This window comes from Chironomus tepperi, unplaced genomic scaffold (genome assembly GCF_022539635.2).
Source record: "Chironomus tepperi strain 1889 unplaced genomic scaffold, CSIRO-AGI_Ctep_v1 contig_454, whole genome shotgun sequence".
Lineage (NCBI taxonomy): Eukaryota > Metazoa > Arthropoda > Insecta > Diptera > Chironomidae > Chironomus > Chironomus tepperi.
In genome coordinates, this window is record NW_027226576.1 from 578879 (window position 1) to 867236 (window position 288358).

General features: G+C 28.3%; 31 protein-coding genes and 2 long non-coding RNA genes across 49 annotated transcripts; 13 read left to right on the top strand and 20 right to left on the bottom strand.

Annotated features, from left to right (window-relative positions):
* Positions 1–7998: 7998 nt before the first annotated feature.
* On the bottom strand, positions 7999–10058 carry l(2)k09913 (lethal (2) k09913). Its single transcript, XM_070651291.1, has 3 exons — positions 9729–10058; positions 8970–9127; positions 7999–8904 (listed from the first exon to the last, which is right to left on the bottom strand). The coding sequence occupies exons 1-3, from the start codon at positions 9855–9857 to the stop codon at positions 8148–8150; spliced, it is 1044 nt and encodes a 347-aa protein (XP_070507392.1). The 5' UTR covers positions 9858–10058; the 3' UTR covers positions 7999–8147.
* A 187-nt stretch (positions 10059–10245) lies between these two features.
* Positions 10246–13924, bottom strand: Klp68D (kinesin-like protein 68D). The gene is made up of 7 exons (XM_070651262.1): positions 13758–13924; positions 13354–13616; positions 13251–13279; positions 12741–13190; positions 12024–12670; positions 11345–11950; positions 10246–11282 (listed from the first exon to the last, which is right to left on the bottom strand). The coding sequence occupies exons 1-7, from the start codon at positions 13779–13781 to the stop codon at positions 11070–11072; spliced, it is 2232 nt and encodes a 743-aa protein (XP_070507363.1). The 5' UTR covers positions 13782–13924; the 3' UTR covers positions 10246–11069.
* Positions 13925–14637: 713 nt separating this feature from the next.
* Positions 14638–17157, top strand: LOC139098906 (senecionine N-oxygenase-like). The gene has a single exon (XM_070651285.1). It carries the CDS (start codon positions 14700–14702, stop codon positions 15978–15980), a length of 1281 nt encoding a protein of 426 aa, XP_070507386.1. The 5' UTR covers positions 14638–14699; the 3' UTR covers positions 15981–17157.
* Positions 17158–18387: 1230 nt separating this feature from the next.
* On the bottom strand, positions 18388–23390 carry Sdc (Syndecan). Of its 3 annotated transcripts, XR_011545240.1 has the most exons (6): positions 22796–23388; positions 20839–20964; positions 20135–20462; positions 19075–19269; positions 18749–18996; positions 18388–18671 (listed from the first exon to the last, which is right to left on the bottom strand). XR_011545240.1 is itself a non-coding variant. In XM_070651300.1 (5 exons), exons 1-5 carry the CDS (start codon positions 22910–22912, stop codon positions 18821–18823), a joined length of 765 nt encoding a protein of 254 aa, XP_070507401.1. In that variant the 5' UTR covers positions 22913–23390; the 3' UTR covers positions 18388–18820. The 3 variants fall into 3 exon arrangements, 2 of the variants coding, with proteins under 2 accessions (XP_070507401.1, XP_070507400.1); XM_070651300.1 differs by having other exon boundaries at positions 18388–18996; positions 20312–20462; positions 22796–23390; XM_070651299.1 differs by having other exon boundaries at positions 18388–18996.
* A 211-nt stretch (positions 23391–23601) lies between these two features.
* LOC139098899 (peptidyl-alpha-hydroxyglycine alpha-amidating lyase 1-like) lies at positions 23602–26661 on the bottom strand. The gene is made up of 10 exons (XM_070651275.1): positions 26345–26661; positions 26116–26278; positions 25603–25902; positions 25326–25537; positions 25124–25263; positions 24997–25065; positions 24772–24934; positions 24623–24713; positions 24338–24478; positions 23602–23952 (listed from the first exon to the last, which is right to left on the bottom strand). Exons 1-10 carry the CDS (start codon positions 26408–26410, stop codon positions 23813–23815), a joined length of 1485 nt encoding a protein of 494 aa, XP_070507376.1. The 5' UTR covers positions 26411–26661; the 3' UTR covers positions 23602–23812.
* A 190-nt stretch (positions 26662–26851) lies between these two features.
* On the top strand, positions 26852–29376 carry LOC139098891 (acyl-coenzyme A oxidase 1-like). Its single transcript, XM_070651266.1, has 5 exons — positions 26852–27092; positions 27157–27310; positions 27371–27426; positions 27484–28895; positions 28958–29376. The coding sequence occupies exons 1-5, from the start codon at positions 26984–26986 to the stop codon at positions 29216–29218; spliced, it is 1992 nt and encodes a 663-aa protein (XP_070507367.1). The 5' UTR covers positions 26852–26983; the 3' UTR covers positions 29219–29376.
* A 65-nt stretch (positions 29377–29441) lies between these two features.
* LOC139098888 (acyl-coenzyme A oxidase 1-like) lies at positions 29442–32045 on the top strand. The gene is made up of 5 exons (XM_070651263.1): positions 29442–29687; positions 29796–29955; positions 30020–30081; positions 30142–31550; positions 31615–32045. The coding sequence occupies exons 1-5, from the start codon at positions 29558–29560 to the stop codon at positions 31873–31875; spliced, it is 2022 nt and encodes a 673-aa protein (XP_070507364.1). The 5' UTR covers positions 29442–29557; the 3' UTR covers positions 31876–32045.
* A 930-nt stretch (positions 32046–32975) lies between these two features.
* On the top strand, positions 32976–35933 carry LOC139098890 (acyl-coenzyme A oxidase 1-like). Of its 2 annotated transcripts, none has more exons than XM_070651264.1 (6): positions 32976–33133; positions 33280–33477; positions 33553–33712; positions 33785–34061; positions 34124–35311; positions 35366–35933. In XM_070651264.1, the coding sequence occupies exons 2-6, from the start codon at positions 33351–33353 to the stop codon at positions 35624–35626; spliced, it is 2013 nt and encodes a 670-aa protein (XP_070507365.1). In that variant the 5' UTR covers positions 32976–33133; positions 33280–33350; the 3' UTR covers positions 35627–35933. The 2 variants fall into 2 exon arrangements, with proteins under 2 accessions (XP_070507365.1, XP_070507366.1); XM_070651265.1 differs by having other exon boundaries at positions 33059–33207.
* A 2-nt stretch (positions 35934–35935) lies between these two features.
* On the bottom strand, positions 35936–43264 carry Dsp1 (Dorsal switch protein 1). Its single transcript, XM_070651286.1, has 4 exons — positions 42178–43264; positions 40784–40999; positions 39171–39509; positions 35936–39100 (listed from the first exon to the last, which is right to left on the bottom strand). Exons 1-4 carry the CDS (start codon positions 42745–42747, stop codon positions 38951–38953), a joined length of 1275 nt encoding a protein of 424 aa, XP_070507387.1. The 5' UTR covers positions 42748–43264; the 3' UTR covers positions 35936–38950.
* Positions 43265–44846: 1582 nt separating this feature from the next.
* Positions 44847–58140, bottom strand: LOC139098878 (uncharacterized). Its single transcript, XM_070651243.1, has 15 exons — positions 58045–58140; positions 57561–57703; positions 53355–53491; positions 53109–53235; positions 52979–53047; positions 52791–52916; positions 52711–52732; positions 52347–52644; positions 52102–52287; positions 51862–52037; positions 51713–51805; positions 51527–51650; positions 50936–51325; positions 50165–50871; positions 44847–50104 (listed from the first exon to the last, which is right to left on the bottom strand). The coding sequence occupies exons 3-15, from the start codon at positions 53472–53474 to the stop codon at positions 45748–45750; spliced, it is 6795 nt and encodes a 2264-aa protein (XP_070507344.1). The 5' UTR covers positions 53475–53491; positions 57561–57703; positions 58045–58140; the 3' UTR covers positions 44847–45747.
* A 706-nt stretch (positions 58141–58846) lies between these two features.
* Cp110 (Centriolar coiled coil protein 110kDa) lies at positions 58847–60376 on the top strand. The gene is made up of 2 exons (XM_070651295.1): positions 58847–58960; positions 59028–60376. Exons 1-2 carry the CDS (start codon positions 58898–58900, stop codon positions 59946–59948), a joined length of 984 nt encoding a protein of 327 aa, XP_070507396.1. The 5' UTR covers positions 58847–58897; the 3' UTR covers positions 59949–60376.
* Positions 59968–66180, bottom strand: l(1)G0196 (inositol hexakisphosphate and diphosphoinositol-pentakisphosphate kinase). Of its 3 annotated transcripts, none has more exons than XM_070651246.1 (12): positions 65728–66178; positions 65552–65665; positions 65434–65484; positions 64693–65372; positions 64007–64632; positions 63783–63942; positions 62746–63723; positions 62639–62680; positions 62523–62559; positions 62166–62433; positions 60720–60890; positions 59968–60373 (listed from the first exon to the last, which is right to left on the bottom strand). In XM_070651246.1, the coding sequence occupies exons 1-12, from the start codon at positions 65797–65799 to the stop codon at positions 60207–60209; spliced, it is 3366 nt and encodes a 1121-aa protein (XP_070507347.1). In that variant the 5' UTR covers positions 65800–66178; the 3' UTR covers positions 59968–60206. The 3 variants fall into 3 exon arrangements, 2 of the variants coding, with proteins under 2 accessions (XP_070507347.1, XP_070507348.1); XR_011545238.1 differs by lacking the exon at positions 59968–60373 and adding an exon at positions 61827–61949 and having other exon boundaries at positions 60753–60890; positions 65728–66179; XM_070651247.1 differs by lacking the exon at positions 60720–60890 and having other exon boundaries at positions 65728–66180.
* A 255-nt stretch (positions 66181–66435) lies between these two features.
* LOC139098914 (serine/threonine-protein phosphatase alpha-1 isoform) lies at positions 66436–70185 on the top strand. Its single transcript, XM_070651292.1, has 9 exons — positions 66436–66554; positions 66676–66737; positions 67015–67146; positions 67212–67428; positions 67490–67578; positions 67641–67688; positions 68200–68348; positions 68408–68555; positions 68621–70185. The coding sequence occupies exons 2-9, from the start codon at positions 66683–66685 to the stop codon at positions 68767–68769; spliced, it is 987 nt and encodes a 328-aa protein (XP_070507393.1). The 5' UTR covers positions 66436–66554; positions 66676–66682; the 3' UTR covers positions 68770–70185.
* A 383-nt stretch (positions 70186–70568) lies between these two features.
* On the bottom strand, positions 70569–76357 carry Rhp (GTP-Rho-binding protein rhophilin). Its single transcript, XM_070651269.1, has 13 exons — positions 75841–76357; positions 75741–75775; positions 74772–75686; positions 73096–73161; positions 72788–72969; positions 72532–72685; positions 72323–72473; positions 72092–72262; positions 71599–72026; positions 71333–71539; positions 71112–71270; positions 70895–71047; positions 70569–70827 (listed from the first exon to the last, which is right to left on the bottom strand). The coding sequence occupies exons 3-13, from the start codon at positions 74805–74807 to the stop codon at positions 70669–70671; spliced, it is 1866 nt and encodes a 621-aa protein (XP_070507370.1). The 5' UTR covers positions 74808–75686; positions 75741–75775; positions 75841–76357; the 3' UTR covers positions 70569–70668.
* Positions 76358–77066: 709 nt separating this feature from the next.
* On the bottom strand, positions 77067–77721 carry LOC139098933 (uncharacterized). Its single transcript, XR_011545242.1, has 3 exons — positions 77259–77721; positions 77150–77184; positions 77067–77085 (listed from the first exon to the last, which is right to left on the bottom strand). It is a non-coding gene; the product is annotated as an uncharacterized lncRNA (long non-coding RNA).
* A 1475-nt stretch (positions 77722–79196) lies between these two features.
* On the top strand, positions 79197–93969 carry Vps13 (vacuolar protein sorting 13C). Of its 4 annotated transcripts, none has more exons than XM_070651238.1 (21): positions 79197–79499; positions 80240–80524; positions 80590–81191; positions 81248–83549; positions 83776–83888; positions 83957–84602; positions 84679–84788; positions 84858–85014; positions 85384–85410; positions 85729–85896; positions 85972–86516; positions 86583–88550; positions 89054–89269; positions 89434–89481; positions 90112–90393; positions 90456–91196; positions 91256–91355; positions 91421–92434; positions 92495–92560; positions 92620–92769; positions 92830–93969. In XM_070651238.1, exons 1-21 carry the CDS (start codon positions 79400–79402, stop codon positions 93468–93470), a joined length of 10281 nt encoding a protein of 3426 aa, XP_070507339.1. In that variant the 5' UTR covers positions 79197–79399; the 3' UTR covers positions 93471–93969. The 4 variants fall into 4 exon arrangements, with proteins under 4 accessions (XP_070507339.1, XP_070507341.1, XP_070507340.1 ...); XM_070651240.1 differs by having other exon boundaries at positions 90190–90393; XM_070651239.1 differs by lacking the exon at positions 89434–89481.
* On the bottom strand, positions 89513–93881 carry LOC139098932 (uncharacterized). The gene is made up of 2 exons (XR_011545241.1): positions 90786–93881; positions 89513–90719 (listed from the first exon to the last, which is right to left on the bottom strand). It is a non-coding gene; the product is annotated as an uncharacterized lncRNA (long non-coding RNA).
* Positions 93953–96737, bottom strand: LOC139098897 (probable cytochrome P450 6a14). Its single transcript, XM_070651274.1, has 6 exons — positions 96278–96737; positions 95665–96222; positions 95438–95609; positions 95154–95387; positions 94418–95096; positions 93953–94337 (listed from the first exon to the last, which is right to left on the bottom strand). The coding sequence occupies exons 1-5, from the start codon at positions 96605–96607 to the stop codon at positions 94885–94887; spliced, it is 1506 nt and encodes a 501-aa protein (XP_070507375.1). The 5' UTR covers positions 96608–96737; the 3' UTR covers positions 93953–94337; positions 94418–94884.
* A 206-nt stretch (positions 96738–96943) lies between these two features.
* Positions 96944–97697, bottom strand: boca (LDLR chaperone boca). The gene is made up of 2 exons (XM_070651310.1): positions 97459–97697; positions 96944–97383 (listed from the first exon to the last, which is right to left on the bottom strand). Exons 1-2 carry the CDS (start codon positions 97606–97608, stop codon positions 96985–96987), a joined length of 549 nt encoding a protein of 182 aa, XP_070507411.1. The 5' UTR covers positions 97609–97697; the 3' UTR covers positions 96944–96984.
* A 518-nt stretch (positions 97698–98215) lies between these two features.
* On the bottom strand, positions 98216–110437 carry LOC139098886 (uncharacterized). Its single transcript, XM_070651261.1, has 9 exons — positions 110322–110437; positions 105725–105905; positions 105248–105379; positions 99570–100817; positions 99308–99507; positions 99182–99244; positions 98977–99127; positions 98588–98917; positions 98216–98511 (listed from the first exon to the last, which is right to left on the bottom strand). Exons 1-9 carry the CDS (start codon positions 110355–110357, stop codon positions 98390–98392), a joined length of 2463 nt encoding a protein of 820 aa, XP_070507362.1. The 5' UTR covers positions 110358–110437; the 3' UTR covers positions 98216–98389.
* A 3898-nt stretch (positions 110438–114335) lies between these two features.
* Positions 114336–115211, top strand: LOC139098825 (MICOS complex subunit Mic19-like). The gene is made up of 3 exons (XM_070651156.1): positions 114336–114535; positions 114625–114875; positions 114930–115211. Exons 1-3 carry the CDS (start codon positions 114424–114426, stop codon positions 115137–115139), a joined length of 573 nt encoding a protein of 190 aa, XP_070507257.1. The 5' UTR covers positions 114336–114423; the 3' UTR covers positions 115140–115211.
* A 534-nt stretch (positions 115212–115745) lies between these two features.
* On the bottom strand, positions 115746–117913 carry shrb (charged multivesicular body protein shrub). The gene is made up of 3 exons (XM_070651152.1): positions 117610–117913; positions 116936–117364; positions 115746–116876 (listed from the first exon to the last, which is right to left on the bottom strand). The coding sequence occupies exons 1-3, from the start codon at positions 117788–117790 to the stop codon at positions 116809–116811; spliced, it is 678 nt and encodes a 225-aa protein (XP_070507253.1). The 5' UTR covers positions 117791–117913; the 3' UTR covers positions 115746–116808.
* A 244-nt stretch (positions 117914–118157) lies between these two features.
* LOC139098850 (uncharacterized) lies at positions 118158–119389 on the bottom strand. Its single transcript, XM_070651192.1, has 4 exons — positions 119209–119389; positions 119001–119086; positions 118454–118518; positions 118158–118393 (listed from the first exon to the last, which is right to left on the bottom strand). The coding sequence occupies exons 1-4, from the start codon at positions 119236–119238 to the stop codon at positions 118341–118343; spliced, it is 234 nt and encodes a 77-aa protein (XP_070507293.1). The 5' UTR covers positions 119239–119389; the 3' UTR covers positions 118158–118340.
* A 3006-nt stretch (positions 119390–122395) lies between these two features.
* Positions 122396–124257, top strand: LOC139098847 (uncharacterized). The gene is made up of 4 exons (XM_070651190.1): positions 122396–122749; positions 122816–122920; positions 123804–123863; positions 123930–124257. Exons 1-4 carry the CDS (start codon positions 122720–122722, stop codon positions 124062–124064), a joined length of 330 nt encoding a protein of 109 aa, XP_070507291.1. The 5' UTR covers positions 122396–122719; the 3' UTR covers positions 124065–124257.
* Positions 124258–131109: 6852 nt separating this feature from the next.
* On the top strand, positions 131110–139402 carry hbn (aristaless related homeobox homeobrain). Of its 4 annotated transcripts, XM_070651193.1 has the most exons (8): positions 131140–131193; positions 132414–132500; positions 132611–133037; positions 134240–134387; positions 134460–134531; positions 134593–134650; positions 138473–138560; positions 138819–139402. In XM_070651193.1, the coding sequence occupies exons 3-8, from the start codon at positions 132896–132898 to the stop codon at positions 139154–139156; spliced, it is 846 nt and encodes a 281-aa protein (XP_070507294.1). In that variant the 5' UTR covers positions 131140–131193; positions 132414–132500; positions 132611–132895; the 3' UTR covers positions 139157–139402. The 4 variants fall into 4 exon arrangements, with proteins under 4 accessions (XP_070507295.1, XP_070507294.1, XP_070507298.1 ...); XM_070651194.1 differs by lacking the exon at positions 132414–132500 and having other exon boundaries at positions 131110–131193; positions 132687–133037; XM_070651197.1 differs by lacking the exons at positions 131140–131193; positions 132414–132500 and adding an exon at positions 131320–131684 and having other exon boundaries at positions 132823–133037.
* Positions 139403–147967: 8565 nt separating this feature from the next.
* On the bottom strand, positions 147968–149929 carry Act57B (Actin 57B). The gene is made up of 2 exons (XM_070651317.1): positions 149771–149929; positions 147968–149207 (listed from the first exon to the last, which is right to left on the bottom strand). Exons 1-2 carry the CDS (start codon positions 149808–149810, stop codon positions 148117–148119), a joined length of 1131 nt encoding a protein of 376 aa, XP_070507418.1. The 5' UTR covers positions 149811–149929; the 3' UTR covers positions 147968–148116.
* A 5989-nt stretch (positions 149930–155918) lies between these two features.
* Rx (Retinal Homeobox) lies at positions 155919–177321 on the bottom strand. The gene is made up of 7 exons (XM_070651189.1): positions 176573–177321; positions 176122–176232; positions 171147–171707; positions 170916–171076; positions 156860–156871; positions 156640–156796; positions 155919–156569 (listed from the first exon to the last, which is right to left on the bottom strand). The coding sequence occupies exons 1-7, from the start codon at positions 176787–176789 to the stop codon at positions 156085–156087; spliced, it is 1704 nt and encodes a 567-aa protein (XP_070507290.1). The 5' UTR covers positions 176790–177321; the 3' UTR covers positions 155919–156084.
* An 11807-nt stretch (positions 177322–189128) lies between these two features.
* otp (orthopedia homeobox) lies at positions 189129–207283 on the top strand. 4 transcript variants are annotated; one of them, XM_070651182.1, is made up of 11 exons: positions 189129–189943; positions 192543–192730; positions 192806–192905; positions 193424–193482; positions 202670–202681; positions 203054–203111; positions 203314–203448; positions 203523–203645; positions 204269–204435; positions 204503–204553; positions 204640–207283. In XM_070651182.1, the coding sequence occupies exons 1-11, from the start codon at positions 189910–189912 to the stop codon at positions 204757–204759; spliced, it is 1047 nt and encodes a 348-aa protein (XP_070507283.1). In that variant the 5' UTR covers positions 189129–189909; the 3' UTR covers positions 204760–207283. The 4 variants fall into 4 exon arrangements, with proteins under 4 accessions (XP_070507283.1, XP_070507286.1, XP_070507285.1 ...); XM_070651185.1 differs by having other exon boundaries at positions 192830–192905; XM_070651184.1 differs by having other exon boundaries at positions 192567–192730.
* Positions 207284–212236: 4953 nt separating this feature from the next.
* Positions 212237–214105, top strand: Tektin-C (Tektin C). The gene is made up of 6 exons (XM_070651144.1): positions 212237–212539; positions 212653–212755; positions 212889–213141; positions 213232–213466; positions 213677–213883; positions 213971–214105. Exons 1-6 carry the CDS (start codon positions 212237–212239, stop codon positions 214103–214105), a joined length of 1236 nt encoding a protein of 411 aa, XP_070507245.1.
* Positions 214106–230114: 16009 nt separating this feature from the next.
* On the bottom strand, positions 230115–231710 carry LOC139098818 (probable 3-hydroxyisobutyrate dehydrogenase, mitochondrial). The gene is made up of 3 exons (XM_070651147.1): positions 231442–231710; positions 230475–231162; positions 230115–230407 (listed from the first exon to the last, which is right to left on the bottom strand). Exons 1-3 carry the CDS (start codon positions 231565–231567, stop codon positions 230271–230273), a joined length of 951 nt encoding a protein of 316 aa, XP_070507248.1. The 5' UTR covers positions 231568–231710; the 3' UTR covers positions 230115–230270.
* Positions 231711–239711: 8001 nt separating this feature from the next.
* LOC139098829 (uncharacterized) lies at positions 239712–260702 on the bottom strand. 3 transcript variants are annotated; one of them, XM_070651166.1, is made up of 10 exons: positions 260682–260702; positions 257539–258410; positions 252631–252776; positions 245043–245120; positions 244844–244976; positions 242312–242431; positions 241901–242006; positions 241768–241814; positions 241650–241700; positions 239712–241509 (listed from the first exon to the last, which is right to left on the bottom strand). In XM_070651166.1, exons 2-10 carry the CDS (start codon positions 257603–257605, stop codon positions 241355–241357), a joined length of 903 nt encoding a protein of 300 aa, XP_070507267.1. In that variant the 5' UTR covers positions 257606–258410; positions 260682–260702; the 3' UTR covers positions 239712–241354. The 3 variants fall into 3 exon arrangements, with proteins under 3 accessions (XP_070507267.1, XP_070507266.1, XP_070507265.1); XM_070651165.1 differs by lacking the exon at positions 260682–260702 and adding an exon at positions 258499–258512; XM_070651164.1 differs by lacking the exon at positions 260682–260702 and having other exon boundaries at positions 257539–258791.
* Positions 260703–264817: 4115 nt separating this feature from the next.
* Positions 264818–267225, top strand: LOC139098839 (uncharacterized). The gene is made up of 4 exons (XM_070651178.1): positions 264818–265407; positions 265614–266750; positions 266817–266952; positions 267019–267225. The coding sequence occupies exons 1-4, from the start codon at positions 265036–265038 to the stop codon at positions 267153–267155; spliced, it is 1782 nt and encodes a 593-aa protein (XP_070507279.1). The 5' UTR covers positions 264818–265035; the 3' UTR covers positions 267156–267225.
* Positions 267226–285402: 18177 nt separating this feature from the next.
* LOC139098852 (esterase B1-like) lies at positions 285403–287570 on the bottom strand. The gene is made up of 4 exons (XM_070651198.1): positions 287340–287570; positions 286219–287247; positions 285839–286093; positions 285403–285781 (listed from the first exon to the last, which is right to left on the bottom strand). Exons 1-4 carry the CDS (start codon positions 287472–287474, stop codon positions 285587–285589), a joined length of 1614 nt encoding a protein of 537 aa, XP_070507299.1. The 5' UTR covers positions 287475–287570; the 3' UTR covers positions 285403–285586.
* Positions 287571–288358: the final 788 nt, after the last annotated feature.

Sequence of the window (288358 nt, forward strand, 5' to 3'; positions counted from 1 at the left end):
ACAAAAATCTTTTCCTCGTTTTTTTACTTCTGAATACTTAGATGCTAGAAAGATGAAGTGAGAGGTAAAACTAGGTCAATTAACTTTCACAATAAAGTATAAAATGAAAAATATATGTTGGGAATTTCATCAACAATGTGCTCCGGACATTATTAAGATTGTTAGAAACACTAATGTATGAAGTAATGACGAAAAAGTTAATTGAAAAAGAAAATTCGTAAAAAATCGGAGTAATTTTAAATTTACAAAAATTGGTACATCTGATAATAATCATACTAACTAATCAATGAATTATGAGAGCTTTTTAACCTGATTTTTTGTGAAAAATTTGCCGAAAATTTTTATGAGCAACCGATATTATTGTTTTTGCATTCATTTGTATTGTTTGATTCTTAATCTTAATTTTAATTCCGAGCATCGCATTTTAAGACTGTTTTTTGAAAAACTTATTTCAGGGTTACCAAATGCATTTAAACCGATGAAAAGAGATTACTATGTAGGTATATTTATAGTTCCCACTATGCTTTCTCGCTATCGGGATCAGGATCGGGATTTCCCGGGATATATTACGGGATATAATTAAAAAATTTAATATATTTCAGTGGTCCCTTTAGACATGCAGGAATCAATAAAAATTTTCAGCTTTTCAGCATTTTTTTTAATTATAGCTAGATATTTTGTGGAACATTCTAAATCCAATTATTGGATTAATGATACAAATTCAAAAGCCATTATTATAGCAGTAATCTATTGTGACAAAATGATAACCCAGTTATGATTTTCTTCTAATAATGCACCGTTATTAATTATTAATAAAAAAAGAATAAATTGTCAAAAATAATAGCATGCTAGTTTGCTGAAAACATAGCTTGGATTATTTCATAAAAGATATCGGCAGCTTAGAAAATTTACACTATGATGTATTTACATTTAAGAAAACTGTAAAATTACCGTAAAATTATTTATATCGCTTAGTTGAGATCATATTCAATACATATGTAGACTTCACAGTAGGACTTTTTTAATGTTGTTACAAACAGCATTTCACTAAATTTTCGTATTTTTCACACCTTCCCAAAAATACTCAATTGCACATCTGTCTACGATGCAATCTCGAAATTTTGGTAGTACTGAGTAATAATACAATGAAAATATTTGAAGAACCTAATGAAGGATGAACAAAATAACTTTCGCTTTTAAGCTGGCTGATATTAATCCATGAGAACATTTGTAATTAAAATTTGTTTGTTAAAAATAATTAAAAAACAAAAGAAACGAAAAAAAAGAGTAAAATCATGGCCAAAACTCGCAGATTTTTGGTCAGTGATTCTCACAAAAAAATTTCAAACTTTTAGGAGGTAAAAGTATTTTTTCCGGAGTTAAATAAGATGTGTACTTCCGTTTAAATTTTATTTTATTAATTACTTAAATGAAAGTGAAAACGGAACTTTAATAAACTCTGCAAGTGACTAAGTTAAATTCATATTTTTTTTTCTAATTGGCATGCGTCGTTATTGAAAATAACTGAATAACAAAGCTTTTAAGAAGCTAACGAAATGCTGTATGAAAAATAATTTCTTTCATTTTATAATGATTATGAATTGAATGCTTTTATGAATACGTATAAGAATAACCTAATTTACTCTCAGACAGATTCGATTCATTTTTTATTTCACTTTAGAATGCACTGCTCATGAAGAGCTACAAGATAAAAAAAAAGTTATTCACTAAGTGTATAAAAAGTCTAAATCATTAGATTTGGAAGAAGAAGTTGGTTAAAAAAGTAAGTAATAAAATGAAAATAAGAGCAATTTAGTCAAATATTGTTCTGTAATTGGGTCAGTTAGCACGCTCTAATTATTACAGTAAAATTATGAATAATGGCTATAAATATGGTAATTTAATTATGTAAACCAGTTGTTTAAGATCATCCGCTAAGCATAAATGACAATTCAATTGAAAATTGAATCCCAATTAATTTCTATTAATCAATATAAAAAATACATTTGAAATTTAATGACAATTAACATTACTTCCAACTGGCTAAAATAATAAATATATTTATTAGAGTTGCAATCAACCGCAACTAGATATTTAAAAAACCTGAAATTATTTTCAAAAACTTTCTAAGCAGATTAAAATTTTCTAATAAAAGATCACTGCAATTTTGCAGAAAAACTGTCAGCACATAATTAATGAATATACGCCAATATAAGCAAAACTAAGTAAGTATAATCTTTTCAAAACAAAAACATGGCCTGGAAAGAGATTAAGATAGAAATAGAAACGTTTTTGCCTTATAGATGCATAATTTGAATTGAATGCAATTCAATGCATGAAAAATAGTGAAATTCATAGTCATGCAAAAGCAGTATTACTATAAATTTTAATCTCTTCAGTTAACCTTGAACGTATAAATGTGAATTTATATTGTAAGGAAAAACTTTTATATTATTATGCATTATGAATTTGGTCGAAATTTTTGTTTTATACTTTAATTTAACTCTTCTATATGATTACATAATCTACTTAATAGAGTTCAACGGAAACAGTCAATCCATCACAGGTGTTAGTTCTGTACCATGCCAAAGAAATCTACCTGTAAAAGGTTTTGATAGATATCAATTATAATCATTAACAAGACTTATTGGGAACTTTATTTGACAACTTTGTAGAGATTATTTTAATATTATATCTATTAGACGACCCAATATGAAGCAGTAAAAACATTAAAGCATGTTACCAATTCAAATCTTACTTGAAATTGAGCTTCCTTATTATTCATCGTGCTCTTGAAAGCTTGTTCAAAAGTATACTAACAAGATAAAATAGTTCAATTTTTTTAAAGTAAGGCATGGTCAGTTGAACATACTTTTGACAGTGTGTCAAATTGCAAGCCAATTCAAGAAATTCTGTCGATTGAAATGTTAGTTTCTTATGATAATTTTATTTTGTACTTAAAACATTGCTTTTTGCTTAACTCATTTTCAGATTAAAGAACCGCTTGTTGCTTAGCAATTACCAATATTATGTGGGTAATTCAATGAACTAAATTTTGACATATTTTCAAGCACATTCTCAACAGTGAGAATCGAGAAAATGTAATAAATTTGCTCTTGATTTTCAATTTTTAACTTCCTATTTTTCAAGAAAGATAATGGATGTTAAAACTTAACTGTTTTCTTTATTTTTACTAAATACTCTATTTGTGGTGATTTTTTCATCATATGGTATTTTCTTCCCACATCCATTAATGCTCATGTTCTTATTGGCTTCTTTGAATTCTGCCTGGTTTACAAAAGAAGATATTTTAGTACAAATTATCTATGCCAAAAATACATAGCATTAAAATAAATCAATTAATTCCAACGTTTCTTTTAGATCTTTTTTTATAATTTGCTATAAATAAATAAACAAAACTAATTCATAAAAACAGCATACAGATAAATAAAAAATAATAAAGACAGTTTTCACACATCAATTAAGCGTTCATGTTCTCCTCTGTGAATGCTTTTTTGCGATTTTATGCAAAAAATAATGAGAAATGTGAGGTTTTCCTCTTCTGATACTTTACCATAGTTTACTTCTTAAACAGAAATGAACTAGATATAATTCAAATGTATGCTAATCAGAAGATACATTTATGTGTTCAATATATTTTTTAAAAAAACATAAGAAAGTTTAAAGTAATTAAGAACAATTCACAGATCATTAACTAATTGCTTCTTGACACCTATTTTAAAGCATTACCTTGTGTAGATTCTAAAGGTTCACTTCGATTTTCTAAAATCACGAATCTAGGGTATTTTTTCGTATTGATAACATAAATATAGACTTGTGCATATACCAAATTTCAGATCATCTGGTGATGTTTAGGCAATTATAAAACTGTTAAAAGTTTAAAGCAACTAAGATCGCCTGAAAATAGCTGAAAAAATATGTATTTTCAGATGCTTCGCATTTCAAAATTATCAAACATATATAAACACATGTATTTTTATGTTCTACTTATGGTAATGTTCTTATTAAATTTAAGTTTTCCTTAATTGTGAAAGTTTAGTCTTAGAACAAGTAATGATTTTAAGAACATCTACCAATAACAGCAAGAGAAATTATGTGTTTGGAATATTTCTTGAGAGTAAAACTTCTCTCAACATGGTTTATGCTGTATTCAAAAAAAAAAAATAAGGCTCTCGCTCAGCTTTTATTTTTCATTCATGAATCATTGAGAGCATTTCTTTTGATATATTTTTATTCATGCTTTCTCTCTAAATCTTTAATGGTAAAGCAAAGTGTTAAAATTCTTCCTGATATGAATTCATTTTCATTATTCTGTGGGCATTAGAGGTATCAGGTTGTGCATATCTTAAAGCATATTCGCGGAAGCAGTTTTTTTTTCAAGCATGAAGATATCGTTTCAGCAGTAAAAGTGTTTGCGTGTTTTCTTAGCTCCGTAAAGCAATAAAAAGATGATCTAGAATTTTTCAAAGTATTGGTATTTATATTCAAATATTTTAATTAACTAAACTAAAGAATAAAGTGTGAAAAAACTACTAACTTGGCTGTGCAATATAACTAAATGAAATTAAAAGCGATAGTGATTATTTAATAACGTGAGGAACAATAAAAGTCGTGATAGAAAATTTGAAGAAATATTTGTGAAAATGTGGGTAAAAGATTTAGTGAAATTTATATTTCTGCTCTCATTTTTCAACATTTTGTCAACATCATCGTTAAAACTGCATTTAACTGAAAATGAAACTGAATCTGATGTAGATAATGAATCGTTACCGAGTATTTGGGATGACGAAGTTGTCACTCGAATGGTACGCGAAGTGTTGGCAAGAGATTTATATCAAGAGAATGAGCTAAAGAAAACGAGACGACAGTATAAACGCGAAGTGCATTCATCTGCAACTGTAGCGCCAAAAGCCAGCAATGAATTACAAACAACCAGAAAAATGGCATCAGTAACGACACAAAAAGTAAAGAAACCATCAAAAGCTACGCAGACAGGAACTAAAAATAAAAATCGTGTCACTTTACCAGCATCAATTACTTCGTTGAATGCCACAAAGGCTACCGTTAAACCCAACGTGCAGTCAACTGTTAGTAATATCAATTTGGGAAGTGAAGACTCTTCATTGAAGATTAAGGTAAGGAGGGATATATAAAAAAAACAGATAGAATTATACTCAAAAGAAAGAAAAGTCTCTTGATAAAGCATACTATATAAACAAATAAACAAAGGAAAGACGAGGAAATTTAGTCATCGCTTTTACGTTCATTTTACAATCAACACACGTATAATTTGAAATTAAAATTATTGAGAAGCCTCATGCATTCATTTTATTTACTTATTCACGATTATGATGTTCATTCTTTATTTCTTTATTGTGAGCATAAAACTACTGTCATATTAATGTTACAACTCGATAAATTTATTTAACAAAAAAAGATAAAAACGCCTGTGATTTTTAAATTTTACATCGATTTGCTTTTTCGAACATTTTAATGGCTTTATGTAAGAAAATAAAGAGAAATGAAAGATAATTGTTGGGTTATGAAGTTGTCATTAAAACTATTCTTTAATTGGGTTTTATGCAAAAATTATGTTCAGTTACTTTAAATGGTTATGAATATATTTTATATACATTTTTAGCTAACAACACCACCAACAAAATACCATTACTATCCACACAATCAACAACCTTATTTTTTACCAGAATGTGCAGTACAACAGGTAAGTTTTTCAAATAAGATAGTTTCATCAAATCATTATATAGAATTGATTTTTTTACTAATCAGGTTTGCAACGCAGTTTACGTACGACTAAATTATACTCAACCATTGTGTGTATGTCCACCAAGGTAGGTAGATCTTTGGATTTAGACTGGTTAAAAAATTATTTTATAAATGTGTCAAAAACATCCTAGAATTCTTCACTAACAAGCAGCATATTTTCAAAGCTTTGTATTAGGGTAATCCGATCAAATTCGCTACCGATTTGTTGATTGAGTTGCGGTAAATTCAATTTAGTATAATCATCTTTAACTGCAGTATTTAGAATTGATTTATTTCTTGAAACAACATCTAATACAAAGAAGAAAATAGTCGAAGACTGTCAAAAATTGTTTGATTATGATCGTGCTGTTTTGAGAAACGAAAACTGTAAATTGATAGATTTTCTATGGGAAATTAAAGAAGAATGGAAATGCAAGACTATAAAAAATATTTAAAATATATTTTCCATCGAATAAAAATTTATGAACTAAAATAATTCAATGAAGCTAGCAAACTTTCTCATTTTTTATTCTTTTTATTTTTTGCGTGTACTTTAAATACTACTAGATATCGTGATCCATGCTCAGCGAGTCTTAATGAAGATGACAATCATACCATAACATTAGTTGGAAATGCAAATAGAAGAGCAGTGACATTAGCAAAAACATGCGAACAAGGAAACGAGTTGCGTGATTGTCGAGCGCCACGTGACTGGTCAATTTTAGCACTACAGAATACAAGAACCGGGAAGTCACATTATTTAGTTATTTGCAAATGTCCCAGTAACTTTAGATTAGGTATGTATACATTTATTATACTCGATAATTGAAATTCTATATTTGAGTACAATACAGAGGGGCCATTACCTCACGATCAACCGACTTATGCGGGATTGCCTGGCATAAATGTTTTCGGGATGCTTTGTGTTTCTTCCAACACGCCAGCACAAACAAGTAAATGGCACCCAGTCATTCATACATCATATAGGTCAAAAAATACAACTATCCATGCAGAAAACGATGATAGTGCTGAAGTATGACTAAATAAATTACACAGACATTAGTTAATTAAATGCGAGCACATTATTTAGATTAAAAAAAGATGAAAAATGATATTTACCATTTACACAGAACAATGCTTTACTATTGAAAGTTCAAAAAGAATGGTGCCAAATAATGGAAGGAATGTCTGTTATAATCAATGATAAGAAAAATAGTGGAATAAAAATTGTGTAAAAACTCGTCAATTAAATTGTTATACAGAGACTCTTGTGGCTAAGTACTGATTAAAGCATATTAATAGGTAAATAATTTTTAAAGGAAGAGACAAAACCATATTAATTTATTAAAAAATTTCTATATGAATACCCAACAAAAATGGTGAAAACTTTCTCTATTCCTCTATTTGATTCTTCATACCATTTTTATGAGAAAATATACAATCATCAATTCTTTTCGCTGTACGAATTATTTTGATAGAACTTTGCACTTTTTCTTTTGAAAGGCAATAATTTAATTTTTCTAGCACAAAAAAAGTGAACGTTAGCAGTAATTTTGATGTAGTCAGTTGATTTTGATAACGCTTTATTAACTTCATCATTTCCCGAGATGAAGCCGTAACCGTCTTCCTCAATTTTCAATTATAACCATCACAGTCACGTAAATTCAACAATAAAAATAATTCAGAGCAGCCTCATTCAAGAAAACCGAAGCGAAAATAACTAGAACTACCTATGCGATACTATAATTTTGTTTCGCCTTACATTTCTGCTTTAATAAATTTTGCAACAAATTCAATTATACCCATATAATAAAATATTAATTATTTGCCTTTTTCTGTCATTTTACTCTAACTTTTCGTAGTTTTGAAATCCAAAATTAGTTAAAATTGAGAGTTAAAAAATGTTAAATAAACACATATTCATAATATATTCTAAATCTTCAACTATTGTTGGAACTCTCTTAATATAGACTTGGGATTGCATTAGGATTTATATATGGTCTTTTTTAAATTTCAAAACTAATGTGAAAATAGAGTATCTGAGATTCTCAAAACTTTTTTGCAGGTATAGCAAATATTAATCTCATAAAGTTTCACAACTCTGACGAATATTTATTAATTAATTGATGATAAAAATTTTATTGCATTTAAATAGATTTTTCATTTGCTTATCTGAATCCTTAAAAGTATTAAATTAATAAAAACAAAAAAACATGAATTGTCCTTTTTGTAGTGTTTATTTGACCCATAGAATAAACCAATTTACAGAGAAAAGAGTTAGAATTTTAAAATAATCACATTCCAAAATATTTGATTTAGATTAAAGAAATAAAACTTTTGGTGAATAAAATTAACAATACAGTTCACAATTTAGCTCGAATCTTTTCTGGATTTTTGACCAAATTTACTGATGCAAGATGATTAAACCAAACGTTCATATACTCTTCTCTATGCTTCATGAAGTGCATTACATGTGGTGAGCGATCAAAACATTTCCAAGTAAGCTTAATTCCATTTGATACCCAAGAATCAGCTACTCTGCGATTAGAGTTTTCAGCACCAACTGGATCAGTTTTTGAGACAATTAATAAAGCTGGAGCATGTACAAAATTTGTGTGGAACATTTGACTCGAACGAATATAATGCTGAGTTGCTGGTTCATGGAATGTTCGCAAGTGATACTTCATATAATTTCTTAGTGGTACTTGTAGCTTGGGATTTTTAGGAAATAAAGCCTTGGGCACTCCGACAGGAATCTCGGTGATATCTGCAGCACTGTCCCAAATTTGACATGTGAATCGATCAACGACTTTTTGATAAGTCTTAATATCTTTATTCATTTGCACTAAACATTCACCAAATAAATATCCTCCAACACTAAATCCATGAATTACCATTTTGTTGTAGTAGTCATTATTTAAGAGAAATTTGACAATATCGTTTGCAACTTGCTGTGCTCCATTTACCGGCCACAATAGCTGCCACGGTGTAATTTGAGCTACAGCTACATCAAAACCTTGATCTAAATAAAGATGTGCATATTTCATCAAATGTTTCGGCTTAGATTTTAACCATGAAAATATGATAGCCAAAGGTCTATCTCCGCTATCTTGATATAAGCTGTAATTATTTTGATAACAATAAATACAATACACGCTTTATCGAAAACATTATCATTATCATACCGCAAAGACTTTGCATCTGTCTCGATTTTTCTCTTATCCTCGGTAACAAGATATAGATTTTTTGTGACCTCTTGAGTGCTAATAGAACGTCGCATAATGACCGAGTAAGTTGGAATCAAAGTTTCAAGTTCGTGACGAAGCAAAATCACTGAGCCATTCTAAAATTACAATTCATTACAAAAATAAAAATCGATTAATTGTTTTATAAAAAAAGCTCAATTTTCAAGTTTCTTATCGGTTAGATGGATTATTTGATAAATGAAACATGAGTAATCATTTTAAAAAAGACCACCTGTTCGTTATGTATAAAAAGACTTTAAGTTTAAAATTTCATTTTTCTTTCTTTTTTATAGGTAATATTGTTCTTTATTAAACAATCAAGTAGATCTAGCTATATGTAGTCTTTAATTTTTCGAAATTATACTCATACATATGAAGCAATTTTCGTAAATAAACTTTGACTTGCTCATATAAGACATTGGGATTAATATCAGTTCTTTGAGATTATTAAATAAAATAATATATGATGTCAATTTATGATGATAATAAATTCAGAATAATTCAATTATGAGTATTAACATATCGAATTTAATGAAAGGTATTAGCATTTTCAATTTGCACATAGTGGATCAATAAACTTTTTAAATTTATAAGGCTTTTTTATAAACAGTACAATCTATTAATAAAAAAACTTGTAAGAAACCAGTTTTCTTTGTTAATTTTTTTTGAATGAATCTAATTTAGAATACATGTACTTACTTTTCGAAGTAATTGCGAATAATTTCTAGCCGAGCTAGCGATATTAATATTATTGTGAGCCTTAGCTACTCGCAATTTATCAGAAAATCTGATGTTTCGGATTCCATATCGTATTGATGCAAAGTTCATTGTTTTATATATGTCGATGATTATGCCTTCACAAAAAGAAACTGTATTCAACTATTATTGATTATAACAAAATTCCATCTGATTTAAAATCAAGCCAAAAATCAAGATTTTATCTGTTACAAGTTGAAATTTTGATAAGACGACTAGTATAAAAAATAATAGTTGAAAATTTCTCCTATACTGAGTTGTATAAAGAGAATTTCAACATAAAATAATGAGTACAGTCAATTCTCAAACATTCGAAATTTCGAAAAGTCTTCCTTCACCCTTGCAAATATAGTTTGTCAAAATTAGTAGCCGACTGAAGCATTTTTTCACCAATGGTGAATTGGTAAATTTAAACGAATAATGTTTTTGATTAAAATTTCGTTTTATTTTTCACATGAAATTTTACAACAAAAATATGCTCATAAGCATTTATGCGCTCTAAAAATTGGATTTTGATTCGAATCATTCATAAATATGGCATATATGTATCTGATTAGAAAATTATAAGAATTATTGCAAATTTAATCTTACTAAAATCGATCATTTTGGTTTGATATAATATGCTAAAAGCCTAAAAATTTAATCCTTCTTTTATCCACGATCTTATAATATATTTATAATATAAAGTTTGAAGTTGACGGCGGAAAAATTGTCAACTTTAGTTTTGCAGTTGACAAGCACTTTTCTTCCAAATGTCAACTTATATACTCTTTTCATTACCATCTATGCGCTTCAAATAGCACTTCAAAAGAAAGAAAAAATTTTAAATACAAAACTTAAATAGAGATTTATGTTGTAATAACACAATATCGTAAATAAATTATAAAGTAACAACCATTTAATAAAGAAAATATATATATATGACTAACAAAAGATCACAATGAACATAAGGAAACTTAAAAGTATTTAATTTGATTTTTCTTGCCGCTTTTAGTTCTTTTGGTATTCATTTCATTAGAATTTAGTTATTTGATAAAAATTGCACACAATTGCATTTGTAGTGTTTTGTTAATATATCTATGTGATTTTTCATCGGTCCTCTCTGTCTCTCTTGTCACTCTAAATCTGTTTTAATATCTTAATGTAGGTGATGATTTGTGAAAATGGAAAATCTCTTCACTCGGTGCGTATAAGCAAATATTAGCGAGCATAAAGCTTTCAATGTGGTAAATTATGATGGGTGATAGGTAATAATGAATACAAAACTTAAATGAGAAACTCATCTTATTTTGGGATAAGTCCACGAGTTTTTGGATAGTTTTTAATTGCCGATTGAGCCTTTTTAGATTCCATTAGACTCATTCGTGACTCTACAGCTGTTCTTACCGAAGAACGAGCTCTTATCTGACCAGAACGATTATTCATTGGCGTTTGTTCAGGCTGAACATTTGCATTAGTAATTCGATCTAAGCGTGCCTTCATTTGTGACGCGTATGACTAAAAATTAAGAAAAAAGAAAAAATAAATAATTTAAAGCATAATCGAATTTCTGAAATCACCTCTCCAGTAATGTCAATATCATCTTCTGTTTTCATTGCTTCGTCTAATACTGCTTTGAGGCTTGCCGAAACTTTTGGATTTTTATACTCATATGTTGTTCTTAAAGGTAAATCTAGCTCATGAGTAATAATATTTTCATTTTTGAATCGAGTTATGTTGGAACCTTTTGTTGCCTTAATTACATTCATTGCGTATTCGGACATTGGTCGTCGATTCTGAATGTGTGCGACCGGACGAACTTTCATTTGATTCTCATTCAAAATATTTGTGCTAAGTGTCCATTCCTCTTGTTCTTCGTCATAATGTGCTTGAGTATAAAGTCTTGATTTTACTTCAAGTGGTACAAAATTATCAATAATCAGCAAAAGACGCTTTAATTCCTTAATTAAATCATTCTGAGTCATTTCCAGTTCACGTCTATCGCGATTATGTTCCTCCTTAGTATCTTGAATTTCTTGTTTCAACGATATACATTTTGCATAACATTTCTTTAATTTGCGCGTCTTTAATTCTACCTCTTGCTGCAAAGAAGTAAAAGTTTCACGAATTTCCATTGTTGACTCTTCATGTAATTCAAGCTGCTGTTGCATTTCAATCTCTCGTTTCTTTTAAAAGAAAGGATATTTTTGTTAATTAATTTAGAAAAAATTAATACCTTTTTTTTTAATTTATCTTTACCTTTCTCTCCGCAATTTCGGCTAACTTATTTTCTAATTCAAACTGTCTTTCAGTATAAGTATCCAATATATTTTTGCCTCCTCTAATTAATTGACCCTCTAACTCCGATAATTTTGTTGCCAGTTCATTTGTGACTTCTTTTTCTCTTTCTAAAGCTTCATTAGAAACCTCATTTTGTAATAACAGTTGTTTCTCATTGTTGTCATTATTTTCTTCTTCTTCAGAAGATTTTTCCGAGTCTGAAATTTTACGGACACGAGCAGATTTTTTACGTTTAACAATTGGCTTTTCTCTTGTTTGGCGCTCAGAAATGAGTTTCTTAAGACGAGCAATTTCTTCTTGATATTCACGTAATTTTGTGTCTTGTGGATCTTCATTTTTAACCGGTTTGTTCTGAATAGTCTTTGCACGATGTGCGTATCTTAAAGTTGTGAGCGTTTCATTATAATTATATTCACTAGGCCCAATATTGGCAATCATTATTGTTTTGGAATTTCCTCCAAGAGAATCTTGTAAAAGACGTGTCAATTTTGAATCTCTGTATGGAACATGAGGTGACTTTTCTGCCAGAGCACTTATGACATTTCCAAGAGATGACAATGCTCTGTTAATTTTACTTGCTTCTTTTAATCGTTCTGCTGTAGCACCTTTATAATTTAAAATAATAAATGAAGTTAAAAAGGGCTTAATTTATAATGAATTAATTTAAGTATGTACCTGATTTACTTTGCCTCTCACTTCCCGCAAGATCAACAAGATTCAAACATCCAACTTTTATAGCCGTACTGTCCATTTCACACATTTCTATTTTTATGACAAAAACTGCATGTGATCTAGAACTATGTTCATTCATGTTTGTAAATCCAACAGTTCTATTTTTGTTTCCCATATTCATTACGGACATCATATCATCGACACTTTTACACAATACGGAATGTAAATTAGGCACACAAATCCCATTTTCACGTTCACGCAATTCTAAGTGATTATTTCCTGGTTTTAATAAATCTCTGAGCTCTTCCATGTAAATTTCAAGGTAGGAAACTTCGACCAAAAAATTCATGTTTTGAGTACGATTAATATGTGACCAAATTTGTTCAAATGCTCTTGGAATTATGCCTTTATTCTCTGGACTTTCTCTTGTTCCTTCCATCGTATATGTTTTTCCTAAAATTAATATGCGTGTTAATTAATAAATTCTACACAAAAGATACAACCTTCTCTTACCTGTTCCTGTTTGACCATACGCAAAACAACTAAATATGTGCATAAAATAAAGAAGATAATGAAATTTCCATATTGTGGTAAAAAATCGCAAAATATTGCTCACCATCCGTTAAAACCTTCAAGGACAGAAGCAACGAGAGGTCGAACTACTTCATCATAAATTGTTTGTTGATTTGCATTTTCATTATAAACTGCATCATATGTAAACATTTTTTTGTTTTCTCGAGTCGCTTCATTTGGATTAAGGATCTCGATAACTCCTCTGTTGGGAAAAACATCAACGACTTGCTGAAAAGCGCCTGCTTTTTCTTTATTGCTCAATGGTCTACATCTAACAATGACTTGCACGCATTCATTGCGTATGGGCTAAAACGATAATGAAAATGTAATATAATAATAAAGCTTTTAAGTGAGATCATTATTATTTTTATAAATTTTCTCTCTATGGAAGTGAAAAATCAATATTTTTTTTCACTTTTGACTATTTTATTTTGATTTATAAATTACCTGATTTTTAGCCTTTTTATCCATAACTGTATCTTTCAATTTTCGTCTTTATCAATCGATTTCCATCAAGAACTGTAATTTTACTCGTTTATATTTATTAAATAAATTAATTTTAAATAACAGAATTTATCTGTCAATGAACAATTTGCTTTTTGTGCCCTAGCATAAATGTTGATATCCCCCTGAAAGAAAATCAGGTGGATTAATTTTTCAAATAATTTTTTTCCGTTATAATAATCGTAAAAAAATTATGATGTATGTAGGTATTTAATGATTTTATGTGAATTTTTAAATTATATGGATAATTTGCAAATTTTGATTACAGCTAATCTTTCATACATAATTTATAGGTTTTGAGATGATCTTCTATATTGACCTGTTTACTAAATATTTGATGCACTCGCAAAAGATTTCTTTTTTGAAGATTACTGATAATCTAAGAAATTTTAGAAATGTGTATTGCATATCATTTAATAAAGACGCATTTTGGACGTCGCATCTATGTCCCGCAACATGAAAAATACATTTCTTTTTGTAAGCAGAATAATTCTGTAGAAATTATATTTGCAAATTTTATGGATTTTTTTGGAAAAACTTTGTAGAACTCATAAGAAATCCTTTACTTTCTATTTATGGTTTATTCTTGCCTTCATCAGTTTTTCAGATTTTTTAGAAAAAGGAATAATAACAAGAAGCTTTTAATTTCTCCAGAATTATTCTGATACAAAAAATATTATTGTTTCTTGCATGTTGCGTGACATTTATCAGAATTATTCTGCTATGAATATACATTTCTTTTAAAAAATTAAAGTCCTAGTCAAACAAAATGCTGTATTGTGACTTTTTTTTAAGAAAGCAGTTTAAGTTGTTAATCAAGTTTTTTCTAGAAAAAGTGATCTTCAGATTTAATCAAAAATTAGCTGTGGAATATAAAAAATTGTCATGAAAAAAATTAAATTAGCAGTAATAGGAGCCGGTGCTTCTGGATTATGTGCACTTAAAAATGCTGTTGATTATGGTTGTGAAGTTGTAGCATTTGAGCAGTCAAAATTAGTAGGTGGATTGTGGAATTATACTGATTTAACAGACAAAGATGAATATGGATTAGATGTACATTCAAGCATGTATGAAAATTTAGTAACAAATCTTCCAATTGAAATAATGTGTTATCCTAATGAACCTTTTCCGAAACAACCAGAGTCATTTGTTTCGTCAGCAGAAGTTTTAAACTACTATATCAGATATGCAGAGAAATTCAACTTGTTAAGTCGTATTAAATTTGAACATCATGTTTTTCGAGTTAGACCTCTATTAAATGATAAATGGGAAATTATTGTAAAAAACTTACGAAACGATAATTTTGAAACACACATTTTTGATTCAGTTTTGGTATGTAGTGGACACTTTCATACACCATACATTCCAAACCAAAAGGGTCAAAAATTATTTAAAGGAAAACAAATGCACTCACATACCTATCGATCCTCAAAAATATTTAATAATGAAATGACATTGATTGTTGGTGGAAATAATAGTGCTGTAGATTTAGTCATTGAAAGTTCAAAGAACTCAAAGTTAACAATATGGTCGCATCACTTAAATCCTGAACCAGAGATGACACAATTTGAAGGAAAAATTGTAGCGAAGCCTGATATATTAGAATTAACAGAAAATGGTGTTAAATTTATAGACGGCACGTTTGCTGAGTGTTCCTTAATTATATACGCCACGGGATACTTATATTCTTATCCATTTCTATCAATGGACTCTGGTGTGTTGGGAGGAGATTATGTAAAACCTCTTTGGATGCATTGTTTAAGCATTAATAATCCTTCATTGGGATTTATAGGACTTCCTAATCTTATATGTCCAAATCAAATGTTTCAACTTCAAGTTGAATTTTGTTTGACTTTTATGACGGAAAAGAGAACCTTACCATCGAAGGATGAAATGTTAAAAGAAATGAATTTAGATTTACAAGAGAGATGGGACAGAGGATTGACTTTCAGAAAGGGTCACTTTTTAGGTCATAAACCCGACGCACAACTAGATTATTATAATAAGTTATCACAAAAGGCTGGCATAATTCCAATCATGCCATGTATAGTGAAAATACATTCTCATGCTCATCAAAGCCGTATGAAGCATTTTACATCTTACAGAAATGTCAAATATAAAATTGTCAGTGAAGATGATTTCGAAATAGAATATTTGGAAAAATAATTTATACAGACGTTCTTGATTTCATTAAATGGTTTTATTAAGGGTTTTCTTTTTTTTTTTAATTATGTACAATGATTCATATTTTCCTATGCTTGTACCTTATTGAAAATAATTTTTAAACATTTCAGATCAAGCATAATTTATTAATTACTTCATTTTATTAATATTTTTTTTTTAATTTTATTAATTTTATATGCAATATATGTTTGAATTTTCATTTTGTAAAAAAAAAAATTGTTTTGGTAAAGGAGATGGAAAAGAAAGCAAAACAAAGACCTAATAAAATAATTGTCTAAAAATGAGAATTTTGTTTCGTGATTGGTTTTGCTTTAATTTGTTATTTTTTTACTTTATATTCCAAAATTTTCCATTTTTCATTTAAGCTTATTAATCCATTGAGATTTTATATGAGACAAAAATCAAAAATGCATTTCGGAATGTCCTAAAACTGAATATTGTATTATTTTAGCTGCGGTTTTGGATGGCACTTAAACTTTAAATATTCAAAATACTTTAAATATTCCATGACATAAGTCAACTAAAACTATTATTATTGAACATACGAGGAATTTTGAGAAATTAAATGTAATAGATATAATATTAACAAAAACGTGCCGTCCATTAAAAAGCAAAATAATTTATACGTATTAGTGGCTTTACATTTTTTTTGTAAAAAAAGAATTATTTTACCTAAATAGATAATAGATAATAGTCCATTAACGATATCATATTACACAAATTCAGTTATAATGGACATTGATTGAGAAAATATGTAAATAAAAATTATTTCAGAACTATACACCACATTGTGAAAAAGTTTTTAAGCTATTGAGCATTTAAAAAAACGCGGAAAGGATTTGTTCAATATCATATTAGAACCTGTGTTTAAATTTAAAGATATAGTGCTCTAAACTCTAAATCATACATATTTTATGTAATTCTGGAAGAATTTTTGTTTGATTATTATAAAAAATAATAATGTGCAATTAAAGGCCCTATTTTTGTTTTAAATAAAGAAAAAACATTTTGGACATCGTAAATATAAATCTTTAGATGTTTCAGTCTTTACATATTTTATGTTCTTTTCTCTTCTTTTATGCACATGCATAGTAATTTTTTTTTTTGTGTTTAAATTAATTAACTTTTTGCCACAGGAAATTTTTAAAATATAAGAACGAAAATCCAGGTTTTGTAAATTATAAATTAAATTAAATTTTGCTGATATTTTTTGATTTTTAAGCGTCATATCAAGAATTAGTTTATTTTTTTACTATCTGATCAGTGCCTCCTTTCTTGCACTTTTCAAATAAATTTCTTCATCTACTTAAGAAGTAAAGTACTCCCGAAGTATTGAAGGAGTCGTGAAACACAGTTGGAAAGACACTAATCTAATCGCTTGATTTGTGGATCGTTTATCAGAGAAAACGCAATAATTGTGAGTACATCAAATATAATTCAATGCATGTGTGTACAAGATTCAAACGTTACATTATCTATGTATTACATTCATTTTTTTACTCTGCATTATTTTGTCATATTTCATTTTTCATAATATAAAGGTACTAGGATAGTAATTCAGTATTAGTAACAAAATTTTACCCACTTTTTCATATTATTTTTCAACTCGATTATTGGGAAAATAATTTTCATTGGTTTTGAGAAAAATTGTTGCTACCTTTGAGTTGGCATATATATTTATATTAAGCATAACTTAAAGTTAGCACGCCTCTTTGTTCGATTGACGGGGTAAAATGTAAAATGCTAATTTTAAAACGGAAGTCATAAAAATAACGAAAAATTTAATGCACATAACCCGAACAGACAAGAGACATAAATATGCTCACAAAATTGAGCATGCTGAATTATATTGATTGAGTATACTCATTAGCATGCTCATTTAGGTGAGTATGGTCATTGTCTGTTAAGGTATGAAGTTTCGTTTCTTATATTTTTGGGCGAAAATCTAGGAAAACTGCTTCTCCAAATTACGACGGAGAATACGTAATTTAATTTGCTCATAATGGACTTTTTAATTAAATTAAAATATTAGCAATAATGATTAAATTGTTTTAGTCATTAGAAGCCTATCTTTGAATTGCAAAGTAATGCAGCTTTAGCAGCATCTAGTATTACTTTTACCTCATTATTAATACACTCTTAAATTCCCCATCCCGAAATATTTTCTTCTTCTTTGATTCAAATTTAGTTTTTCGTGTTAATTGAATTATTCTCCTGAATAGAAAATTATCAATCTCGAAGTATTATTTATATTCCTTACAATTTATATGTAACTAGTAGAAAATTATCCCCATTAAAACAATATTCCTTAAAAATCTAATATGACAATTTTTTTCATCATTTTCATAATAATTCTTCTCGTATTAAAGATATTCCATTTTAAAACTGATTATCATTAGATATAATTTTCTAGTTTATTTATTACCACTTGCATCGTTATTTAAATAACTTCAGATAAAACAGCTAATGCAGCATTGAATTTACTGCAAAGAAAGTTTTTTTTTTATCTTTGTATTAATTCTATAATTATTTTTTTTTTCGTACAATATTTTTTTTTTAGAAAAGTCAGCAAAACTTTCATTCTTAATCAAAAAAAGGAGCTTGTCAAGAGACTTCAATCGTCTAATTAATTCTTATCCTGAATACATTCAACTGCTAGGCGTATTTTCTAACCTTTCTTGTAAATATTAAATTTTAACATTTATAGATATTTCCAGTTTTGTTTTTACTTTACTTATTCTTTTACTTACGCTTGCAAACGTGTAAATTATTTATTCTTTGATTTCATGTAAATACTTTTAGTACCGGGAATCGTCTACGTTTCATGCATAAAACTCCCGATTATTATGATTTTTAGTATATGAATTATTTTGTGGCGATCTTTTTTGTGGTTCATCTAGTGCATAGGAGCCTTCATCCTTCTTTCGCATACGATATACGATAAACATCACAACTAAAATAGCAAATAATAAACCAACGACTGCTCCTCCAATGACAGCTGTAAAATAAAAAAATAAAAATAAATTAAATCGTCAGATAATGAAGAAATAAATAAGTTTTTTGCAAAGTGCCTTACCTGCTAAAATACCAGGTTGAGCAAAGAAGCTCGTTGTGCGGTCTTCATTAGATGTATTCATTATTAATACATTATCAGAGCCACTGTTTGTATCAGTTGGTGATTCTGGAGCGCGATTTGTTGGATTAGTTTCAAACGTGTCTGATCCTTTACTTGTGAATTCGGTATCCTTTCTTCTTGTATCACCACCGCCAACTATTTATAAAAAATTATTTAGATATGACTCATTAGCAATTTACAGTAAATATATTTTGTATGAATTTGCTTATTCATTAATTATTCATGCACAAATGAATTATGAAACGTTTTGTGTGATATATATTTTAATGAGTGAATGGTGATAAATGAAAAATAATAAAAGAGTAATACTATGAGAAATTAAAATATGTGTGTACGTATAAAAACATTTTTTTTAGATGAGATTGATGATGAATATCTTTTATGATACCTAGTAAATAAAAAATTACTTGACATGAAAATAAATTAAACATTTATGAAATGGGATGATTATTATTATTATATCTGTATATACGATAAATCACATTGATTTCATCAGAATCTTATCTCAAATAAATCTCAATTCCACTCGACTATATATCGTGTCAATATGTTTCTTTAAATAATATTAAGTATTAAGAAGAGAAGTATCATTAAATTATTTTTAAAAAATAATAAATAATTGCAATTAAAAAATATTAAAATAATGAAAGAATTAATTGCAAACGTGTATTTTCAATTGTGAGTCACTAGTGCTTATAAAAATTAACTAAAACTAAAGAAGAATAAAAGAAAATCAATAATTTTCTTTATATCATCATTCATTATTTATAAATATTTTCAAAAGCACTTTTGGTTGTGAATATATTTGTTGCTGTTTGTGGTAAATCATTTGAATCCAAAAGAAACATAAAATCAAATAAAATTATACCGAAAACAGAATAGAATGAAATTTTGAAACTAAATAAATTGAAGAAAATTCCAATACCAAATGAAAAAGAATTTTGAAAAAGTAAAATAACATAAGCAAATAATAATAAATAATAAAGAAAAATCAACTGACTCTCTTCATCGTCTGTAGTTGTAGGATTGATTGTTTTTTCAGTATCTGTCGAATTGTTATCAAAGTAAAGATTGTCATCGTCCTCTTCGACATTATGGATCGGTTTAACATGATCCTCATGAAATTTATCGTCGGTTTCATCATCTGTATCATCAATGTGATGATCTGAACCATCACCTGAATGATGTAGATTATTTGTAGTAGAATCTAGTTTTATGTGAGGTTTGTCTTTTGATGATGTTGGAATATCGTCATCTTCATCATCGCCACCATAACCAGATCCTGACCCATCGATGTCATCATTTTCATTCTCTAAAGCATCGTGAACCTAAAATTAAGAAGAAAAAAAATCAATTTAAGTTAATTAATACCTCAAAAATATTCATCACATTTTTAATTAATTAAGAACTTTGTCTAAATATGTTCAAAAAATTTTTTAGAGACATGAGTGGTGTAATTAATACAAAAAAAAAGATCTAAAAGAACGACGTCAAAATATAAATAAGACTATTTTGAAATACTCAATTAAAATGACATGGGTGGAGTTTCTGTTTTGGTGTGTATGATAAGCAAATTTCTTGTATAAATTATTTCCATTTTTATCTATTTACTGTTCGAATTATTGATTTAAAAATAAAAAAGCACTCCATAAAAAGTACAAAATTATAAAAAAAAATGTCAACGCAAAAACTAATTTAACTTACCTCGCCTTTTCGACCACTTCCTTCAAATTCATCGTCATTATCGATATAAATATCTTTGTTATTATTATATTTATTTTGTTGTAGTTTTTCAGCCGTTGAGTCTGATAAAGCGCTAATTTTAGATCTCTGTAGAAATAAATTTAAATAAAAAATTATTTTTTTTCTTCTTTTTATTCAGGAGAATTTGACTCTTGAGACTTTTAAAAGGGCACCTGTAAGGAATAATCTAAAGATACTTTCTGCAAGAACAGTCGAAACTATTATGGAAAATGAGAAAAACTGCTATGCGAAATATTCAATAGTCGGCATGAAAAACATTCTCTCTCTTTCTATAAAGGAAAATTCTCTCAAATTTTCCACAATTTTCTCTCTCAAGAAACATGAAAAGTCACTAAAACATTATTCTCAATCCTTGTTTTCTCTTCTTCACAATTTGTACTTTTTTATTATATATTTTTGTTTACGCATTAGCAATGTTAACTGACAACAAGATGTCAGAGATATGTATTTGTTTGAACCTGTGAATCTTTTTCATTTTCGTACATTTCTTTGCTTAACATTTAGGCATTGCTTTTATAATTTCAAAATATCGAAATACTAGGAAAATATGTAGATATAAAGTAAAATTGCTATTTAAAATTCATTTTAGTAGTAAAAATCGATAAAGTTTGTCTTGCCATATTTTATATATTTTTTTATTAAGTATGTCTCCAAAAAGATTTGAATAAATTGCAGATAGTTCATGAAATATATAAAAAAAATTTAATTCTGAAAGCATGCTGTCTAATGCTGTTTACTTTATAATTAAAGAGATGAAGAAAAAAAAAATGTTTAATGTGCTTAATGCAGATAGATAGGAAATGAAAATGAAAAGAAAGAATAAGTTAAATAGTGAGAATCTGTATCGCATACATACAACTATGTATACACATTTAAAAATACAATATGTATGCAGGTAGAAAAACAAAAAAAAAATATCTTTATTTTCATTCACAACGGGCATCTATCGAAAATAATTCGAAAACGTGATTTCCTTTTGTGCCCCCAGTAAGTCACAATAAAAGATAATGTGACAGTCTCATATGGAAAATTAAGAAAATAAAAGAAAGAAACAAATCTGGCAAAAAAATGTGTATATAAACACACATCTTCTTGACGTTTATTTTTACCCATATTAATATAGTAACGTATAGAAGAAAATTCATTCATAATAATATAATAATTACTTTGATCTATAGACTTGTAATTCTTCATTATATTTTGCAAAATAAGGAACGCAATAAGTTGTTCTAAAGCGCATTAAACATGATAATATTTATAAAAAAAAAAACTAATATAAACACTTTTTAGACAGGAAGCAAGACTATAAATAATAAAATTGAGTTGAAAAGAAATCAATTGCAATTTATTATTTTCGATGTAAAAAAAGAATGTTCATGACAAAAATTCATTATGTGGATGAAGCAATTATTGTCTACTTTTATGACATTAATTCATTAGCTATTAAATTTGCAAAACTCTTAATACGAAAATATTTATAGTGCGTATACAGTAGCTTTAATGATTCAGTAAATAAAAATTGTTATTCCAAAAATGTAGGATTTGAAAGAATGATGAATCTTATCTTTTCAAAAGAATTGTTTATGTGATGATCAAAATGAGTTGATACAGATGAGATGGAAAATATATATACAGACATATCATATGTTTATATCTCTTTTTCATTCATTTATATATTTATAGAAGTTTATAATTCAAAGCAGTCGAAACAACATAAGTAATCATATATATGAACCATCGGTAACTATTTGAAGGAATTTTGAGAGAGAGAAAGAGAGAAAAAATTTATATAAAGTGTACACATATGCACACATTTATAAACATCAAAGGAAAACATGTATGGGCGAGTGAATCATGATTTTTCCACGAAAACTTTTTCGTAATTTAAGAATCTTACCTGGTCATTGGCTAACACTCCAGTTGTCCATAGCGACAGAAAAATCAGAGAAATTGTGAAAAGCCTTAAACTGCTCATTTTTATCTCACTATTATTGCACCAACTTTTATTACTCATATTTTGATTTTCTATATATTTTCTCTGTAATGGCTGGTTCCTTTGATATTAATATATCCTATCAATACTTTTCCTTCTTTTCAGAATTTTGCTAAAGGTTTTAGCAAATTTTTTACACAATTTCACTTAATTTGTTCACTATTTTTCACTTTTCAAAACATATTTAAGTAGTTGATACAGTCGTTTTCTATCAAAAAGTGTTTAAATAAAAATTTGTGTAAGCTATGTTGTATGTAATTCAATATATTGTATAGAGGGCGCTTTTCTGCTATATATAATTCTATAGCATGACTTTTTCTTCAAAATTCATCTATAAATTTGAAATCTTACACGCATACAAATAGTGGAAAACATGAAGCACTCACTTATAAAAACTTTAATTAAAAATTTTTTGTAAGATTTGCAATTTAAAACACTTAAAATGGATATTAATTTGTTTTCATTTTATTTTTCTCCCGAATTAGAGAACGTCGAATAGGATACCTGCTAAATTATCCACAATCATTCACATTCCCCAGTGTCGAATAAGTATGAATATTTGAAAACCAAGTAACTGAAAAGATTTTTCAATTCCAAAAATTTCATACAAGTCAATTAAAAAATTCCTTTTTTTAAATATATTTATTTTTAGCATTAACTTTATTAATATGTATGATATAATTCAATAATTGCATTATTTTTACAATGGTCTTGACATTTTTAAAAATATATTTTAATATAAGAAGTGGAATTAAGACTTTGTGTCAGAATTACACAAGAAATATTAAAAATAGTTTGATACATTTAATACTGAAAATATACTTTGTACATAATAAGTTGTAGCAAATTAATCACAATCACATTTGAAAAGTTTAAATAGAAATTATAAGAAATTGAAACAAAAACAGAATCGAAACAGAACTAAGCAAATTCATTTTGATTATCAGATGTGGAATCATCATTTTGAGGAATTTTTTCGAATTGATTGTATTCATTGTAAAAGAGTTTTTTTGAGTCTGCTCTTTCCCAAGGAAATTTAAGGTGCCCAACAATTTTTTTTCCTGAAATTCGACACATATGTCAGTACACAATTTTCTTATATTATTACCATACAGAAAATACAATATGAATGTAAAACATGTGCATAAATATGAATAATATTTAATATTTTTTAATTGGCATAGATCTATTGATGATTCAATAAGATAGTGTAATAGTCATTAGAAATTACACTAATTTACATTTAAGACATATGTCTGACATTAATTTATATAATATATAAATATATTTTTTTGGGTTGAATTAAATTACTTTAGATATTCAAAAAATTTGATCATAGGATTTTTAGATCTTTTGTTGTTCATTTTGAAGCTTTTTTTTTTTTTTGTTAATTTTAATAGTTTTACTTTGTCATTAATGAATGGTATTCGTTATCAACTTCATTACCTCTCCTTTTACGTTTTGAAATTAAAATCGCTATACCAACTGTGAAAACAGCAAACAGTAACACAATTGATCCCACAATCAATGCTGTCTCACCATGACGCATTGGTAGTTTAGTCGATGGTACTGTATTTATCGAATCACCTAAAAAGTCATTTAAACAATTGATACATTTTATTTTTATTCAACCAAACATCATCACAAAACAAACAGAAATACTATAAATCATGCAATACTACTAAACCACAGACCAAAGTTAAATATAAAATTATTCATGCTAATAAATACCTTCACGTGTGATTGTTGGCTTAATACCGTTAAGCAAATATTTGTGAATTCTACTTCCAGTGTTATCAGGCGATAAATCACCAACATATATCTTAAAAATTAAAAATAATTATTTTTTTTTATCGAAATTCTAAAATACGTATATTTACTTCTCTGGCATCGGGTGTAACAGCAATATCATGAGGATCTAAAAAAGAGCCAAATTTTCCACTAACTTCTCCTGAGTTTATATCAAAAATATATCCTGCCACATCTCTGTTACGTACATCCGGACCATTAACAACGAAAAGTGAATCATTAGCGTAGTCAACACTAAAATGGATATAATGTTTAATAAAAGGATATATTATTTTCTTTTTATAATAATTACTTACCTAAAAAGTCTGTCTCCTACAATTTTGCTGTGATATTGAGAATAAAACTTTCCATCCGACCAGGAAAAGCTGTAAATAAACATATTCATAATAAAATACACACTTCATATAACATAGTTTTTTTTACCATTGAATGCGCCCATTTTCACGGTCAGCAACACATAGTAATTCTTTGGAAGGGACAAGTGTTAAAGCATGCGGGATAGCAAAGTTATTAGGTGGTTCAGCACCAGTTGAAATTTCTCCAGAAAATGAATTTCTTCCCCACTAAAAAAATTATTAAGTTAGTTACTTAATTTTTGATATTTTCATCTATTAAAAAATATTACTTCCAAAATTTTTTCTCCCTTAAAATTGAATTTAATGATTCTTGCGTTGCAATAACCATCCGCAACAAAAAAGTCACCATTCTCTAGTTGTACAACTGATGTTGGCTTGCAGAATGTTTTTGATGTCATTGAAGGCTTAAATGGATCTCCAAGAACTAAATCTGGCTTTCTTGTAGAATTTTTAATATTGAATCGGAAAACTTGATGAAGTGCTGAAGAAAATACGAAATGAATGGAAATTTTGGTCAATCCTAAAAATTTTGTCACGTTTTCTTACCAACGTCTGTAATGTAGTAATAATTTCCATTGATATGTAATCCATGAGGCATGTAGAAGAGATTACTTCCCCATTCATTAATGACATTTCCTTGGTCACGATCAAAAGTAATAATAGTATTTTCCTTAATCGGCCCTAAATTCCTTTGCTTGAAAATATTTTGAGGATCAAATGTTTCTGCGTTCCAAATTCTGTCACTTCGATGAAAAACAACAACATTCTTATACACATCAAGCGCAACTGCTGATACTGCTCCAAGTTTTTTGGACGATGCAGGCCAATTGTCAACAAATTTGTAATCTTCAAGAAGTAATAAATTAGTTTTGTTTTTAAATATATGCTGATATGAGGCTGTTCACTTATTACGTTATACAAAAATACGATTTCTTTCACTTCCTCCTCACCCAATTTTTAAAATCTTATACAAATATTTTTCTTAATGCTGCAAAATTGCAGACCTCAAGTTCCCCAAAAAAGCGAACGAAATAAGTGAACTACCCATAATAAATTTACCCTCTTTTAATTGAAGTGGAATGGTTTTGCTATTGGACTTTGAATATTGTGCATCAGATATATCTTCATTTTTCTTGTTTATACTTCTCTGAGCTGCTTGAAGGTTCATAATTTGTTGTTGAATATTCAAATTTCCATAATCTAAGGGATTTTCTTCAGGATACTTGGTAATAAGAAAAAAAAATGTAATTTGATTTTCCATATGTTAAGAAATTTGTCATTTTTTTACCTCATTTTCGAGTGAAAAGTTGACTAACAATAAAAGTATTAAATTAAAATAAACTATTCTTATCATTTTCTAATAATTATTCGAGGAATGTAAAAGAAATAAGGAAATTAAGTAAAGTAAAAAATTAAAGTCTTTTGAATTTTTCAAATAAAGTCACTGCAGATGAGATCAATAAGTTTTCTTTTCTTATCAATTCTGTTGTTTCTATAAATCTCACTTATTATATTTATATTTCGTTAATAACTTTACTTTTAAAAATGAAATGCAACAGGGAGCCTTTAGTTTTTTTCTCAAACAAAACATTAAAAAAATTGTAAGTGCGACTTGATAATAATTTGGAAATACTTAGTACATAATATTCTCATTCTCTCAATTTATTCTCTTTATTTTCATTCTCTCCCTCTCTCTTGAGTATAAAATATCAAATCGCATTTTGCTTATCGTTATACACTTTGTTAAAAATTTGATAAGGTTTTACTTTTTCATATTAAAGTTTAAAAATCTTTATATTTTATTCGGCTCTCTTTCTTTAAAAAGAGAACTCTTATGATCAACTATAATAACAATGAAAAGAAAGTATTTTAGCACAGTGTACGTTTGCAATTTATTAGAGAAGGAACCTGATCCAATACAAACGAAATGAACAGAGAACTGAAAGAAGAACGTGAAAAGGTTTCATTTAATGTAGAAGAATTAACTAATTGGCTTTATGGAGGTGCTGATAACGTTAAAGAAAAGAGATTTTTAGGTAGTGAAACTGTGATCTTTAGTACATGATCTTCACAGTCATAAGAGAAATCATTCGTTTTCAGAAAATTACTTTTATACTGGAGCAGAAAGTAAAATTGATACAAGTTACTTGAGTCATGTTCAGAAATATGAAGAAGCTATTAGAAAAGTTGGTATTATACTGCAAAAGTTAAAACAGCTTACAAGTAAAGGTCAATATGGGGAGGAATTATATTCGTAAGTTCTATGAAATTTTAATTCAAATACAAATTTGAATAATTTTAAACAATTTTATAGAAAAATTTTAGGTGGAACATTTATAAAGCACCTTATTAAGGAAGGGAATCCAATAAGTAAATAGTTCATATGTTGATAAATTGAAAATAATTTTTTGTTTTTCATTGTTCAAGGCGTTCATTTTGATATGTTTATACCGGCAATTAAAAGTATGGGAACAACAGAACAGCAATCAGAATGGATTCCTAGAGCAGCAAAATGTGAAATTTTAGGAACATATGCTCAAACTGAATTAGGTCATGGAACATATGTGAGAGGTCTTGAAACTACCGCAACATTTGACCCTGTTTCAAAACAATTTGTATTAAATTCTCCAACACTTACATCTTATAAATGGTGGCCGGGAAATCTTGCGCACACGGTGAATTACGCATTGATTATGGCACAACTTTACACAAATAATGTTCATCACGGAGTTCATGCTTTTATAGTTCAACTTAGAGATGAAGAAACACACATGCCAATGTCAGGAATTAAAATTGGAGAAATTGGAACAAAATTAGGATATAATACCGTTAATAATGGATTTCTTGCATTTAATAATGTAAGAATTCCACGCAAAAACATGTTGATGAAGAACTCTGAAGTAACAGAAAATGGAGATTATATTGTCCATAAAAATCCTTTATTGACTTATGGAACAATGACAATGACAAGAATTGGTATAATAAATGAAGTGCAAACATTTTTAGCTAAAGCCGTTGTTATTGCTATCAGATATTCTCTAGTAAGACGACAAAGTCCAATTGATCCTGATAAACCTGAGCCAAAAATAATTGAGCATATTACGCAACAATACAAAATTTTTCCGGCAATGTCTAAAGCAATTGTAATGAATATTGCTGCAAATTTTATGTGGAAATTTTATAATGATATTATGAAACAAATTGATAATGGTGATTTATCAAGACTATCTGAATTGCATGCGTTATCTTGTTGCTTAAAAGCCATTTGTACAAATGATGCAACTAAAGATGTTGAAATATGTAGATTATCATGTGGAGGACATGGATATTTGAATTCTGCCGGCTTTGTTGATATTTATAAAATGGTAACTCCAGCTCAAACATATGAAGGTGAAAATACGGTCTTATTTTTACAAACTGCACGATATTTACTTAAAACTTGGGAGCAAGCGTTAAAAGGATCAAAACTTTCATCAACAGTTGCTTATCTAAAAAATCATATTGATTCCAATCATAAGCAAAAAGAATCATTCGATAGTTCTCCAAGAGGAATTTTACGAGCTATGCAATCTACTGCAGCTGCAAAAATTGCTTCTGCATATCGTCATGTGGAAGAAAAAAAGAAATTATTTTCTGAGGAAGAGTCAAGAAACTTGTGCAGTATAGAATTAATAAGAATTTCAGAACTACATGGAAGGGTATTTTTACTTCAAACTGCAGTGAATGAGCTTGAGAAAGCTTCCAAAAAGTCTTCTCCTCATCTTTCATATGTTTTCAAAGATATTCTTGAACTTTTTACAGTAGATATTGCTAAAAATTACATTGGGGATATGTTACAGGTATATATTGAAATACATGAAAAATCTCATTTAAATTTAATTTTTTTTATTCTCATTCACAGCATATTAACATAAGTTCTGCAGCATCTGAAAGATTACAAGGCAGATTAGTTGCAGTTTTAAAGAGAATTCGTCAATATGTTATAGGAATTGCTGATGCTTTTGATTTTTCAGATGAGATTTTAGATTCTACACTTGGTGCTTTCGATGGAAATGTATATGAGCGATTGATCGAAGCAACAACACATTCATCACTAAATCATCAACCTGTGAATGAAAGCTTTGAAAAATATTTAAAACCTTTTATGAAATCGAATTTATAAGTACCTACTTAAACTATATGTGATTTTTTATTTGTTAAAATTATAATTCATGGTTGTGGTAAATGAACTTTGATATAGAACGATTAATTAAAGAGAATAATCAAGAAATGACATATATGTATACAAATCTTACACAATACAAATACAGAGTTAGATAAGATTAATATTAAAGCTTTTTCACTTTCGTTTTTTATTTCTTTCTTTTTCAGTCATGTATGATATTTTCATTTAGTTAGCACTGTGAAGAGCTAGAGTAAAGTCGTAAATATTTAACACTGCTAAATACTATTAAAATAATAGTTTGTTTGTAAACTTTATATTTCTTGTTGTTATTCAAAAATGTCAAAGAATATAAGTAATGTTAATAAGGATTTGAAGGAAGAACGTGACAAAGTTAATTTTAATGTCGAAGAATTCACAAATTGGTTTTATGGTGGAGCTGATAAAGTAAAAGAAAAGAGATATATCGGTAAGTGTGCAATTTGTTAATCTTTGTTAAGTCTAAAGGTACATTTGAAATTCTATAATTCCAGTTGGACATTGATCATTGCTAATAAAAATGTATATATGCTTTCAGAAAATTATTTCTTATCTGATAAGGATCTAAATTTAGAACTTGATACTAGTTATCTGAGCTATAAGGACAAATATGAAGAAGCTGTTAGGAGGAGTGTTGTTGTTTACAAAAAGCTTTATAAGCTTCATGCTGAAATGGGTGGAAATCAAGAAGATTTTGTGTAAGTTAAACAAATATTCAAAGTTGTTTTAGGAATGACTAACAATTTTTAAAAATACATTTAGAAAAATTATGGAAAATCTTCGTTACACTATGGGAGCAATTAATGCTGAAGGAAATCCATTTGGTTAGTAAACTTACTTGAAATTTATTGGAAATGACTTTCATAATAATATTATGATTTCAGCATTGCACTTCTCGATGTTTGCACTTACCATTTTAAATATGACCAATGATGAGCAAAAAGCAGAATGGCTACCTCGCATTTTTAATTGTAATATTTTGGGTACTTATGCACAAACAGAGCTTGGACATGGAACTTATATTCAAAGATTGGAAACAACCGCAACATATGATCCAAAAACTAAGGAATTCACACTTAATTCACCAACATTAACTTCTTATAAATGGTGGCCAGGAAACCTTGGACACACAGTTAATCATGCTGTTGTCATGGCACAATTATATTCACAAGGAAAATGTCATGGAATTCAACCATTTTTTGTACAATTGAGGGATACAGAAACACACAAACCTTTACCTGGAATTGATATTGGAGATATTGGTAATAAGGTTGGGTTCCAAACGGTTAATAATGGATTTTTAGGTTTTAAGAACGTAAAAATTCCATATAAAAATATGCTGATGAAAAATTCAAAGTTGCTTGAAGATGGAACTTTTGTTAAGCCAAAGAATCCTAAACTTAATTATGGAACCATGGTTATTATTCGAGTTCATTTAGTCATTGAGGCTGCCTTCCGTATTGCTAAGGCTACAACAATTGCATTAAGATATTCAATGGTACGCCGTCAAAGTCCAATCAATCCAAATGAAATAGAACCAAAAATTATTGAGCATGTTACACAACAAAATAAGATTTTCCCAGGAATCGCTAAGGCTATTATATTTAAATGTATGGCTGACTATTTAACAAAACTTCATGTTTCAATAACTCAGGAAGGAAATGCCGGCAATTTAGCTAGATTGCCAGAGTTACATGCACTTTCATGCTGTTTAAAAGCTGTTTGTACTAATGAAGATGCAAAAAATGTAGAAATGTGTCGACTTTCTTGTGGAGGACATGGATTCTTACGTTCTGCTGGATTAGATGATGTATACAGAAATTCAACTGCTGCTCAGACATACGAAGGCGAAAATACTGTTATGTTGTTACAAGCTTCAAGATTTTTAATCAAGTCATTTAATGAAGCTAGAAATGGTGGATCTTTAACTGAAGGAGTAAAGTATCTAAATGATTTTATTAGACGTAACGGAAAGCGTGAAGTCTTTGATAATTCATTAAATGGAATTTTGAGAGCAGTTCAGGCTGCTGCTGCTGGAAGAACTCATATTGCATGGAAACTAATTGAAGAAGGCAAGCGTCATAATACAGTAGAAGTTGCAACTAATTTAGCAGGTGTTCGCTTGACGAAAGCAGCAGAACTACACGGTTACGTTTGTCTTTTACAAGTTGGAATTGAAGAAATTGATAAAATTATTCGTAATGTATCTCCAGCTCTTGGATTAGTTTTCAAGAATGTTTTGGAATTATTTGCAGTTGATTTAATTCTAAGCAAAATTGGTGATGTCGTTCAGGTAAATTATTTTTTAAACTTCATAAACTATAAGATAATTTATGTAATTAACTTTTTATTCTCAGCATGTTGATATATCCATGGAAGACATTGAAAAATTAGAAAAACAATTGGAAACTTTATTCCAATTCTTTAGAACTTCTGCAATAGGATTGGCTGATGGATTTGACTTTTCTGATGCTGTTATTGATTCAACATTAGGTTCTTATGATGGAAATGTATATGAAAATCTTTTCAAAGCTGCTCGTAAGTCGCCACTAAATCAAGAAGATGTTAACAGATCATACCATCTTTACATCAAACCTTTGATGAAGTCTAATTTGTAATCAATTTCTATTTTTTGATCCTGCTCTTCCCTTAAAATAATATTGCATTTACCAAAAATATGACATATCATTTTATATATTTTATTGTCAAACTATGGTTGTGGACTTTTTTTATTGACTATTAAATGTCAGCCATGAATGGTATTTAATAAATTATGTTTTTTAATATACATATTATTGTTATTTTGTTTTCTCAAACACACAAGAATGGAGTGGTTCACTTATTACGTAACTTTGCTAATTTTTAAAGGGCCTGTGATTACTTGTGATTACTTAAACAATGAACTTTTTTTCTATAAATAATTTGGGATAAAGTTGTGTTTGAGGGGCTTAAAAAGTTATTTTTAGCTTTTCGTAAAAAGTGCTTGATCATCATAACTTATATGATAGTCACTAGATAATGAGTAAAATTGTTTTTAAGAGTATATTTATAAATGAAAGCTTTTGCTATAAATAAAAATTGCCTTAAGGCAAAGAACTTTATTTTCTTAATTCTGGACTTGAGTACTTTTATTTTCTTATCTATATTTTACAATCATTTACCGCCTCATATAATCGATAGAAGCCCAACGATCGTCAACAGTATGCGCACAAAAAAAAGCAAGATTTTATAATTCCAAAATATTTTCTTTATTTTTATGCAGATGGTTCAAATTTTATGTGAAATTTTATTATTTCTTTAATTAAGTAATTAATATATTAAATTAAAAACAAAGTAGTTCCTAATAAGGAGTTAGATTTTAAGTGGTTTTTTTCCTCGTCAATGAAAATTAACGCCCAATGAAGGAACTGCAAATAAAAAATAAAAAAGAACTAACATAACACTTGCCATGTAAGTCAAAAAAAAGTGAAATTATTGACAGACATTGGAACGTTTAAATAAATTAAAGTTAAAATTTAAAATTAATTTCATCTAGATATCAAGCATTTATTCAAAGTATGACATGACATTAAAAATTTGTAAAATAAGGTTTAAGAATTATTTCCACATAAAAATTTAAAATCTTTCAAAAATATGCATTCGATTTTTTAACGTATAATATTCCCACTAAAATTCAAATATCTTCATCTATTAAGATCACACATATTTTTTCTATGCAACTTGTACTTGTTTTTCCATTACAAGTGCTCCGCAGAAATAATTATTTCTATTTTGTAAATCAATGATAATACACAACAAAATTTTAATTTTAAGATATTATAAAGTGAATTATTAAAGAAAGATTACTATAACACTTAACACATTGCGTAATATATCGTAAGTCAAATGAATGAAAGTAATTAGTAGTGGGGATTGCGAAAAAAGTACTAAATAATTGAAAATATACACTTGTAAATTGAGCTCGTTTCAAAGTTCACGAATTATAATCTAGAAAGATTTATATTATTTTATTTTATTTATAGAGTATCAGAGTATCAGGGTATCAGTGATTATCAAAATTTTTAAAACAGAAAGTCACAATAAAACTTAAAAAATGACAAATAAATCTAAAGTAAATCCTGATTTAAGAGAGGAACGAGAGAAAGTTGAATTTGATGTTGAAGACTTTACCAACTGGTATTATAAAGGTGCAGATAATGTTGCTGAAAAGAGATTTCTCGGTAAGTAAAAATAATTCAACCGTAAAATTTAAATTTTTTATTATGACTTTTATTTTTAATCCTGTGACTGTCCAGAAAATTTCTTTTTATCTGATCCTGAATTGGAAGATAAAGTGTCAACAAGCTATTTAAGCCACAAAGAAAAATATGAAAATGCAGTGCGTAAAGCGATTCTTGTTGTTAAAAAAATTAAAGAACTTCAGGCTGATGGAAGAGGCGGTGTTGATATTTATATGTAATAATTTGTTCGTTTTAACGAGTCACCTTACAAAACAACTAATCAAATAAATTTTTCCCATGAAAATAGGGCATTGTTAGGAGGTACCTTGGGAACAGCAATTTTCCGAGAAGCAAATCCAATTACAGTTCATTTCGTAATGTTTCTACCGGCAATAATGAATCATGGCACCAGTGATCAACAAGCTGAATGGATATCTCGTGCATGGAACTGTAATATTATCGGCACTTACGCACAAACCGAGTTAGGTCACGGAACTTACATACGTGGACTTGAAACTACCGCAACATATGACCCGAAAACAAAAGAATTTATATTGAATTCTCCAAATCTTACATCGTACAAGGTATATAAATAATAAATAATAACTAATATGTAGATCTTAATAGTAGATTGTAATTTTTATAGTGGTGGCCAGGCGGCTTAGGACATACAGCTAACTATGCTATAGTTATTGCTCAACTATATTCGCTAGGAAAATGTCACGGTATTCAGCCTTTTATTGTACAACTCAGAGATGAGGAGACACATATGCCTTTACCGGGAATAAAAATTGGTGAAATTGGAAATAAAGTTGGAATGAATACAGTCAATAACGGGTTTTTGGCATTTGATAATGTGCGTATCCCATTGAAAAACATGTTAATGAAGAATGCAAAAGTATTAGAAGATGGACAATTTATCAAACCCAAAAGCTCAGTTCTAACTTATGGTACAATGATGTTTGTGCGTGTTGTTATACTCAAAGATATGGCAAGTTATTTATCAAAGGCAGTAACTATTGCATTGAGATATTCTATGGTACGTCGACAAAGTCCAATTGAACCAAATAAACCCGAACCGAAAATAATTGAACATGTCACTCAACAATATAAAATATTTCCTGCAGTCGCAAAAGTTATTGTTTTCAAAATAACTGCTGAATTTTTATGGGATATGTACAATCAAGTAACACATGACTTAGATAAAGGTGATATGGAAAGACTACCAGAATTGCATGCTATTTCGTGTTGTCTTAAGGCTGTATGCACAAATGAGGCTGCTCAAGCTATTGAAGTATGCCGTTTGTCCACTGGAGGTCATGGATATCTTAACTCAGCTGGTTTTCAAGATATTTATGGAATGGTTACTGCAGCACAAACATATGAAGGAGAAAACACAGTTATGTTCTTACAAACTGCAAGGTACTTGATCAAATGTTGGGAAAAAGCAATGAACGGTGAAAAACTTACTCCAACTGTATCATATTTGGAAAACTTTATTAAGGGACGCAATTCAAAACAATCATTCCAAAATTCACCATCCGGTATTTTGAGAGCATTTCAATTGGCAGCTGCTAAAAAAATTGCCGAATCCAATAAACATTTGGAGGAACGAAAAAAATATCTATCACCAGAAGAAGCTACAAATCAAACTGGACTGGAACTTATTAATGCATCAGAATTGCACTGTCAAGCATTTTTGCTTCAAGCTGCAATTGAAGTTTTGGAAGATTCTGTAAAACAAACATCTGCTCCATTAGGAAAAGTTTTGAAAGATTTGTTAGAATTATATTCTGTTGATTTGGCTTTACGATACACTGGAAGCTTGCTCGAGGTAAGATTGTAACTGCATTTTTTTATGTTCCTATTTTAAAATTTTTAATTTTAGTTTGCAAATATGACTTCAAGTGATATTGAATTTTTACAAAGATCATTGGAAACTTTGTTGAAAAAGTTGAGGAACAACATTCTTGGCATAGTTGATGGATTTGATCATCCAGATCAAGTTCTTGGATCTGTATTAGGAACTTATGATGGAAATGTTTATGAAAACTTAATTAACGCTGCAATGAAATCACCTTTAAATCAGGAAGATGTTAATCAATCATTCCATTTATATTTGAAACCATTCATGAAGTCCAATTTGTAAGGAAAAGTTTACCCCAATTAACATTGACAAAAAAAAGGTGGAAGATTTTTTTCTATTTTCATATATTGTATTTTCAATTTATATTTTATTCAAACTGTTCCTTAATAGTTTTTGGAAATTGAGGCTTTGAAATGAATTTCAAATAAAGCTAAATTTGAACCAGCATTTAAGACTGGATATATGTATTCCAACCTACCTTGAAATTAAAAAATATACTCACAACCATTTTATTTTGTGGAAAATTATAGTTATTATTTTTATACCTGAATAAAGCACGTCTGAAAAACTATGAAATCATAAGACAAAATATTGCATATGCATTCTTTCTCTTTGAATTTTTATTGTTTCTAATTGTTATATCATTTTTACAAAATAAAAAAAAAACAAACTGTTGATACAATCTATGAATGAATAATCTCATCATCATCATCATCATCATTTTTACTTATATTCTTACAAAAAAAGGAGTGAATTTTTAATTATTTGAAAATGATGATTTTCTTTTGAATTAAAAAACTAAAGCGTAATAATAATAATAATAATCATAGAAAAACGGTTCATGAAAAAGGAAACAAAGTGGTTGCACAGTATTTACAGTAATATTAACCATAAATCTATATAAAAGATCTGCTCATTGTTTATTAGAGCATCGAAATAATACTTGATGATTCATTTGCGTTACTTCGAATGTTAAATCACACAATCCACCCTTATCAGTTTTTTATATAAATTTTAATTTTCCTTTGTAATAATATAAATTATTTCAATACATTTTACAGTTTTCTTCAGGAAAATCTTCTGGTGAATATTAGTATCAATAAAGAATTTAAAATAAATTTCAGACCAAACAAATGTGGCTATGTGATATCAACAAATCGAAAATTTTCTCTACGTTTTTAAAACAAAAAAGAAAGAAAGTAAAAGGATCAAAAGTATTCATTTTGTGATGTGTATAATGTTAAACTTTTGTTTGTGTAAGTTATACTAGCATTGTAATGAATTTTTTATCATTCGTAAAAAGCAATTTATATTTTTTAACTCTTAAACTATCCTTTGTCGATATTTGTGTTTTTTTCCTCATTATAATTTTTTACATGTTATTTTCAAATTAAAAAAAAAAAAAAACCAAGTAAATATATTTATACTCAATAGTTCATGGCAACAATTTTTTCATATCGTTCAATATGTTATTACGGCAATTCTGAGACCATTGGTTTCTCAATTTTTTTTCCATCATTCCGCTTTGAACTGATTAAATCATTGATTAAATTACCAATGATATAGGATTTTTAATAAGTAAAACAAACATTTACTAAACATTTCATGATCAAGATCATTACTGATATTCTCAATTAATTCATTTGATTAGTTAAATTAAATTTAATGGGGAAGAATAATATTGTATTTTCCATTATTTTACTTAAAATTTTAGTGGATAATTTCACTAATATGAATCATCTCATTCCAAAATCAAGTGTTATTATTTTTTAATGATTGTTCAGTCTAAATATGTGAAATTAGTTTGGAATAATTTTGTCATTTAGATAACTTAGAACAAATGATTATTCACATTAGTAAAATAAACATATTTTCCATTTCAAGTTGCATAAATTTTGAAAATTTTCATACGATTTTTCAGATGATTCAACGATGATATATTATTAAAAATGAACGTTCAGGCATGAAATCGGATGTGATATATGAAATTAGGAAATCAAACAAAATTTCAACAAGTTAATTTTTGTAGCTATTTTTTTATTCTTTAAATTTTTTATGTATATCGTTTAAAAATTTTCCAAATTTGTGCATCTTGGAAATGTTTAATTTTTTTTTTCTTATTAAGACAATTTTTAATTAATTTTAAATACAAACGTATTTCATTTAAATATCTATTCACGAATATTGCAATAATTTAAACATAGAAAGGCATAAAGTTATTGCATTACACATGAATCATTCATTTTAGTCTAAAGGAAATTAAATCAATTGTTTACAAACTGGATCAATTTCAGCATGTGTAAGTCTGTATGCTTATACGTATGAAATTATGCTTTATGTGGATGAATTGTTTTTGTATTACATTTTTTTTCTTGTTTTATACAAAATGAATGGGAAGGTAAATGCATGAAAAATCTAAAACTGATCCAATGTTAATCTCTTATCAATTATGTAATGTAAATGTCCTTCATTTGGAGTTTCTTCATTCTTTTTGAGTAATTGATTTTTTCTGTTTAAGCATATTTACAAAACAAAGAAGAAAATTATTTTCTCATTCTTACGATCAAAATTTGACTGGATGAAACTATTCTAATTGTGAGGAGATATTTTTCTCATAATATTTTTGTTATTTATTTTTAATTCTCTCATCTTTAATCAAATTATTATTCTTTTTTTTTTGCATTTCGCACAAGTTTATTAGGTATTTATTATTTACTAGAAATGTCCTAATTTGTAACAAATAAAAAAATAAATAAAAATTAATTTTCGTAAAAGTCGGACATTTTACTTTTGAAACTTAAAGGATAAGCTTAATTAAAAAAAATTCTTTCTTTTAATGCTTGAACTTTGACATTGGTCTTAAAGTAAAACAAAAAAGTACTATTTATAACCAAAAAGTTTAAACCATTTTCTCATTATTTTGTACTGTGCCGGTTTTAAAAACCGAGTATTATCATTTTATAATTATAAAAAGATGACAGATTCATTTAGGTTTGATACGTAGAGAAGGTTATGGAAAATATCAAAATGAATGGATATCACTTTCATAACATTATTTATGTGTTCAGTTAATGATAATTCACATGTACACTTTTTTTTATCTCAATTTAATTTCTTATGAAAACAGATAATGTATTTGTTAACTATCGAATTATGCATTGAATTTCTTATATGAAAGCTTCTTCCATCCATTCAATCAACTCCATTTTTTTTTCGTTCTATTTTTTTATCCTTATTTATTATAAAAATTTCTTCGTTTTGGAGACAAAAAATCAAACAATAAAAATATTATTTTTAAATTAATTTCATTATAATTACACGTTCATAAATCACGAAGTGTTCATCGTCATTCACGTTACTCAACTACTATATTGCCTTTAAAATACTTACAGTAGTTGACTACAAGTGTTATTATTATTATTTATTTATGTTTCACTTACTGCGGTTCTGTAGTCGAAGTTAAAAAGCTTATACTGAGAGACAAAATTACCAATCTAATATTATTATCATAATCAAAGAAATTTTAACTTACAGTTTACTGTCTAGTTCTTTTTTTTTATAAAATTTCAAACCTTATAATCTCTTTATCATGAACGAGTCATATTTCTAATCCTCTCCACCTCCATCTCCCTCCTCATCACCTGAATCCTCATCATCATGATGTATTTGAGAATTTAACGGCTGTTGTTGTATGTGATTTGGAGGTGGAATACCTTGTTGTATATTTCTACACTTTAACTTATATTCCGTCATTTCCTAAAAAATAATATCAATTCATTTGATTAATTTACTGTCTTAATTTATTTTGAAATAAAAAGTTTCTTACCTTTTCATATCTCTGTTTATCTTTATCAGCCATAGCCTCGTATTTGCTTTTAACTTCGGGATCACAATCAGACCACTTTCGTCCAAGTTCCTTAGCAATATCTCCTACACCATATTCGGGATTAAGTGCTTTAACTTTATTCCGTTCATCATGACAAAACCAAAAGAATGCTGAGAGTGATCTTTTCGGAGCATTTGGATCCTTTTGATGTTTTCGTTTTTTACCACGTCCAACTACAACACCTTTTGGAGGAACATAATTTGACATCTCCATGTCATACCTTTGCTTGTCTTTTTCTGCCATTTCATGGAAGCGTTTCTTCTCTTTATCAAGCATTGTCTAAAAAAATAAGTAGATATAAATTGTTTAAAATAAATTAATTTGAATGACAACAACAGCGACTTTAAACATTTTCTTAAGAGATAACTCAAGCATAACACATCTGTTACCAAACAAAAGTTTGAGAACCTGTGTTTTAACATTCATTCAACCAGAAATATGAAATTAAGATGAAGGTGTAGTGTACTAATGCATAATTTGGCGCCTATTTTTTTATTCAAATTTTATAAACAAAAAAAAAATGAAAAATATAAAAAAAGACTTTTTAAAATAAGGCAAAGTATTGAAGATATCTGCAGTCAAAAGACACCAATGAAACAAGTTACGCATACAATGAAAATAATGTATGTTGTATATAAAGATACTATACATGTACATATATAAATATATATGTATGTATACATAAGAGTTTACATAAAAAGCATGTATCAAAACTTCCTCGCGCGATCGATTTTTTAAAGAAGGAAACGGCTGAAGCTTCAAAACGTTCGGACAGAATGATTGTATCTCGAGATAAGAATGTAAAATAATTTCTGTGAAGCGAGAAGCGGCAATTTAGATAGACTCATTTTTAAATAATAACATTTTTGTAAGAAATTAAATTTCTGCATCGCTGCTCGCAAAAATTTACTAACTTTGAACTTGAACATTTTCAAACAATTCCTCTATATTTTCTTATTTCAATATTTCTCGACTGATGAGACACCCTGTGGCAGTTTTTTTCCTTCCCGTATATGTAAAAATTTTAAGCGCAAACGCAATAATACATAAACCTGAAATATGCATGCAATATATTTTCAAAATAAGGAAGGAAAATTTTTTGAGTTAAGGAGAAGGAGGGAAAGAAAGAGAAAATGAGATATTTCGGAAAATTGTCCCAATTTCATTTTTTTCTGACATTCTTCCTCTTTTCCCTTTAGCCTGTTTTTTTTTTTTGTTTCTTTAATACATATTTTGGATTATTAGAAGAGTTGGAAAAGAGAAAATATTGCTTCTTATGATCAATATGAAAATGTAAATAACAATCGCATGAAAATGCCAACGCTTAAAAAATTAAAAATCTAGGAAGTAATTGATCCTATAGGGAGTAACCACATTTCATGAAATTTTCAAGTGGTAGTACAAAACCAGTTTTAGGAAATCGCAAATACAAGCGAATGTGAATCAGTTGATCTGTCTTGATCTTTAATCCGTATGCATTATGTACACAATTGGGAATTTATTTACTGGTTTAGGTATGACTATTGATGCTGAACATTTAATAACATTCTTACCTTCCATCGTTCAGCACACTTCCTTGAAAACTCTGCGAATATGACAGACTCTTCGGGGTGCTTCTTTTTATGCTCTTCACGGCATGTTTGAACAAAGAAAGCATATGCAGTCATTCGTCCACGAGGCTTTGCATCCTGAGCCTTTCCTCGATTCATTTTAGCGGCAATCTGATTATTCTGATTCTGATTTACATTTTGTTGTACGTGAGTTTGATTCTAAAGGCATGATAAAAGAGATTAACAAAATTAATATTTCAATCCAAACAATAGATAAATAAATAAGTCATGAAGAGAATTGTTAGTCATCATCATTAATGTGAATTGTATGTATGTAAAAGATTGAACACTGGCGGTCAATTCATTTGTTTTTATTTTTTTCATTCTTCAGTACGTATGTATCTCTAACTCCTTCTAAATGATTAATTGTTCCATTTCAAAATAAACTATTCAGTAATGAGAGTTATAATGAAAATATTTTTTAAAAGTCTATCCCTTTGTTTCATTATTTTTTTTTTCTTGTTTCAAGAAAGATGTTTAGTCGATTTTTTTTTCTTTCTTCTCTCTTCGACAAAAACCGGTCTCGTGGCTTCATTTTTCTTATTTTTTAATCATTCTTTTTCTTTTAAAAAAAATTTAAGGGGCATTAACACAATACACGCTAATAAAAACACATACATACAACGTGCGCATCGCTGAGCCTAAAACGTCAAAAGTCTTTCACTCAAACTATTCCTTAATTAATATGATTTTTCATTAAAAAAATTGTACATTAACAACAGACGAGAACAATTATTAATTGACAATTTACGTATATTTTAAACCTATGTAGCATGAATATGAATTCATATCTATACGCTATACAATACATGAAAAATTTCATTATCAAACTTCGACGTAAATATAATCATTGATGAAAACGAAAATGCATTCACAAATACAGAAATATTATGCTGACATGTGAATCATTCATACATAATATAGCAAAGCAAATATATTATTTATCAATAAACACATGTTTTCTATAATTGTATGTTTGTTTATCATAACAATTGACAATAATTTTTTTCTTTTTTCTCTCTTTCGCATTCGAAATGGCACTAAGCATTCCAAAGCATAGACTATAGTATATAATAACAATATAATTGTTATAAAAGAGCACGTGGGTTCAAAGAGAATTTTCTTTTGGCTGTTTATGAATGTTCTTTTCATCTTTTCAAACATTATTGTTGTTATTATTTTTCTATTAATGGCTGCTATTATTGCTATTTTCCTTTTGGAATTGTACATATATTTGATGCTCTCTTAGTTTTTTTTTTTTTTGTTTTGTTTTGATGATAGGACGGGAGAGAGTGAGAATCAAAACATATGAGGATAATATAAGGAATTTAACTTACCGAAGCTTGGTTTGAATGTACATTATGTAAATTTTGAGATTGATGCTGTTGAGATTGTGTCTGTTGATTTACTTGCTGCTGATGCTGTTGTTGTTGCTGCTGCTGCTGCTGTTGTTGTTGTTGTTGCTGTTGCTGCTGCTGCTGTTGTTGAGCTTGTTGCAAATTTTCTAGGGCATTTTGACCAGCTGCAGTGTACCACCATTGTGTTCCAGGTGATGATGTGACATTCATCCCTTGTGTTGCTCCCATACCTAAACGATAATCATATGCATTTGACGTAGCTACGTTAGTTGATGGGAAACTGCTTGCCATTTTATATGAAAAAAGCTGTTGTGAAGCTACACTGGAAGTCGTACTATTATTCCTAACAGCATCATTTAATGCTTGAGTCTGTTGAACTACAACTTGATGTATCTGCTGCTGTTGTTGCTGCTGCATATGATTTTGCTGATGATGCTGATTAATAATTTGTTGATGATGTAAATTACTCTGATCAGCTGTGATCGCTCCCGGCCACCAAACGGCATCTTCTCTAGCACCCCATGCACCACCACGGTGCTGATCAGACATTTTTTATTTTTGTTTTGAAAGTCTCCTAATTAATTAATTTTTATGTTAGGGGGATTTTTCTTTCTTTTTTTCCTTTTTTTTCGGGAGAATGCACTAACACTGTTGCAATTTTTCTTTCTTTTAAAGTATATAATGCGTTTCTTTCTTTTCTATATAGTTTTTCAAAATTTTTACCACCTTCTGGATGAATTAATTATTTAAAAACTATTCTTTAATAATGTTTATGCATTGTTGTATATAAACGGAAAAAAATTTAATATACCAACATTTACAAGAAGAAAAAAAAATGCTATACACACTTATTTTCTCAAAAATTCGCCATAAACATTTTACTCCCAGATTTATTTTATTGATTTTAAGCGCTTCTTTGTTATCACTTCATATAATCCTTATTGCTCACACAATCAGTAGAAAAATTTACACGATTTAATGCCAATTTTTAACTTATTTACGTTTAAAATTTGTTTAGAAAAAATGACGCTCCATCCATATTCTTACTATACTTCGCAGATTTTAATGCCCTTGCAGCAAGGAACGATTCATGAAAAATGTTTTGTTTAATTTTCTCATGGAATAAACAAATGAGAATTTTAACTGAATTTTTCATTTCTCTCAAGTTGATACATTGAGAAGATTAAAAATTGATAATAGATGGCGTTAGTGACTTTACCTTATTTTTCATTTATTTATTAAGTTAGACTTTTTAAATATGTTAACATTTTATTTCATTTTTAATATATGATTAACAAATTAAATTTATTTACAAAGTTCAGTTTATTGAGTACATGGCTTCGATTGAACTTCTAGAAATAGAAGCCTCAATAAAATAAAATAAAAAATTGTAACAAGATATGAATATACATTTTAGCTTGTCAAAAGCTTTACATTATTTCGTGTACATCCTATTTTTACACTCCAATCGCACACACCACTTATTGGGTCAAATGACATTCGATCGCCACACGAGAAAATAAATCCTTCAAGAAATCCTCGAACTTTTGCACATGATATATACATATCACATGATAATGGATGTGGATAATTTCCTAGTTCTAGACACTCAATTTTCGTCTTTTCCATATCAGCACTTACAGAATGTAAAACTACTTTAACCTTAAAATAATAGAAAGGAAAATATTTTTTATCTAAAATAAATTAAGTTTTAAATTTGAGATCTCTTACTTGAGATCCTAATACACCAATTAATTTTTCATCTTCTTCATTTTTTTCATCTTCATAATCTTTATCAAGTCCTTTAATTTTATATTGATGCTCAAGAATTTTATCGAATGAATTTGGTGAGTTTTCATTTATAGATGTTGATTCTATCTGATTAATTGCAAGTGAATCAATTTGATGATCAATATTCACTGTATTGTTAGTCGTCTGCGTTTTTCTTGGTCTCACTGAAGTCAAAGCAGGTAAGACACTTGCAATATCTTCATCAAAGTCATCATTATCGGAAGATTTTATTAAATCTAGTTTTGTTGTTGTTATAGGTGTTGTTATTGGTGTTGTTGATTCCGTTGTGAATGGAGCTAATGTTGTAGGAACATACTCTGCTGTAGTTAAAATTCGTCTATTTACTGACGACACTCTTTTCCTTACCACCCTTGTAGTACGAGGCCTTAATGTAGTTGTTGTTGTTGTTGTCTTTATTGATGTTGTAGTAATTGGTGTCGTCACTTCTGTCGTGATTTTAGTAAATTTTTTCGTAACTAGAGATGTGCGGTTTCTCGCTGGAGATCTCAATTGATTTCTTTTGCTTGACTGGAATTTGTTTGCTTGAACCGCCTACATTTTAATTATTTGAATTAATTCTTTTTTAAACTCAACAATATACCCAATATACTTTAAAAGCACGATATCCTTTAATAAAATATTTACAGACAAACTGTTTGTGCAATTTCTACTCAGTGCAAATGACAATTGTATAAAACATAAAGTGCGAACAATAAAACAAAAAAAACATGCATACATAAATAAAAGCATTCTTATAATTAGAAAATAATCTGAAAATTTTATCAATAGTTTGTGAGAATATAGTAGAAAAAAAGTGCTTTGAGGATGTAGAACAAACATAAAATTAGAAGCAAAAATTGTTTTGAAGTGAAGGCATGTGTATTAACAACTTTATTTTGTACCTTTTACCAAATAATGTGTTCTTTTTTCTACAATTCATAAAGCAATTATGTAATAACACATACATGTGCCCTATCAGAATTAAATTTTATAGAGTATAAGCTATTATTTTTGAAAAGCTTTATACATGCAGGAAAGCTAAAAACGAGCTCAATTAGTCATTAAAAACTTCTTTAAAATCTCGTTTTTTTTTTAAATATTTTAATAATTTTAAATTTCTTAACATTTATGGCATATATGACTTGTTGATATCTTAAAAGTTTTATATAACAATCAAAAAGTTAGTAATAAAATAAAGAAGAATTTAATCTTATTTACAAGGCAAAAGAGGTTCACGGAGTGTAATTAGTACATTCGTATTCATTACACTTTTATCTAATTTTTGTTCAATTTAATATATTTACAGCATAAAGTCTTATACTTAATAATTATTTATGGCATTATCTCAGTAAAACTTGACCAAATGTAATTTCAAAATTTTTACATCTCGCTATTGAAAATTTAACGACCTTTAGAAATTAATTATTATGAGTTCCGTAGATATTGAGTATTTTCTTTTCTAAATAATTTTAAATCTATGTATTTAATCTCACTACGAATCCTTAATACTTTCAAAGACAAAAAGAAATTTGTCAGATTAAAAGTTAATAAAAAAAAAAAATAAGAACAAGCACTAAGTGGTGAAAAGATAATCTTAAAATATAAATCGATGCTTAAAGGAAATAATTTCCTATAACTGATAAGCACCAACAGAAATGCACCAATCCGGCTTTTTCTTGATTTTTAAATTACTTAGATTATTTTTTTGTAATAGGTATTTTCGAAACCATTACATCGCACAAATTAATTATTTGGTATTCAGTCATCATTTACTATTGTCGTTGGTTCTAAAGATTCAGTTGTAGTTTCATCAGTTTTGTAGATTTTTTCTTGAACTTCATTACGAATAGCTTCTTCTAGTTCTACAATATCAATTGTATTTTTACTAGGCTCAGTTGATATTTCTTCTTTGCTATGCTCAAGTTCCTTTTTCTCACGATCAAACAATCCTTCTAAACTTATAGTTGATGTTTCTGCTTTTCCAAAAACTGTTTCAGAGAACATAATATTTTTTGGTGATCTATTATCATTTGGATTTTCTGTTGAAACGGTCGTGTTTGGCTTTACTGATAATTTAATAATAACTTGTCGAGTAATTTCACCAAATTTATCCAAAGCAGGTGGACGTTCTAACGTTAGTTCACCAGCTTTAATGCTTTTAAGTTTCTTATTCTTTAAAAGTTTCAATTTCTCTTCCTTTGAGTAAACTTCTACAATTCTGTTAATTTCAATTAATTTCTGTAACTTCTTTATGACCTCATCTGCTTGATTTTCAGGAATATTTGCGTTTTTCAATTTATTCATGTCATCCTCTTCGATATCAATAGCAAAAACATGATGAAGTGTTGTAGGTTTAGAAGTGGTTGAGGTGGTGAATCGACTTAGGGTGAATCGTGGTTTGCCATTCTGTAAAATATCATTATTAATGTTAATTTCTGGTATATCAGTTGTGTCAATTACGCCATCACTTGTTTCAGTTTCTATGTCAATATTATGTGGTGTAATGTTTGGTAAAATTGTTGTTGTTGTTGATGTTGTTGTTTTTCGATTAGGTTTTGTGAAAAACTTTTTGGTTCCTTTTCCAAATGAAGGCTTAATTTCCGCATCATTTTCTTCTCCTCCGATTTCAGGATTTCTAGAACCGGGTCTATATATTTTTCTTCCTCCTATTTTTGAACGTGTTGGTGCAACATTTATTTCTCCTTCTTTAGTGAATCTTGTAGACGCTGGATGAATTGTTGTTGTCCGGGATCCCTGAATAAATGATGGCCTTTTTCTAACGGTCACACTGACTCTTCCAGCCGGACGAGTAGGGTACTTAATAATTGGGCTTGATGGTTCTTCTGATGATGTTGATTGATTTTCAATTGGAATACTTTCTTCAACTTTATCTTCAATTTGATCAATTTGTTGAATATCTTCATCAGTTTTAACAACTAATTGATCATCTTCAATAGGTTTATCAACAATAACTCTCGGAGTCTTTGTTCGTAAAACTTTTTTGATTAAAGGTTTTTGAGGCGCAATTGTTGAGCTTTCAATCGATTGTTCCTCTCTCTGATCTTCTTCGGTTGTAGATACTTCTTTTATTGGTCTACGTGTGACTTTGATGACTTTTCTTCCTTGTGTATATCGCGGTTTTTCAGAAGTTTCATCTTTCACGTCAATAATTTCTTCTGCTTCCTTAATTACCGGTCGTTTAAAGACTCTCGTACGAGTAACAATCGGTTTGTGTGTACTGCTACCTTCTGTCACAGTCTCTGTAGTTGTTGCTCTCGAACGGTATACTTTTATTCTTTTACGAATGACATCTGTATCGTCAATTTTTGGCTTTTCTTCTACAATAGCTTCCGTTGCAGACTCTGTTGTTTCAAATATTCCAACATCAACCGGAGACTGAATTACTCCAGTTTTTGTTCTAATAGTTAAAATGCGTTTTCTGGTTGTTTTAGGCGTTGTGCTTTGTCTCTCAATTTCTTCTTTTTCCTGTTCATTTGTGTCTAAAGTTGAAGGACTAGTTTCAGTTATACGTTTTCTAGTAAGTTGTATTCTACGAGTGGGTTTTTTAGAAGTTGTTTCTAAAACTTCTTTTATGCTTGCAGTCTCAACTTCTGATTCATAATCTTCATTTTCACTATTTACGCTTACACTAGAAGTACTTTCCTGTTCATTTGTGCCTAAAGTTGAAGGACTAGTTTCAGTTATACGTTTTCTAGTAAGTAGTATTCTACGTGTGGGTTTTTTAGAAGTTGTTTCTAAAACTTCTTTTATGCTTGCAGTCTCAACTTCTGATTCATAATCTTCATTTTCACTATTTACGCTTAGACTAGAAGTACTTTCCTGTTCATTTGTGTCTAAAGTTGAAGGACTACTTTCAGTTATACGCTTTCTAGTAAGGAGTATTCTACGAGTGGGTTTTTTGGAAGTTGTTTCTAAAACTTCTTTTATGCTTGAAGTCTCATTTTCTGATTCATAATCATCATTTTCACTGTTTACACTTAGACTAGAAGTACTTTCAACTTCTGGAGTACTTTTATAATCTTTAGCTGGTTCTGTAATAGTTTGTCGTGGAGCAAGAAAATCAATCTTTTTTACTGGTCGTTTACGAATGGCTAACTTTCTAGATTTAGGCACTGTTCGTAATGTTGGTTCTGGGACAAAACCTTCTGATGCTTCATAATCTAAATTTTGTAAAGTTGTAATTTCATTTTCATACTCATTCTCTGATGGTTTTTCAGTTATCATATCTAAAACGTCAAAATCAATTGTAGTATCTTCCTGGGAGGATTCCAAATATGATCTTAAAGTACTTTCTTCAGGTGCATCTTGTGTTTCTGATTTTTCATTATCCTCTATGTTGAAATTAGTTCTTAATGGTAAATCGCTTACTTTTATCTTTGTTAAATATCTAGCTGTAGTTGAATTAATTTCTTGTCGTTGAGTAGTAGTTCTACTTAAGAATTTGTTTCTCTGCTGATTTATATTAAACTGTGATTTTCTTTGGATTCCTGTTGCTTGATTTCCAGTTTCTTGAATTCCTTCTGTTGATGTTTCAGTTAATTTTGGTCTACCTTTAACTTTCAACGACAATCGGTTTCCAATAAAATTTGTTTTTTTGGTTGTAGACTCAATTTCTTCGTTAATTTCAATACTGCTTGATTCTTCTTTAATTTGCTTTTTAATTCCAATTTTACTTGGACGGAATCTTTTTCTGAAGAAGGTAGTTTCTTCAATAATCGAACTATCCGTCCTTAAATCTGAATCAGACACAAAACTTTCAATATCAGATTTGTTCAAAGGAATTTCATTAAGATCTAATTTATTAGAAAAATTCTGAATTGTAACAGCTTCCGGTGATGTCTGAATAGGAATTTCTTCTACGTGTCCTTTTTTCAGCTCTCGAGCTGAAAATTCAATAGGCGATTTATTCAATGGGCCTGTTATAACTTTAACTTTTGCATTATTTTCATTCTGTGAATATTTACGAGCAGGTTCTGGAAAATTAATTTTTCCTCCAGCAGATAACTCAAATCTAATTCGATCAGGTCGTTCGTTAGCATCTAAACTGAATCGATTTTTAGCTTCTAATATTCTTGACTCAGTTGTAGTTTCCTCGTTATCATCGGATGCGGTCGTAGATGTAATACGGCTTCTAGTTACTGTTGGTCGACGACGTGTTGTTCTTTCTTCTTCTACAATTCGTTCTGTTGTTGTTGTGGAAATAGGCGGTCTTTTATTCACTCTATCGATATTAAGAGACCTTAATCGATTATCATCTACAAGTTGAACTTTGCTATCCAGTGCATCATGATAATACTCTCCTGAACGAGTGGTAGCAACTCTAAAACGAGCTGTTCCTCGATAACCTGGTCTATAAGAATATGTTGGACGTGGATTTGATATGACATCTTCGTCATTAGTCTGAGTGGTGGTAGTAAAAGTACGGGTAGTTGTTGGTCGACGTCGAACGGTTTTTGTTGATTGCTCTTCATAAACATTATCGCTTAAATTATTACTATTTGAACGAGATATTGTATTTCTAGAGAAAGAACGAGACGTAGTTTTTTGGAATAATTTGGAACGCGTAAAAGGTCTTGGAACTGTATTATCATTTTTACTAATAAAACGATCATTGTTTTGCTCAGATAAGCCATTATCATTATTATCAACAATATTTTCATTGCTAATAGTAGTTAAATCAATTTCAGAAATTTCTGTAGTACCATCAATAAATTCATTAAGTACATCGTTTACCTTATCTTCATTTGCATTAAATTGTGGGGAAAAAGTATTAAAGAATTGTGTATTGGTTACGCTGTCTGGAGGTGATATGTTTTCTGTTATTGATTCAGTAGGAAGAGCTATATGATTAATATCATCATCATCATGTATGTGTTTATTAGAAATTAATGTATCCCTTTCAATATCTGTGGCAGTGTTTTTGGATAATGTGATATCAAGGGTTTTTCTTGGTATTTGAATTTCACTGTTAGTATCAATTTTTAATACCGTTTTTTCTGTTGGCTTCGTCTCTACTGTTGTAGTTCTCCTTCGCAATGGCTGTGATGTCCTTACTACTGGTGTTGGAGTTGTTACTTCTTCTGATATTTCAACCCTGAAATAATAAATTTGATTAAATAAATAGAAACAACAGTTTATTATTAAGTTTATGTACTTTTCTTGAGGAGCTGGTGTTGTCGATCGTCTTCTACTTAAATTTACATACTTATTTGTAGATCTGAAAGTGGATGCAGTAGTTTTTACAGTTGTATTAATCTCTTCATCAACTTCTTCGTCGTCACTATCAGATTCTTCAATAACTGGTTCCTGTGGTCTTCTAGGTCGACTAATGCTTGTATACTTCTTGGATACTTCCGATTCATTTACAACTGTTTTTGTTGATACTTCCTCTGAAGTTCGATCTGAATCATTGTTATAATCATTTTCCACTATTACTTCTGGTTTTGCTGGTTTACGACGCAAAATAGATGTATATTGGGGTTTTTCAATTAAAACAGCATCGGACTCAGGAATTTTATCAATGCCTGAATTTTGTCCTTCTGGTCTACTGAATCTATTGATAGTATTATATTTTTTGGGAATAACCTGTTCCTTTTCATCACTATTTGATGTTTTTTCTGTAGACGTTTTTTGCTCTGTCGGACGTTCTGGTTGTGAGGCTCCGTTAAATAATGGTGGTCGAGGCTTAAATAATGAAGCTCGATTTCTGATCTTATCAACAAGCGATTTATTAATAGACGTAGGTGTTGTCACTTTAGAATCAGATTTTACATTGGAAGAATCCTCTTGATTATTAATTTGCTTTTCTAATTCCTCTATACCACCAGCTTTTTTAATAAGTTCAATCAACTCCTTAATAACCTATTTAAAGAAAATATATATTTTTTTTAAAAAAATCAAATTTAAATTTATATAATTTAATTACTTTTGGATCTTCTTGTTCAAGATCAGATGATTCAATCTCAATTCGTGGTGTTGTAGATGTTGTTGTTGTTGTTGTGGTTCTTTGAGTTGTTCTAATTGGATTTTTATAAACTGTAGTAGTTAATTTGCTATATGAAATTTTCTCCGTTGTTGTTGGATATGTGAATGCTTCAGTTGTTGTAGTTGATTTAGGTGTTTTCTTCTCACAATACACATTACGAGCATAATCACAAGAATCAGCAGCTTTGTTAAAAACTAATCCAGATGGACATGAAAAATGATGAGCAACAATTCCAAGACCAGGAGCTTCCAAACACCAGAAATATTTTGTACAATCTGAAGGATGAGAGTAGAAACCTTCATCTTCGCATTTAAAATCACTTCCAGAGCTCTGAAAACACGTTTAAAATTAATAATTTAATAATATAAGTAAGTATGCTTCAATGAAATATTCACACTATACATTGAGATTGCATTATTCAAATTGGATTCCTTAATCAAATTAAAAACGGTATTTTCACTGATTGACCAAAACAATATAGTGACCCAATTTTCAACTGGTGTGAATAACATAATAATAGCAGATATTTACCGGAGTTGTTGGGGGTGAGGGTGTTGTTTTACCAAATGGTTTTTTCTTTGTGTCTGGTTTTCGAGTTGTTGTTTGTTGTTTTCTTTTATTTGAATCAAGTTGCGTTTTCTTTTGTACTCCATTTCTATGTAAAAGAAGATAATTAATAAAATATTTTCAAAAAAGACTAATGAAATTTACACATACTCTAATCCATCTAAATATGCTTCTTTTGCTGCTTCAATGAGTGGATAAGGTTTTCCATTACATAATCCACGAAAATCATCGTTATCAATTGACCTGATTTACAAAATATTATACAAAAATTCACATGTAAAAAATTTAAATTTTATTACCAAAACATAATTCCACCCAATTTATGTTCAACAACAAATTCAGACTTCTTTCTTACAATTGCTTCATCATCATAACCAACCCATTGATTTTCACTGTAAGCATAGGGACCTAAAGCATCAGGATTTGGTTGAACTACTGTCCATTCTGAATCTTCTTCTTTGAGACTTTGACAAATCTATTGCGCAATAAAATATACACAAAAATTACACTAAATCCTATAATTTTTAATATCAACATACCTCATAATATGCAAGATAACCTTTTTCTCGTGTAGCATCACCTTGTTCGCCAGGACCATCTGCTGGAGCACCAATTTCATTAGATTCAGGATTGAATAATGTATACGATCGTCCATAAGTTGGAATTCCAAGAACAAGTTTGTCACGTTCGGCTCCATTTTTAAGGTAGTAATGAATTGTTGCATTCTAATTAAATTTTGAAGTTATTATAACAAATTAAATTAATGGTTACGGTCATAACTTACAATGTTTAAGTCATTATCGAAGCTGTATTCATTTTCCTCTTCAATTGGATACAATGGTGCATGATGATTAACAGATGGCTCATAGGCTGAGTGATAATCATAAGACAATAAGTTAAACCAATCCAAATACTTGTTTAGTTTAGGGACGTCATAACCCTTGTCAATGTATTCGAATCCAGCAGGTACTGCCATTGTAAGCAATAGTCGTGGTCTGCCTGTTTTTTGATGTTCTCGATCAAATTCTTCACGCAATTCTTGAACAAGTTTTGCATAATTTTCACGATCCTTTGCTTTTCCACTATTTTTGTGTATTTATGTATGGATTAAAACAATATTAAAAAAAGAATTAAATTTCAAATCTTACCCATCTCTAAAAGCAGGATATTCTGAAAAGAAAATTTAAAAAATGAATAATGATTAAAGAATGGAATAAACTGTAATTACCCCAATCCAAATCCAATCCATCAAACTTATTTTGTCGAAGAAACTTGATAGTATTTTTCACTAATTGTGAACGACGATCAGCGCTGGCTACGAGCGGAGAAAATCTAGTGCTTCCTTCATTCCACCCTAAATGTACAAATATTCGTTGACATTTGAATGAATAAATATCATAACATTATAACTATTACCTCCAATAGCAAGCATCGTTTTTAGTTCCTTGTTGTATGTTTTAAGACCTGTAAATTTTGCATAACCACCTGCGAAAAATATGAAATCATCATTAATTTACGGTTGTTGATGATTTTGTTAAATAAATACCTTGCTCAATATCTTGATATTTATCAAAAGGCTTCAATTGGTTGTCTTTGGTAAATCCGCCAAAAGAATAAATCAAATGAGTACATAAATATGGATTTATATTTTGTGGATTGAACTTCGCAGTACCCTAAAATGCATAATTGTCAAACGATTTTTGAAATATACTTTAATCAAGCTAATCAATTTGATCGATGTAATAACTAAGATAATATTGTTTGATTAGCTTTAAGGTCATTTGATACTTACCGGTCTATAGACAGACCAATTTGTGTAATAACAGACAACTCTCGGCTCAGAAATGGAAATATCGATAAACGAGCTTACGAGAAGCACGAAAATTCCAAGGCTGTTGGATATGAGTTGCATTGTTGTTTACATTAATGCTGCATAATGCATACAAATAATATGTGATGAAGAAAAGGAAGAAAACATAAAATTAACCAATATATGGATGTAAAGGTGAATGCATATTAATCTTATTAATGTTGTGTAAACTTTTAAATAATTTGTGTCATCATTTTACTCATCTTTTTTTTGTCAAAAAAATATGAATGAACACGTGTTCCACATTCCCCATAAAGTTTACATTCATTAATCTCAATGGTTAGCGTATAGATGCAGTTACTAAAAACATTGCTTTCTCTTTCTTTCGTTCAATTTATCGGAAATTTACATTCATTTAATAACTACATTCCAAAATCAAAGTGAATTGTAATAATACAGACTAATGAAATACTCATTTCTTCCTTTTAAAAGTAAAAATTAATATTATACGAGAGCTTATACATATGCGTAATCAATTTTAAGATTGCATAACTCAATTGACCTAAAAATTTCTCTCTTTTTAGCTACTCTTCGTCATTCATTTATGGTCCCAATACAAAGACGCTTTCTTGTCATGCTTATACTTGCTAATAATATGCAAACTTAAAGTTGTAATAAAAACAAACAATATTTTTGACAATCATTTGGGTATTTTTATGTGCTGCTCTTTGATTAAATGGAGATATTAGGATTTATATGTTTATTTTTCAGTTTTGACTCGGTAATTTGGATGCATACATAGCTTTTCAACATGTTGATTCGTACGCAAAGTGTTATTAAATAAGAATATAATTATATAATTAAATTGGAAGGATTATATTCAAATGTATTGTCATAATCTTATGAATCACCGAATTTCTATTAACAGACTTGGATAAAAAAATTTATTTCTATTCAGGAATTTCCGAAACGCTTGTTTTTTAAGACCAGTAGAATGCTATACAGAAAATGTTTGTCAAGGAGGTATTTAAGAAATGACTCAACCATCAAGTGTTTAGATTTTAAATGTATATAATGCAAATTTTAAAGCATTTCAGTATATTCATTCTTCTTAACTTTATTGAATGACTAACATTTTTGATTTAACTCTTGCAAGATTTTTCCAGATTTAAGGCTTCAAACTGTACAATAGCGTATAATGTAACGAAACCAGATGAAATTTGATTTATGAAATTCATGACAAATAAACTTTGTTATTTAAAGCTACATTCATGAGAAAAGAATGTTATGAATTTCTTGGGAGCATGAAAATGCCACAATACACGAACATAAAGGTTAAATGTTTGAAACTAAAATTTATCACTTTATTGCCAATTTTAATACTAAAAGTACTTTGAGTACAGTAATTAATAGAAATTTATATATAGAATTTATTATTAGAACAACAGATTTCATAATTAAAACAACAATGTCTGCTAAATATGAGGAAGTAAGTACTGCACGATGTCAATTGCACCGTTCATTAATAATAAACTAATGGTTAAAAATGTCAAGACTGTATGTGAAAAATAAGTACAATGAGTTTTAGATGAAAAGATGTTTTAAAAGAGAAGTCTATTCAAGTACCTAGTAATAAATTGTAACAGCATATTAAGAATAATTAAAAAAATCTCAGGACTGTAAATTGGTCCATTGTTTTTAACGACTTTGAGTTTTATTTTAAATTTTTCATTCATCTTTTAAGTTATTGTTTCTGCGTCATCTAAATGTGATGTCTCTTTGTCGTGTGCTACTCTCAAGGTGTTAAAATCACGGTCATATAACCAAAAATTTAGCAGATGATTTAACAGCTAGCTGAAGATTTTGGGTCAGTCATAGCTATATATATATATATATATATATATATATATATATATATATATATATATATATATATATTTAATATGTAAGTATCAATAGCTATACTGGTAAAGGAATGCTGTTTCAGGTGACGATTATATAATTTCTCAACCTCATCAGCATACTAGTCTAGTATGATACATATAAAATATTCAACATTTTATGTATTTTTTTATATTTATTGGCAACACATTTGCCGCATGTGTGTGAAAAAGAATAAGAAATATGTAGGTAAGTGTATCATAGAGGTAAACGAAAAAGTCAAAAGTCAGTTTTGTTTTTTTTTTCGTCTCGTCTCTCCCTCTCTCTCGCTCTTACTCACTCACTTTTTCTTTCTATCATCGTAACATTAATCAGCCACAACATAGTCAAGGTCGTTATTTTTCTTCTATTTTTATGAACTAATCAGTTGCTTCAGGAATTTTCGAATATTTTATGACCAGCTTCCAATAAAAATGCAAATTTCTAAGATCACGCAGGTTTTGATAATGTTGAATATTTTTAAAGCAATTTTATTCTCGAACAGAAGTAAAGAATCAAATGAAATTATAAAAAAAATCCGCTAATGTCAAATATCAAATTTGTTTCGAAATTAATGCAAAATTTTAAAACCATGAGATGAGATTTTTTCACGATTTATGTGAAGCTGTTTATTCCTTAAGCAGGCAGATCCATAAAAAATGTTTCATCATCATTTTTGGTTTAATTCCATGTATTGGAATTTCTATTAAATTTTCATGGTCACACCTCCTCCTACAATTCTAAAAATATTTCATGAATCATCAAAGCTACTATTTTGCTTTTTAATGCTGCTTTTTTATTTCTAATTGTTTACAGATTTAATGATTTTTTTCAACAAACGTTATGACATTTCAATTAATTAGTAAATAGGAAAAATATAGGATTGTTTAATATTTAATTAAAGTGAGAAATAACAAAATGTGCTTTTTTTATGTAATGTCAAAAAGAAATTACACCTCTCGCCTTTGTCGTTGTTGTAGACATTGTATATATAAGATTACCTGCGCGATTACATTTCACTTTTATTTTCAATACGCGTTTTCTTTTCTTCTTTCATCAAAGTGGACGAATATCTGAGTCAAAAATAGTGAGTCTTCATCACTAACATCAATAGCTTTTAATTATATTATTAATCATGTACATATGTATGCTGTCTATAAATAATTTAAAAATTTTCCAATTCAAATAAATATATTTTAGCAAACATTTACCTACTGAGCACATGCGATTGTGCACAGAGAAAGAGTCTTATGAAAGAAAAAAAAATACATTTTGCAACACACTTTCTATCAATAAAATAATATATTTCTATAACCTAACATAGGAAATATTTTGCACTCGATTGATTTTTTGGGTCTTTTTCCGCATTAACGTACTTTTTATAATTTCCCGACTAACAAGCATTATGAATAGAAGAAAATGAAGAACAATTGTGATTTAACAAAAAAAAATATATGCTATATTTTTCATATTCACGTTTCATTTAGTATACAAAAAATATGGAGATGAAATTTTAAGCACATTGAGGAATTTTTTATATTGAATCATCAGGTTTGATTTTTGTTTTTGATTTTATTTAAACGTGCTGTGGTCTCTGTTGATGTTGGCGATATTATGTAATTCAAAAAATGGCATTTCGACTCATTTTTTTCGTCTGAAGTTGTTTTTATACTGCCAATTCGACAAAGTAATGATAGATAGATATAATGTTCCAAGTCAGAGAGACATATTAATAGTAATAAAAAACTTCACATCATTTACGTGCACTTAGTTTGAGTTAAATGTCAATTTCAACTTTGAATACTTAACGGCTACTGTATATATTATTTTACAGACACAAAAAGTTCGAAATGCAAAAGAATAAGAAAATTCATGAGAAAAAAGCATTCATCATCTTATGAACAAAATCATCAATTTTTTTGTACATATAAATTAGCAATTTCCTCATCGGAGCTGTTAACAAATAAAATTGGAAATGGAATGTCTAAAAGATGATGAGGAAATAAAAAAAAAAAAACTGGACTAATGAAATAGAAATTTATCGATGATGAAAGTGTTCTATTTATATCGGGATTAAAATATATAGTGAACGTGAATTGATGACCTTAAGAAAAACATATACTTGATATAATTTTACTACTTGAGCAATTCACTTTTTTTCGTTTCATTGAAAAACTGCTTCGTGTACTGCAGACCGATTTTCGAGAAAAAGAAAGACTGCAATGCCAGAATAAGACGGATACTATAAGCTTAAAATTATATACTCACCACTTTGCTCATGAATTGAAATAGTCGCCTTATTAAATTGAATTTTTGTTTCTTAGTTACTTTAATTTTGTTAAACTTCTATACACACTCACAACTTTTGTTGCTTAAAACTTTAAAAACAGTAATTGATGAGATTTTAATTTCTAAGAAAAAAAAAACGAGATGCAAAAAAGAAATTTTAATAAAATTTTCTCCATGTGCAATATGAAACTTGATAAAACATAGATATTTATAGCACTTTATGCTCATTGACTCATTAAGTATTCCTTGTTGGCAACCAATTTAAGCTTATAATTTTTTCCGTTATAAGCTACCGGATGTAAATATTATTATTTGAGAATAAATTTCTTTAATAAATGTATTCAGAATATGATTGATTTTATGTCATATAGAGACAAATATTATATAATAAATTTTACTTATACTCTCAATTAAGAGACAATGAACTTTTTGCAATTTTTTTTTTTTTTTTTTGTATATGTACCACTCTCTTTTTGATTCCTCAGATTTTGCCTTCTTTTATTATTTTATGACTTAACCGAACAAGCGCTGAACAAAAACTGAATTTGTTTCCACGCCGTGTTTCATATTGAACTGGCATGCATTAAAAAAAGTAAAGAAAAACTCTGAGCAATGAAGAAAAAAATGAGAGGAATGGGCAACTTTACCATAATGTCGCTCATCAAACAAAACTACATTTCTTTCTTATTTGGATGATTTCAATTAATATTCATTCATATAAATATCTTATTTCAATAATTTAATCTATTCTCCAGCACGCTTTGTGGTGAAATTCTCAATTCAAATTCAAAGTCGTTGATGCATTAATGATAAGTATGACTATTGTTGGTTTTTAAATTATCTAACCATAACTTATGCTTTGATACACCATCCTTATTGCACTAATATTTTCCTATTACACCTACTTGAGCATTAAATTTTTTTAAATGAAATAAAAAATAAAAAAATTTTCACCACAGCATATTTGGGATTTTCATAAAAAGTGAGATCATTTAAAGCATTCAGCAAGACTAACTTTACATGAATTTTCTTTATTTCGTTTGTTGCTGAGAAAGTTAAAAATATTTCATTTTGAAAAATCATAAAAAATATTGTTTTTATAAAAAAAAAAATGATAATAATTAGAGTCATCAATAGTATGTGCCTAGAAAACAAATGCACTGAAAAGCACCAAAATTTTTGAACGACCCAATAAAAAAACAAACAAAACAAAATAAAAATTCTGTTATTTTTTTTTAATTCTTAATTTTGTTTTTCAACCTAAAGAAGTGATTAAGTAATTAATTTTGCAATTTATTGACAATTAAAAGTCTATAATGCAGAATAATCAATTTGTATCCATATTTAAAATTAAGAACAAGCCTATTATTCCTCCTTTGGTAAGAACATTAATTCAAACGAAGTTGCAAACAAAAATAAAAAACATTTTTTTATAAATTCTAATAGATTACTGAAGGATTAAGACAGGAAATTCTTGATATTCGTAATCAATGTAAAATGAAGGAAGAAAAGATAAAGCAAAGGAAAGATTTAGTAAATTATTCAAGAAAAGCTGAAGAAGAGCGTTGCAGTTCGGCTAATTCTTACACAATTTCAAATCCAGTTTTTCCAGTTTCACAACTTCCAGAAGCATTTGATAAGGCTGATTCAGATAAAGAGACTATAAATGAGGATGCATCTTCAATACAAACGGAATTTAATGAAGAACAAAGAGCAAAAGAAACAGAATTTAATCAAAATTCTTGTGAACTTTTCCGACCGGATCTCAAGAATCAAATGAAAAATTTGATTGATAAGCAAAAACAAGAATATTTAAAAACTATGAATGTTTTGAAAAATAAATTCATAGTTGAGCAACAACAATTATTTATGAAGCTACAAAATGACATGAAAAATCTCACATCCACTCCATTAACAAATAACTCAATAAACTTAACAGAAGATGAGGAGTTTACTGAATTTCAGACTTGCCTTCAATCATTCGATAAGACTGGAAGCGAAAAAACATTAATTAATGAAGTTGATCAGAAGAAAAAAGCGGCGACCAAAATCAATGCTTATGCCCGTGGATATTTTGTTCGGCGTCTAATAAAAACCATCTATGTACAGGAGCTAATAAAAAATATCCAAGATACATTGCACTTTGTTTTTAGTCTAAATCAACATAAATTAGGTGGTAGTCCAGTACAAGATATTCTTCTGAAAACCAAGTTATTTAAGCAGCTCCAAAGTGATTTACATCGTTTTAATGATATTTTTCATCAGTATTCAGCTAAAGAAAGAATGAGAATTATTGCAAATGATCGTGAGTTCCGCAGAAGGAAAATTGTTGAGAAGAGAATGGAATATTTGAATCGTAGCTTTTAAGAAATCAGAAATATAGAAATATCTTCACCAAGTGCACTTAATTTTATTATTAATATTTTTTATACTTGAACTAAAGCAAAGATTTGGTTTTACCCGTTTGAATAATCTTACATTAAATGATATAATGCTCAAAAAAATTGCCTCATTAAGACAATTCATATATCACTTGTGTTAGTTTTGTCTAGCTATAAATCTTTATTGACAAAAAATAAAATATATTAATATTTTGATAGATACACATATAATTTAAGTATTATTTTAATCTTGACTGTCTAAATTAATTGACATCTGATGTTCAAGATGATTTGTCTTGTGTGGTATATATTTAGTCATTTTTTCCAAGAAAGTATCCAACTGCTTCAAAGATAATGCATTATGCAGTGTTTCAAGTGGTCTGATTGGTGGAACTCCGTAAATACCTGGCACTTTTTGGGAGAAATAAAAAATTGTTTAATAAAATACATGATCTTAATTATTAAACTTATAAAAAGCTTTAAGAAATTTCAGCACATCTAGTGCTGGAATCTCTGGAGTGTGATGCAATCGCATTTTTTTTTTGTTTTTTGTTAATATGATTCTTCTTTTCTACGTCAAAATTTAGAAATCTTTTTTCTTAAACTATCAGTCAAATGATGGGACATTATGTGGCATTTATTTAAAGCACATGTTGTTATCATCCAACACAAAAAAAATATCAAATTTAATTTCCTTTATTAATTAATAAATATATAGAGAGAAATGAAAAGAAAAACCAATGAGCGTTAAAAATACCTGTCGGTGTTGTGTTGTTCGAAATTATCATTTCACTTAAATTTGGAGCCGAAGATGAGCCAGATATTAAGGCTGTTGAAAACAAACTTTGGGCGCTGCTTCGATATGAGAGTCTACTGTTTAATTTAAATTGATTCATCTGGCAAAAGCTGTGCCGCTGAGTCCTTGTTCCTTGAATATTGTAACATATTCAAAGAAAATCATAGTATTGAATGAAAAATTAGGAAGGTAAAGGGAAAATGTCAAATTTATTCTTGATAATGATGTAGTTATACTGTTTTTTTTTTAATAACTATTTAGATAGATATTTATCAAAGAAAATCATATCCGCGAAGTAATAGGAAAATTAGGTAGAAAACAATCATTCAAAGGTATTAAGAGTGAGATAGGAAAGGTACAAGCAAAAGCCTACGTTACATACATCTTTAATATGTTTAACATTCAAGTTAGAAAAGTCATTAGCTCATTTCAAAGTTGCGTTTTGCAAAAATAAAGTGTATTCTTTTTTAATGTCGGTGAGAAGATTAAGTGTAAAAAGCTCGTCGAATTAGATTTTAGTGTAATTCTTTTCAGATTAAGGTGGAATGTAATCTAATTGAGATCTTCAATTACAAAAATCTAAAGCCGACATAATGAGAATATGCAATTTTGAACAATGAGTTAATGAAGCTTTTTTAAATTTTTATGTATAAAAAAATCAAGTATATTGAACACCAAGAAACATCATGACACGGTTTATGCCCAGATAGACTAATTTAAAAATATTTAAGTAAGTTTTTTTGTTTTTTTCTTCATCGATATGCTTGAGAGATGAGATGAATAATTTGTTTAAATTGATCTAAAGTATAAATAGTTGCTAAAATGTTGTGAGTTTTTATGTTTTATGTTTTACTGAATAAATAAAAAAATAGATACAATCAGCAATCCTTATTGATCTGATCTAATAATAATTAAAACTCAGTGTCGTAACCAATTTCCGAATTTTTGTCATATCAAAATTCAACATAAGTTTACGGCACAGCATGAAATTTTTTTAAAAATATTTTGATAAATTTAGAACGATTAATTTTGAATGCTGATTGAAATCAAAAGCAATTCGAATTTTACCTGATAAATTTTTCCAATAATATAACAAATTATGTTTGCCTTAAAGTATTTTTTTCTCCATAAAACATTATTTAAATCAAAATATAGAAATACAAGTGCATAGGCAGGTTTATGTGTGAGATTCTTTTAACAAAAAGAAAAAATATAAAAAGATTTTTCATAATCTCTATTAAAATCAATTAAAATTAATAAACAATATGCATGCGATTAAAGATTAGATTCTTGTTCATACGATCTTTCTTATGAACATGTTAAAAAAACGTAAGACAAAATTAAAACCAAAAATCCAAATTTTTGTTACGTAAAAAATATGCAAAAGTGAATAGTGTAAACAAATACCTTTCTTGCCCTCATACGATCTAGATATTGGCTCAACTTCCGGACTAATTGCACGAGCTCCAGTCTGTGTCGATTGATTTTGCGTTGCAAGTTCTTCACTTAACCTTTTCGCTAAGTTTAAAGCTTCATGACCGGAAACTGTATGATGACCAATATGAATTGGATTTGATATTTTTGATGGCCGTTTTTTATCATTCATATTCATACTACACAGTTGATCAACATATTCTTCATCAATCTTACTTACTACTCCTTCATCTTCACTCGACTAATTATATTTTTAAATTGAAACATTTATTAAATGCATAACATAAAATTATTAGAAATGATGTAAACAGTAAAAAATGCTAAATTTACCGGATTTTTTGATTGAGCATGTGGTCGAAAACCAGGTCTAAAAAAGATAATTTTAAATTAAATCAGTCCTAATTTCTATTTGTGCTTGGACAGGTAAACGAAAACAATGATCTTACCCAGGTGGCAGATTTTTTTGAACACAACAATTTACACCAGGACTATAAAAGTTAAAATCAATGATTAGATCATTCATGCAAAAATCTATTATCTATAAATTTGGCACCTAAAATGAAGCTCAACATGAAATCTTTCTTCGGCCATTTGATCTTTTGTCGGATCCTCGTACAACATAACTACAATTTGACTCATATAATTCAATTCTGATACCATACTAACATAGTCCATTGCTCGCTTCCATTGATAGTCAGAAAGAGGTAAAAGTTGTCCATGTCTGAATACAGTTAATAACGAATGCAAGTGTGATTCTGAAGTAAAGTAGAGTCGAGTGCGAACATGTCGGCCTGGAGAACTTACACCTTTTGAATATTGTGGATTAAGACGATTTACACTTTCTTCAGGCTCTTCAATATTGCGTTGTAAATCAGCTTTTATTTTTCTTAACAAAGGCGTACAAATTCCAGTGCCAATTGTTAACTTTTCTTCTGCGCTTAAGCCATATTCTTGAGGAATCACAATATCGGCTAAATTCTTAGAGTAAACATAAAGTTCTTCTGCCTCGGGAAACTGAAGTGTATGTTGATTATGACAATAATCATACTTGATAGCATCATAAATTTCAGGAATTTTAGAAATGTCATAAACACAACTATTTTTATTATAAAAATCCTTTTCAATCTTTCCCCAACGACGTCGCATCAAATCCCAGCTTTCTTGGTGATATAACAAACTATCTTTTGTTTTTGAATCCTCTTTTTTGATATCGACCAATTCGACCAAATTTTGAATTAATTTCAAAACATGTTCACAGCACTTGTAAGGGTTTTTCACAATATTCAATGCTTGATTTAAGCTTGTTGCATTACAAGGATTGATTTTTGCTCGCTCTTCGTCATTTAATTCTCGATTAATTTGCAAAAGCTGATGTAGTTTAGATTTCGCTAAGTTTTGATATTTGCTTGATTCACAATCATTATCCAACAAACCGTTCGTATTTGCGCTTTTTACCATTTGAACCAATATCGGAGTTAATTCACCCTCTAAAGCTAATAGTCCTTTAGCAAAAGCAGCGGCTGTCATTTGTCTATAAGAAAGAAATTAAATTTATTGATTAGAAACTATTGGAAATGAATGAGAACTTACACCCTTCCTTCATCACTGGCATAAATTTTCAAATCATGGCGAAAAGTTGAATGGAGTCTTAATAATCCCAAACCACACTCGTCAGAACTAGAATCCGTTCCAGCAGATCCAGGATACATACATCGAAACATTTTGCCTAACTCCTCTGCTTGGACTCTTCCTGGAATTTATAAATAATAATAATTATATTACAGCAACAAAATATGTTTAGAATAAGTTTTTACCCGCAGGAGTCAATTCCCCACCATATTTTACAATTAACATTAAAGATGCTGATTGTGATTCGGGATTTTCATCACCACTAGATTCTTTGGGTTTCCCATTTGGTTGATATTTCATTTGAACTTTTCGATTGATTCCAGAGAAATGGCCATACATTTCAAGAACTGTTTTTAACTGCTCCAATTTACCCTGTTTTTCTTCTAATTCCTTATCAACTCCTTTATTAACTTGAATTTCATTTAGAAGATAACGTGCTATATCAAGAACTTCTTGTAGCTGTTTTGGTTTCTTAAGTTTGATTGAGAGCTTTTTATAACCATCATATTTTTCAAAAATTTCAAAGAATTTTGGGTGTCGGACTTCAACTTTCATCTTTTGTTTCGGAGTTCGATCACCGTGACGAATGATTGCTGTAACACAACGTAGTTCCATCATTTTACCTATGGTCGTAGGAACTACAGGTGGATCATCCAACTGAAATGGAATTGCCCATGGCAGATTCATTTTTGGTGCTAAATTCCGTAAAATCATATTTCCCAATATTTTACTCGTGTCATCATAATATTTATTAGAGTTTTTTACAAAACTGAATCCATTAACATCGCAGACGTAAGATTTTCCATTTGCTCTAAAATATTAAAAGTTGCAATTTGTAAAAATATGCTTCATGCGAATATAATATATTTACCTAAGAAGATCGAATCCACAAACAGTTTGTTTAAATGCCAAACACACTTTTCTAGCAATAAGTTTTTCAGTATTTGATAAAATCACTGGATATCGAATTTCCTTTCCTTCACTATCTCTTTCAACTTTTCCATCCAACGCTGGACTTTTACGAGCCTCTGCATGTGCGTAGTCCGGTCCAACTGTATATACTTTAACATCAGTGCCATCAGTTGCTTGAAAGTCCTCATAGATAAACGATCCACTTTTTCTCACTCTTGATTCTGGAGAATAAACACTGCTACGACTTCCAATTTTTCTAAATAATCTTTGGCTTCCACCGCCAGCACTTGTTGGATAATATATGTATATATTATGATCTTCAGCACTAACAGGTTTTTCTACAAAAGGTTTATTAAATATTATTCCATTTATTTCAACATGATCCTCTGATTCCACCAGTTCGTGTTTTTGTGGCTGACTCTGATCTCTGTCAAGTACAGCATAACGGGGAATTTCGATTCCTTCTTGTTCAAGAATTGAATATACCTTTCTTCGATCTTGAATGTCAAATTGCATTGGTAAATTATTAAGCACAAAACAATTTCTTAGCTGAGCATAGCGAATAGCCTTTTCTAACGGAAAGCCTTTGGAATGAAATGAAATAAGACAATCCACAACCATCCAATTTTCAATTTCTTCCTGCAATGAAGCATTTAATAAGAAGCACTGTTACGATTATTTTTATTAAAAATTCATTTACCTTCAAGATATCATCTTCAGAAAAGACGTAAATTTTAATGAACTCAAATTCCTATAAATAGATTTTTGAATACAATAAAATAAGTGAATCGAAATTATGGAGAAGCAAAAGATGTTACCTGCAATCTTGTCAAAATTTCTTTCATTGGTTTGCTCTGCGACTTTTTAGCCATCGCACAAATTCCTACTACAACCTTATTCATTTGACCTTCATCATCCTCATCAGAATCATCCTATGTATTAATGCCTTTAATTCTTAAATTTGTTACTTGCTTTCTAAAAAATGAATATTTACCTGACCGAAGTAGAATATTTTATTATTCTTGGCTGAATTTGGTTGTTCATTGTCTGAATTAAATTCTGACATTACTCTAGTGATTATTTGTTTAAGCTCTTGAAAATCTCAGATTGAATATCGTACGATCAACTTATTGTTTCCTCTGTAGATAAGTTACTGTTCAAAACTGATTAAAAACACTTTGTTCCAATAACTTTTTTTCAATTACTTTGTTATCCAATATGTGTAGATTATAAACTTAATTAAAAACTACAAACCATCTCGTTTAAATAAGATTTCTAAATATTTGTTGTTAGATATAGTAGATTGCATTAATTGCATTAATCGTTAATGATTTTAGATTTTCTTTGATTTTTCTTATCAGCCTAGGTATACTTATTATTTTTAAGCAGTTCGGAAGTCTTTTCTTCAATATTTTTATTTTTTTTCAATAACAAAGAGGACTGTCTATAAATGACGCTCAACAAAAAATGTTATCAGAAGTATTTGAAACTACTACGACAGTTGATGATAAAAAAAAATAGTTAAAGCGATTTAACGGGGATTACATGAGAGCAGCGTCAAATCAAATAAAGTTTATGCTATATGAATATCAACTAAAAATATTAAGAATTGAGCAAGAAAAAAGCACTTGTGATCCGTTTTTAAACATAACGGTTTTCTAAAATAAAAATTTTTTAGTACAAGTAATCCGAAGGCTTATAAAGAAAATAAATTGTGTACTAAAAAAAAATTTTCATTCTGAAGGAGTTTGCTTTTAAATATTTTTGTTAGATAAAGTTATTAATTAGTTTTCGATCGATATAATATAATCCACGACCGATGTAAATATATAAACAATGATATTTTCATAAATTTAATAAGAAAAAAAGCGAATAAGTGCTGAAATTTTGAACAAAAAATTTCGTCATACATCTCTAATTTGTGTGTTTTTCTCATCTATAGATCAAACATGTCGGATATTGATATTCTTAACATAGACAACATTATTGCGAGGCTTTTAGAAGGTATTTTTCACTAATTTTAATGTAGTTTGAACTTTTGAAAATTATAATGCGAGAAAATGTAACAAAAAATAGGTTTCCCGTAGTTAATATATTGGAAAAATTGAATTAATTTTTTAAACCAACGCCCGCGAACTAAATACCGTCTATTTAGAATTTTCTTCACTTTTCATATCAATCATCTCCCAATTTTCCTTTTTATTTTTTAAATATATTTTTCTTGCAAAAATAAAATAACATCTCTCACATTTAATCTAAAATAATGAATAAATCATTTCAGTTCGTGGATCCAGACCTGGAAAAAATGTACAGCTTACTGAATCGGAAATACGTGGATTATGTTTGAAATCACGAGAAATTTTTCTATCACAACCAATATTACTTGAATTGGAAGCGCCTCTGAAGATTTGTGGTAAATTATTATATTTAAATAGTTTTGTTGGCACATGCATTAAATTTAATAAACATTTTGATTAGGTGATATACACGGCCAGTATTATGATCTACTGAGATTATTTGAATATGGAGGTTTTCCACCTGAATCCAATTATCTATTTCTCGGTGATTATGTCGATCGTGGCAAACAATCTTTGGAGACCATATGTCTTCTATTGGCATATAAAATTAAATATCCTGAAAATTTCTTTTTGCTTCGCGGTAATCACGAGTGTGCAAGTATAAATCGAATTTATGGGTAAAATCACATCTCTGCGACGAATAAGAATTATCTTCTAAATTTGATCCTTTATTTTTAGATTTTATGATGAATGCAAGCGACGATATAATATCAAATTATGGAAAACATTTACGGATTGTTTCAATTGTTTGCCGGTTGCTGCTATCGGTAAGTTTAATAATGTCTACAAATTTGAAATTTGACTCATTCATTTTAAATTTTAATTCCAGTTGATGAGAAGATTTTCTGCTGTCATGGAGGACTTTCTCCAGATTTACTTAAGTATTACAGAGTGGGAATGGTTCACTCTGACTTTTTTTCTTTTTCTTTCATCTTTTATGTTGTTTTAGGATAATCTCAAAACGGACGTTGTTGTTGCTCAAAAACTATTTCGCATGGTATTTTAACAGAAAAAAGTAAGCATTACAATATGCAAAAATTTACAATGCAAATTCTCACATTTATTTTGTTTTGTTTTAGGTTTTATGTGTAAACACAACTGAATGTGTCACTAACAAATGTAAGTAAACATCAATTATATTTTTTTTATTGCTATATTCTACAATATCGTACGAATATTTTGAGTGAAATTTCAGACATTTTTTTCTTAACTGTTATTGAAGATATTAACATGTAAACTTATTTCCTCTATTTGCAGATTTAATTATCACTTGTAAATTATGAGTTACCGAAAATGAGCAATGTCGTTTTGAGATGTCCCATTTAATTTATGCCTCCAAAACTTTTTTGATTTAGCGATTACTCATTGAAGGTTTTTCTCATCAACAGAATCTATGGAGCAAATTCGACGTATAATGAGACCAACAGACGTGCCGGATCAAGGACTTCTATGCGATCTGTTGTGGTCAGATCCAGATAAGGATACAATGGGTTGGGGAGAAAACGATCGCGGCGTTAGCTTTACATTTGGAGCAGAGGTAAATTCAAAGAAAATGTCCTTGAAATATTATTAGCTAATGTCTATTATTAATATTAGATTGTCGCAAAATTCTTGGCAAAGCATGATTTTGATTTAATTTGTCGTGCACATCAAGTTGTGGAAGATGGATATGAATTTTTTGCAAAACGTCAATTGGTAACGCTTTTTTCAGCACCCAATTACTGTGGAGAATTTGATAACGCTGGTAAGTAATTATGTCAACTTGATAATTTCTCGTTTAATTAACTCTTTTGCTATTATACTTTATAGGTGCAATGATGTCCGTAGATGATACGCTTATGTGCTCGTTCCAAATTCTGAAGCCGGCCGATAAACGTAAATTTCAATACAGTAATTTATCCGGAGGAAGACCTGTAACTCCTCCTCGTGCCGCTAATAATAAAAACAAAAAGAAATAAGCATTTGAGCTAACTATTACCGTACAGCTCAATGTTGATATGCTATTTTTTAAAATAATTAAAATTTAAATAATTAAAAGCAAAGAAAAAATTAATACCTATGTGAAAACAGAATACCGAAAAAAATACGATTATTTTTGACACATTGCGCGAAAACGAGCATCGCGGTTAGAAAAACTACAAACCTGTGATGTTTTCAATACCGTGTCTATGTTTACACAATTTTCTATGGTCAAGGTCAAATTAAGTGCTTTCATCATATAAAATAGTTAAACAATGACTAATTATATTGAAAACGTTAATCTCTTGTAGTTATTTAAATAAGATCAAAAAATTTGTTAGGTAATCTAGAAAAAGAAAAGAAAAAAATATCAAACTTCGGTTTTTAGTGTCACAGGATCAACAATAAACTATTACTTGAACTATATAAGGAAAAAAACTTATTAATTACAATGAAAAAAATTCTCCTGATAAACATACATGAGGAATAATAATAATAAATAACTGTACACACGTCTTACACATGTACACTTTTACGAACAGGTTACATCAATTGTAGATAAAAAGGAAAAGAATTGAATCAAAAATTCAAAACATTAGAAGTTTATTACAAAAATTCCAATTTAAAAAAGTAATAATTTAAAAAAAAAATGAAGAACTGTCCGTTTGAAGTCAAGTAACAAATGATCAATTTTCCTTTTTATTTTACCGTAGTTAATGTTGTAAAAAATCATTTTTATGCCGTTTTAATTAGATTTATGTATTTCTGCAAAAATCTTTTTCGTATATTTTCTGTCATTTAAAAATAGATAAGTTTAGATCCCTAAATATGTTTTATTCCTATCATTTCTTTTAATTTTAAATAGATGAATTTCATTTCATTTATAAACGTTATGCATAACATATGAACACATAAAGGAGAAGAAAAAAATTCATAAAAATAGAAATAAATGATAATAATAGCTCTTTTGTCGAAATGTTAAGATTCAAATTGTCATTATTTAAAGATGTAACGAAAAAAAAAATATTTTTCTTTACGCAAATCTTTTTTTCTTGTTTTTATTTATTTTTTTATCTGAGGCAAATACAAAAAACAATAAACCGTTTATCATAACTGCATATTTTCTCACAGGCGCGCTCTCGATCAATAAAAAAGAGAACATAGGTTTACATTTAAAAAAAAAACGTATAAATTTGAGATTCTTTTTAATTCAATAAAGAATATAAGAATGAGAGAAGATTTCCAATTGAAATGGCACATGCATAAGATGAAAAATATAATACCTAATTATCAATAAACTACAAACATTTTAAATTATGAAACCTGCTTAAGTGTTTAGAGTTATTGGACAAAAAATAGCATTGATTGTTTTTTCTTTGATTTTAAGGCAATCAATAAAAAAGGAAATCGTGTAATTTGCTTTTTTTCAAAGGGAATCATTTTGTTGGAAAAACTATTTTATCAACATTTAATTTTGTTATAGCGTTTACAGATCCATCATTAATGAATTTTTTTTTCTTCTCTACTCTTTATAGCTTCCACTTCAAAATATGGTAGTAAGATTGGCAAGAAGTAATCAAATTGTAAAATTTTCAACGGAAATCTTTCGTTCTTAACAATTCGGCACATTCCTTAAGTTTTGGTCTTCAGCAAAATTCAAATAGTTTAAATTTTCCTAGTTCATTTTTGAAAACTTGTTACACAAATATTTTCCTTTCAATTATGTCTAAATTTGTTTACTTATTTGAATCGATATCAATCAACTGAAACAAGGAGAGAGAAAAAATATCTATTTTATTTGTGATATAATAATTTTTTGTAACAATCTTCATGTTTATTTCTGCTCAATTGTTCTAAATAACAGGAAATCTTTTGCATATAACTTTTTCAATTTCATTTCATTTCATTTTGTATCTCAAATTTTTCCAAACATTTGAAAACCTATTTTTCAATAGTTTATTTGTGTTGGTGGGACTTGAAGCACCAGACGATATTCCAGAAGAAGACGTATCCGATAAATGAGCAAAAGAATTTTCAATCAAATCGGTAACATATCCCTAAAATAAAATTTGTAATTTTAAATAAATTATTTAAGAGTGAAATATTTTTAGTAGAAATATTTACAGGTTTGTTAATTAATTGCATTGGTGTGATAATTTTTAAATCCAATGTATTCATCGATGTACGAATTTTTTCTATTACTTCTGCCTGTGTGAAATATTTTGCATCATTGCCATTTATCTCCACAATATAGTCGCCAACTTTTAATCCTCCCAACTAGATTATCAGACAATGATAAAAATATGATTTACATTATAAAATGAGATTTATGAATACTCACGTCTGCAACAGAATTTATATCAACGTGGCTTATCATTACAGGAGAATTGCTTTTAATACAGAATCCAAATTCTTCGGTACCATGGCTTTTTGTTTGATAATCTGTTTTATGGAGTCTTACGCTTCGCGGTGCACTCCAACTTCTTCGTGCAGAAAAAACCTATTATTTAAGAATATATTTATTTTCAGAATTCTAACGAAATTTTAGCTCTTATAGCTTACGGCAATCGGCCCTAATTCTTTGAATGGATCTTCAACTTTTCCAAAATCAGGTGCAATATTTACTAAATTACATTTTGATGGCATTTCCTTTATTGTTGTGTCTATCATTTCACCCTCATCGTCATTGATGTTTTCTGGCAAGGTATACATTTCGTTACAAATACATTCCTCTAAATCATGAAGCACTTTGGATATTTTAATTTTTGTCTAAAGATAATAAGAAAAGCTGTAAAATTTTTAAAATAATATCAGACGGAAGATCTTACTCTCAGTTCTCTGCACATTCGCTGTAATCTTAAAATTTCTTCGTGGCTTGATTGAGACGCTTGAAGATGTGCTTTTATTATTTTCGAACGGTTCTTGTCATTCATGGCATCTTTGTTTTGTAATTCACTCTTTGCGACATTTTTTGCGAAATACACGTGAGATAATGCTTTGAAGTACTCTGTCTTAAGAGGAATTAGAGCCTCCCAACATGCCGGTAAATTGATTCCATTAAGTTGTATGTCATAATGAATTTTACTATATTTTCGCATAAGACAATTTGATTCTATCAAAAGCATCTCATAATCAGTTGAATTTTCCATTTGAAAAACTTTGAAGATACACTCATGAGCTTGTGCTCTCATTAAAAGAACAAATATTTCGAGAACATATGGTTTGAGATCACATGATGGTGCATTTGTAAACGTTTCTGTGATATGATTTTAAAAAATTCTTAATGTATTTAATGAAAAAGTAGTCTATTCTTTTAAATACCTATTATATGTTGGAAAATGCCGCTTGCTTTTAAAAAACAATCTACAGCTTTGTTTAATTCTTCTACTTTTGTACGGTCAGTTTTAGCTCCAATTTGCGTATATAGTGCAGCTATATTAAAAAGTAGTGATGATTTTTCAAGTGCTATGGTTTTTTGACATGACGGTTCACCTAATAGTAATGTGCCATATTAATAAAGTTAACTTCATTCGAACTTTCTGCTAAACTTACCTGTTAAAGAATCAAACCATTCAAAAAATATTCCAATATTTCTATTTCGTTGTTCAGCAGGAAAAAATCTTCTCTCTGCATAGTATAGAAGGTTATAGTATTTGCAAAGTAATTCTACGCCAGCAATATCTCTTGTAGGAGTTCGTGATGCCTGTATCGATGATAAATTAATTTTTAAAAACTGAAATGATCTGCTGACTATTACCTACCTGTCTTGTATCTATGAGATCTAGTATTGCATCTTCAAAATTGGAAGGATCAACAGAATAATGCTCAAGAATGAAATCAGAAAACTGCTCGAAAAAGTCAACTTCTTTTGTCTCTTTTAAACCAAGTGGAATCATAGGAAGATACTCCTCATGTCTGAAGATGAGAAACGATTGTAATTAAAAATAGTGAGTTTGACAAAACAAATGTTTAAATAAATATATATATATATATATATATATATATTAAAGTAAATACTTTTCATCATGCTGATATACGTCAACTGCCGAATTAAGTTCCGCTAATTGTTCTTTTAGCAATTGAAGAGTTGAATTCATAAAGCTCAATTCAAGTGTTATTGTTTCCCTTAACTTTTTGTTTGTTGTTGCTTTAAAAAGGTTTTCTGCACCGGCTCTCAAACGAAGTTCTTTGTTAATTTCCTAATTAGGTCATACAAATTCATTTCGAATATAAAGAAAAATATTTTTTTAAAAACGAATCATTTCTTTCATTAAGGTGATCATTAGATAAAATTATTATAAAGTAGGTAATTGAAAATGAATTACCTGATTTAATTTACATCGTCTATTTTGTAGTTTAGCTCTTGTTGTAATTCTTGTTGGATCAAAGCCCTATACATTGATATGAAATAATCAATTAAAAAGATTTTAAGAGACCATATAGCTAATTTTTCTGTAATTAGTCTCGTGCGTTAAAGTTTTTTTTTCATAAAAACAGCATGAACATTTCATTTAAGTAGATAAATACGTTTAAGTTTACAACCGACCTACTATTATGTAAAATGACTGTCACGTTAGATTTCAAATTAGTTAATAGCTTCGTGGGAATTTGTTAGTGTTGTTCTATGATCAATTGCCAGTTTTATTTATAAAAACAAAACACCTATTAATCATTTATTTATCATAATTTGAATTGACTGGAATCTCTGGTGAAAATCAATCGTTTAATTTTCATTTAAATGACAACATGACTAGAAATTACGATGTTTCATAAAAAAAAAACTTGTAATGGTGATAAGCAGTAGTGAAACGCTACACATCTATTGCATTGTTTGGAAAGTATTGCATGAATTCATTTACTTATCACGAAAGCTAATACAACTTATTTTCTTTTTTTAAATGTATTTTCTTATTATTTATTTTATCTTCTTTTTCATTTAAAAATTCAAATTTCTTGTAAATTTAGAAGGCAAATTTAAACTTTTAAACATCATTTATAATGATTTAGATTTTTAATTACACGTAAATATTATAACTTGAAGTTCTCTTTGAAATATTTTGCATTCCTATTTTCTTAAAGTTTCAATTGATCGAACTCTATTAATTTATTGAAAAATTAATCTAAGAATTTCTAACAATACTAATATGTTAAAAACTGTACAAAATTACGAAGAAATTAATTCATTGTGAATCCAAGTATATTTCCAGACAAATTAATAGGAAAATAGGAGAGTAATATATTTTGTGGCGGCAAATAAGAAGAAAGGAAAGAAGATGCCAATGTTGAGCATTTTCTTATGATTTAACGGTACCGTCTCAATATTCTCTATTAGATTTTATCCGATCTCTTTCATATTTTTTTCTTTTTAATTCTTCAATGTATTTCTGGATGGTTCGAAGCATACAATTGTATATGACTTATTAAATTATTAGTCATTAAGACAATAATTCAAGTATCCACTATATGTTCAATATAAAAGGTAGCATGAATTGTTACATAACAAATTTAGCAGTAAGGTTGATTATGCGTAGAAGTTGACATACAAGTTTATTAAATATCAAAACATATTGAAACGAAGAAATTATGCACAGCAACATACCAACAAAGCTACCGGAAATATGAGCTAAGACAGTGTAAATGATTTACAGTTGCCTTAACTCACACCTCTACTGTTTTGACGTCTCTGTCTGTCTATGTTGCATTCTTATATTATTTCGTTGTTTTTAGTAACTTCTTAAACTTCTTTAAACTCATTACATTTTCTTAGAGCTGAACTTTTTGAAGAAATAAGTTTCTTTTCTCGAGTAAATGTTGCTTAATTTTCCCAACAACTTTACATTGAACGAAAAAGTAAGACGTTAATTGTCTAAAATATATCGCGACAATCTTAGGTATTGTACAAATTAATTATTTTTTTTTCTAATCAAAAGAATTTTTCACTATATGAAGTGCATCTTAGAAAGACCAAAAATATAATGTCATTGAAAAGCATTCAACTTACACGCTTAAATGTATATGACTTATCCGTTACATCCATTTTTATTTTATTTTAGTTCATTTGATTTTTATTGTGTCACATGTAACAAAAATTATTTTTACAGCTATGTAATTGTAATACTTTTTTATAAATAGGTACTATGATCACTTCATTCACATATTTTTAAGGCTTTTATTTTGCTAAAATTTAATAGATTTTCAAATTATTTGAGAATTAAAACTATTTTGATATATTTCCATTAGGTATGCTAAGGTTTTTTAAATTTATATTCATGTATTTTTTTTTTCTTTTGTAAATAAATTAAAGTACTTATTTTGCTTAGACACAACCTCTCGCGAGTGCTTTTCAACTCTAAATGTGAGTAAATTTGCACGAAACGGGAGAGAAGAATATAAAATTGAGTAAAAACCATCATACCTGTAGAGCTTAATAGAAAAAAAAACAAGCTAAGTATGTTGAAAGCATAAATTACATGCTGTCTGTAAGAAGCTTATTTGTGTTGGTTGCACTCGTCTTAAGAATAAGTAAAATACTTTTTTTTTCTATTTCTTTTACGTTTTAAATCATGTTCAACATGTTTTAGTGGTTGTCTTTCACGATTTCCCGGCCCTGCATCATATGCCAATTACCCAAATATTCAGAAATACAACTCGAAATAATTCATCTTTTATTTTAAAAAAAGAACAAGATTATTTTGTTTTATGAGAATTAGAATCAGGATATTTCCAATAATTCCACTTCTCGGTGTCCCCGGTCTCGTTACATTTATTAGCATAAGTTCTCGAATTTCTTCTATGCACACTAAACCATACAGTTTGTGAGCATGTATTGAATTCTTACTGGCCTGAGAAAAAGAAAATTTTTAATGAGTTCTATTCTTCTTAAACTATTTCATGGAGAGGTGACTCATTTTGAAATCTAAAAAGAAATTAAAATATTAACTTTCGAAAGGATTAAAGAATTAATACATACACAATGATTAAAAAGGCAATTGACGACGACAATGTCTGTAAATAAATAATAACCAACAGTTACCTAGTTATTTTTTCTAAAACCATGAAATAAAACGAACCTTCAATAAAATTTTCCAATCAATTGTAAAGAAAATATTATAAAATTTGAGGTTTTTTGCTTGAAATTGAACGAGTCCACTGAACAGTTCAAATCTATCAATGTGATTAGAATATTCCAAATTATTCAATACTTTTGATACTAAAGCTTTAGTATTTTCAGCTGCTTCCGTTGTGTTATGTCCAATAAAACCAATAAGCACTTTCAGCATTAACTGAATAAATGAGTATCCCAAATTCGAAAAAACATTTAAATAGCTTGTCATGTATTCAGAATGATTACTAATAATGTGCGGCATGAGTTCACGCAAAATGACATAAAATCCGAAAATATCAATTATTGTCATAAAAAGCATTACGAAAATCAGATGAAAAGTTGAAAAAAGATTTATGTTTTCCAGTCCATCCAACAAAAGGTGAAATATTCTTATAATTTGTCTTGATTGTCCAATTTGTTTTAAATCCTGAATATTCGTTTTTTGTTCAATGATTTTATTTCTGAAGAAAAAAACGATTATTTCAAACAGCTGTTAGAATGTCATAAATCTTTACCTTAAGAAATTATTTAGATTTAAAAGTCTAATCCATATATTGTATGCTTGAGTAAAAAACTGCATGCTTAATAAAACTTCGTAAATAAGATACCAAGAAAAAAGTAAATGCAAAGTCATATAATTTTCATCATCCTCTATAACACAAACAATTGATATCACATAAATAATTACACAAGACAAAATGGTAAATAATGTTGCATAAAAGCAATATTTATATCTTTTATCCAAAGGTTCCAAATCGATTATCCTGAAAATTTTGTCACACATTGATATCATTTTGAAGATTTTTAGCATTCTTTTGATTTTTATCATTTGGTAGAAATATTGTACAATTAAGCATGCAAAAGCAAATACTAAAATGGAATACCACAAAAGAATATATTTTGTGCTGCTTCGATAAAATTTCACGTACATCCACAAACTGTATGATAAAGGAAATAACAAGAACAAAATCCAGAATGATGTGTAAACATTTTCGGCAATCGTATTTTTCTTAACTTTCTTTCCTGGTATTATAATTTTAAAAGGAAGTAATCCAAAAGATTTTAAAAAGTAGATCAGAATTGAATTATACATCTCCATTTTGTAATAATGACTGAAATTATTCAATTCAGTATTCAAATTGCTGTTGAAGCTTCTTAGCTAAATTAATAACTTTTATAGTTATAATTCATTGGGGATTGAATTTGACATCTTCAATAAAAACAATTATTAGCTAAATTGTTAGAACATTTAATAAATGTGTTTCATTACTTACGTTATAATCAGGTACGTTACAATCATTGATAAATTCTACGAAAAAAAAGTAATTTTTATTGTCAAATATGTATTGTACTTTTCATCGCTGACGTAAAAGTTTAACTTACATTTGTAAGTATATTCCAATTAATATCAAAAAAAGCATTTTTCAAAATTAGCTTCCTTGATTGAAGTTGCATCTGAATAATATTAGACGCTGGTTTTGCCGACATGTCATTAATGACACTTTTATTATAATGGCACCCAATTTGTGTAGCTTTTCTTGTTGTGCTGCTTCCAGCAAATGATATTAAAACTATTATTACAAAATGAGTCAAAAAGTAGTAAGTATTAATGGACATGGAAATGAATGACCAGCTACTCTCAGCGAAAACATCACGTGTTATGGTGTAGGACAAAAAAATATCCATGATTAGCATCATTAATATTGTTGGAATCAAATGAGGTGTTAAAAGCGAGTTAATAGTATCCAAAGCGTCACACAAATCATGATAAATGTCAACAAAAGCTTTTTGATTTTCATATTTTTCGTGAAAATCAATTTTTCTGCAAAAAAGATTTGATATTTAAGAAAAATAAATATGTAATTAGCGTATGTTTGTCTTAAAAATGCGTCTAGAGGAGGTTTTTGTATGATTTAAAAAATAAAAATCCTTATATTCTAATTAAAAGGATATTGTCTATTTTATGTATTGTAAAAGTCGAAAATTTTTTGAAAATAATTTACTAATCAGTCGATTAAAATTGATTAAAATTTTGTCAGAGTCCTTTCGGTATTTATAATGAAAATAAGTTACCTTAATGATTTTTTCATTAACTTAAATCGATGTTTAATAAACAATGTAAAAATTACAAACTGTGCACAAAACATACATGAGTAGATCATATCAATAGAGAAGGATAATTCAATGATAATAGTACTTAGTTCAATTAAACTAGAATTAAAATAACAAAAAACTAAACTTAGAAAATATAAAGATGGTATCAAGAGAGCAGGAATAATAATCTTAAATATTATAAATTTTTCTTTTCTATGATTAACTGACACTTTAATTGCCTTCATTTTTCGATCACATTCAGAAATGAATATTAAAAAATTATTTAGCTCTTTACTGTAATAATACTGAATTAAAATTTGATATAATATTAAAGGAATTCGGGCTATTATCATCCACGACCAAACTATAGTTCCGAAAAAATCTTCTGTTCTTAGAAAATGTATGTGATGGTAAATATTCATCACTATAATCAGTAATAATATAACTAAAATAATATGCAAATTAAAAGGAAAGGACCTTAATATTTTTTTAGAGTGTTTAAAATTTGGATATAATCTGACTAAGCCTAGAAAATTGGCCACTTTTAAATATAGCGCTATTGAAGTAAAAATATTTTCCATGATAACGAAATATATTTTATGGATCTACTCGCACAGAAAAATCAAATACAAATGACTAATTGAAATAAAATATTTGTAAACTCATCACTAATCGACACGAGTGATTATGAAATAATTGATATTTAATAATAATTATTGATTCATATCTATCCAATAATACATACATAGCAAAGATATCATATAGAAAGGATACAAATTACGTTCGGTGTTTAAGAGTCAACAAGTGTGAAATGCACTTGCTATCAAGAGATGATGATTTTCGCCGAAAGAAAAGTGGTTCTTTCAAAAATCAAGTAATAAGCCCTGTTTGGTAATATAATTAAATTTAGTTTAAAAAAATCAAATTTATTTGGTATTACAATACATTCATAATGCTAACAAATTTAAATAAAAGTTTTATAATAAAACTTATAACACACAAAAATTAAGGAAATTTGGATACTGATTTCAACTGTTTACTTTAAATACTTATTGAGAATTTTACTTAGAACTTCTGAAAAGGAACATGTAAATAAGATTAATTTCCGTTGAATGAATTATTCAACACGTGATAATTTTAAAAATTAACGGTGAGAATTGAATAGTTTTGGAAAAATAAGCTAAGCTACAAGGGGATTAACAACTTATAAAGTGGAAATTTTTCTAGTTTATTTTCAAGAAACGTCGATTAATATTAATAATATTTTTGTCTTTAAATATCAATTGATTTGATCGGTTTATGTTTTGTCTGTTGTTGTTGACAAATATATTTCAATATACTGTTGGTGGATAACGAGAAAAATCATGATTTAAGGACCATAAAGAACCAAAAAAAAATTGCATAGTTAATCAGTGTAAATTTTGTGAAAAATGGTTTTTGAGAGTATTGTTGCAGATATCTTAAATAGATATCTTGGTGATTATGTTGAAAATTTAGATCGTGGCCAATTAAAAATCGGAATTTGGGGAGGTAAATATTCTCCTGACCAGATTTCTTCCTTTTCGGTTTTTATAATATTACAGACTGTTTTTACTTGATTTTTGTCCATTTCACTTACCAAAATAATTTTATTCAAATTAAATATGGGATGATTAATATGAGTCTTTGTGATCAAAGTCAATTAATAATTTCAATGTATTTTCAAAATTTGTGGAGAATAAAATTAAACCTGACTTGACCTCAGACATTTTTGTTTTACGAATGCCATCGAATTTAAGTTTTTAATTGAGATAATGTACAATTTGATCTAAATTCCTTAGCTCTTATTTACTTTATGCATCATTTGGCTAATATTACATTTGAAAGATGTGTGTGAGATCATCGAATTATTTGCGAAGTATCGTAAATTTCGGATTTCCAAAAACATGAAATAATGGAACTAAAAATTTTTAAGTACACTAAACGAAATAGCTGATAATAAATAACGATTTCGATTGACAAAGATAACAAATTTGTCATTTATTAGAGTTGTTATTGTTAGGGCTTAATTTAGTTCCTATTTTTAAGTACAATGCTTTTTTATTCCATCGTTTATTTTTATAATTTCTTGCACAAATTTTATATAGCTAACAAAAGTTTCTTATCAAGCTATTTATGACATCATGTTATAAAGAGAATGTAAAAACAGAAATTTTTTGATATGCATATTAATTTTAAAAAGTTTTGTACACTCACTCTAAAGGTATATCTCAATTTACTACGTTTTACAGGTGATGTTGTCCTTAAAAACTTAGTTTTGAAGCAAAGTGCATTAAAAGAACTTGATCTACCAGTGCAAACAACATATGGGCACTTGGGAAGTTTGGTATTGAAGATACCGTGGAAGAATTTGTACTCGGCTCCTGTTGAAGCTTATATAGATAGATTGTACTTATTAGCTGTTCCTAACAATTCCGTTCAGTACAATGGAGAAAGAGAGGAAAAGGCCGCTTATGAGGCAAAAAAAGCTGAACTGGAAAGAATTCAAATTGCGAAAAAGCTTGAGAGTGAGAAGAGTAAGTAACAGTTCTATGTTAATTGATAATATTGCATCTAACAATTTTGAATTATTATGTTTTAGATAAACCAAAAGAAGATAAAACTTTTGCAGAAAAGCTTTCAGCACAAATAATCAATAATGTCCAAATTAAAATATCTGATATTCACATTCGATATGAAGATAATATTTCTTGCGGAAATCCTTTTGCAATTGGAATAACTCTCAGTAATTTTAGTGTACATACCACTGATTTCGATTGGAATAAAACTTTAATATCACAATCCATGTCAGAAATATTCAAAGTAGCGCAATTGGAATCGCTTGCTGTTTATATGAATTGTGACTGTAAACTGTTTCAAGAATATAGTCAAGATAACTATTTGGTAATGTTTAGAGAGTCAATTGCAACAAAAGCAATGAAACCTAGTGACTATGATTTTATTTTGGGGCCGATTAATTCTGAAGCAAAACTTAAATTAAATCCGGATCCTGAAAGCAATGAAATTCCATTTAGTATTCCAAAAATAATTTTGAATTTGACTATGGAAACTCTTCGAATCGGCTTAACAAAGTTCCAATATCAAGATGTTATGCAATTAATTGAACAATTTGGTAGGATGTCAAGAGCCTATCCTTATCGAAAATTTCGTCCGCATGGAATCACCTACAGAGGACACTATAAGGTAAATCTCTAACTTTATTTACATCTCAATCTCTACAATACTTCATAATTTTTTAGGAATGGTGGCATTTTGCATTCAGATGTATTTTGGAAACTGATATTCAACGACGAAAACTTAATTGGTCTTGGGAAAACATGAAAGAAACGCGTAATTTATGTAGACTGTATGCAGATCTTTATAGACAAAAACTGACTACAAAGAAACCTTCACAGCAGTTGTTAGATCAAATTGAAAACTGCGAAAAGAAATTAAATTTACAAAATTTGGTAGTTATACGTCAACAAATTGAATTTGAAGTTGAAAAATTGACAAAAGAAAAAGAAGTCGTAGAATCTAAAGGTTGGTTTAGTGGTTGGTGGGGAGGAAAGAAGGATGAATCGAAAGATGCTGATTCTGATGATATAAAAAAGAAATTCCAAGCTGCGATGACGCAACAAGAGAAAGAAAAATTGTTTAAAGCAATTGGATATCAAGAAAATTCAGTTCCAATTGAATTGCCTGAAACTTTTGTTGCAATTCGACTACATTTCATTTTGAATTGTTTAGAAGTATCTATTAAATCTGATATAGACAGCTCTATTGAAAATGTAATGCTTTTACAATTGAATCAAGTAAAATGCTCAATTAGTCAACGTCCATCTGCACAATCAATTAAATTAAATTTGAGTATGAAGGAACTGCAAGTTTATGGATTACAACAAAAACAATATCTTCCTGTACTTGTTCAATCACAAATAGAATCAAAAGATTCATTACTTGACGTCATGTTTGAAAGCAATCCTTTAGATAAAAGCTGTGATCAACGAATAAAGGTTCAGTCACAACCAATTCAGCTTGTATATAATGGTGAAACAATTATTCAGCTTTTAAAAGTATTTCAAACGCAAAAAACGGCCACTTTAGCTCAACTTCAAGATGCTGCAGCTGAAAAGCTCATTGACATAAAAGAGCGATCTAGTACGGGTCTTCAATATGCAATTTCATCACATCCTCGTATGGAAGTTGATATAATTTTCGCACCAAGCTATATTCTCATTCCACATGGAGGAAAATACACAAAAAATGAATCAGTTTTAGTTGTTAGTTTAGGACAATTGTTATTGAAAACTGAACCAAGACCAATCGAGCAGAAGAGTGTTAAAAGAATGCATGAACAAGGAATCAGTTCAGACGAAATTCTCAAAGAATTAATTTCACAGAGTTATGACAAATTTACTTTTGAAATTCATAATATTCAATTTTTGATGGCAAGAAGATATGAAGATTGGGAAGAAGCTATAAATATTGGACATGGAACAGAGATGCATCTTTTGGAACCAACATTCATGAAACTTTCAGCACATCTCTCAGTTATAACAGATGATCCAAGACTGCCAAAGTGTAAAATTTCATGTGAACTTCCATCGATAAACATTAGTGTGACTGAAGATAGAGTCCTCGATGTTTTATCGATCATTTCAACACTTCCTTTACCTGAAAGCAATGAAGAAATTGTTATGAATCCAATCTCAAAGGAACAAAATTTTATTGGATCAAGTTTATCTCTTCTGAAATTTCTTGATGAAAAACAACAAAAGTTACAGAAACGTTTTGATCCGCCTCCTGAAAATACCGATCTTATTGATGGTGTGGTTCAATTTACTGAGGTTGAAGCGTATTTTGTTTTGCATGAAGTAGCAATAACCATTTGTAAGGCGAAAACGCAAACAGAAGAATATGAGAGTAGTTCTGATGAATTTGAAACTCCGAGTGAGGAATTTGTTGATGCAGTTGATAAGCAGTTAAATGTAGTATCACCATCATTTAAAAGCATTGTTAATTTTGATACGCCTTATTCAACTATTGCGAATAGAGAGAAAATGATGTGTATAAAGGTTAAAAAATTGGAAATGAATGCAGCACAAAGAACGTATGAATTAAAAGTTGATTTAAAACTAGGTGCTGTTTCCTTTGATCAATATCGATTGAAAAACGAGAAAGAAATAATGCTACAAGTGATAAATACACCAAGATATGATTCAAGTTTTGAGTATTTGTTTGCTCTATCCTACATCAATTGCAAGAAAACTTCTCCCGAATTCAATACAAAGTATCATTCTGTTGAACAAATGATTGATATTAAAATGTCAACTGTGGTGCTAATATTGAATCAAGATGGAATATCTGAACTAATAAAAATCGCTAATGATCTACAGAACAAAATTGATGAAATTATGAATAGTGGAGTAAGGCAACCAAAAGATAGAATAGCTGATGCGGGAGCTGGCCAAACTTTGTTTGAGGTTGCTAAAGAAAAACTGCCTATGATTTTGGAAGAAGATGCTGATGAAAAATTGAAATTCGAGACGAATGTTTCAAGTAAGTATCAGTTTTAGACATTTTCTGAGTTTCATATTATAATTTCAAATAGGTATTTTAATTCTTTTTTGAGATTTATTTTTGTTTTTTTTTATTATTAATTGGCCATTTCATTTTTAATTTTAATCTTTTTGTTTAATTTCATGCGAAATCTGATGTTTTGCGTTCATTAATTTTTGTAATTTAAAATGTTTATGTGGAAATATTGATGTCGAAACTAATATAGGACCACGCAAAAAACCTAAAATTGTAGATAGCATCAAAATAAAAGTTCTGGCTAAAATGGAGGATGTAACGATCAAAATTGAGAACGATGTCCGAGAAATAGCTGCAATGGAGGTAAACTTAAGATTTATTTGGATCTTAATCTATTTTCCTTACTTGCAAATTAAACAATTTTACAACAGATAAAAAATTTAACATCTGGCATAACAATGAAGACTTCTTACACAGAAGTTACTATGAATCTCGAAGATATTGTAGTGACTGATCTTAATCCAAAAACCATTCATACAAATATATTGTCAATAATTGGAGGAGATGCTCTAAAAATGCAATTAGTTTTGTATAATTTAGAAGACACTTCCGAATATAATTCGGATAATATGCGAATTGATGTGAACATGGGATGTGCCAAAATAATCTTCATGAATTGGTTTATATCTTCCGTCCTTAATTTCTTGGATCACTTTCAAACTGCACAAGAAAGAATAAAAGAAGCAAGTAAAGCTGCAGCTGAGGCTGCTAAACAAACAGCAGTTGAGGCTTACGAAAAAGCTACTAGAATTAAAATGAATATAAAAATAAAAGCTCCTATAATTCTCGTTCCTGTTCATTCACAAAGTTTGGAAGCTATTGTTGTTGACTTGGGTAATTTGAAAATCACCAATGTCATAAATAACTTGAGCGTAAAAGGCGATTATGGACCTGCTGTTATTGATGAGATGAAAATTGATTTAAGCGATGTAAAACTGTCCAAAGTGTTATTGCGTGGAAATGAAGATCCTATTGATGGTCATTTTAATGCTATTTCATCCAGATTCAAAACTCCAGGTAATTACCTCGTTTTTTTTTTATATTTTAAAAATACATTTGTTCAAAAATCATTAACAATATTTCTTTTTGTTAGATCTCACATATGATATTGATTCAAATGATTGTGTCCTAAAACCAACAAGTTTTACATTAGTTATTAAAAGAAATCTCACTTCAAGTTGGTACAAAGATCATCCAGATATGGTAACAAAGAAAATTTGATAAATAAGTTGAAAACCAAACAAAAATATGTTTTTGATTTTTTTAAACTAGGAAATATCGGGACGTTTGTATGCAATAGAGCTGAACGTAATAGCACAAGATTATCAAGTCATAATGCAAATTTTGGAGAAAAACATGACTGAAGGACAAAATGAGTTCAAAAAACCTAAGAAGCCTAAACCAATATCTCCACCAGAAGTTACAAAAGGTTTGCAATATTTGATTTTAATGAAGATTTTTAATAACCGTGTGACTAATTGGAAACTAGATTAGAGAATTGAATTGTTAAGCTTTCAAATACCAAAATTTCAAAATTTAAATCTTTGTCAAGAAAAATTGTTTATATGAAGAAATCCCCAATTTATTGCCACTTCCTGTAAATTGTTCATCATACAAGAAGTTTTTCAAAATTAAAAAAAAAACACACATACACACACATACACATACATTTTTGTTTAGAATTATCCAATCTTCTAAACTTTCATATAGTTTACTATCTTAATTATATGAAATCTTTGTAAATGTTCTACAATATCATTATTACTGTATATTTATTGTTTTCACTACACATCATTAGTTAGTAACAACGACGACGACGAAGAAGGTGAGTTTATAGCTTTTGGTATTTTTGGTAGATTTTTAAATTTTAAACATTCCTTTTTGTTAAATTTTTATCAATCAACATATTTTTAGTGCAATTATACATTTTCAATGCAAAAGGCACTATTATATGTAAACTGTTATATTTTTGCTTCTCATTATCAAAAGCTGGCATTTATTTATTTTAAAATTAACGGAATGCATCTAATTCACCAACACGCACATATTCAGATCTTGCACAAAACATTTAATTCAATTTAATAAGTAGTTTATTTAGCTTTAATAAAACGAAATAATTAAGACAATTTATTCGTGTATACAGCAAAGCAACAATGGCAGAGGACATCGAATAAGGTACTGGAATCAAAGAAACCATTTGGTCTAGACATAACTCCGTTGCAAAAATCGCCTAGTGATGACAAGAAAGTCATTGACGTATCAATGAAATTTGCATTTCAAATTGATTCAATAACATTAAATTTATTTACTGGTAAGTAATGATTTAAGTGTTTGATAATTTCCTTTAAAAAAAATCCTATTTTTAAATACTCAAAAAATCCATTAGCGCCCAACGAAGGACTTGCTTGTTTTGGACTTTATTATTTATCGTTAAATGGACAACAATTAGCAGATGGATCATTGTCGACAACATTGTGTATATGTGATATAAATCTTGATGACAAACGTCCAAATAGAGAAGGTAAAATAACAAGATTTATGGAAAGACGAGAAAGGAGTGAGGATGAGCCTTCGACTAGTTCAGAATCGAAATCAATGGTTGATATAACGTTTAGAATGAAGGAAAACGAAATGTTTGGTGATGTTAAAGTCTTCAGCTTTAACTTAATTCTTTCTATGGATTTTCTATTGAAACTATCGTCATTTTTACAACCCCAAGAAAGTCTTACAAATGAAGACGATGTGATGATTGAACAACGAGATTATGATTCAACAAGTGCAGTTAGAAGACGGAAATCTAGCTTTTCGGGTGTTAACGCTCACCAAAAAGAAGTAGAAAAGAAAGCAGAGTTTGCTATATACATTCAGCAATACGATATCATTCTTGTCGAAAAGATGGATGACATTAATTGTTTAGCATTAATTTTAAATGTAGGTTTACAATATAACAAATTTATTTGATTTTAATATTTAATTTTCTTGAATCATTTCGTATAGAATGAAATTTTTGCTAAAGTTAGACTTAATGGAGAGAAACAAAACATACAAGGAGAGATAAAAAATTGTAGCTTATATTTGAGTGATTTTAATCCTATTAAGCGACATCGATCAAAGCATTATGTTTTGCATCCCTGTACAATTTCTCTGAATGGATCAACACCAGAAGATAAAGGACTTCATATGAGCTTAAATGTGTCAAAAATTAAAATTTGCTTTTCACCAGCCACAATTGAATTGGTTAATAAAATTATCGCAACTATGACTCAACAAGAAGCTTCACAAGCCCTCAATGAAGTTGACACGGAAGATTATAGCGATTTATGGTTGCCAAAGAAGTTTACGGATAATGAATTTTGGTTCACTAAAGTAGAAGAAGCAGAAGATGCATTGAGCTTATATTCTGTATCTACTTTACCTCCACCTAAAGAAGAAAAGTGCATTATTGAAGTTCCATCTATATCTATTATTATAGAAAATGGGGTCAATATTCATACAATTCCTATGCTTTATATAGAGACTAGTATGGACGCTAAAATTTTAAATTGGAGCTCAGAAATGGAAATAGAAAGTACCATGCGCTTAACGATGTCATATTATAATAATGAAGTAGCATTATGGGAACCATTAATAGAGCCTGTAGAAGTAGATTCAACGTACGGTCTTCCTGAATATTATCCATGGGAATTGCAATTTAAAATGAAAGTTGATAAACATTTAGAAAGTTCTGATAATCAAGAACCGACAACAATAATGAGCATAACATCTGATCAAACTCTTGAACTATTGGCGACTAAAACATGTATTGACGTACTTCAAACGCTTGGAAACTCATTCTCTAAAGCAATTGATCAAGAAGGATTTATAAATGATGAAGTAATACATGCTCCTTATGTTCTTCGAAACAATACTGGGTTAGAAATTCAATTGGAATTAAATGGAACAGAATTCGTATTTCACGATTCAAATTTTAAGCCTCATAAGAAAAGTGATTTTGTGGTTTTCGAAAACTTGCATATTTTGGAAACTCCAAATATAGAGGATATTTCATCTTGTGTTATTTATTCTTGTGGACAAGTTTATTTACAACCAAAACAGGATAGCATGAGCTCATTTTCTTTACTCGATACAACCATCAAATCTATGACTTATAGTGAAAAAACAGGACAAGAAAAATTCATTACATTATACATTCCGGAAGTGCAAAAACGTATTCAATTACCTATTCATAGAGCAGATAAACGTTATTTTCCGCTCTATAGAGATACAAGTCAGGAGCAATTAGGATTGATAAGTGAAGTTACAATAGAAATGGGCTCTACAATTGTTACAGTTCGTGGTATCTTACAAGTTGTCAATCATTTCACAATTCCAATAACAATACATCATTTCTCAGGCGAAAATGTAATGGAAATAGGAACAGTAAAACCTGATGAATATTTCAATATTCCAATACAATATATACATGACAGTCATAAGGAAATTTATTTCTCAATTGCTGGTTATCGTACATCAACGCAAGGGTTGAGTTGGAAAGAAAGTCCCGGTAATTCAGAAGCGTTTGTAAAAAGCCTTCAATGTGATCCTATTAATACATATGAGCCACTTTATATAAATGCTATAAGAGAAAGATTTGATGTTTTCTTTGAAGTAACAAGTAAAATCACAATGCTTAGTGCTTGTTACTTAATTCGCTTACGGCCACCATTGATATTACGAAACGCACTTCCAGTTGATTTGATTGTATCAGTATCTGGTTGCAGTGTATCTAAAGAACGAGATAGGAATTATAAAGAGCTGTCTATTGATGAGCATATGACATCAGCACATCAAAATTCTTCAAGCGTTCGAGGAGAAGATTTCTTAGATTATGGCGAAAAATTAATAAAACCAGGCGATTTACTTCATTTACCAACTGTTAAAACTGCAACGAAAAACTCGGACAGTTCAATGTACATTGTCGCACGAGTGAGTATTTAAAAAGTGAAAATATAAACACATTTTTCTTAATTAATCACGAACAAAATTGTTAATTATATTTATGCTACAAGATCCAGTAAGATCCAGGTCACTTCCAGACCTACAAAACGAGATTCAGGAGGATCCAAGTCACTTCCTTTCCCACACAGCAAGATCCAGTAGGATCCAGGTTACTTCCAAACCCAAAAAACAAGATCCAATAAATTCCAAGTCATCATACTAGGTTTTCAAGAATTTCGTCATTAACGGATTTTCAAAATTTAAAACACATAACGGTTACGATAAAATCAAATTTTGTTCTTTTAACACTGTAAAAACATCAAAGAACATTGAAAAACACTGTAAAACAATGAAAAAACGAATTGTTAATTATAGTATTTATGCTTTGAAAAAATGCATTTGCAATAAAACAACAGTACGGATTCCAGCAGATCCTGCAGAATTTATTGTCTGAAAATATAAACACATTTTTCTTAATTAATCATTCTTAGATTATTCAATATTTGGAACGTGATTGGTCTTTGAAAACTGAAATTCCAGCAGATCCTGCAGAATTTATTGTCTGGACTTTTAATTCATACGATTCATCTGGATCAACATCTCTTCAACTTGGCATTCATTTTGAAAATTCTAACAACGGTTTAACGATGACAGTTTATTGTCCATTTTGGATGATTAATAAAACGGGATTGAATCTAAGTTATAGGGTAAGGCCTTATTTTTCGCTATTGTAGGATCCTGAGTAAAAAAGTTTACTTTCATTAAAGTCATCAAACTTATATGCAGATGTTTTGTAGATTAACAAATTTCGAAACCATGTCTTTGTACTTCATATCCGTATTTATTTATTTCTTTCTTTTCCAATATGCAGAAGTCGCGTAAAACTGAGAAAAATGAATTAGCTGGTAAAACGACCAAGGTATTGTTAAGTAAATTCGCGAAAATACAAATTTCTTTGTGATATTTATTTTATCTTGGTGTGATTATAATTTTTTCATTTATATAATAATTTCTATTATTTACGAAAGATTCTATCTTTTATCCATGATCACATGTTAAATAACATTATTTTGCAAGGTTTTGGTTAACTTTATCAATGGGATCTTTTGATTTGCATAATCATAATTTTTAATTTTCTTATTATAAAACTTACTCAATAATTTTCTCATGTTAAACTCCGATTAAATTACTTTACTCTACATAATTAAACTTGCTTAAATATTATTTGTAAATAACTATTTGTTTTGATAAAAAGTAAATCACAACTTTTTTTGTAACTTTTCTTGAAATCTTTCTTTGGTTAATGGAAATCAGTTTTAAGTTCATAATTCAATTGAGATTTTTAATTAATATTTAAATATTTGAAATTATATTCAAGATATGTTTGGAAAGAAATAAGTAAACATTTTTGGGTAAATTGAGATAGCAACAAAATTAATACTCATTTCATTTTTATCACTTAACATCCTACATTACAATGCTTCCTCCATTCCTTTCCTTTTTGTTTTCATTCCACACCATATTGACATGTTGTTATTTCCCGTCGTAGTGCTCTTATAATAATTTATTCGGGTGTTCGGAAGATGGTTTGCTCAAGAATTTCGATTGTTGTTGTTTCTCACGACAGGCGAACGATGAAAATACTAACATACTTTATCATCCTCCTGAGTACGATGGACCAATATTATTCTCCTTTCGCGAAAAGGCATTTTTCGGAAAAAAGAAAGCATCAATTCGTGTGGATTCTGGTGAATGGAGTGACCGATTTTCACTGGATGTTGCAGGTTCAAGTGGTGTTATAGAATGCAAAGTAAACGGCATGGTATATCAGGTATTTTTTCATTTGACATTAATTAATTAAATATAACTTAAACACAAAGTAATAATTTACAGATTGGAGTACAAAATGTCTTAACAAATAATTCTCTTACAAAACAAATTATTTTTACGCCATATTATGTCTTAATTAATCGTGCACCGTTTGATATTGAAGTTCAAGAGGATAAGAGACCAGCAGATCCAAGAATATTAGTCAAGTCAAATGATTGTGCTCCATTATGGCCTCGATCAGAAGCTGATAGAATGTTACGCGTAAAAGCAGTTGATACCGATGAAATAACAGCACCATTTAAATATGATGATGTTCAATGTTCCCTTCTGCAGTTAAAAAATAAATATGGCGGTATAAATGCAGACGTACATGTAACAGAAGGTGTAATTTACATCACATTTACTGAGTATCATCTTGGTGATGCTCCTGGACTAATAATGAATTTTACCGATGAGAGCATTACTTTTTGGGAAAAAGGAAACGTTAATGGACGAGTTTTAAAACCAAATAATATGATTTACTATACATGGAATGATCCCGCAGGCGAGAGAAAAATAATGTGGCAAAGTAAAGGCAAAGGATACGTGGAAAATGATTTACGACGTGATGGTGTCGATGAATTTATAATTAGTCGAGAAAACTCTCCTGAAGAACCAACAACATCAACTGGAATCACACAGCAATCGCCAGATTCCGATATTATTTATTGGGTTTCATTTTTAGATGGAACACAGCGTGTTTTATTGTTTACTAAAAACGAGGCGATTGCAGAAAGTACACAAAGTTCCAGTAGATTAGATCAAGTAAGATTTTGTTTACTTTGAAAGCAATGAATCAATTTATAATTTTTTCATTAAATTAGGTAACACGAGATGTTGAAGTAAAGTTACGAGGTTTAGGGTTGTCGCTCGTAAACAACCTAAAGGGTTGTGATTTAATGTACATCGGTATTGCTAGTTCAAGTATGGTTATTATTATGTTTAAATTGTGAATAACTTTAATACCTTTTTGATTTTTTTTTTCAAAGGTGTAATATGGGAACAAGAAAAAAATATAAATAGTAATCGCTTTAAACAGTTGAAGATTGAAATGAATCAGTTGGTCGAAGATAGATATCAAGAATATTTGAGAGATGTTATAGTTGGAGCAAATGAAGATAAAAAATATTTTATCAATTTAAATGGAATGATTGAAGTAGATTTTCAAAACATGGTTTTACAGAAAAGTACATCACAAAGAAGAATTCGTCGCTTATTTTATCCAGGCTTTTGGCTTGATATGAAAACTTCACCATTTCAATTGCAACTTCACGCCAAGATAAATCGTATACAAATTGACAATCAATTGCCAGATTCAATCTTCCCAATTATTTTAGCTCCAATTCCTCCTCCAAAAAGTGTAGCAGCAACAACGGAATTAAAGCCTTTCATTGAAATGTCAGTTGTTCAACGAATCATTCCACATTCATCCATTACACAATTTAAATACATGAGAGTTTTAATGCAAGAATTCCATGTAAAAGTTGATCTTGATTTCATTAATGCAATTGTGGAAATGTTGGCTTTTGAAACTAGCGAAGCGGAAGCTAAGAAAAAGTTTGAAGAAGATGTTAATGTCCAAAAACAACCATTATTCGCACATGTAACAGTTCATTCGCAACAGGAACAAAAGAATTTCTATGATAACCTTCATTTAGGACCTATCAAAGTCCATGTCTCATTTTCGTTGGGAACAGGAGGCGAATCCGATTCAAAAGCTTTGCCTGGCATAATTTCAACTTTACTTCAAGGCGTCGGAGTCACTTTAACTGATGTAAATGATGTCGTTTTTCGTCTTGCATTTTTCGAAAGACAATTTCAATTCTTCACCCAACGACAACTTGTTTCGGAATGTACAACTCATTATGCAGGACAGGCAGTTAAACAATTGTATGTACTTGTTCTTGGTTTGGACGTTTTAGGAAATCCATTCGGCTTAGTTGTTGGATTCACTAAAGGTGTAGAAGATTTGTTCTATGAACCTTTCCAAGGATTAATTCAAGGTATATATTTAATAAACTTATGACAAAATCAAACACTAATTTCAAATCATTAAACCGCAGGGCCCGGAGAATTTGCCGAGGGATTAGTTTTAGGTGTTCGATCGTTATTTGGACATACAGTTGGAGGTAAATATTGAATTATTTGTGAAAAATTTCCACAATTTCATAATTAATTAAAATTTTAGGAGCTGCAGGCGCTGTTTCAAAAATAACAGGTGCAATGGGCAAAGGTCTTTCCGCATTGACTTTTGATAAAGATTATCAAAAGAAACGAAGAGATGCTCTCAATAAAAAGCCTGCAACAATGCAAGAAGGTTTAGCAAGAGGAGGAAAAGGTATTTTAAATAGGAAATATTTTTTTTTTTCGTAATTTTTAACATTTTAAATATTTAAAGGCTTAGTCATGGGAGTTTTCGATGGAGTCACCGGCGTTGTTACAAAACCTATAAGCGGTGCCCGTTCCGAAGGTGTTCAAGGATTCTTTAAAGGATTAGGAAAGGGCGCAGTAGGATTAGTAGCTCGCCCTGCTACTGGAATTGTTGATTTTGCAAGCGGAACTTTTGATTCAGTAAAGAGAGCGACAGAGTTATCTGATGAGGAAAAGAAATTAAGACCCCCAAGGTTTTTACATTCGGATGGAATTATTCGTCCATATAGCAGATCTGAAGCAGAAGGCTTTAAAATATTCAGAGATGTGGATAAGGGAAAATTTGCAGTTTCAGATCAACTTATATACGCAGAAGCAGTGGTTGAAAAGGAAGTATTGTTGGTAACAAATCATCGAATAATATATGTACGGAAAGATTTGTTTGGATGGCAATCAGATTGGATTTACAAGTGGGATGAAATAAGCTCTTTAAGAAGAGTCGATCAAGGTATTGAAATTACATTGCAAGCTCCAAAGCAAAAATCGACATTCAGTAAAATGTTTTCATCAGGCGATAGACCTAAAAAATTATTGCTAATAAATAATCCACAGCGATGCGAAAAATTATTGAAAATAATGATAAACATTCAAGAAAAGTATAAGAATTAAAAAACGTTTTGATTCTTTAATGCTTTTTCTGAAAAACTTAAAGCAAACTTAACTCTTCATATTTACTATTACATCAACATGCTTAAGAATTTATGTGCCTCTATTAAAGATTGAAGATTTTTATCTGGAACGGTTAAATTGTTATACTGGAAATCCATTTAGAGGCCACTTAAAAAAAACTGATAAGAAGCTTCAACTGACCAAAATTTACTAAACATTATTGATACTTTATTCAGCATATATCACTTTATCATAAAAAGCTAATGTCGAATTTGTTTCTACACTTTAATTGATATTGTTTCTTCTAATATTCACTAGCATAACTACATTTATATGATTATAAAATAATTTTTAACATAAATTATATACTTTTGAATAAAGCATATTGTGTTGTCTGCGTAATCTTTTTTGACTTACACTTTTTTTTACATTGGATAGATAAAGTTTGTTTTGAAGTTTAAATCAAGAATAAAATTATCTCATGTTTTTAATAAACTTATCACATTGTCTTTATTTTTTTAAAACGTAATTTAAGGTATTTGAGTGTATGTTGATGGATATACGTACGTCGTATATATAACTTCTCGCGGATTATCGGCACAACATATTATCCTACATAACGAACACAAACAATACCAAAAACAACAGCAACAAAGCATTAATAAAACTGTTAAAATAAGTCCCATTCCTAAGATGAAATTTCCCAGCCACGAAAAGCAATCATTGTCATAATAAATTGTGTTGTTGATAGTGCAATTGAACCAATGCGTTTTGTTTGAATTATCAGGAACGTCAATAAAATTTACTTCTTGCGCCGTAATCCAGTATGTGTGTAGAACAAACACAAAAACGAGAACTATTTGAAATCTGGAAAAATCCATATAAATGTAAAGGCATAAATATATATATTTCAATTTCGTAATAAGCGTAAAATTTTGAATACTTACTTTGTTACTTTTGTTTGCGATATCATGGCTGATAGGTTTTAAAGTATCCTGATTATTAAATGGTAGTGTTTAAGTTTATGAAGCTAAATTTTCGATTGAAATAAAGAAAAATATAGAGCAACTAAAAAATAATATGATATGGTGAATCACAACAAATAAAATGTACTGATAGAGAAAATACGTAAATACTACTCAAAGTGAGAGAATAATGATGATGATTTTTACTTAATTGCATTAAGTTTTCCTCAGAATGCTACACATTAAACATTTCGTTCTTAGTTTTATTTTCAATACATAGAACATTCTTCCCAATGATTTCTTCAGAGCATGAAAAATGCACAGTCATTAAACAATTTATTATTGAAGATTATTTATTTATATGTAAGAAATAAAAAATAAGGCATTTTAGTTTGAATACTCGATTTCAATAATTAAGCATTACAATAATTCTATTAATTATTTATTTATCATTCAAGAAATTCAGTCTCAGATTCGGTTTGTATTTTTTTGACTTTAAGGAACATTCCACCTTCCGTTGTTAAAATCATATTTTTCTTTGAGAATTCGATAGGCGTTTTGGTTTTTGAAGATGGTTCAAATTTGAATTTTGAAAGCAAAGTAACCAGACCTACTTTGGTTTCGATATAGCCGAAACGCTCCCCGATGCAAATCCTATTTCCTGTAATTAATAGATAATTGAATATGTAAGCTTTTTCATTAGTCGTTATGAATATACCTTGTCCAAAAGGTAAAAATGACATTGAGTTTCGATTTGCTACATTTTCAGGCAAAAATCGATCTGGATTAAAATTTTCGGGATCTTCGTAAATTTCCGGATCATGATGTATTCCATATACTGATATAAATATAGTTGCTCCTTTTTGTAAAATCACTTTTGAATTCGGTACATGATAGTCTTTAGTTACACTTCGAATTAAGCTTGCCGCCGGTGGAAACTTTCTTAGCGATTCTAAAAAAAAATTGAAAATTTAAGAGTAAATTGGGCTAAATAAATTTTACCATTGATGCAGCGTTCAAGCACATCCATTTCTGAAAGAGCTTCATATGTAATTTTTCCATTGTATTTTTGAAGAACCTTTTTAATATTATCTCTTACTTCCTCTTGAATTTTTTGATTTAAGCTTAGCTCATGAAGTGCAAAGGTCATTGTAGTAGATGAAGTTTCAAATCCCTAATTAAAGTAGATATAGATTTACTCTCATCCTTAAAAACCATTTTTTACTTACAGCCAAGAAAAATACAAATGCTTGTGCTGCAATTTCTTCAAAGGACATCTTTCCCTCATTTTTAAGTTGCAGCAATAAATCCATGAAGTCATTTCGCTTAATATTTTTACTTTCACGATATTCAATTACGTCTTTAACAATTTTCATGAAAAAATCACTAACATCATCTCGTACGATTTTTATGCCTAATTTTCTAGCAAAATCTGGAAAGGTCATCGCTATCATTTGTTTGAAGAAACTATTTCGTGGCTGTTCAAATGCTTTCAATCCCATTTCAAGAAACTTTGAATCTTTTTCTTCAAAAGTATTGCACTCGATACCAAAAGCACAAGTTCCGATAATATTTGTAGTAAATCTTGCCAAAATTCCTTTTATTTCAGGTTCATCGTTTTCAACAATCGATTTGTCCATAAATGTTTCAAATTTCTCTGCTACATCAATTATTGTTTTAAACATGTAACGCATTTTACCGGATGTAAATGTCGGTGTCAGTTTTTCTCTTAATTTCTTCCATTTTTCTCCTTCCAAATTTAAAAGATGTCCAGAAAGTGGGTCATCCTTGAAACAAATTTCATTTTATTTTTATTGAACTCGAATTCATTGTTTTACATACTTTTAAGTTATAGTACATCCCTCGGTCATGAAAATATGCGAAATCCTTTACCAAAATCGATTTAACAAGTTCTAAATCGATAATAAGGTATGAAGGTTTTGTGAAAAGATATATTCCACAAAATGGGCTAGTTCTTTTAAATTCTTCATACAAGTTTCTAAAATAATGTGAAGAATGAAGCTTTCTTTTGAATCCTTGCATATTTCCAAAAGGAATGCGTGGCTGCTTGTGTGGAATATCAAGTTTTTTGAAATAATTAAATTTCATTTTAAAAAATAGCCAAAATAAAGAAATTACAGAAAAAATAAAAATCAGAACTTCTAAAATCATCTTAGAAACAGTCCTGATGTGAATTAATTAACTAAGTATGAACACTGTATAGTTATATCCGACAAAACTTAATAACTTTCAAATGAAATCAAATAAAAGTGCAGTAAGACAAAAAAATATAAATGTCATTCAACGAATGAAACTATTCTAATCATGAATGTGTAAAATCTTCCTAACTACTTTATCTCATTCAAGTATGTAAATATACAAAACGAATACAATGGAACAAGCTCACAACAAGAACAACGAATACTCTCTTGATTTAAACAGCTGATTCACAAATAAAATTAGTTAATTTATGACCTACAATTTCATGTAATATTATCAAAGCAATAATTTAGCTATTTAATACCATTTATTTACAACATGTTTTTTTTTTAAAGTTCTTCTTTGTCATTCATTGACTTTTTTCCTTCATAAACTTTGTTTTCTAGTGTGACACTTTCACATCTTTCCTGCTCAACTAAAAAATCCTTTGCTCTCCATGCTTGCGAACCGTCGCTGAACATGAAAATCGCTCTGTTTGTATCAATCATGTATCGTTCAGCTTGAAGATGGCTATTCCATAAACTTGTTTGCCAAAGCTTTGTAATTTCTTCTGCTTCCTCTTTCGTTGGATTTTCATTAACTGAGACAAACATCATTACAGTTCTGCCTTTTTTCGTTTGCTGTAAAAGTGCTTCGGGATTGCTTGGATCGATTTTAGACATATCGATGGATGGTGCAGGCCTTAAATGTTCCGGAAGTTCATCTTGTTCCAATGGATCATCATCTTCCTTAAATTGATATAAAAAAGATTATAAAATTTATTTAAGAAATATATTTAATAAATATGCATTGATAAAACATACTTCCCACTGTTCCAGTAATCTTTCCATGTCTGCATCAGTGAAGTCTCTAATGTCTTTTTTCGCCCATTCTGGTTTTTCCTTTTTTGTAGCTGCAGTCTTTGATAATACTAATATGGTAACAATTATGTAAAATATCACTATTAACTTCATCCTGAAAAGTTAAAAATAAGTAATAAGATCTTTTTGGATAATCAAAATTAAATAAGTTTAACAAAATTTGTATATTTGTTGAACGAGTGCTTATGAATGAAAATGTACTAAATCCAAATTTCATTCATATTGATTTTGAATATTTTATTGTTTCTGTCACTAAAATATATTTATTTCTTTAAAGACAGGGTAAATATTGGTCATTAAAATGTTAAAAAGCAAAGTTTATAACAAAAATAATTGTAAATGATGATAGGACTTATCACATTTTCATACGAATTCATTCAGCTCCCAAAAAAACAGTTTTAGCGGTGTAGAGTGTAGAACTCTAAAACACTTGAATGTATAGGTGAGCAAATAAATTTTGAAAAACGTAAAATATATGAGAGAATTTTTACAACGTGATTTTCAAAAATAACTGCTGAAATGTGGAAAAAAATTGCTTTATTAATTTTAAGTTATATTTTATTGTACGGAAACTTTAATAACTTAATTCTTATAACACAATATTTTACATAAATTAATTAATATCTATCCATATCTTTTGTCAGAGTACTTTAAAACAGTTGACTACATACAAGTATATTTTGTTTTGAAATGAGTGCCCATGATTTCCAATTAAAATTATCTATATTATTAATAAAATCATAGCCAATTTGAGGACATTTATGAATAAAAATTAATGAAACATAATTAAGAATTTCTATACAGACACACGAACAGACTGGCACAAAAATTTACAGATTTATAAATTTTATTGAATAATTCAATCTTGTGCTTTTTAGCTCAAACTTTTTAAGAATTGAAACCATCCGATTCGATTTTTACGAATTTGCTTAAAATTTGATTGTTGATTTGTTTCTGATGTACTAAGTGATTCAAATGATACTGGTGCTGGACATCCTATTTTAAACAAAATAACAAAAAAAATAAAGGTAGTTAACTCATATTCTATTTCAGGAAAGTTCAATCTACTTACTGCAAACTGAGCAATTATTTTCGTCAGTTGAATCGCCACAACCATCGCGTCCTGAACAAATAATTGCAGTACTTCTACAGCGTCCATTGCCACATCTTAGTGGACAATAGCGATTGCCTCTGGCAGCCGGGAAAGCAGAAGTTCTTTGGAAAACATTTGAGATCATTAAATCTGATCCACATAAATGCGGTGGCTCATCACTTCCATCTCTGCAGGATATTATTGCATTACAAAACTCATATTCTGGTAGACATTCACCACTTCGACATGGGAATGTATTTTCTGGACATCTTCTTGATTTTCTAAAGTCACATTTTTCCTCATCTTCACCTAAAAAATTGAAATTTTTATTTTTTAAATGATGCATAAAATTATTGAACATTTATTACCGTTTGGACATTGTACTTTTTTGTCACATAATGCAGCTTTAGAAACACATTTTCCACTACGATAGCATTTGAACGACTGTGGTGGACAATCATGTGTACCATTATGAATTTTTGTGTCCATTGAAAACGAGCATTCTTCATCTGATGCATCCTATAAAAAATTACTTTCAAATTTAATTCTACATTTAATTTTGTTACTACTCACGCTACAGTCAGCTCTACCATCACAGACAAAGAACCATGAAATGCATACACCACTTGAACGGCACTATTAATAATTAGATAAATTAAATTTTCCTTCCAAAACTGTTACTATTTTTAAAATTATCACCTGGAATGTTCCTTCCGCACATCCCCGATTTTGTGCTGAGCATTCACTTGATATGGCCGAACTTCTCATTGCTTCACATTCACAAATGTTCTTTTCGTTACAGTAAGAGTATGAATCTGCTTGTTGACATTGATTATCATTCTCACAAGGTAAACCTAATGATACTGCTAAATTATCTAGGTCCAAACGATTGGTTTTTTCTGTAATTGTTTTCAACATTATTAATTAATTTGTAGAAATTTAAAGTTTTTCAAATTATTACGTCTTGTATCTTTTACTATGTCTCCAGTGATGAGTGAAGAGAGTGTAGTGGTCATTTCAGGAGCTTGCTCGGTATTAATAAAATTTAAGATGGTTGATGAAATTTCTGCATTTGGTTCAATCATAGCTGTCCTTGTCGTAAATTCAATTATAGATTGGGTAGTTGCATCTAATGGAATGTCTGTTACTGATGACGATTCACTGATTAACGTGGAATAAGTAGAATGTTGTGGGTCATTTACATCAATTCTTTCATTTGCTTCATTTTCATGTGATTCTGCAAAACTTTCATTTTCAACAGGTTTTTCTGAAGGCGCAACATGTTTTTCTTCAATAATCGTAGTAGATTCTACCACCTCTGAATCCTCATTCGTATTATTACTTTCTTTATTATGTTCTTTTGCTATTTCATCTTCATCAACAAAATTATTCTCTATATGTTGCTTTTCTGTAATATTCTCTTCCTCTGCTACTGTTTTATGTTCTAACGTTTCATTCTCACGATCAATCACAACAGATTGTGTTGTATCTGGAAGATTTTCATCAACTTCATGTACAACCGTTGTACTTTCTTCACTTATTGGTTTCTCTGTATTTTCACTGTCAATTTCTTGATTATTATTATCATTAGTATTTTTTTCTTGATTACCTTCATCATTTGCATTTGATTGATTTTCTATTTCCTCAACATATGCTTCTGTTGTTATTTCCTCATCAATTTGTGTATGCTCTGTATTATCATCTGGATGTATCAATTGATTTGAATGCTCTGATTGTTGCAATAATTGCTCGGTTTCATGTGGAATAATTTCAACCTCAAGATCTTCATCTGGAATTTCATTGTCCTCATAATGATCTTCATCATCCTCATTTTGATTATTTTCTGTATTTATGTCGATTGGTCCCGATAATTCTTGTGAATAATCAAATGAGTCATTTTCATTTGCAGATTCCTGTATATTATGTGTTGTGTCTATTAAATTATTTGAAATTTCCTCTGTCACTGAATTAGTGACATGGTTTTCATGACCTTGCGGATATATTAGTTCCGATAATGAATTTATGAATTTTGTATTGTCCGTTTCTATTTGCTCTTCATTTTCCATTGTACAATTTAGCCCATTTAATCGTGCAGGTAATGAACATTGACATCGACCAAAAAGATTTGGTATTAAAAAGTCACAATGCGAATTTAAATCCCACATTTTACAGTGATGATTGGAATAGCATACAGTTCCAGGTTGTGCAGCTATAATGAATTATAAAAGTAAAGAAGAGTTAATAAAATTGGCTCATCCGGTTAAAAAAATATTGAATTGCTTTGTGCTTCAAAAAAAAAAAAAGAATAAAAAGAAAATTCTTGCTCCATTTAGCACTTTTGAAATAAATTTACCGATAACCTTACTATATTTTTGGCACCAAATTTCAATTTTGATCAGCAAGGCCTTTTTTCAAGGCATCCCGCTTTTAATTAGGTCATTTTATAATTCATTGTTCCAATATAATTTTCTATTTTCGTAAACAACGGACTAGATGACAGTTTAAGAAATGCAGTTTGCCGGTTTACATTTTCATTTTCTCGATAAATCGCACACGTTGTAATACATGAATGATCGACTTTTGTACATCATTTAAAGTCATAAAGAATACAACAGAAGAAGAGAACTGGAAGAATGAGAAATGAAAACGAGTTGAAAATGAGCATATAACTGAAATCAAACATTCTATCGCATCTGTGATCTTATTACACAATTTTTATTCATGATCATCTTTATATCAATCAATTATAAAACTCATAGAAATTTTATTTTATTTTGGATCTATGACTCTTGATTGAAAAACAGGAAGAATAAGAAGCGCAAATTTTATTGAAGATTGTTTTAATAAAGTCAAAATAATTGGAGGAATTCAATCCAATAATAAAAACTGTAGGTAATAATAAGAATGATGAGGGAAGTTCAAATGGCCCCTTGACCTAATTCACATGATGGCAGAAGAAATTGCACCATGTGAATATATATTTTAGAAAAAAAAAATATAAATATAGTAATGATCAGGTAAATGTCATGAATTTGCACATTTTCAATGCCTTTCTTTTGTTTTAAGCTAGGTACATACATATTTTCATTTAACAAAATTTTCACTTTTTTTTGGTATGAGAATTGAAGTTTGAGAATTGAGAAGTTCACGATGAAGATGTTCTATTTACTGAAGAAAGGAAAATTATGTGTTTTAGTGTGAATCACGAAAAAAATGATGAGACTTATTATTCCATCATTACTATCGTATTATACTTATGTTAATTATCATTGAATAAAGTTCCGAATATCCATTAACCTGGATGCAAGTCATGAAAAAAAAAAAAAAAAAAATACAGCGAAGAAAACAAGCAAAAGAGAAGGAAGAAAAGATTAATAGAATTAAATCATGACCACTCCAAAAAATAACAAACATTTTTTACATTTCTTTCAACGTCTTTCATCTTCTCACATTTCATTTACAACTGTTACCCACATGTTTAATAACATCCAGAGATTTTCAGTTATCAAATTTTCTAAGTATAATAGGTGTTATTGTTCTTGTTCTTATTGCTGCGTTTAATTAGGGAAGATGATGTATGATGAAGGTAATTGTTACAAAAAGATATAGTAATTAATCCAGTGTGAGCATGATTAATCAAAATTATCTATCGTGAGTAACTTTTACAACGGAAATTGATTAATATCGTATTTTGAGCTGTTCAGATTAATTTTGTGTCATAATCATTTGCGTGCTAAGAAAGCAATTTGATTGATTATCATCACTTCTGAATTGTTAGTAGAGAATTTGTTTCAATTATCCTTCACACTTGTATCTTAAATCATTCATGACAAAGTCTGCTTAGACAAAAAATAGAAATGAAGTAATCTGATCAGCATCTTCATGCTTTTCACACAATACAAAAAAGGATCGAAGATTATACTCATTCAAGATTATGTGATTTCTGTCTTCGGGTTGTTGGGTAAATTATCTGATTCTGGACTTGCTTTAGAAAGGCTATACCTAGTCACTATATAGCCAAAGACAATAGTTTTTGCCTTTACATAGACTTGTTTAAATTCGAGTAGATAAATAATGTTTTTTGTAGGAATGAGAAAAAATTATGTACCTATACTTAAATACTTTCAAGGAGGCAGATTTCATTTTCCTTTCTAAAGTTAAATAAGATAGATTTTTGCCTTTGTTAGTAATATCGATATGTAACAACTCTGTACAAAACATCAAAGTGTATCCAAGTCAATTTTACAGTTTTAATAAGATCCAGAATTTCCTGATCTATATTCAAAACTAAAATCCAGCATTTTGGAATATATTACACATGCTCTAAAAAGTATTTCAGGTAGGCCAAGCTTTTACAAAAAGGGATCAGGTTAAGCGGATAGGTCAAGCTTCGATTGACTTTTAAAGAAAACTAATGAACAATTCGGTTTTTCTGAGTAATTTTCGTCCAAATCAAGGAAAAATTGAACTTTTTCAAACTATTACTTTTTTTTTTCAAGACTACTTTTAAACACCAATTTACTGGTTATTATCGTTTGGTTTTTATTCATAAGTAAGAAATTTGAGGAGAAATCGGTTTTTCCGGGAATTTTCCACCCATCTATAGGAAAATCGAGGCAATTCCGATCTATTGCTTCATTTTCTATGGCACCTGCATTTACATGCATTTACCTGCAACATTTTACCTGCATTTACATGCATTCACATGCAAATGCATTTACCTGCATTTACATGAATTTCACCTAGCATTTACATGAAAAAATGTAAGTTCCTCCCCCTTGAATTAATCCAGTGTGAGCATGATTAATCAAAATTATCTATTGAGTAACTTTTACAACGGAAATTGATTAATATCGTATTTTGAGCTGCTCAGATTAATTTTGTGTCATAATCATTTGCGTGCTAAGAAAGCAATTTGATTGATTATCATCACTTCTGAATTGTTAGTAGAGAATTTGTTTCAATTATCCTTCACACTTGTATCTTAAATCATTCATGACAAAGTTTGCTTAGACAAAAAATAGAAATGAGGTAATCTGATCAGCATCTTCATGCTTTTCACACAATACAAAAAAGGATCGAAGCATGTGATTTCTTCTTATTGTTGGGTAAATTATCTGATTCTGGATGCCTTTTTATTAAATTATACTCTTTGCGGAATGCTCATACTTTTTCATGATTCATGGAATTAAGATAAGGTATTCTATTGTTTATTTAAAAACTTACAACTTTTACTCCAGAAACAATATTCACACCAGCAGGAATACAAATTTTAAATTTTGAATTTTTTAAAGTTTGTACACTCTTAGAAAAATTCTAAAATTAAATTTTAGATTTGTATGAAAAAATCTAAATTTTAGTTTTTAACATAGCACCTAAAACTAAATTTTAGATTTTAAAACTAAAATTTTAAAATTTAAAAACTTAAATTTTTAATTTTAAAATTTTAATATTAAAAATTTTCCATAGAAAAACTAAAATTAAAGTTTTAAAATTAAAAATTATAAATTTAAAATAGTCTAATTTGTTGAAACAGATAGTTTGATGCTAGGGCGAATTAAGATTTTTTTTGGACAAAATTCTTTAATTTTCCAGTGTTTTTCACGAAATAGTCTTTTAATTTTTGTTGTGTTTAAATAAAAACAAGTGGTAAAATTACCCACTACAAAATTTTTCTTAGACATCTTTTTTGAATAGCCATGGTAAAAAAATTGAAATTAAATGAGTGTGAATATATGATGACATAGTGGGTTCATCTACAATTAAATTTTTTTCTTATTTAAGTTTTTTTTCTCAAACGATACCAGATATGAATGAGAGAATAACGCAATTGTCCAAGAAAATACATGAAATGAAATTACTTGAGGCATCATAACTGTTTACATATAATTTTCATTTCTTTTTTTTAGAGGAAAATTAAAATGGGTAAAAGATAAACAGACAATGTAAAATAAAATAAAAGAGGAAATTCTTTAACTTGGTACGAGGTCGTCGTTGTCAAAATAGAGAATTATTTAACAAATTACAATAATTCAAATTTATGCATTTCATTTTCATCTCAAGGATTATAGAAAGTTTAAAATGGATTATGTTGCATATATTTAAATGAATTAGGATATAACTCATACAAAATTGGAATTGAAATCAAAAATTTGATTAAAAAGAATTGCATGAACTTTTTTTCCCATTAGCTTATTAGAAGGAAATATAATGTTATGCAGCATAAGTATGTTAACAAATGAGATAACATTTATGACCTTTGGAAAACATCATCAATTTTACGTATAATGAAAAGAAAGATGTACTTTTGTTGAAGAATATTACACATCAGAAATATTTATTTGCATAAATTCCGAGCAGCTTTGTGGAGGGAGTGCTATGCATGCATTATAACAGTATTTAGAAGTAAACTGTCAAATAATTACGCTTAAGTATGCGTATGTTTTCAAATACAAATTTATTGATGATTTTTAAGTGTATAATGAATGTAAGAAAGCAATTCGCTGGCAATTCAATGACAAATTTAGGCATCTTCCAAAATTATTTTCTTATTTTGGTAGAGACCGGTAGAGATTACCCACTCATGACAATAATTCTCGATGACCTACTGAGAAAACAAAAACAGAATTGAACACTTACGTAGCAAACATGTGTGTTTACGAAACTGTAGAAAGCCTTCAGTACAACGACATGCACCATCTAAACAACCACTATTAGCCACACGCATAGAGCACTGTTCATCTTTTATGCAGTCATTACCAAGAAGTTGAGCTATATTGAAAAAAAAAGTGTTAAACAAAAAAAGCTGTAGAAAAAATTCAAAAAAAAAAAATTATTTGCTTTACTTTTTGGTATTCTGACCAGGGAGAGGTAAAAACTGTAGACAAATAGAATTTAAATAAGTCTTTGACGAGTTTAGTTCATTTTTGTTGATGTTATCACTAATACTAATATTGTCTGTTTATTTAGGTAATTTTGTTTATATCTAATATATTTTTCTTCTTAAGCACCACAAATTCATAAGCATTTTACAGCTAGAATATTATTTCTTATTAAAGCAAATATTTTCTTTTTTTTAAATATTTTCATTAAAATAGCAAAGTTTAATCAAATTACATGACAAACACACTGTTGCATTCAGCTCAACATAAAAAGGAGAACATTCACAAACTCCACCCAATGAGCAATAGCTTCCTTTTATATGATCTGAACAATCCATATCGTGATGACAGTCATGTCCAAGTTTAATTTCTGTTTGATCCGCGTTTGCTGGTGTTGCGAATAATGATGAGAATATCTAAAATATTGGAGTAAATTGTCATTTATTACAAATTTCTGTTTCAAAATTTTACATCCATCAAAGATTAATTGTAAAATAATCAACTAGATTTTCTTATTTTTTTCGTGATAAATTAATGTAAATTATTAAGAAATATCGTTTCTAATAAAATATACCAAGCACGCTACACAATTAATATTATGATACATTAAATGATATCAAGAAATGTATCACAAGAATTGTGCATTTGCTTTTAATGAACAGTCTTTAACTATTAACCAAAACGATTTGTGATATTCTCACTTTTCTTTTTCAATGTTGAGGAAGCCAGCTTTCTTGCTTCGCATTCTTTCATAAGTGAAAATGCAACGGTATTTTCAAAGCACATCTGACCAGAAGTAGTTTAATTACAAAAATTATAATCTTGTTCATATGACACACAATTAGCATGTGTAGATAACTAATAAAAAAATAAATTCATAATCGAAAAGAAAAGAAATTTTTTACCGTTTACGATTATCGTCTTCGAAGTTGAGGAAAATGTAATTTGAGAGCGAAAAGAAATTAAGTTAAATTTTTTCCTCTCGCGAATCTGTATATTTTTTATATCGATGCACTTGATGCCATAAAAAGAACATAGTATGAAACAATCTGAGAGAGACCATTCAATGTACCAATGTTATGTTATGTTATTGTATTTCTTCAATGGAAATTTTTATTCAATATCAATATGAATATAGTAAAATAGACTTTTTATTTATGCTCACATGCACCAATGATTTCAATGGCAATGAAAGCGTATTGAGAGAACTTATAGGCGATAAAATAATAATTGTGAATGGACATGGTTAGAAGCAAATAATTTATTTGGTATTTGCTTCTGCCTATAGCAGTCGGGGGCAACCTTGTGTACCGGTGCTCTGATGTGCCGTGAAAATCTCAGGTATACCGCGAAAATTTTCAAAATAACTAAAGAAAGGCGATATTTCCAGATTTTGGTAGTTAGGAAAATTTAGAAATAAGAGCAAAAATGTAAAGTTTAGAGCTAAATTTTTGAGATTTTTGGAAGAATACTCTTAGATTAATGATGGATCAACATAATGTTGAACATAAATACTAAATTGGTGTGCTGCGAACATTTTCAAAACAAATGTGCCGTGACACAAAAAAGGTTTCCCTCCACTGGCCTATAGCATTCATCTATGAATTTGCAAGAGTCTCCCATTAAAACTTTTTCTTGTTGAAAAAATGTAGAAAATGTAAATTTTCAAAAGATTATAATGCTACGATACGATTGAAGTAAAACCACTCTGAAGAGCTAAAAAAGGCAAGCGTAAAACATCCATATGTTGAAATTTTCAGTTAAGTACTTGTTTTCTAATCTTTCTAAAAGCTAAACATCAAAATTTACGTGATCAAAAATTTTAACTGATCAAAAAAAAAAACAATCATGTGTAATTCTTTTGCATTTTTCGGGAAAGTGATCAGAGATACTCAAATTTTTAAGTTGATAAAGGAGGTCAGTTTTGCCTGTGGATTTTCTCCCGAGTTTCAGTTTAAGAACATACTATTTTACTATTTTTTTTTTTGACTTGAATATCAAAGATTAAGGATGAAGCAGAGGAAAAAATTTAATCGGAACATAACTTAAATCTTTGAAAAAATGACTAATTCCAGATAATTCCTAAGTTATCAAACGTTTAATTCGATAACGATTAAAAAATACACCAAGTTATATAATCATCCCCTGAGAAGATGTATTAATTTTGAAAATATAGGACTGGCCTCTGAAAAAATCACGTGACCATCTCATGTATGCGTACATTTTAAAAAGACGAAATAATTATCTGAAAAGATCACTTCAAAAGTGCTTAAAAGCTCTTATGTAGAATGGCAATGCCATTTTTCAATTAAAATACAGAATGATGTTAAAGGAAAATTTTCCGGAACATCAATGATAAAACTATCAGGCTAATGCAGACAAAAAACGAAAGTAAAAAAGTGAGATTTTTGCACTTATAACCTTAATAATGTTTGCATTGATATTATTGTAAAATTAGACCGACAATTTTCTTCTAAAATACTAATTTAATTTCCACATCTCATTGAAGATAATTTTATCCAAGCAATTTTGCTTATTCATAACGTATAATTTTGCCTCAATAAATTTGTTTTTCAGTAGTTTCTGTATAGATTATGATTTACTATAATCTTAGTTTTCTTGTTCTCATGATCCAAATTTAATCAAGATTTCTTCAGTAATACTCAATAATTTTAAAAAATTTCCCCAATATCCATAATACTACAATCAGACTAATATAGAATTTGTATCGATAAATGGAAAAGCGTTCTACGCTTAAGATGTCTTTAGTAAAAGCTTTAGTTACAGAAGTTAAAGAAAGATATGTCAACGACAATCTTTTGTTTATGAAAATTTCATCACAAGATGATGAGCTCCAGAGTTTTTTTTTAATTGTTATATCACTGAGGCATAATTGTAATTTAGAATTGTTCACTAACGGAGCAAAAGTAATTTACTTCTTCCCAGGTCTAATTCAAGAGAATGAGTAGAAATGAATCAATGAAAGAATGAAACTAATTACATTATAAATGTCTATTATGCTCACATTTTAATATGAGAAAAATAATAAATGTGTAAGCATTTTTGCTGTTTGATGTATGTAGTAAGTTTGTTGACTTAACAAGTTCAGTGAATTTTTGGATTTTTTTTATTATCTAGGCATACCTCATAAGGCAATAAATTATATTTTGTCAACGAGAATTTTCACAAAAATTGTCATCCTAAATGGCACCGTTGTGACATATTATTTCATTGAAAGGTTTTGGTTGCATTAAATTTATGACCATGGAAAGTTATTTATATTGAAAAGAATATTTTATATGCATGAGCACATCAATACAATAAACTGATTTTTGCGAATGAAAAATGAAATGAAATGAAGTTAATTGTAAAATTGATTGGCTTCACATTCACACATACTTCCGATGTGAAATATTTTTATAGTTTTTTTTTGTCAATGGCTCTCAAGATAACATAAATATCATACATCTATGTATGAATGTGCGGTATTGATTTTCAATTTATATAGATTTTATAGCATAAAGAAATGTGAAACAGAAATTATCCATCAAACTGAATCAGTGGAAAGGTAGAAGTGTGCTAAGAAAAATAAAATACTGTTTATGACGTTAAAAATCATGTTTGAGAATCTGATGGTTAAATCCGTCGGATGAAATAAATCCGTTCTTTAGAAGACTAGAAGTTAATATTGCTTTTAGAAATTTATTAATCATTTATTGAGCTTTATGGGAAAAGTGTTATAACGGTCTCATATGCACAACAAAAATAAAAAATATGAATGCAAGCGTAAGAAAATTAAATTTTATTTCTTCATCGTCACATAAATTACAAATGATGATGACGATCTAATACCTCTTAACATATACCTCTCATTCATCCATGCACAATTTTTTAAACTATTGTAAAAATTGAAATTTCAATAAGATAAAATTTCCGTTTAAGATTTAATTCCAATTGCCCTTGAATGAGTGCAGCAATCATGCTAATGGCTTTTAATGATGCTTGATTTCAAATTTGTTTTCAACTGAACAGAAGCATAACTTCAAAAAATTTACAATCAGCCATAAAAAATATTGAAAAACAATGAAATTGTGGAAAAACATGTACTTTTTTTCATCTCCATAAGATTTGTTCTTTACCATTCACTAAGTGTGCATAAAAATGTTAATGCCATCATTCACATAAAAATAGCTCTTCTAATTCTCACAATGGAATTTTTACAGTAATGAGTGAACTAAAAGTCAGTGTATACATATTTCCAAAAAGTATAGAAAGATGATAATATGGATAATGAAAATATTGCCTCAGTTCATGATGTTTCCTAAAGATGCTTTCATACATTCATCATTACTGCGAGAAAATTTTAATAGGTACAAGAATATGTGACATGCTAAATGAAATACAATGACATAAATTTGACGCTTGAAAAACGTTTAAGGAGTCCGGAAGACGGTCAAATTGAATTGGCAAAAATAAAGAAAGAAAGTTATAAAGAAGAAGTGTTTCTTCCAATAATTTTTATTTAAAAAAACCATACTAAATGCTTCATTGTATGCTGACCCAGTCCCATTTAAAGAATTGAAATTAAAGAAAAGGCACTTGACGATTGATTGAAAATTTTCATTTTCCGTTAATCAAATTGGTATTTAACGCAATTGATTAAACTGTGAATATGAATGATCGATAATAATTAGTTATGATTTAGAACTTTATCTTTCATTTTGATTTATTAACGTTTAATTCACGCTTCCGATATTTTCAAATGACGGTAAATATAATCGTAGCTATAGTGTAAAAAGAAATAAGAGAAGAATTAAAAAAAGAGAACATACCACTAGAACAAGTGCTTTTAATCCATATACCATCATGATTGTTGTTTTATGTTCATTTATTATTCAGATATGTTTCAAAAAAACAAATTTTTCTAGAAAAAGATATTTCCACAGACTATTTTTTTTCCCACACTTTTTCACAAAACTTTTAATCACTAGATAGCTTGTATTTATTGATGATTTTTTCTTTTATATTTTAGCAGCATATATTTATTGAATATTTTGGTGTTAGATCTATGCAGATTTATGACTACTAATTTTTTTTTACTTTTAATTTGTATTTCACAATTCTAACGTAGGTATGTTTTTAAATCATAGCTTAATTTATCATTGATTATCGACCTTATTAATATCAGTGCGCAATGTTAAAAATACAACCGTTCTTTACCGATGTTAAACATAAAATGATTCTCTGCTTTCTGTGAAGCATTTCTATCACATCGTCTCTTCACAATTTCAGTGGGAAAAATTCTTTCTCCATGGTTATAGTGCTTGCTCACTTGCCTTCTACACATTATGATTCACTTTGAGTTTCAAATGTTGTTAAAGTGCGGCTTCAAATAACAGGAGTCGGTAACATTGTGTGAGTGTTAAGCGTGCGATTATTTCTGTTTGGAAAAAGAGTAATTTTCCGCATATACGTTTTTATAAAGGCATTTGGCTCTCTCATCTTTCCATTCATTTCTTTTTTTTTTCTTTTCTCTGCTGGATCTTTCTTTCTTCTTTAGATTATTTTATCTCTCTTTTTTTACTTCTTCATTACCAATAATAATGATGATGATCATGATAATAATCATGATGAAAATAAAAGATCAAAATATGAAACACATGTGTTATGCACTGACCAACATATGTATTCATCTTAGTTTTCATATGAATTTGCTCTTCTTTTTTACTTCTCATTCTTATCATTAGTTTTCATTTTAAGATACAGCAGCAGCATTTTTTAAAAAATGTGAGAGTGGTGCAAACGTAGGCAGAATCAACACATGTAATTGCTTATTTTTTCTAAAAATGTTTCTTTACTTCCGCAATCTTTTATAAATTCCTTTATGTAAAATAAAAGTAGAAAAATTCTTTCTAATCTTTATTTATGCAGCATGTCTTAGCGTTAAATAAAATTCTATGAAAAAAATCAATATTCTATAGTTGACATACATCAGAAATTCACGCTTCATCTATAATCAAACAGTGGTGCGAATTGATTTGTCATATCATGATTGAAAAGTCATTGTTCTGCTACTTACATTATTTATTTTCAGAAGTGGGGTGTTTTGCATACATAAAATAATAGAAAAGTAGTAGAGGAAACGGGACTGCATTCTGTGCATTGTGGTTAATGTGAAAAGTTATCTCTATAAACAGTTGAATGCTTCAATTAATCTTTTATGAATAAAATTTACAAGTTTAAGGTCATAAATAATCAAATTAAATAAAAATATGAATTACATTTCATTTTGTGTATTTGGTTTTCCATTAATTTCCAAAAAAAAATATATATATAAATAAAGTTCCAGAGTGTAAATTATTCACAAATTTCATGTGTGAGAAATTAAAAGATTTTTTGCACCCTTTTTGCTGTCTATAGCTTTAAAATGCTAAGCGAAAAAAACTTGATACTGATTTCAATTATCATAACATTTCCATAATCCGCTTGAATTGATTCGAATTATGTTTCAACTAAAGAATGATTTTGCACTTCCTATACGATAATTTACATAATCTGTTCATCTTTCTCTCTCACTCTTTTCTACTTTAAAATTTTCTCGCTGTAAATTGTCATAAAATATTTTAAATTTATTTAGTGATGCGTATTTTGTGTTAATGCCTGACTTAGGAAATTCTTTTATTATTTGAAGGAAAACTTTTCCAGGAGCACAAACCTTTAATGCAAAAATTGTTTTATGATGAAGTAGAATGTAAATTTGCAATCTTTATTTTAACGGATCTGTGTGATACGCTGAATTAAAGAGTTGATTTTGAGGTTTGCTACATGATATGCTGCGTTTGAATTGCAGATTATAAAATACTTCTACAGTGCATTGTTTTCTCAAAGAAAAATTATAGAAGGAATCAAATTATTAACCTATGTAATGGTTTCTCAACGTTAATCAAAGTCATGATTATTCTAATCATTCTAAAGGTTAAATTCAAAGCTCAAAAATTTCACTTTTTAATTAAAAAAATTTAATGTAAAGATGGGAAGTGTTTGACTGACATTAGAAATTGTTAATGTTAAAGTATGGACAATTATATTTTCCGGTGAAAATTTTCTCATATAGTTATGATTTTCTATATTCTCAATTTTTCTAAAAACATTTTGTCATAATCGAACAGTTTAAAGGTCATTCAACAAATTTAGTAGACAGACTACTATTGAATTTCAACTAATAGTTACATCCAAAATTCAATCAAGAATTTCCAATGCAATAACAGTAATTTATCGTATTCTTTTACAATATTTATTATAATCTTGATTTTTCGCTTTGCTTTAACATCATTCGTGACTTAATTGAACGCCATAGCATGGTGAAGATTTTTGCGCCTATCCAAAGAACGATTTTTTTACATAAAAAAGAAAGTAGATGGATTTTTATTCTCTGTGTGATGTTTTTAAAATATTCCAGTACTTTATGTCTGAAGAAGAAAACTTTGGAATTTGAATTCATTGCCAGTATACCAGTGTCTATAGTATCATTGCTTGATTTATGACGATTCGAAGCAGTTGCAAATAAGAATAAAGAACCACTAAACAAAAATGAAAGAAACCTTTTAGAAACATTTATTTTAATATTTCAGCAACGATTAGGTCTAACAGTCGGTGGACTGTAGTATTAAAAATAAAAATCTCAGTCTTCATTCTTTATTTGTCAAAATAAAAGTTTCAAACAATTGGTGATTAAACGAGCTAGACAGAAGCCATGGATGCTTAAATTATTGGCACCACACAAAGTAATTTAAAAACTATGTATGTGCATAAATCTAGCTAAGAACCAGATCTAATAATCTTTTAGTGACCCATATTACATGTTAAATTTCGCTCTTTAATACTAATTTCCAGTTTTATTTCAATGCTTTATGATCTCCATCCTCAGAAATATTTAACATCAATAGATATTCCGGTTGAGTTCTGCGGGAAATAAATGAATGTAGTGATGACTTCAATGTCTATCAATCAGTTTTTCAAAATAAAGATCCATTATTAAACGTATTAAGATTCCGTAAATTGTCGATGGTTTTACGACTGACTGGCGAAACTATAAATAATATGGTGAAAAGTGAATAGGAAGTAGTTTATGGATTAATGATGATTCTTGTTGACCAAGTAAAATAACGGTTAAGATAAATGAAATCAATAAGAAAATTCGGAATAGCATTGTATGTTTTGATTCGATTTTCGTGTGAATTTTATACTTACAATCCATTTTTATATTCTTTTCTTTTCTTTTAATAAAGATATCAATCAAATACCATCTCATCTTATTATTGTATTTAAGATCAGATTTCTCAATCTTTACAGTTGTACTTAAAATTATAAACTTGTGGGATTTTTATGTTTGGATTTATGAAATTGGCATGAGTTTATTATTTCCTTATCATTAATTTAGCTTAATTAGTTTATTTTTTAACCAGTTTGCTAGTGCTGATGTACAAAACATTGTTTCCTCGAATGAATGCATCTCCATACTTATTCTTCAACTGACCATTTTGGTACTCTTCTGTCTGATCTAAAGCTATATTCATGTAGCCATCTAAACAAGCCAGAACACCTGTAAGAAATAAAAATATAAAAATTAATTAACCAGAAATAACTTTAATAAAAGATGGATACACACCTCTGTAATCAACGCCACTGTTCAATTTTACAACAACAGCTCGTCCATGAATTTGGTTTATAAACTGTGATAAAGCTTCCTTTCGAGACATAATTATAATATTTTTAAATATTTAGGTATGCTTGACAATCGTTTTGTTTATACTTTTTGATCCGGTTCAATCGGTTCAAATTGAAATATTCTGTGTACCCCTTCTTCAATTTCCTCGTCGAAAATTTCGATTTTGTGATTATAATTTTTGTTAATTTTTTCACAATTAGAAACTAATGGGGAAAGGACAGAGTAAAACGAGAACAGTGTCATTTGAAAATGAATCAAGTGGAATAATTGACATCAGTGAAGATGTAGTTTCTCGCTTAAAAAAGGATGTGCAAAAAGGTGAAAATTTGTTGTGATTGAATAACATACACTTTTTTTCTTCTTAGTCAAATCTTGATTAATTTTTTTTTCTTTTGATATAAACTAAGAGAGGGAAGCTAAGAAGGCAGAAATAAGAGATGCACAACAAAAACAGCAGCCAGTTCAAGTTCCCGTGATTCCTTCTCAAATGCAGACTGTAATCTATCAATCGGCTCCTACAATAACAGCCATGCAAGTGCGTAAAGAGAAAGAAGCAGAATTGTCGGCAAATGATCAGTATTGGGGAGAGCGTCTAAAGAAGCAGGAAGATGAATTTTTGAAAAATAATAAGATACTTGAAAAAGAATTCAATGACACAGTAAGTGCCTTTTTAAATGTTAGACATTGATATCTAATTTTTTTGATATTTTAGATCGCTGAAGTGAAGAATCGTTTCAAACATTCATCTTTTGCAAATCAAGCTCCACCATGCCAGGAGTTTAAGAGTCGAATTATAGATTGTTATCGCAAAAATCCAACAGAAACGTTAAAATGTGCTGGTGAAGTACAAAATTTCATGAACTGCATTAATCGTGCTCGAGTAACGGCGATTGATGACAAAAAACCAGCACCATCTGCTTAGAAATTTATTTTAATTTATTGTGCTAATCGTGTGCAAATAAATGTTTTTTGAAAAGTAAATTTCACATGGAAATTTGTGATTATCTTTACTTAAGAAATATAAAATAGCATTTAAAAACCTTAAAAAATTGAATCCGTCCTTAAAAAAATTAATTGTAGATTTTTAGAAAACAGATTTATTGGAAATTTATTAAATTACATTGGCACTTTTCAAGCTCTCATGAGAGGGGCCAGTCCCTAAAAATTCAACTAGTTTCTCTGCACGTTTTCCATGCTTAAATTGATATTGCTGACTTAATTTTTCACCCATATCTGGATCTACAATGTGTTGAGTCTTGATTCTTTCTTCGTTTGTTCCAAGTGCAACTCCTTTTATATACTTGTACATTGCCTTACCCCTGTTGATAAAATCCTCAATTTTACTTGGTTTTTCAGGAATTTGGCGGATAGAATACAAATTTCCGTTGGATTTGAAAAATATTGGTTTTGATGTGGTTGCTTTATATTTAAAATATTGAAAATTCACCAAATCTAAGTTACTCCAGTCAAAAGTAGCTTGGATATTTACGACAGCAGTCAATAGAAGTGATAATAAGATTAAATAGAATTTCTATAAAATGTTGAAAATAATTTATTTAGCAGTTAATTTCTATCAATATGACAATTTTACCATTTTCTTCTGTGATGTTGTCTGTTTGTGTTAAAAAGTTTAAATGACTGAATTTCTTTTACATTCGATAGCCAATAAAATTACTTTATATTCATATCGCATCTTCAATTAAACATATTATATATTTTAGGGTGAAAGAAAATGAAATTTTTCGATCAGACATTTAAAAAAAAATTAAGCTTAACGTGACTTTTATGACATATGCAATAGCTTTGCAAAAATTATGCAACTTTCTACATGAAACAATTGAGTTTACTTAAAATTTAAGTATGAAACTATATTTTTTCCAGTTAGTAGGAGAAACCAAGAAGCAAATATTAAATTTATATATATTTTTATAGAAGTTCCTTACTATTAATCCTCTATAAAAATAAGTATAACTATTGCCAATATTTTTTAATTTTTTTAAGTTTTTTATTTCAAAATTGGTTATCAATAATTTTTTAGTGCTCTATAACAAAAAATGAAAAAAATAAAATAAAATAAAATGATTTTAATCCAATGAATTCTCGATGACTCAATTCTTTAAAAAAATCTCCTTATATTCAGTACATATCTATCCATTATATTCTTGTAAAATATAACTTTGTTTTATTTACACTGTTGTTAAATTGTTATTCTTGGGACCATTTTATTGATCTTCAACATACGATCCGAAGCACTTTTAAATAAATTGCTTAACTTCTTTTTCTTTTCTTTATCTTTCATTTATAATTATTAGCACAAAGACCAAAATAAAATATGATGAAACTATGTGTGAAAAAAATACATAGAGGATAATAATAAAATATGAGTAAGATTTGTAAAATATGTAAAACATCGTCATCTAACATTCTTATCATTCCTTTAATTTACCATCATGATGCTACATAAAATACAAATATTACATTTATTTTTTTAATAGGAGGCTTTAGCGTTTCATTTGGATTAAATAATATTATTATTCATATTAAATTTTTTAAAATCTTTCTTTTTGGAAAAATCATCAGGCATAAACAGCTCAATTAGCCCATTGCATAAGTTCTTTCATGTCTGGATCTTCATCATCCTCAGCGGCAACAGGTTTCGCTAAAATGATGATGAAAAATCATTAGTTAATGAATGAATAAATAAATTTGCTTTTTTACCTTTTTTCTTCTCCTTGGATGCTGTTGGTAAATCGGTACTTGGTACATCCGGCAATTTGCTTGGTGTCGGAGTGACATTGAGTAATTCTGAATCTAAGGTCTCTTGCTCCAATTCTTCTAATTCCTTAGCCAATTCATCTTCATCAACGCCAGACGAAATAATGCCAGATGAAATAGCATTGGAAATTTCATTAGCAATATCGTTTTGTTCTGCAATATCGTCCATCATTTCGTGAACATTGTCAATATTCATATCCTTGTGTGATTTCTTAAGTGCATCAGAAGCTCCTTTCATTGTATCCAATACAGCTGCATTAGTATTTGCGTTCTCTAAAGCTTCTCGCTGAGTTTCGATAGTGGTTAATGTACCCTGAAGTTGTTCTAGCTGTTGCTCGTATCTCTTCTTTCTTTTCAATGCTTGAAGTGCAACTGGAATATGATTAAAAATAGAAAGTTAACAAGTGGTAATAAAAGAGTAAACCAATTTTCATCTTCAAAGTTTTTGAACGGAGAAAATTGGAATCGTGATAATTTCGTCACAGATGTAGAAGAAAGAAAAATATGACAACAACAATGCGACTAATATGTACGATATATTTTTTCTATACGAAGGTCAATAATTGTGATAAATCGAATTTAGTCATTGGACTTGTAAGATAGTAAAAAATCATTACCCCTTTTGTTTGCGGATGCATTCTTCTTTGCTATATCAAGCTCCTGCTCGACCTTTTGTTCTAAAAACTCTTGTTTCTTCAATAGCATATTCTCCGTATCACGCAATTTTTGAATACTTTCTGATGTAGACGGAGCTGCTTCTTGTTTTTTCGCCCCAAACAGGTTCTTAAAAAAGGACATTTTTATATATTTAGTATGTACACTCAACTAACAAAAAACGATTAATTAATTTATGTCTATAATCCTTCGTATTAATGCGTAAATTAATTTTCTTAAAATTTTCTTTATTTTCAAATGAAAATTTACTATGATTCATAAATAGAACCGATTTGAATCGGTACAATTAATTTTTTAAAAATATTAAATCCGTTAATATTTGAGTTGCTTATAAAAAAATTTTAAATTCAACCAATTTTTTTTAATGAAACAAAATTTAAATTTTTTACTTAGAAGGATTCCATTGATTTTTAGTATCATAATTTGGAAGCAACTATCCATTTCGTCAAGTCAAATGATAAACAATAATTACCCTAAGTAAAAAACAAAATTTTAAACTTATTCAGAGAATGAATTTATTGTAAAAAAATGAAAAATCTTATAAAATAATTAACAATAAATATTTGGTAGTTTGCAATTACTACAAATTGATGTCTGTCTGTAGTCTTCCAAGCTCGAACTACATTCTTGAAAATTTTTATTATCAAATTATGTTTCTGATGAATATGTCACGTTAATGAATTCCTTCAATTGGTGAATAGCTCTTGTATTGATACAATTCAGGTCCTTGAATAAAATAAAGTTAGTTATTTTTCTTGAATTCTTTAATTTTTATTAATTTTTTACCTCCGTATCCATAAAGAAGTTTGCCTTTTCCATGAATATCATAATATGGGTATCTGTATTTTGGCCTATAAAAAAAAACAACATACAGAATCTATTTGCAGTGTGTATTAACAATAATAAATAATTTTTGATGGTCATGAGAATGGAACTTTAAAAAACCTTGTCCTTGTATTTCACACTATTTCATTTTAACTTCTTCTTCTCAAATATTCTTCTCGATTTGTAATTAATTAACTTTGGTATAAATTCATCATCTAATTTTAAGGTTTAATTATTTTGAAGAATATGACTTCTCATATTTATTTTTCGATCCAGCACAAAATCACTGTGTGAGTTTTAGATTTACTATTGTTGAATAATTTATCTTCCATAATTCAATAACCTGATTGCGATTGTAAATTTACCATTCAAAAATAAATATTGTTGTTGTGACTACATGTGCTTTGTTGTTGCAGAAAAATATGAGCCAAAATGTATGTCAGTTAGCAAGTTCATTACGTAACACATTATTTCTGGTATTACAAGTTAACAGCTTAAAATTACAAACCTTTCAAAATATTGGAAATTAGGTGCTCTTGGCTGCAATTGTGCAGTTACTTCCTGAATTATAATCATCATAAGGACACCAATGATCTTTAATATAGCAAAGAAATAATTTTAAGATCCATTAATTTTCAATTAATATCCATGCTACCCATTTTTACTGGGTATTATTATTATTTTTTTTTAAACATATAGAAGAATTTAGAACTCACAACAAGAATAAAAAGGTTTGCTGATTTCATTTTGAAAAAATATTTTAATCACGTAAAATTCCAGAAACTTTCTTGGACAAGTGCTATTATTGAATTTAGATTAAGAGGTAAAATGAAGCAAGCAATTTTTTTCTTTTGATATTCACAGTTATACAAGAAAACGATGTTAACCGTCTGCGTTTTGAACCAATACTAAACTGAGCATTCGTTGTTTCTTTGCTGTTAAGTTAGGTAAGAAAAGCACGGTACAAAAGTGAAAGTTTTCTTCCACACACTACCAATGTTGTTCGTATATCCTATGTAGGTAGTAATATTTGTGCTTTTTCGATTGTCTGCGAATCTTTAAATGTTAAAGTGTTGAAAATTCATCACTTTATTTTATCACGTACTCATTCTTAAGTGACAAAAGCTTTTGATCAACACTTGAAGATTATTGTTTTCAATTTTCTGGCAAGGTTATTGTCTTTTGACTGTTATCGTAATAAAGATTTTTGCGATTCATCCATGCTGTACTTACATGCCGTTCATCACGATCGATCTGTAAACGTGCAAAGATTTACATGCTTTCCATGCATAAAGTGTTGATTTAGTTAAATAAAGATGATTTTAAAATTCTGCTACCAAGAACGATCGACCGTGTTATTCTAGGATACAAGAACACATAATATACATAAACATATAACATTTTAATTTGTTAATCATCTTTTTATTAAAGTATTACAGTCGGTATTCAATGCTTGACATTTATATTGTATAATATGTACATCACAAAAGCTTCATTTTATTGCATGGGTATTTCCAATTTTTTAAGTTTACAAAATTCATCACACAATCTGTGGTTCAATAACCATGTTCACAAGAAAAAGCTTCTTCAACATATTTAATACGCCTTTCAGTTATGCAAAAAATTTTTTAGCAATGATATTTTGGAGTAAAACTTGTCTGAGAAATTGCGATGCTTAATTGGTAATTTCTGCGACCGACACGAAAAGGGTCGTGTAATGAAAAGTTTATTGCTCTAGAAAACAAATTAAGATAAAAAGAGAAATTTTACGTTAAGGTCGTGTTAAGGTTGCTTTAAACGGGTTTTGCGAACTTCTTTAGGTCTTAATGCGTCACATCAGTGTTGTCTTTTACATATTCCTTCAATATCCAGCAAAAATTTCTCTTCGACAATGCACAATAGTTGTGCAATTTCTTTTTATTGTCGGTCAGTTAGCTGTATTACATAATAAATGACACATTAATTTTAACTTCTTTAACGAAATCTTGTTCAATATTTGGCTTTTTTAGTTTTTGATGAGCATGATCAGAAATGCTGAAATAAATGAGTAAAAAAGTTTGATGTTAATAATTGCATCCTTCCTATGACTTATTTCTGACGAATATCAATGAAGCAAGCTCTATTTCATTAGATAATAAATTACTGAAATTGAGAATAAAGTTCAAGTGATCAAGTGCATATTCCAATGATTTACAAGCATTATAATCAACAATAATACTAAATTTACACTATTGCACTCATTAAAATGCATTGGAAATGCACCACGAAGATCAAGCGATCAAAGTCCAATTAATTTGCAATTTATCTGGGCCATTAATAAACCTTTTCCATATTGGCACGTACTTTTATACTTGATCGTGTTTCTAAGCTTTTTATTTTAACGATGATAAGTTCCACAGACAAACCTTAATTTCAAAATTTATGTTAAATATGCTTGTAAAATACAACTTTCAATTGTATATATGTAACACTTTATTGATCAATGTTCTGTGTAAAAATGTACAATATTGCATACATACTTATTAAATGTGGTTTGAAAGTAAATTCAATCATTTATCTGAGTTTTCCTGACCTGCAATAACAAATGTCATATTATTGATACAAGGATAAGAATTTTTAAATGAAGAAGCCTATATAGGCACATATTGCAATAAAATGAATTATTAATTTTTTTTATGCTTAATTTTAGACTATGAACGTAAACATTTTCTAATTGTATTAAGACCTTAGTTATAAAAGATTTTGATCATGTCATATGAAACAAACACCCAGATGTAAATTGCTAAAAGTACCTAGTAATTAAGGAATTCCACAAGTTTTTGCGTGCATTATATGGTTCGAGAATTTAAAAGTTTTTAAGGTGAAGAAACACTACTGGTAGACTTAAACTAAATGTAAGCCAAAAAAAAAGTCGTTTAATGACCTTTTCTTTGATGTTTACCTTCCTCAATGTTTTATCCGCATAATATTTAATACTTTAATTTTAGCAGAAATACTTTTCCTTTCATTTGTGATTTTCAAAGTTGTTTGCTTTGTATAATGCTTATTGAGTTCCAAATAAAATATAAGGTAAATTAATACAGCTAATAAAATAAATCTCAAGATAAAATTCCGTTAGTAAGTTTAAAATAAATAGGTAAATGATAATTACCAACTTGAAATTTTAAGACTATGCAAATAATGCTTTATTTCCTAAATGAATAATTAAAATCGTTCAATGTTTGTTATTTTGATTAACTCATCATTAAATTCTAAAAATATGCACGCTACATGCTTTCAAATATTTTTTTATGTGAAGTAAACATGGTCAAATTGTACAAAGCGATGTGTAACCAATGTGACGCGGCACAATAGTGTGACCGCAAACATTTTTATCATGAACCGTATGGCGTGTGCGGTTTTGATCGAAGCTTACCTTCGAGGTGTTCCGTGAAATATAAAAGGTTGCCCACCACTGTTACATAAGATACGCAAGACATTTAAAACAATGCGTGAATCTAAAAAAGTGCTTTAAGTTGTGCAAATAGTTGAGTTTATTTCAATTGTTTATACTCTAAATTTTTCCCTGAGATTAATTATATCGCAAAAAATTTAAAGGCTGTTATTAATTAAACTTTGATATTTGTAGAAAATCAATTGATGATAGCAGAGATAATGCATTATGTTGACCTCAAACAATTTAAAAATCAATTATGATCGATTACGCTATTTTAATAATTTTTTTTTCTTCAACCCCACATGTTTTGTATTTTTTTTGGAGCTGTATTGAGAGAAAATTGCAGGTGTGTATGTATGTGTACAGTTTTCTTACGAATTCAGTATACTATAGATTATGTTTCTTTTGAAAATTTGTTTTACTGCTTTTAGTGTTAAGGTAACTTTACATTAAGCCACAACAAATTCTTATAATTGCAGCGATGCATCGACCAATCAAGAAAGAAAATCTTAAGTGCAATGCTTAATAACTTGATATTTTTATTGTATTATGGTCAGTGCAATGTACTGCAATTCACACATATTCTTCGAACGGAAATAATGTATATTGCTCATACCATAACAGTCGCAACGCAGTGAATAATTCTGGTGATGTTGAAAAAATTAGAAGTCAGTATAAACTGAGTGCTCGATGTGAAAACTTTGAACAAACTCATCTATAAGGAATAAACTAGTTTTTTTTTATTAAATAAATATTTAATAAATTGTCTCAAATTGTACAAAAATTAAATTATGGTCTCGATTAGAAATGTGTTTTTGGTGGTAAATATTTTTTCTTTTAAAATGTGAAATTAAGTGTTTTATTTATTTTTAATTTTTTTTATTAAGTCTATGCTAGTCATCATTGGGCATCATCAGTGTGAATGTGGTGTATTTTCATTAGTAAGGGATATTTTGCAATGGAATGTGGCAGGCTTACCGCTTATTCATCAGGTAAGTCCAGTGTTATGAACAAAAATTGAAAAATAATGCTAGTTGTAAAAATTAGAGCATAATTAAATGCGGGCAAAAAAAAAAAAAAACTAAATTGATGAAATCTAAATTTCGCCAAGGTAGAGTAATTTCACATACTAAAAATACCGACTGTGTGTTAGACATACACATATTTCTATAACAATAATGTGTCATTTTTGTATATTAATAAAATTGAATATTTAATACGTACAGTTCCTTTATTCAATTAAATTGTGTATTAAATTAATTTCGATAAAGATTCAATGAAACATCGGAAGATCGGCTTAATATCCACATTTCACTATTTTATGGTAAAAGTTATCTAATTTGAGTTATGCAACTGAAAAAAGAAATTAAAGAGATCAATTGAATGCAAAAAATAGTTAATTGACTGATTGATGAACATTTTTAAAAATTACGTTTTTTAACTACAAAATTTTAAAACTGGAAGTATTTTTGATGATTATGCAAAAAATAATGTTATGGCTTATAATGAAAATATACATTATGTAGGAAAAATGAAATGTAATTCATGTTAAAGCCGTTTGAACATTGTTTTCGGTTTTGATTTTACTTTTTGTTGAAGTAATGCATCGTTGTAGATGTTGATCATTTAAGAGATCGAAAATTAGTGAAGAAAGTAAAAATTTTCTACTTTATAATCACAATAACAGAGCATTATTTAACAGTGATGAAATTAAATTATCAAATTGTGAATGGTAATTATAGGCAATGAAAAGACGAATAATTTTAAATGAGTTGTATAGAGCTTAAATTTAATATTGATTGTTTATACACAATAAACAAGCATGAAAGTTTTACATTATTAAAAATAATAATTTGTTTCATTTTAATTCCTTAGAAAACAGAATGGGATTTTGATCCAGAAGTAGCCAAATTAAGACGAGAACAGTACTATGAAGTAATATTGAATGAAATTTGATTTTGATTAGTACTTCATTACTATTTTTTTACACTTCTCAATTAGCTTCATGGATTCAGAGCAGCAAAATATTTAGAGCGAATAGGCCAAGGGATTGATGGAAGACATCGAGAACGAGAACACGAACAAGCCATTCGAGATGACGGCCATTTACAAGGCCTAAACCTGCTTCAACCATAATTAAATATCTACTGTTAAGTTTCCTTATTGATTGATGTGACTGTAAATTAGATAGATAAATAGCCAAAAATACATTCTAAACTTTTTTTGTTACGAGAAATATGTATAAGCCAATTTGTAGATATCTCTAAATTAATGTGTATTTAAATTATAAAAAACATGGAATTAAAAAGACAAATTTTAAAAATTTAAATTACCAATTTTTGACATTCATTATAAGATTGTGTGTGACTATAAACCATTACAGTTAATAATGAAAAAAAGAACTATGAAATAATAATAATAATAATGATTACGATTACGCAAAATGTGATACGCTCTATTTTATACTCAAAGATGTATGAAAAGTTTAAGTTATTTTTACTTTTTTTTTATTTCTTACGTTTTGAGTTGATTTGCGAATATAATAGGAACTTTATTCTTTTTTTATAATCTTCAGCACCGCAACTTAATATTTCAATTTTATTTTTATTTCATAGATTAAAGGTTATAGAACTCTGGAAGATGTTGTTGCAAAAAAGATGCAGGTAAGTTTAATGACATGTTTGAAGTAGCAATCTGACAATGAAATTTGTTTTTGCAATAACCATGAACTTGTGTGTAATATAAATTGAAAATATTCAAAAGAAGAAACGTATCACTGGCAATTTTTTATTGCGCATTATTAGACCGGTTTGACAAAAAACGGAACATTTTTATTTAATAAGATGGAATAGTGTCTATGGAATGATAGTATCTATGAAGTATGTATAACGTATTGTAGTTTGACAGGATAAATATTTAAATTTTGCATTAACATGATCTTTATAAATTATAATTCTTATTGATATAATTCAAATGGCAAGAAGTCATTGAAAGTAAATTTTTGGACATTCGTATTTTTTATAATATGAGGAAGCGTTTGCAGTGCCAATTTTTGACATCGTGTCAAATAAAATAAATTTTTTTTTATTCAGGTCTTTTTTTAAAAAGCCTACATTCAATTAGATCATTGACTTTAGTGATGGTAAAATTCCAATCAACGGCAGAAAAAAAAGCTAGACGACCTTAACCGCTTACAACCCAAGTCAGTTAGACATTAACTATAAAATTAAAATAATAAAAAATCTTACTTGTTAGTCTGCAAAAATTCATTTATTGAGGTAGCTGCTGCTGCACATGCAAGTTGCACTTGTCCCAGATTTACAGTTTCTTCATAACCATTCACAGTAAATTATTTCTTCCATAAACATATTACTTTGAGTTAATTCAATGACACAGAGCCAGTAAATTTTAAGGTTGATTTCTTACAATTTTTTTTCAGTAATGATTAATTTTTTTCAGGACTTGTTGTATTCTAGAGTAAAATTTTTCAGGAATAGTGACCACTAAAATGTTAAAGCAGTTTTATTTCAACTTCTTTAAGCAGATCAAGAATGAATTTGAATTTTCGGTTTTGAAAATGTGAAATAGCTTGCTAAACTTTTTAATCAAAAAGCTACATACTAATTTAAAACTGATAAATAAAGCTTTTCATTATCTTCAAATTTGAAAGTTTCAACAGTTAAAACCTTTAAAAAATACAGCGATTCTCAAACTTTTTAGTTCATGAGACCAAAACTAGTTCAAGTAAACGATTTTATTTTAAAAACTACGTGAAATTTGTTAAATCATATGAATGTGATTGCCTGAACAGAGAATGTAATTTTTGAGGTTTTAATCAATCTATATAGGCATGCAGAATTTTTGTTCTAGAAAAAAAAAGAAGAAAACTTCATTCAGCTCCTGAACATAATTCATGCCATTTAATTTTTTTCGCTTGTTACATGTTTTAATTTCAATTTCTTATGCATATACATTCAATAGAATTGCTGGAAAAATAATTACTTAAAAAATAGAAAATTTTCGAATTAAAAAAGAAAAAGGAAGGAAGAATGTTAAATGGCAAGAAACTTTTTTATTTTTCTTTTTCGATCTTCATTTCGCTTTGCAATTCTATTTTGCAGAATTTCCTGCGATTCAAAAGATGAAAAACAAAGAAGTTCCTGATTATTTTCTACTTTGTAAACATTCACAACACAAAGTGGAAGAAATAATAAAGGGCATTTGAGAGCAAAATTAGTGATTGTGTACGTGCATTTTAAGAGTGCAATAAAGTGTAGAACAATGAAACTGAAGATTCATTTATAAATCTTTGTATAAAATCATATTTAGTTCACTATTTTCCAATCATAAATGCTATTACAGCTAGAAAATGTACATCAGACTATTTTTCATCATCCCTTGTTACAGGAAACACAATGTTGTTAATGCTATGCCTGGTTCAAAAATATCATATTCTTTTTTAATAAGGAAACAACACTGAAATGTGTATGATGATGAACAATCACTTCTTTAGATGCATTTTTCTTAAAATCGCTTAGAGTTAGAAATCAAAAGCCATTTTATTTCCATTGAAACACATTAATGGTTCATTCTTGGTTTAATCGAAAATTTGAACAGAAATGTATCGTGTATTATGATTTTGAAAACGCATTGAAAAGGGCAAAGTGAAGGAATCAACAACAATTACAATACTAATTCGCATTGTCAGAGGTTTTAACTCCTTATGCGATTTTATTTTCAGCACTCGAGTGGTATTAGCGAATTTTTTAAATACAAAACAATTTTTTCTGTAAGTATTTGGAAATCAATTGAGTTTTTATTACTTTTTTATACTCTCAGCAGAGAATCAGGAGTGAGAGAATTTTAGTGAAAGAAGGGGAAATTTTTTTTCGCATATAGCAGCTCATGCTGTAGTATATTGTACATTGAGTGAAATAAAAATTGTAAAGTGGCGTATTAGCAGAGCATTAACGAGGAAAATTGAGTTTAAATGAACTTTCATTGAATTGAATTGAATAGATGGAAAAGGGAGAATGAGTGGAATGATGAATGTGAATAATAAAAGAATGGGATACAGGGGGAAGTATTTATATCGAGAAGAAGGTTAAAATCGTCAAAAGCTAAAGATTGAATGTGAAAAATTTCCTTTTTGTTACAAAAGAGAATCTTTGATCTCAATTGAGCAAAGCATGGAAGAAAAAGAGAGTTCTTATAAGAAGGAATTGAAATAAAAAAAACTAAATGCTTTTAAACAATTTTACTTTAATTTCCCATCTCTCATAGCCTTATAACAATTCATTCATCTTTGAGTGCAAATCCCTTTTCAACAATCCGCTTTCATAATGTTAAATACTTTTTAATGTTGCTTACAAGAACTTATTTCAGAATATAATGAAAAGTTGCAGATTTTTAATGCCGTTTTTAAATGAGCTTTTCAGTTCTGAACATATTTTCAAATTTGCAGATTTTATAATATCAGCAGAGTTAATTTAGCCGTTTTTTGTGAAACAAATGTGTTTACATTTGGTTTATATTTTAATATGACATGACATATTTTTAATTTAAATAAATACCTACATAATATCAATAATTTCAATTGTTTTTTGAATTTCCAAATTTATTCTCAAAATTATATAATTCCCCCCCAAAAAAAATCGACTATAGTTTTGAATGTTAATTCGCTTTATTCAGTTTTGTGTGACAACGTTCATACTAGTTATTGTTTTAGACACATCATTGTTAAGGAAATAAAATGAAGATTCAAATAACAAATGTAATTATATTGCTGTGGTTCATTGTTCACATTTATGATATTTGATATATTTCATTTACGAATGATATTAAATATGCAATGAATGCAGAGAAAAATTTAATATAAATCCAAATGTATGATTTTGATGTTCTTTCCATTGAAATCATTTTCAGATGATGAAATTTCAACAAATAATTCCAAGTTAATATTTTCAACAAACATAATCTTTTTGCCTTTTACAAATAAAATATTCAATAAATGGAAAAATTTGATGAATAAGGAATTTTTTTAGAGACGAGTAATATGAAAATGTATCTTTTTATGAGGAATTATTTCAATAGAAAAGGTGAGAGAATTTCATAAAATGAGGATTAAAAGAAGTTTTCTGCATTCAATTTAGATAAGAAATAATAAAATTTTTATGGATGACTTTTTTACCATCGTTTTTTCAGAGATTTACTAAATTTCAAATTTATTTGGCGAAAGAGTAGGATATTTGGTTTTATTATATATTTTGAGCATTAGTAAAGAAGTAAACCTTGAATTTCGATAAGAAATTTAAAAATCTTAGCAAATTTAAATTGTATTTTTCTAAAGACGGGTATTTGACCGTCAAATACTCAAACAATTTTGTCATTCCGTCACTCCGCTCTAAGTTCCTCTTCCTTTATAAACTTTATAGTTTAAGATTTTCAGATTTGTTTTCATTTATAAAAATTTAGAAAGTCTCATATGCTTATTTGCTTTTGTTCTAACTTTGTTGAATGTTCTATAGAAAATACAATTAATTTGACAGTTTCCTCCTGCAACAGTAGCTTCTCAACTAGTTATTATGAAAAATAAATTTTGTTGATAAAAAAGTGTCCCTTATTTTTGAAGGAGTGATTTTAATTTTTAGTAGCATGTCTTTATCAACAGCTAATTTGCTCCCTCTTTCATTAGTTTCCGAACATTAAGATAATAATAAAAAGAGATCAAATTTATTTACAGAAAAGCTTGAACATTTATGAAAAAGGTTTTTAATGTAGCAGAAAACTGAGGGTCAGAAAACTCAAACTCAAACTCAACTTTTATTGGTATAAAGGAATTAGCATAAAGTTTCACAACAAAGTCATCCCTTTCTCCGTTATCTCATTCTCTTTTGTTCGTCTACATTCTCACACTCAAAAATTTTCAGATGATGGAAATAACATTTTAATTAATATAATTTAAATGTAAATTTCATTCTCGTCAAGTTTTATTAAATTTCCATGAATTGAATTTTATTTGTTTTCCTCTCATTTTCTTTTCCTTAGTCGTTTTAATTTTCTTTTCGAATCAGCAATACTCTCTATTGTGTTTTATGTTATTCATGAATATAATTTTATTTAACGAAAAATCGGATAAATTGAAGGAAATGAAGAGAATGAAAACGGAAAATTAATTTTCAATTCAATTGATGATGATAAATAATAGGAACGATGATGTCTGATTATATACGATCTGTAAAAGATGTTGTTGTCATTATTGAGAAATAATTTCGGTTCACTTTTTGAATTATTTGATTTGCACACTTGAATTAGAATTGGTCTACACTTATTCTATTACAAATTTCTAAAATTTGCTTCATTGAATACAAATTAATCGTGTTGTTAAATAGGTAGTGTTGGAAATCGTTTAATTCAAGAGATTTCTATAAAGGTGTTTACAATTTTTTAAAATTTAAATCAATTTAATTCATTTTAGTAATTTAAAAATAGCCAATAATTAAAAACTGGGTCCTAAATATTTTTCATTACCTATTGCTTTTATTTGTAAATATTTTTTCAAAATATTTTGTTTAACAAAGTAAAAACAGTCGCATTTATTTTCTTTAAAGAAAAGATTTTGTATGGGCTTTGGAAATTACAAAGGACATTTTATTATAAATACAAAGAAATGCAATATAATTAGTTGTAGAGCGCATTTTTAATGGATAATACATGTAGTAAAATATTAATAATTTTTAAGAATATTTTTAAATTTTGAAAAATTTAATGAATTTTTAAATTAATAATTTCGTATAGCGGCATTCAGCCAGTATTTTTATCATGGAAAATGTTTTATGAACTGGCCTAATAAGTCAAAGTGTCTATTGAGAAAATTGTCTTTAATACAGACATGCTGAAAAAGTAAGCTTTCACATTTTGGTCTCCAATGCCGAAAAGAGAGCAGCATAATAGTACTTTACGAATACAGATTATCCATAATTTACAAAGGATAAACATATTCTGTTATTTTTATCTGAGAAATAATACTATTACATATTCTCTTCTTTATCTCTTTCAAATCTAGAAAATGTAGCAACGACATAAGTATTTTGTTGCAAAATTAAACATTCAAAGTAATTTTAAAACCAGCGCACACTTTCATGCAAAAACTAAACGCCCCCGAATTTGTTCAATTGAAATAGTCTGTAATCTTTCAGATGAAATTGCTCTTTTACTGTTTGCCTCAATCAGATCAAGCAGTATCCACAAATTCATTTATCTATTTTATTATTGTTTATTTTCTGTATACATTCGATTTTATGAAAAGATAAAATTTTTTCTTCAATAAAAACAGAATTTATTCTACTTACAAGCTTCAGGCATGGAATATATTGAACATCAACAACATCAATTCTGCCAATCTTGTTTGCACAAAATAACAAAATCAAAAGTTAATATATTTTATTAATGCTTATGTGGGACATCATTCATATTTATTATGGTTCTTCTTTTTCTCATCATTTTATCGAATTCTTAGTTTTTTTGTTTGTTTGCAGATGATCTGCAAGACAATTTTAAGATGATTTTATTAAATCTTTAGTTTAGTTTAAATATGACGTCTATTTTACACAAAATTTAAGAAGATGGGGGATAAAATAAAGAAGTAACAAAGTACACATCACGTCTGTGATATCGAATTTAATTAATTCCACAAAATACGTGACACTCATATAACATTGAGGAAATAAATTCATTTTCACTTCATTATCATCATCAAGCGCCATGCTATAGTCGTTCTTATATATACCAATACAACAATGGTAAACAAGCAATAAAATAATGTGTGTTATCATTACCGAAAATTATATTAAATTTGTGTGTTTAATGTGTGTCGGAGTTGGAAAAATAAATCAACACATATGTATAGCAATGAATATTGCCAGTACCATAATCCAGCAGCAGCAGAATCACTTATTGAGAGAAGGAGAGTTTTTATTGTGGGGAAGTTGAAGCAATGTTATAATGAAACATCTTGGCAACCATTTATACTTAACAGTGTCTATTTACCCAATCACTGTACACGGAGGTTATGCGCATGATCAAATAGTATAACATACTTATTTATCACTAGATATGCTCTCACGATACACTGCAAATTGCTTTTGAGAATTGAGAACTTAGTTTGATTTTACAATTGACAGTGATAGTTGAAAGTCGAAATATCATCAACTGTAAATTAAATTTAGTTTTATTAACGCTTGTGATAGTCAAAAAGAATAGAATAGTAAAACAATTAAATTTGTTTTTAATTTGACCAAAAATATTGTTTTAAGAGTCCTTTCCATTCTTAATTTCTTCTTCATTTTCTTATTTAAAATTTTTTTATGATCTAAATGAAGTCGTCGCCTCTGTAAAAACACAAGAAATTTCCCTTCATTCAATAAGCTGGTTGTTAAATAGATTTAATCTAGGGATAATTGTTAGTATTATTATTTGGTGAACAGAAAACAAAAAGGAATGAAGAGTTGAAAAGAGAAATGAGACGATCGTAATTCATTAGAAAGATTATCATTTTCTGCAAGAAGGATGTGTGGCATTTTTGTGAATGAAATATGTTTTTTTGGGTGCTCAATTAAGCATGAACTGATTATCTCTAATTCTGGTGCTGGAATTAGAGCATGTTTTTGTAGTAAAATTCTCTGTTATCAAAACAATTCCGTTTTAAGCAACGTCTAAGACACTTTTAAAAATACTTCGATAGACATGATTTTCAAGGTTTGTTTACAATATTATAAATAACATAGTCCAAATGAATCCTGTAAGGATGAAAATAAAAATGAAAATTTACAGTAATTACAAGGATCAAGATTATTAGAATACTTAGGTCAAATCTTTGTTTTTTCAATACATACAAGAAAAATGAATGAACTATAAAGGTTCCATATAAATTTTAATTTTTTGTTACCTGAATGCAATTAATGATAATGAAATTTTGCCTATCATAAAATTTTATTACTCTCTCAAGTCAAATGAATAGAAAAAAGGATATGAAATAAAAGAATTAATTTTTAGTAGGCTGACATTTCGTACTTGGAAGATTCATTCATGATAATCAACCTGCAAAGTAATAAAAAGATAAAATCGCTTTTCAGGGAGGAAAATAATGAATTAATTTGTTCTTCTGAAAATTGACTTTAATTAAAGTTAATACGACTTCCTTTTACATTTATTTCGCTGAATAAAACAAAAAGACACCCTTTTCGCGTATTAACACATCAATTTTATGATGTGGTTAAGCAATATTTGCATTTATTAAACTTAAACCACTGACATTAATAATAAATGAAATTTATTAAATACCAGATCTGAATTGAGATTAAATAAAAATCACTCAAATTTATATTACAAAATTATACTTTGTGGTAACATCATTATCAAAATTTGGTAATGTTGAGAGAAATCAAATTTGTATACACACTGTATTAATATTTTACTGAGTATAAGAGAGGACTGTTGACAAGCGCAGACATGCAAAATAGAACAACATAGGAAAGAAGAAGGGATGAAAATGTCATAGAAGAATATGAGAGTGTGAGTAAATAAGAGTAAAAAAAATATGAAGTGAGGTGCAATAAAAGTTGAGAATGAAGAAAAAATTACTACCCTATGGAATTATATTTGTATGTACACATACATATCAGTGGTTTTATGCCAATTTGTTTCATATTTATGTTTAAAATTCTCGAGTAATGACATTCAGTTGTTAACTGTTTGTAGAACTGACGTGACGTGCTTTCTTTTTTTGCTCCTGTTAAAGAAATTGTGGCTTCAAAATAATACAAGTGAAATATTAGTAATGAAATAAGTAAATAAAAAAATTGAAGTTAAAAGTGATTAATAAATTTTTTGTAAGAACAACAAACGGAATAGAAGGATAGTTTTAAATAATTGTGATAGAAAAGTGCAGAATAATAAATTAAATCTAAATGATAATGATGAGTGCATTAAATATTGAACGAGGTCTACGGACATCGTCACAAAATAGTCCTTTATCAAAACCTCGTGCAGTTTATAGTATTGATCAAATATTAGGAAATCATAATCATCATCGAAGAAATACAATCAATGGTAAGATCTTCAACTATAATTTGTATTAATATTAATTGAGTCATGAAATTAAAATTTTAATATGCTCGATATTGTACATTTAAAATGTACATTCATCCTTGCATTATTGAACAGTATGACGTATTCATAAAAACCTCTTAAATGATCATTTAGTATGAAAACATGAATTATTTTAAACGAACAAATGTAAACTATTGTTGCAAAGGATCGTAATTCATGGTTAAGAATAAAGGGGTAGTTTTCAACAAAATATCAACTCAATCGTACCGAGATAAATATAATTTCATATTTCACGAAAAAATAAAATTATTAAAAGTTCATTATTCAGCCTCATTTTCCTGGTTTTAATGAAATATCCCACTGAGTACTTTTTCCTATGAAAAAAAATCATTTTACAAAATATCTTGATGTCATGCTGCCAACTAAAGATTTTTTAATAAAATTTTCATTATACTTAAATACATAAACACAAGTGATGCAACAAACCCTTTTTATGTCATATAAATGCTGTACATTAAGTATCAATTTACAATCTGTTCTAATTCTTTTGCAAATTTTCAAATTAATATCCGGGTTCTTTCATATGCTTCAAGTGTTCATGAACGGTTTAAGGCATTTTTTTTGGTTGATTATTTAAAAGATGTAATTAAAATGTGCTATACAGATAAGGTTTTTCAGCACTTTTTGCAAATAACTCTTTCAAATTGTCTTTTTAAAAGGCAAATTTGCTTGTTAGTCTTGTTCATTTTTCATTCTGTATCTAATACTTCTGGGTTTAACCAAATTTATTTTTTTGTTAAAATATCATTTTCATTTTGGCTTAGTTGATGATATTTTTGATGCAAAAAAATGTGAAAAAGCATCAGGAGCAATAAAGGAGAGAAGGAGAGAGTATGAAAAAAATGAAACATCAAAAGAATTCAATTTCGTTTCAATATCTTTTGATATCTGTGGGGATTTTTTTATGTGATGAATAATAAATTGAAATTCAGATATTGAAAAAAGATTTTGTGGTGTGATTACCAATTAAGAAGTGATTTTCGGTATACTTTTTCCTTTGTGTCAATCAATAATTGATTTGAGATTTTTCTCAAAGAGTAATTTTATACCGCAAAAAAAAAACCAAAATATTAATGAAAAATAAATTAAAAGTTACTTCCTTGAAGCACCTACTTACTTTCCTAATTTTATTTATTAAACAGATCATGAGAGCTCATTAAAAATCGATACAAATGACAATCATGATGTGGGCGTTGATGTTGACAATGATGATGATATGCCAGTTATGGGTGATATTGATTCAACAGATCATGATTCTAATGATATGTCGCGGCCAAGGAAAATAAGAAGGTAATTATATACAAATGCTTTTGACGTTTTTTGATAAATTTTTAATGTAAATATATTTTGAATTTTCGTTAGGTCTAGAACAACATTTACTACTTATCAACTTCACCAGTTAGAAAGAGCATTTGAAAAAACGCAATATCCAGAGTAAGTATAAATTTAAATTTTCAACACTCTAAAATGATTTTAATAATAAATGTTTTTACAGTGTTTTTACACGTGAGGAGTTAGCCATGCGATTAGACCTCAGTGAAGCTAGAGTACAGGTTAGTCAAATATTACAAATTTAGTTAACAATATCAATCACATTATGAAACCATTCGGAAAATCACAAACTAATTAATTTACGCATTGCAATTTGTATAGTTTATGTTATTAAATGACAATAACAAGTTTCATTTAAAATTTTTAATAATACATTAGTGAAAAAGCCTATCAAATTAATTTTGTCGTTATGAAGTTGACACGAAAATGCCGATGGGCATAAAAAGTGCATAAACATAATACTTATTTGTTAATGGGAAATAAAGGTTCGATTTTTGGAAATAGTTATATAAATTGGGACTAATTGATTATGCTAAATATGTCCAAATAAATATTTTTTGCTTCTAATTTATTTGAAATATTTCAAAATTTATTTTTTAACCCTTTACACTGTACTTGAGTGTTATGAAATATGCAGACTGTTAATAATTTAAATAATACATTTTAAATAGTTTCTTTGCTTTGATGTTTAATTCATTAAAAACTTATAAACTCAATTGAGCAAATAAATTTAAATTGCGTGACATTACTATTGTAATCTCTTGATTTTTGAGCCCTTCTATATTATTGAGAACAATAAAATCTGAAAACAATAAAATCTGTATAAAAAAATCTCTTGAAATGAACTTTAACTGTCTCGGCCCTTCCTCAATTCGGTATGTTTGAATATACAACAACAAAATGTTTCGCATTTCATTCTTATTCTATTAGCATTATCATCACATTTTATTCCCAATTTATATTCTATGAGCAAATTCAAGAACGAGTTTTCAAATGATAAAAGGTATAGATCATATGTTTCACTTTATCTTATTTTTTTTTTGTTGAATTTATCAGTGTATGTGTTTTTGAAGCACCCTTAATCGGAATTCGTAATGTGAGTCAATATTTAAAAAGTAAACGGGAATATTTTTTATTTAGGGAAAACCAGCAAAAATCAAATTTTATTTTTTCAATGCTCCTTCTCAGCAAATGTATATATTTATAAAGTGCTATAGGATTTTTTATTTCAATCTGATAAATCCAAAATAATTGCTTTTTTACGATGATTTCAAAACATTCAGAATATGAGTATCATCAGGCTGAATTGATATTTTGAAAGAGTTCCCTCCTTGTCAGTTTTTGCAAAATAAAAATAAGCTTTAAAATGGTCTCTAAAAGACATGCATAAAGCGATTGCTACTAATAGAGACGTTTTATGATAGACAACTGGAAATCCCATTAATATAATCAAATTTATAACAAAAATTGTCCTATTGTTATGAGTGGATGATAGTATTTTGATTGGGATAATTACTTTAATGAACCCTTTACAACAATATAATTGGTGCCATTTTTGGATCAATTTAGATTTTTTCTTGTTGGGGGAAAAATTCACACACATAATTATTTTTATTTACTATCGAAAATCCAATTGACGCATGACAATGGAAGGGATAAAATAAGAAGAGGAAAATGCTCTCCTTTATTGTTCTATTTCATTGTTCAGTGAAGCATGTGAGTGAGTAAATTGGCAATTGTTTTGAGTAATTTTATATAGAAAAAAGGATATCCGATGACTTTATATAGACAGATCTTGAAAATACATTATGTAATTGATGATAATTAGCTTTTAATGGCTTCATAATATTTTCTACGTTTTCGCACATATGCATTCATAAATTAAATTAATTTTCATAATTATGAGTTGTGAAATGTATGCATTTAAATTACCAACAATTCATTCTACATTTTCTCCGAAATTGCACATAATTACCTACTCTAAACTTAATGTTTTAATGCTATAAAAAAAGATACATGCGACACATTTGTGAAAGTTTTATCGAGAAAACTCAGTATATGAAATTTTAATTTCCATTGGAAAAATTATTTATAATTCAAAAAGAGAATTCGAAGAGTTGTCAAAAAGTTTTATTTTTATTATTTTCAATACCCTTATTATATTATGTACGTGTATACTCACTCTACATGCATATTAACAAAAATTCAATTGCCCTTCAATAGGATTTCATTAACTGTTGAAATGCATCTCATTAAAATTAGTATTTTTTCACTCATAATACTTTTACCGAATCGAAATATATGCAATTACATAGACTCATTAGATGGTAACAGTAGCTACATAATGCTAGCAAGTAAGGTGAATACAGATGATTTATGTTGAATGTGTAAAGCTGGAACACATTTTCAGGATTAATTGCCGTTATACCAATATAATAAAGTCAATTAATTTTTTTCTCTCGTAATGATACATGTCGCATGTAATATGAGATTTAAATTCTCGTTTTTCAATTGTTTGAGGTAAATCTACTATGAATTTGTTGAAATAAATATTTTAGAATGAAGGGATTGAAATAGTAGTTGTGTATGGGAAAATAACACTGGCTAAATTTTAATAGCTTTATTGAAACTAATTTACCATTGTCATTTTTATGTATTTGTTTGCGCTACAATAGATTTTTTGCTATAGTTACTCTCATTTTGTATATTTTATTAGCTTATATGAAATGAACATGTTAAAAATTACTTTTCGCCACGATTAACATTAAAATGAATCAATGCAATTTCCTTCATATAATTAAGTTCTTCATCCCTATTTTGTTCTTAGATAAATGAAGCAAAATTTTCCATTTCCTCATTGGAGTGCAATTATAGTTAATTTCATCAAATGAGTAGCTGCAATTATTTTTCAAGCATTTTTGAGATAAATTGTTCTTCTCACTCTGTCATCAACTCAACATATTAGTGGATGATAAGTTATACAGAGTGAAATTTTAATAGGAGTTGATAATTGAAATAATCATGATAATAACTACAAGAAAAGTTCATTTATGGTATAACAATAATATGTCCCTAAAATTTTATAACTAAATGAATCTTTATTAGTCTGATTCATAAGTAGACACGCGACCAAAATCATATAATAATAGCAAATCATCAATACAATTTATCCTTTTTATTCATTCACATAACAAAATGTACAATTTTAAGATTGTAATGCGAAGAATTTAAAGTAATTGCTACAATTAATTTAATTGGATTTCGATTTTTCATGCTCTTTCGAATGTATACATGCGAAGTGATTGAAAAGATTACAAGTTTGCAGAAAATGGGAAAATTTTATCTGCTATGTACGATTGAAAGAGACAAATTTATCTCTTGCGGATTTTCCTGCAAATTGATTTGATAACAATTGATGATGATGTATGGTTGAAAATTTTGCTTCTTCTATTGTTGTCAATTATCATGCAGAAAATTTTTGTCTATTGATAGAATAGATGAGATTGAAATGTATAAAAGAATGATGTAAGGACTTTATATAGGCACCTCATAATATTTACTTCCGATTGGATTCAATTGTATTGAGGATAGAGAAAAATCAACGAAGCCCTTCGATCAATTTCCTTCCATTGCAGAAGATATTTATTTGTGAAACTTGAAAAAAAAATCATTTCGATTGTGTTTCTGTTTTCATATTCATTGAAGTTTAATTGAATGTGATTTTATGTAATATTCACAGAAATTCACCTATTTTTACACCCTTTACGATATGAACGTATGACTATGATGAACATTTTCCTGTTTTAGGACATTTATTTTTTTTATATTCAAAACTTCCAATGAAAATAAAAAAGGAAATAAAAAACTAGTAGATGAAGATTAATATCATATGTCCTTATGAAATTACATGTACAAATTTAATGATCGTTGGTAATAAACACCTCGTGATGACATTATCGCATCATTTCAATCTATAACTTACTTCCTTTTGCTTATTATTCTCCCCAAACTAATGTCCTTTTTTTTATTTATTATGCTTACAGGTTTGGTTTCAAAATCGTCGTGCGAAATGGCGAAAAAGAGAAAAGGCAATGGGACGTGACACAACTACGTTTTTACATCATGAACAAGGTACATATATACAATATTCTTTTATATTTTGTTGCAAAAATAAATTAAAAGCTAATTAATATTTCATAATGGAAAAGACTATTATCAGAAATATTTAATCAGTTTAAAAATGAGCAATTGACAGTTCCATTTATAAATTATGCAATGCATAATGAGTTTAATTGATAATATCAGTAGTGCAATTTTAATGAACATAATTCCCATTAATTGCTAATTGCATGAAATGAATTTCATTAAATTTCCTTTTTTTTTTTGCAGGTATGCCTGATTTTCCTATAGGTCTTCCACTTCCTCACAATTTGGCGCATCCGGCAGATTTTTGGACTCCAGGGTTCGGTATTCACCCCACACTTATACCAGCTGCAAACCATATGCTTCATCCAAACTTAATACCAAATTATAAAATTCCAAATATTCATGCTATTATGCAATATATGGGACTTAATAGTTTATTTAATGGTGACCGTGCCGGTAATAATAACAATTTCGCATCGTCGCCGCAAAATTTATCAATTAATACATCTACAACTACAAGATCAAGCAGTCCATCACAAAATAGTCCTGTAGAAAGTCCCACAAAAGAAATTGAAAAGTAAAATATACATAAAAATAATTAAACAATAATCAACTTAAAATATATGTGACATCGAATTTATTATGATAAAACATTTCTGAGATATTTAATCATAAGGATTATAAAACTAACTTACAAATTAAATTTTTACGTTACCTTTCCTCAATTGAGCTTCATTTTGCCAAGATTTAAAATCATTCAAATACAAAATGTAATTAAATTAAATACACAAAAATATTAAAAGTGATCCAATTAGATAGATACGACTCATAGCCTCATCTCAGATAATGTTTAAATTAATCATAAAACCAATATTATATTCTTCCCGAATAGTAAATTATGATTATGAATTCTAGTGATTGTTTAATTTATTATAATTTTAATTTAAAAGAGTAAATTTTGTAAATAATTTAAAAATTATACACTTAATTCAATCAAGAATTAAATATACTTAGTAGATGATAATTTTGTGAAGAAAATAAGAAAAAAAAAGAAATTAAAGATGAGATCAATAAACATAATATAGAAAATATCAGGAAATTTATTCTTTCTTTATTGCTTTATTTCAGAATTTTTTAAAGTTTTCAGATAAACTTCTGCTTGTTAAAATTTCATTCCTTTATTAAACTCTTTTTAAATATGCTCAAAAAGTTGTTACTGTTGGTTTTTTTTGCAAATTGCTAAATGATTCTCGATTTATAACAAAACGAATCATTCATGATAATCCATTTTTAATGAATAAAAATCTACCAGTCAGAGCAATCGAAACCAGCATGCTTTTTCATATTATATACTCTCAAGTATCATCAATTGAAATAAAAAGTATTCAGTTTTTAACAGTACGATATTTTTATTTTGTTATTCCTTCAAGTGTCAACATTTATTCAATTGTAAGTTAACAAGAGATTTTATTTAGTGGCATTTTTATAAAGAAAAGAGTTAAAATGCCTGAAGCAACAAGACATCTTGCTTTATTTTCTTTAAATTTTAATTTGCAATAGTTCAAAAAGAAATAGAAATTTTTCAAATTAAACAAAATTGAAAAGCGTCTACAAAAATGTTGCTATAAATTACAATAATCTTTATTAACTCAATATAGAATGCTTATCACACATATGACATCTGGTTCTATTCACAATCAAATTATACTCTAAAATCAAAAATTATCGTTATGATTTACACAATGTGTTCGTATAAATACTTTATGAGAATATAATATATTTACATGTTAAATAACGAAATAATTGATTTTCGTGTGAATTAATTGAAAACATTCGTTTTCATAATTATTAATATAGAAAGCTTATGTTCATTGGGAATTCTGATAAGATAATAAAATTTTAGTTTATCGAGGTAAAATGATAAAATATTTTGGCATTATTACCACAAACATTTGTTATTTGAAATTAATATAGTGATACGATTGAGTTTATTTAACATTGCATATGGAAACACTACTTTTAAAACTGAAAAATTGATTTTCATATTGTGCATAATTTAGGATTCTTGGCAACTAAATAATTTTTTTTCCGATTATTTTCGTTGTATTTTACTGACAATTATTTGCGTTAATTATTGAGAAATCATTGGTAAATACCAATTATTAATATACGATATAACAGAATATTATCATGAAATATATACATGAAAATAAATACAGATGTTTTTTGTAACAGGACATATTAATAAAACGTGTAAAAACAATTAATAAACATTAATCAATCACGATTTAATCTTTAAATAATTTTATTGATTAACCAAAATTGATAAAGAAAATTTATATAGGTAGGTAGGTAGAAAAGTGCACATTGTGTTTATTACTTTTTTTTACTCTATTGATTTAACATATTTATGATATTGGTGGATTGAAGGAGAATTAAATCTACTTAAAAATGTAGTCAGTTGACCATTTCGGTTCTTATGTTCATTTCTTTTAAGGATATAGATTACATGATAAATTTTATATTTTAAAGGTCAAATTTATTTCATATGCTCCAAAAAATTGTTCAAAATGAAATTTGATCCTGTTTCAAAGACTTTAAGTAAAAAAGGACAATCTATGTAAAGACCACAACAATTATTTGAGAAAAATATCAGAACAAAGACTGAATGAACATGAAACATGTAATTTTTCGCCAAATTAGGCAACAGTAAATTGTGTTTCCGTTTGCAGCATTTTTCTCTTAGACTTACTTGTTAATAATTATAATCTTGGAAATGATTTCGAGCAATTTGATACAAACAATTGAAATCGACTGAAGAGAGGCATATATCAACAACAGTATCAAATTTTTTCCGCACATAGAACTAAATAGAATAGAAAATTTTTAAATTGGCTTGTTTGCATGTCGATTTCTTTTGAAATTTTCTTTAATTTTTTTTACCTATACAGTAAATTAAGTTTCTAATGTAACCGCCCTCTTCCTTAATTTTGCAACATAATACAATAAATTGTGTTCGTGATACCTTTTGTACTGTGACAACTTTTATTTGAAAATAAAATATCTTTGTTGAAAATGAAAAGAAACACTTGAGAGGGAATTTATGAAAAAATATACAATCATAGACATCCGATCAATTGACATTTGCCTTATTATTACCGAACGATACATTGTTAGTAATCATAAAAGTGTAAATGGGTATCTTGAGATTTAAATTATAGGCTGTTTATAGGGAATGTTACTTTCATTGAAAAAAATGTAGTCCTAATCCTTCTTTTCTCTAAACCGCAAAGATATTCTTTGGTCATGTGAGAAAGTACGCTTCTGAATATAAAACTTGTGGATTATTTTGTCGGTAGCTTTAATTGAACAAATGATGCAATTTTAAAGCATTTTTTTAAGCACTTAGGTTTAATTTTAATAAATAACATAGCGAATTGAATATTTTGTATCAATTAAGAATCCAAAAATTCATTAAAAATCTTGACATAATTTTAAAGTTATTTGCATTATTGTCTATATATAGATGGACAAAATGTAAAAATAAGAATGAAAACGTGTCGGCTGTAATTCAAAAATGATTAAATTTGTGGGAAATATTGCCATAATTCTTCAATTTCTAAGCTTCCCAAAATAGTCATATATTAAAACGTGCAAAACCATGTGAAAATCATTGAGATGTTAACAATCAAATTCCTTTCACCTCCCTGCATTTTTATAAAAAGGTTAAATTCAAAAAATTGAGATAAAAAAATCAAAGAATGATTGGTGCCAGTAATGGAAATATACTGTAGAATAAAAAATCCATTGTGTTTGCAATTAATTTTCAATTTATGAGTAGACCTTTCTTCATAAACGACTACGCGTGAATGTGTTATGCATTTATTACTCTTTCTCTTTTTTTGGTACTTCATTTTTATTGGAATAAAATTGAAATGTTTGACATGAATATGAATTGATTGAGATGAAAATTGCAATTGAGGGGGATGGATAGTTTATATTTTAAAACGTATAAGCGCTAAAAAGGGTGAAAAACTTTTCTTTTGATTTATTTTTCAAAGGTTATCATTTGAATTTCTTGTGAGAAAATTGTATTGCTTTTCAAATTATTTATGTAGAAGTTGATGATCTTGAAGAATATATACATGAAAAATATTTTCTTTGATAAGTACACAGCTTGATGCTACAATATAATTAAAAGAAGTAACCGTTTTCGTCAGTAAATGTAACAATGCTCAAAATTGATATGAAATGAATAGAAAATACATAAAGATGCGGAAAAGATTTCGTCTTTTTGTTAAATTTTATTTAATTTCTTGGCTCATGAAACATGGATACTTAAGCTCATTGAATGTTAATAGCTCTTAAGCAGCACTAACAGCATGAGGTCAAAATGAAATTTTATTTTTTGTACTATGTCTATTAATAGCTACAATTAAATGTATTTTTTTTTCATGTTTGTATACATTTGCCCCTAACGCATTGTATACATTGATTGCTGTTGATGTCTCTTATTGAAATGTTGTTTTCTTGAGATTTCATTAAACTGTAATCCTCCTTGGATTTTATTTTATTCATTGAGGCATATAAACTATTCTATCATTTTCAAAATTAGTTATTTCCTTCTTCAAGGTGCGAAAGAGGATTGAAGTGAAAATTAGAAAGTAAACATGATCTTATTAACCATCATTAAAATATTTTCCGACACCTTTCAATCTTTTATGCAAAATTCATAAATACCTGCATGAGATGAAGAAAATTGAGAATCGAAATATTTGTATTACAATAATATATTCTATTGAATGTATAATATAAGGCAAATTGTGGCAAATCAAGCGAATAAATTGAGCTCATGAAATTTGCCGCCTATTGTATTGAATATATATTTTCAAGTGGTGAGAAGTAAAGGGTCGGAATAAGGGAAACATAGTGATTTATTCCTTTTTAAATCTCACTCCTGCTCTGTTGTAATGTTTGAAACATTTAATGCTACTTAACTCAAATAATAACACATTAATACACTAATATGAAAGGGAATGAAGAAGGGATTTTCCTTTTGTATGAAATAAAATCTCATACACACACACACACGTATATATTGGTAAGGTATAAAATATTTTTCACATTTTAATGTTCATTTTTTCTATGTTTACGTCCCACACATCATACATTAGATTTATATTGCTTTTGTTGCTTTCTAAAAAGGAAACATTAAAAGCAAAGAAGTACTTGAGAGGTTCATAAGTATGATAACAATAGAATAAAAAAGAGTACCGCAAAAAAATGCTCTGATTTTGTCACCATTGATTTTTTATGCTTGTAACTTGTCAACTAAACAATAATGAAATTATCTTTTTTGCACTTTTCTACTTATTGCACTTTGTTGCACTTTATTGCACAAATTTCTTTTATACATGCACTTCAAACTTTGCTGCACTTTAATGCACTTTGTTGCACTTTATTGCACTTTGTTGCAATTGCACTTTGTTGCACTTTTCTCTACATAAAATCTCTCAAGAATTTTCTCAAATTGCACTTTATTCTAATGTTTTCCGGTAAGTTGAAACGGAAATTGTTCTCAGCCCATTATAGAAAAATTTCAGCATAACATAAAAGTGCGAAATTTGGCTTTTTCTATGTTTTTTAAAGGTTTTTTATAATTGCAAAATGTAATTCAAATATTGCCTAAAATGTAGTCAAATACAACAAAATGCAAAATGCAATAAAGTAAAGTAAAGTGCAGAAGTGCAAATTGGCTGAAAATTTGCAACAAAAAAGAAATCTTGCAGCAAAGTAAATTCTTCACGCAGGAAGGCAATCAATCAGTTTAATGAGATCAAATTTTTTGAAGTAATTTTTTGTAACACTGATACTGAAGCATCTTAAAACATAGAGATTTCACGAAACGGCATTGATTCAAAAGTTAAATTTAATAAGCATAAGTATTAAATATCACTTTCTATAATTTGTTTTGTTGGATTTATTCAACGCAGGAATTGAGATTGAAAATTCACACATTGAGATTTGAGATTCAGGGTAAAAGTAACCTGAAAGTTTCGCAAGTAAGACCTCAAAACTAATCGTCAATTTACAGTTGAAAGTTTGAAAATTGTTACTGGAAAACTTTAAAATCCAAATTCCCAAATTTTATCTTAAAATAACAATGAACGAAATAAAAGTTGAACTTAAAAAAAACATCACTGTCACCCAACGGGAGGCCGAGCTGCTGTTGAACAACAATGTCATAACAGCTTGATTACAAATTTTGTGCAAACTAAATATTTGTCAGAGCTCAAATTAATTTTAAAATGAAACGTTGTGAATGATTTTTATTGTTTATTCATCGTGCTCATGAAAAATTTGCAAAATTTCTTTAAAAGTTTGTGAGAACATTACACCATTGAACAATACAACCTGGACCAAATTTTTTAAATCTCGTTACCTAAATCCAGAATGTTTACAATTGACGCTTGACAACAAGTTAATTTGGGATCAAACATTCCGCAGCATGGACCACAATTGGATAGAAATCGTCAGAAATCTATTAAACTGGCAGAAAGTGTTTAAATATCAAATGTGGGAAGGACAAGCAAAGAATTTGCAGCAACCAATTGATTAAAAATGGAAAGATTATTGAATGCAAAATTCAAATGTTGATTTTTTATGCTTTTAGATTAATTGAAAATGTACCATTGAAAAATGTGATGAATCATTCTTATAAGGATGCTCGAGATGAATGTTAGTAAATACAATTAAAACTTAAATTTAGTAAGTAATAATAAAGACAAAGTTCTACTTGACACAGGACTTCAAGTTCTATGCGGAACTATGAAGTAATTTATGGAGGCTATGAAGTAAATTATGAAGAATTTAAAAAAACTTGATTCATAGAGATTTTTGATCAAATTTGTAACGATTTTAGAATTCTTCTTAAATGTGATTCAACACAGTTAAATTTAATAATTTTGTATTTAAGTATTAAATAATCACTTTAAATAATAAGTTTGGTAAATATAATTGGTCATTATTTTCACACTTCTGTCATTCTTGTTTATATGTTACTGGAAAACGTCATACACATCATAATTTGTATCTTATATTAGGATATTAGTCATGTAGTTGATACAATTTCAACTTGAAAAAAATTGCAAAAAAATAGGTAGGCAGTTTTTGAAAAATTACATGTCAACTAAACAATAATGAAATTATCTTTTCTACTTTTAAATTCTTTTATACATTTCGGGCCATAAAATCTCTCAAGAATATTTCAAATTGCAAATGAGTTGTTAATTGCTTCAGCAATAGAAGTTCTATGAAAGATAAGATGTAAATTGCCTGATTATACTAAAACAAAATAGGCAAAATTGGCTGAAAATAAAAAAAAGAAATCTTCAAATTCTTCACGCAGAGGATCAATGAGATCAAATTTTAATTTTTTTGACACTGAGTATCACGAAATGGGCATTGATGAGCATAATGATCTAAATTAACGGCTATATCTAATCGTCAATTTACAGTTGAAAGTTTGAAAATTGCAAATCCAAATCCCAAATTTTATTAAAATAACAATACCAAGTTGAACTTAAAAGTGCTGTTGAACAAATGTCATAAAGATTTTGGCTTTAACAAATGAAAAATGAATTAACACGTGCTTTTGCAAAATTTCTTTAAAAGTCATTAATTTAAATCTCGTTAAATGACGCTTGTCGTCAGAAATAACTCAAGTATTAATACACAGGAAAAATATATTCAAATGTTTATTTCAATTTTTTATTTTAGATTAATTGAAAATGTACCATTTGTGACTCATTCTTATAAGGATGCTCGAGATGAATAGTAAATACAATTAAAACTTGAATAAACTAGAAAAAAACTTCTTTTGTAGAATTTTTTATTAATATAATTTAGGTCATTATTTCTTCTGTCATTCCGTCTGCTTTGTAGGATATTAGTCATGTAATACCTAATTTCTAAAAAAAAAATTAAAAAATAGGTAGGCAGTTTTTGAAAAATTACATGAAGTTTTTAGTAATTTATGACCTAATGGAAATTTCTATTAACTGATTTCGTCAGACCTAAAAAATGTAAAAGCACTTTCAAGCGAATCTTTCTCGTTATCCCATCAGTTTACGATTTTTGTTGGCACATCTCCAAACGAATTTTCTCTTTCTTTTATAGAGTATAGAAAAAAAAAATTCATTCATGATTTTCTGTTTTACAAAAATGTATGTCTGAACAATTTTCTTTTTTTTTTCGCGATCAAACAGATTGTTGTAGCTTCTAATATTTTAAAAAAGAATAGATAAATAAATAGTATAACCGATGTCAAAATAAAATGGAAAGTTATTGAAGGTCTTTCTTTGAGAATGTGCCAATATCGGTTAGTGGACTACATTTAGCAACATTCATGCAGTGTGTGTCTTAATTCTAAATATAAATATTTTTGAGGTGTAATTCTATTATTTTAAATATTATTGAATTTTGGTAATCAATCTGATTTTGATCAATAATCCTATACAATCAAGTCATTATGAACCATGAAATTAGTATTGTTGTAATTTAATAAAAATCCCCAAAAAAATAACACTTTACAATCTAGATATTATAATAATAAAGAAAAAGTATCACTAGCTATCCCCCCAAAGAGCCAAACTGCAGGAGACGAATATTTATTTTTTCTCCACCACATCGATCTCCTTATATGGTCATGCATTATGTTTTAATATGTTTTATCGTTTCTCTCTCAGACTTTTTTCTTCATAAATATAGCACACACAAAAATGAATGTGTGTGGATGAAAATTCTCCTCAGTCGTGAAATACAAATTACAATATTTTCGGAGCTTCAAAATGTTACTAAAAATAAAAAAAGACGCGTGTCTTTTCATGTTTCTGAAAATTTTATAAGACATGTAAGAAAATATGGAATTGAAAGAAATTTCTTGCGCCATTTATTAAAGAAGAATTTTTATTTACTTTTTTATATAAATTATTTATACATAACAAAATAAGACAAAATTGCACTTAATCTTATAAAATTTGTCCTTCGTTGTTGTTGTAATTTTTCATACATTTTGGTTTCTTAGTTGGTAGAGTGTTGTTCATTTAATTATTATTGTTTGCAGATGTTGATACTTTTTTTTTTGTCAAAAGAATATTCACGCAAAATTATTTATAAAAATATAGAACTATTCAATTTTCGCACACGAATTTGTTCTTGGCTTTTTGTTTCTCTTATGTGGTGTTCATTGTGAAAACAGATGAAAGGGTAATTTTGCACACTTTTTTTAAGTTAAAGGCAAAATAAAATTAATTTATCAATTAAAGAGCTATTGATGTTGATATTTTTTTTTGGGCTTTTGTACATTTACATGCTGATATTTACCATACAACTTTTTTTGAATTGATTTTATCTTTTCATTTATTATTACATTATGATAAGTGAAGATATGAAAGATGGATAATTGTAATAGCAATAATAATAATTACATAATAATAAAAAGTTGAATTTTGCGAGAGAGAAAACTTGGTTGTTAAACAGTTTAGAAGCATTTTCTGTGGACAATGCCTGGGCCAGATTCGTCGTATTCTTCCTTTGAGATCCACATCTGTTGGAAGGTTGAGAGTGAAGCCAAGATTGAACCTCCGATCCAGACAGAGTATTTACGTTCTGGTGGGGCAATGATCTTGATCTTGATGGTTGATGGGGCCAAGGCAGTGATTTCCTTTTGCATACGATCAGCAATACCTGGGTACATTGTGGTACCTCCTGACATGACTGTGTTGGCATACAAGTCCTTACGGATATCAACATCGCACTTCATGATTGAGTTGTAAACTGTTTCGTGGATACCGCATGATTCCATACCCAAGAATGATGGTTGGAAGAGGGCTTCTGGGCAACGGAAACGTTCATTACCGATGGTGATAACTTGACCATCAGGCAATTCATATGACTTTTCGAGTGATGTTGAGGCAGCAGCGGTGGCCATTTCTTGTTCGAAGTCCAATGCAACATAGCACAATTTTTCCTTGATATCACGAACGATTTCACGTTCAGCTGTGGTTGTGAATGAGTAACCACGTTCAGTCAAGATCTTCATCAAGTAGTCAGTCAAGTCACGACCGGCCAAGTCAAGACGGAGGATGGCGTGTGGGAGGGCATAACCTTCATAGATTGGAACAGTGTGTGAAACACCATCACCGGAATCCAAAACAATACCGGTGGTACGACCTGAAGCGTACAATGAGAGGACAGCTTGGATGGCAACATACATAGCTGGGGAGTTGAATGTTTCAAACATGATTTGTGTCATCTTCTCACGGTTAGCCTTTGGGTTCAATGGAGCTTCTGTGAGGAGAACTGGGTGTTCTTCTGGGGCAACACGGAGTTCATTGTAGAAGGTGTGATGCCAGATCTTTTCCATATCATCCCAGTTTGTGATGATACCGTGTTCAATTGGGTATTTCAATGTGAGGATACCACGCTTGCTTTGGGCTTCATCTCCAACATATGAATCCTTTTGACCCATACCGACCATGACACCTTGATGACGTGGGCGACCAACAATTGATGGGAAGACGGCACGTGGTGCATCATCTCCAGCAAAGCCAGCTTTGCACATACCTGAGCCTGTTTTTTCATAACAACGAGAAGAAATCCGTTAATTTTTGCAATACAAAATTTTTACTTTATGAAAATTAAATTGATTATGAAGTAAAGTAAACTGCTGTTTTTTTCGTGAATCATAATTAAAAGATCATCTAGAAAACTTTAAATTTTCAATTTTTCTGCTAACTTCTAATGTAATTGAACGGTAATTCATTTAAACTTCAGTTTTTTCTAGGAATTATCAATGAAACTTTTTTCTATTCACTAACAAAAAGGAATAAATTTCAATCCTAATTTTTATCTCTTTTTAACAATTTAAAGTTGTTGAATTATTTTTCTTGCTTTTGTTTTTTCATTATAAATAATGCTATGATAATCCTTGTTTTATCCTTAAATTTCCATCTAGTGAATTAGAAAGTGATGATTCTATTTCTGAACTTTGTATTTTTAATTTTCGATCAGAATATTTTTTGTTTTCTAAGTTTTAGTCTTATAAAGATTTCACTTTTTAATGCAGTTTTTATTCGTTCACTTTATAATCCATTTTTCGCTTAGATGATAAAAAATTTGCAAAATTTAATCACCATTGTCAACAACTAAAGCAGCAACATCGTCGTCACACATTTTGAATAGATTTTCAGATTAGACCGTCTGCACACCACAAAATCAAAACTTGGAACTGTCTCGGATCAATGGATGTGCAGGATACTTATATACCTTCTCTGTTAACTGCCGAATGAAGATCCACATTCCAACACAGATTTACAAAATTTTCATAAAATTATAAGTAGATACACATTTTCACCCTACACTAATTTAAAAAAATTCAAAAAGATTTTTTTTTCATTTCGTATTTTAAAACATCTACAGAAAAGAAAACTACTAACAAGAAAACACATGTGGAACACCAGCAACAGTAGCACCAAAATCAGTAGATTTTACTTATATTTCACTCATATATTCATAAAGTCGCTTTGATAAAAATAGAACACACATTTCTGTCCGGCACCGTATATGGGAACACGACAAAAAAAGTCATTGCTGTCTAGCTTGTGAAAGAAATACCTCCCCGTAACATTATGATCATGAGAAATGAAACTTGAGGGCACCTTTTTGTGTATGGATTTATGAATGTGTAATGATATTTAATGTATGAGTCAAAAATTGCTTAATGAATGTTGAATTGTTTCAAATGAGTTAGTTGGATATTTTTTTTAGTAACATATGTTGAAACAAGTATATTGTGTTCTGCTGCATCATACAAAGACACAATTTTTGAATAAACACAATTTGAATCCATCAATACAAATGAAAATAATGCAACAATGTATTCGTATCTTTATCTGATAATCCAATAATATCATAATTTTTATACTTGACAGATCAATGAAATCTGTCTATAAAATTATTAAATTGAAAGTAAATAGCTAGAGTTAATCATCGCATGGAGTAGAGTTTCCAAAAATAATTCTGAATATTTTTTTTTTTATCAATCCTTTTAAGATTATGAGAAATATGAAAATTCTTGAAAGTGATCCAGAAATCCGAAGTAATTACCGAACGATTCTTACATCATAATTGAGTTACAAATACAAAGAAACAAATATGAAGAAAATTCCCGCTAAATATTTTTAGAGCTCGAGAATCATTCGGCCTCAATCAATGACGATAAATTTATTTTTTCTTTCTCGTAAAAGCAAGTGATAGAAATTTCCCTTAAATAGTCAAGAAAATCTTTTACATTGCAATGAATTCTATTAAGTGATGCAATTGAAGACGAATGAGTGATACAGATAAATCATTTTTATTAGAACCCATAAATTTTCTTTTCATCGCGATGTGTGGTGCAAACTGAACATTTCATCACAATGAACAAAATGTAGTCGAGAATTACTATAAAGAATAATGATTCATTTTTGGAAGTCATCTCAATTTGTGTAAACAAAATTAAAATGTAAAGTATTACTTAGAGTAACAAACAACGGATCAATTCGCAAAATAACTGTATTCTTATTGGAGAGAAATCTGAAAGTAAAAGTAAAAAAAAAATAAATAAATAAAACCATGACACATGTAGCCAGGCTTGAATCATCATTCCATATGCAACGACATTTCCAGCAAATGTGCACCCTAAGCCATGTGATCGTTTTCGTTTGTCTATTGAGAATGATGCCTTTTATGGAAATGCAAAAATGCTCATCTTTAATTCTCATATTTCTAGAGCTGTAAACATTTTCTCATAAAACAGACTCAAAAAATTTATATTTTTTCTTTTTTAAACATCTCAATATTTTTTCCAGCTGATCTTGCAAAAAAAAATATGTTGAATTTTATTCGAATCGGAAAAATTCACTAATGAACGAAATAAAAATAAAAATTTCTAGATCGGTAATCGTTAAAACCACCAACATGATATTGAAATTCATTTGCCGTGCACACAAGCATATTTACTTACTTAAAGCGCCGTGAATGTGAAAAGAAAATTTTTGTTTAAGGAAACTGGAATGATGAAATAAAACATCGTTGTTCGTTAATGAATCATTTAATAATTGCTAAGCGACCGCGTGCGAATCCGTGGGGGCGGTCAGTCGGCTGCTTACTTATTTAATGAATGTTTGGGAATTTCCTTAAAATATATTCGAGAAATCCAATGAACTTTCGGTCGTTTCATTTTTTCATTATTTTTCTCACTGACACACTAGATGCTAATATATGTGGTACGACATTTTTAAGGTTGAATCATTGGCTTTCTAAGATAATGCTTATTTGCAATTTTTAGTGCTTTATGTTCAAATGCTGTAAATAAAAATTAGGCATAGTAAGTAAATGAGATCATCATTACACGTTAAGAATATTAATTTCATCCTTCAACATGTATTTCATAGAAAACAGAAAGCAAATAAATTTTCGTTCTCTTGCTTCCATTAATAGGAAGATAGAATGGCTTGATCTTTTTTCACTGTCTATAAGAACGACACTGTAAAAAGGAAAGAGAAATTTTTTAAAATTCAATCTAAAAATAAAAAAAAAATAATCACTTGACGATAGGCAACGCAACAATATTTTTTATTCCCTCCTTGAGAAATCTACAGAATTTCAATCACAATCTATAGCCTCACCAAAATATATGTATGTGATCACTGTGTGTGAAATATTTTTGGCAAAAAGAAAAAAAAAATTATGTGAGAAAATATACTATTAGGAAGATATGTATGTTAAGAAACAATTTTCATATATTTTGAGGTAACGGAATTTTTTCGTAGTCTACACGCAGCAAAATTTAATATTAATAACCTGCTGCAGGTTTCTACAACATTTTCAGCATAAAGAATATACTAAAGACATGAAAATATATTTCAGCAGTAGTTTCATAAGATTTGTTACTAATTTTATATTAGATTAACTTTTTCCTTAGACATTCTCCAAATTAAAATCACCGTAAAACAGCCAAAAATAATAATTTAAAAGTGACTTTTATGAGGTTATAAGTTAAGTCACGAAAAATATGACTGTATTAAAAATATCTTCTATGATTGAAAATGATGCAAATGATACAATTACAGTAGAAATTTGATAGGATTAAAAATATGAAAACATTTTCAATTCTCATTTCCGATCAAAATTACTGTTTATACAATTCAATTCACAAATCGATAGTAAATAAATTTGAATGCAATAAATGAGCATACGATTTTGGTAATGAAATATGTATTTTGGGTGTCATTTGAGAGTCAGTGAAAATTATATACGAAATTTTCATGAAGTTTACAGAGTAAATATCTCAATATAAAGTTTTCCTTTTCACACTAAACTAAATTTGAAATACGGGGGGTATAAAAAATTCTGTCTAAACAAAATTATTTTAAGTGACGTGAGCGTTCATAAACACAAGAGAGCTCTTATATCTTAAAGTTTTATCGAAAGGGGAATTTTTGACTTTGCTGTGGCTGAAAATGATGTGTATAGAATAGTTTGTTGTATACCATAATGATGATGGTCTATTAATACTTTTTCATCTGAACGCTAAAGGTTACATATATTTATTTATCAAAAGTCCTAACGCTTGATCAACTTTAAATGACTTGTCAAAAATTCTCAAATTTGCTTCGAATTATAAAAAATTTTTAACTCTTTTTATCTCATTTTTCTTAATTTTGTAACTTAAATACTTAAAATACAATTTAGACAGAAGGATTTCAATAAATAAGTGTGAGAATTTAATAATAATAATATAATCATCATGGTAAAATCTCGACCACAAATATTACTAATCTTCTTCTCATGTCCCGAATTAGAGTTATAACTTTATTATATTTGTCGATTATTGATTTTTATTTACATTACTACTTTTATTGAAATATTTTGAGCATATTTGGGGTAAATATTTGTCTAATTCAACTAGGTGGAAATTTTTATATCAAATTTCAATCACAAATCATCTCCGCTGCATGTTTCTTTTATTTTGTCAACAAATTTCTATACATATTACAAATTTATTGTTATTTAGGGTGCATTTAAAAGGGGTTTTTATTTTTCTGGAAATGCTTGATTCTCATGATGATTCTAATAAATGACCATATATTGATTTTGGGTTAGTGCTTTCCGAAATGTCTACTGTATTCTATAAAAATTTATATTCTTTAGCATACCCTTAAGGGAAACAGAATTTAGACAAATAATAAATAGTAAGCTAACATCGAATAATGCTAATATCATTTACTCATAAAAAGGAATTTGATTAGCTTTAATCCTGATTTTATTAAATTCTCATTTAGTCATTTGAAAAAATTATTTACATTTATTCGTTCTGTGTTATACACGCGTCACATGGCAATCCGGTATAATAAAAGGATGAACGAAGGAACAAAATTTCAAACGACAATGACACATGACCTTAAGTAAATAAATAAAGCAATGGTAAAAATCTGTAAAAATATTTTCATTGTTTGATTAGCTTGCTCATTTCTCAGTTCATGCGCTCAATTGAATTTGCAGTAAATTTTATGATGAGAAACATGTGTATTTGAAAATGGTAAAGAAGAAAAATTCTTATTTAAGATGTTGATAAATTTTAATTATATGTGACTCGAAAATACACAAATAAATGATGAGAGCATTTGAATGCAAAAAATATCAAATTAAAATATCTTAAATACCTAGCTTTGATTTTCAAAGTCTGAATCATCTCAAAATATTTTTTTTTCTTCAAATTTTCATCACACGAAAAAAAAAATTAAATCGAGTCATATGTACATATATGTGTATGAAAAAAAAAAGATTTTATTTCATAATTGAGGTAGTTACCCTATCATTATATTTTAGCAAAGACACATTCCTGTTTCAAGTTTAAAAATTTAAAAGTCGTTAAACAATTGTGAACATTAAAAATTTATTCCTTTAACTAATATATGTCTGTGATTTAATAAAACTCTCAATTTTCAAAAAAAAAAAAAAAAAAAAATCATTTAACAATCATGAATATTAAAATAATTAATTTTTTTTAAATCAGAGCTCTAAGTCGACTTGAATTTTGTATAAAATTCGGGTCAACTTCTAACAATGGTTTTAATAATTAATAGTATAATCTTTATTTGGTTTCGATAGATATTGTGTAATTAAAATCTTTATAATAATTTTGTTTAAAATATGATTCTTATTGTTTAAGTACCTATTTACTTAAAATATTAGTGCAATAAGAAATAAACGATGATCTGCGAAGAACGACTAAATTTACTAAATTTTTTAAATTAAAATAAATTTGAAGTAGGAAATATTAGTTAGTTTTGCTTACCACCTAAAAAAGATTTTTGAAAGCTATTTTGAATAACGATGGTTTCCTTAAATTTCATCAGTTGCTTTTGGAAACTTTTGTTTTGAAAAGTAATTTTTAAAAAATAAGAAATTACTAGAGCGTGATAAATATTATACAATGAATTTAATAATAGTAAATGAATATGGAAACGAAAAAAGTAAAAGATCTTATCTCTTTTCATATGATGATACCAATTTCGTTAATTTCAAATCAGATAAGAAAATATTAACACCTCTTTAATATTGAATTACATGTTGATATTGTTAGCAATGTAATTTTATCACTCTATGCATTAACGAGTGTAATTATAATTAAAGAAAAATAGTCATTTCTTGTGTTATTTCATGGCATGTGTAAGATATGTTAACTCAATATTTAACGATATCTAACTGTCGATGTGTTATAGAATTGACATGGAGATTAAACACGTAAATATATCCTAAATAATGTGAGTAATTAAGTATCATTAGTCAAAATATGTACACTTTCATTATTATCCTGAAAAATTAAATGCATGCTATAATAAGTAGAATATAGAAATAATAAATGAAATTGTTTCTACATTTTGTATAATTTCCTCTTTTACATTTTATTAATTAGGTATGTGAAATTAACGTAATGTTTACAAAGCGTAATTTTATATTCAAATCATTTTCTTAATTTTTACATAACCTATTCATTTTATTAAGTGATTTTACATTTAAACATTTTTTCAATTGATTGCTTTACAAATACTTATATTAATTTTTTTATTATTTGCAAAAAAATTTATTTGTACACTTAAAATCTAATTCCTAATTAGTGAATATAATTTCAATAAAAATAAGTTTAAAAAATTATTGAGCCTTTTAAATTTTTTTGCAGCAACAAAACTAGAATCTAACAAAAATTATCTATTCAAATTTATTTCATTCAAATTAATATTAAAATCGTTTTCATTTGAGCTTTAATATAGCTTTATTAATTGATATCGTATCATGTCCAATCATTTTTTTTCCTTTCAACTTAATTAATCTATTTATTTTTGCTAATCTTAAGATACATATTAAATTCAGAGAATATTCAATTTACATTACACTTAATTAATTATACCATTGTTAGATTTTTATTAATATTCTCGAGGTGCTCCTTGGCTTTTATTCTAAGAGCTGCAATTGAATTTGTTCGTATATCTGTTGCGACCGCATTTACTGTTGAACTCGAACTTATTGTCATATTTAATGCATTTCCATCTATTAAGTGATCATCAACTGGACTATCTACCCTAATTTCTACAGAGCTTTTCTTGTCAGGTGATGGTGATCTCATTGATTGCATACTTGACGATGGACTCATTGATGCTGACTGTTGAGTCATATGTTGTTGATTTCCCATCATTGGCATTGTTGTTGCTGAACTTGTAGGAATTGCAGCTGGAGGCAAATGAGAAGGCGGTAGTATATTTTGTGGTGAAATTCTTAATGAACCATTTTGATGTGACATTAACTGACCCATAGTCATATTCGATGGATTTAAACTAAGTGGAGGAGTAAGATAACTAGGATAAACTGTTTGTGGATGTGATAGAAAACCTGGAAATAAATTATTTTTATTTGATTATTAAAAATTATTTATTAAAATGAATATAGATAAATTAAATACCTGGTAAAGCAGTAAGTAAAGGTGGTGAAAGCCATGGGTCAACTGGCATATTCATTCCTCCATTACATCCCAAACGATGTGGTAATTGTGAGAAATGAGAAAGTCCGAGTCTTAAACTTTCAGATTTTTCCTGTCTTCTCCATTTTGCTCTACGATTCTGTAATTATATTAAAAATATTATTAATGCTGATGAAGAATCAAATTGTTTATTTATTCTTACCTGAAACCAAACCTATTTATTGGAAGAAAAAGAAAATAGAAAAAATATATTAGTAAAAAAAATTCCTTCAATGTTAACCAATTGCATGGTTGGTAAAAAAGAATTAAAGTAAATTAATGCATAAAAAGCTTTTTAATTCATAGATAATGTGTCACAAATTATCCTTAATTGTTCCCATTGTATATCACATTTCAGTATGTTTTTAATATTTTATTCAAATCATAATGGAAATTAGTTGTAATCTAGATATTGTATGTATGGATATGAAATATTTATAGAAGTATGTTTGAGTGCGTAAGGGAGGGTCGATCAATTACTGAGCAATTTGTTTGATTGCAATTGTCTATTGTTTATGTGACTTTTTGAAAATTCACGTCTAATGCCTTTCGAAATTGATTAATGATATTGTATAATCATTGTGGTGTATTGTTGGATGGAAAATAGTGTTAAAACCCCCTTGTGATTTTCTAAATGAATGCATAATGATGAAGTTCATCAAGAATCATATTTTTTTTATTGCCTTCTTTTGTCAATACCAATTTTTTCATTTATGGATATCCACTTTAATATTTTTATCATATCTATGTTGAATAAAAAATTTCAACAAGATTTTAACGTACAATAATTATATTAAATTGTCGTCATAAAAGATTTTATGAGACTCCATATTCGTTTACTCATTCAGGTCTATAGGAAAACATGCAAAGTAGAATTTAATTGAATTTCGAGCACCATAATGAATATAGATGAGGAGTAGAAAATTTCATTTTTCTACAATAATAATAGATATAATACTAACCTACCCGAGAAATTGCATAGCGTTTATGTATCAAAGAATGTAGAGTACTTTGGATTGTAAAACAAATTTTCATTATAAAATAAGGAAAACATCATTAACCATAGCCATAACAGAAATTTGTCCAGTTCAGTATAATAAAAGCATAAGCAATTATATTTTCTAACGAAACGGCTATATGTATCTACTGCTCTTGCTTGCTATATCATGACAAATATGGCCTTTGTATCATCAAAATTTTACGTATGTTTGTATACATAAGGTATACATGTAGATAAGATAAATTAAACTAAAACAAACCCCTCAAGAAATTTTATATCATCATATTAACATCACCATTACTTCATTTTTTACTCTTTACCAAAACCATTTTCCAATTTTAATTTTTATGATTGTGTAAAAAGCTCATGTGAGTCTACTGAGTACTGTCGGATTTTGAAAGTGTAGGAAGTAAAATTTTCATCTACGTACATATGTATATTTGTATATTCGCATAAAATTGACTGAATAAACTGTAAAATTCAAAATATTGAAAATCGATTTTTGCCTTGAAATTTAATAAAGTATCTCTTTTTTTCTTTTTGTTGTATTCCATAAATAAATCCTTCATAGCTCTCAAATACTTCACATTCTCTGGCATTCGTACGTTAACAATTTAATAAAATCCTTGCAATAAATTTGAAGGGAAAAGCAGATAAAGTCAAATGACGTGAGTACAAATTCGAGCAATTAAAATACGAGCTGTAAATATAATTAAATTATAAACACATTTTGTATTACGATGACCGCTCTATTAAGATAATTTTATTTTATCAATCAAGTAAGAACATGATGTTATGAGAAACCACTGGAATATCGATTTATCATTTAAAAGGGTTAATTAAGGTTAAATTTTACCATCTGACGAATCTCACAATTACGAATAGATTTACTCTTTTGACGAGGAAGCAACTTATGTTGACAAGTTGGAAATTGAATTTTTTTCATGAACATACATACTTTTAACCACAGCATTTGAACAAGTCATTGTTCGTTTTATTAGATTTCAAAAGTTCCTTCTACATTTCTTTACCAAACAATTCATGAAACGCTACATAGCTTTATGTTCATAAAAATATGAAAAGATGAAATTTTCCAGCAATTTTCATCTGAATAGAAGATAAATCAATTTTTAGAGGCTTCACGCGAATATTTACTCGAAGTTCATACGAAAGAATGTTTTTTATACTGCATATATATATTTGAAAAAGAGTTATTGAGTTATGCTTCACTAAGATTATCAGACACATTTTGCAACACATAATTAAGGTTTTAAATTACCCTACTGCTTAATAGAATAAGGAAATAATTTGTTTAATTCATTTTCAATTTATAAACCGATAATAATTTGACTATGAAGTTTTTGAATGCAATGCCATTAATTTTATTCTGTTTCGTGCAAATTTGAAAATGTATGTGGGTATAAAAAAAAGTAAAGAGGAGAAAATTAAGGGAGCTGTCAAAAACATTTATCTGCTTTTCAACAAGAAAATTACTTTCATAATGGTTAGTAAGAAAGAATCAAGAAGAAAAGTTGTATATATACATTTACAAACACAATATAAAGAGAAATTGATTTAGTCTCTTACAACTCACACTTTTTCCTCTTGATACTTAATATTTTCACCTTCTTAAACTTCACCCCATCCTTAACTGAGACGTGCAAAACATTTTCTTGATCGTTACTAATTTCCCATTCTTCGGTTTTCACTTTCGTTCCTACGATTTTTCTAAGTGTGTGTATGTATCTTTGTGTAAACAAGTGAAAATACATAATATAATAATGTTATTTTCATAAATGACTCATGAATTTATCATCGTGTCACAATATGAAATATGTATAAAAAACGATGCTAAAGGGCATAGAATAAAAGTAATGACAGTAAGAAGAGTAGAAATCTCATTTGTACGCATGATGAAATAACGATTTAATTTCATTCTTTTGCCTTCCAATTTTATCATCATCGTTGTCGTACGACAAAACGATAAAGAAAAAGAAAACTTTTCCTCCAATTAAGGATAAAATAGAAAATTAACAAAATAATTTAATTATGATGGAGGAGAGAGACGAGTTTGTATTTTCATTATGCGGAGCGCAAAAATGGAAGGAAAAACTTTTTTCTTCTCTCTGTTTTAATAATTTTCCAATTTTCTTCAATTATTCAGCAAACAAGCCATGAATGTTGTACAAAAAGGAGAAGAAAAATGTCGTTAATTGATGGAAATTCACTTTTTCTTTTGCTATGAAAAATATACACGGTCAAAAAGAGAGAGAGAGAAAAAAATTATTATTAATGTGCAAAAGCAAAAAGGAAAAAGTTTTTAGATGCGATGACAAGCGATAAAAAAAATTTAATTATATGAAAGTGTTTTAATTAAAAATTCTAATTAACCTCTTTTTCCCTCTCTTTCTTTTCCTATCTCCTTAAATTTTTGCCTATAAGCTTGACATAAAATGAATTAATTACGGCAAATTACTTTTTTTTCATCTCCACAATACGAATAATGAAAATTGGCTGAAATAACTTCAAATTTCAGGTTTAAACTTTGCCTAACACTTCTTACTTTTCGAATTCTTTAAAGTTACAGAAAATACGAGTCTCATTGGGATCGAATGCAGTTTTTATATTTTTCATAACAAGATGATTAGGCACCTAATTATGGGATACAATAGGAATGAGGATGAGAACGCCATTTTGAAAATAAAAACCATTCCTTATAGCATCACTTTTCATTCTTTTTTTGGATCCATAAATTTCCCTCTTTTTCCTCATCTTCCCTTTTCACAAATATATACGTTCTTTCCTCTCTTTATTTATTCATCCAACCAAGCATCTATCCATCTATCTTGATATAATCTTTAATTTCCTGAAAAATACTTCAAACGATGCGGAATGATTGTTGGGGTGTTTTTTCTTCTTTTTTATTGTTCTTTCCTTACGTTAATGTCGAAAACAAAGTTTAGTAAACTCCAATAGTGTGTACGATTCAGACATGTATTTAATTATGTAATAAATTAATTGGAGAGAATAAAAAATGTTCATTAAAATCGTAAAAATTATTTATATGTCTGTATTACGAGCGCATGCCTTCAGGGCATCATATACTGTGACTGAATGAATGGAACAGTGATACAAATGTCTCTTATTCACATACATTAGATTATTATTATTATTATTGTTGTGTTGTAGTTGCCGTCGTCACATCAAATGGCTTTGTTTGTTTTCTCTTCCTACAATTTTTTTTCTCTCCTTTATCTGTGCAGGAAAATAAAAGGGAGACATGAGCTTGATGATAATAATAAATGCTTTTTAAACAGAACTGACGCATGCGTTTCATCACATATTCAACATCTCATTTTCAGACATGCATAAAAATGTATCTTTTATCATTTCGTCATACCGTTGGAAAGTTGGTCTACTAGGGTCTAGGACAAATTAAATGATTTGCGAGCTTACACTTGCAAACTAAAACTTCACAAGTATCAAAAAGCTTTAAATTTCTTTAACAGTGATAAATAAATGTTCATAATCACTGAGATGCTTCTTTGACTCAAAAAATTACCAAAATTAAAATGAAATAAACTTGGTGAAAGAAAATTTACTATTCAAGCTTCATAAAAGTATTATAGAAGAACGACAAAGAGTGTGAGAAAGTAAATTTTACGCTAAATTAAATTTAATTAAATGCTAATTCGTAGAGTAATTATTGAAGAAGAATCGTTTTATGTTTTCTCGATCAGTAAACAAAACAGTCTACAATTCATAGAACTTAAATTTGTATCACCAACGGCAAAAGGCAAATACACAAGCGATAATGAAACTGTATAATTTTTAGAATGAAACGAAAAATGTCAAATTCGATGAATAAGTTTTATGTTTCATACATAGTTTAATAATGAAGTCACATGCCAGTACTTTGTTTCATTTTTTTTTTTTGAATCTTTACACCAGTACATACAGATGTAGTTGCACAAGCCTCATTTGGACGTATCGTTTAATATAAGTAAACAAACGTATTTAATATCTGTTTGATTTCAGCTTTGCCATTTCTTTTATGCTTATGTGTATACATGTTTAGAGGGTTGAGGGTTGATTATTTGTAGCAATGACTCAAATAAGTTCAAAAGACCAATTTTTGTCAACAAATCGTGTATGGGAAGTTTTAAATGATCTCGGAACAAAATTTCTCATCCTTCGAGTTTTAAGTAGCAGAATCAACAGTAGCATTATTAAATTTAATAAATTCACTTTTAACTGTGATTTAACTAGTGATTATTAGGGAGTTAATTAAACACTTGACACGTGTTTGCTTTTACAGTAAATTACACAGTTCATTTGAGATGATTTTTTTTGCTGTTGATGTGAAACGATGGGGTGTACGTTGTATTTTACTTCTAAACTTCACTCAATTCCTATCACAAATATTGTCAAATTATTTTCTTGCTTGTTGCATGTTCATTACATTTCATAATTTCCAGCGGGTTGCCAAATATATCCTGAGGGCTAAAACAAGCAAAATAATTTTTTGACATAAAGCATAAGCCATGAGAGAAGAGCACGATACTTGACACCTTCTGACTTTTATGTCAGCATGTTTGTGACAATTTTAATGAACTACTAATATCCAGAAAAAAATCTTTTGTCGGTTCAATCCAATCGTAGAAAGAGCACTTAAAAATAAAATTGATTATGGACCAGAAATAAGAATTAAGTTTTTTATTTAAAATGAATTAATTTTATCGTGGATGTAGAATCTAAATGGATCATATTAAAGCAAACATTTTGTAGTTATTTTATTATTTTTTCATTGTGTCATGATCCTCGTATTCTCTTGGATTATGTGTTCGTATTTGAAATACATCAAAAAGGGGATAAAAGGACTTTTCAAAAGATCAAATCAACATTAATACTTAAAAGATCTATCTAACATGAGAATCATACTCTTACAAAGAAATTTCCTATAGTCATCATGATTTTGGTATTTTTTATTATGTTTAAATTAGAAACCACTTAATGTATTGTATTGTCTATTACTCTTCATACCTTTTAATTCAGTCTATTTAGTGCTTGAATAAGGACAACTTTTTTTGTTATTGTTACGAGGGTCTTTTCCCTTTTACTCCTTGTTTTTTGTGTTTCTTTATTGTCGATAATTGCTTGTTATTTTAGATGCCTCAGTACAAAAACATTTCTCAATTAGTCATTTAATCGTTACTCCTGATGCCAGATGGAAGTTCATCACTTTTTAAAGTATTTTTTTTTTTGCAGAATGACAACAACATATGCAACATAATTGGACTAATTTTCACATCAAATTTGTAGAAATGTCGGCGCTTCTACTTTTATCTTCTACTACTGTCTTTTCATAATTTTATTCTTCCTACTTTAAACGTAAGACAAATGAAGTCTAAGATGAAATGAAATAATGATGATGTATGTAATTGTATACCAAATCTATTGAATCATTCTTTTTTAAAATCATCGGCAAGGAAATTTTGTCTTTTTTCTTTTAGTAAGTAACTTGATCTTCTTAACCACAAACTTTTTAATAAGCGGCAAACGTTCTTTTATTTTCAATTTGCTTTCATCTACATACATTGGAAAGTTTCTTGTGAATTTAGTAATAAAATTTGTGCGTAATTTAGTAAGTGAGCAATTTTTTTTAATTTGAATTTGAGAATACATATTTAAAGTAAAAATCCAAATTGAGTGGATCATTGGTAGCTCCATGACCTTTCATTTCTTCACATTTAAAGTAAAATAAGATGATGTTATAAGATAGACAATTCAAATTTAATAGAACATGTATTGCTAAGTATTGTAAAATTACGCTATGTATGGAATCAATAATGACAGCAATATATTCACAGTACCAACTATTATTTACGGTTTTTCATAAATTCATTGGGATTGCTCATTTTATTCAAATTAAGAGAAATATTTACTGTAATTGAGTGAAGCAAAATACAAAAAGAATTGTATAAAAGATTCAATTTTATATCAACTGTGAGTTCATGCATGATAATCCTAAACACACGTTTTAATTCACTCTGTATTTTATTACGGTTGAAATAATACAAATTGAGAGTAAAACGAAATACGAGTGGAACCATCGTAATATGTTTTCCCATAAGGTTTAATTATAAAAAAAATCTAGTGTTGTTTTATTTTTTTGAAAAGGGATAAAAAGAAACAAAATAAAATAAAAATAAAAGTAAATAAAAATATATCACTGGTTCTACACTTTCAGAAAAAAAATTGTTTTGTAATTTGAGTACTTGTTGTTTCTCACTTTTGTGATATCTGAGGAAGATCTCCTAAATTTTAAGTTTATGCTACAAATATTCTATCCCGAATAGCACGACGTATTTGCTATGTCGCCGTATTAATGTTAAAGCCCTGACGGCATCATGACGCCTAATTTCGATCCATTTTTTCGGCGAAAAATGTAGTTCTTCGTATTGTGTCGATCGGGTATACTAAATCTTTCTGATAAATTATGGCATAATCAAATAAAGCAATTTTAAAGATGAAAGATTAAAGGATCGTAAAGCAATAAAGAATAAAATGCTCTGAGAACATTTGTGCTTATCATTTCCAAATAAAGGAAAATTCAAGTGTTATTTCCCATCATAATGCACCATAAAAAAACTATTAACATTGTTTATCCCTATATTTAGCTGCATATCTTAATCGTAAGTACAGTACATATTTCATCCCCTTGAAACTCTTCAATTTGTCATTTTTATTTCGTGTAATGATAAAAATGATGTGCATAATTTCTGCAACATAAATTCAAATTTATTTAATTTTCCGGTTGAGTTGCGAATGGAGAGAAAACTTTTTTTTGTTTAATCCGATTCGTTATTGTTATGATCCAATTTCTTCTTATTTTCTTTTATTCAAACTAATGACGCATAGCATGTGTTTCGTTTAACATTTATAATAATAGTAATGTAAATCCATCTTTATTCAACTCTTTGCATCTGCTTCGTATCGCATCAATGGAAATGAGAAGGGAATTAACCATAAGTAAGCAATAGCAAAGCAAACAAAAAGACCATTGAATTATACAGCCAATTTATTTATTATTATTTTTCTTTTAAAAATTTGATTTTGATGGCAGGTAATAATAAAAGGAAGTAGGTAATTGTTTATGTATGTATATAATAATAAGAATTTTTCTTTGCATTAATATTCAATTATGAAATTAATAAACGTTGAATTGTTTTAATTTCTTTGAGGTGGTATGAATGTTTTACCCTGTCTCTCTAATCAAATGGTTTTAACAAGCTCTACACAATTTTTAAAGCCATTAGAACCTCGGAATCGATCATCATAAACATGTTTCTACTTCTAAAATTCTCACTCAAGTAGATAATTTAATGTTAGTAAATCGATTAATCACTTGATGTGACAATATAGTTCTTAAAAAAAGGAAAACATATGAAAAGAGAAATTGATGTAATTTTCCATCATAAATATTTGTTATTAAATTAAATTTACATTTATAAAATGTAATAACAAAAAGGTTTTGATCCCCTCTATGTATATGATGACAAGTGGAAGAAAATTTCATTCAATTTAATGCAGCATTATATTGTTGAACAACAATGATTACAAAACGTGGGATGAAGTATCTTGCAGTGTTTGGAAAATCACTTTTCAATCAAAATTATGACAATTATTAAATTTATTGAGTTTGACTTTGCAGTCTCAATCACTTTAATGTTGATAAAGAGGCATTAAACGAGTTAAAGTACTTTAAATTGATTTATGAAATTTATCAAAAACGCAAAAAAATGAACTGCATTGCAAGGATGTTTAATAGAATCTACATCTGTTACATTTTTTGGAACAACGTAATAATTTCTTGTTTTAATGAGTAGGAGTGCCTTTGCAGGCAAATCTAATTTCAGTGATTTCTCATTACTTTTCAACTTTTTTGTATTATCTGAGATTTAATTTTAAAAGAACAAATTTAAAGAAATTTTCTTTGTATATCGATCCAACAGTAAATTTTGTTTTCAACTGCTGCGACGATGAAGGAATAAAAAAATGTATGAGACGTACAACATAGGAACCACAGTGGAAATTTTTTGATAGTAATCATAACACGAGGAACTTTGAAAAAACTGTATTGTAATGTATGGGAACCCTTGGATTTATATTTATTCCTCATTTTTCGGCAATTCAAATATTCAAATTAATTTTTACAAGTTTTATTTCAGGATCTCGTGATAACTTCGAATAAAGGAAGAAGTTGTTTTTGTTTCAGATTTTACGGAGAGAAAAATGAAATAAATTTATTGGCATTTCACCTTTTTGAATTTAGTTCCTAAAGAGGGGATACCTGCAATAATATTTTTTTTTCACGCAGCAATTCAACAACCACACAGGGTGATAGATAATAAATTAAATCATAAATTTATTGTAACGCGCCAATAATAATAATATTTTGTGTTTTCTAGGGCACCGCGTGAACCTTAATGTGTTTGTAATTTCTTTTAATTTCTCTTTTTTTTGCAAACAATACAGTCAAGTAACGTGACAACTTGTACTCAAGGGATTCGAAATATTGGTATACGTACACAAACACATGAACGTAATTACGCTTTTTATGATCAACAATAAAAGTTGGAAGTTGAAATGAAGAAATTTGAAGAAAACTATATTTTCATTAATTAATCGCACTTATTTGAAAACCGTGGTGATTAAGACATGAAGAAAAGAAATTTATTTTTGTGTAACGCACTTTAACACGCAAAAAGGTTAGAATATGATGGAATGGTAAAAAAGATTATCGTCAAGTAAAGGGAGGAAAGAAGATATGCGTGACACACAAAGTTTGACATTTCACATATGATAAGTTGTCAATATATTTTATCCCTCATTCTATAGAAACAAACACAAATTTTATTGCCAAAAATTAAAATGAATGGAAAATTGATTACAAAATATTGGAAAAGGAAAAAAAAAGTTTATTTGAACATAAAGAAAACAAAACTTAAATTCTTTTTATATTCTAGAAGCAATGACAAAAATATAAATTATGTAATAAAGGCGAAAGGCAATCATTTCAACAAATTTATTTCCGATTTATTCATGATGACATATATCGTCGGCGAATATTATAAGTTTCAAGTTTATATGTGAAAGAGAAGAATTTTCATATTTATGTTATGGGACAACGACATACATCGTGCTGCATATATGATTTTTATTTGGGGAGAAAATTTACATATATGTGATCGGTTTTTCATGCGATATCACGAGTTATTGATTTTATTTTACCTCCATATAAATGTTTTTATATTTTTCAAGCATTTTTTTCTTATTTTCTCACAGATACTGCAGTCATAAATATCGACGAAATGAATTTCCATTTAATAATAAGATATAAAGAAGAGTATGTATATGAGGAATAATTTTCTTTAATTTAATCCACATTTATGAGTTGTTTTCTTTCTCATTTCTTTTGGTTACAGGCATTATATGTTGTTTGCTAAGCATAATCATGTTACCATAAATCATGACTTTGTTATAAAAATAAAATTTATTTATTATTTTTTTCTTCCAGGTGAAATGGCATAAGTAAATTTTATTTATGTTTTTCTGCTCCTTATTTTCCTGCTTATTTCCTTTCGTTTTTCGGAAAATTAAGCTGAAAACGACAAATATTTCAAGAGGCAAAACTTTTAATTGAATATAATGAAAGGGGCTTGAATAAGATTTAACGTTAATCTAAATAAGTCGATAATAATCAGCTAACTTTCCCTCTTTGTTAATTATGTTATACTAAATTCAGTTAATAAGAAACTTTTATAATTTGTTAATAAAAATCACAAAACATTTTTAAAGAAAATATTGAAATTATATTGCTGTCATCATACTACATGAAAGCCTTAATTTAAAACGGAAAATTATCACTAATTTGATATGACATCAATTAGGCAATCCAGGAATTAAAAGTGAATAAACAAAGTGATAAAATTACTCAATAAGTATGAAGATATAATACAGTGACGAATTTGTGATTTAAGCAATGATAATGAGCACTCTGTTATTCATAGTTCATGATAAAATGTCATTAATTGTGACTTTAATCGATATACTTAAGATAAGGATCTAAAAATAAGGGAGAATGTAGAATTAAGTGAGTTACTATATATGTAAGTTAGAAAGAAAGAAATGTACGATAATTTTATGAGTATCAACATAGTCAAGCATTAGTCCTAAAATAATTAAATTAATTAGTGTCGCCGTATCGCGTGCATAATTTGGTCGTATTGGATTTTTTATTTATTCGCTCATTCACAAACAGAGAAGGAAATGTTGAAGAAATGTAAAATGAATGTGGGTTAAAATCATATTAAACAAGGTTTTTCATGCATATGGCATATTAATTAAGTACACAAAAACAAACGCTAAAAAAGCTTACGTTCGTAAAATATTTTAATTATAATAAGGTGTTTACATTCCTTTATGAATATATTGATTAGAGGATAATCAGAATAAAAATGAAATAGAAATTAATAATTATAAGTATGATTATCTGATGTAGTGAGAAATTAAATTACACCAAAATATACTTAAGTAATCTTTTAAATTTAAATATCATCAATCACATTCAAGACTTCCCTTCACTTAATTATTTGCTTGACGTTGTAAAGTGTTTATTAATAACAAGTTAAATGTGAAAAAAGGATAATTAAGCATTATATTAAGCAACATATAAAATGTAATGAAACCACTAATGGCATAATCACCTACCGAAAAAAAAAATAAATGAAAGAGAAGAGGAGAGGAGAAGTTTATAATATTTAATTTTCCTTTCAACCCTTTTACTTTTCCTTTAACGCTTCACACACATTAGACTTACTTTCACTATATTAGCTATCCGCAAATTACTTTTTATAGCTCCACTGTTCACCATAGCTTTGTAAATTTATTTATATGAGCATACAAATCCTTCTTTCTTTTTTTTTTTTTTTTGTTTTCCTTATACAGTGTGAGAAAAACATATGCTTTATTGTTGCTTATTAGCCATAACATAAATTTAGTTATTTTTTTTCTTTCTTTCTTTTTATATAGCATTAAATTGCTCACTGAAGTGAATTTATTGTTCTTATTAACACAAAAATTGTTTTTATAAAAAGTGTAGTGAGATATTCGGAAATTACTAACATCAATAGGAAAAATCAACAAGGAAAACAATAATAATAGAAGCAATAAAACCTAAAGAATGCACAGTAAAGGGTTGAAAAGCAAGAGATGAATAAAATTGAGTTTTCCAATTTTTTTTTTGCATTCCTTTAGCTGTGAAAAAAATCTTTTGTGGGAAGTCTAGAACGTTTTTGCTGTGCAATATTTACAGCCGACAAATGACATAAATGAGAGTGAACGAAATAATAAAGAAAGGAAGGAAAAATAGTAAAGCGTTTAAAATTGATTGACTGTGAATAAATTAATTTGTTTTCAATTACATTTCCTTAATGAAGCGTGGAATTGATGCCATTTCTGTAAACATTGATCACAATTGCAAAAGTAAATCTTTGTGAACTCTATTAACAATTGTGTGTATGCCAAGGATCCAAAATTTATTGTATACATGAGTTTTAATTTTTTTAAGTTTTTAATATGTATCAGTTTTTAAATGTCTATCATTTTATTAGATTGATATTGAGATCTAATTTGAGTTATGAGTTCAATTTCCTTATCAATACAATACAATTGAATTGAGATAAATTGAAATGTAAAGGAAATCGTTTCCCATTTTGTCTGATCTGATTTTCTCTCTTTCTTTTTCTTTTATATACTTTATTTTCTCTTTTGGATTGGCAAGAATATTTTTTTTTCCATATCTATGGTTGGAGAATTTAAAGAAAAACGAATAAAAAACCAAACATGTATTTGGTAGAACTCGTAATCGTAATCTGTGCTCGAATGTTGTGACAGAGACATGGCAAATTGAAAAATAAAAAAAAAACTTCTTTAAATTGCATGAACGATAATGCTGTCTTTATATTTCGTGTACTAAGGGAAAGACATTGCTTAACTGAATGGGACTATAATAATACTTCAATTTTATTTTCTTCCTTTCTCCATGCTGTGTGACAGAAAAAAAATTTCCTTTCCTTGAGAAAGAAAATTGGCAAGACATTTTGAAAATTGGAAAATTGGATTGTATGTATTCCCCAATTCTTCTTTTTTGTTTGATTTTCTTTCAATTGATTTATATTGTTCTTCTTGAAAAGAGAGAAGGAGCAAAAGCAGAAAGGTAGAATAAGAAAATAGAAATAAATTAAATGGTATGAAATTTCATTACGAAGATTTCTATATCTTTATATTTTCTTCAAGAATAAAACCATTACGGTTTTTACCTAGTTAGTATGTCAAATGACTATGAGGTTTTGTGTGTATTCATCAGGAAAAAATAATTGAGAATTTGTACTGCATAAGAAGTATTTTCTGCCAAAAATTTTCCTTTTTTTGTCTTGACATTTAGCCAATTAGTTGCACGAAAATAATTAATTTTGTGAACGATGATAATCATTGTAGATTTTTGGAAGTTTAAATAATTTACTAAATAGAATTCCTTATATTAAAATTAAAAATTACCTCTATTAAAAATATAGGATATCCGATTATCTTGTTATCTTTTTAATAGAATGCTTAGTTTTGAATTGCTTTATTAAATAACATTCAAATTTATTGCATGCATGCATGTAGATGTAAAAATGTAAGAAAAACTTTAAATTAATTTTCTTGCATTGCATTTCTCCGTTTGAGACTGGAAAAATTCTTTACTATAGGAAAAAAGCTTAAGTAATTTAAATTGAAAACGGAATTCGCTTCAATCAAATAAGGCATATCGTAAATGTTTTCTCGTAATACGTATGCAACAAGCATATTTTTTGAAAATAACAAAATAACGAGTTTAAAGTATTAGACGATGGATGCGAAGGAGGAAAACAAAATGACAAATGAGAATCGGATAATAATAATTTTAGAGGATTACCAATTAAATTACATGTGTGCGTCAAAGTCTGATGGGTTTACAAGTCAAGATGTCAAAATAAATTGAACACGTATTTTTAAACTGAATATCATATTTTCCCTATTTCTTATTGTTTGTAGATCACCGAAGAATTTCGTATAATTTGTGAAACATTTTCAATGAAGTCTACTTTATATATTTTTTGTATTATAAACTCACCTGAACTCTAACTTCTGGCAAATTAACTTTCATTGCGAGTTCTTCACGTGAATAGACGTCAGGATAATGACTTTTCTCAAATGCCCTTTCCAGTTCATGTAATTGATATGTTGTAAATGTTGTTCGGTTCCTTCTGTGCTTCTTTTTTGAACATGAATCATCTAAATTGGAAATAACAAAAAATAATAGGTGTTTTAAGTTTCTACAAATTCGACACTTGTTTTTACGCACCTTCATCTTCACTTCCAGAATTCAATTTTTCACCTTGATCACTAGAAACTGTATTTTGATTCATATCATCACTAGATGCATAATTCATTCGCATGTCATTTGAGTTTCCATCTTCATTTATTTTTCTATCATCTATGGATGTTATACGGTAATCATCATTTGAATTTCCACTAACTATATTGCCATTGTAAGGCGTCTGGTGATGTTGATCTTCGTATGGATTTCGAGTTGGAAAGTTTTTCATATAATCATTACATTTGTATTTTAAATTTTCTCCATCTAACACTGCAGTATTTTTCTTTAAAATTTGCGATGTTTCTTTTACGTCATGATTTTGAATGGAATCATCGTAATCGATTGTATCATCATATGATGACGATGATGATGTATTCTTACTACTATTATTGTTTGGCTCATCATCTTTATGATTTTCACTGTGATTACTATTTACTGTTTGTTGATTATGCTGATCGATTGTTTTGTATTGATTTAATGAATAATGATGAGCATGCTGATCAGCTATTATTTGTTGTGGATAATTTTGTAAGTGATATTTTTCGTCTAACATGAAGGAAAAAACAAAAATAAGAATACGTTAAAGAAATTGTTCAAAGCATTTATTTCAGGCATTTTGGGGGATGTGGTAGTGAAAAAGTTAAAATAATGAAAAATTTGTGAAAAAATGTTTTGTCACAAGGACTTTTCTATAAGTCTCGTATAAACAACAAAATTAAACTTTATTATAGACTTCTGACGCGAAAGTAGTGAAACTTTTGAATTTCCATTTCCTGTGACTTTCTTCACCCTCCTTTAGTATCGTTTACAGCATTTTTCAAATCGTTAATTTTCACTTTAATTATTTTTAGTTTGTTGAATGCAAAATAAAAAAAAACTTTTCTACTTGTTGTGAACTGCCACGACAGTAATTTTTAACTACGAACATTTTTTTAATGGATGTTTTGCATGCAAACTTGTTATTTCCCATCTAAATGAGCTCTGCAAATTCAAAAAGAATACCAGGAATTGAAAACTAGAATTTAATTTAATGTGATTTAATGGATAAAATTGTCGCGCGAAACGTGGTGAACCATTCAAACTTTTTCTCTTACTCTATACATTTTTTTATTGAATCTATTCTTTCCCGTGCATATTTTTTACATGAACTGAATCTCGCGCGCGATCGAAATTTCATTTGCAATTAATAAAACAGTTTCGTGAATCGTGTTCATGTTTCGAGGTTTTTAGATTTTAATTTCATTTCATTCACATTATTCTCTCATATATGTGTGCATAAAATATGTATATTTTCATGAATATGGCAAGCATTAATGCACAATTTTAATTGCACTTTGAAAAGAAACAATTTTGCGTTTTAGTGCTGGAAATTAAAATCAACTATAACAACAACAGCAACATTGATGAGCTTAAAATTTAATTGTATTTTTGAATATATGTACAATACAATGTTCGATGTTGGCATAGAAAAAAAAAATACAATTATACTAAACAAAATGTGAAAGATTATAATTCACAATGGAAAATTGTAATTACATTCTAATTTATCGCATGATTGATTAATTTTTGCGTTTTGAATTTTCCCATTTTTCTTCTCAGTCTCACTTTTTCACTTCTTCTCTAAAAAAACATTTACAGCATTTTTATATGCGCATGACATTATCATAACTTATATTCACACATAAATTCATTCATTCTTATTTTCCTGTCAAGTTAAACCCAGCAGTATACTGGAAACAATTTAATTTTTTAATTGAACTCAACATGAAAATTCTGATTTAATTATGTACAGTTATTATTATAAGCTCTGTATAAAAGTTTTATTTAATTTTTTTCTTATGCTTAAGGTAATTTTCACATTTCCAACTTGTGCTTATTTTCTTTCATTTACCACAACATCATATTCTGAAAATATATACATATTTAAATATATATATAGAGTGTGTTTATGGCATTTCGCTTTAATTAATACCAAAATTAGTTATGATTTGCTTGAAATTGCTACACGAAATTTTCCCGTATTTTGTTTAACCATTTTGGCGCGTATTTTCTTCCTTCCACTCTTATACTATGTAAATAAATATATAAAGAAAAACAACTTGAGCAAATAAGCGAATGAGCACGTTTATAAAAAGCTAACAAACAAGTTTTATAATTAAGCAGAATATGAAATTAATGCATAATTACTGATTACTGAAATGACTTAAAACTACATTGCCTGCTTATAATAAATGTAGACCAAAGCAAAGAGATTGATTGTTCACGAATGATCGTAAAGTTAAGGATATAAAAAACGCAAACCTTAACTGAATTAATTTTCCCTCACCCTTTACACTTTGTATGAGAATTTTTTTATGAGCAAGCTGATAATTTATTTCTTGAATAATTTTTTGTTATATATTCAAGTAATTATTTTAGGTACTTTTGTGTTTACTTTTACTAAAAAAAAATCACAAAAAATTGTTGATTTATTATTAACACAAGCATAAAAAGAAATACAAAGGAAAATAATAAACTTAATACATTATTTTCTTTTTGTTTAAGCAAATAACTTCTATTTAATTGACATCAGGATCTCTAATTAATTCGTGATGTAAATTGTTGCTTATAACGTCAAAAAGTCAAACCTAATGAGCTTTAATTGGAACAAAATTTATGTACAAAGAACATGACTTGATATGTTTGTATTTTGTACAAGTCTTGCGGGCATCTCTTTCATTTAATTTTATACTCTTCTTATCATTGTGAGGAAATGAAATCAATTAACTGTGTCAACTTTGAGTTATTTTATTATCATAATATGTCTTTAACTATCCTATTAGTCTTATTTTTTTATATACAAACTAAATATTCTACTTTATTTGTTTAATGTAATTTATAAATCTTAATCTGACAAGATGACGTTTCATTAGAGCAGCAAAAACAAAATCATTGTGGTCACAAACATGTAGGCTTAATACCTTTCACTTTAGGATTATATCATTCTTAACAGAAAAAAATTCTAAAGAAAAATTTTTAATTGCTATTCTGAAAATAATCGATGGTTGAAAATATATGATTAATCTTGCTCGATCTTCATTGAGAATGAAATAGATTATTTGTAATCAGAGAGTGAAGCTGTTTTTTCGATTAAAATCATGTTATGTATTTTTTGCGGTACAAAGTCATCTAAAACATACTTCGGTTATTAATACTGTTCTTTTGGGAAATTTAAAGTTGATTTCGATCTTACAGGATATGACTTTATCCCCCTCAAAAAATGGTTACAGCCGAAAAAATCGGATTCGCTTTATGGTTTTGATTGATAGCTTTACTGTAAATTATTAGCGCAATATTAAGGAAGAATCGGTCAAGTTAGAAGTAGTAAAAAACTTTCTAGTCAACCTTTTAAAATTAACACATAAACTTACTACATTTACTTATTTGATTTAATCACAATCTGTTCTCGCAATACATTTTGAATTGAAAAAGATTAAAATAATGTCAACCTTTTAAAATTAACACATAAACTTACTACATTTACTTATTTGATTTAATCACAATCTGTTCTCGCAATACATTTTGAATTGAAAAAGATTAAAATAATGAAAGATTTATAAGCTTCTCAAAATTATTGAAAGGCTTGCTAACAAACTTTAATATATTTGTTGAGTATATTTTTTTCAGAACCCATTAAAAATTAATATCATTGAGTTTATTAAATAAGAGAGGCACCTGCCAATCAATTTAAAAGAATGGGCAATTATCGCAAATCAGACATTTGATCAAGCTTTAACTATTGTCTATACATTTAAGTTTTGAAATTAAGAAGTGATGAATGCAACAAGAATTGTTTTTAATACTAACATTTTGAATATTCAATAGATATCCAAAAAGTAAATTCAGTTGCATTTTTATATAATTTTCAAGTGCAGAAAATGAAAACAGATCAAATGTGATTATCTCATTAATAAATGCATTAAAAAGTAAAGAAACAAGATTGAAAATATCATTCAGGCTACAAAATATCTAATGGATATTAGTTAGAACAAAAGTTTTCGGTTTAATATATTTCAAAACCTCACTATGATGCAAGACGAAAGAAGAATAATACCGCCCATAATTCAATTGATTAATTTTCTTTAAATGGATTTTGATTAAGATCGGAAATTTTTCATTAATTTTTTTTTTTATTTCGTGTTTCATCAATACTTACATACCTAATGCTTTTAAGAATTAGAAAAAAAATTGGTAGTTGAAAATCAAGACTTATGAGGTCACAAGAGCCGCACTCTAAGTAGTTATAATCAATTAATTAATTTTTCTCTCTTTTTAAATCACTAGAAGCCTTTTAAAATAAAATTTTAATGATTTTTTGTCTTCAAGTCGTTCCTTAATGAAATTATCAATCAATTTTCATCAACCAAATGCCTTAATGATTGACTTCCCGCTAATATTTAAATTTAATAGCATTTAACGTGTATGGAGAAATACACGAGGAAAAATTTTCTTCAATGAAACGAGAAGCACATTTGTCGATAATTGATTTTTGCGGTGAATGAAGGGAGAGAAGAAAAAGTGAATCTGACAGTGGCAGCAATAGAAGAATAAGAAGAATATTTTTTTATTGAATGAAATTTAGCTTTTTTCGAAGTCATCATCATAGACATCGTCATCAATCAGAAGTCATTAAAATTATAATCGAATATATAATTAAAGTGTTGTTTCACTTCCATTCGTTTGATTGTCAATTCACTTGATATATGTTATGTTCATGTTGCTCGGCATTTAATTGATGTATTTCCATTAATTGCCACCGTTTTCTTTTTCTATTCTTTCATTTTTTTAATATTCGTTATTTAGCTTTTGATTTTGATTTTTATTTTCAATTCACAATGTATGTAGTAATTACTTAATAATGGAGGGGAAGAATTAAAGAGAAAAGATCAATTTGGAAGCTAATTGAATTTTCAACACTCACCTCCAATGTTATCACAGCGATCATTTAATCCTAAAATAGCGTCTATTGTGTGTCGAGGCGTTAAAGTTTGTCCCGTATACTTCTTAGAATCTTTGATGCAGTATCCATTTTCTATAAAAATAATGTTCATTCATAGTTAAGATTTAAAAAGAATCTGTTTACGGAATTTGATATGTGAATTAAGTTTTAAGTGTAAAAAATTGAATTTTTTATAATAATCATTTTGAAATTCCAGAGCTCGAAGTCGACATGATTTTTATGTTTTATAAGTTGAGTCGACTCATATAATTTTGTTTTTTTTTACACAAAATCCGAGTCGAGTTCGAGCTCTGGAAAATTCGAAGGATAAGATTTATATTATTAAAGAATTCCTTTTTTCAATATTTTGAAGGAACATATCATTCATGCCGTCGGATCAACGAGATTCAGAAAGAAAATTTTAATTATATACCTTCTTTGAAACTTTCATCAAAGTTATCCAATTCAATTTGTCCACATTCTTTAATTTTTTCCATAATCATGTGGAAATTTTTAGTATCGCGAATGCTATCAAGCAACTTTTGTGTATTACTTATGTCACTGGGAGTGCATTGATTTCGAGCGATCAATTTCTGTATTATGCGCTCAAACAATTGTTTTTGAACATCGTTTAATGATCGTATGTCCATTTTACAATTATAAATTTAATTTCAATTGTTTTCATTTATTTTTTCAAAATTTTTTATCATGCCTCAAGATTGTCTTCAATAACAATACATAAAAATCATATGAATAAATTAATATTTTTATTTAATTATCCTTGGAGTAACGTTTCCTTATTTATTATTTTCTCATACACAATTGAGCCATAAATTGCATGACAAGCTTGTAACCTCATTAAATTTTCACTTCATATACAGAGTAAAATTATTGTTATTTTTGTTATTTAACTTTCACAGTATAATATATTCAGTGGACATGAAAATTTAAAATGCTAATCAAATAGATTTAATTATATTTATGAGCACTTTGCACCGGTTAATTGAACGTTAAACAATATTCCACAATTTTCTTTTCTCCTGCTTCTGATTCCACAAAAATGATTTATTTTAATTTCCTTTAATTTGTGTTGCGTGAAATACGAAAATTCAAACTTTAACTTTTTTCTTTTCCTTATACAATCCACCTCATAACTTTAAGAATTTTATGCACAACCGAACTCGCATACGGTACAATGTGATCTGATTCAAGGCACACATTGAACATAATAAAACAATTTTCATCGTCACACAGTGTAAAGTAAGATTCATACCGTGCATTTGTGAAAACGCCCCCTTATGAAGTTTACTTATTTTTATAAATGTATGTGTGAGAGTCACAAACACAAATTATTATGATGAATTCTCATAGTGGAAAATTGGTTTCATGCTTTTCTCGCTCTCAAATGGAAAATTATATTTCAGTTCAACTTTTTTCACATTTCTGTAAGGATCTGAGCCAATGCTCTGACAAATTATACATGTATAATAAAGCTATATATAAGGATACCGAAAGAGAGTGAATATCCTGAAGAAATAAAATGTAATGAAATAATTAAATGTTTGTCGGAGAAAATTGAAGATTGTTAAGGATTTTTGCCGTTATTGCTACTAAAGTTTATGTTGAATGTGTGCACGTGTGAACAGTACAAAGCCTCACTTTTCCTCTCTTTCCTTCTCTCTCTAACTTGTCTATATAAGTTTATGTCATTTTGCATTAGTGATATTCTTATTTTTTTTTTTGTGATTGAACATAACAATCAGAGAGAACTTTCTTCCTTTATAACATAATTGAATTTTTTATCCTTGAATTTTTTTCTTCCTTTTGATATTATTTCTAACTTAATTTAGCAGCACAAAGAACGATATCAAAGTAGAAAGAGTAAAGTGAAAATTAATTTTAATTAGTTGATGATGGATGAAATTTAATTTAAAAGTGCTAATAAAATGTTTTCATTCAATCTAATTGCTCCTAGCGTAATTCCATTTGAAAAATCCCAAACCTAAAAATAACGATTGATTTTTTATAGGTACTTAATTATCGCTATGAAAAATAATTAAAATTAATTTGAAATAATCATGGCACTCGCACCAATTTCTGTTATCATTATTATTAATTATCAATGAAAATAAAGCTTTGATTTCATTTTCGCAATAATTGTTGCAAAATAAACATAACAGGAAAAGAATTTAAATAAAACGATAATTAAATTTATTAAGTTTAATTGGAAAACAAATTACTTACACAAACGTTCATTGTGAAAGCACTTCATTCATTTTATTATCATACACTTCTTCTCGCTTCGAGTTTGCTTCGTCTCTACCACAATAATAATTACTTTTAGATGTTATCAACAGTGGCAGCACATCAAAAAGTATAATCATCCTATTATCCAAATATTCATTCTTTTTATCATGTGAAGAAACATCGTCATTGGTTAATTATACGAACAACTGCTGCTGTATGCGTGAGACTAAGGTGGAGTTAATCTCTTATTGTATTCTTCTCTGCTATACATACTCTTCTCCATTCTCTCCTTTCCTTTCATCTTTTTTTCTCATATTCGTTCAGCTGTCTGTTTAAAATATATGTACATCTTCAAGACTTTGTGTGTGTATTTGTGTTCTTGTTTGTCTGTTGTCGCTAATAATCTCACTCATTTGAACCAATAATCTAAACAATTTACTGGCAATGTGATGAGAGAAAAATGAGATAATAAAAGCAATTTACGTTGATGATGACGATGAAAAGAGTGGAGGTAAAAATGGTTTCCGCTCTTCTATACTAGCTGTTATAATATTTACTCAAGATCAAGAAGAAAATTTATTTTCCCATTTTTTTTTCTCTGCCAATTTATATTAAGTTTCGTTGAGTTATTTTTCCATTAAATTTCCTCTTGTTCCTTCTGTTTCACTCTGTTGTCTTCTTTTTTTACTTTAATTATGTTTGATTTGTTTGTCTTCGCTGTTAACATTGTATGAATAAATTTTTTTTTCGGTAAGGGAAACATTCTTAATAGTATTTGAATACATCTTATTATTGCTGAAAATTACTTTGGGGAAATGTACTAGAAAAATATTTTTATTGTGCCATTTTTCCTATTTTCATTCAGTATAATCAATTTACAAATATATGAAAATAAATTTTCAATTTAAATAGTTTGTTTCGTTTACGGATGGAAAATTACTGTATTGTGATGTAAAATCTAATCTCATATGGGATGTTCTATGCAAATGAAAATCCAAAAAGGTGTGAATCAGGAGAATGCTCTGGGACATTTGAAAATTAACATTGTGAATGCAAGGCAATTTTGTTTGGAGGTGGATTTTTAAAAAAATCATTTATGCTTGATGTGAGAAGATAAAAGAGGGACAGAAAAATTATTATTATATAAAAAATTCAATTTTCTGTCCTGCGGCGAAAATATGTCAAAGTTCTTGTATATATTTATGAAATAGAATTTCCAATCAAAAATCTTTTTAACATTTTTTTATTCCTAAATTGCCTTTGATTTAATCGCTAAACGAAACAATTCAATTACTTTATCAATTTTTGTAATACATAGCACAAATAGGAACATGCAGAGAAAATTTCAATATCAAATTATACAATCTTTAATGAATGGAAATACAAAAAAACTTTAACGTGTGCTGAAAATGCTGTAAAGTCAACCTCTAATTATATCTACATTCATTTTGATGTAGTTATAATAACATTTTTAAAAGTTTACCAGAATTCTGTTATTTAAAAATAGCAGATGGTTGAGCATCACCAAATATAAAATAAAAGTGGTGAAAACTTGTCACGCTGTTTTTGTCAGCATGGATAATTTCATATTATTCTTAAAACTGCATCCTTTATAATATTTTTTATTCGATTTAAAGTATCTGATAAGATAAAGTAAATGTTGTTCCAAAAGTAACTATATGTCAAAAACATTATGCTTCTGGCAGTAAAATACAAAGCTAATCATCATGTTATACTGATTTCACTGTTGTTTTAACTCAATTTAAAAATCAATTTATTCTCATTTTATTTTTGTATTTTATGATTTAATTTTATTTAAATTTAGAAAATTAATTTTTTTAGTTTTACGTCTTTTTTAAGAATTTAATATTTTAAGAGTTCCAAAAAATGCAGGTCACAAAATCCTTGAATAATTTTTTAATTTTTTGATAGGTATTATTGAATATTTTTTATAATCAAGGAGTGTACTCATAAAATAACTAGTATGATATATATTAATAACTATATTTACAAAACTTAATTATTTCAGATGGTAACGTCGACAAATAAGTAACAATAGTGATGAAAACTTTGCCATTTTTTATGTGCGTAAAATTCTCACAAACCGAGTTGTATAAACACAATTAAAATACTCTAAATCGAACCAGACAGACAGTCTTGAGAATAATAATTTTGATAGTATTTTTCTTAATTTTATTGGGTTGTTAGCTTAACACTCATAAAATTGAACCTGAGCACAATAATATAAGATGTATTTTTCTAAAGGAGAACTACAGCAAAAATTCTTTTCTTGTAAAACTAAGCCTACAGATACAATTTTCACCAGAATTACTTTATCGTTCTAAAATGTAATAAAATTATCAGAAGTTCTAAAACTGATCCACATTTCTTAGTTTTCTTGCATTATTCTCAAAGTAACAATGAAATATCGCACAACTCAAAATAACAAACAACAACAATGTATTGCTCTTTTTATGAATTAACGTTTACCGCACTTAATTTGAATGAAGTACTCAAAGAAAATGTGCAATATGTGGGAGGATGCAAAAAAGACTTAGTGTCTTTTGTAAAAAGCTGTCAGATGAATTTCTTTACAAAAACAGTTTATGTTTTCAAAATGTTTATTTTAGGTGTTAAAAGTTTATTGTAAAAATATTCCTTAGCCACTTGATATACTTATATGTAAATAGAGAATTTTCAAAAAACTCCGAATCTCAGCTATCTCTGTGGGAATCTTTGCAGCGACAATGAATGAAAGCATGAATTGTCTTTTTAGAAGGCGTTTATGTATTTCTTAAATATTTATTGTTACTGTGTAGTTTTCTTCGAATTATAATAAAGTTATTGAATTTTCGATGTGCGATAATACGAAAATAAGAGATTATTTAACATTTATTTTGATTCTTAGTACTGCTCAAGACTTTGAAATTAAATTATCAAAAATATTTTTGAAAACATCAAACCAAAGGTTAAAAATATGTTTTAAACTGTATCTAACACAATTTCCTTCTTTTAAATGTAAACTTGTTTTTGCTATTGCTTGCTGTATGATTATCTCAGTTGGATGTTTTTTTTTCTCTCTCTAAGCTCTTCATAATGGTTCATCTGCAAACTTCGAAGAGTATATTAAACGATAATTTTTATATAGGGATGATTAAGAGTTGATGAAAGGCAGGAAGTATGAAATTATAGGTTTAATGGAATCAAATTGACTACAATTTCGACTATGATTAGTTTAAAAACTTTCATTTTATTGAGGTAATGTTCCTATTTAACTAATTGATGTACACAATTGTGGTATTTATAATGTATGTAAGAGATTTTGAAAAGAAAAGCAATTCTGATAAGCACTTAATATTTGTCAAAAACAATTTTATTACAATAATTGCAATAAATTTAATAAGATAGAAATTTGATAGTTTTTGATGTTTATGATTCTATGCATTAAATCCCACTTCAAATTTCTATTGCAGAAAATACTTGAGTATAAAAAACTTATTGTTACTAGAAAAAAGTACCACAGGAAAGCAAATGAAAGAAAGAAGCGATTATCGACTTGTAAGCACATGTTTCTCGTTATTAGTATTATTCCATTTCACTCTTTGTAGAATATTATGAGTACTTAAGAGGTGTGAACCATTTGCATTATTATCTAGCAGCACTCAACAGCAGTTCTGTAGGCAAACAAACAAGAGTATTGAAATTTAATGCCTTTATTATTATTTTTCAGATTATATGGTTCGTTGCATTTTACATTCCTATTTCATGCCCTACAAAAATGTTCAAATGAAAAAAATCTCATTGTTGTGCATTATGTGGTTTTGCGTTTGACGGAAAATATAAATAAAAGAAATGTTAGTATCCTCTTTGAAACAGTTTCTTATTATTTTTTTTTTTTTAAGAAAGATTCATTCCTGGATCAATTGATATGAAATTTTTTTATGGATACTTCAAATCTTCAGTCAAAGCTTCAAAAATAAGGTTGTTTAGAAAAATGAATGAAACTAATTTACCGGGTTTATCATTTAGAAACGCTATTCCAAAAGTTTGAACACGTATGAGTAAAAGAATAAAACATTTTTCACACCAAATATTTTTAAAAATCTATTTGTTCAGACTTAGTAGTGTAAAATAATCCTATGATGGATTTTTGCTGGTAATATCATTATTGTTGTCACCTCTCAATATGCTTCACGCTACTTTTATGCAGAATAATTGAGGCTTGAAAATAATTTAAAAAAGTATTCTTTATTGCATTAGTAATCTGATAATTTTATGAATAATCTTTTAAATAGTTACTGCCGAAGTATGTCAAAATTAAGACATGTAATTCATTCTTGATCAAAAAAAGGAGACTATTGAAAAATGTAATTAAAACACTTTCAATACATTTATCAATATTAATTAGATTATTGAAAATTGTATGCTTATGAATCATCTTAAAAATATTATTTAAAAAAACCGTTTAAAAATTATCAATTCAGATGTAAAATGCAGCAATCACTAAATTAATATACCTATGATTAAAAAAACATAATTTTATTATTCTCTCATTAATCTAGAAGGAAACAAATCACATCCAGAGCTAAAACAAAAATATTCAGTAAGATCCAAGTCAAATTTTATCTAGAATCGCCCATTCCAGTAAAATAAAAATTAATTTAATTAAGCTAAAGTAACAAAAATATGCACGTCAGTAAGATCCAAGTCGATGATGATTGAAAAAATTTTACTTTTTCTGTCAAGTGAAGTCAAAAAAACGATTTTTACGAATCTATCGACTTCACTTCACCAACTTCGACCTCTAATTTAAAACACTTTCAATCCATTTGTCAATATTAATTAGATTATTGAAAATTGTATGCTTATCTTATAAATATTGTTAAAAAAACCGTTTAAAAATTATCAATTCACTAAATTAATATACCTATGATTAAAAAAACATAATCTAGAAGGAAACAAATCACATCCAGAGCTAAAACAAAAATATTCAGTAAGATCCAAGTCAAATTTTATCTAGAATCATTGGCCCATTCAATGTCATGAGTTATTGAGTAAAATAAAAATTAATTTAATTAAGTAACGATAATGAGTAAAAAAATATTAGTTTTGTGCACGTCTACGAAATATCAGTAATCGAATACAAGAGGTCCGATGATGATTGAAAAAACTCGAGGTTGATACTTGACTTTTTCTGTCAAGTTTTTTTAGACAACGAAATATGCGCTAAAAAATTTCATTCTCACAACAAAGCGTAACGAATTTTATTTTTTCAAACTTTGTGCTGCTATAATTTAGTTCTAAACTGCTATAATTGTTCAACGAAACATTAAATAAATTTTTGTCGTTAATTTTAGAACTAAGAATAAGCATTTTTCATTCTCATGTGAATTGAACAAAAACGAAAGATGAAAGAAAGTGAAAAGGGTCTAATTATTTATTTGTATTCTTCGAATAGTTTTTAAGATTAATATTCTTTCATGTATGTTCTTTCCTGCATTTTCTTAAGGGAAAAGTCTTCAAAATTTCACATTGTCATTTTAAAGTTTGAAAAATATGTTTTAATTAGAAAGCAAATTAAAAAATGCTTGATAAAATTCAAAATCTCTTGTTAATTAAACTTTACGTATTGCTCTAAGTTTTTTTTTTTGCATATCATATTATAACATAAGATAATAAAATATATTATATAATAAAGTGAAGAACGCATTTGAGTTTTATCTAACATATTATACATTTTTATCAGGCGAATCACGATTTTTTTAATAAATGAAATTTTTTGTCTTCATTTTATAAGAGTAGGTAATGCAACTTCTATACTTTTATTTTGCTATGCAAAATTCTTTTTCAATAGGTTCGGATTAGAACCTGTACGGTAATTAGTACAATTTCTTTTCCATCATATATGATAAGAATCCACTGATATCCTCTTCGAACTATCGCTGGTAAGCCAGCTTTATGAAGAATATTAGCTGAAAAAAATTAAAAATTGGACTAATATTTCACAAAATTTTGGGCAAAACCGTTAGAACTAGACTTTAACTAGACACGGACTTGCTATAACGTATTTTTGTCCAATCAAGTATGTTTTGGATTACAGTGAAGGTTTGTAGACTCAAAGTCTCACTAACTTTAATACAATCAACAAATGGTTGCGGAATAATTTGAGAAATTTACAGATGCTTCGAGCAAGATATAGACGCATAACTCAAATTGTAGCATACGCATTGCTTAGGCGGAACAACCATAACTTTATTGTAAGATCAAAGTAGCTTCTTCGTTTAAAAAAATAAGATCAAGTAAAATGTCACACCTCCAATGTAAGGTGTCGTAAGACTTAAGATACAGAATGTCTTTTAAACTTCTACTAGTTTTAAATAAAAAAAAATAAATTTATTTAGAGCATTGTAGTTTTTTTGCCTTTGAAATGAATAATCATTAATAACTTGTTAATACCTAAACAGAAAAGGAGAATGCTTATGTGTATAAATTTGAGTATACTCATTTTCTGTTAGGAATAAAGGTGTTTAGAGATAATTTTGTGTTTCCAGACGAATTGAGGAATACTTTGTCTAATTGTCGAGATCTCCCACCCACCCAATCCAAAGTTAAACGTTTTGTTTTTTTAAATTGAATGTCTGAGTACTTTTTTCAATCTGCTTCTTATCACTTCTTATAGGTATTTGCATTTTGAAAATAGTTTTCTTTGATAAGTATTAAACCTTTATGGTTTTAAATTTTCAATTCAATACACTGAAATACATAAAAACATCATCTTTATTGTTTCTTTCAAGTGTACTGATTTGAAAAGTTCTCGGTTACTAGGGCTTCTATAGAGAATTATGCAACAATCGATTTCCTCTTTGATTTTTCTCTCTTTATTTTTAATTACCAAAATATTTGGCATAACATGTTTAACTACTACCTTTCGTGTAAATATTTTGAAACAATAATACCTACCTATGTATTTAAATCAAAGTAAGAAATTTCAAAAAATATACTTTTATGACTTTTATTCATTTTTTTTATTACTTTACAAGCTATGCACGTGTTCAAAAGATCAATGAATAATTTTTTAATAAGTAACTCGTGCTCATAACATATCAGTGAATCACAAACGCAGGCAATGTAATTTCATTTCAATGTGGAAGGAAATAATCATCGAGGTAAAAGGTAAGAATTTACAAAAAAATTTCATCATCAGGAAAATGTTAGAACTTATATAAGCAGAAGACTGAATGATGAATGTGAAAAATGTATAGCAAAATTACAGCTCTGGTATTATTTGCTATAGTAACGCTTTTATGCTTTGAATGTTTGCATATCCAATATAAATTTTGAATGGAATGCTTTATTAAGTTATAAATTTTTTTCAATTATTTGAAGAAGTATCTTATTCTCGAGTGAATTCATCTTCTTATTCAGTTTATGGTATTTGCTGAATTAGATATTGAAGTGATCTCTAGATTCTCTGAAAGCAGCTCAAACTTTAATAACATGATAGGAATTTTTTGATTAAAAAGCAAATGAAGGTAGAACAAGGCGGTATCATAACATGAGTAAAAATAAAAAATAAAAAATTACGAATTCAGATTCCATCTTTGAACGATGAAATGCTATTGCAATAAGTAACTAAAGATTTAGTTTTGATCTTCTCTTATGGCGTTTCCAATAAAAAATAAATTTTAATGCTTTATAGCTCTTCATAACTTTTTTCTACATTTTTCCACATTGATAAAAATTTTTCATAAAATTTTCATTTTATTTTTTCTAGAAGAATATTTTGACAGTGTAATGTGTGAAAAATAATGCAGCTCTATGTATTCAGCGCGTTTGCTATGGCATATTATGTTTCATATATCTAGTGAAGGAAGCACACAGCACAAAAAAAATCGTCACCAATCCTTCTTTTTCTCATTCCAACAAATTTTCCATACAAATATGTAGCTGGGTATATGAGAAAAAGAAGAAAAAGGAAGCATCTTCGCTTATGGACAAATTCATGTACACATATACGTACAGCACAGACAGACTCTATGCATGGAAAGCGTTATATGAATGGATGATATGAACAGCGTTTAAATACAAAAAGGAAAAAAAAATATAGAACTGAGAGCTCGTTTAACGATGTCATATAATATTTTTTATTGCTCAAATTTAATGCCATTTTAAGAGTATTTATTAGACATTTTCCAATTTCCTGGCTTTTCTTTATACATCCTTTCGATGGAATGTGATATTTTTTATAGCTTTATACAATTTTACTATTTTATTTTTCATACCTCGAGTATTTGTTAGGATGATATTGGTGGATAAAAATTTGAATGCATTTTTTTTTGAAAACCCCCATATAAATTAATAGCTTTTGAAATAAATGGTAATAAAGGTACTCCATAGTACTTCATCCAATCGTAATCGAATATTAGATTTTTCCAATAAAATTATTTGAGAGTATGATGCCTATTTTTCAATTAAAACTTTTAGGTAATCTAAATTAGATTTGAAATATAATTAAAATTGTTGTGTAATCAAATAACGTTTTATTTCAATTTTCCATTCATTTCAAGTCGACGAATGTTTAAATCAAATTTATATTGATAGAAAACTATCAAAAACAATTATAAATGATATTTTTGGAAAAAATATTCACACGTTTAAAGATTTTTTTCGCATCTTCAATCTAATTGCAAAAGAATGAGCTTTTTGAGTTTTAATAATAGTACAATACATGCAAATTAATTTTTTTTATAAACCCTATCCAAATTCTTAAAAAACTACTTGTTTTTTTTATTAAAAAACTAGAATAATCCAACACAAGCAAGATGGGAATATTTTAATTTAACGATTAGTCGGGGTGAGATCTATTGAGATTTTTATAACAATAAACAAATCTTAAAAAGTTTCACAAATATCACAAATTTTGGTAAAAAAAAGTTTTCTTAGGAAATTTGATGTTTTTGAAAAAGGGCGGAGTTTAGAGCGGAATGACAGACAGAAAGACAAATAACCTAAATTATATTAATAACTAGAATTTTCCCCCATTAAGCATGCTGGAGAGATTTTAGATTAGTCGGGATTCTATTGGGATTTTTATAATAACAAACAAATCTCAAAATTTTTCACAAATTTTGGTAAAAAAAAGTTTTCTTAGGAAATTTGATGTTTTTGAAAAAGGGCGGAGTTTAGAGCGGAATGACAGACAGAAGAACATAAGGAGAAATGACCTACATTATATTACTATAATATTAATTTGAAAAAACTGAACTTGTAATTTTTATTTTGTGTTTTTCATCACTAAATTTGTAAATACGTCCTTATTACCTCTCAAATAGATTTTCCGTAAAAAACCTTAAAATGACCAAGTGAAACTTAAATTTTATTGAGGGTCTAGGCCAGTGTCGTCCAAACTTTTTTAAACCACAATTTACTTTGGGTGCATTAATTTTTTCGCGGCACACCTGAGCTTGCTCAACGGCACAATCAGTAGGACCTGTAGGACCACTGCTATTAGACCATGCGACTCGCATGGTCATCGTCATACTCATTAAATGAATGCTGATTAAAACTACATTTGGGCATTTTTAATATTGCTCCTTCCTAAAAAATTAAAAAGAAAACTGTATTACCGATCATAGAACTAGAAAATGTTGGAAAACATAGTAAGGTTACAATCAGTTGCAAATTCAAATAATAAACTTTAAAGTATATGCGTAATGCGTTTATTTTCTTGCATTTCCAGAAATGCTACAAACTTGTTGAGATTTTCATTATTTTCTTTTATTTCATTGTGTTTTAATGGCAAAAGTGCTTCAAATATATCTTTTCTCTCATTTCATTTTTCTCAGGATTCTCTTTCCGTTGTTACTGTTGATGCTTTTATAAAGATCTTTTTCCTGTACACATCGTAGATAAAAAATTATGAAAGTAATATTTTTTCTCGAATGTAAGAGAGATGGAAAACAAAGTATAAAAGGGAAAAAATATATATATTTCTCATTGAGATACTTTCTCTGTATAATATTTTTTGCATTTTTCCATGTGTATAATTCTCTCAGTTAGTTATATTCATATTTTCCCTAGTATTTCCTTCTATTTCTTTACCTCCGCGTTTATTTTTATGTTTTTCCTGTTCCTCATAACATTATTTTCCAAGCAATGCTAAGCAATGTACTATGTACTTTTGTTTTTCACAAGTCAAGACATATTTATGGTATCAAGTTATTTATGTTTGTTTATTTGTTTGCTTTGTATACATACCGAAAAAAAAAAATTATTTCTCTCTCAGAATGAAAACAATTTTTCCTTTTGCTGCAAAACTTTTTTCATATCTAGTTAGCTTCCTAGCATTCCAGCGTGAGCAAGTTCCGCCTTTCGTAGCAACCACCTATTAAAAATAAATGCTAAATGGAGTCACACTGGAAAGTGGTGAATGCATGAAAGAGATAGAATGAATATATTTTTTCAAGGAAATGCTATTGAAATGACGGATTAAAAATTTTTAAAAAAATATTTAAAAAATTCAAATTAATTTAATAATTGACATAGAAATAAATTTAAACATTTTACTATATTCTAAACTTTAAATATTAACAAAAAGAATTATCATCTAATATTACAGTAATATGTTTGTCTCTTTCTTACCAACATATCTACAAGTATGACTATGGTTAAATAAACTTTTGTATCTTCTTGTATCTGTTATTCACTGAATGTTATCACAGTATAGTTTCAGACGTGATAGATATAGCGCGCGTTTACATTACTGAGTGCTTAAGTGTGTAAAATAAAATTAAAAATTTTGCGATTTTTAGTAGTAAAATTTTAAAAAGTTTAAAATAATTATTTTGTTGCTTTTACATACACAAAAAAAATTCATCTAAAGTTTTTATTTGATTAATTACGTAAAAAACCGGACTGATACATAATAATGGCCAGACAATGACCAGGATTGAACTTGTGATGAAGACTCATTTATTATGCATACAACATGCTTACATGTAACACATAATAAAAATTTTAGTGAATGAGAAAAGTATGAGTAGTCGGTGGAGGGAAAAAGAAGAAAAGAAAATGTGTGCTCTAATAAATTAAATTTGTTACTTTCAATTTATTAAATTAATAACCGAGCTTAATTGATAAGTGTTTGTGTAAAATATAGCGACAATGAATATTTAAACTGTAAAGAATAATTTTGTAGTGAAAGTGAATTCTTTTCTTCATTTATCTACTCTGATTATAATTATGGCACAAAACTAGAAGCACAAACAGGATTAATTATATTTTTTTACATGCTGTGATAAGAAGGAAAAATTCCCCTCCTTAAGTAACCAGATGTATACGAAAAATTGCTTTAAATGAAACAAAATATACGTAAAATTGCCATTAATTGGATAAGCCTAATTCTATAAATTTAATAATAAAAAATCTCAACAAAAATTCAATTCTCCGTGTGGATAAAATTAAAAACAACATTCAAGTGAAACAAAACTGTCGACGATATCTATTAAAAGCTTTTCAGCAAATATGCTGAATAATCTCAGCACATCAGTAATTGGAGGTAAAATAATAAAGCTTATTTTTATCTTATCCATAACAGCCTGCTTTTAATTTCTCCTTACTATAAAATGCAAAATTTTTGTTCTTTATATTTTCAATAAATTAATATGCAAACAGCTTGTTGCGTTTTCTTCTTTGTTTTTATCAATGAATCACATTATTTATTTTATAAAAGCATAAGTTGATAAAATTAAATTAATTGATTGCATTTATGAAGCACACATACATTCATACTTTTCACCATTATTGCTGCTGCACATTCATTTTACATATTTTGATTGTGCTTAATGACTCTGGTTGGTTATAAATTGACCTCAAACTATAATAAAGTTTATTAATTTTAATTATAGAATGTAATTGCAATGAAAATATTATTATTATTTTTTAAATATGGCAACATTATGAATTATGATGCTTGAGCAATTAGCCAAAATGTAAAAAGTTTAATTTAATTCAATTAACTTTCAATTTGGTGCTTCATACGCTCATTTCATAATAGTTGTGGATGAATCTGATTATTTTGAATTGTCTGTAGAAATGCTGAAAAAATATAAAGTTTTTTTATTTCAAGTAAAAATTTGCTACATGTTTAATATTAAATTTAAAAAGGAGATAAGCAGGAAAGAAAATCGATAAAGAGACATAAATAATTAATTTTTAATGAATTCTGTGCTGCTTCTGAAAATGTTTCTTGTTCCCTTCTTTCATTATTTACTTTAATATCTTCCATCTCTTTTTGTCTGTGGAAAGCTTTCATTTTCTTTTTACATTTGCTTATCAAATTTTAAATGTGTCTATTTTTTGAACCCGCAATAATTCTTTTGCAATGAATAAATATTACTTCTGTGTTCTATGATACAGGTTTTTTAAAAAGATAAAAGAATAGAGCTTTAAAATAACCTCGGAATCACAAAATATCAGAAGATTTTTAAAGTAAAAATTAAAAACCATCAAAAATTAGTTCTTTATCTGTAATATATGATACTTATAGACGTCTGACTGATATTTTTTTAAATCTTTGACGATTAAAATAGGAATTTTCAAAAATTTACTCTATTATTTAGCTTTTCAACGTTACAAAATATTAAATTGAGTGACATGAAGATATAATTTTCAAGTTTCTAATCTTATCTGCTTCATAGAATATAGGGTTATTTTGCACTACTTAAATTGAATATTTCGTGGCTGAGCATGAGCAATAAAACAAGCAAGCAGAAATAATAAGTATAAAACAGCTCACTGACTGCGAAGAACAAACTTTTCGTCATTTGTTTGTTTATCAATATTTTTCATCATTCAGGCATAAAAAGTAACATTAAAGCTACAAAAAACCTCACACATTCGAAAAATTCCCTGTAAAAAAGAAGTCGAAAGAAAGAAAAATAAAGAAATAATGTAATTTGTTCATGAATTTAAAATGAGCAGAAGTATGAGCAAAGAAAGAAAAAGAAGAAGACGTGAAGATGTATGTCTGTTGATTTACTTTGAATATCTCCAATACATTTCAAAGACGAACGATGGAAAAATGTGAACGGTAGCTATATGTGAAAATTAGCACCTATCCAAAAAATGAGAAGAAATAATAAATCTACATTTATTTTTTATTTCTTCAAACTCTCTGTTGTTCATTCGTTAGTTATTATTTGATGTAGTTCAAATATTTTTCTTTTACCTCTTTTTTTTATAATTGTATTAAAAATTCCACATGGATATTCAAGAATATAGTTTTAATTAAGTTTATTTAACTAAAGAATCTTCATGAGCAATAGATCACGTGGAAAGTAAAATTCCAAAGATGATCTTTAAAAAAATTGCCTTAAAAACATTTACTTTAATATAACAGACAATATATATTTTACTACTATCAATCCAATGAATAATAAACAGCTTTTTAATCCTCGCAAAATCATAGTGTTCACAATAAATGTGAAAGAAGCAATATCAGCAAGTCGTATTTAAAACAGACTATATTTTTTTATTTCCATTGTAATGTGAATTGGAAGCTGAAAAAGAAAAAAGAAAAAAAAATAAAATCCGGAATTAAACTTAATGCAAAATTATTTATACATATAGCATAGATGTGGTTTTATGTTTTCTGTGGAAAAAGCAAGACTGTTTAAATTGGATTTTTCTATAGACGAAAATTTTTTTTTATTGCATTCAAGATTACGGGATGAATTCAATATGACAAAACATTGAAATGCAACCATCATTGATCCATAAAATTTTATTTGCTTTTTAACTTGAATGATATCCAACAATGGGAAATAAAGCTCCAACATTACTATCATATATGCACCTACGTAAAATGGCTTATGCATCATCACATAAACTTAATTTTCTGTCAATAGTTTTGGTGCCATTCTAATGGAGCTACCATTATTATCATTTATAATTTAGAAATTTTGCTTCAATTGGATTAAATGGACTCATTTGTTGCTGCACATTTTTAACAATAAATCTACAATTATTTTGCATAGCCATAAAAATGTACCGATTTCCGATTACGATGCATACTAATAATGAATTTATTTCTTTTATTTTTTCTCTCTTCCCCCCTTAAAAATTGTCTCATTGTTTGGAATAATGAAAAATTTTAGACTTATTTTTTAATGGCATTTCAGGAAGCCAAAAAGATTGTGATTTACCTAAAACGACTGTTTTGCATGGATCAAATAATTTTGGTCAGTTGCAAAGTCCAACAACGAACGTATCAGACACAACTAATAATACACGATTGCATGTATCAAGTGGCCTCTGTGATTCACACAACATGCACCAAGATCAAGTAATTAAATGATGCACGTTCCAATAGATTTAAGTTTTTATATTCAATAAGTTACATGTACTTTCAACATTACAGAATAATGACAAAAATAACAAACAGAAGCGACATAGGACACGATTTACACCTGCTCAGCTGAATGAGCTTGAAAGGTGCTTTAGCAAAACACATTATCCAGGTAATTTTATTTCAATTAATTTACAATTCTTAGGTTTCATCATTTGAATAAATCATGCCCTTTCAAAGACAAATATTTTTAAAGTCAAAGATAAAATTTTTGATTCATTGAGAAATTTCAGATTTTTTTTAAAAAGTTTTGTAATAATTCTTATTGAAATTATATGATGGTGCACGTTAAATAGAAAAAATTGTCTTTGCAAAATCCTTGCAATTGAAATATCTGAAATCCCTTTGACTTGGCGTTAGTCCAACTTTGTCATATTTTTAAATTATAAAAAATAGATAGGAAAACTCATTAGTACTAAAACTAGATTCAAAATATGCTCAACTATTTTGATCGATAGCATCATTAAGAGAAACATACTCGAACATATTCGAGTTACAGTAAAATCTTTAGAATTTTACTTTTTAAATATCAATAATCCCTGAAAAAGTAAAAATTAGAAAAACTCATTTATTAACTAAAGACAGAATGGTGAATTTTAAAAATACTGATTTAGACCAATATTTTTACAGACATTTTCATGAGAGAGGAAATCGCAATGAGAATCGGATTGACAGAATCTCGAGTGCAGGTAAGTTGAATTTTGATTTTTTAACGAATCCGTAAAGAATGTGTGATAAAGTTCCTTATAACATTGAATAGATATGAAAAGATCAAAATGAAGTTTAACTTTTAAAATAAAAATAATTAAATCAAGGTTTTACTCTTTTGATATTACTTCCTTGTATGTTAAAGATGCCGTAAAGGAAAAAGATCACGCTGACTTGAATCAGCTGTTTCAACAGGAAAGAAATTAATATTTTATGTGTCTACGGCCTACAGTAAAGAACTATATGAAAGTGAACGTGTATATAACAATAAACGTAGCAAAATGACGTTGCAAATAAATTTTTATTGATTACAACTTTTTTCTAAGGTGTGTCTCTTCTATAAATACGGTTAAAAGGGAGGAGGTCAGAATGCTCGTTCATTGAAGACAGCAAGGGAATTATAATTATAATGAAGGTCTTAAATTATCATTTTCGTTAAATAACTGAATCACTTTCCTTTAATAAAAGGTGTTCTTTAATAATTGATCTGAAATATATCACGAATTTCTTTATTAAATATTGATTTCGTTAAACATAACAGTTTGTTCATCACATGGTTTTCCGTCGGAAAGTTTTTGTTTAACAAAAACAAATACGAACTTGAGAAATGTTAGGAAACGATTTTAAATAAAATTTGGTAGTTTTGAGATAAAAAACAAACTACACCCTTTTCTGATCAAGCAATTTCATGAGATTTTAAAATCATAAAAATCAATTTATAGGTATATTGAAAATTATTCAATGGTAAATTCTCGCTTATGACTAAAGCGAATATTCTCATCTCAACCCATGCAGTAAATGATGTCAATCACATATACGAGACGTGATTCACATATAAAAAAATTCCAAATCAGTTTTCATCAAAAATTTCCAGGAGAAAGAAGTGGCAAGCAAAAAGAATGAAGAAGATTCATCCCCTTCTATTTCATTGATTTGTTTTTATTCTGGTTTGAATAATTGAAACTTAATTAAAAAAACATTTCAGAAAATTTTTGTCATCATTCTCTGGAACAGAATTTGAAGCGAAAAAGTTTATTCAATATTGTTTTTCATATGCTCATGTTTGAATTTGCATGACAAGAGCTTTTTGAAATTTTCCATAAATTAATTATTTATGAATTCAAATGGAATTCAGAAAGAAAATTGTTTTTGCTCCTCCTCGGAAAACTTTTTCTACCATTTCAATTTTCTTTCTTATTGCAAAAATATTATATAAGAAAAATGAAACAAAAGACGAAGAATAACATTTGTGCAAAGAAATTAAATCGTCTCGGAAACAATGAAAGCAAAATAACTGGGAGCATTTAATCTAATATAATCCTTGGAGAGATTAGAATCTTACTCTTTGCTCCTCTGGTATTAAAGAAACAGAAATGTTGATTTTTGTTCATGCTGAAAATTACCTTTGCTAAAATAATTTGCCTTTTTCATTTTATTAGAAATTTTAGATAATATCAAGAGACACACTTTTCACGTTATGAAATCGGTTTTAGACTTTATCATCAGTTTCATAAATATGATTTTAAGATAATTGATTCTTCGAAAACTATTTTTTGTTACTTACTTAAGTGGAATTTAGACACGTGGAATTCTAAATTTGAAGAAATTTAGATATTTTCAAAACTCTTCCAAGTTCAAAATTCAGGCACACAATTTTTTCCAGATCTATTATTTGCCACAAAATCTTTAAAATGGAGATTAATGTGTCGCGAATCAAAATGTTTGAGAAACACTGACACACACATTTTATATGAATTTCCTGTATATGACTCCACTGCTACTTTTACACTAGTATGTTTATTGCAGAAGTCACTATTTAAACTTGTTAAAATTTTACAATGAATGAATAAAATCATTAATAAAGTTTTTAATTTTAATTTTATGGACACCAAAAATCAATTCAGAAGCTTTTAACATGGTTATAAAAGATTCGTTTAAATCTGTGTTTTTCTAGTATCTATCATAATCGCATTATTGCTGTCATCATTATAATCTATGATGAAACAATGAATGATGAGCTGAAAATCGAAAAAAGCTTCATTTATGATAATTTTCTATCTTCAATCATAATAATTTTGAAATAAATTTAAAACAACAAAAAATAAGAAAATATTCATTAATCAATGTAAATTTTTTATGGGTGCTATTGACGTATTTTTGATTGATTATATTTTTCCTAGGGATTGAGCTACTGAAAGATATACGAGAAAACATGAAACGTTAATTAAGGAATCTTGTTGTTGAGGAAGAATTTTGTCTTCTTTTTGACATTTTGTGTTCTTTGAATATTAACTGATGAAATGAATTTCTGAGCTTTTCGAAACTTCTTCCTTAAGTAAAAATTCTTGTTCTTATATTATTACATCCCTAACACAGCAGTATGTAATATTTTTTTATTTAATCATTTGCAATTTTTATATTTCACGGATATCATTTTCATGTTATGATGGTTATTGCATTATTAAAATTTTAAAACCTAATTTCCATTTACAATGATGTTGATGATATTCATGAAAATTGGATAGCACCACGAAAAAAGTACTTGATTTTTTCTTATCCAAAAAGTTTTTTTAACATTGTGAGGGGTGATGCGTTTATTTTTATTTTTTTCTCAAACAAAAGAGAAGAGCAAGGAGTGTTTGTTCTGCAAATGTTGTATATGCAGGTTAATAAAATTATTTTTTATGAATATGAGGTTATAAATAATTTAAATGTATCAAAATCACAAGTCATTTTTATTTTAAATGCATATTAAAATAACAAAAGAAATAAATTTATCATCTTGGAATTAATTGACTTCAAATTTGAAACTCATAAAAATGTTTTAAAGTTTTCTTGAGTTTCCACAAAAGAATGCTCTAATATTCTCCAGTTTGGTTGACGGGTTTAATACTAGTATATTAACATTTTTCAATTGGAAAAGTGTGTCAAATATCCCCGTAGTAACTAATTTTTTTTCCTTCTTATAACAAAAGGATTAATGTAAAATATTGCATGACGACATGATAAATTTTGATTTTACTACTTCTTATTTCTTAATTGAATTCTGTTTTATTAATTTTCCGGCATTTAAATATACATTGAATTGAAACAGAAGAAGGGCATGAACATAAAAACATATGCTTTGATGACTTGCTAACATTCTTACGACACGTGTCGATGCCTGGTTACCATGTCTATTAAATTTAATTTTATCTCTCTATATTGTTGTTTTCCTACACACTTTTCTTTATTGCATATCCACATAAACATAACAATCTTTTTATTATGGAATTTTTTATTTTGCCTTTGAGCACATTCCATGACAGTTTTTGCAGTTCGTTTAATTTGTTTTTTGGACATCAAATTAAAAGAAAAATAAAATAAAATAAAAAATAAAGAGGAAAACTTTTCACCCAATAGGAATAAATTTGCGTTAACAGCTGGAAAAAATTTTAACAGTGAATAGGGAAAATGTTAAAGAATAATTTTGTGTGATGCTCACGGCAGGATGTCGACTGAATGGAATAAACAGCGAATGAACATCAGTGACGATATCGATTTTTAATACATTTTAATTTAAAAGAATGAAAATTTTGAGGCACATTGATATAAAACTTTGAACATTTAAATCTTTAGCACATTAAGAATTTTCAACACAATATTTTACTTCCTTATTTACTTTAAGCGATCAATGGTCTTCTTAAAGTTTCTAGATTGCCACCATAAATTTATTTTCAATTCTAATTTTATTGCTTTTTTTATCAACTTCAAATTCATGTGATCTCATGTTACTAGAGGTACTAGAGCCCATATAATGCCTACTAGAGCTCCCGGACTGGATAGCAAATTAAGGCTTATTTACTTTAATTTGTTTCACGATGTTAACCTGTACCTTGTGTATGCATCATGTTAGAATTAATAAAACAACTGACTCCTACATGTATAGCCAAATAATATAACAAAGCAAATCCTTTATGATAATTTCATGTTAATATAAAACATATTATTGGTATTAGCATCGTTTTTATTAGTTTTCAATTCACCCCTCATTTCACACTCTTGCTGACTTTCGTTATATTTATTTATTCACATAATAATATGAAAATCATTTTCGCTAAGGATTATACTCTGTATGTGTCCCTTTCACATTTCCTTAATATTATTCCCTTAAAGCAAAGAGGAGGGAAAATTTCCGATGTTTATCAAATAAATTTTCCCAACGTGATATTGTTGTTTTATAGACCAGAATGAATAGTAAATTATAATCAGATTTTATAAGGGTGAGGAATGAAATGTTTGATTCAAGAAGTCAAAAGATGTTATCGCTTTGTCCGTTTATTAGAAAGTGATCGTTCATTTAATCAATTGACTAAAAGGTTGTAGGAAACAATATAATGGTTGAATTTATTTTTTGTATATGATTAAAAATTCTGAAATTTTTGGCTTTTAATGAATTTAGAACACATTTTTACATGCGCTTATGTTGTGCATCAGTGCAACAATCTTTTCTCAATGTCAACTTTCTTCGATGTTCTGATCAAGCCAAATCGAAAAATTTGACTTTTCACGACAATGATTTTCTGGTGTTATTTGTTGCAATCTTCTTCATTATGTATTTTCAAAAGTGAAAAATAAACTTGCAAGGCACATGGCGTAGAAAAGGTGAAAAATCTAGCTCCAGGATATAGATATTTACTTATTTTCTGCGAGTTATATACGATTTCAAGGATCTTGAGTTTGATCGAGTAACGCATTTTACCAATAATGTTACATTTTATGAGATTTGTTATTGTATAACTGTAAATATGTTATGAGAATCTCAGATGATCAGTATTCATTTTATTTTGAAATTAACAATAAATATATAAATCTTCATAGAAGCACGATCTACATGATCTTCCCACCATGCTTGTTGGGATTTTATTCTAATATTTGATTTTTAATTTCCATAGGTATTAAATTAAATTAAAAAAAAAATAATTCCTATTTCTTTTATTGACACTAACCCAGTCAGCCAGTAAAAGAACGTTATTAAGAATTATTTTTGTAAGAAAAATGCGCAAAAGAATTTAAACAGAAACATAAGATTTGCAAAAATTTGCACTTTTGTATTACTAATGTCTTAAATAAAATTGAGTTCCTGATTACTAAAAGATGTACTTTTGAAAAATAATGATAATTTCTTTTCTAAATAAAATATTATCAATTCTTCGTCCCCTCTTAAAGTCAAATTTAATGGGAGTATTTCCTCACCAGAATACAACATGCAATATGTAATGCAATTTATCATGTCGAGTAAATCCTTTTTAAATTAGATTTTTAGATTGTTGTATATCTGAGATACATATATCAGTAATATTATTGTATTTAGGCATGAATTGCTATATCTAAGAGTTTTGTTAATGACTCCATTATTGCGATTATCAGATGAATTAATTAAATATGTTGTTGATAAAATTATTCAGTTCACACTATTAACTAATTGAATGTAAACATTAAAATAAATTTTATGCCTAAAACTTTTTTGTACAACTCACATGGCCTATAAGAAAGTGCAAGATCCTCTGCCGCACGTGACTTGTGACAAAATCGATAAAAATTAATCGAAAAGTTTTCATTATCGTGTAAGGTTATGTTATAAAACTTTTTACTCCTTCTCTAAAAGTTTTTGTGACCATTAACTAATACTATGCTATTCTCTTCGTAACTTTTTATCATCATCATGATCATCATCTTCAATATTTCGGAAGTGAAGAAAAAAGTTTTCTTTCACTTAAAGTTAAAAAAAAAACGGTAAAGGCAACGAAATAAATTTTTATGGACGAGCAAAATAAAAGTAATAGCATTTCACATAAAACTGAATCACCGTAACAATTTGGGTTGGATAACGATGCGCATGATTGTTATCCTCCTCCGTCTATTGCTTTCATTTCTTCAATAGGGGGAAAAATTATGGAATACTTCTTTGGGGTTTTTCATTTTTATCCACCATAATCAAAATCATTTTTCATCTACAAGTAAGAACAAAAATGAAGAAATACGTTTAAAAACTTTGAGAATTACTTTTCCTTTATGATAATAACGCATTATTCTTATAGCGCATTGGAAATGTATGCTAATATTAAGTTAATTAGTTACTCTTAGCTAGGGCGCCGCTATGTCGACATATTAACGAAAAGGCACGAAATGGTTCAGGTGGATCCACTTTTCTATAGAAAAAATTTAAAAAATATAAAAAAATTTACAGAAACTATAGTTTTATGTAAGTTATGTTCTATTTATAACACTTTTGTTGTTTTGAAAACTTACAAATATTGGTCATCAAATGGTCATATTTCTTAAATTGGATATATATTTATTCAAAATTGGTAAATTGATTTTTGCCACTCTCTTATCAAAATATCTTGCAAACTAGAAAAGTCTCACTTAAATCGCTTGATAATCAAAATCAACAACTTTGTTTCTATGAGACATTAACATTTTTTTTTCTATCAAACATGCTAAAATTCAAAAATAATAATTTTCTCATTCACCGTGCAAACATATATTCTGTTCAGAGTTTAAGCACACTTAGAAGCCTTTAAAAATTTTTGGTAAAAAATATTCATAGTGCTGACAAAAGAATATTTACTCTCAAAAAGTTTGCTGCCTGCCTGCCTGTAAAATTTTATTTATTTAATGTGAGTTTGAATACTGACGATGTTAAAAGAGAGAATTTCACGTAGAATGCATTTGACGGGTCAGTGTGAAATTTCTTATGGCAAAACAATTCAAAAATAAAAGAAACTTAAATGTAGTCGACGTCGACTAGGCAGGTTTTTGTTGTTCTTCAATATTTATTTCACGAAATGTAAATACCAAAATGTTATACCATATATATAATAATCTAGATTCTTTGTTGGTGTAAATAGAATTTTTCGTGCTTCCTCTGAAGCAAATCATAAAGTGATCAGAGCAAGAATCTCAGATACTTTAAAGTATTGGTGTAATATTCTTTAACAACACAAAGTAACATTAAAATACAAATGTGTAGCAGAATCTTTAAACAAGCATCGCATTGTGTGATGAATTTGACTTTAAAATGAGTAACTTTAGCTACCTGGTGGTCTAGTAATTTATGTCGGTACTTTTCATGGTCAGAAAAAATGTTTTGCGTCTTATACATTCACTTTTATATCCGATCGACACAAATGAAAATTCTCCATAAATGCATACATATTGAGATTAGTTACTTAATTTTTCATTATTTAACTTTTTCGCGAATCTGAATATGCTTTTTTTCTTTCCAATTTTCTTATACCTTGTTCAAAAGGTATTTTTTGGAATGGAAAATATAAAATTCTGCATCGATTTTCTTATTCTAGCTAGCGTTTCCAAAAACGGGAATTTTCCCGGGATTCCCGTGTCTACTAAAAAAATATTATCACCAAACTTTTTTTGATTTAAAATTTTCAAATTTTCAATTTTTTTTTTTTTTTTTCATAAAATATATCACGGGAACGGGAATTCGTATTCTTGTGCACTTGGGGACGGAGACTTTATCATTTGTGTCAATCGGTATTAAAACAAAAATTTCTCATTAAATGTTTTATAGCTAAATCAGTCGTGGGCAATATTTTTTGTGGCCGCATATTTGATTAATAGAGACATTTTAGAATCACACAATATCAAACAAATGTTTTTTTCAGTGCTATAATATAGTAAAAGTATACTTAGGATCTTTTTAGCAATTTAATGATTGATACTTTATATTCGAAATCTTGTAATCTTTTTTTGAAATTTTTCTATTCAAATCAGAAAAGTTTTAGATCGTATCTCAGATCTATGTTTTTCACGACAAACCAGTGTCCTGCGACACTTAGCTTGCTTCACACTGAGTTAAATATATACAGTTTTCAAGGCATTTTTTTAAAAATTTACTTGCAACTTAAAAGTCTGCTTTGCAACCAAAATTTTAAAATTTTTTGAACTTTTTGAACAAAATAAGGTATAGTTAAATAAAATTATAAAAAAAATTAAACATAGAGTCAAAAATGTTCTCGAAGCAATAATGCCAAAACAAAACCCATTAATTTAAAAGAATGCAGTACTTACTTAGCAGATCACATCGTTTGAAAATAAGCTGAATCGAAAAGGCTTCAAAAATGAATAAATCATAAATATTCAGACAGCGAATGCTTTTCAACAAGATTGATTGGCATGAAATATAAAAACATCTTTCTTGTTTTTATTTTTTTACAAATCATGTCCTTTTTTCATTCTCTCTATGGAAATATTTATATCGTCAGCAATGATACAGTAGAAAATGCGTAAAAGTATCTAATACAAAAAGGGGTGATTGGTACTGATTATTTATTATGCAAATTATACTGTCATACTCGTAAATGAAATTTTAAAATTTTTATCATCGTCATAGGATGCGCCTTTTAACTTCTCACTCTACATCATTTTTTTCACCACTCGGTTTTTGTGTGATATAGAATCAAAAAAAAAAAGAAAAACAAGAAAATTGCATTTTCTCGGTTGTTACTTGTGATATTTTTTTATTTTGAAGCTGCCTGTATTAGTGAGTGAGTGAGAAAAACACATAAATCAGAAATTATTTAATGGAATTTGCTGGTTAAACGTTTGTTTTCTCTGGTTCTGCCACATTTTTGTTTTCCCCCTTAAAAATATCTTTTATTGTGTATGGTGCGGTTTCTTCAGCCTCATTTTCATCACCAACTTTAATATGAGGGTGGGAATTTAATGCTATATTATGTATTATTGGGTCATGATATGTTTGTGTTTCGTCTTTCTTTTATTTTGTTGTTCGTTTGCTTTATATAGATATCTGGTGATCTCTGGTGTTAAGAAGAACAAAAAATCAATGTGGAAGATTTTTATATCTCCTATGGGATTTTAAATGGCAAACATTAATTGTACATTATGAAAAAGCATATTAAACACCTGTTCCATATTTGAAATGCAATACTATTCCCTTTATGTATATCAAAGTGTTTGCGGCAACAAATAAGAGAAGTAGATAAAAACAAATGCAAAACTTTTATTTATTAATAAGAAAAGAGATAAACATAAAAACAAGGGAAAGGATTTCAATGTCACACATTTTTTACTAAATTAAAATCCAATGAATTAATAATGACTTTTCACTTTGCTTCTTTTATCTCGTTTTACTTCATCTAGGTTTGGTTCCAAGTAAGTATTTAAATTTTTATCTTTTTAAAAAGGTTTCTTTTTTGGATAATTCTGATGCTTTTGGCTCATTTTGGTCACACCAAAAACGAAATTTGCCACAGCGTGTTGTTCGGGAGTTATATCCAATTATGTTGCACAATTATGTTGATGCATTTGTAGTTATTGAAATAATATCTTGAATTAAGGACTTGAAACTTTTCAATAAATAAACTTTATGAACAGAAAGGTTCAAAAATTAAAGATAATTAGCTGTATTCATCGCCAAATTTAGTTCTTCCGGCAAAAGACACAACTTCATCACTAAAGCATTACATAAGAAAAACCACTTATTCATTAAAAATTTCTTCTTTCCTTCGTTTAATTTATTTTTAGAATAGACGTGCCAAATGGAAGAAACGGAAGAAGACTTCTAATGTATTTAGAACACCAGGTAATAAGAAAATATATACAAAAATAACTTTAGATATGTATGGATAGTGGTGTTGAGTAACATAGAGGGAAAATTAAGTATAGTGAAAGTTTTACGCCACATAAGGAATGAAATAAAAAAAAATATTTTTCTTGGTTTCCTTCTTCTCCTTAATTTATGGCTATAAATGAACTGTTAATATGATACAATACTTTCATTATAGGTTCTTTATTACCATCACATGGTTTACCACCTTTTGGTGCAAATATAACAAATATTGCCATGAGTGAAAGTTTATGTGGAACATCAATGTTTGGTAGTGAACGATGGAGTGTTGGAGTGAATCCTATGACTGCTGGTAATTATACTTGCTCTTAATTTTCACCATAATATCATTTGCAATAAATTAACTAACTTTACTAACACATAAAGGCTTTGGGCAACTAAATCAATCATCCTCCCTGACACAATCACTAAATGGAGCTTTAAATTCTGGTATTAACATGTCCTCAGCCATGAGTTCGGGTACCTACCAGCATTATGGACTTAATTTAGGTTAGAAAAAATATAACACTAATTTAAGTCATGCATTGCGTCATAGTTTTTTCGTATTCATATTTTGGTATTGAAATTAAAAATTTTTTCTTATATCTTAATTAGTCGTAGTTCTGCATGTGACTTTTTGTATTAATTAACAACTTAAAGTATTCCTTAAAGTGTGATGAATCTCTCATGTTTATATTAACATGCTCTGACATATTATACTAATCTTGAAGATTTTAATGAAAAATGTCAATAATGAAGGAGAAAAATTCCGACAACGAATTTAATGATTTTTCCACTAAATTGATTTATCACGACAAGGTTGACAGTTTTTGTTTCATATGCGATACAAAAGCTTTTAACCTAATTGGTAGTTTTTTTTATTTAAAATTCTTCTTTATATGTTTGCACATCCAGCTTTACGCTTGAATAATTAAAAATACAAACTTGAACACAGATTTTTTTTTATTTTATTTCTATATAGTTTTAAGAAATTATATATTTGCTGTAGACACAAGTGATTAAAGCTTTTTTTGTGTACATTGTACTCACATTTTTAATACTGTTAATTAATTGAAGGCGCTATAAAAAAACAAAAAGTTTATACTAACAAATATTTATGTTTATTTGAATAGGTGATTCGATGATGTATCATAATACATCCAACACAAATGGAAATTGTTCTGGTCATGGAAACAATTCACCAAATTCTACTCCACCAAATATCAACGCATGTTCTTCAACGACTCCGCCATTATCAAGTGGACAAACGAATCAAAGTGATGGAAATGGCAATGAAATGGTAAGAAATCGATTAGCTTGTTGAAATTATATAATCAAAAAAATTACTTATTAATAATTAAATCTAGAATTCGAATCAGCAACAGCTTGTTAGTTGTCAGAATATATCGTCCAATGAGGTAAATTACTTAACTGTCTAACTGCTAGAATTTAGTAAATGCTCAAATACTGCTGGAATATGATTTTCACTGAGATGTATTTTTAGGGAGAAGATGATGTATGGCGAGGACACAGTATAGCAGCGCTAAGACGGCGAGCATCTGAATTAAATGCTACAGCATCAATACCTATTTACGCTCATAATTACGAACATCATGTGTACTAGCCTTAAATGAACGTTTGAACTTTCAATTGTCCAAGAAAACGTGCTGAAAGTATTTAAATATTTTTAAATATTTATCATTGATTATTATTTAAAGGAATGTCTGACAAGAAATTGTTAGACAATGATTTTATTTGTTTCTGTTAAATATTTTTATTTTGAATGTTTACCACGAGATGGCAGTTGAATACATTTCAAGATTTAATTTTTCGGTTATTTTATTACGAAACGAAACTATCAGTAAACAATGAGAAACAAATTATTAGTAATACAATTGCTCAAAGGTATCCCTTAAACTCATGTATTTGCGAAATATTTTATGAATTGTAAATAGGATTGACGAAAATGGTAGACAAGAAGAAAGAATATTAAAAAATAATATTAAATTACTATTTAATACTCCATGTGTATATAACCGTTTGTGTGCAAATTAAGACGAAATGAATTTCAAAAATTAAGCAAATAATGAAGAACGTTTTTGAATAGCCTGGAACAACAAAATTTTTCAACATTATTTTATAGCAATTATGCAAAAGGGGAGAATGATTTTAAATTTTTTTATTTCATATTCTGCAACTCAATAAAATTGTTCATTATTGACAATGAAGAAATTGTAGAGAACACATAAAATACTGCAATATTTCACCTCATTTGAAACTTAAGTACATATTAAAATTGTTTTTATCAATGAACATCAATTTTGCAAATGCAATTGAACTTTGAAATTCTACTTCAAGAGAAGTTTATTGCGCATATGATGAAACATTATTGAAAATCAGAAAGTCAAATAAACGAATCTTGATTGCAAGAGGAAATGAATGTGGTGAGAAAATTAATTTTAAATATACTGCAGTATTCTATTTTCATCATCTTGATCATTTGTCTTTGAGTAGACTGTATCATAGAATAACTGGATATTGATAGGTTTTTAAATAAACTCCTGTTTATTGATTTCATTCAGAAATTCTGGCATATTTGATTGTTAGAATTTTCAAAAATGTACAATCTTTTTGGAATTTTACTAAATTTGTTACATTTTAATTAAATTTGTGGAAAATTAACTAGATTTTGTTCAAACAAATAGAAATAACTTTCTTGATATTAGAACATTTTGAAGTCGGACAGAAATGAAATTCAAAAATTTAAAATCCTCTTTTCAATCAAAAGTTTCTTAAATGACTTTAATACAAGAAATTTTTTTATTTCATACATTCCTAATAAGGATCTGACTTAACAAAGATTACATTCGAAAACAAAAAAATTTATAATCTTTAATAGAGTATGGTTTCAAAAATTGGAACTGATTTTCAAGTCACAAAATGAGTGCACAAAATTACGTCCGAAGACATAAGATAAAAATATAAAATTTTCAATTTAATATTTAAGAAAAAGATAAGGTTTGTATATGATGTATGTGCATAAAAAATTTATAAAGCTATTACAATAGTGTATACCCATATCACCCACTTTTCTTCTTATCTTCTCTTTCAATTTTCCTTCAAAATGAAACACAGAAGAAAGGAAGCATGAAATTTGCATCAGCAACAAAATTTCAACCATTATACGTATACGATAAAATGATAATAATTTTCATTTAATACTTCTTCCTATCTTTTACATAAATTAAAATAATATATCAGTAGATACTTTAATGGAAGAAGAAAATATTTCTATTTACATTTAATATACATCAATGAGAAATAACATTTTATTATGAATTGATACAAGTCTTTTATAAATTAAACAATTATACACCCTAATAGGCATTTTAAGAAGAAAAAACTGAAGCTAAATTTAAAATGTATAAACATCTAATTATTTATAGTTAAAAGTGTACTTTACAAAAGAAAAAAAAAATGTGTAAATAGAGAAATTGAAGCATCATTAATTGTTTCTATTGAATTGAGCAATTTCAATTTTCTAGAGTTCGACCGAAAATTCGATCCACTATTCAGCTAAGATTTTTGTCAAAAAATTATTTTCAATTTGAAACTAGTGAGCTAAAAACTCAAAATAAGTTGGTGGATATGATATTATTCTTATTTCTCCATTCAAAGGATGTCATTCTGTTCTGATTTTAGAGTATTTCATTAACTCCAAGTATTTTTTTCAAGACAAGCTAGTCTAAACTTACATTTTCCAATTCTAGATGTTTTTAACTTCATTCATAAAATGAGATTTTGAGTTAAAAAATTAATGTTGGAAATTACAGAATTTCATTTGGAGATCTGCTCTCGTGAAGAACAATTCGTCAAAGAGTATATTTTATTATCAAAATGGGCTTCAATTTCTTTATTAAAATAGTATGTATACGAAATTTTTGAAAATGATATATAGAGTAAATCTAAAATGTAAGTCTTCTTTTCTAAGCGCATTCGAAATGTATACGATGGTGAATGGATAAAATTCATAAGAGTTTAAAACATAAATAAAAGTGGAAGTAAATATAGTATGAATTAAATGGTACTAATAATAATGATGATGTAATTATACCGTACAGACAATTTAATAAAAATAAAGAAAATTATGTCACGAAAAAGTGTAATTGATTCAAATTACTATAGGTTTTTGGTGATTGGACTTAAATTTTTAAGCTTTTTACTTTTCTCTTTATTTGTTTACATATTAGATTTACATTTTCAGTCCTTTTTTTAAGTGGTCTGAATCTTAAATTTTATTACCAAAAACGCCTTTATCACCTTTTGTTGAACTTCTTGATCGTATAAAGAAAAGTTTAAGGAAATGAAATTATAAGATAAGGTTTACACACTAACTGCATTAAAACAAACACAAATATCCTAAAAGTGTTAAAAAAGATTTTATTAAATTATTTCTGATACACTTAAAATCAAGTTTAAGATCAAAGGTCGAAAAAGTTAATAAAGTTATTTTTAAGGTGTTAAAAGTGAAACAGCCTATCAGAAAATTTTATGTTTCGTCGCTCTTTTACCTTACCACACAACTTAATAATAAAATAAAACTAAAGAAAAATGAGAAAGTTTTTTTTTCTTTAACATCAACTCTTTCCAGTAGAATGATTTTTATTCACATAACTATATGATTGTGTGGTGTGTAGGTATGTATACACATGTGTAAGTTTAATTTTTATTTTATTTGAACAAGCAAAAAGTATGAATGCCAACATTTAAACTTTTAGCTTTTTCTTCACTGTGCAACCTTTTTTGCATGAATAATTTTCTATTTCTCTTCTCTGCCATGTAAGAAATGAAGAAAATCGTTTGTACATTTTCTTTCTTTACATACCAACAAAAAGAAGCGAAAATTCTTTTTTTAATGTTTCACCTCTGCAACTAAGCAAAAAAAAGTAGAAAAGCTTTTTGTACAAGATAGAAGAAATAGTTTCAAAAAAATCTACGTTTCTTGCTGTTCAGTTCTAGTGAAAAGTGTCAAAAAGAGGAAAATCTCAATTTTCCTTTTTCAAACGAAATTTCATTCATTTCATCTCTCACATTACTTCATTTTCTTTCATTGCTTCCATCCTATTCAGATTCATTTAAAAAATATATATATATCAAAGAACGAAGTTTTATTTTGTGAAATGATGGCAGTAAGATTCAAAAGATTTTTTTATGAAACGTCAGAAAACTAATTTGAAAGATTCTTTATAAAGTCTCTTATGAATGAATTGATGCACACAAAAATTTCATGAAAAGTGCCTTAAGGTAGACAGTGAACAGAAAAAAAAATATTTGCATCATGTTACACACAGAAACAAGCATGTCATTGAATCAAATAAATTTAAAAAAGCACGAAGCAAAACATTACTCAGATATGTATGCTGAATATAATCAAACACTTCTGAGAAGTATTATTAAAGCGATGAAAGGATTGACACTGTAACCCACATTATATGGTTTGTTTTATACGAGAAAAAGTAATTTGATTGAATTTACATATTCAGAATTCCACGAAAATTGTTAAATTTATAATACTGATTTAATTTGATTTAGAATGCAAAATCTGTATTTGTTTTTATGAATTTCCTTTCCTTTTAAATTAGTTAATTAATTTCAACAACAATATAAGTAAAACTATTAATCAAATTTTACAGTAAAAATTTGGTAAAAATATGTTTGGTTCAAATTCTATGAAAAATTCAAGGGTATGAGCCATGAATATATTCAAGACCTTATAACAAACCTTTTCTAAAGAAATTTAATTTAAGCTTTTAAACCAGTTGAGTTCATTTTTTCAAAATAAACCTAAAAAATTGTTCAAAGAAAATTTAATTCAATTAAAAGACTAAGTAGCTAAACATATATAGTATAAGGAATAACTATGAATGAGGGATGACATAATAAGATTATGGAACACCTGTTTCCTTTCTACCATCTGTCTCCGGAATCAGCATATTTTAAGTTTCACTGAAAAAAAAATCTTTTCATTTCTTTTTATCTAGCCTTCATGTTGAGTACAAAGTACAAATATTGAAAAGGATCATTGAAGGATGTTTAAGAAGTCTCACTATTTACACAAGTGAGTGGTTTCTTTAAGAAAATATGCAAACGTGAAATGTTTTTCTGAGTGAATTTGATATCGTCACAAAAACATTGAAGATGAAACGATGATGGTCATGAAAAGAACGACAAAAATTTAACATTGAAATGTGGCTTTTTAGTGTGCACACCTTTACAATTTAGCTTTAACCAACATCAATATAAAGTTTTGCATAACAAAGACGTTAGTGCCTTAAAGAAGTTTTGCATAACAAAGACGTTAGTGCCTTAAAGAATTCAATTGGTTTTATGAGAAAAAAATTATACTTACAAAGGAATATGGTATAGAAGACACTCTACTTGAATCATTTAAATATTATATCTTCCAAATCCTTACTCTTATGAAAGCGACGGCAGCCGTTGAATGTTGTAAAAAATAAAGGTAAAGTTTTGGAAGAAGAAAATAAGATATAACAACAAGCAAATAAAAATTGTATCAGAAGGAAAAGGAGTCATAAAACAGGATATAATGCAGAGTAGAAGAATGTAAAAAGGATATTCAGCATTGCCTTTTTCCAATGTATTATAAAATATTATTTTATACACAAAATATCTGGTTGATTGTGATCTTTATTCTTAAAATATTCCTCTCCTTTTCCGTACATACATTCCTAATAAAAAATGAAAAGAAAATAAAAAAAAAAATTGAATTGAAACATTGAAAATTATTAATATATGTACAGAATATAATATACTTGTTGTGATCTTCCTTCTAACATGCGAACATGTGATCTTCCTTCTAACATGCGAACATGGTATAACATAAAAAAGAAGACATGCTCACTTACTCATTCATTCACACAATTATTTTTCGTATATGAACTCGTGATATCTTTTATAGTTTGCTGAATGACTTTATGTTATAGTTAAGTATGAAAATAAACAAAATAAAAATAAATAAATAAATCGATATCGACATATTCAGGATAAAGAGAACGAAAACGAATGAGCTTGTGTGAGAGAGAAATTGTGAATACTTCATATCAATTCGCAAACTAACAGCTAGCAATATTCGATATGCAACCGACAAAATAAAAAAAAAGAGAACGGAACCTTTTTTATGGATTTTATTCAATTTCCTGCTTGATTTGTGCATGAAATATGCATGGGATCTCCTTTATACATATGTGTTCTCAATATCTGCGATATGTTCAACAAATTCGCTATTTTCGCTTTAATTTTTCAACAAGCTTATGAAAATTTTATGTAAAACCAAATCGAGTTGCTATTGATATATAAATACATATCGTTTATATTGCTTCAATATACGTTACAAGCTTTATGTGTGTGCAATCATGACAGATAAAAATCTACGTCATAAACATCATCTGGCTACGTTGACATAAAAAACTAAAAGTTTTACACAGAAATCAATAAACCTACATACTGAATCGTTAATCTCCTCCTTTTCTCGTTCATTTTTATCCTCTATAATGATGACGAACGTAATATAATAACATTATTGATAAACGTCCTTATGTTTTACGTGATTGCACGATTGGGAATGAACTGTAGTTTTCATCGGCTTTAATAGTGTGTCAATTTATGTACATATACTACTAGAAATTTCAGTACACACAACACATATTCGCCGTGTTTGTTCTTCTTATCAAATAGACTCCTTTTGGACATTTTTATTTGTTTTTTTAGTGGGTAATGTACTGTTTTATGACCATCCTTCCTCTCCTTTCTTTTTCTTATCATAAGTTGCTAGTTGCTATTCATATTACGTAGAATCATTTTAGGACTGGTACGTAGTTTGTTAATATTAGTAAGTTGTGTTCAACTAGCATTCAACTATTGCTTTAAGGTGCGTTTTTAAGGCTTCTTCGGATTTAAAATAAAATTCTGTCATTCCACTTTTAAGTAAAATAAACACCAAATATGTCACACCCGTGATAAAGCTTTTATAATCTCGAGTGCTGATTATATATTGATTATGACAATTACAGTAAATATATAAATCCTCATAGAGAGCCGGAGGACTATATAAATCTTTAAAAATTTGGAAAAACTTTTTGTATTGCATCAATTTTTCATAAAACAAAATCAGATGAAATAGGTTTGCTGTACGATGTCATTTGACAACAATATATTAAAATGAAGAAGAGAAATGAAATTGCTGTCAAAAGTTTTCTTAAATGTCACTGAATGTGTAAACATCTATAGACATGTATAGAGTGGGAGGAGAGAATGATGACAATAGCAAAATATCTATGGATTGCAATAAACTTGTGTTTTTCTTAAGGAAGCAAAAATCCCAAAAGCAGTCACATATTAATAGGATCAATATTTTGCTCTGTTGCTTTCAAATAAATTTTCTTTTCTTTTTCCTTTTTCGATAAGAAAACATATTCTTATATCTATCTCTCTATCTGTTAGTCTACCCATGAAATCTTTTATGTACTGAAAAAATGCGAGTTTTTCATAAATGTACGACAATATATGATATAATCTTTCTTTATCTTCACCATAGAATCAATAACAAAGTGATGTTTGCTATAAGAACTATTACGAAAGCAAAGATTCTTAATATTATAAATTATGACATTTGTAGCTTAAAGGCAAAGGATAGGATAATAATAAGAAAAATGTCAAATACCGAAAGTTAAAATCTTAAGTTTTCATTGTTTTCAACTAGTCAATTGCAGTCAATAAGTTTTCTTTTTCTTTATTTCTTGTTGCTCTTAAGCATATGAATCCAAAAGGATAGGAAGAAAATCTACAGGTGGAAAATCGATCATTGTTTTCGACTGCTGAGTGAATTTGTTTGCTTGAGGGATTCAAACAAAACAAAAAGAGAAAATTTCTGCGAGGCATAAAAGATATTATTATTAAGCGACCTCTTCAGGTTTTTCATAGTAAGCTTTTATTTTATTGATCAAACATTCATTTAATTTTAGAAGGAAAAAAAAAATTGAGACCAAGAATTTTTGAATAAAAATAACAAAATTTCATAAATTATGTCCTATCAATTAACAAAACGTGGTTTTCATCATGATGTCAATCAGAATCCGAAATACACACATAAAGATTGGACGTACAATAATCAATTAAAGTCTAGAATTTCATGTGATCAACAAAAATTTGCAGATCGTGTGATATGTGAAGCTGAACGTGTCATTGATGAGACAAAGGAAACAACAACTAAGTTCAAGAAGGAAACTGACTATCGGTTAGAAGAAAGAGTCTCTCATATTGCATTTACTGTCGATGAGTTGAGAGAACAGAAAAAGTTGGGTGAACGTGAACAGGAAATATTGAAGGTTTGTTTCCATGATGATTTATCGATTTTTTTTTCTATCTTCTGCTGGATTTTACTACTTACTTGTACAACACATCCACTGTTCATTTTTCATTATTTTTTTCTGTTTGATAGGATACAAAAAATCGAATCGAATGTGCAATCGAATCCATCAAGACTGATCCATTAGTCATATGTGAAAAATGCATCATATTGCGTGAAAATCGTACTGGAATAGGTAAAAGCATCTCTCATTTTGAAGCATTTGTAGCATATGGCATTTCGATTTGTGTTGAAGCATCTGACTTGTCATCACACTAATGCATTTTCTTTTTGCTTTCCATTTCTGTTCCATTTGCGGTGGCATAAAGATAACGTTGATGATGATGTGGAGAAGAATCTGCGAAAAGAACGTGAAATTATTTTGGGTTCATTAGCTATATTAGAAAAGTTGCATGCCGAAACGGTTGAACAAATTCGAAAACTACGCTCCACAATCTATTTGTTAGTTCGAGACCTTGAAAATAAAGAAAGTTCATTACAGATAGACCAACAAAACTTAGTTTTGCGTGAAAATCAAATTGATATGAAAATATATGAAGGAAAAATGAATCTTGATCCATAGTGAGTAGAATATTTTTCATATTAATACATGCTCAGTCTCAAATCAATTAACACGTATGTAACGTAATTTAATTTAATTTTTTCCTTCAGTAACTCAACTATGCAGGAATGGACACGCGAAACAACAAAAAATATTGAGTTGTGCAAACAAGAAATTAAATGTGGAATGTCTTTACGATCATATGTTGAAATCCTATTCAAGCAAGTTGTTGAAGACATTTCCAATCAATTTAATCGAACAAATGAGTCATTTCGTACCAGAATGGAAGAAATACGATATATGAAAATGAAATTGGAAGGATTGCATTGTGGTACAGCAAATCAGGTGAACAATGTTGTCCCTTTTCCCTTTTGTATTGTGCTTTTTGGTTCCTTTCTTTTCATCCCTTTTTTATTCTTTTTCTATTAAGTTTTCAATAACGTCTTTATTCCATTCTTTTTTTTGATGCGGTTGTTGAATTTTATGTGACTTGTAAACACAACAATAATTTTAACTCGACCAACAAAATTAATGAATTTCCTTTTTGAAAAAAAGGTTAACGATTTAACTCGAAATATTACAAAACTTGAGAAGGAATTAGCCGAGAAGGAACGATATGTAGCATTATCTCAAATGAGATTGGGGAATCGTGCACAGAGAGTTGGTATAGAGTTATGCAAGGATAAAGCACAGGACACATTGATGAGGGAATTGATGGCACTTAAGGACACTTACACAAAACTTTCTCATATGATCGATCAGGTTCGTACAAATGTACTATTCCAGCATTTAATTGAAAAACTTTTTAGTTTTCATTTTAATTAAATGTGACAAAAACTTTCATTCCAGTCAAAGACAACCCTCCGCTACTTATTGAATACTCAGATGCTGCAAGAGGAAGAAATAAATTTAAAGATAAATTCATTAAAAATTGACATGGACTGCATGACTGTACGTGAAAGTTTGAAATTCAAAGAGTACTAAATATAGGGAATGAAATGCTGAAGCAACTCAAAAGCACTGCCATAGCACGGATATGCAAGCATAAAACACAAAATTTGAATGAAAAGAAAACATAAATTTTTAAGTCATCGCATAAAACAATAATTTGTCTGATATCGCTTTCGTGTGAATTTTTGTAGCTACAAAATCATGACATAAAAATAAACAGTTTCTCGCTTCTCATGTTGCATTGTGATGTACTCTCGTATGTAGTGTGTTCATAAATCAAAAATCAACTTTCGAATTTTTTTTTCATTTTTTTTTCTCCATGCACTACCTCTTTTTCAGCATTTGTTTAGTATGGATTTATTTCTATTAATTTGCTATTCCATTTCAAAGTTTCAGGGAAGTAAAGCTTAATCCAAAGCAACAGACTAAATCCAGATGATACTTTTCTAAATAAGTCCTTCATGCTTCTTCAAAAAGTTTATGGACATTTTAGCCTGATAAATAATAAAATATTTATTCAACCTTTAGACGTTGACAAAAAAGTTCGTTTAAAAAAATTATAAATGCTGCGAAAAGAATTATTAATTTTCATCATTAACCCTCTTTTTGTCATCTCTTCACCTTCGCTCCATCCTTGTTCATTTTTATTATCATTATTCAACCCACATAATGAATTAGAAAAAAAAACAATGAATAAAGAGTAACAAAGCAAAGAATGGCACTCGTGAAAAAGGGACACGGTTTGTTTCAGGTTAAACGTAATTATGAATCTTTTAAAATTTCAACCAGTTGCGAAATTACTCGTGTATTAAATTTGATTTCTTGAATGATTTTAGGAAAAGAAATTATTTTATGTCAACTCAATGACTATTTAAATAAAAGAAAGAGCTGTTTCAGTCACATTTAAATTAATTCCTTTTCAAGTAAAATGAATTTATTATTATTAGGTTGGTATTTTTTTTTTTGCTTTAAAAATATATTTATTTTATTTTAAAAAATATTCTGCCAAATTAACAATTGTGATTACACGTTGGAACAAGACATATGTTGTCGTTGATACACTGAACGAATTTGAAATGCAAGAATGTGAAAAATTTTCTTCTACTGAACTGTTCCGTGGCAAAAAAGCTTGCCCATCATTGATTTAGATTAAACTTTCAGCTTGATGAATCTAATAATTAAAGAATGAGAAAACTCTTAAAATGCGCTATAAATATACAAAAAGACATCAAAGAAAAATGGTTAAGGGTCAAAACCAATAAAGAACCAGAGAAATACATTTTGGAGCAAATTCTAATAAATTTTTTACAAAAGCTATATTCAGAAGCAGTAATAACATACATACAACAATACAGCAGAAACAATAAATGCAATAAAAGTCTAGATGTAAAATTCAGAATGTATATGGACTATCGTAAAGCATTAAAAGAGAAAAAAGAAGCGAATCGTTTTTGTATTGTTCAACTAAAGTATCTAAATACAATCAAAATGTAATAAAAATTTATTGTTCTACATACAAAGCTTATGAGGTTGAATTTGTGCCGTCCAAGTTTTTTTTTTTATTTTGCGTAACTACCAATGTCTGACAATATAATGCTTTATTCATAATAAAAACGTAAACTTCCTTATTTTTTCCAACTCGTGTCCTTTGTGTATGAATTTTACTACATTTCTTGTATTGATTTGATTTTAAATGGTTAGTTCTTATATTCGTATACATTTAAGTATATCCATATTTGTTTAACCGAGAATAATAAACCTATTAAGTATTAATAAGTTTAATAGGGTTTAATAAGAGATAGCATAATTTATTACGACCTTCAATTCCCTCATTATTCGCTTAAATTGTGGTCTTCGTAACTAAGGGTTGAAGTAGATGTTTATTCTTCAAAAATATACTAGAGCTAAATTTTAGAAATGAAATGAAATATTTCATTATTTCAATACCAAATGGGGTTACAAAATAAATTTCTTTCTATAAATGAAACCACAAGAAAACATGTAAAGCTAATTTTTCAAGCAATTATAAAGCAACAAAATTTTTTGAAATAAACCATTTTGTTTTGTGTGATAAACGATTTAAAAGTTTTGGAATATTTCCAAATAATTCTTCTTTATTTCCTTTTTTTTTTGTTCATATTCATAAAGCTTTGTCAATGAAATAAGAAGTGGCTAATTTGTTCATATCTCTAGATTTTTTTTTCTTTTTTTAATAATATGATGCGGTTTTTGCTTATTCACATAAAACTTTATTCATTAAATTGTAAAATGATTATTCAGTCTCCACATCCATTCTGTTTCTAAAGTCTGCATTTGCAACTAATGTCATTTCATGTTTCCATGAGGTTTTCATGGTTTCCAAGCAATTTCATTTTATCAATGTATAGATATGGATCTGTAAAAAATGTTACCTATTAAAGCCCATTAAAACACACACCGCGCATCATTAAAAGTTTATGAGAGATACGCGCACTGCTTCTATAGAAAATAATATTTTTTTCTTCATTCGTTCTTTATTGATGATTTTTATAGGTTTTCAACTTATTTTGCCAGCTGTTGATAACGAAACAGACACTTTCACGCATTTTATATTATTGCTTCTTCCATGCGGTGAGAACTGTTCATATTTGATATCTTACCTGTTATATAATTTTCATTGAATGTTCCATGACTTCCTCCTTGCTTTGAAAAGTAATGATGACTCTTTAAAAATATTTTTCATAAAGAATCAAAAATTACAAGACAATAATATATATATCAAGAATCGTTTTATATGGCTGCTTTAAAGCTGTAAAATACAGACTTGTAACGGGCCAGTCAACTTCTCTTAAATATGATTTTCAAAAGGAGAAAATCGATAACTTGAAATCAATTAAGATGCGTTTCATGTACCCGGAAATTGCTTTTCTGATGTAAAAATTCGTCTACAATTTGTATTTCCTTTCATTATTTTGATAGTGCTCCTGATAAAAATAAACATTTTAAATAAACTTCAAATGTAAAATTTTCAATTTCCATTTTTAATGCAATGCTTTTTAAATAATATATCCAATGTACTTAAAAAATAAATCCAGTGATGAAAAAACATTTTATGTACTACTTAAGGGAAATAGTAAAAAAAGAGGAAAATATAAAATTAATTTAAAATGGTAAATTACATTTTTTACTTCAGGTTCGACGTAAATTCGATTGGATAACTAAATTAATCATTTCAAAATTGTTTTTTCCTGCTGCTTTGCTCTCGTTTTAATTTTGTTGTTGCTGGCAAATGCCCAGAGCTACAGTTTCAAGCAATGAATACTTCGAAGCAAAACATGATCGAAAATTATTCTTTTTTTATTTCTCTATTTCTGGAGCTGGGTGTGAAAATTTATTTAATCGTCTTTCCTTTTTTCTTTCGTAAATTTTCTTCATTACAGCTTTTACATAAATTCACATAAAATTGAAACTTTGCTACCAATGTATATAAGTTGTATGTGATGCTAGAGTATACTGCAGGGAATATTTGCTTGATTTAGAATCATGCTACTGGTGTGTATAATAATTTATTTGAAGGGATAAAATTTATTTTATAGACCTTATTTTATGGCAAAAAAAACTCTGAATTAACTTATTAATTAATTAATGTTGAAATTAATAACTTTCTGTGACTGTTTTTGTCTTAACTGACTTTTGGCATTATTTAGTTTTCTTTTCGTTTCCATACTATTAGCTTTCCTTTGGCAGTAAGACAAAGCGAATGCTCATATTCTTTATTCTTTGTACAATCAAAAAATATCTGACCCTTGCCAATATAAATTTTAAAGATCTATAAAAAATACATGTATGTATATGAGCTAAAAAATTGCTTTGAAAATAGACATGACAAAATAAAACAGAAGCATTCTAACCGCACTCAGATATAAAGTACATCTAATATTTAGAGAAAGCCCTCATTTGAATACTTAAAATTATTCTCAAAAATATACATCAGTTGGAATAGGGTGAGAATAAAGCTTAAGATCAGATTTTGTGAGTATGAATTCGTAAACAAAGCTATGACTGTAAAACATCAAAAAATATATATATGTATAGTCTCGTATAAGTACGTTTAAATTTATTTTAAAAATGAAGAGAAAACAAAAAAATATGTGTTTGAGAATTTTCCCCATATGTCTGGATGAAAATAACCAACAGTCTACGAAACATTTGTTTGTAATAAAAAACGCACTAATATATTTCGGCTAATGCTTTTGTTTTCATTTTTCTCGTTTTTCATTTTTAGTACACATGACACAGCAAACACAGCATTATATATATTGTAAATATGTGTTTGGCCTTCTTAAGTACAGCAAGATGTGAGAGGAGTTGGAGAGAAACATTTTCTCTTTATTTTCATTTATTTCAGTTGTTTTGGGATAAAATAAAATGGGTTTTGTGTTGATGTAGAGTGGTAGCATTAGTGGGTTTATAAAAATGCGTGTTCATTGAAAACAAGAAGCAGAAAATATAAAATAATAAATAAGGAAAGTTAAAAATTCAGTTTCATAACTTTGAAATTGACCTTATAAAAAATAGGATTCTTATGGATATACAAATATTTTAAAGGAATTTCGAGATTTTAGAACATATTGGTATTGATAGGTAATGACGTTTTCTGTTCTTTACATAGTACTTGTTTCTAAAAATTGATCGTGCCTTAATTTTTCGTGTAAAACCTTAAAAACCGTGAATTTAATTTCAAAAATCTGCGGCGCCGCAAACACAAAATATTTAAAATTACAGAATCTAACCCGACGTCCACTTGACGTTAACTTTTTGACGTCCACGTGACTTCCAAATATAGACGGCTTCCATTTGGTGTTAATAAAATATAAAATAGATTGTTTTCTGTCGCAGACCAGCCGTGAATGTTCATGGCTACTTTTTAAACTTTTAAAAACACAATTACACGTTAATTCATCTGAATTCTTTATTATATCCTAATTACAATATTTTTTTTGTTTTAATTTGAAGATTTTCAATAAAATTGTTGGCTCATTATTACACTTTTAAATACTCATTTACAAAGCTTATCTAGGCATTTCGAAATCGTTTTACTAAGTTCTTTATAATTCTTCAATTCAGTCACTTTTAGGCCATTACTTTTACAACAACAAATTTAAATTTTATATCTTTTAAACAAAAAAAGTTGAAACGGAAAAGAGAAAAATTGAAAAATCAGAATTTTCTTTAAGTGCATAAAACATAGAGGAAGAAGATAAAAGTGGGATATAAAAAATAATTCATGACGAAGAAAAATATTTATTATTATATTTGCTCCAAAATGACTCCAACAATATAACCAACAATTTCGGGTATTGTATTGTTTTTCTTTTATTGCCATTATACTTTCATGCTATGTTTTTGTATGATTCATATTTTTTCTCATGCCTGATGGTTGGTTTACTTGCTTCTTGCTTGCTTCCATGCTTTCTTTCCCAAATGGTAATAAAATGAATGTGAAAGATTTTTCTCTTTTATGTCATGGAATGTGAACGTGTAAGTGCTCGCTATATGAGTTTATTAAATTAAAATAAAATATAATTTAGGATACATAATGTTTCTGTAACACACTTTTGCCTACATTCCTTCTTGTTTGCTGTACATAAACATAGAAAGATATAAGTTGTGAGAAAAAAAAATATTTTCTGTTGCTGTTCTTATCATTTCTTTATATTTTTATGGAAGATGATGATATACACTTACTGTAGCAATGAACAAAAACTTATGGCAGTGAAATGGCGAATTGAAAATGAACATATGTGCTTGTATCTTGCTCCCAAAATGCATATTTCAAAAGGGAAAGGAGTGAATTTTGGGATATTTTGTATGAAAAAGCTTATGTAAAGAGAACTCGCAAAAAAGTCGAAAACTTTTGAATTAGGAAAATTTCTACTTAAATGTGAAATGGGAAGATCATAAAATTTATGAGTTTACATCAAGCACATAAAAATGCTCTTTTTACTTTTATTGGTTCGCTGATTCACTTTAAAATAAAGTATATATAAAATAAAATGAAAATGAGAGATGAGATGAGGAAGGAAATGCTCTTTAAGGAAGCCCCGAGAAAAGAGAAGCAGGTCGCAGCCCGTAAGAGAAAAAAAAATACCACAATAAAATTTTTAGTACCTTAAACCATAAATTTGGGAAAAAAGCAAAACACGATTTTTAATGGCTGCTGGGTTCAGTATTCATAAAGCATTTTAAAACTACCTTTGCAATATTCACATGATCTGCCTTGGTACTGTTACTCTTCATATGCTTTCTGAAAAACGTGTTCACGGATATTTTACGACTATCCAAAGCTTTCAACATTACTTTTTTTATTACAGTATTATCAAAACTTAGAAATTCAAAATATGAAGCCTAAAATACTATATATCATAATTTATTCTTACTGTCGTTATTTATTTGGTTTAAAATAAATAAAAAAGCACAACTTTAATATCTTTTTGACTAATTAATCTTTGAAGGACTATTGTGCTACAAAATTAATCGTGATGAAAATTTTAAATGGCTCATTCATCATCATCGTCTTTACCATTGCGGTAAAAATGCTAAATACACAAAAGGGACCGAAGAATTTCATCTTGACTGGATGTTTTTATATTAACAACGTTGAAGTAATTACCTAAGCAAAAAAATTAAAGTCCTATTTTTTGCATCAGAGTTTACCTAAAAATTTATTTTTAATAATTTTTTTCCAGAAATTTATTATTTTAAACTCAATTCTAGGCTCTACAGAATCAAAACAGTATAAAAAGTTATTGTTGCTTTTCAATTTCCCTGTAGCTTTCAAAAAGGACAAAACTTTTTTTAGAATCCGAAAATAAAAACTTTTGATTAAATATGAAAACAAGAGTCATGAATGTACGAACACTAAACATGTACATATTTGAAAGAAAAATTAATAAGAAATTATATCATGCTTGTAAAAATAATTCTTTAATTAATTTTCTTTTAGGTTTGTGACTTTTTAATAATTTTAAATCATAAAAATTTTAATTAAAAACCAGACATTCTTCCGTCCATTTCTTAATATTAATGTTTGAATAGCATAAAATTCATAGCGCTGTTTCACGACATTTCTGTGTCTGTATAAAAAAGCCTTGTTAAGCTGAAAAACATTCACAGATCATTGATATCACTCTATCGTGTTTATCTTTATATTTTTGGTGCCATAGGCTATTTCATCCATACTATGAATTCAAAGAACAAAATCCGTATCATAATGGCAAAGGAAAAACGGAAAACCATGTTAAATGAGAAAAGAACTTAATTCGGCTTTACAGGTTCATCCATGCATTAAAGCTCAAAGCATATTATCAAAGGAGCTTTCAAAAGAGGAACAAAAAAATTGCTTGCTTCAATTATCTATGAATATTGATGAAATGATGTCTTTTTCATCTTTTAAAACATATAGTGTATACTTCTTGATGGACAAATGACTTTAGATCTACATGAGTTCATTCGAATACAGTTTTGGGAACCAGCATAAAAAAGAAATGGCTTATCGTTATTTTATGTATCAGAAAAAAACTGAAAATTCCTTTAAGGTTTTATCATAAAAGAGTACATACAATATCATCATCATCATCATATATGCAAAAGGCGTATATAATCGTATTCATGAGGATTAGGGAGGCGACCTTCATTCAAATATGAATACAGATTGATGCTATACAAAACAGTTGACGACACGAAACTGATAAAAATATTTCCTTTATGATGTTAGTCATAACTTTCCTCATTCTTTTTTATTTTTCCTCCTTTGAATGGAAGTTTTTCTTCTTTTATTTCAATAGTATTTCTCTTCATTTCTGTATTTACTTTTTTCATTCCTTCTTTTTTTCGGGTCAAGTAAATAAAAATAAATCTTAAATGATTTTCAGTTCATTTTCATTCTTTTACATAATAATTTCTAATCATTATTTGCAAATTTTCTCTTTTCAAGACCATATAGAGCACATAACATTTTAATTTTAACCTTTTAATGAACTTTAAAATGTTACTAATAAATTAAAATCTTTCTGTACAAATAGAATTATTTTACATTTGAATGATTTTGTAAGGTATCGTTTTATCAACCTACTGACTGTTACCATCTAGTAAAGATGCGATCTTGAAAAAATTAAAATGTTCCTCTACCTTTATTTTCAACTGACGTATGAATCGTAATGATTTTAATTTACATATCCTCGAAATACCGCAAAATGATAAATTGCCGTAATACACACTTCGGAATTTAAATTGTCAATGTAAAATGAGACACATTTACTGAAATAAATAGCTAATGGAAGCTAATTAGTGAATCAATAGTATTTCAATTTTGAGAAGTAAATATTAGCAATTATATTAGACAAAAGGTCCATATATGACGATGCTGATAATTTGCTGTATAAATTATCGTTTGATTGCTTTGCCATAAAATCCTACTGAGAAGTTGATAGAAAGGACTCATATTTTTAGCACAGAGAAAATTAATTGAGGAAATATGCATGATTCGCTTTTTAGAAAACATTTTCCGTAAGATGTTATCTTAAATAATTCACGTGAAACTTTTCATGTGGAGCATCACTTTCTGATTTTCCATTAGTCCAAAGATGTATTCAAATTTCACAACAGGAGGCTCATTATATTTCCACATGAAAATTGGATAAACAACATCACTAAAAACTACTGGAGAGCTTAATTTAATTATAACAATATCCAAATCATAATCTCGTGTGTAAAATTTCCAATTTAGATGGATGAAAATATCAAGTACATAAGCATCTACTCCTCCTCGTTTATAATTTTGAGGAAGATAATATCGTCCTAATTTTAATACAATATCATTTGAACTCATGGGCGTCTGCTGACCTTTATTTTGAATTCAATGAGCTGCCTCAGGAAAATATTAAACATTTACATTAAGAAATTGCTTTACAAAATTAACAATTTGGGGCTTTTCAACATATTAAGTATTAGAATTGATGAAACTTCCTTCATTGATGGAACTTGATTAACATTAGGTATACATACAATGAAATAATATAATTAATTTGCAACAAACATAAATAAATTTTTGGCAAAGCATTTAATAATGTGAAAAAGTTTTCTAACTTAAATAATGCCCTTAAATTTCTTCCTAATTTGTTCAGATTTTTTTTTTCACTCGTGGATGTTACTTGCGAAAATAAGCTAATGAAGAATTTAATTATCATTAATTTTCTAGCTTTCTTTGACTTTATTTAGGAAGAAAAAAATGAAAAAAATCTTAATAGAATTTTTGTATATATTTACTTCTCCGAGCACTGATGTCATGATAAATAGAACAAAAATACAAATAATACAATAAAAAGTTTTTAATTAAAGTAAAAACTTTTTGTAAAATGTCATTAGGTGTGTTCACAACCTCACGCAATTTTCTTTTATATCCACACATTTTTTCTCGAGGTTTTTTTTTCTCTTTTCAGGAAACATTATTGTATGAAAATAATATAGAATGTACACAAGAAACTGTTATATTAGGCAGTGAATTAAAGTAAACTGAGATGCCGCTACAATTATTCCATGCTATTAAGTTTTTTTTCTGTAAAAAAAAATGAGAAATAAAATGAGGAGAGGAAATAAAAAACAAGAATATTTTTCTTATTTTATGTAAATAGGGATATAAGAAGAAATGCTCATTCATTATAGAAGCAAAATAAGTGAAGGATATCAATCACATATCACACAAATAAAAATGCGAGAGTGATAGATAACAATATTCATGAGCTCTATTTAGTCTTATCGTATTTGCGTTATATTAAACTGGAATGTGTTTACTACCTACCATAACTCGAGTTATATGAAGACTCATCCAGTAGAATGTAACATGAGAAGTAAGAAAGTGTCAATTTATATTTTTTTCTTATTTTTCACTTTCGCTATGTTTAGACGAAAATTAATCGTGTTGAAAGCGAAAGAAGTGTGTTGAAAGAAAAAAAGTTCCAAAAGTAAAATGCGACAAAATAGATTTCAGGCGTCAACGTTATTGCCTGTATTGTACTACATACTAAATTCAACATAAAAATGAAAAAAGTTTCGTTTCTTTTTTCATCCGCAAAAATTTCCTTCATCTATTCAGAAGGAAGTATTATTACGAGATGTAAAAAGGAAGAAAATTCTGATTATTCTGATAAGTAGCAAGAAGATGAACATTCAATGTATAAGTAACAAGATATAAAAGACGAAAAAGAAGCTTAATATCCTAGGGTGTATAGAATCATACTCTTCTTTTGCACAAATCCTAAGAATTGATAGTAAAGACAATAAGGCGCGTTGCTGGTTGCTTTAGACAATGATGATCATGATTATAATGATTACCTCATAGATGATATTGACTGGAACAGAACAGAAAAAGAGTAATCAAAATTTTTTTCTAGAATAGTTTTCTTATTCATTACTTAATCCAATTTTTTCATAATACATGAGCAAAAACTTCGATATATTTTGGATGCTGACAAATACATGCATGCAAACGTGGAGAATTAAAATGAAAATTTATTTTAAAGAATCCTCAAGTTGGTTTTGTTAAATTAGTGAACTTACTTGACACACAGTTTCAGATTCTATCTTAATAATTTCATTTGTGTATATAAAGTTATGTTTGTCCGCATAACCAGAGAAGTCAATTTTCTAAAAATGTAAAAACTTCAATCCTCTTGGATATTCTTTCCCCCAAGTTTTATTTCTGTCGCTTCTTCTTGTTTTTGTCTTCAATGATTGTTTCTGTTCACATCTCTTCTTCTTTACTCTAATTTGTCACATAATCTCGAGTATAATCCTCTTCTTATATTTTATTATTCTATGGCCATTACAAAATTATTATAACATAAAACTTACCGCTTAATGTCGAACATATTGTTATAGTTAAAGATGAAAGGATACTGAATCTCTTTGTGTCATAATTAACGTGATTCGAACCACACTTTCCCCAACACTTTGATGTTTTAATGACTTTGAATGCTGGCAATGAATCATAAAATTTCTTGCTTGTCACTCTTAAATTATTGCTGAAAAATTGTTTCGTGATGCTCACTAATGTATTGTTCATAAGTGATGCTCTTCAAATTGAATGTAATCATTCAAGTAAAATTTTTGAGCATCAAATTTTTTTCTTCTTGCTTCCCCAAGCAGTAATAAAAATCAATCATATGAAAAAATTAGCTAAAAAATCTTTACAAATAAACGACAAAACTGTGTTTTGTCTTAAAACAATAAAGAATAGAAAGCAGTTTTTGCTAGAAACAGAATCAATATGGATTACGTGCTTAAGAGGCTGCTCGAGAAGAATTTTCACAATAATGTTTTATAAAGAAAAACTACTAATATTGTAAGAGAGGCGAGAAGTGAAAGAGGTGAGATTGAACATAAAGATGTATAAATATTGATGTATCTTTATTGTTTTTATTGCATTTCTGCAAAACTACCTTAAGTTAGGATTTACACGTGCATACGAAATACAACATGTAAAAGTTATTTCGTTATATGATTTAAGTTAGAAAAGTATTAAATTTTTGAACTTCATAGCTACATTTCATGCATACAGCATAACAGAATATTCATGAATTTAAGAAAGTAAAGCAAAATACATACATATTAGGTAGGTATAAGTATTTGAAGAGAAAGCCATACTTGATATTACATTTTCTAGGAAGATTATTTCAACATATAATTTGATAAATCGTTGTAATAAAATATATGAGTTCATGTAAACATGATAAATATGTAATAATTTCCTATTCATCATTACCTTTAATATGCTCTATCCAGCCTTTATTAAATCAGATTTGCAATTCATTTTTATATATTAAAGAGACTAACATTTTATATCAATTTTAGCTTTAATTAAAAAGAATTATAATTTTACATTTGTAGTAATTGACCAAGTAATTTTATTAATTAAACAACTCTGTAAACATTTAACATAATTAAATCTAAATTAGACACTTATTTAACAAAGTTCATAAATTGTAAATTAAATTGAATTTCAAAATTAATAGAGAAAAAAGTTGAAACAATCGTAACTTTTAAAGCAAGATATCAATCTATCTTCAAATTATAATACTTTGCATATTCTTAATAAGTTTTAGCATTATTCATTTCATCTTGTTATCATTTGCTTCTTCCTTTTCAGTGATGTCTTTATTTAATTAAATGAATTTTTCTTTTTCTTGTTTCCTTTTCCTTCCGCTTCTCAATCAAAAAAATATTCGATATAGTATAACAAAATTAAACATGAAAGAAGAGCTAATATTTGTTAAGAACCTTGAGACATTAAGAAATGTCTAATTGCTATCGCTTCTGAAAATTGGTTTATTTCGTTTTTGTCTTATATTTTTGTTTTTCTCACATAATATCTTGACAAAATCTCAAATGCGAGTCTAAAAAATTCTTCTCTTTCATGGGAATTATTCACGAACTAGGCACAGATTTATAATCAAAACTAAATTAAATTGAGCGTGATATCTATGTCAATTCTCTTCCTTTGTCTTCCTTATTGTTTCATTGTTTTATTCCATTTGTCTTTTCACCATTCTAAAGGATTTGAAACTTGTGAATTCATCACTGTAATTTACATTTTTATTCCATTTGAATTGTGGTGAAGCAAAATAAGGTTTAATGAAATGTAAAAGCAACAGAAGAAAGAAAAAAAAAATCAAGCACAAAAATGGGAAATGAAAATTACTTTTCGTGTTGAGAAAGAAACCAAAATGAAAATGAACTCCTAAAGCTTTTAATTAATGAAAAGTAGTTATTCACGCAGCCTAAAATTCCAACTGTGGATAAGACAGTCCATGATAATGCGGCATCTTCAACAAATTATTTATTGCAGTGCAAATCGTTTTACGCCGCTAAGTTTTATTTTTTTTTTTTTTGCAAAATTAAGGAAGATGAAAAAAGGAAAGCATAAAGATAATTAATTTATGGACATTTCATTTCACTTCCGAAAATTCAATTGAATCCTTCGGAAATAAGAAAATGGAACTAATTTATTCAATTGAATTTTGAGCATTGCTGTTTTCTAATTGTGATGGAATTTTTATGGATACTTGAAAACGCTGAAATAAATCTTATTTTGATTATTTGCAATATATTGTATTTAGAATCTTCACGTCCATGTCATTCGTCCAGCTCATAAAGTTTATCTTCCTGCTTATTTTTGTGAGTGAGAAAATGCTCAGGTAAGGTGGTGTTTGATTGCCTATAAACTTTTATGAATGAATTGAGTGTAGTACTAAAACTTTTTGATGCATTTTCCTAACTTATTCTAAATAAAAAAGTTATTTTTAAGCTTTATGGTTATTTTTACATTAACCTCTTCATATTCCCACTTTACATACCGAATCAGGATTATAAAATTAGATCTCTACCACTAGATACTTAATTTTTTAAAAGATTCTAAAGCAAAACTGTTAATAGTATAGTAAAATGTCTAATTTGACTGCGATAAATCTTAATCTTTTTATCACATGAAAATTAATCTAAATTAGCAACATTTAATTGAAATTTGATTTTCATTTTTTTGTGATTTTTACTTTATTTTTTTAAGAGTGCTGCCAAGGTTCAATATCATCTATTATTCCTTTTTTCACTGTTGATTCAATAAAAATCAATGACCCATTTTCAATTCTCTATCTTACTCTCTTCCAATTTCATTAAAGACTATCACTTTTATTATAATCTAAGATGCTAAAAAGGAAATTATTTTCATTGTTGAATAAGAAAAAAAAAGTGCAAAAAGAAAGACAAAAAATTAATTTTCTTAAAAACTTTTTGTGTTTTATACACAATTCGCAAGTCATTCATCAAAAAATAAATAAAATACGGGAGAAATAGGAGAGTATGAAAAATTAAATGGAAAAAAGAAGAAAATTTATAAAAATTGTGCAGACCTTAATGCCACCAACTAGGAGAAAATAAATGACTTAGCAAGTTTCTGTGTGCAACTTTACAGCTTTTCCATTCCCGTTATGATATTAGTTTCATCAACCAACCGAAAAGGGAAATCATAATCGTAAAAAACCACGCAAAAGAAGGAGAAAAAATTATTTCACGGCTAGTATAATAAAAATGTCACAGAAAAAATTGGATCGTAAATTTCAAGAAAGAGCTAAAATTAATATTATTTTTTTTACTTTTCCATTTACTTTTGTTATACATTTCATATTCTTTTATGATGCTTACAATCAACAATTGAGATCGTTATGTTAATGGTTCAGAGAAACGTAAATTGTATGAAGATTGTGGTGATTATTCTTTGATTCAAAATATATGTTGGAAACTGCTTGTATACAAGTGCATTACAAAGAGAAAATTGTTTCATGTCCCAAGGGTCGACATTTATATGGCAACAGTTATACAACCTTATTGAAAGGCTGAAAGCTCTTCTAAACATATCTACACCACTGTGTTAACTATAAGATGTGAAATTGTCCTGACTGCACCAAAACTGCTGAATTTTGCTTATTTTCACAGCCAAAAATTTCACAATGTACCTTTGTAAATAGATGGATATACAATAATTTTTAAATAAACTCAAGTTTTCATAAAAACATCAATAATTGCCTCTAAGATGTGAATATAAAAATCTCAATCAACCAGTAAATAACAATTTATGTAATAAATATAAAGCAATATTATTTTTAAAAGCAATTTTCAGAAGCAAAAATGTAATAGAATTTGTCATTGCTTCTGTTGAAAAAGCAATAAAAGTTAATTCTTTTTTAAATTAACAATTTATTTCTAGGTAGTTAGAAAAAATTCTAACAAGATTCCAACAAAACATAAATTATTTATTTTTCATAAATGACCACTTCTGTTAGTCAGCACCACAAAGTTATTAGTGGTTCAGGAAGTCTCTAGGATGTGAATTTCATGTTAGGACAGAAAGTTTTTTATTTTGTTTGATTATTTTTTAAGGTAGGTAGTCAAAAAAATTTGTTATTTTAATTAAAATTTTCAGTGTGTTTGGTAAAAGGTGATGAGATTTAGTTCCAATATTTTTCTTATCTGTACTAATCAGTACGAGTTTTTTGAGCAAGAAATCAGTAAAAAAAGCTTTTTCGCATAACAAATTTTGCTTTTCGCAAAGAATTTTAGATATTTCATAAAAAAAGAAATAAAGAAATAATGAAACCAAACCAGAGAAATACTAAGTGCGGTTAGAATAAAAGTTTTCTTTTCACTCAATATAAAAAGAAAAATAATAAAAGAGAGCAAAATTTCTTTTCACGACAATAGCAATAAAGCACTATCACACTATTACTCATTTTTATTTCAGCACTTTTTATATTATCAAACATAATATAGTTTTGTTTTGGCTCATGAAATGAGACATGAGGATCGAAAAAAGACAGAATATAAAAAAGAAGAGGACTCACGTAATACACGACATTGTGAAATCAAATCAAATGATTTGTTTTAGGACTTCCACTCTATTGTATGTGTATAGGTACTTTTTTTGGCAAACTGAAATATAACAAAAGAAATGGCAAAAATAATATAACAATGGGAATTGCTTCAAGAGAAAGCAACAGAGAGGGATGCGATTTATTTTACGATGGCATCTTATTACTTTCGAGATGTAGAAAGTCAGCTCAGTTAGCATAAAATAAAAATTTTAGGAAAAGGCGAAAACGAGCTAGCGAGTATTAATGTTTTATTCATTCAATGGAGACGGAAAGACGATAAAAAAATTCAATCCTGAATGCCGACAAATAAAATCGCCTCATCCTATTCAAGAATGATAATGGCTTAAAAAATAATGGTTGCCCTTAAAGACAATCATACCAAAGCAAATAATGATTAAACGGAATATAATGGAACTGAGGGTATTGAAAATTGAAAAAAAAAGATTGTCGATCCTAAATCTTTTTATAATTAATTTTCCATTTAATCTATTACAATCAATATTAGTTAATGTCAAAAAAGACAATTATATTTTGATGAGTGATAAAATTTCAATCTGACTTACAAGTACAATAGAAGAACGTTTTAAAAGAAGAATAAACTTTTTATTTGTTTTAAAAGAAAAACATTCAAAAATCCAAATTTTAATGTATTTTATAAAGTAATAAATGCACATATATCAGAAGAACATTAATATCTCCTCAAGTATATTTGTTTCAAAAAAATTAAACCCTTTCCATTATTTCTTTTCTGTCTGTTTCTTGATGAAATCATAAACAACTGAGAAATCCTTGTTGCCTAAATCGTGGGTGCACAATAAGCGATAGACATTGTGAGCAAGACCACCAAGTAAAATTGGAGAGTTTGATGCAGTTGCTGAAAAAATATGAATACATATTTAATACAAATTGTAAATCTTTTAATTAAAGTTATTAGTATTTACCAACACTTGAAGCTAATCCCAAATCTTTTGTAATGAGGGCTGTTGAGAAGCCTCCTTTGTAGTCATTGCTTGGTGGTGTTCCTGGTGATAAGCCGGGAACTGGATTATTAACTTCTGAAGCCCATGTACGTCCAGTTGAAACATTAATAATTTCGTTGAATACTTTTGGATCTAATCCTAATCGAATAGCTAAATTCATTGTCTCGGCTGTGCCAATCATACTAATAGCAAGCATCATGTTGTTACAAATTTTCGCAGCTTCTCCCATCCCGTATGTACCACAATGTGTAATTTTTCTACCCATTCCACCCAAAAAGTCCTTGACTTTTTCAAACTCCTCTGGTGTACCACCAACCATAAATGTCAAGGTCGCATTTTGTGCTCCCATTACGCCACCGCTTACGGGAGCATCAACGAAACTGGCGCCAGCAGACTTTACAATTTGTTGTACGTATTGTGATACGGCTGGATCAACCGTCGATGAGTCGATAAACATTGTATTGTTGTTAACACCATCTTTAATCATATCTTCATAAGTATTTTTTACTATATCATTATTAGGTAACATTGTGACGACAAATTCTGAGTTTTTAGCCAACTCCTGTGTGGTTTTATATACTTCAGCACCTTTTGATTTCATTACATCACATGCCTCCGCTGAGATATCATAAACATTCAATTTGTAGCCCTTAAAAATAACGATAAATTATTTATATGCATGATTACGTGGAAGAATTTTAATTATGTAGGTAAAAGAACCATCAATATTTATTCATTAAAACTTGAAAACATATTTTTCCTCAATTTTTATGGTGTGATTTTCTTATCTCATATATGTAAACATATGACAGGTTTTCAGATAGGAGAAAATTTCATTTAACTTTAGTATTAAATATTAAAATTTTATATCAATAATATTTAATAAAAATGACGCATGAGTTAGTTAAAAATGCTATTTTTAAAGTACCTTGTTCATAAGATTTGTGGCCATTCGGTTTCCCATTTGTCCCAAACCAATGAATCCAACTTTGGTAGCGTTTGTTGACATCATACGAACCAAATTTGGTGATAATTTTACAATACGGAATGCCATTTTGTTGCAATTGAATAGGTAATTTTATTGAAATTATAATTCAACTTCCTCACTCAAGGTCACGATCGTCGAAATGAGGTATTAGATTATCTCCACGCACGCTTCTTACTTCACACACAAGAGAAGACTGAAAAAAAGTAAATGTTCTGTCGACTGAATGAAATAAATTTATTTTTTGATAACACACATAAGTGTATTTTGGCAGACGTTTGCCGGTTATTTATGTAAATCACATGATACTCACAAATACATTTTCAGTATTGTTATATGTATTTAGACGATCTACATGTGAGCTACTAATACATCAATAAAATTATTATATCAAACTAAAGTCTCGGTAATGTGATCAAAATACTCTCATGTGAATTGAAATTTGTCTGTTAATTAATCAACTTCAACATGTAATTTTGAAAATTGTACATCCTTAAAATAAACATATTTTATATAAACTGTTGGTGCTGACATGTCATTGACTTAAAAATGTGGCATTTAATTTATTTAAAAATGGGACCATATTGAGTGTTTTCTAATTGGAGGCGCATTACATAAGAAAATTTGCATTTGAATGCAACTGGCAGATTTAAAATTAATTTAAATTAATAGAATTATAATGAAATTCCCAATGCAATTAGCGCTGCATAATAACTAACCGCAAAATTTACACTCACGCTTCCTCATTTATGAATACATGCAATAATAATAATATTAAAATAAGATCCCCGAGTTCGCACACTGCATAATTGAAAATATGATTCTGTGTTGTCTAATTAATATTCTGATAATGCAGCAAACATAACCAGCCATAACATAGCAACGCAACATTAATAGCAACAGTAGTAGCAGATTTCAAGTGGTATTAAACAGAAAAGTATCATTTTATGATTTTATGTTGAAATTTTTTATTTTTAGTACTGCTGAAAAGAGGCAGAGAATCCAAAAGCACTCATCACATAAACATTTTCTCTTATTATTAAAAATCCTAGCATGTATGACAATAATAACAACAACAAATGGCTCCCATCACATATGATGTGGGAGGAGAAGAGATAAAAAAGTTTAAACTCTTAAAAAATCTTTCCGAAATTTATACTCCATACAAACTCACACACAAATCCGTACAACATTTTTTTTTCCTTTTCTCATGCATTTATGAAATGTTTTTTAATATCAAAAGAGCGAAATATGGCAAATGTGAACATTTTATACACATTTTTATGGCCCAGTGAGCGTAAAGCTGCTAATAAACATTGATCAATGTACACAGAATAAAATAAAATATTTTTATAACTTTTTTTCACAGATTCTCATATAAAATACATTTATTGCGATATATGGTACATGATAAAGGATATGTTTCGAAATTTTCATTTTCAAGCACCATAATTGGCTTGAAGTAGCACAAACAAAAAAATTATTTAGGCATAAGGGTAAGTGATTGTGTTTATATTATTTGCACCGTGAAAAAACATGTGTTAAAATGATATACATACTTATGGACTCATGGATTTTTCACATTTTTTATTATTTCGCTGAAATGTAAATGTTTGATTTACGCACAGCATAAAATTAATGATATTAATCATAATCAGGGCAATTCACAATTGGATACCACTTAAACCTCACATGTATGCACATGAGGACATTCATTTTTTAATGGGTAGTTGTGAATTGTTTATGTCTAGATGAAATGAATTATTGAAAAGTCAGATTTCCATATAATTTGAATAAATTGTTGTGATATTGTATTCAAAAAGCTCTCATTTTCTATCTGTTTGTGACATAATACGCTAGGCATCAGTGCATACATAATCATATCAATCAAATGCGATTATTGCGAGACCGAAAATTCTCATAAATTTTTTATGATTGTTATTTATTTTTCCATCAATTTTAAATTGGCTCCAAAATTTCCTATTTATTTTAACATTTGCTCTACAAGCATTGTAAGTGCTCAAAAAAATATAATTGGAGAATAAAGTTTGAATATCTAACAATAAAAAAGACACACTTATCGTCACAATTTTTCATTCACAACGAAAAAATAAATCTTTCAAGTATTATTATCTTAGAAGGATACTGGATTGATATTTCATATCCAGATTTTTTGCTTTTTAAGTGATTTAATATAAAATTCATCAAAAACTAATTGAAATTTATTATAAATTATTATAAAAGCTTTTATTTCTAAAAAATCTGTTTGTGACAACATAACAAATTTGTTGATCATAGTGCCTACAATTGAACTCTGGATGCTCCAGATAGGAAATGAATATTGTATGAGAGATGTGCTTGACTTCTTCCTACCAAATGCATACAACATTTGACAGAAACGAGCATGTCAATATCACTATTTTATGGTAGGATAGAGGCAGAATTTCTCCATAAGGATAAGAGGCATTAAAAATGAATGAATTATATGTTGTATTGCATTAAGATGAAATTAAATCTTTTATTTTCTCATACATAACACTAGAAAGAGCAAAAGTAGAATTTTTTGCACCTAAGTAAATGACTCAGATACGATTTTAAGCTTTTGGTTTTAATTGGTATGTCCATTATAAATAACATGCTTACTGTCGCTTGAACATGTGAATTTGCAAACTAAGAGAATATTCTGTTTTTTCATATTTCGGTAATAACATGAGAATTGGATAGATAAATGTGAGAGAATATTGACTATATTAATTATATAATTGCATTCCATTATTAAACTTTGTGGTTATAATATCCATAATCAGGATTTTCACATTTTAATACATTATGCAATAACAATTACGATATCTACGGATTTACTAATTTTTTCATTTATTTAAAATCCCAAAAAAAAAAAGTATTCTCAAAATTAATTCTTACATTCTATTACAGGATAGTTCTATTGAGAATAAGTAATATTCAACCAGATCCCATCTCAAATTTTTTACATTCTGACACTTTCAGGAAATAAAGCACTAAGATATTGATATACCACAATAAATGTCGTTAATACAGTAATTTCCATCAATCATAGATATTGGATTGGCTATCGACATACAACTTTGGAGTATCCGTTACACCGCCTTGTTTCCGTAAATAACACATCATACTTTACACCGATAAAATCATATCATCAATCAATACATACTTTGGATTGACTTCCTGTTTTGACATATCATCATCATCACCATCGTGAGAATCTATTATTCAACGTCACGCTCTGATATATACGCAAATAAAAAAAAGTTATACAAATATTTTATCGAGATGTGATTATGTTGAATGAAATTCAATTAAAATTGTTACACTTCGCTGATCCTAAATATATTTTCAATTGATTCTTAAATTCGTTTAAAGAGGTAAAGAAATATATCAAGAAAGATATGCAAGAATTACCTAGAAACACAATTAAAATTAATTTCTAATACTGTCATACATAATATATATTCATTATGTTTTGCGCTATCATAATAATAAATATTTTAAGCAATTACCAGTTTATTATCACTATAAATCAAAAACTCATAACGTAATTAAATTTCTAGAGAAATTGATTTTGCATTCCCGTTTATATTCAGGACTAAAATATCAAATTTTCCTCCTACGCTCAAGGATATGTCTTGTTTATTATTATAAGTCAAAGGGAAAGTTAAATTATGATAAATCAAGATTCAATTGCTTTATATGTAGCTATAGAAAATTAGTCAACATACGTACTTAAACTTGCAGCAAACAAAAGTTTAGATATTCAAGTTTCAAATTGAATGTGTACATGTATTCAAATAAATTAAATTGCAATAAAAGGCTGAATCAAGGCATTTGATAAAATTGATTTCTTTTTGGAATTTAATTTTCTATATAGTCCTATCCTAATTTTTCGTGGATGTGCTTTTAACGAGAATGTTTTCAAATATTAAAACCTATTCTATTTTTGCATATCCATAAATCATTTAACGCAACTAGGTAAAAACGATTTTATGCAAATTCTTTTTTATGAATGTGAATCATGAACAGCAGTGAGTGGATATGGAATGTGCATAAACAGATTTCATGTGTGCAGATGACATTTAATATGGACAATTAAATGAGCATATATGAATCATTTTGTAGATTCAAAAATTTTATTACATTTGATTAAGAATTCAGTAATGTTGTTTATTTGTATCTATGAAATCAAACGTGAAATTCAAAATATTTTGTAACCATAAATTGCAATCTAAAATATCCTTCAATGATTCCAAACAATTCAAAAGTATGAAAACATATTTTCTGGCAATTGAAAATAATATACTATAAATATTTCTCCTTGTATTACGTTTATGAATGTAGTGTATTCAAGCCTGCAAATAATTCAATAATTGTAATTTTCCTATCCTATTGCATACTTCAATATGAATAATTGTTCACAAATAATCTGATATGATTCAGTTTTAGACACTTTATGTTTACCAATGTTTAATAACAATGATGCAGTCATATATGCAATCTTTAAAACAATAACTATACGTTTCTAAAATTTTCGAGAGGACAGTAGAAAATTTCAATTAGCACAGATACAAATCGTTTGTTTGTTCTTTGAATAGATGCAAAATAAGCAATGTAAAATTCATTATTTGATAATTATATGAGTTATTTGAGATTCTAATGATTTATATTGAATATCACATTCAAATTTGTAAATATTAATTTAGTATTATTGCATCGAAATTGTTAGAAGTTTCAATATGATTTTAAGATTTGCTGTTTTTGCAAATACAACGAAATTTATCTTAAGCAATATTAATCCTTAAAAATTTCTAATTATGATTCTCTTTGAATTGTTATCTTTAAGTTTTTTTTCAATCGATCGTTCTTATTTGGTCAGTACAGTTACTTTCATAAGAATTTATTTGTTCACCACTACATTAAACTTTTTATAAAAGTTTCTGCTTTTAGCATTTGCAAACAAAAACTATGAACTCAAATAGTGGTTTTAAAAGTTCTAAAAAGGAGAAAAAAGAGCATTCTTCTCTACTGAACATTTAACCAGTCCGTTTATTATTTTATCTATGTGAAATTTAAACTTTAATCTTTAATGGATTAAATTTTTTTTTTTGGATCTTTCTAAAACAGCTCTTTTACTGAATTCAAAATATTGTATTCAGAGACTATAGACATAAAGACACGATAAAATTTCTCATTGAAAATGCGCTAAAATGCATAAAGGAAGGATACACAATTATATTTTCTACACAGAGATGAAAACAATACTAAGCAGAAAGATAAATATTTGCGTAAAGAATCTATGGAAGCTACAGAGTTTTTCTGGGAAAGCGAAAAGGAAAAGATACGTTTTGTGCTTTAAAAATAGAAGCATCATTGTCGAATATATACACGCAAAACTTTGGTCCCAACGAAAACAAATCTTTTTTTAAAAAATATATTGATGGTATGCGACTGAAGCAAGAAATAAAGGATTTCGAGGAACGAAAACAGAATAAAGATGAAGAAAAAATCTAAAACAACTTTATTCTTTTGACTGTCTACGAGCAATCTCTATTCACATTTTTATTCTTGGAGTATACACTTAATAACTTGGAATGTTATCGTTTGCAATGACAAATATATGAGCACTAAAATCAGAACATGATAAAATCCCTCAAGTGCATTTCCATGTTCTATATACGGATAACGCTGTATACTCTAATTTTTCTTTGTCGAAACTTTACCAAGGGATTATTAAAATGAAGTTACGGGAAGACTTCATTCGTTTAGAAGAAAAATGAAACTTTACCAAGGGATTATTAAAATGAAGTTGTCAGAAGAAGAATGTGTTCATTCCTTTAATAGTATTTGGAATTTATGATTTAAGGATTTGGGATTTAAAAAAAATGTCTCAAAACATTACAAAAAATAATATACTTCAGCATTTAAAGGAAGTGTTATTTTCAAAAGACAAAACTTTCTTTCAGCAGTATGTAAGTTAAATATTTGATCACTTAAAAGCTGGATGAAGTAAATGAAATTGAATGTGAACAACTTTATCTTTCATTTCAATTTATCAGCATATATATAAAAAATCATTACAAAAAGCTTACCTGTGCATAAATGTAATGTAAAATTTTCTCTGAAAAAAGTAAAAAGTATGAAAAAATTTATAGTTCTTTTCGTTCTCTCCTCCTTATTCCTGATTTTCTTGCAAAAATTGTTATGTGTTTGAGCATTTATTTCCACTTGGGTATAAGATCAGTTTAAGATTATATGGTTTAATTTCATTCATTTATAAAAATTCAAACGGAACAAAAAATTAAACCTTCAAAAGGAAAAGTTTGTATGAAAAATGGTATTCTGGACAAGATGTTTAAAATGCGTCTTAAATACTTGTGTTGAGGATGCTTTTTACTATAGGTATTTTGTGTAATGTTATTATTATGTACATATGTGTACACACATCATGCATATTATGAAGAAAAAATATTTAGAAAAAAAAAACGCTCCAAGCATTTTTCATAACAACCATTTACGGTCATAAAAATGATAATTTTTGGTACTTTCTATGTGTACATACAATATTTATGGAATCTTTTCATCCTTAAACATAAAGTGCACATAGCACATAAAAATAATAATTTTTATTACATAAATATTCGAATGTATTATGTTAGTTTTGAAAAGAGAGTTGAAGATGCTATATTCTTATCTTTATTTATAGCATTTTTACTATATACTTAGTTACTTACCTTCTTCTGGAACGCTGATCGGAAAAAAAATTATTTATTGAAAAAGCTTGAAGAGTTTTAACGAGATTTTTTATTATTTATTATTGATTTTTTCTTTCTCATTCGTTTTGAACTATTTGAAAGTATTCTATAAGAAACTTGAATTAACTGGTAAAGTTGGAGAGTTGTAGCATCAATTTCTGTCCATAGCATAAAAAAGTTTTCTTCTTTATCAAAGAATTTGTATGATTCAGATTTAATAAATTCTTTATCCCCTTACTTATTTCTTCCTATCAATTTTTAATTCATTTATTTTTCCAGCAGATGTTTTTGTCGTATCCTTGATATTTATTTGTAGTTCTTAGAATGTTTAAAACTTTTTTCTTAAATTATTTGCTTCAAACATTTTCTTCAATTTTAATTGATAATATTTTAATTGAAATAAATCAGATACTTAAAAGTCTGTAAACATTTATGGATGTTACTTCAGGCTATCAAGACTAAAGTAAGTGACAAAAAGTATCCAATATGGAATCTCAAACAATGTGGAATTCATTTGTGGACTCTAAAATCAGCAAGTATTAGCTTGTTAGTTTTACTTTAATATTTATTCCATGATACAGCGAAAAACATTAAATTATAAATGGTAAGTATAATAATGTCCGTAAAAATATTTGAATTTTCAAGCTTACCATTCCGTATTCATATTTTCCCCATTTCTTTTTACTTATTTTTTAAATCCGCAGAAACATGTTTCATATAATGCTGAAAATGCTTAAAGGTTCCGACTAATATTATATAAGTTACCTATTTGAAATAAGTTTATGAAAACTGCACAGGAAAATATTTAAATAGCAAAATATTTATTCAACAATTTTTTCTATTTATTTTTTTATTGCATATTATCGTGAAATCTACGTTGACCAAAAGCGAAATTATTTGTTTTCACAATGCAACGAAGAATAAATAAATAAATAAAACATAACTATGAATAAAAAATATGAATGAACAATATGAAACGGAGAAAAAACGAGCAATTTTTCAATAAAAATAATAATAATAATTTAAATCTAATTTATTGAATTTATGGAAATTTTTCAATAAGAATAAAATGTTTTTATACTCACTTTAATTTCTTTTATTTCTTCTTGTTTATTTACATGAAAATGTTTCAGATTTTAGGTAATAAATTTGCATTTAGTTTATATCTGGAATTTTCACTTATTCAACAGATAAATAAAATTTAATTATAATATATAACAAACATTTAATCTAAGACATTTTGTACAAGGGAAGGCTTAACATAGTGATGAAATAATTTTTTTTTGTTTTCAATAATTTCAAAATATTTAAAAATCAGAATCAAATTTATTAAAACAAAGAGCAAAATTTTTAAATTCTGACTTTTCATCAATTTCATCAATTCATTAAAAATGAATTAAAAAAATCTTAATTTTGATAATATTTGTTTTTCTAGCACACCGTATTGAATTTCAATTTCAAAATATATTAGCATATCATTCGTTATATAATATACCAAGAAAGGAAAAAGTGTATTCCAATTAACATATTGCTTCATTAAATATATTTTCAAAGAGTATTCAATTTGTTTAAAACTTACATCTTCATATCAAGACTACTTCATTATCAACAACCCGATCAATAATCTAAGACTAAAATCAACTCAGATTATTGTAATTTGCGATAAATATTATCACAAAAACTTTTCAAGTGAAAAGAAAAGTAAATATTTACTTCAATTCATTGCTGATATTGGAAGGATTCATAAAATTGCATATTCAAAACGAAGTGCTAGTAAACAAGCACTGTAATTTTACAGCTTGATTCGATATAATCAACATAAATTGACGGAATTCATTATAATGATTTACAGTTATAAAACTTTTACTAATTATCTATTTCAGTCTAAATGGTACGAAATGGTTTTTCATTAATAAGTGAAGATTTGTAGAGTAAATTAATTTAGTGATTAAATGTTAAAAATAAATATTTAAAGATGAAAAACTATCTGTTTTAAATTTTCTTTTTTTTATTTTTTATGTCCATACACTTTGTTATGCTTATAAATCTTTTATGAATTTTCTGAAAAATGCCTCGCATGAAGTTTTGAGAAAAAAAAAGATTCAATATTTATACACTAACATCCTTCCAACTGCATATTAAAATTATTTAAATCCTGGACTGACACACCATAGATGTTCTATTGCATGGAATGGCTTTGAAAATATTGTGTCGCTCGGGATTGTCAAGTTTATGCATACGGGTTTTATGCAAATTTTATATATGTCAATTAAATATTTACATTTGATACAACAGAGATGTGATTCATTCACAAAATAATGTCTTCAGTTCTTTTTGAATTTCCATGCACTTTGTCATGCATAAAATTTATGTTAGGGTTAGAAACGTTAGACTATAATTGTTCCATATTGATCATCTTTATTGTTCATTTCTAATAATCTGAAATCTTAATTGTGTAGAATTCAACTTAGAATGGAAGTACCAAAAAATTGTATTCGATGCATTTTATGGGAAATGTATTAGTAGAAGTTTCCAACCCCTATTATTCTATCGACCTTAATTTTAATTTTCCTTAACTAATTTACTTACAACTTTATGTGGATTATAATTAAATCTCTTAATTATTTCCTTTCTTCAGAGTTATATAAATTCAAAAACTTTTTGTTTCAGCTGCAAAATTAACAATTCAAATATTCGTTATAGAATAAAGAATAAGAAGAATTGCAATAATTGCAAACCAATCTGTGTTGATACAAAAATCAGTGCTTCGATGCAGTTAATTAAAAAAGTTTTGATTCAGTAATTGTGTTAAATGATTTGAAAATTGTTGCTCATTTTATCGCATTTGTTAGATCTGTCTTTACTTCCAAAACTTCTTTCTTTTTCTGATTTTGTTGCTTGCAATTGACAAAGATAAAAAATTAAACTCGTTCTACGTTTCTATTGCTCTTGACATAAATTAAGTGAGACTATTTTAGGTTGACGAAGATCGCTTCCTATTCATATATTATATATTATAGTTTCAAGTAAATTTAATAGTAAAAAGCACCCTTAATTATCTCATCGTTTTAATTTCACCTAATTAAATTAAAAACTTTAACATTGCATAAACTATGCTGCTGGTGGTGCAAAACGAATGTGAGTGAAAATAAAGTGAACATTATAAATATGGAGCTTATGGGCGAAATATACGACGCAATATTATGCTGCATCGCTGCAGGATGCTCGCCTGCAATGAAATTAAGCAGAAAATGAAAATATAAGCATTTTTAAGGTTAAGTAATAAAAAAATATTGCTAGTTTTGTTTATAGCGGAAATTTTTAATTTACGATAGGTAAAAATTGAACAAAATTGTCTAATATCCTTACCACTTATAACATTGACAAAAACACTAGCTGATTTTGCTATTGTTGGCACACCTGCAATTGAAAATAAATTATATTACAAGTAATAAAATATAATTTTTATTCGACAATAATTTTTTACATGAATAATTTCCACTGTCTGTTTGAGCTGCTCTCTGTATTCTTAAGCTAAAATTAGGGTTAATTTAAACATTTTAGACACAACAATAATATTTAATAAGGCATCATTTTCATGTTTTCTGTTTTCTTTTTACCTTGATTTTAATCCATCCGTTTGATCAACGTCAACACTGATTCTGTTCAAGTCATCCGAATTAACATCGTTCTCATGTATCATGACTGTCTGAATGATATCACTTCCTGTATAATATATAAAGGATGGAGGAAAGAGAATTAAAATACTGTGCATAATTTTATGCTATTACGAAAAAGCATACAAAGCAGGAAAAATGAGATTGAATGTTATAGTAATTAGCATCTATGACAAGAAAGTAATTAACATCGTGGCATGACTTAGATTATTGCTTATAATATCAAACTAATTTTCTGGAAAGTTGCTCTTTCTCAAATTTAATTTGTGTTGATTTTAATTAACATGAGCTGATAACATTCCAATTAAATTTAATTTATGATGCTGTAGGATGAGAGAATAAATGTAAACTCACCTTTATACCAATATATTGTACCTAAATCATGTGGGCCTTGTTGTAGTTTACAATTTAGTGTGATTTCGCTACCCGATTTCACATATAAATCTGATGGTCCTTGTATTACAGCTTTTAGCTCTGTTACACAGCGGTTACATTTTTTACCATTGTTTAAAGATGAAATTAGAAGATTAGTAGTTTTATATTCATGCATGGAACGGAATGAAAGAATCACACAAAAAAATTAGATAAAATCTCACGAACCAGACAAACAAGTCAAAAGAAAAATGGAAAATATCACGAAAAATCTTTTGCTGAGCATTGAATAAATTTTCCAATACACTGACTGTAAAATGCATTCTTGATGAAAATAAAGCACGACAGTATATTGTTCTACTGCCTTTTTTATGTGTCAACGAATGAATTTCGTCCCTTTAAATTTATATTGCTAGCACATTGGAATGCTTTGCTTGTGCTTTTTATTGCTGTAGAAAAAAAACGAGAATTGCTTTCGTCTTTCGTTTTGCTATAGAAAGAAAAGTGTAAAATGCCATCATATAAAAAAGATGATGATATAATATAAAAGTACCAGCAAGAAATTATAATGTTAGGGAAAAAACTCCGCTATGACATTAATCTTGATTCCTTGCTATTTTCATTTCATGTTGAAGGCAATATTTCGTCTTCTGATGATTTCTTAATGTTGAACTTTGTCAGTGTCGGTGTATTTTGCTATGTATATAATTTATGTATAAAGCATAATGACGATAATGATAAGCTTACTTCAGGATTTATGTGAAATAAAAAATTGTCAGGAAGCATTTATTTCAGGAAAAGTATTCATTCAGCATAGAAAATTAAAACATAATGAAAGAAATATGTATGTGTATTGATGTTTATGGGAAAATCTGAGGACAGAAAAATTTTGGGGAGACATCATACTGGTATTTAAATAAAAATTCTATTATAAATAAGAGCTTAATTATACTATGTATTTTTTCGTTTATTCAATTAGTGATCCTTAGATTTTATTTGGAGATAAATAGTTCAAATTATTCTTTTTGGCAGTTCTATAAATTGTCTACCTTTAATAGTTGTCTCAAAAAATTTTAAGGATTTCGTTTATGTCAAAATAATGAGAAACACTGTTTATGTAAACTTTATTGAGAACAAACGATCGATCAAAAAAGAAGATAAAAACAGGAAAGAATAACAATATAATTGAAATATTTTCCAAAAGGTTAAAGAGAAAGAAGAAACTTTTCTTTTATTGATAATGCAGGAAAAGAAAATGTTGTGAAATACAAAAGAAAGAAAATATTTCACAATCTCAATTTGTGAATAGTTTTTTGTATTCATTTTAATTCTCTGCAACATGACGCTCTTGGGAAAATTCACAATCAACTGACCTCATTCTTATGTTGTCCATATGAGAAGCATGAAATCGTACTTGAATATTTTTTCATCCTCACTATTGAGGAAATTTTCTATATGAAATTATGTTACATTATATCTGGGTAAATATTATGATGTTATGCAAATTTCTCATGAACTACAAGTTTCATGCTTGGCATTGATTATCGTGATATTAGCCAGATAAGTGTAAACATAAAATTTTGTTTCTTCAAGTTTTGCGAATTTCCAATTTATTTCTCAATTTCTATTCAGTTCCTCATTGCTCCCTTGTTACATTCTAAAAATATCGACAAAAGTATTTAGAAACCATTTCAGAATATACAAGTATTTGTGCTGACTTTTTCCATTGAAATATAATAATTTTAAGAATTTTTGATGCTTGCTTTTTTTGTTATGATATCATTCTCTATGGATATCTAATTTTGTCAATATTAGAAGATTACAAGATTGAATTAGGTATGTCCTATGTGACCGGCTATCTGTATTTAATCTATGAGATTTAGCACCAAAAGTAGAAGATCAAAACAAAAAGTATAAAATATTTTCTTGATTCTTTTCTTCAAAAAGGCTATACAATCACGTACTTAAGAAGAAAATAAATTGCTTAGGAATTTGAGCAAACGAATCATTGTTTAGAAGCATACAAGTTAGATTAAGTTTTAAATCAGATATTGATAAGCAGAGAAAAGGATCTTCATAAATAAATAATAATATAAAATTTAAAACAGTTGAAAGAGATAAAATTTTTATTTCCTCAATTCATAATAAAGTCTATATCAGATTTGCCAGGAGGATAAAAATCCTTTTCAGTAGCAATAACAACAGTAGGAAAAAGGTTTTATAGATGACTGCATTCGCAAATTGATATAAATTTTTATATAAACGAAATATAAATCGACGATAACGAGTGCTTATTTGATTTTTTTTTTTCGCTGGTTAGATTTATGGAACTTTTGTCTTCAATTGACTTTTCCAATTATATTTGCGCTCACTTAAACTTTCATACTACATTTTTTAAAACGTCAATGATGCTAGATTTTCGGATATTTTCCAATTTATTTTTCAATTTGAGTAGATTATGAAATTGATTTTCTCAATTTAGGTACTTTAAATTTTTGTTCTTCTCATACTAACCTACAACATTTAGTGAGTATGATAAAGATATTTTTGGTTCAGTATTGATCTGGCACTCATAGTTTCCCGCATCGCGAAAAGTTGGATATTTTATTTGAAGTGTCCAATTATTTGCGTCAAATGATCTTAAAACCTGTGAAATCATTTACATATTATAGTGGATAAAAGAAAAATAATAAAGAAAAAATATCTTGCTTACTTGAAAACGCTGGTCACTTGTATATGTTGATGTTCCAGTCGTTAAAATATGTAAATCACGCTTTCTAATAAACGACACCTTTTGTAGATAAAAGCGTAGGAAAAAGAATAAGAAAAGAAGAAAAAAAATTAAGTAAGCTATGAAAAAAAATATAATGAAAATTGTCTTCTTTGCTATTTTCTTTATTGTATCTCATTATATTTTTATTTTTTTTTTTTTGGATCTCACAGTGAAAAATTTCTCGTTTATTTTTTATTTTAACATAAAAAGCAAGGAATTTTCTTGTTTTTTACATACAATCAAAAACTTTGTCATGCGTTAATGAGTGAGTGGTACAGTAAAAGTATAAAAAAGATTTTCTACAGGAAGAAATCATAAAAATACAAAGAAAAAAGTGAAAGAAATAGGAAAGTAAAAATTATGGATGACAAAATCACATCAAATTCTATTCAAGATACAAACAATGAAGAAATTACAATATCTCTTGAAAATAAAAGCACGAAAATTGGCAGAGAAGGTAATTTTTTTTAGAAAACTTTTTTGTTCTCTCAAATGTTGACGAGAAAGAAAGAAAGAAGAAATTGAAAAATTCCGCGAGTTAAAAGTGAGACATTTATTTCGTGAATAGCATGTTGATGGTTTGTGTTGTCCTTACGATATTAATGAAATATTACTGTAATTTTATATTCAAATCATTTGAATGAACAATTTCGTTTAGATATTTTTAACTTTTTTAAGCAAATTCTTAGAAGTAATCTTCATTTTAAATACTTAAAGCGTTCAATCGTACACCATATTATAAATTGAATGTCACCTAACTCAAAAGAAAACCTGTTTGGGCAGCAGATTTGAAAACATTCCCAGATGTAAATAAAATTGAAGATATAGTGCAGAATTTAGTAGGGTACTACTTTATAGAGGCTTTTAAAAACATCTAAATTTTGTTCAGATTTTCCAGTTCATATAACGTTTTATATATTTATTTTTTTGGAATATCATTTACTAAACAGAAACAAGGGCTCATTTCTTCCACTAGACTTGTTTAAATTTAAATTTATAAAAATTTTCCTTTGCCCTCTGCTATAAAAAGTAACGAAAAATAGTAATAAATTGTCAAGCTTACTTTTCTGTTGTAAATTCTCATTTTCATTTTTATCCCTTTGCTACATTGTTCAGAGATTTTTGTACGCCTCAAACAATGCAAATTTTTTCCATGAAAGTTTTGTTACGAAGGAGCGGAGGCTGATGTCAAAAGGTGACTTTTCGCGTTATGTAATAAGTGAACGACCCTTAAGCTTTAGTATTCATATATAGTTTAATTTACAACTTATAAAATGTTTTTCTAGCCCTTTATGTGTTATGCAATGAGAAAAAATATTTTAACAATCTACATCATCCACAGTTGGAAAAAAAAATCCAATTCTCTTCTTTCGACATTAAAACAAAAAAAAAATCCTGTCAACTTGTTCACTCAAACTTTAACACACAATTCAACTCAGTGCTTCTCGTAGGATATAATGATTATGACTTTTGTTACAGAATGAATAAAATGAAGATTCTCTTTAACGTGGGGTTACAATGAACATGAGAACAATGAGATTAAAAAGTGTAGTTTTAATTAAACAAATGACTTATTTCATCCCCTTAATGCTACTACAATTGTTCTTAATTCCCATTACATCAATTGTTCCTTACGTTCTTCATTTATGTTCTTGTAAATATACGCTTCTTTTGTTCATGTGAATTTTAAAATTGAAATTAAAATTGCTTGAAATGCACTTATTCATTCACAATATGTATGTTGGTATGATACGTAAAGTTAAAATTGTGCGAATACATTTTATGTACAAAGAAAATTGGGGATTTTAATTTTTATTCTGTACAAATTAAACACATAACTGGAATTGTATTAAGTTCTCCTCTTACTTTAAGTTCTATCATTTTGTTTAATTAAGAACATTGCATGATATTGTAGGTGTATGTACATATATGTTGGTGAATATATGAACACATATGAGAAGTACACTATAATGTTGATGATACTCAAAGATAGATGAGATCCATGTCACAATCAAGGTACCAATGTGAGTCATGCACTTAGTCTAAATTGTGTTTACATATTTTAATTAAATTTTCACACACAAAATTGTCTCTCCGACGTGAATAAAATATCATCTATACCATGCTCCCCTATAGCATACATTTTCATTTCCATTCATATCTGCTAGATAAACCTTTTGAAATACTATCTAAACAGCTTTCAGTTTTAGTTTCATTAATTATTTCATACGTAAAATGCTTATGTGGTATCAAAATCCATTAATGGATTGAACGTGTTTTTATTTATTTATTTATTTCATTTTCTAGTATCGAGCAGTGATTCATCTATCACGGCATCTATCGCTCTAGACAACGATGATGACAAAAGAACAGTTACATCATTAACAAAACCTTCAATTATATGCCGTATATGCTTAACGAACAATGAATGTGAAAGGTAAAGTGGATTTTGATTCCTAATATCATTGATGTGTATCTATATTACATAGCAACCATCAAGAACGCATAAAATTTATTTTTGGAAATACAGCTAAAAAAAGTATTAGGAGATTGTTTTACATATTTATACACAAAAAAAAACCCTTTGTTTTGTTGATTTATGCACCTTTTAAAATAAGCCGTACGAATATACTTTTTAAAAAATCTACCTTTAATTAAATTTAAAATAATTATAGGTAATAACATGTAAATTCGTTGATTCCTTTCAACCTGATTACTATGCACTATACATTAAAGAAATTGCTTTGTTTTTAATTATAGGAACTAATTCCGTTAAGGCAATTTTTATTTCTAATTTAAAGCATAATTTTAAAGTTAAATTTTAATACCATAGAACAGTGTCACTAGCTTCTAAGGACAAAATAAAACGATATTATATTTCTATGGAAACTCAAAACTCTCTCGTACTAAATATTCGTTCATAAAACTAAATACCAAGCTAATTAGCTTTATGAAGAAAAAAAGATGAAGAAAGGATGTAATTTCTCGTATAAAAAGTAATTAATTTAATTACATGTTAAAAGGAACGAAATATGAAAAGCTCTTTGACTGAGCAGTCAAGCATTTCTATCACTTTTACACTTCTACTACCCACATTATTCATAAGCTTATGATATGTGTCAAGTATTATCATCATCATGATAATTATCATACAGTTGAATTGTCATAGAGATTCATTATTGTTTTGCTACATTTTATCTTAGGAAATTATACATACTGTAGCGACAAATTAGACCAGATAGAAAAATAAATATGCATTGCTTGCAAACGCTGTATTTTGAAAACAGAACTTGAAAAATAATCAGAGTTGAAAATCAACAGCAGGAGCAACACAGGGCAATCGTTAACAATTATTTAAACTTTTACTGTAAGGAAGTTTTCTACAGATTAAATTTGTTTTTATTTTCCTGATTTTGACCTCTGAATCTTTCTCAGACTGTAAATGATATTTTGAAGTTAAACGATCGATAATTAAAAACATATTATATTAAATTTCCACAAAAATGTCTTTATTATCTATAAAAACATAATTGGGAAAATCACAACTAATTGAATTACCTCATCTTACTTTTTTCATACAGACTACTAACTCCATGTCAATGTAAAGGAACACATGCATTTGTACATCGTCAATGTCTCGAAAATTGGTTATCACGTTCAGGTCTTAGTCATTGTGAATTGTGCTTGTTTCGTTTTTCTACCGCAAATTATTTGAGGTTTGTATGAAAATTAAAATGGTTTTCAGGAATGTGTATCTTCCAAAAAGTTGAGCTTATGTATAAACTTCTCATATATGTATTATAAAATTTTATACATATGGTGTAATATGAAAATTAATTTCTATCAAAAAGAAGATTTCAAAAATCATGGAGATAAATCGAGTTGTTTAACATGCGGCTAATTTTAGTGTGGATCCAAAATACTCAAAATTACTCTAAGATAACTAAAGCATTATAAGTGATTTCTTAACCAAACATAGTCCGACTCTTGTTAAAATTTCGATTATATTCTCTAAAATACGTTTTATAAAGCAATTTAATTATTACAAAAATCTACATTATATTTTCAGATATGGATTATTGGAGTCTATGAGAATTTGGTTTTCATATCCACCACATCGTGCTCTCTTACAGGTTTGTGTTTGTCCTTTTTGTGATTAAATTTGTCTTACGTTAAAGCCATTTTCCTTTTACCGTATATTTATTCATTTTTATCCATATGTTAAGCATAATCCCAGTTGTACCGAAATTTTAAATGCATAAACGTTCGATAATAAAATTCCATGTGTAGATTATAAAAAGCACTTTAGTATATAACAAGCAAAAACCGAGCAGAAAACCCGAATATTTATGATCGAATATTGGATCCTGTTTTAAAATCCATTCAGCCTTTAACATTTAGTCTCAGTCACCAGCAATTCCCAATGTCGCTTATCATGAAAAATTAATTAAATAATTTTATGCTTTATTCTCATGCTCTCCAACTTTTATGCACTCAAACTCAAATGTAGATACAAGCTTATATTATATTTATTCACTCATATACAGAATTAAAAGTTTCTGCTTTCAATACTCATGTGAGAAAAATTTATTATAATCATGATATCACTTATCATTTGTCGATTCTTCATATTCTCCATGCATGAGGTGGTTTAAGATTTTTTGAAAAAATTGTTGAAAAGAAAGTTTTGATTTAGATGGATTGGATATATTTCGACAGGCGAAATTTTTCTGCCTGTCACAGGCGCGACCTGTCACAGGTGTCACCTGTTAGGTCTTTACCTGTCGACAGGTCAAATCTGTCTGCCTGTCACAGGCCTGACCTGTCACAGGTGTCGCCTGTCAATAAAACGTTAATCTATCAAATCAAGGCGCGACCTGAACCTGTCGATAGGTAGACTTTCAATCTGTCACAGGTTTGACCTGTTTCGGTTATTTAATCTATGTTTTTTTATTGAAAATATGAAAATATGAAAAATATATGAATGAAATTTGAGATTTGAATGAAAACAAAAAAAATTGGATATTTTGAATGAAATTTTATATTTCACAAGTGAAATTTTTTTTTTAAAAAAGATGACAGGTACATATAACAGAAACAGGTCAAACCTGTACAGGTTGAAAAAATCTGCCTGTCGACAGGTGAAGACCTGTGACAGATGTGGCCTGTTACAGGTCGCGCCTGTGACAGGCAGACAGATTTGATCAGGTGAAGACCTGTGACAGGCGACACTTATACGTGACAGGTGACACCTGTGACATGACACAACAGATACCTGCGACATAGACCTTCAATTGCCTGTCATATTACAAACCTGTGACATGGCCTGTGACAGGCAGAAAAATTTCGACCTGTCGACAATGACCTGCGACAAATATTCCTGTATATTTATTCCTTGATGATATTTATTTCGTAAAATCAATAAAACGTTAATCTATCATACACATATTTAATAAATATTCCATACACTTATCTATCTACTTATACGTCTATGAACAAAATAATAGATTTTTCCAAAAAAATAATATTCGTTCAAGTATGATAATTTTGGTATCTAATCCCTAATTCAATATGTAATCTTTTACCATTATAATGCTTTTAATTAAAACCTTATTTTCATCTCTTCTCCTTAATGAACTAAAATTAATCTTTATTATGCTCTCCTGCTGAAAGTTTGGCATTGAAATGAGCATCAAATTCAGATTTTTTTATTTATTCATAAGAAAATCTGAACTCATTTTGTACCTTTCTATTCAGGAAAATTACGACGTGAAGTGAATAATAATAAAGATAATTTCTTTCTTTGATTTCTCAAATAGTCGGATATTTTGTTATGTACGCTCCTCACAATCATTACGTTTGGTCTGGTGGTCATTGCAATGTTTGGAATGTATTATGTATCCGCATCATCATCATATGGTATTAATGCTGAGACCACAAAATATTGGACGGAGACATCAATTGTTGTATTTTTGGGAATTGTGGTAAGTCTTATATGTTTGCTTAATCGAAAGAAAATGCCCTAAAAAGTGTACATTTTAATTACAACTAGTTTCCGTTTGTATACTTTTGCACTATGTTTGTTATTTGACCTATCTATGTGTTAGGTATTGAGTATGTATGTAAAGTCAAATAGATTGCTGACAAGTGCATCCCTATAGTGAGAGAATGTACATGAAATGGATAGGAAAAAGGAGAATTGCGAATATGATGGCAAAAAAAAACATATAAATGTGGATTGAAATAGACGAAAGCACTAAGGGATTATGGGATTTTATTTGCTCATCTTCCTCGCTTGCTGCTTTTACATTTTGTTTGCCGCATGCTATTCATTTATTTTCATTTCCTAACACTCTATATATTTATAAAGAGCCTCTTCGAAAGCAGCACGGCTTCTATGCATAAAGTATGAATCTAAGCATTTGCCTGTGTAAATGTAAACGTTTGTTTTCTTAGAATAAATTTAACTCGAGAATTATTGAATGTGAAACCTCATAGCACTATGATAGTACTCCTACCAATCTTTTACATTAAGATTTCATCAGTTATTCCGTAATATAAGCCATCGTTCAGTAATTTTTAGTCAAGAGACTCTTTGATATGTGCAAATCCATACAATTTTTTCACACATATATGTACTTAAAATACAGCTTAGAATCACAGCAAGACACAGAAATGTTATCAGATTTGAAAAAGTCACTAAAAGTGAATTTAATTTTACAGTATTCTATTCGCAATTATTGAAATTCGATGAGTTTATTAATTTAAGATAGGATAAAGACACCAAACGTTTTCAATTTCATTTACAGTAGTTTCCCATAATCAAAATTAGATTAAAATCTCATTCAATTTCAAAAATCTATACATGCAGACTCAATTCACATGTTTTGCTGCTATAGAAGAATGAATAGTATAAAAACATGAAGATAGAACGTTTAGTATCTAAACCGTCATACAGTCGTTATACCAACTTAATTGACTTTAGCACAAGATCAAATAGTATGTAGATAGTTAACGTAACATGCAGAAGCAGGAAATCAATTTATATTCCTAATTGATAATTTACAGAATAATTTTCAGATCTTTGCATTCTTGCTTAATGTAATCGTGGTCATAAGAGCAAACTGTATTCCATGGTTTCGGTAAGTCATCCTTTATCTTCCCAGTGAGTGTAAATAAACGTTAAAATATATTTCACAAATTTGCACTAGAACTGTTTGAGATTATTAAGCTTAATAATAATATAATGAGATATATTTTTCTAGCTGGTGGCGACGATGCAAAGAAATACAATTAGTCATTGAGAACAACAATCAAAATGGTATCAACAACAATAATTCCATATTAAATATTTAATAATAAAAAAGAAGGCGTAAATGTGAAAGAACTAAACAAACGAAAATAATGTGCTTTTAATGATTTGATGAAGAATTATTGTAGTTAGAAGTAATTAATAAAATATTTTGACATTTAAGCCAAATGCCCTTGGACACAAGCATTCTAAAAATTGATTATAATTGCTACTTACGTCCTTATCACCAAGTCGTTCCACTCTACAATGAATAAAGGCAGTTTGTCCTATTGTTACTGTAATGTTTCTCTGTACATCCATATCAAAATATGGTGCTAAATATGAGGCTGGTTCAATTGTGGATGATGAATAGCTCCATGATTCTGAAAGAATTCACACAAATGCCATTTTTTATTAAATTTCATTTCATACAACATTGTGAAAATTATGTAAAAAATTGTAGATACTGGATTTTAAGTAAAAAATTAAATTAAGTGTTGCATGTATACATTTTCTGTTTCAGCTATTTTAGTGATGAATATTATGCAGATCAAAAAGTTTGAATAAGAAAAATAAAAAAAATTCAAATATTCGCAAAGTTTTTAAAAAAAAGTTCCCACTAAAATTTTTAATCTAAACAAATTTAAAGCTTTAACCTCCTTATAACTTGCATGCAAATGTCATATTTATTCAAATAAAATTCTAAACAATCTACAAGTTTCTATCTTGATTATATCATTTTTTACCTACGAGACCGAAAACGAATGAGTAAATAAATGGTGTATAATTTTTCTCTTTTTATCTCTTATTTGCCATTTAGCATTATTCTCATGATGCTATATCACATTTTGCTCCAAGATGTATTGACCCAGAAGAGAAAATCAAGGTCGATTGTCGAGCAAAAACCTTCTAATCGCATTTAATCCTATGCATCCTAATGATATTGCCGAAAGACACAAACATGAGAATGAATATTGTATTGAATTGCGGAAATTTGCTCTTTTTATCCAACATTTATTTATATCAAGGCGAATAAGAGTGAAAATGTTAATGGACCACGAACTTTTGTCAATTAGACTATAGTATTTTTCACTTCGAAAATTAACAATTTTGTTTTTTTCTAGGAAAAGATGAAACTGGATGAAACAAAGCAGCATTCTGGATTTTATAATCATACAATGTAACACTGAAATTTTATAGAAATCTTCTAAATAAGAGGAAAAGTAATATTAAACGAGAAAATATAATGGAAATAAAATAAAAGAATTTTTAATGAATATCACGCATTTAAAAAATTCAATAAGTTTCTTATCAAACATATTAAGAACATTTTTATCGTTATTAATATTATTATTGCATTCTAATATTTATAGAAGCAGACAAAGTGAATCTAGTTTCTTGTTCTGTCTTTTAACATTTGAATTAAGCAAAGAACAAAATCTAACTTAACGGCTGTTGAATTTGTTCAATTGAATTTCATATAAATTCGTTTAAGAAATATCGGCAGTGTAATAATAAAATGAAGGCAAGAACGAGAAAAGTTTTTTGCTACTCATTTCATCCAAATGGCAAAAAGAAATAAATGAAATGAAATAAAATTTTGTTTCATGTCTTGCCATAGAATATATTTTTAGGCAAAGTAAATATTCCTTACAAAATTTTCGTTGAAAAGTAAGATGCTGAGCATGAATAAGCGATTTGAGTATAGAAAAAAATATATATTTCGATAATGACAACAGTTTATATACAGAAAAAGATACAAATGGATGTGTTCATCTTGTATTATACTTTATACTGTCATATTTTTTTCCTCGAATATCGTTTCATAGCTTTAAAGACAGAAGAAGTATTATTATGATGGCACAGACGCAAAATTTTTGCTGTGTTCTTTATTTATTTCCATTTTTTGGAAGCAAAAAGTATATATGTACAAAAAGATGTAAAATCTTAATAAATTTTTATTTTCATTTCTTTTCCGATTATTAAAACAATCGAGACTTTTACTGAAAGAGAAAGCTCGAAATGACTTTTATATTTTGATAAATGATCATTCACATTATGAACGATTTTTGAAATTTTGGAAATAAACAATTTAAATAATTCAATTTATGAGATCGTTTGAGACTGTTTAAACTATTCTGACTGATTCAATTTGTTAAAACTGAGTGCTTCAAAAATTGACAATTCTGATCATCCATGAATAATACTTATCCAAAAAGGTCACCTTCCACCCGTTTTTCTAAAAAGTGAACGTAATAAGTGAACAGACCCTAATAAAAATTATTTTTTTCAGAATAGTTTTACCTTTAATCGTTTTGAAATTCTTCACCAGAAATAAAGTTATTTAAATATCCTTTCCATGATGATCCTTTGACTGAAGGGTAGATAGCCCGAAAACCGAAACAGACTGTTTAGGTTTTTCAGTTTAAGCAATTTGAAATCATTCTATTTGATAAAAACAAAATCCTCCTTTAGCTATTATAATTTACATAGTTTTCACTTTGAGAACCTATTGGGAAACACTTTTCAAAATAAATTCTTTATGAAGGATACAAAAATAAAAATAATAAAATTCTATAAAATATATTGAAATTTCCTTCATCTTAAGGTGGATAAAAGCAGCATTTATGTTTCGGATAAATCAAGAAGAAATTTTTTCCATTTTCTTATTATTATTACCATCTATCCATGGGAAAATGAAAAATAAAAAATGAGCAAAAGAAAAAGTTTAGAAATTGACGATGAAATTGCCATCTAACGTACCAAAGCAGCAAGATGAGAATTTTGCTATAGACATAAAAGTCAATATTCGTTATGAGGAGAGAAAGTTTTTCAAATTGGTTAGAACATGATTCAATTCATCACCCAACAAAAGTAATAAACAGTGAAAGAAATTTTTCGCTTAAATGATATCATAAGGGACTTAAAAGCAGGAACAAAATAGATGAATTGAAAAAGTTGTGTAATAAAACACTTCACGGAATATTAGAAACTGCTTGAACCGTCTTGAATGTTGAGCAAATACGCTTTGGGAAAAGCAATTTTATTTATTCATTGAGTTAGTTTGTAATAGAATTACTTGGTTTAGTGCTTATTCTCAGAAATTTTATCATTGTTCATTTCCATGAAATTTTACATTTTTATTCTGCAAAATTTCTTCTTTCATGTAAATTTGAGAAGAGAATTGATATTATTAAAAGTTATTTGTCAAGTAAACGGCTCATTTCTGAATATTTTCGCAATATCTACTTGAAATGAATTATTTAATAAAGATCATGATTTCTCAAAATTTTACAGTATACTTTAAAAAGGTTTTTTTGAATTCTTAAAGTATTTTTTCTAGGTAATATTAAAATTTGATGAAGGTAAATATTTTACGAATATTTTCTTTTTATTTGAAATAATATTGAATGGATTCGTGATCATACATACATATTTGCTTGCTCTAAAGTTTCGTTAGTTTTCTTTAATTTTTCTTAAAAACAATTCAGTTTTATTAATCAAAATTATTAATACGTTTCGTGAATATTAAATATAAAAAGATTAGCAAATTGATTTTAAGACATTATTTAAAGTACATGTAGAAGAGTTTAAACATAATATAACGCACTGTGCGTTTGTTATGTGTTATTATACATATTTTGGTTGTTATCTAAAATAAAAATAAACACCAAAAATTTCTCACTCTAAATTTATCCCCAAAGGCTTGTAAAACGTTTACAAATGAATATTTTCAAACTTCTAAACATTTGTTGTTGCATGTATACATATATATGTATAAATAAGATAAATAAATATGATAATAAAGTTTTCAAGCCATTAAAGCCTAAAATTTGTTAAGAGAAATTTTCCCCATAGCGTTTTGTTTTTATGATAAGTGATTCTGTGTTTATTGATTTCACCCAAAAAAATCGCACTGGTAATATATGTTTGTTCTACTTTTCTATGTCTCACAACTTATTTTCAACTTTTTTTTTCCTTCCCTCAAGAAATATTTATGAAAACAGCAATAAAAAGGGTAGAACGAGAGACACAAAAAAATAAAGACGTGGGTAAAAGGATTTCAACAACAAGTTTTTGAGAAAAAAATAAAGAAATTTATTTCTTCAAGCCGTGGACATGGCATAAAAATGTCAAATTATATTGTTCTATTTGGAAAACTGAGAACAAATGGAAGCGATTGAAAATTTTTGAAACTGATCCAATAATGGATTTAGTCAAAATTACTTTGGGAAAACAATTTAAATGGAAATTTTTGAACTAAAAAAAATATATTGGTCTCATTTTAAGTTTGATATTGGGATGTCGAAATTTTATGCTAATTCAATAAAGAAAGTTTTCAAGTTTACACAATTTTCAAATTTTTTTTTGGATATATTGCTACTAAAATACAAAAATTCTTTGTTCTTTATACATTACAAAAGTCTTTGTAATATCTCTAGGCTACAAAATAAGATCGAGTTATCAAAGAGAACAAACTAATTTGTAAAGTGAAAGTTTAGACAGTTTTGCCACTTTCTAGACACTGCTTAAATACATTAAGAAAAAATAGACTAACTTATTAAAAAGAACAAATGGCTTTAATCTAATTTAGACATTAAAAAAAGTACACAAATTCCTCAAAAAATAAGTAAAACAAAATCTCAATTCATACATGTCACATGAAATAAATCCTTGTTTCGAAAGAGTTTTTATTAAAGAGAACTTCTTCATCCTTGTCATGCTTTTAGGGAAAAAAGTAGCAACGGGAAAAAAAAACCGCATGAGATAAAAAAATCTCAGCAAAAGAAACCATGAATGAAACTTTTTCGCCGCAAAAGTAAGAAAAAACAGGAATTACTGCTTCAATTATTTATTGTTGAAAGATAAGAAAAAGTAAGGAAATGAAAAATTTGTTATATTTCTGGTGATAAAAGCCCGCCATGACCTGCTTATAATCCATTTAAACCTTGAATCTTTTTTCATGAGCAATATCAAATTCCTTTCGTAAAATATGTGGGTAGAAAATCATAACACACAATATCCGATATTTAATGCAAACACATAAAGCTCTTATTGGCCTTTTAACATTATGAAATAAGATTATGACTTAACATGGGTTGAATGAAAAACTGAAAATTATCATGAGGTTTATCGTGAACTTACCTTTCATTTTACTATGCAGAAGTATTAAATATATTAATGCAATATTCAGATGATATCCAAAAATCATTTTTGTCTAAATCGTCAGATAATCCAAAGATAATCGTGTTTTAAATTACAACTTTGTAAAACTGTGCACACAATATGCGAGAATGCCTTGTGTGTAATTCCTTTTCATTCGCTTATTTTATTTTTCTCGCTTTACTTCTTATATATCTTGATGTTGTTTATGACATAAGCATCACCACTGAAAACACTGGCTACGTCGTTTCCGTGTGAGAAAAGTAGAAAAGCGAATATAAAAATTTGTATTTATTCCATATTTATCTCTTCTGACACCTTATTGTTGAATAATATAAAGGTGGTACAAGCTGTATACACCAGAAGCATCTTCGTGCTACTACTCATAAATTTCACTTATTTTTTATCTTATTAGATTCTCTTTTTTTTACTTTTCACTCCATTCATACACTTTTTCACTCTCCTTTTTTTTATTTTCTTCTTCTTTTTCTTTTACTTGTCAAAATGATAATGCACGCAAGAATTTTTTTTTGAGTTGTTATGCGTTTAATGAGAATGAGAAAATTTTTCTTTTCTAATCTTGTCTAAAGATAATCGTCTCACAATTTGTAATAAAAGCGTTTCTTTTTATTTTTCATCTGTGTATATGTCGTGTGCCGAATTTTCTTTTTTTCTTCCTTGCTGATAAAAAATTTACTTTTTCCTTCTTTTCTGTTCTTTTTGCACCTACACTTCTCTACACTTTATAACATATTCTCTAAATTTCTATTTCACTTGTCGTTTTTGTATGTTTCCTTCCTTGACAAAGACGAAATTTTTGTGTGTGCTTAAAGTGATACGTTAAACTTTTTTTCCTTGAACATACAATGGAAATAAGATAGAGTAGAAAGAAATGACAAGCAAATTGCTATTTTCATTCACTTCTCTTTTCTTCTCAAATACCTTTACGCATTTTCGCACGTTGGGAAAAGAATTATTACACTTTTGTATTCATATATAATATACAATATTTTCAGCACATGTATCATTACACTTCCTTTTTAAAATACATATTTTTATGGATTTCTTATGATGATGGCATTTTCTTCCTCGTTGTTTAGCGATGAATATATGATAAAAACAGAGGGGTAGATTCAAATTGTCACAATTTTTTTCGTATTCATCATATTCAAAAAGACACGAGCTAAAGAGTTATCACAATTTTTTATTATTCTCATATGTATTTTTATTATTGTTATTATTCATTCAATATTTAAGCTAAGTGATGAAAAAACAATTCAATTTTTAAAAAATTATTTGAAAGTAATGGATGGATCAAGAAACGATAGAGAAATTCAATATTGCAAATAATTGAATGTACTCGAGAACTGTTTTTGGCACACATAAATGTAACAGCAGTAAATGATTTTGAAATGTAAGTCATAAGTTTCCACAAAAAAATAAAATCAGTGCTCAATGATTTTCCGCAAAAACCACATATGTATCGCGCTCAATGCAACAATTTTCAACAAGTCTACGGTTATTGTAAAAAAGGTTATGTAAACGACGAATGAAGCATGTACATACTCAAAACCTCGGGCACTTTATCCCTTTTTTACACCTAGTCTTTATATTACTTTTATGATTTAACTTCTTCAAATCTTTACAAGTAATACACATACTCCTTATATTACTCAAGCAGATATCATATGTAATATAATAGGAATTTAAGAGGGATAAACACTTCCAAAATCGTTATTGTGGTACTTTCATTCTATTTTTTATGCCACTTTTCCTCCTCTATATTTATCTTGTTTATTATTTTCATTTTAGTTTTTCTTAACCTAATATAATGCATATGGTATACAATCAATGTTATCCTTATCTTGTTTTTTCTCATTTCATATTTGCTTTTGTTTCAGTGAATGAGAGCAGAAAGGGAACAAAAATCTTTTTATGAGATAATCAAATTAAACTATGCGTAAACGATTATCTGTTTATTGTGTTGTGTTATTCTCTGCAAATGTATTTATTAAATTTCCTACTATAAGCTTCCTATTATCTTGCATTTATACATCAATTTATATTTTACTCTTCTCTATCTCTTGTAGTTTCAGGATAATTTCAAGCCTTATCAATTCGAAAATTCCGTAAACAATTGATGAAAATTGAGCTTTTAGAATTCAGAACGATTTGTCTGTAAGTACTACTTTCAAACTGAATCTACAGAAAGCAAATCAGTATGAAGAAGAATAGAAATTGATATTTTACCAATATCAAATTTAGTCTTTCCTCAAAAAAAAGAAATGTCGAGTATATGTGTATACAATATCGGTATCCTTGTCTCAAAAACTTTCCATTCATTCAATTTTTGGCTTGAATAAATTTTCCGTCTATTAAACAATTTCATAATTCAAAACGTACTATTGCTCACACTCAGTTGTATTATTATTTTTTGCAATAAATATGTCAATCTATGCAAATGTGAGTGTCGTATAAATTATACTTTATTTTTTTCTAGTGCCATTCAATAGCTTTAAAAAAATGTCTATCATTGATGCCGAAAGTTTTAATGCGGGTAGTTTTGTCTCAACTTTTTATAGCATTTCTGTCTGCTTAAAAACTCGGTAGATTATTGAGAACGAAATATATTTATGCTATTGCAATAGAATATGTATCCATCAAGATTAACTGTATAACTCAAATGCACCTAGACATAAAAAATTACCTTTGTGGTTTATATAAGAAAACCTCCCAAAGAAATAAATAATGGTAGAAAAATATGGATCTAAGGTTTGAGTAGGTATTCAAAGTTTACAAAGAGCTTCATAAATCAAATTGAATTAATCATCAGGTATATCTATTATTAATGTTCCAAAGAAATTCAATTCTAAGGAAAAATTTTCAGGGCTTCATATTCAATTCATTACTCTTGACATTGTAAGATAAATTTGAAAAGTTATTTATTATTGTTGTTATTATTATTTTGTCTGTCAAAATTATATAGCTTCTATTTATTTTAAAATATGATTCCTACAGTATCTTATCATGTCAAAAAATAATCACTTTAATTAAACAAAGTTGTCTGCCATAGTAGGTATTTAAACACAATACATTATTAATGCTGCTATTATTAATTTTTAAACCTGATTCGAATTTCTTCATGTTCCATTATTTTATTGATTTCAAATTACAGACACATACACTCAATCTGCAATATGTATGTTGTCTTGAGATAAGCTATAACTCTCTTGTTTGTTATTAAACTTTTTTTTCATTTTCTTCTTTTTATTCACTTCTCAATCCTTGCCCAATAAAGAAGAATTAAATAAATGTATGACATGAGGAAAAACAATATTGCAGGCATGGAGGCATTCGACATTCACAATAAATCATTTATGAGCCATTTTCTTGTATTTTTCGCAATCATAATCCTGTTTGTCTTGTACAACATATTATTTCCATCTTTCTTTCTCTATCATTTCTTTATTTTATTTTCTTTATCACAGCTCACAAGTCTTATTAGTGTAGTTTTTAGCATGAACTATTTTATTATTACTATTATTATTTTTTCTGTCCTTTTTTTGAGACATATATGAAGAAAGTTTCAAAAAATTATTTTTTGGCAAACAGCCAATCTTAAATGAGTATAAATCATAAACGAATATTCAACCTGCACAAATATTTATCAAATCGTAAAAATATCCTAGACTTGTGGTCATTATTATTGTATGGAACAAATCACATTTTGATAAAACAATTAAATATTTTCACATTTTCCTCTTGAAATAGATTTTAATACGTACTGACATTTTTTTTAATTAATTAAATTCTGTTCAGTAACTGCTTTTTATCCATATATTTTAAAATGTTCTGCATTCGACACGAAAAAAATAATTTTTAAACGATTTTTTATCTCCGCTATACTAATTCAATTATTCATCGTTTACGTTTTAAAAAAAAGTAAGAGACATCATTAGTGTCTTGACCGAACGATAAACATTATAGTACTAAATGCAAAGTTATCTCGTATATAGGTTATTCACGCAAGAAATCAAGAAACATTTTTGATGATTTTTCCACAAAAAATATTCCAGTGGAAATTGAATGGAAATGTATAGACGTGTGGAAATGAACATTCCATTTATTCATGGAAATTTATATCCCCCAATATGAAAATTGTTGAATATTTTTATATACAAGGAAGAGATAGAAAAAGTTGCTCAACAGTAGAAGCATGCTTGGCTAATTTTCATGACACTATGCGACCCCAATATTTTTTTGTATCTAACTTTATTTTTCCTTACCTCCAACACATAAAAAAATTTATATATTTTTTTTGTCAGTCCAGAATATTTTTCTTCATTTCTTTGCTCGAGTAAAAAATTCTCGCCTTAAGCATTCTAAATGACAGTAGAGACTGCCTTAATAACTTTCAAATTTGAGAAAATTTTATTTGCATAATGAACGTCCTTGTTATAGCTCCGTGCATGACTTCATAACAATATACAATTCACTTTTATATATTCATAAAAACAATGGTGGTTATGATATAGAATAGGAGCAGGGATAGCAACAAGAAAAGTTTAATGAAAGGGAAAATTTAGTGTAAACGATTTTTTTTAATATATTCATTACGCAAACATAAAACAGAAAATTTTCAGACAGACAAAGAGTAGCAGTTTATATTAAAAAACAAAAAATTCACAGAAGGCTTACTGAATTAAAGCTCTTTTCTTTTCTAGAGTCACTGCCTGCTTAACATTATTATATTTATTCTACATCTTATAGAATTATATTATATTAAAAAATTTTCCGCGCATGCATGAGAATTTTCTTTCTTCAAAGTAAACTTTAGATTTTCTTCTTTTTTTGTCATATCCTTGTATCTACATTTCAGACATAAAAAGAAGATTGACCATTTCTAAAACAGCCAAACATTATTGGAAAAAAATTTCAGAGCACGAATCCTTGTCTAAATTTTTGATCAACACATTCATCACCCTTCCTGATTTGTTTTCAAAGACAAACTTCATATTATATTAGATACAGCACAGTGAAGCAAGACTTTTTGTTATAAATTATCCCATAAGAAAAAAAAAGATTCAAGAACATGTCAAAGTAATGAATAAAAAATAAAATTTAAGAAAATTCTCAAATTTTTCAAAAAGTGCCACATAATTCTTGTTCTTGTCTTGCATAAATTTCGCAAGTAATTGGTAATTTTATATTAACACTTGAGATTGTTTTTTAAACTGTTTTAAACGTTCCTAACAAAGGTCGAAACTTGTTTAAAGCCGGTTTTTTCGGCTAAAACTATTTTTTGATTGTATTAAGTATACAGGATTTCCATAAAAGCCCTAGTATTGATTGACAGCGTACAATGTCAAAATCTATAAGTTAGAAAATTCATGAATTATATTTTTCAAAACATATTTGATATTTACATCTAGAATAATCTCAATATAAATGGATCAAAAAAGATCAACATTTTTCTGGTCTTGTTGTTCATATTATTTCTGCATGAAAAAATCATCTCCTTTATGCATAGTTACATATACATATTTTTTAATTAAAAAACTTTCCACATATTCATTTTTCATGGCTTGACATTTGCCCAAATAAAGGAACCAAGTATACACAAATCTGTATATATGTACATATTACTATTACTTACTTATTCATAAATGTATAAAGCTGAAAATTTTAAAACGCAAAAAGAATTTTTTTATCATGCACACAAAAGGGGAGAAAAGGAAAGAATGAACAAAAATTGTTAGTCAGTTTCATGCTTTATTATTTAACAGACTTGTAATCACTGCTTACAGACAGTCTCAAATATGAAGAAAAATGATGTGACGGGAAATAAATGTTTACATGTGTATGAATGATGAAGTCTTTTTCTTTTATTCTTCATTTTTTGCATATAGTGTCTATCTACTCATGCTTGTTTTTCATACTAGCTACTTTTTACATGTTAAAGATGACATAAAGGAATAATCTGATGTGAATGAAAAGGTTGAAAATTCATAAAAAAAAACTTTAAAACACCTTTGAATGCTTGTTCGTACATAGCTTAATTACGCTTCTATTATGCACGATATGTTTTCTATCGTCATTGACTACTCGTTTCATCAATTTATGTGAAAGGTGAATGCAGACAACGAGATGACATATTATGAGATGAAATATCAAATATTCTGTGTCTCGCAACTTTACTTATTCTATTTGTCTTCGTTGTCTTTCCTCCTCTCATTTCACTTAACTGCCATCAATGACGGTAATTTTATAAAATGACATGAAGCTTTGTATTGAAGCTTCTGCTTCATGTAATTTGTTATAATAGGTGCAACGACTTTTCGAGTTGTCATCATTGTTGGCGAGAAGAGAGTGATTTTGTTCTCATAATGATGGAATTTTTTAGTTGTATTGTTCACAAGACTGTTCAACAAAAAGAGGCCCATTCTAGCTTTTCATTCTTCTTTTCTCTTCTCATTCTTCTTTGCACGGATATTTACACGTTCTTTAAAGTGAAAAAAAGAATGATGTGTGTTTAAATTTTTATGACTACTAACACTCGACTCGCTTTGCATAAATGAAGGAGAAAGAATGGTCAGAATAATTTTAGCTAAATTTCTTGAATGAATGAATAAAAGTCTGTATCAGATTGTCAATAACATGATTTTTGTGACAAATCTTTTTTTATTTCAAAATATTGAAAAAATCAACTAAAATTTAAATGAAATAAAAATTTCACTTTAAATACAATAATGTCAAGTTATTTTTAAGATGAGCTTTAAATTATTAATTTCAAGTTACATCTTTACATCTTCTAATTTGTATCATTTCAAATGTTTGTAGACCAAACATCAAAAAGAATTTTCTTGTCTACTTTTCACAACATTGACTGTCAAGCTTATTTTTAATGGCTAAAGAGTAAAAGACAGAAAAGTTTTATACATGTTTGCTTTATGCTCCATTGAGTACACACCTTACAACTTCCTTCATTGTTTTAATCGTTTGATCATTGAAAAAATATAGTCGAGAGATGACAAGAGACAACAAAGAAATACATTGAAATTATTGAGAAAGAAAGAAATGAAAATGCGAAGCTGCTAATAACAACAAAAAGTGAGGAACAAACATAATGATAAACACAACAGAACTTAGATTGAAAAGAGAATCTCGATAAAAAAAAAATTGAGACAAGCATAGCTATACAACAGAGTAAAAAAGAGTTTTAGTCATCATTAAGTAGTCTTTATTTCGATGTGATCGGAAACAGAATCATTGTTCGCATTTTTCCTCAAAGCTATAGAACGTGCTGAATGAGATTTTCCTTATTTCTGACATACTAAACTGTTTGTTATCGCCATATAGGAAAAATAGTGTTATCACTACAGTTGCATATCTTGAGATCTGTTCATTATATGTTCTGGATAAGTGAATGAAGAAATAAAACGGAAGAGAAAAAGATTTTTTTAGTGTAAAGGAGAGAAAATGAAGAAATTAAAAGTGATTGCACTGCTACTATCAGTACTAATCGAGATTTCTTCCACAATATCTATCTATTCAATAATTAGTGATTCAGAGCACGTCTCAAATGATAATAATCGCATACCAAAGAAACTTCAACCAGTTGAACTAATGGTAGATGCAACAAACAGTTTGGGCTTTACTATTCTCGATCTGCATTCAAAACTCAATAAAAATAATGTTGCGTTCTCACCATGTGGTTTGATGAGTGTTCTTGCAGCACTTTTTGAAGGAAGTGGCGGTAAAAGTGCAGTTGAGTTGAAGGAAGCTTTAAGATTTCCGCGTGAACGTGATATTGTAAGAATTGGAACAAGAGATATTCATCGGAGATTAAGAGTAGGTAGCAATTTTTCTTTCTCAGTCTTTTTCACTGTATTTAGATGTCAGTGGAAATCATGATTTTAACTTTGAATGTGAATTTCTACATTTTGATGGAATATTCATTACCTAAATCTGTTCATAGTTCAGACATGTCGCTTTCATTCAGACTTTTAAAATATTAAGCACTTTTGTCATATTTAATAATTTTTTACATTCAACAGAGTTACTTCTACAAAAAGGAAAATCTCTTAAGTGGCTTAATATTTAATAAAGAAAATATTACGATAAAGCAAGAATATGAAACTATTTTAAGATTTTACGGTTATGATCTTGACGGCGCATCAAATATGTTAACAGACTCTAAAGTGGACGAAATGACAAATGCGACAGAATTCACAGATTCTTCCAAACCTTCGGCATCCAGCTCAACGTCAACATCTTTAGAAATGACAACAGAAGTCCCAACTACGAATATGTCAAATACAACAGAGACAAATGTCACGGGAGAAAATGTTGATGAAGATTTAACAACAACACCTCAATCAGAGGAAGTATCTGAAGACGATACAACCACAACGAATGAGGCAAATGGAACGGATGATGAAACTACGGATGATGACGAAAACATAACGACTGTTGCATCTACTCGAAAACGACGTGGTAGATTGGGACGTGGTTTAAGGGGAAAACACCGTAGGGACAAGAAGCAATCATCACCGTCAACATACGTTGCTCAAAAAAATCGTGCGATAAACAGACGCTCACGATCTTATGAAATACTCGACTATGAGAATGAATTTCATTTGGAAGCAGTTACGCAATATTCTCCACTCACGTCATTGAGTACAACATCTATAATACCTACCACTTCGAAATCATCGTCGTTATCTTCTCACCACGCCTATCATGAGCACAATCACCATCATCATCAACCTTCATCAACAGAAAATCCAATTCACACGCCTAGGTCGACAGCAGCGGAAAAGCGTAGAATTAACAATCACAAGGACTTATTTGAAAACGTGAACTCAGATACGATTGAACATATTTTCTATCTCAATGAGTATGAGACAGTACGTGTACCATACAAACTCTACGATACAGTAATGAAATATGCTTATATAAATTCACTTCAATCATCTTTTCTCGAAATTGACTTAGACTCTGAATACTATAATTTAATTATAATCATTCCTGATTTTCAAGATGGTCTAAACACTCTAACGAGTAAGTTAAGATCTCATCCAGCAAGTACTTTAAGATTTATTAGAAACTCGATGGATTTTCATTGGATTAAGACGATTGTACCCAAATTCCATTTAAAAGGAAACACAATTTTAACAAGTGATTTACAAAATGTATGTATAGGAACTAAATTCTAATATCACACTATTTTTCATAAATTGGATTTTATTCCTTTTTAGATGGGAATTATTGACATATTTGAACCAACTAAAGCTGATTTTTCATTGATGTCAGATGATGACACTTTATATGTGAAAAATGTGGAACAGATGATAAATATAAACATTCGAACGCAATCAACACAGCAACTAAAAAGTAAGTACGTTATGATTTGGATTTGAGTAGTTGCTATACATATATTTTTATATATTCCCATATTAGAAATATCATCACTCTACAAACGACCAACAGAAGTGCCTGTAAACATTCCATTCATTTACTGTGTTATTGATAAAAAACTTGACTTGATTATTATACTTGGAAGGATAATTAATCCACTTAATTCAAGAATCCAATAGGCAATAGCCATGTTATAGAAAAATTAAAATAATTATGTTAATTTTTATTATTTTTGTAAAACTTCACTTAACCAACAATAAACAATTTCCTAAGATTCTTTCATGGTTCATCAGTGCCTTATTTATAGCTCTTATAATATTATCATTTATACGATCACACAAAATGCTTTTGAAATAAAATTAAAGAATATTATGCTAATCTGTTGGAAAGACTGTTGACTTCAAAATATGCATTTAATTTCTTATACCATTGCTATCAATGTAAATCCATAAATTCAATTTGTATGCAAATTAGTTAGATAATTTTCAAACCCTTTACCAATCTTCCTTTTCAGATTCTTTAATACGATAAAAACAATAAAAAGATTAAAATCAATCTTAATTAAAAAATTGTAGTCTTTTATGCTTGCTCTTCGCTCGCATCTCAAGTTATTATAATCACGTCAAGTGTTATTCAATTAATTTCCTTCTTTCCTTTTATTTTCCAATTTAGTTCCTCTATTCGCTTAACGCTTTGTTCTTTTTATTAGAAGAAAGATCTCTCCTTTGACACTAAACGTGCCGAAAATATAAAATACAAAATGAATCCTTAAAGCTTATTTCTACTTTAATGCTGTAACAAATGATTGTCTTATGAAACTTGATAACATCTTCAAGAGTTTTCTTAATAACAAAAAAGTTTCCATAATGAGATTAGATTTTGAAGTTAAACGATTTTACGCGAATTTTTTAACTGTATATTATAACAAAAGTTATCAAAATATGATATACAAGGCTTTTCAAGTCTTTAAGATTCATTGGAAATTTATGAGAATTCCGCCTAAAATCATAATTTTTTTGAAATTTCCATTGTTTAATTTATTAAAAGTTCTTCATTCAGTTTTTATTATAATTGAATTAGCTGTAAAAATAATGAAAAATGATGAACAAGATAATAATTCAAGTCCAATTATTGATTTTTATTTTAAATACTTTTTCAGTCTTTCCATTTTTGCTTAATTCCTTGTTTTGCAAACATCAACACAAAAATTAATGTAAGCAATGAAAAGTTTACTACCTGAAGCGATTGTTCTCTTATTTTATACTACATGTAATGTTTTCCACCCAGCAAAAAATGCGGCTGCTAGAGATTTCCTTTCTTTTTCTTCCTTCCGAAACACATCTCAACTGTTTCTTTTCTTTGCTATGAGATTTTTTTTTACTCTTGTTTTTTATAAAGAAGAAAGTTCTAAAATCAATAAAAGAAAAAATCGCAAGTATATTTTTATTTTTTGAATCATGTTTAAAATAAGAAATTGCATTAACTAGAAAATTTTCTGCCTGTCTTTGAACTGGAATGTCATTCGAAGCTTGAAGTTGACTCAGATTTCATATGAAGTCTGGTTAACTTGAAGTCTCTTTAAAATTTAAAAAATGCTAAATATTTAGCAATATTGATTATTTGGGATCTACAAACATATTGAAAATGCGCTCATTCACATCAATTTCTATTCAGGTTCCCTACAATTCAATCGAGAAAGTTTTATTTTATTTATATTGTGTAAGTTTTTTTGTATAGAAGTGCAAAAAAGTGGAATTTATGAGATTTATACGAGCCCAGACCTCTATCAATACACATAAAATAAAAAGAACATATAACCATTGAGCAAACATTGATTTCACTTCTGAAACATATCAAATTTATTTTTTGACTACTGCTAATATTACGCTAAAGAATAAAAATATTATCTCACGTGTATTGACTTCAGGATTCCAACTCCATTCAACGATTTCTTCGCAGAAATAAAGAAAGGAAAATACAATAAAATAAATGGAAATACAGAATATAATAGTGAAATTGTGTTAATATAAAAACTTATGGGCATTATTCTTCGACATTCATACACATTGGTAATATTTATTTGAGAAGATACATACATACATTGTTTAAATATTACTGGTTTGTATATAAAGGAGAAAAGTTGTTTTATGAGTCACATAACTTTGTGTATCAACTTAATGATTAAGATTGTGCTATGTCTGATAAGAAAAGAAATTAAATGCATACAGAAGAAATACACCGACAGTAAATCCAATTAAATATAAATATATTTTATGATTATGGTCTATTAAATAGCTTTTGCAAATTGTTCAATCGGTTCCTTAAAAGCTTCTGAATTTGTTTACTTTATCATGACGTCAATCATACATTTTTTCTATTTTTCATTTGAATGTTTCGACATTTCAATTTTTTTCATATAATTTTCTTATCATTCAGGTCAACAATAATTACCGTATATGTGTGCGTATTTATTGACTAATGACTGTTTGTAAGCAATTAGGTGGTATCTTAAAAAACCTTGAAAGTTTCAGTGAAATTATTTATAAAAGTAATGATTACATTAAACATAGGTCATATACTATTAATACGTTGTTATTTTTTGCAAAAATAATTGCTTGTAGCACATTTTGATGGTTGTTTCTTCGTTGAAAATTGACAAGATAAAGAATATAGAGGAAAAATGGCCAAGGATCACGCAATGATACTTTTACGGGTAATTTAGATATGATGAATTAGAGAATTTCTAGGTGTGTAACATAAACTGTGTAAAGTATTCATCAACATTTGTGATATAATTAACAGGAAAACGTATACAAGGGTTTTCAAGATAGAAGTGAGATAATAAGAAAAAAACACATTTAAGTGTACTAATGACCCGAATAATACACTTCCTTTCTTGCCTAATATCAAGGTTTTTTCCTGAATAAATTGGGCACAAACTTGAAAACATGAGTTAAGTTCTACTTTTATAAACATTTCGGCACAATTTTCCTTGTTGATTCTGTATGCTGTATACAGAAATAAAGAAATATATTATGAACAATTTATCATCTCCTACATATCAGGACTTCTTTCTTCAACATTTCTCAAATTTATTCTCATTATGTACATATGATATATACTCATTCGCATTAAAGCCAGTTAGTAGTTTCACAATAATATATTGTCCATCTGAAAAAAAAAACATAATTTGATCTCTCGGGAACAATAAGGGACATTAAAGTAGCACTGACAGAAATATATAAGAAATTCCTATAAAATATAATCTCGAGCCTATAAACATAATGGCGTAATGTACATCATGAAAAAGAGAAACAGTCTAGTTTTTTATACACAAATAACAAGAGAATTCTTAGTCTAAAATTACTAGAAAAAATAAATTGCAAAACTTTTGATCAATTAATTAAGCGAATAAAAGAAGTTGTAGACAACAACACAATTACAATAACAGTTAGACAAACCACAAAAAAACCGTACATAACACATGAAATTCTTAATTTTGTAAAAATAAGGAACAAGTATTCCAAATTGAAGTTAAAATTCCCAAATTGCGGATATTCAGCTGCTAAATTTAAATTCTACCGTAACAAAGTCAATAAGTTAATTAGAATAGCAAAGACAAATTATTGCGAAAAAGTATTTAATGAAAACTCTCATGATTCAAGAAAAACGTGGAAGCACTTGAATTCCCTACTGTACAATAAGACAATTGCGAATGAATCCTCATGTGAATTATTATATGAAAATGGTATGCCGATCACTCAAAAAGCTTCAATTGCCGATCATTTTAACACATATTTCACAAACATTTCTGATTCGATAGGTATGCAAAACTCTAGAAACGCGAATGCTGATTCTATAAATATTGATGATGATATACATATTGAATTTAACTTTAACTGCCCAATAGTAACAGAAGATGAAATTTATCTCATCATTGCCAATCTCAAATCGTCAAATGCCAAAGACTTGTATGGTTTCTCGAATAACTTTATTAAATTCCATAAAAAAGCCCTATGCGCGAGTATCACAAAACTTATCAATCAAAATCTTATGGCAGGTCAATTTCCAGATTGTTTGAAATTAGGAGTAGTAACGCCTATTTTTAAGGACGGTGACAAAAAATCGAAAAGGAATTATCGACCTATAACTTTAAACCCCATTTTTGCTAAATTTTTGAATACGTGTTGTACAGAAGATTGAACGAACATCTAGAAATGAACAAAATATTGAATCCAAACCAATTTGGTTTCGTCAAACTCTCAAACACAGAGACGGCCACAATTCATATTTTACATGAAATCTACCGGCAAATTGATAAGAAACGTGCGGTTTCGTTAACGTGTATAGATCTCACAAAGGCCTTCGACTGCATTAACATTGATATACAAAAAGATTAAAAAACTTAAATTAAGTCCATTATTCTTAAGCGTAATCAAAGCATACCTAACGAATTAGCAGTCAGTGAAGATAGGCGATGTGCTCAGTTCATTTAAAACAGTAAAAGAAGGAACTCCACAAGGAGGTATTTTGTCAGGAGAATTCTTTGATCTATATATTAATGATATCTTTAAATTAAATCTGTCTGGAACCCTCGTAATTTATTGCGATGACATTAGCTTAATTACACAGGAAGCAATCCTGTAGAACTTAAACAGAATATTGAAAGTGACCTAAGAAAAATAAGTGACTGGTTGGATCTACATCAACTTACACCCAACATTCAAAGACAAAATACCTTTGCTTCCATAATAAGAAAAGGCATGAAGACTTTACTGAAGCCGCACTTAATATTCACTTCAGAGACTCTGTTCTAGAACGCGTTGAAACCTGTAAATTATTAGGCTTAATCTTAGATGAAGCATTAAATTTCGTAAAACACATTGAAGACATTCAGAAAAAAATTATCTCGTTCGCCTATGCAATCAAAAGAATAAGATCTTATTTAATCATAATACAGTAATGATGCTATATTATTCATTTATCCAGTCAAGAATTTTGTATATGAATGTCATATGGTCGGCATGTCCTGCTTATGCAATGAATATGATAGAAGTTGCGCAGAGAAAATCCCTTAGAATCTTATTGAATAAAGATTGGTTTTGTAATAAGAAAGAATTATACAGTATTAAAATCCTTCCGGTCGTGTCCAAATGTCAGTCTTTGCATGCACATATTTAAAATAATATCAAATATGATGAAAAATAATGTTCAACTTCATCAAGCAAATGAAAGACACAATCATCAAACAAGAAATAGAGAAAACTTTGTAGTTCCGTATTACCAAACGCAACTTGGCAATCAAGACTTCTATGTTAGAGCACTTAACCTCTTTAATTCGTTACCAATGTCTGTAAAGAACAAATTCTCAGTAAACTTATTCAAGTCTAGGGTTAGAGAGCATTTCTATGAATTATATTGTGATGTGAATCAACTGAATTGAATAATCAAGTTAGCCATAAGAATTAAACATTGTATTACAATTATAAAATTATATACAAATAAACAAAAATTAAAAAAAAAAAAAAAATGTATTCTAAAGCAACAGAGTACACAGTACACATACACAAATATTGTTCACTGCATTTGAACTAGTTTATACAGTATTTTGCGAGCATTATTTGCTATAAATTCTTTCGACTAAAATTATGCTTTGAAAAGTTCTCTTAGTGGTATCAATACATTTAAGTAAGTTTATGTTGTGTAGCTTAATTTTTTAAAAATAAAATGCCCATTAATTTATTTGAGCTTGCACTTCGTTTAAACACAGTTTTTGTTTCAAGTACAAGAAATTTATAGTTAATTATATTGTAAACATTTCATTCGTATTTTACTTATAAAAGTTCCATAGCACTTTCTACTGCAATTTAAACATTTTAATTGAAGTTTTCCACATAGACCGAGAAGAAAAAGAAAAAAAAGCATTTAATTGCAATAAATTTTGGTGTAATCTTCATTTGAGAGATTTTAAGTAACTAGCAGATCAGTAGTAACATACAAAGATATCCCTGTATTTATACTTATGTGTAAAATTTATTTTCGATTTCGAAGAGGATTAAAGGAAAGATAGACGGTAGTTACATTATGAGAATATATCGACTACATGAACATATCACAGCTTCTGCAGCGGAGTGTTGCTACCAATGATAGTAAAGTACCATATGCCATATAGAGAATTAAGAAAATGGAAAAAAAATCAATGAAAAAACATTTTGCCAATAAAATTTATTAAATTTTATAACAGCAGTTACAATTTTATTTCAAGCGCTGGAAAAAAAATTTTCCTTTTAAGCTGAGATTAGTAAAATTTTGAAAAATTATTTCTTTAACCACACTTGATTTTATTGAATTTATTTTATTGATCGACTTTGTATTTATTACAAAATTAAATTTTTAAGCTATTTGTCAAAAAGTGTCAATAAGATTTTCGAACTAAAGTATTTAAGGAACTTATCGAGCACTCCGATTAATTTTATAAATACTGGAACTATTGGAAGCATTTTTAAAACAAAAAAAAAACGAAAACCTTTGAAAACCACAACATTCAGGGATTTTTAGCTTCTATAATTGAGTTGAAGTTAATTGGAAAGAAATCAATAATTTATGTGCTAAAAGGAATTACTTACAATGCAATAAATTTTCTCTCATACTGTTTTCATCCATTTATTCGAACTTTTATGAACATTTACGGTTCATGTAGATGTGAGGAAAAATAATGATTCGACATATTTTCCTCTCCCATATCAGTAGGGTTGTCAATATCTTATACCGATATTCAATGACGGTAAGCTTTGTTACAGATTAACTTAAATGTCGAATGAGATAGCAAAATCAACAAAAATGAATGAGCTTTAGAAGTGTTCAATTGTAAAATAGCAAAGTGTTGATTAATTGACATCCTTTTTGCCACAAGAAGATCCATTTATCTACTATGAATCTTAAAAATATTTACATATAGAGCACATAATGTTTATCAATTTTCCACTAGAACGAAAAATGATCGAAAACTTTCATTGCTATAAATTAATTTATATGCTATGAAAGCATCTAAGTAATTTTGTCAATATGTGATAAGTCAAGAGAATTTGTCACAAAATGTTGCATTCAATTCTTGCATGTTCCATATTTCATTGCCATGCAAGCCATTAAATCCTTGATTTAACACCAACACACAAACTAATCTTTCCCTTAGATCACACAATTTGTCATCATCTTTCCACTTCTACTATTTTATCCTTTAGACACTTTCATTTTCCACTTTTTATTGTAGTTTGTGGACATAAAAAACGAGTCATATCAATTAAAAACTGCTCAACAAGCAATTTAATTTTTCATTTGAATGATAATTAGAATTTTGTGAGTAAATTTCGGAAATGCCATGTCGTTATGCCTCATTATGTAAAAGCATAAATTTTCATTAAATATCATGCAACTCCAGTGGTGATTATCATTTTTCTATAAAATTATTACTTTTTTTATCCATAAGCTTGTGAAAGGTTAGCCACAATTATAAAATTGTTAAATAATGACTTTAAACCTTTTTTATTCGTGTTCCTACAAATGAAGCTCTTGAGAAAGAAAATTTATATTCAGTATTGTAATAAAGATGTTTATTCTTGTGTTAAATATTTCATACAATTTAATGCAAATATCTTTGCATAAAAAATATGTTTTAAACGAATTCTTTCATTAAAAGATTTTTTTAAATGACATGAAAAAGTCAAAATGAAATTCTTTACAGTATTCCTGGTGGAAAATTGTTTGGAGCAGTTGACAGTTTTTAAAATGAAGTGAAATCAAAAAAAAACTTTTTTTCTTTTACCAGCACGGAATTGCCATTGCAAAGAAGAAGAAAGGTAATCTTAGATGAGAGGAATGAGAGGTATTATATTTCAGTTGGTCGCCAGTCATCTTGGTATTGTACTTCTTGCCTTTTATGTGACTTCTCTTAAGTTGGTGATATTGCTATTGTAAATAGAGAAATAGAAGAAAAAAATTAATTAAAATTTCATTGTTTCAGTCACTTCAAGAAAAAAGAAACCAGCTTGAAGCATGCAAATGAAAAAAGAACTGGCTTTTCAGAAATGAAAGTGACTTATATTTTTTAAAGAAACTTACCCTTCGGTGCATAATTTTAGCATAAGACCTAAAGAGAAAAAAAAGACAACACAAGAGGGAAAAAAAAGAAGGAAAAGTCATTATAAAACTTTTTCATTACTTCCTTGCCGCTTGATGATGAAAGCTGCTTTTCTTACATCTTTTATAAAAGCGCAGCCACTTAATGAAAGTTTTCTTCTCATTTACCTAAAATACATGCACAAATATATATGTTTAAGTACATAATTCAAAGGACTGCAGGTGACTCCATGAACAAATAAAACAAAATTATGAAATAAAAACTTAAAGGAAATGAATGAAGAATACATAGTTGATTAAGAATACTTTGCGATTATCCTAATGTACTTTTTCCGCATACTTAATGCATTAAGAAGAGTTTGCATAATTTCTTGCATTTTCAAAAAAATTACGCTAATATAGCTTTTCTGCAAACTTGATTAATTATTCACACCTTTTCACAAAAAACCGCATTTTATTTCGATTCCTTCTTGTTTCTTGCCACACTACTATCGGGTGAGCGATTTTTTTATTCAGTTTTAAATATTTAATGAGAATTGTATGAGTTTAATTTTTTCGGAATGAAAAACTTTTTGATGAATGAAAAAAGTTATAGTTGGCATGCATGTAGAGTTAGCATGTCAGTGCTATAATGACAAAAGTGTATGTATATATCATGATACATGTACATTGTTGCTAGATTGCTCATTTCCACTTTTAAACAAAAATCCTCTTTTGAACAATCATCAAAAACTATGTTTCAATTTTGTATACTATTAAAAATGGGATTGACACAAGAATTAAAGGTTAACTAATATTTTTCGATGAATTTTTAGCAAATTCCTTTAGCAAATTTATCAATCGATGATAGTCGTTTTGCATAAATACTAAAATTATTATTAATATACCCGATCGGCACATATTGAAATGTTGCCAAGTGGCAGACACTTGGCTTTATGTATACGACCGACTCGTCGCCATGGTGGCAACATTTCAATTTGTGCCGATCGGGACAGTATTTGTTTATGGCTAATGCGTTCGACAATGCGTTTCTTAATCCTTGTCTCTTTTATTCTCCATAGAAATCCAATTCACCGAGGTTTATACATTTCTATTCGTCTTGCTTGATGGGATTGTATACTAGTGCAACAAATTTTATTTAAATCTCAAATCAACCAATTTCCTATAGATTATTGCTAGTCATTCTTGTTGTGGATTTTACCAGTTTTGTGTTAATGTTACAAAAATAACTCTAGTAAAAGTTTTGATCAATATATGTGATTTTGGAAAATATTTAAAATTTTTAATAAATTTTTTATCCTGGATCAGAACTATTTGCTTATGGAAAATGAAATGACAACAAAACATGGATAAGATACATTTTAACATAAATAATTTGACACGATTTTTTATGAGCTGACAAATTAAAATGTAAATCTGTCATCGTTTTTATAAAGCACGAAAAACATTTTTCTCACTCTCTTCATATGGATCCGCTCATTCATGATAATATGTTAATGCTACGAGCAATTTTTCCTCCATCTCGCTCTATTATTCGGAAACAAGTTATGTGTCAACATTTCAATTTTGTTTGCACATAAATGAAACTACGGCTATGACAAATCCTATTAAGATGTATTAACATATACTATCTGTCATGTTCTGCTGGTTGATGTTTTATTATTTCTATTGTGCTGAAACATAGAAACTACAGAAATCTAGACAGACGAATCAAAATGAAAAATTAATCTTTATTTTTATGAAAATTAATATAGCACTAAAGGAAATTCCAAAGCAAATTGACAACTATGGGAAAAGAAAACGGAAGAATGAAAGATGAAACAGAAAGTCAACGAGAAATCATTTTGTTTTCCCACAGAGATTGTTATTGAAATTTAATATCTTGCTATGGCAATAAAAGCTCATTAACAATGCGACCATAAAAATTAATTAAAAATAAAACCGCTGGCAAAAATCAATATTATAGAAAAATAAATCTGGTTCATTCTGTTGAATTGTTTTATTATTTTTAACAATTATGTCAATTGAAAGCAGCATGAGACAAGGGTGAAGTGGAAAGATGTGTTAAAGAAAGCGGAAATTGCCAAATCATTTTTTATTGAATGTCTAGCTATCGAGGAAATGTTGCGCATATTTTTCAACAAGAAAATCAGCAGATTGAAAATTCTGAAATATCAGCTAAAAATAACAAAGACTGTCAAGTATTAAAATTTTCATTCAATTCAATATTCGTAGGTATAAACGAGCAGACATACATGAGAAGAAACTGAATAATACTTGTGCTTGCAAAAATGAGTTAAGGAAAATTTCATACAATTTAGTCTTTAAATATCAAATTTGTAGCTGAAAGTGATTAACATGATTTATTGTTATACTTTCACATCAGGATTTAATCCCTTACAATCAGATTTTTCATTAGATCTCTTTAATGTATAGGTACATATGGTAAAATGAATTAACATAATCCGTATTTTACCATTTTTTTAATAAGCTGCTCTCATTCATCCATAATTCTTATTTACATATCCTTTGTAAATATATCTTTTTAATATGATTAAGAGTTTCCTCTTGTATAGCACACACATACGTATTTTTATTCATTAATTCCCTTGTTTGTCTCCAAAAAGCTAAATGGAATATCACCACTGAGAACCCAAAAAATTTACAAAAAATTTTTTTTATACACATGCATTTTTTATTTATTTTTTACAATCTTTTGGAGATGACTCAAAAGACTTCAAATAGAAAAACTCTCTGCAGGTTTCTATTTCGACATTTTTATTCTTCCTCTATCCGTGTTATATAGATAGTATAATGTTTTCTCTGAGATTTCCCCACTGTGGAAACGATGGAAGCATAACAGTGGTAGTAGATACCTACAGTGAAAAGCGATAAGATTTATGTAAAATTTATGCCTCATCAACGTTAAATTACGCTTCTTCTTCTCATGTTTCTTTCAATTGCCTTTCAATTCAATTGACTAATAAAAAGGAAACATTTATTCTGAGCAATATTACTTGAAATATACATGCATGTGGTCGTATTCATCAGTTGCTTGATTTATAAATGAGAACTCACGCAATATGGTTACTACTTAAATGTATACTTTTGAATTTACATGCTAAAGCTTCAATCCTTTTCATACAGCATGAATATCATTTATCGAGACCTTGAACGAATCACTGCACATCATGCCATTGCTCCTACATTATGTACTTTATGTCTTATTTTCATCTGTCATGTAGAAAAATTATCCATAACATTATTTATGTTCATTGCTATAATTCAATTGCTTTGAAAGAGAAGAAAAAAAAAATATCGCTACACAAAAAGCCAATTTATCTCACATTGATCAACTCATGATAATGCGTAATTCATCTTTAACAAACGTTAGATAAATTGTGACATTTTTCTTTAAAGTACTTTATTACAGCACTTTAATTTTATTTTCTCACAATATTTCTTGTAAAGCGGGAATTTGAATTATATCTATATGTGCAGACGAGAAAATACGTTGGTAACGTCTCCATTACCAAGAATATTGCACAATATTCATTTGTTTTAATGTGAATCGATTTTTTATGTTTCTACCATACAAGACTTTAAGTAAAAGCATGTGCGAGAAATTCAAATTTAGGAGTAGCAATTTATTATATAAAATGCTGTTGAATTTTTTCATAAAAATTTCCTTTGCTGATCATGTATTGAAACGTTATAGACCCTCATCTTAAAAAAGATGAAATGTTGGGTGTTTCAAGATGTGCCATTCAAAAATAAAAAATTTTTGCCTAAAAAATCAATTGAACACTTCTAGTGTTTTCTACCCAATATTTATCATATGTAATACACACATCTGTTTCATAGCACTTTTATGATACATACTAGTCAATTTTTTATATAAAAAAAATATATAAAATTTTTGGATCCAATTTTCTATTACATGATATATACAGTAACGTTGTCATTTTTGTTGTATGATATTCCTATAAACTACGATACTAAATGAGTTGTTAAATTGATACTAACATATCGGTATTATTTTTTACCAACAGCTATAAATTCTACTACATACTGATGAAAATAATCAAAATAATTTATTTATGTGCATCAATCAATAAATTGAGGTACATTTTTCAACAAGTGCAAAACCCACAAAATTTAAATCCATTTTAAAATATTGAATACAAAAACCAAATAAATGTAAATATAAATATGAATATTATTTAAAACAGTCTTGAGTTTGATTCTTTGTATAGATCATCCCAAACAGTCAATCTGCTTTGTCATCGTCTAATCGAGACATTATATTACATTTGAATTACTTTTTTGAATTTAATTAAAAACATTGAATTAGTTTAGATTTTTAACGGCTTTTTGAAATTCAAATATTGTTGCTCAAATTTGAGCAAATATTTTCATAGTTAAAACCCCTGTTTTCAAAACCTCACTTTGTTTTTACTTGTTGAAGTGATAAAAAATCACAAATATCTTAGTGAGTTTAATTAATTATATTTTATACACATTTGAATTATTTACAATACTTTACTTTTAAGAAATCGCCTTTACATCGCCGTTACATCGCCATAAAATCGCCAGTTGCGATTAACAATAAATCAGGAAATTTTATTAATTAGGAAAATCCAAAGTCTTTTCCTTTTAATTATTCCAGGCGGTTAAAGAAGGTGAATAATCACTCCAACAAATCGTTTTAAGATATTTTTGGGAATATCTTGCTGGCTGAGACAACACATCATCGAAATTTAAGGAAAAAATCGGAACACGTTTTTTTCGGAAGAAAATATTTCGATAGAAAATATTTTCTATTATTCGGCCGCGTTTGGGTTTATCTGCAGACGTTGATCGTGCTTCACAGGAACATTACGACGAGTCGGGTGACAATTTCTGGCTGGAAGCAGATTTGAAGCTGAATAATTCATTTTACTGGATGTGTGAACAAAAAAATTGGATTTGCAAAAGTGAAAGATCCAGTTATTATCAAAGGGCAACAAAAGTGTCAATTGTAACATTTTTACATTAATTAACGATTATTGTGGCTGTCTGAGGTCATTTTTAATCGATATAACGTGTAAATTCCTTTGTCTGAAGAGGAACTACACATTTCCTAACCCTAACAAATTCTTCTGTCTCGTTCAGTCTATTTTAGGCAAGCCAGCAGCAAAGCAAGCTCAACAGCAGCAAAGCAAGCTCAACAGCAGCAAATTAACAACATTTCAATCGTATTAGATTGATACCTTGGCGTCCATTAGCGCTACAAGAATTCAAAATGGAATTTCTAAAAGATGGAGTTTTAAATCCAAAATGGATTAAGAAATTGTACGAGAGAGATCCAAATTCATCAAAAATTCGTGCTTATTTTATATCGGGAACTAAGATCAAGGAAAGCATCCAGTGCGAAGTTTATAATTGTAAATTGTCGAAGAGGACGGCAGAAATGTGTGATCCAGCAATGCTCAAAAATGTTTATGAGCCTATGATTTTCTGTTATTTTTGTAACAGAATATTTCACATGAAATGCAAGAAGTTAGACTTGCAGTCGTTATCGAGTGAGGAAACGCCGTGGACATGTCATGAATGTCGATTGAATCTCCATAATGAAACAGCAATCGCATTTTGGAACAAGACAAGATTTAAGTCAACAATAGTGGAAAGGCGACATTCATTCATGCGAGAATCAGCCATTGCATTGGAACAAGACTCGTTTGACGATAATCAGCAGTTCGACAGTCAAGATTTCGAAGCTTTTAAAGACTCATTTGGTGATCTGACACTGGATGAGAAAAATAAGACTCAACAAGAAATCATTAATGCAAAAGCGATGGCTAGACGTGAGAAGGAAAGGGCACAAGCTTTAGAAAATGCTCTTGAATTGGAAAAGGAGCACAGCAAAAGGCAAATGGAAGAATTTGCATATCAGATGAGGCAAATGCAAGCTCAACTAGCACAATTGAGTTTAAGTCAACAATATTCATCCAACGTATCCTCAAATCATCCAACAAAACCTCAACAACAATCAAAGGACATCCGTGAAGCTGAAAATAAATCCATTAGTGAGAAACTTTGTGACGTGTACACATCAAAGTCAATATCACCACCACCAACTGAAAATGCAACATTTATGTATGATCCGTTACCTCCTCCAACATTCAGTGCCCAACCTACACCAACATCAATAGCACAGCCTAGTGACGAACGTCTGAGTGAGTCTACTTTGGCACAAATTCTATTGAGATTTACTGAGAGTCAGGAAAGAAATGAAATTAGGGAGAACTTGGCACATAGACGAAAGGTTATGCCTAAAATGAGGTCGTTTGATGGAGATTCTGCATGCTGGTTGGAATTTGAACAAGACGTGACAAGATATACAAAGGCTTGTCAATATGATGACGAAACCGTACGTTGGCACATGAAGGACTCACTTAAAGGTGATGCATTCGAGTCTGTGAGGGATATCATCGATACACATCCACTTAAGGACATCATGGAAACCCTTAGGTCTGACTTTGGGGATCCAATGATAATGGTACGAAGGAAAGGCAAAATAATAAAGGATTTAAAAATTGGTTCGGTGCTTTATCGTGAGGATGCTGTGAAATTACGACAAGCAATTCAAGGATATTTTAGTGCCTGTAATTATGCTGAAACTGGATATATTAATTCAAATGAATTGGGTGAAGTTATTTACAATCAATTTAATATTGAAGACAAGGCACGATGCAAGGAACATTTTCGTGAGAAGAATCCAGGAAGAAGTGTCACAATATGCCTCAAAACTATATATGAGTATTTGGTTGAAAGAATGCCAATTTTGGATGAAAAACCCAACAAGAAAATCGATAAAGAGGAGAAGAAGGACGATAAGAAATCCAAGCCTTTTCAAATGCTATCAACTTCATTTTCATCAGTTAAGAGAGACGATAGATTCAAATATGAAATCAGAGACCGCAATACGGCTCCGTATATTGGATATGACTTAGCAAAAGTCAACGCATTAAACAAAAAATGCGAAATTTGTGGCAAGTTTACTCACTTTGCAATTCAATGCAATCAATTTCGTGCTTTGACAGACAGTACTGCAATGGTCAACGATAAAAACTTGTGCAAAAATTGTGTACTTACATCGGATCATGGAGCTCAACAATGTGAAATGAAATTATGCTGCGGAAATAGGAACAAGAATTTTAGATGTCAACAAAAACATCACATAAGTCTTCATAATGTTCTGTCTGGTTCTGGAAATGGCAATAATCGTTCAAGAAGGCCCAACACATACCACAACACAAATCGTGGACATGAAGTAATGCAGAACCATTGCTTCAATAGCTAATCCAGCTGGAAACGCACAAAATAATGTTCCAGCAAACAATCATCCAAGTCAGCCTCAAAATGCAGTCGCTTTTCATGCTATGCAGCCTCGTGTATTTAATATTGTGCCACATCAAGCACAAGTTATTCAGTTACAACAACATATGATTGAGAACCATCAAAAAACCGTCAAGATGTTCAAGAACAAATTTATTGGACCGAATGGAGTAACCACATGCTACAGTATTGGTGACAGCGCTGCTGAAATCACTCTAGTAAGGGATGACTTACGACAACAATTAGGCATTAAAGGAACGTCTGAGCTCCTTCGCCTTCAATGGACCGATAATTCTATTAAAGAATGTATGGCTGTAAGATTTGACTTGGCAGTGCAAGGTGTGCTGAATAGATCAGAAAGAATCATTTTAAAGAATTGTTATGCCATCAGTGATTTGCATCTACCATTCCGATCACTTGATATGGAAGCATTAAGGAACAAGTATCCTTATTTACGTGATGTTGAGTTCGAGAGCTACCACAACGAGCAACCTGTCATGCTTATTGGGAGCCCACATGCTTATGTCATCGAGAGTATTAATGGGTTCATCGGAGGTGGCGTTGGCGATCCAGTTGCAATTGAATCATTGCTTGGAGTCAGCGTTTATGGTGGAAATTTAGTCTACAGCAACATCGGCAACCGTACAATCAATTGCAATGAAATCGATTGAATCATCCTCAAATTATGTCAAAGTAACAAATTTCATCAACTGCTTAACAAGTTTAATTCTATCGAAACATTAGGAATTAAAGCAAACGAGACTCATCAAACAGAAAATGAGAAGAAAGCTGTTGAAATAATTCAAGAAGAAACGAAGGTTTTAGAATCTGGTGCCATTGAAGTTCCATTAGTCTGGAATCGCGAGAATAAAGTAATTCCACATGATTGTACATTTACGAACGACAAATTCATCGATACATTGATTTCATCAATACGTGCATCATGGATCAAATTGAAGCGGACAGTAGCCAGAGCTTTAAAGCTTTTCATGGGTGCGTTCATACCCTTAGTAAGATCCAAACAACTCAATGTAATTATGGACGAACAAGGAATAATTAGGATCAATTCACGAGTCGGAAACAATCCTATTTACTATCCACAACGTTTTGTTCCCGTCCTCCCCAGGAAGAACGACCTAATTCACGTTCTATTATCATATCACCACTTCAAGTATAGACACATCGCTATAGAGGCACAAAATGCTGAAATTCGAACAAAAGTATGGATCCCACAACTGAGAAGCGCATTAAAATCTATCAAGAAGAGATGCAACTACTGTAATCTTGTCAATGCTAAGCCATGTGATCCATTAATGGCTCCACTGCCCTACTTTCGTACTGATCCAAGCCTACAACCGTTTGAGGTCACAGGACTTGATTGTTTAGGACCACTAGAAGTGAAAGTCATCGGAAAATACAAGAAAGTGTTCATTCTCATATTGGAATACGGTTCCATAAGGACAAGGTGCTCCGTCAGGCTTCTCGCATGCATTCAAATCGCCTTAAGACTTTCAACGGTCACTTTAAATTCAAATTTATCAGCAACAATTTTCGCATCATCTGAATTAATTTTCGCTTCAAGTCTTCATAAATTCATAACAAAAGCACATTGTGAAAATAATTATTATTTAATAAACATGGATTTACGTATAAAAGTCGATTCAAATTTCTCATCGCCAAGAGAAGTCCAGCACTCATCACAAATTGATGAATTGATGACAATTCAAATGGAGAATATCAGCAATCGACAAAAATTATCTGAGATTTTACGTGTGTTCGTAATGGATTACAAAACAATAGTTGGAGCTGTTCGTGTCGCAGATTATAATCAAAAGCTACTGGATTCTGTCGTAATTCTTCAGTTTAGTGACAAAAAGGAAGCTGAATCTCTATTGGATATTGGATCGATGTTCGTATTGGGTCAGTTAGTAAAATTTTCTAACCCTTTTTTAGTTCAAGGTCGTGTAGTTTTTTCATTTACTTACAACGTTGATGACGAACCCCCGGCAAATGGAATCCCAATCCCAATGGCTATCTTTAATTTTAACAGAAAGGCTGAATCAAACACAACGATTCACTTAATCAAAGTGCTTGAAGCGTTTGAATTCTATGCAACAATCACAAGCTTCCGTTTCGCTTTCAATTATAAGCGTAACATTATACGTAATTTTGGAACGCTGACCTTTTTGTATCGTCGTGATGCTGCCAGTTCACTAGCGAACGAATATTTCATAATCGGAAACAAACTGGAAGTCAAAGTCCCAAAGTCATTTCCTGTCTTGCTTCACAATTCGCTTGCTGGCTTGCTGCTGAACGGACAGACTGAATTTACATCAACGGTACGAGACAACAATTGGTACCACGCAAACTTGGCAGACAATTCTCGTCCAAAGCATCCAGTTCCATCAACATTGACAGTCAACGATTTTCCTGAAGTGGCCAATATCCCACTTCCGCCTGAGCCAGCTGAACCAGCTCCTCCACAAAGCAGTCATCAATTGCTTAACGATGCATTTACTATTGCTAATATTGGAGAGGAAATTGGCCGCCTTAATTCTAATTTCTTTGCAGCCACCCCACCACCTTCTCCAGTACTATCAATTGGAGGGAATGAAGACTTTGATGAATTCTTTATGGAAGCATCTACATCAAAGAAACGCAGATTGAACTGACGGGTGTCGTCAGCCTCGCCCTCCCCAGATTGTCATCGTCTAATCGAGACATTATATTACATTTGAATTACTTTTTTGAATTTAATTAAAAACATTGAATTAGTTTAGATTTTTAACGGCTTTTTGAAATTCAAATATTGTTGCTCAAATTTGAGCAAATATTTTCATAGTTAAAACCCCTGTTTTCAAAACCTCACTTCGTTATTATTTGTTGAAGTGATAAAAATCACAAAATATCTTAGTGAGTTTAATTAATTATATTTTATACACATTTGAATTATTTACAATACTTTACTTTTAAGAAATCGCCTTTACATCGCCGTTACATCGCCATAAAATCGCCAGTTGCGATTAACAATAAATCAGGAAATTTTATTAATTAGGAAAATCCAAAGTCTTTTCCTTTTAATTATTCCAGGCGGTTAAAGAAGGTGAATAATCACTCCAACACTGCTTGTTTCCGGTAAATCCTCAAAAGTTAAGCTCTCGCTAATATTCAAGCATTTAAATGGCGGTTCAGTACAATCCACTGCATCCCATTTTACACTTTCCATGTCAGCATTGATAATGTTAGAATTTGCATCACCAGTCACAGCAAAAGATGTTATCAAGGATACCTTTTATTTTAGTACAAATAATTTGATTAGGTTCACTTTAATTAAAAGATTACTTACGAATCTTTCTATTGATTTGAATTCAAATGTTGATCGTTCTGGAACGTCACCATATTTATTTTTGAACATGTATGAAAGTTCATCTCCATGACAGACTCCTCTAAGATCTGGTCCATAACGATTCATTTTATAATGATTCTGAGTTGGAGAATCAACGGCAAATCTATAGAGAAAAGTTTTCCCTTTGCCGCTAGAATTTTGACGACCTTGAATTATTCGTTGCAAACCATGCCAGAAAGCTTTATCAGTCTGCAACTGTTTGCAAAGGGTGAAAAAAAATTTACTTTAATCGATAAAAGAATGAAAACATAGAACAAGAGGATGAATGTAATATAAAAAGGAAAGAAAGAAAAAAAAGTTTATCTTCGTTTTATATTAACCTTACAAAAGGCCAATTCATCTTTTGTTGAATCTCTACTTGATGATGAATAGTAGGTCTGGTGTAATTTTTCAGCAAAACGTAATCGTATAGGGTCATCGTCAGATAATTCTGTAACATCTACAGGCACCATATTTTTCAACTTTAATGACGCAAGTAATTTTGGCATTTCTCGTATGATTTCTAAATACATTAAGCCTTCATCAGATGTTCCACCAATAAGAATATCAATTTCATTACTCCATGCCATTTTTAGTAAATCGATGGGATGCTTTGAGATAAATGTGTTAGTTGTTACATAAGGCTCAATATGCGGTGCAAAAGGAAAAGCAATTTTCCCAAATTCTTCTGGTCTTATCAACTTATTTTGTACCTCAATCATTTTGACAGGATTAGCATTTTGTAAAAACTCTAGTATAATACCCTCTTCACTATCGTCACCATCATAACCCAAATCTTTTGCTAAACGTACAGCCCAATCGCGTTTGGGAGTAATGGACCATGTATTTAGAGCACATCCACTCATTATAACAGCTTTTTGAAAAAGATTTTTCGATATGTCCGACAGACAGTGCCAACTAATAGAACTTGCTCCTGCACTATGGCCAATTGCTGTTATATTATTTGGATCTCCTCCAAAATTTCGAATATTATCCTTTACAAAGTTTAAAACCATCAACTGATCTTTTAATCCTGCATTTCCAGGAACATTCAAATTTTGATCATTCAAATACAAAAATCCTAATGGTCCAACTCTATAACTAAATGTCACCACAACAATGTCAGCCATCAATAAATAATCAGGACCATATATGTCTAATTTTGAAGAACCACCTTTATAAGCGCCGCCATGAAAGTAAACTAATACTGGATAAGGTTTCTCTACGTGAATATTTTTGGTAAATATATTTAAATACAAGCAATCTTCAGATCCCACCAATGTTTTCGTCAAACTATCAATAGAAAGGCAACTCGGCTTTTCTGTAGTTGCTGGACGTACTTTGTCCCATGGAGATGGCTTTTGTGGATTCTATTTTTTAAATAAATATAACAATCATCAATAATTGTTTTATTATTATTTACAAGATAACAAAAGAAAATAAATGATAAGAGCGCTTTTACCTTAAATCGAAGTTCTCCAAGAGGTGCTTTAGCGTATGGAATTCCAAGAAATTTTATGTATGGCTCATTAAGCACTGAATCTGTTTTAACACCTTGGACCTTTCCATATTCTGTTTCAGCAATAACATCAGTCATTTTAGTTTTATTAATATTCAATCACTGCCCAACTTCCGTATGCAACTGAGTGAATATTTTAAATTTGTTGATACTTTAAATGTTTTTAAATTATCAGTAGCTCATACGCATATAGTATGTGTAAGCAGATAAGTCTTATTATAGTAGAATTAGCTTTAAAACTTTATAAACACATTCAACACTGATTCATATGCCCCCACACATGTATACATGTTTATGTACATATGTATTCTCAGCGTAAATACAGCAAATTAAAACTTCGATAAACTGTAAAACTCAACAAACAAACATTATTCATTGTCTTGTGAAAATATTTATGGGAATTATATTCATTAAAAGTAGACCAATTTTAGTATATTGTACTTTTTGAAACTTCATTATTATGCTTTTATGCTATATAAAATATTATACATTAATTTTTCGAGTATGAGAAACTTGAAAACACTTAAAATGGTAAAAACATAAACTTTACGAGCAAAACTTTATCTTTATGCAAGAAAAACGCCATTGCTTACTAAAACCAACGGGGGAAGAAAGCTAAATAAACTACAAAGCAGGTGTAGAAATTAAAATAAAGAAACCTTCCTTCTCTTCTCTTCACTTAATGATGATGCTTTTTGAGGTAATTTAAAAGAAAATATGAAAACTATAATACTTTTTTCCTTGTAAACTGAAAACATGAAAAATAGCAGCATGTGATATTAATTGAAAATTTCTATTTGTGGCAAGCATTATACGCTAAGCACATATAATCATGCTACATACTTGTTTTGAAAACTGAAAAAGTCGAAAATATTTTCTTTTACACTCGCTCGTTAAACACATTAAAACCAAGGTGTGCTTGTACTTAATGAGTAATTAGTACAATTATAACCATACAAACA

Excerpts from the sequence above, each read along its gene's own strand:
- Klp68D (XM_070651262.1), bottom strand. The coding sequence starts at position 13,781 with ATGGATAAAAAGGCTAAAAATCAG. Across the intron at positions 13,617-13,757 it reads ATAAAAAGGCTAAAAATCAG|CCCATACGCAATGAATGCGT; the intron begins GTAATTTATAAA and ends TTATCGTTTTAG. Across the intron at positions 12,671-12,740 it reads TGAGAGGCAAAGTAAATCAG|GTGCTACAGCAGAACGATTA; the intron begins GTACATACTTAA and ends TAAATTATAAAG.
- LOC139098906 (XM_070651285.1), top strand. The coding sequence starts at position 14,700 with ATGAAAAAAATTAAATTAGCAGTAATAGGAGCCGGTGCTTCTGGATTA.
- Sdc (XM_070651299.1), bottom strand. The coding sequence starts at position 22,912 with ATGAGTAATAAAAGTTGGTGCAATAATAGTGAGATAAAAATGAGCAGT. Across the intron at positions 20,463-20,838 it reads GAAGTGGTCGAAAAGGCGAG|GTTCACGATGCTTTAGAGAA; the intron begins GTAAGTTAAATT and ends TCTTAATTTTAG. Across the intron at positions 19,270-20,134 it reads AACTACAGACGATGAAGAGA|TTGGCGGTGGTGATACAAGA; the intron begins GTCAGTTGATTT and ends TTTTATAAATAG.
- LOC139098899 (XM_070651275.1), bottom strand. The coding sequence starts at position 26,410 with ATGATAAGAATAGTTTATTTTAATTTAATACTTTTATTGTTAGTCAAC. Across the intron at positions 26,279-26,344 it reads ACTTTTCACTCGAAAATGAG|TATCCTGAAGAAAATCCCTT; the intron begins GTAAAAAAATGA and ends CTTATTACCAAG. Across the intron at positions 23,953-24,337 it reads TTCAAAACGTAAAAGGAGAG|GAAAAAAAATTGTTGGGCAC; the intron begins GTAATGAAGTTG and ends GTCGAATTTCAG.
- LOC139098891 (XM_070651266.1), top strand. The coding sequence starts at position 26,984 with ATGAACAGAGAACTGAAAGAAGAACGTGAAAAGGTTTCATTTAATGTA. Across the intron at positions 27,093-27,156 it reads TAAAGAAAAGAGATTTTTAG|AAAATTACTTTTATACTGGA; the intron begins GTAGTGAAACTG and ends ATTCGTTTTCAG. Across the intron at positions 27,427-27,483 it reads TAAGGAAGGGAATCCAATAA|GCGTTCATTTTGATATGTTT; the intron begins GTAAATAGTTCA and ends TCATTGTTCAAG.
- LOC139098888 (XM_070651263.1), top strand. The coding sequence starts at position 29,558 with ATGTCAAAGAATATAAGTAATGTTAATAAGGATTTGAAGGAAGAACGT. Across the intron at positions 29,956-30,019 it reads GGAAATCAAGAAGATTTTGT|AAAAATTATGGAAAATCTTC; the intron begins GTAAGTTAAACA and ends AAATACATTTAG. Across the intron at positions 31,551-31,614 it reads AAATTGGTGATGTCGTTCAG|CATGTTGATATATCCATGGA; the intron begins GTAAATTATTTT and ends TTTTATTCTCAG.
- LOC139098890 (XM_070651264.1), top strand. The coding sequence starts at position 33,351 with ATGACAAATAAATCTAAAGTAAATCCTGATTTAAGAGAGGAACGAGAG. Across the intron at positions 33,478-33,552 it reads TGCTGAAAAGAGATTTCTCG|AAAATTTCTTTTTATCTGAT; the intron begins GTAAGTAAAAAT and ends GTGACTGTCCAG. Across the intron at positions 34,062-34,123 it reads CAAATCTTACATCGTACAAG|TGGTGGCCAGGCGGCTTAGG; the intron begins GTATATAAATAA and ends TAATTTTTATAG.
- Dsp1 (XM_070651286.1), bottom strand. The coding sequence starts at position 42,747 with ATGTCTGATCAGCACCGTGGTGGTGCATGGGGTGCTAGAGAAGATGCC. Across the intron at positions 41,000-42,177 it reads TACATTCAAACCAAGCTTCG|AATCAAACTCACGTACAACA; the intron begins GTAAGTTAAATT and ends TCATGCCTTTAG. Across the intron at positions 39,101-39,170 it reads ATAAACAGAGATATGAAAAG|GAAATGACGGAATATAAGTT; the intron begins GTAAGAAACTTT and ends ATTATTTTTTAG.
- LOC139098878 (XM_070651243.1), bottom strand. The coding sequence starts at position 53,474 with ATGCAACTCATATCCAACAGCCTTGGAATTTTCGTGCTTCTCGTAAGC. Across the intron at positions 51,806-51,861 it reads TTGGGTGGAATTATGTTTTG|GTCAATTGATAACGATGATT; the intron begins GTAATAAAATTT and ends TTTGTAAATCAG. Across the intron at positions 51,326-51,526 it reads CCTCACCCCCAACAACTCCG|AGCTCTGGAAGTGATTTTAA; the intron begins GTAAATATCTGC and ends ACGTGTTTTCAG.
- Cp110 (XM_070651295.1), top strand. The coding sequence starts at position 58,898 with ATGCAGAATAATCAATTTGTATCCATATTTAAAATTAAGAACAAGCCT. Across the intron at positions 58,961-59,027 it reads AGCCTATTATTCCTCCTTTG|ATTACTGAAGGATTAAGACA; the intron begins GTAAGAACATTA and ends AAATTCTAATAG.
- LOC139098914 (XM_070651292.1), top strand. The coding sequence starts at position 66,683 with ATGTCGGATATTGATATTCTTAACATAGACAACATTATTGCGAGGCTT. Across the intron at positions 67,147-67,211 it reads AGCGCCTCTGAAGATTTGTG|GTGATATACACGGCCAGTAT; the intron begins GTAAATTATTAT and ends CATTTTGATTAG. Across the intron at positions 67,429-67,489 it reads AGTATAAATCGAATTTATGG|ATTTTATGATGAATGCAAGC; the intron begins GTAAAATCACAT and ends CTTTATTTTTAG.
- Rhp (XM_070651269.1), bottom strand. The coding sequence starts at position 74,807 with ATGGATGTAACGGATAAGTCATATACATTTAAGCGT. Across the intron at positions 72,686-72,787 it reads GTATATCAGCATGATGAAAA|ACATGAGGAGTATCTTCCTA; the intron begins GTATTTACTTTA and ends TCTCATCTTCAG. Across the intron at positions 71,271-71,332 it reads AAGAATTAGGGCCGATTGCC|GTTTTTTCTGCACGAAGAAG; the intron begins GTAAGCTATAAG and ends CTTAAATAATAG.
- Vps13 (XM_070651238.1), top strand. The coding sequence starts at position 79,400 with ATGGTTTTTGAGAGTATTGTTGCAGATATCTTAAATAGATATCTTGGT. Across the intron at positions 81,192-81,247 it reads CCTACAGAGGACACTATAAG|GAATGGTGGCATTTTGCATT; the intron begins GTAAATCTCTAA and ends ATAATTTTTTAG. Across the intron at positions 83,889-83,956 it reads GAGAAATAGCTGCAATGGAG|ATAAAAAATTTAACATCTGG; the intron begins GTAAACTTAAGA and ends ATTTTACAACAG.
- LOC139098897 (XM_070651274.1), bottom strand. The coding sequence starts at position 96,607 with ATGATTTTAGAAGTTCTGATTTTTATTTTTTCTGTAATTTCTTTATTT. Across the intron at positions 96,223-96,277 it reads GGATGTACTATAACTTAAAA|GATGACCCACTTTCTGGACA; the intron begins GTATGTAAAACA and ends ATTTGTTTCAAG. Across the intron at positions 95,388-95,437 it reads GCTTGAACGCTGCATCAATG|AATCGCTAAGAAAGTTTCCA; the intron begins GTAAAATTTATT and ends ATTTTTTTTTAG.
- boca (XM_070651310.1), bottom strand. The coding sequence starts at position 97,608 with ATGAAGTTAATAGTGATATTTTACATAATTGTTACCATATTAGTATTA. Across the intron at positions 97,384-97,458 it reads GATTACTGGAACAGTGGGAA|GAAGATGATGATCCATTGGA; the intron begins GTATGTTTTATC and ends TATCAATTTAAG.
- LOC139098886 (XM_070651261.1), bottom strand. The coding sequence starts at position 110,357 with ATGATGGTATATGGATTAAAAGCACTTGTTCTAGTG. Across the intron at positions 99,245-99,307 it reads GTGCGGAAGGAACATTCCAG|TGCCGTTCAAGTGGTGTATG; the intron begins GTGATAATTTTA and ends AATTATTAATAG. Across the intron at positions 99,128-99,181 it reads ATGGTAGAGCTGACTGTAGC|GATGCATCAGATGAAGAATG; the intron begins GTGAGTAGTAAC and ends AATTTTTTATAG.
- LOC139098825 (XM_070651156.1), top strand. The coding sequence starts at position 114,424 with ATGGGGAAAGGACAGAGTAAAACGAGAACAGTGTCATTTGAAAATGAA. Across the intron at positions 114,536-114,624 it reads AAAAAAGGATGTGCAAAAAG|AGAGGGAAGCTAAGAAGGCA; the intron begins GTGAAAATTTGT and ends ATATAAACTAAG. Across the intron at positions 114,876-114,929 it reads AAAAAGAATTCAATGACACA|ATCGCTGAAGTGAAGAATCG; the intron begins GTAAGTGCCTTT and ends TTGATATTTTAG.
- shrb (XM_070651152.1), bottom strand. The coding sequence starts at position 117,790 with ATGTCCTTTTTTAAGAACCTGTTTGGGGCGAAAAAACAAGAAGCAGCT. Across the intron at positions 117,365-117,609 it reads TGCATCCGCAAACAAAAGGG|TTGCACTTCAAGCATTGAAA; the intron begins GTAATGATTTTT and ends ATCATATTCCAG. Across the intron at positions 116,877-116,935 it reads ATCCAAGGAGAAGAAAAAAG|CGAAACCTGTTGCCGCTGAG; the intron begins GTAAAAAAGCAA and ends TCATCATTTTAG.
- LOC139098850 (XM_070651192.1), bottom strand. The coding sequence starts at position 119,238 with ATGAAATCAGCAAACCTTTTTATTCTTGTT. Across the intron at positions 119,087-119,208 it reads CAAACCTTTTTATTCTTGTT|ATCATTGGTGTCCTTATGAT; the intron begins GTGAGTTCTAAA and ends GCTATATTAAAG. Across the intron at positions 118,394-118,453 it reads ACTTCTTTATGGATACGGAG|GACCTGAATTGTATCAATAC; the intron begins GTAAAAAATTAA and ends ATTTTATTCAAG.
- LOC139098847 (XM_070651190.1), top strand. The coding sequence starts at position 122,720 with ATGGTCTCGATTAGAAATGTGTTTTTGGTG. Across the intron at positions 122,921-123,803 it reads GCTTACCGCTTATTCATCAG|AAAACAGAATGGGATTTTGA; the intron begins GTAAGTCCAGTG and ends TTAATTCCTTAG. Across the intron at positions 123,864-123,929 it reads GACGAGAACAGTACTATGAA|CTTCATGGATTCAGAGCAGC; the intron begins GTAATATTGAAT and ends CTTCTCAATTAG.
- hbn (XM_070651194.1), top strand. The coding sequence starts at position 132,896 with ATGATAATGATGAGTGCATTAAATATTGAACGAGGTCTACGGACATCG. Across the intron at positions 133,038-134,239 it reads TCGAAGAAATACAATCAATG|ATCATGAGAGCTCATTAAAA; the intron begins GTAAGATCTTCA and ends TTTATTAAACAG. Across the intron at positions 134,532-134,592 it reads GAAAAAACGCAATATCCAGA|TGTTTTTACACGTGAGGAGT; the intron begins GTAAGTATAAAT and ends ATGTTTTTACAG.
- Act57B (XM_070651317.1), bottom strand. The coding sequence starts at position 149,810 with ATGTGTGACGACGATGTTGCTGCTTTAGTTGTTGACAATG. Across the intron at positions 149,208-149,770 it reads TGCTTTAGTTGTTGACAATG|GCTCAGGTATGTGCAAAGCT; the intron begins GTGATTAAATTT and ends ATGAAAAAACAG.
- Rx (XM_070651189.1), bottom strand. The coding sequence starts at position 176,789 with ATGGACATACGATCATTAAACGATGTTCAAAAACAATTGTTTGAGCGC. Across the intron at positions 171,708-176,121 it reads TCGCTGTGATAACATTGGAG|ACGAAAAATATCACTTACAA; the intron begins GTGAGTGTTGAA and ends CCTTCATGTTAG. Across the intron at positions 171,077-171,146 it reads TTCTGGAAGTGAAGATGAAG|ATGATTCATGTTCAAAAAAG; the intron begins GTGCGTAAAAAC and ends TTTCCAATTTAG.
- otp (XM_070651182.1), top strand. The coding sequence starts at position 189,910 with ATGCTGAATAATCTCAGCACATCAGTAATTGGAG. Across the intron at positions 203,646-204,268 it reads GCATTATGGACTTAATTTAG|GTGATTCGATGATGTATCAT; the intron begins GTTAGAAAAAAT and ends TTATTTGAATAG. Across the intron at positions 204,554-204,639 it reads AGAATATATCGTCCAATGAG|GGAGAAGATGATGTATGGCG; the intron begins GTAAATTACTTA and ends ATGTATTTTTAG.
- Tektin-C (XM_070651144.1), top strand. The coding sequence starts at position 212,237 with ATGTCCTATCAATTAACAAAACGTGGTTTTCATCATGATGTCAATCAG. Across the intron at positions 213,142-213,231 it reads AAAATGAATCTTGATCCATA|TAACTCAACTATGCAGGAAT; the intron begins GTGAGTAGAATA and ends TTTTTCCTTCAG. Across the intron at positions 213,467-213,676 it reads ATTGTGGTACAGCAAATCAG|GTTAACGATTTAACTCGAAA; the intron begins GTGAACAATGTT and ends TTTGAAAAAAAG.
- LOC139098818 (XM_070651147.1), bottom strand. The coding sequence starts at position 231,567 with ATGGCATTCCGTATTGTAAAATTATCACCAAATTTGGTTCGTATGATG. Across the intron at positions 231,163-231,441 it reads CCACAAATCTTATGAACAAG|GGCTACAAATTGAATGTTTA; the intron begins GTACTTTAAAAA and ends GTTATTTTTAAG. Across the intron at positions 230,408-230,474 it reads GGGATTAGCTTCAAGTGTTG|CAACTGCATCAAACTCTCCA; the intron begins GTAAATACTAAT and ends ATATTTTTTCAG.
- LOC139098829 (XM_070651166.1), bottom strand. The coding sequence starts at position 257,605 with ATGATTTTTGGATATCATCTGAATATTGCATTAATATATTTAATACTT. Across the intron at positions 244,977-245,042 it reads CAAGTGACCAGCGTTTTCAA|GTTTTAAGATCATTTGACGC; the intron begins GTAAGCAAGATA and ends ATGATTTCACAG. Across the intron at positions 242,432-244,843 it reads ATACTCACTAAATGTTGTAG|AGCTAAAAGCTGTAATACAA; the intron begins GTTAGTATGAGA and ends GCTGTGTAACAG.
- LOC139098839 (XM_070651178.1), top strand. The coding sequence starts at position 265,036 with ATGAAGAAATTAAAAGTGATTGCACTGCTACTATCAGTACTAATCGAG. Across the intron at positions 266,751-266,816 it reads TAACAAGTGATTTACAAAAT|ATGGGAATTATTGACATATT; the intron begins GTATGTATAGGA and ends ATTCCTTTTTAG. Across the intron at positions 266,953-267,018 it reads ATCAACACAGCAACTAAAAA|AAATATCATCACTCTACAAA; the intron begins GTAAGTACGTTA and ends TTCCCATATTAG.
- LOC139098852 (XM_070651198.1), bottom strand. The coding sequence starts at position 287,474 with ATGACTGATGTTATTGCTGAAACAGAATATGGAAAGGTCCAAGGTGTT. Across the intron at positions 287,248-287,339 it reads TTGGAGAACTTCGATTTAAG|AATCCACAAAAGCCATCTCC; the intron begins GTAAAAGCGCTC and ends TTTAAAAAATAG. Across the intron at positions 285,782-285,838 it reads TCAAATCAATAGAAAGATTC|GTATCCTTGATAACATCTTT; the intron begins GTAAGTAATCTT and ends CTAAAATAAAAG.